Below are 288358 nucleotides of genomic sequence, written 5' to 3'. Positions count from 1 at the left end.
ATAGATTCTGTATGGGGTTCAGGTCAGGCGAGTTTGCTGGCCAATCAAGCACAGTAATCCCACGGTCATTGAACCAGGTTTTGTTGCTTTTGGCAGTGTGGGCAGGTGCCAAGTCCTGCTAGAAAATGAAGTCAGCATCCCCATAAAGCTCGTCTGTGGAAGGAAGCATGAAGTGCTCCAAAATCTCCTGGTAGACAGCTGCGTTGACCCTGGACTTAATGAAGCACAGTGGACCAACACCAGCAGATGACATGGCTCCCCAAATCAACACAGACTGTGGAAACTTCACCCTGGACTTCAAGCATCTTTCAGTGTGTGCCTCTACATTCTTCCTCCATACTCTGGGTCCTTGGTTTCCAAATGAGATGCAAAAGTTGCTCTCATCAGAAAAGAGGACTTTGGACCACTGAGCAACAGACCAGGTCTGTTTTTCTTTAGCCCAGGTAAGACGCTTCTGACGTTGTTTGTTGTTCAGGAGCAGCTTGACAAGAGGAATACGACATTTGAAGCCCATGTCCAGGATCCGTCTGTGTGTGGTGGCTCTTGATGCACTGACTCCAGCCTCAATCCACTCCTTGTGAAAGTCCCCAACACTTTTGAATGGTCTTTTCCTGACAATCCTCGCCAGACTGCGGTCATCCCTGCTGCTTGTGCACCTTTTTCTTCCACACTTTTTCCTTCCACATAACTTTCTATTAATGTACTTTGATACAGCACTTTGGGAACATCCAACTTCTTTTGCAATTACCTTTTGAGGCTTTCCCTCCTTATGGAGGGTATCAATGATGGTTTTCTGCACAACTGTCAGGTCAGCAGTCTTTCCCATGATTGTGATTCCTACTGAACCAGACTGAGAGACCATTTAAAGGCTCAGGAACCCTTTGCAGGTGTTATGACTTAATTAGCTGATTAGAGTGGGACACTTTGAGCCTAGAATATTGCACCTTTTCACAATATTCTAATTTTCTGAGATTGTGGATTTGGGGTTTTCATGAGCTGTAAGCCATAATCATCACAATTATGACAAATCACGGCTTGAACTATCTTGCTTTGCATGTAATGAGTCTACGTCATATATTAGTTTCACCTTTTAAGTTGCATTACTGAAATAAATGAACTTTTGCACGATATTCTAATTTTTCGAGTTTCACCTGTATATTTCTTTCAATACATATGTTTTGAATGCATGATTTTCATATTCCTCTCTAGTTTCACCTCACCATGTTTGTTCAATAAATTTTCAAGACTTCTACACACAGTCTGAATTTTTAGAGAAAATCAGGGCTTAGCTTGCATGGAAAGCTGAACACAGGTCACAGGGCATGTAGTCAGAACCAGACAGCCTTCATATGTCATGTAAACATATACAGTGGGGATCGAAAGTTTGGGCACCCCAGCTAAAAATTTGTATTAATGTGCATAAAGAAGCCAAGGAAAGATGGAAAAATCTCCAAAAGGCATCAAATTACAGATTAGACATTCTTATAATATGTCAACAAAAGTTAGATTTTATTTCCATCATTTACACTTTCAAAATAACAGAAAACAAAAAAATGGAGTCTGCAAAAGTTTGGGCACCCTGCAGAATTTATAGCATGCACTGCCCCCTTTGCAAAGCTGAGACCTGCCAGTGTCATGCATTGTTCTCAATCATCGTCTGGGAAGACCAGGTGATGTCAATCTCAAAGGTTTTAAATGCCCAGACTCATCTGACCTTGCCCCAACAATCAGCACCATGGGTTCTTCTAAGCAGTTGTCTAGAAAACTGAAACTGAAAATAGTTGACGCTCAACAAAGCTGGAGAAGGCTATAAGAAGATAGCAAAGCGTTTTCAGATGTCAATATCCTCTGTTCGGAATGTAATTAAGAAATGGCAGTCATCAGGAACAGTGGAAGTTAAAGCAAGATCTGGAAGACCAAGAAAAATATCAGACAGAACAGCTCGCAGGATTGTGAGAAAAGCAATTCAAAACCCATGTTTGACTGCACGATCCCTCCAGAAAGATCTGGCAGACACTGGAGTTGTGGTACACTATTCCACTATAAAGAGATACTTGTACAAATACAGTATGGTCTTAATGGAAGAGTCATCAGAAGAAAACCTCTTCTACGTCCTCACCACAAAAATCATCATTTGAACTTTGCAAATGAACATATAGACAAGCCTGATGCATTTTGGAAACAAGTTCTGTGGACCGATGAGGTTAAAATTGAACTTTTTGGCCGGAATGAGCAAAGGTACGTTTGGAGAAGAAGGGGCACAGAATTGAATGAAAAGAACCTCTGTCCAACTGTTAAGCATGGGGTTGGATCAATCATGCTTTGGGGTTGTGTTGCAGCCAGTGGCACAGGGAACATCTCACGAGTAGAAGGAAAAATGGATTCAATAAAATTTCAGCAAATTTTGGATGGTAACTTGATGCCATCTGTGAAAAAGCTGAAGTTAAAGAGAGGATGGCTTCTACAAATGGATAATGATCCTAAACACACCTCAAAATCCACAGGGGATTACATCAAGAGGCGTAAACTGAAGATTTTGCCATGGCCTTCACAATCTCCTGACCTCAACATAATTGAAAATCTATGGATAGACCTTAAAAGAGCAGTGCGGGACAGACAGCCCAGAAATCTCAAAGAACTGGAAGACTTTTGTAAGGAAGAATGGGCAAAGATACCTCAAACAAGAATTGAAAGACTCTTGGCTGGCTACAAAAAGCGTTTACAAGCTGTGATACTTGCCAAAGGGGGCAGTACAAGATATTAACTCTGCAGGGTGCCCAAACTTTTGCAGACGCCATTTTTTTGTTTTCTGTTATTTTGAAAGTGTAAATGATGGAAATAAAATCTAACTTTTGTTGACATATTATAAGAATGTCTAAATCTGTAATTTGATGCCTTTTGGAGATTTTTCCATCTTTCCTTGGCTTCTTTATGCACATTAATACAAATTTTTAGCTGGGGTGCCCAAACTTTCAATCCCCACTGTATATAAACCCATCCGAATATAAAAAATGGGAGAGATATTGTATACAGAGAAAAAAAAAATGCTTACCAGTAGCAGTGTTGTAGTATCATATAGAGCTGCATCATAATCATCCAGCAAGAGATCAAGGACTGAAAAGTGGCTGGTATAAATAGTAGAAACCTGGTAATTGTAAACCAATGGCTATTCACGAACGTTTGGCACCAAATATGTGTTTAGCCATTTGTGTTTCCAATCTCCCCACTGCACAGAGGCAGCCACATGGCTGTCAATGGCAGTTCCCCATATGTGTGTACGGTTTTTGTGCAGCAATTTTTCAAACGCAATTCTTTCGGAAAAAAATTCATCACTTTGATGAATTAAAACAAAACACAATATACATACCCCATTTTTTTGTCAAATTTGAAAGACGATATTATGCTGAGTAAAAGGATACCTAACATGTCATGCTTCAAAATTGCACATGCTTGGGAAATGGCGCCAAACTATGGTACTTAAAAATCTCCATAGGCGATGCTTAAACATTTCTACAGGTTAGCAATTTAGAGTTACAAAGGAGGTCTTGCACTAGAATTATTGCTTTTGCTTTGATGTTCACGGAGATACCTCACATGTGTGGGGCAAACACCGTTTATATATGTGGGCATAACCTACATTGAACCACTGCTCGCGATCACAAGGAAATGGGGGCGTGTGTAAAATTTTTTTTATTATTATTAATTTTATTACTTTTTTATTTTTACACTGTCCCTTTAAAAATATTTTAGCACTTTTATTGCTATTGCAATAAATGTAAACATCCCTTGCGATAACAATTAAGTATAACAAGTCCTCTTTATGGAGAGATCTGGGGTCTATAAGACCCCAAATCTCTCCTCTACCTTCAAAACCAAAAGATAAAATAAGTGATGCTTTGCTTAAAAAGAAAAAAAATGGCCTTGTTTACAACTGAAACTGAAAGTTTTTTTCAGTTACTGAACTAAAAGTATTGTCACTCCGGTCCTCCTAGGCCAAAGAGATGTGCTGAGGCCATCTTTCCTCATCTATGTGACCAGCCGCCGCCGCCAAAGTCAGATCGGTTCTAGGAGCTATCGATCATCCAGGTAAGCTCCAAGACCCACCAGAAAGTGGCGAGGGGCAACCCATCCTGCCTCTTCTACAAGTGATCCAGCAGCAAATCTGCTACTCAGATTACTTTTAACAGAAAGAAAGATCTAGCTTCAGCCATAACCCCATATTAAACATCAAAAACATGACATATTTTCCCAGTTAGGCGGTTGGCAAGTGGTATGCAAAAATAACTCTAAGCATAAAAAACAAAGGAAAAGGATTTGAAGCATTAAACATAAATAAGTAATGTTTACCACTCGTAGCCAGGAGGTATTAAACACTAGAAAAAAAGCAGCAGCTTTCTTTAACAAATTTGCAACTGTGTACTCAAAAATAGACTTCAATAAGAGAATATCAGAGTAATGCTAAAAGGAAATATCTTCAAGCATGCAGGCAGTGATGAGCTAAGAAACAATAAACCTTGCAAACGCATAGGTGTAATGGATGCATCCTGTATTAAAAGTTTTTAAAACAGAGATGTTAATTAATAGAATAAATATAAGCCAACAGTTTTTCAAACTTAGAAAATGTAGAATGGCCAAACCCCATTAGATTTTACATTTAAAGCTGAACTTCCTGTACATACAGTATAAAAAATAATACTGTTATGTATTTATTTTGAAAAAAAAATGTATCTTAATTGCAACTAATATAAATATCTGAATTTTCTTTGATTTTAGCCTCTTGAATTCCCCAACACAACAGCACTACAGTATCCTCCGCTGTGCGGCTGACCCTTCTTCCTATTATAACAGCACTTCAGGACACTCTTTGTATTCTGACTGTATTACTGACTTATTCCTTTCTGAGACCTCTATTCCTGGCCTGTATAAGCAGATACAATCACTGCAGACAGTCTTTATCAGATAGCTGAACTCACCAAATACCTTTTCTCATCCACGAAGGTCTTTTATTGAATGCAGCAGGTTAACTGCAGACAAGATGTAGCAGATGATTGAACAGACAGTATTTGCAGGTCAAAACAATGGTAATGTGTTCCTAGATGTGTGCAGATTACATGTGGCTTAGAGACTAGCAGCCATATTCATCTCAAAAAAAGAAAAGTGAAAATGAAAAAGAAATACATCACAAAAGTGGGAGGGAACACAGCATGGAAGACAAAAAAAAGGGTGCAATAACCAAAATGACCACAAGATAGCAGTATACTAACCAACTATACTGAGGTCAATAAACAATGGCTTAGGAAAATTAACTACTGTATATAAAGTCTCAATTTACATTAATATGAACATTAACCATGACTATGCATTGCATTATATTTTCATGCAGCAAGAGTGACAGCACACTTTGCGTACAAATAAAATTCAGTATTTTTTGCTAGAAAATGACTTAAAACCCCCAAACAGTATATATTTTTTTGGAGAGTTAACTTTAATCGCATATGAATAAGTAATGTTTACCACTTGTAGCCAGGAGGTATTAAGCTCCATAAAAAAGCAGCAGCTTTCTCCAGCAAATTTGAAACTGTGCCCTCAAATAGAGATCAATAAGAGAAATGCTAAAATGAAATATCCTCTGTCTTGTCTCCTAGCAGTTATACACAGAGAACGTTCAAGCATGTAGCCAGTGATGGGCTAAGAAACAATAAACTTTGCAAACTCATAGGTGTAATGGGTACATCCTGTATTAAAAGTTTTTAAAACACAGATGTTTATTAATAGAGTAAATGTAAACCAACAATTTTTCAAACTTAGGAAAATGTAGAATGGCCAAACCCCATTAGATTTTACATTTAAAGCTGAACTTCACGCACATACAGTATAAAAAAGAATACAGTTGTAGTGATGTGATCATTTCTTTGCTCATTTTCCAGTGTATGCTTCTGTTATCAAATAAATTAGTCCAAAAGAGAATCTTCCCTCTTTTATCAAATAATCTACCTATATGTACAACAACAAAAGTTTCCCCATATAGTTCTATACGTGAACTAACAAAAAATCATAAAGTCCAGTGTCCCAATGATCAAAACTAAATCATAAAAGTCCAGTGTCTCGATAATCAAAATAGTAGAACCGAAAAAAAGGATGTGTATCTTGCAGCGTTGATCGTGTTCGGTGATTTATGTGAAAAACCTCAAAAATAAAGAAACTCACAATAGTGCATTACCATAATATAATCAAAACAAAAAAAAAAAAATATATATATATATACGCTTACATGCACACACAAATGTGTATCATAAAGTTGTGCAACACTAACTGATAGTGAAACACTTGTGAAAACCTTCCAAACAAATAGTAAAATACTCGTGCTCAAAAAATTCTGAAATCCTGAAGTGAAACACTCAGTGAAACTACTATCCACACGTGACACTTCTAGTGAGTAAGGCAAATGTACCCTTACCAACAGTAGAGAAAAAACACGCCTTTATAGTATAATTAGTAGAAATCCTCCAAAGGAACTTTCTCCTCCTCTCCTCCTTCACTTATTGTTAGGGTGATGTTGTAATGCCATCCACTTTCCCAGGTCTATAATCATGGGTTTACCAGGCTCCAGTATAATAGAAATTAGCCATGACGTACCTCCATGTATTCAAAATAACATTTTAATAAGTCTGCTTACATTAAATTATGCGATTGAGACAAAACCCCACTTTCTGGGGATTACCAGGCAGTTCCCACAGTTTTCCAGGCAGTTCATACACAGGTATCCAGCGATTCCCCAACAAAGATGGCCGCTGTAACACTTCCGGTTCCTGTTTCTTACGCATGACGTCACTTCCTCTTGACACGTTTCGTCACATCCGGGACTTAATCATAAGAGAGAGCTCTCTTATGTGTATGATTCTTCTACAAATGAGGGATCCAGTAATCAGACATGTTAGAGAGTCTGTTTTCCGCAAAGATCCTAATTACATGAGAAAAACCCTACCTGAGCAGAGTACCTACTATCTTAAGGAATGTGATGAACTCAAAATAATCGATGGACTTTTGTACAGGGTACATTTGTTCCATGATCATCCTGGAAGGAGACAGCTAGTGCTCCCTCAAGTCTACAGAAAATCTGTTTTGAAAAGTTTGCATGACCAACATGGGCATCTAGGAGTTGAAAAAACATATGGATTAATCAGAGACCGTTTCTTTTGGCCACGAATGAGGGAATCTGACTATTGCCGCCGTTGTGTGAGATGTCTGCAACGGAAAACTCTGCCTACTCGAGCTGCTCCTATGGAACACTTGAAAAGTTCTGGTCCAATGGATTTTGTGTGCATGGACTTTTTGTGTTTTGATAATGACAGCAGTGGTGTGGGAAATGTTTTGATTGTGACTGATCACTACACTCGATATGCTCAAGCCTATCCCACCAAAGATCAAAAAGCAGTAATTGTGGCCAAAGTGTTGTGGGAGAAGTTTTTTGTTCATTATGGACTGCCAAATCGACTTCACTCTGACCAGGGACGGGACTTTGAAAGTCGCCTAATTAAAGAGCTGTTAACATTGCTTAACATCGACAAGAGCTGAACCACACCTTATCATCCAGAGGGTGATGCTCTCCCTGAGCTTTTCAATCGTACCTTGTTGAATATGTTGGGTACCCTCCCTAATGGTGCTAAACAAACCTGGAGCCGACATGTTGGAGCTATGGTACATGCTTAAAATTGTACCAGACATGAGTCAACTGGTTTTTCTCATTATTTTCTCATGTTTGGGAGAGAAGCCTTGTCTGCCTATTGACATTTAGTTGCGTGTGTCAACTTACGGAGTGGAACGCAGTTCCACCACTATGTGGCATGACTCAAACATAGTTTACAAGAGTCCTATCGAATGGCTGAGGAAAATGCTGCAAAAATAAATGCTGCCAGTAAAAGATGTTTTGATGCCAAATGTTACAAAGACATATGACTTGGTGATAAAGTGCTTCTTCGCAATTTGGGACCCTCAGCCAAAGATAAGTTAGCTGATTGCTGGAGAAATGAGTTGTTTGAAGTTATAGAAAAACTGCCTAGAATTCCAGCATACTGGATTCGAGGACCTGAGGGCCAGATCAAAGCCTAGAATAGGAATCACTTGCTGCCAGTACCACAAGTTGCTACTGTGGATGAGGAGCCACAACCTGATATTGCTACAGATTCTAATGATGTGCCTTGTGCAGACAGTGGAGAACAGTGTGATGACAATGACTGGTTTACACCTCCACCAGAGTCTAATGTACAGGCTCCATCACCTATTACTAATGGGGGCCTTCCTCAGAGGGGAAGTCTAAACCGAACTACTCCTGCTTTTGAACCAACAGCCCAAAACTTTCTGCCCATTTTCCAGTGTATGCTTCTGTTATGCAGTGTTTGTTTTGCTCTTTTCCAATATGGCTGCAATGCTATCTGGGCACTGAGGATGGTGTAATTAGAGAGAGCACTTGTGGTAAAGAGAGGGGTGTGGATTTCCTGCAGAGAGAGAGCTCAGACTGTAAGTGTTGCAGCCTCCCCTCACTGAGACATGCAAAAAAGACTGTTCATGCTTTAATGTTCCTGTTAGGAAGATACTTTATGTTGGATGGTTCACTGAATGTGATTTCTTCAATACATGGACTTTCATATACAATGCTGTGCGGATTATTGTCTATGTGGATGATACATTTCTCTATGGGGATTTCACTTGTTATCCACAAGCCCCAATTGAGTGGAGACACTAGCGCTTGTTAGAGATCTTGTCCTGATCACACAGATTATAAGGACTCTGCTCCTAAATACTATACAGGTGACATCATCATACCCCAGTAGCCGCAGAGTGTACACAGTTATTATTTATTTTAAAAAAAAGAAAATGTATCTTAATTGCAACTAGTATAAATATCTGAATTTTCCTTGATTTAAGCCTCTTGAATTCCCCAGCACAGCAGCACTTGTGATGACTTTTGGACTGTTTATTAAGAAAAATGATATTATCCCAAGTTAGGAAATTAAAAGCTGACTGTCAGGGGTTAACATTCTAGGTTGAATTTCAAGTGATATTCCAAGAAGTTACCAAACACACAATGAGTGGAAGAAACTGGTCTAAGAGACAATGAGATTCAAACACCACTATTTGGATGTCTGCAGGTGAGCATACACCTAGACCAAAGTGACAATGGTGAGAGGAAATCCTCATTGTGTTATCTCTCGCAAAACATTGGGAAGTGTGTGATTACCAAACAAAACTTCTTGAGCTGTCACAATAAGCTATTGAATACTGAGGTTTAACTCCAGTCCAGTCTGTTTACCCTAATTGCCCAACAATGGATGAAGCTTCTCATGTCACATCTCCTTGAACTGTATATGCAGTATAGGGTGAAACCTGGGTCATTTAAAATAGAGTTTGGGATACATGAACTGAAATATTATCAAAAGTGTATTACCAACACTTTTCCATCAAGGGAAGATCTATTCGATAAGGTTGGGTATTGCATCCCACTCAACTGAAGTTTGAAGTGATGAAATATAAGATGGTTTGTGAATTGGGTAATTTCTATATTTTCAAAGGAAATCAGCCATTCCAACACAGTTCATATATAGGAAAAATGAGAAACCAAATGTATTCACATCTTTCTATGGTCCTTATCCAAGAGTTAGTAGTGAAATCATCTATACTTGAATAGGACATATATTTGATCCATAAAGACATACTGCTTATATAAAAAAAGTGAGTCATCATTAAGACCACCAATTCATTTGTAATACCTGACTGTCCCCAGTGGATAGGTTAGGAACATCTCTAGGTCCGCAAACTCTTCAACCGTCCAATCAACAAGCCTGTTGGGAGGTCCTTCAGAACAACAACATCTTCTAACAACTTGAATCTTCTGACATCTTCTGATCTGCTGACAACTTCTTCTAAGACTGCTACAACTTCTAAACTACTTCTTATCTACCCTGTTGCTACTATATACTGCACTATACCTCACTTGCTACCTGCGGCCATTTTGCTGAGAACTTCCAGCTGCCATTTTGAAGGAAAAGATTTCCACCAGAGACACTGATGCTCAGTTATATTCTGTTGCCTAACTGACCAGAAATACTTCTTTTCCCAACTGCATTCCACTGGGGAGGCCTCAAAATCAAGATTCTGGGAGTGGTGAGACTGTGCTAGAATATTGTAATTTTCTTTGACATTTCAAACTTTCAATGATTTATAACATTTTATTGTGTGGTTAGGAATGTATTATGGTCCTCTGAAATATTATTAACTATAACTGTTTGAATATTGGTATTGAAGTTATAATCTGCATATTAACTAATTTGTAGTGTTGTGTGGTGCTAATTATCAGAGATATTTTCTTATTTCCCTATGGCCACGAGAAATGAGAAATAATATCTGAAGCACTATAGATTGCTACTAACCTCCCCAAAAGTTTTTTTTCTTTTATTTGAAATCATATATTGTATGATAATATAGATATTAACATATTATATCTTTGATCGTGTGTACGAATATATATTCATCACCAGTATTTTGCGTTTTTATTAATATATATATAAATTTTGTACATAAATAAATTTATTTATCAAAAAGGCAAATTTTGTGTATATGGTACGAAATCATATTGGTGAAAGAACTCAAGGTATATTATTAAGTGGTGATCAAATTATTAAGGTGTCCAAAGTATTGGTTTCTTAAATATTTGCTGTATTGTAATGGCTGGAGGCACTGCAATATTTTGTTTAAGGGAGAGGACACCGCCCTAAGTATTTAGAATAAATTCTGACATAAACCACCACACAATTCAGGTACTGGGAGTCAATCAGTTGTCCAATCAGGTGCCCTGCATTCACATGTGCTGACAAGGAATATGATGACAGGTAAAGAAAGCAGAGAGATAACCCCATCAGGTTGTTGCTTCTCCTTCACGGTCTAATCCCAGGCTGTGGGCAAGGAGGTGATTTATCTGTGATGGTTAACAGAAATCTCAGGTCACCAGGTTGGCTGCGTTGTGTGGTAGGGCTTTGGGTAGGGCTTTGCTCAGAACTGGATAGGCAGAAGTCCAAATCTTTTCTCAGGTGAAACAGATGAAATATTTGTATTTCTGCAAATTGTCTGGAAGTCAGGTTTAAATGTATGGGGAAATGAAAAACACTGAAATAATTAATTCCTACATTGTAAGATTAATTGAGATACTGTGTATATAATGTAATGGTAGCAGAAAGTGAAAATCAGAAGTGGTGAGCCATGGATATCATGTGCTAAATCTAACTCAAATTATTAAGCAGGAGAACATGTACAAACTGTATCTGACAGGCCAGGGGACATTGAAGATAAGCACTTCTATTCTGTCACTGTTAATGGAACTCTGCAGATAAGATGAATAAGCCACATAAACAAGTTACAGTTGGGTTATTTTATATGCAAAGCAACCATGTAAATAAAAAGAAAATATATCTAATACATTTATCTTACATGGCGCCAGCATAGCTTGGACCAATTTATGCCATTTTCCTATGCTTGCCATACACAACAATTTGATTGCATGATTGTTGTACAATCCATATGTAGTGTAAGTTCCTGTGAAAACTGTCCATTCAGTTTATATGCAATCAGGTATGTACCCCCTCACTACACAGGTGTAGTCTAAGGCAGGCCATGGATGCTGCACATCCACATTTCCATGGGTTGCAGAAACGAAAATCACTTGATTCTCTTACTGTGTTGATGGGGGAATCCCTCCTGTGGAGCTATTGTGTTCTCCCAGTGGAGGGGATGCGGGGAGCAATCCCTGCTAGGAGAACACAGTGATTATTGTTAGCAGCTGGCAATAATCTCATGAAAAATCCAACACAACACTTAAATTGAGTACAATCAGCCTGCCCATAGATGGTTTGAATCTCAGCCATTCTCTGCTGAACCAGCCAAGGTTCGAACCATCTATGGCTGGATTAAAGTGGAACCTCACTCTCTCAATCAACATGGACTGTTTTAAATCCTTATGCTGCTAGCATTAGTAAATAGATAGGAAAGTATATCATATTTACTTGTTTTAAATTTTTTTTTACAGTTCTTTAGTTATCTCCTGGTTACCATGTCTAGGCAAATTATGTCATACATCCCAGCCTATGCCTGAGCTAAGGGCAGATGGATTACGGGAAGTAAATGCTAAATGAATCATCTGCCCTTACTCAAGATGGTCACTGCCAGAAATGCCTGGGGGTGTTTTTCAAAATGATTTCACAGCAAAATAAAGCATGGAGACATGCTTGGGGGTGGAGGGGGAGTTACTTCAAATATTAAAAATGAATTAACCCCTTCCTTCCCAGTGTCATTAGTACAGTGTCAGTGCTTTTTATTAGCACTGATCACTGTGTTAGTGTCACTGGGGATGCCAGTGGCAATTAGTCAGTCCCCCCCCAGTGTCAGATTGCCCGCCGCAGTCCCGCTATAAGTCTGATTGCAGCCATTACTAGTATAAAAAAAACAATAAAAAAAATTCCAGTATATCTACTACTATTTGTAAACACTATAACTTTCACGTAAACCAATTGATTTACACGTATTGGGATTTTTTTTTAGCAAAGACGTAGCAGAATACATTTTGACCTAAATTTATGATGAAATTTGATTTTTAAAATATTTTTACTGGACATGTTTAACCTCTTCTCTACCATGCTATAGCCGAATGACGGCTACAGCGTGGTTGTCTAGTTCTGGGAGGACATCCATGGATGTCATTTCAGAAAACGCCCCCAGCGCTGAGCACCCTACGCCGCCGGTGATCGTTGTGTCATATGGACATAGCTGATCATGTGATACAGTAAATGGCCAATCACAGCAGCCTGTTACCACGTGATCAGCTGTGTCCAATGACACAGCAGATCACCGGGTAAATACAGTTGCCTGTAATCGGCTGCACTTTCCTCACGCTGTCACAACATGAGGAAAGTACTGCCGATAACCAGGAATTGTCAGAGAAGTGATCGGCATTGATCATCAGGACACTGATGATCAGTGCCCTGATGATCTGTGCCCATCAGTGCCACCCACCTGTGCCCAGCAGTACCACCCATCAGTGCTGCCCATCAGTGCCGTCAATCAGTGCTACCCATCAGTGCTGCCTATCAGTGCAGCATCATCAGTGCCAGCTCATTAGTACCGCTTATCAGTGCCTCCTATCAGTGCCCATCAGTGCTGCCTATCCATGCCACCTCATCAGTGCCCATCAGTGATGCCTATCTGTGCAGCCTCATCAACGCACATCAGTGAAGGAGAAAAATTACCTGTTTGCAAAATTTTATAATAGAAATAAAGAAAAAACTTTTTTTTTTAATTTTTTGCTCTTTTTTTGTTTATAGCGCAAAAAATAAAACACCCAGTGGTGATTAAATACCACCAAAAGAAAGCTTTATTTGTGTGAAAAAAATAACAATTTCATATGGGCACAGTGTTGCGTGACCACACCATTGTCATTCAAAGTACAACAGTGTTGAAAGCTGAAGTTTGGCCTGGGCAGGAAGGGGGTATAAACAAGATATATTCAATAGTGACCAACAGAAAAGTCCAAAATCAAAAATGCGTTCAAGAATGTCCAACAGAAAAGTCCCAAAAAGTCTCAATAAATTTCCATATAAACTGGTGATAGCTTCATACTTTTCAACAATTTCCAATTTTTTCTCCCAGAAGATTCTTCCTCTCCTTCTCTTTATACCTCAAAAAAATTAAACTACACATAGTGCATTATCCTCAAAACATAACAAAACTAATGGTAATGTGCTCACATCAAAGTGTTCAAAAACATGCCCCCAGTGACCATGTGTTCATCCAGTGACTGCAATTCCTACTCTTACCCTCAGTAAGTGAATAACTCATTTGATATAATATGTTGATTTTGAGATCCTTCTTCCAAAAATCTTCCCAATACATAAGACCCTGGTCATAGATAGATAGCAGTCACAGCAGAGGTAAGTCATGACTTCCTTGCTGAGCATACCTCTGCTGTGACTGCTATCTTGCTATGACCAGGGTTTTATGTATTGGGAAGATTTCTGGAGGAAAATGGCCTGGTCAGGAAGGGGGGTTAATCCTCTGGAGGGCAAATGGTTAAATAACATTTCTGGTTTGTGGTGCTCACATGCAGTGCAGTTCCACTTTAAGGATAGACACATTTTACAACTGAAATGTACCAATTCCTTTACATTTACCAACAACTATGTCGTTCATAGGACAACCTAATTGGGTATAAATTGAAAGCATTGTTTAGGTAGGGTTGTACACTACATAATTATTGGGATATCTAAAAAAGATTGTACAGAGACTGTAAAATCAGATTGTAATGTATATGACCAGGTTTGGATTGCATAATCAGCTTGCCAATGTGCGTGACCAAGTTGAGTCTTCTAGACATGGCCGTATTTACCTAACCTACATTTCTTGATGCTAGTATATATATAAACATAAACTGTTGATCAAACTGTTGACCAAGTAGACTTGGAAATATTCATTCCCTAGCTAGCTGAGCTTTTTAAAGCTGCTTTTGGCTGCCAACATTGCCCTGAGCTTGTTAGGTTTATCTTTTAAGTTTTATTCTCATAGCACTTCAAAGTGAATGAAGGATTGAACGGTGCTGCCCACGGTCTGTACTTTCGGTTCCCACACCAGCATACATGAGGAACGCACCTTTTGATCTTTCAAAGGAGGAATAAAAATGACCAGAATGTGTCTTAGTAATTATGCTGTGCTAAGGATCTCTGATACAGAAAAGCCTTTTGTATTTGTCTTTTCATTGTTTCTTTATTTTCATTATCATTACACAAATCCCAAGAAAGCCAATAGAATATTTAAGTGTATGCCATATATTTAAATGAGAACTTCCAGTTGTAAAGGTTTCTGTTTTGTGGAGAGATATATACAACTGTACACATACTGTAATAGTCTATAGGAATTATATTGATGCCTGAATGCTTGCAGAGTGGGATGCAGGAGAAGAAGCGTGCTAGATTCTGAAATTCACATTTGTAGATCTCTGGATAAAATAACACTTACCTTACCTCAATCTAGAGAATTTTACTGCTTTACTTGAACTAAATTGTATGTAAACCCACAACTAAAATGACATAGGATGGTTTACCCTTCTTTAAAGCACTATTAGGGCCAAACACAAAAATGTAATTTATTGTAGGCTAGCAGTTCTTAGATGTTGTTGCTGCATTAACCCGCTTTCACAATGATCCGTTTTTCTTCCGCTTTTACATTAAAACAAGAGGAAGAAAAACATATGACAATGTATTTCTATAGAACAGATCATACTGATCTATTGCAGATCCGGTGCGTTTTTTATATTCCTGCTTGCTGCATTTTTGGTTCAGGTTTGGTGCAGTAAACAATATGCACCAAAAACACAGCTCCCTAATAAAATCAACGGAAAAGGCTGCAAAAATGCATCAAAATTGTATCAAAAATGCACCCATGTTGCGTTTTTGGTGTTTTCTGAATCACATGTCCTGTAAAACACACACCGCAAATGCAGTAAAGACTTTGCCACTTTTTATTATGGATCAGTGTGAAAATAGCCTTAGTTTTCTTTTTTCAGACTTTTTTTCCCTTCATATTCATTCAATGATCCAACCAGTAAGTCTGTTATTTTTTTATCCTACTTGCAAAGGCTAAAATTACATATGATCTGTATCAGCTGAACTGCAATAAGGTGGTTAATACTGTCAAGGAGGAAAAACATTCAAAATACATTCACACAAGGCACAGAAAATGTGCTGACAAAAGTCCTGACATAATAAAGAAATTAATTAAGAATAACTATGCAAGTGGAATAAAAATTAGTACATGTGTTCAAACAATAAAATGCACCAGCTGTATAAAAGAAAAATGACAGGAAAAGCCTTTCCAGAGCAGAGTAACAGCAGAGCTAAGAAACGTCTGGATTTAATTCATTCAGGACTTTTGTGATCCAATGGAAACATTTATTCCAGGAAAGAAGAGATACTTTCTCACTTTTATAGATTATTACTCAAGGTATACTACACTATATCTGTTACACAACAAAAGTGCCAGAGAAACATGAACAAGTAAGCAACAAATTTGGCAAAATGCAGAGTGTATTGTGAACAGACAATGGAAATAAATAAAATAAATATACAGGTGATAACACACAGGTGATTCTCAGAAAGCACAGCATATTTTTAACTACTGTACCATACAACCCAGAACAAAATGGGGTTGCATAAAGAATGAACCGTACTCTATGTGAGAGTGGAAGAACCATGCTGTTTGATGCAGATACGCCAACCACATACTGGGGGGAGGTAATTATGACTGCATGCTATCTCCAAAATCGACTACCAGGAAAATCAACTGTGAAAACTTGAGCCATCTAAAAATATTTGGAAGCGAAGCTTATGTGCACATCACAAAAGAAAAGCATACAAAATGGGATGTTCGTGCAAAGGAAAGTATACTTGTGGGGTACAATGAATTTCAAAAGGAATCCAGAATTCTCCTCCAAGACACAAGCAATGTAACCATCAGTAGAAGTATAATTGTTGATAAACTTCGGTGTGTTCAAAATTTCATGAACAAACTCAAACGCGTCAGACTGAGGGAAATTCCACATCAGTGTCACATGAAGATAAGCAACAAAGTGACACAGAAATAGAAATTAACTCAGACAATCCAAATACTGTTAAAGAAGAAACCGGGACACAAGAGACTTTAATCAGGAAATCCATCAGAAGCAATAAAGGCATCCCAGCCAAACATCTGTCTTGTGTTGCTTGCATAGCATTATAGCATTAAAACCAGAAACAGATTTATAGAACTGAGATATGAAATGGGACTAATAAAAGGAGTAGTTGGTGAGTGGGGGATTGGGATACAGAGTTAATATATTTTGTGCAACGACTACAGCAGTGTTTATAGGTTTGTAGCTGCATCTATGGTAAACTCCATGTCTTTTTACTGTATAAAGTCTCCTGTTTCCTTGTTGCAGTGAATCAGAAAAGTAGATGTTGACTGTGCACTGCCTGTTCTGTAGGGCTATATATAGAATTTCTAACATCACCGGGCTATATATCACCCGTTATCCAAACTGACTCACCAGCAACTACTACTGGAAAGTTCATATCGTCTTATGTACATGGTTTTATTTGAAGTCATAAAGTGGATTGATATTATGATGTCAAATTTGCTATGGCTGGTCCATGGTAGACTGAGGGTTAGCATTCTGATTTTTTTTCTACTAAAAAAAGGTACATATCAAGTTTAGGGATGAGCCTAACACACCTATGTTTGGTTTAGGGAGGTTTGACTGATCATATCAGTTTGGATGCAGAATCTGAATCCCATTGGGGTCAATCAATGTTAGCTAAGTTTGTAAAATCAGTTTTCTCTATCTTTAAGGGTAGTAGCCAACTGGCAAGAAAAGCACAAGGGGGCTGGGAACTGCCCAATGGGAAAGGTGCTATTCAAAATAAATAAATAAACAAAAAATAAATAAATAAATACACTTTGCTAAAAATGCAGTAAACCTCCTCAACATGGGGGGCATTTTGAGAAGGACAAGGGCCTTTCTCTTACTTCTTCGCTAAAAAACCTATTGAAAGCTCCCCACCCCCAAAGTCAAGTCTTTTGCATAGGTAATTAAACTACAAAAAACCCCACAGGAGGACAGCGCACTAACTTTCTTAAAAAATACAAAATAAATAAGCCATTTGTGCTCAAATTCACTGCTGTTACCTTAAAAAAGAAACTTAATCTCATATAACCAAATTAGAGACAATTACTATTCTAAGGAGGTGCTGTGAACTTAAAGTTGTTGTAAGGGGTTAAAGGTTTTTTACCTTCATGCATTCTATGCATTCTATGGTAGAAATCCTTCAGAGTGCTGCTTCCCCCACGCAACCCCCCAATACTTACCTGAGCCCAATCTTCATCCAGCACTGTGTGTGAGTCTCAGCTCTCCCAGGTCTCTCCTCATTGGCTGAGCAGGGGCGGGATTAAGCCACGGTGTGTGTTCTTATAGACACACAGAGTTGGCTTGGGAAGGAGCACCCGTGTGTGCCCCCAGTACTCTGGGGGCACTCGCCAAAGGTTAAGGGCAACAAGTTTCGGCAGAGGACCTGAGAAGAGGAGGATCAGGGCTGCTCTATGCAAAGAAATTGCACAGAGTATTAAGTATAACATGTTAGTTATTTTAAAGGAAAAAATTAGAACGTAGCGTATAAGACGACTGGGCATATAAGACGACCCCCTACTTCTCCTGTTAAAATGTAGTGTTTGGGCTATACTCGCCGTATAAGACTACCCCTCTTCCAATGCACACCAGTGGGAAGAATCGTGCCCCATCATTGGTGTCAGTGGGAGGAATAGTATCCCATCATTGGTATTAGTGGGAGGAATAGTGCCCCATCATTTGTATTAGTGAGAGGAATAGTGCCCCATCATTGGTATTAGTGGGAGGAATAGTGCCCCATCATTGGTGTCAGAGCGACAAATCGTTCCCCATCATTGGTGTCAGTGGGAGGAATAGCACCCCATCATTGGTGTCAGTGGGAGGAATAGTGCCCCATCATTGGTATCAGTGGCAGGAATAGTGCCCCATCATTAGTATCAGTGGGGGGAATAGTGCCCCATCTTTGGTGTCAGTGGGAGGAATTGTGCCCCATCATTGGTGTCAGTGGGAGGAATAGTGTCCCAACATTGGTGTCAGTGGGAGGAATAGTGTCCCAACATTGGTGTCAGTGGGAGGAATAGTATCCCATCATTGGTGTCAGTGGGGGGTGGAGGAATAGTGCCCCATCATTGGTGTCAGTGGGAGGGGGAGGAATAGTGCCCCATCATTTGTGTCAGTGGGGGGGGGAGGAATAGTGCCCCATCATTGGTGTCAGTGGGGGGGAGGAAAATTGCCCTATCGTTGGTGTCAGTGGGAGGAATAATGCCCCAATGATGGGGCACTATTCGTCCCACTGACACCAATGACACTTGCTGACCCCTGTTCCAGTATGGTGCTGCTGCAGCCAGCATATGTGGTTGCAGCAGCACCTCTGTACGGCACACTTACCGGCCGCTCCTTCACTCGATTTTCGCAGGGCCGCGCGGCTCCGCCTCCTCACCAGTCTTATAAGTATTGATTGCTAGTCCTTCAACATCTTAGCTTCTTTTTCCTAATTGCGGTCTTTTTCCTTTTTTGGGATTAAACATTTTAAATTTGGAGTGATTCGAGCGCATCAAGTAGCTGTTGCCGACAGTATCTTTAACAGCTGCCTTTTTTCATAGCGCCTCAGCAAAAAAATATGTGAAAACGTAGTGCACGCAAAACATCAAACATTCTTAACTTTTTTTTAATGGTCATTTGTTTGTAACTGTTTAGCTACAGCCTTTCTGTCCCTACCTGTGAAAAAATAGAATAACAAAAAAAATGTTTCTCTGTAAATCTTGTTTAACCGGTTCAGCTGTGTCCCATAGCAAAAATACTGCTACAGGGTGGCAGCTGTGCACAAAATCACCTGTATATACACGTGATTTTGCATTAATGGGTAGGGGACGCGAGCACGCCCTACCCGCGGTGCCATTCGTGGTCGTGGCTGTCAATCACTGAGTCCCAGCCAGTGATTACTCACTGGTGCCCAGTGATTGTCGAGGATCTCTGACGGAGGAGAACTGTTAGTAAACAGAACAGTTCTCCTCCCTGTCAGCTCCGGCACACTGCTTTGCATGGCTGTGCACAGTACAGCCATGCAAAGCAGTGAGCTTACAGTGAAATGCAAGCACAGCACACATTGTAAAACGGCACAAAGCACACAGTTAACCCTTTGATTGCCCCTCATGTTAACCCCTTTCTGTCCAGTGCCATTAGTACAGTGTCATTGCTTCTTATTAGCACTGATCACTGTATTGGTGTCACTGGGGATGTCAGTGACACCAAGTCAGCTCCCCCCAGTGTCAGAATCTATACCGCCATTTGTAAACCAATTAATTTACACTTAGTGGGATTTTTTTTAGCAAAGACATATAGCAGAATACATTTTGGCCTACATTCATGATGAAATTAGATTTTTTAAATTTTTTTACTGGACATGTTTAATAGCAAAAAGTAAAAAATATTGTTATTTTTCTCAAAATTGTCGGTCTTTTTTTATAGCGCAAAAAATGAAAAAATGTGAACGCGATCAAATACCACTGAAAGAAAGCTCTATTTGTGGGAAAAAAGGACGTAAATTTGGGTGCTGTGTTGCATGACTGTGCAATTGTCGGTTAAAGTAAATCGGCGCCATAACGGAAAAAATGGCCTGGTCAGGACGGGGGAAAATCCTCAGGAGGGCAAGTGGTTAATAGTCGTCATCAAAAAAAATGTTACTCTGTAAATATTGTTTAACTCACAGGAAAAGACCAATGAAGACAAACGGGGGGATGAAATGAGTCTATGAATCCGTTACTGTGCAGTTGTTCAGGCCAGGAATTGTTAAAAGGGACTATTTTCAGTTTTTACCTTGTATGATTTAGGGGTATGTAGAAGGAGGAGGTGGAGAAGAAAGAGGGGGAGGAAGGGGGTGAGGAATAGGATGAAGAAGGGAAGGAGTAGAGGGAGGAGGAGGTGGAGAATGGGAGTAGTCTCTGCAATATGGTCAATGTTGATTGAGGGTGTCATAAATAGGACAGCTGGCAAGTAGCTGATGTTGGAGATACGGTATATTTCTGCCAGGTGAGCACTAGCTGAATATGACTTACTAAGGTGGCCTCAAACCACTCTGGACTGATGATGCACACCCTGGAAGCTAAGGCACTTTATGCTGAATGGCTCATTTCAAGCATGATTTGGTGCCCCCCCCCCCACTTCCCCCACACACACAGAACTCAAGTAGATTTGATCATTCCTTGTTGATTATTTAAAGGCAGCACAGTATATATTAAAGTGGAGCTCCACCCAAAAGGGGAAGTTCCACTTTAAGCCTTTGTACCCCGCTCCCCATTAAAGATTGGCAATATTGGGGAGCGGGTACCCGAATTTGACAGGTACCCGCTCCCTCTTCCACTGCGATCGCCTAGGCGATCGAAAGCGGAAGTTGTCCCCCCCTTCTCTCCCCATAATCTTCTGGGACACATGACAGGTCCCAAAAGACTACAGGGCCATTCACAAAGTGCAGCACTTCTTGTGCATGCCCAGCGGGCACCCAGCTGAGAAGCCGCAAGCTGTCACTGCCGGGTGCCCACACTGAAGATGCCGACACCGGGGAGAGAAAACGGCCGGTGAAACCAGCCATGGTGAGGACACCTCTGGACCGAGGGACAGGTAAGTGGCTGAATTTTAAAAGTCAGCAGCTACAATTTTTTGTAGCTCCTGACTTCTATTTTTTTTTTTTAAGCTGGAACTCCGCTTTAAATAGTATGTATTTATCTGAGGTAAATGCATAAAGGCTGTATTGTGCTTGATACAAAAATATCAAAACATTCTCCTACAGCTTCTTAGTAAAAATTTTTTTTTTGCTTTCAAATCTTCCCTGGAGAGAAATTCACCTGTAGGTCAGCTTCTTGGGCAAAACATTACTATTTATGAACAGAAAGGCTCTTTCAGAACTACCATGTTGAAGAATCAACGGTTTATGATGTGTACAGTCCTAATGCAGCACAGGAATTTATTCCATGGAAACAGAGAATTGCTTTGTTAATGTAACGAAGTGTTTTGCTTAGGTGACACAACGACAATTGAAATCGTTCTTAGAGAAAACTATCACGGTCTAGAAGAGACTTGAACAGCCAGAAATTAAAGATGCATGGAACATATAAGAGGAGACCCCCCCCCATGAGATTATAATACTGATGCGTTTTATGACCTTTCTTTAGCCCTGGTTCACATCTGTGCAGTCGTACAGGCCACGATTTGCGCGGGCACGAGAGCCCATTCATTTGAACCGAAGTTCCCAGTACGGTTGCGATTTCCAGTGCAGGCGGCGTGCCATTAGAATTAATGGCACACGCCTGCAGGTCCCGCATTCCTCTCTGTGGGTGGGGCAGAAGTAGGCAATTGTGCGGGTCCCTCAGCGGCACCACCCGCACAGATGTGAACTGAGGGTAAATCAGAGGGAAATGACTATCTGGTGAGCCTGCATGGTGTTATCATCTTCATCTTTAGTCTTTACATTTGTGAATCACACTTTTTCGCTTTTTTTTTTAACATTTATGTTTTTATTTTCACATTGGGGCTTTCTAATAATTTTTGCATTGCATATACATATATTGTACTGTATATGAAATTTTTTTTTTTGCCTTAATTACATTTGATCACTTGTTTTGTTATGGTTTTCGAATTGTATTCAATATGTGCAAAGAAAGAGCACACAGATATTTATAACATTTATTAAAAGTAATGACAGATACAGATAAAGAAAATATAACTAAAGATGCTGTTTCTACCGCGGAGTCCCATCTGCATGCGCAGCGTAGCACAAGTGATCACAGATGCATGCAGGATTGCAAGCTCTGAAGATGAGACTGAGCACTACAAGTTATGGCTGTGGTAATATAGGACTTGAATGTAGGGAATAGTGATGGGCCAAACATTCGAACCTAATGAAAGTTCAACCGTGAACTTCAAACCAGGGCATTTCACTAAGCGGTATCTTACCACATCCGAGTATGCGGTGAGATACCTCTCAGCTACTAAAATACCGCATGAGTTATATTTTTAAGTCATGCGGTATTTTAGTAGTGAAAACATTCTTTGTTTCAGCTGTCAGCGAGGTTCCCAGCTGACAGCTGAATGTCAAAAGAATTTCTGGCAATTAAAAATGTTTTTAAAAAATTGCGTGGGGTCACCCCCCAATTCATACCAAGCCCTTCAGGTCTGGTATGGACATTGAGGGGAACCCCATGGCAAAATGTAAAAAAAAATGGCATGGCTCCCCCCCAAATCCATACCAGACACTTATCCGAGCATGCAGCCCGGAAGGTCAGGAAAGGGAGGGACAAGCGAGCGCCCACCCCCTCTACTGAACCATGCCCTCAACATGGGAGGGTGTTTTGGGACAGGGGGCTCCCCCCGAAAGCACCTTGTCCCCATGTTGATCAGGACAAAGACCTTTTCTCCACAACCGTGGCCCATGGTTGTGGTGGTCTGCAGGCGTAGGATCTTATTGAAATCTGGAAGCCCCCTTTAACAAGGGGGCCCCCAGATCCCAGCCTCCCTATGTGAATGAGTATGCGGTATACTCATTCACAAAAAAAAAGTGTAGTGTAAAAAATGACAGCAAACAGTCTTTGACAAGTCCTTTATTAAAAACAAAATAAAAAAATCTCCCACGAAGTAGATACAACATCAATCACAATGCCTGCTGCCACCACCGAACCAAAAACAGAAAAAAGAAAAACTGTTCCACTCTCGACGCTGGCTCCCACATTCTGACAGCTGCACTAGCCTAACAGTTCTTAAATATCTAAGGGGCGGGGCCACCCCGGTGATGTCAACTGGGTGACCGTGCCCCCTTGTGATGTCATCATACACTGGGATTGGCCAAAGCATTGCAACTTATGTTCGACTCAAACATCAAGCCCAACTCTAGTAGGGAATGACCAACCCCCCTTGCAAACAACATGATGATCTTCTAAGAAAGATAACACATTCCTGAAAGCAGGTTAATGGGCTGGCTTGGCTTGTCCAAATAGTCAGTTTACAATCACATTCCTATGGCCTGAAGTCATTTAAGGTTATTAGATATTTGTGAAGGCAACATTAATAAGGAAATATGTAATATGTAATTTCCCCATCAGTCACTGTATTTATGATTAATATAGACATTGAAATTAGTGCCGCATGTTTTTACTGTATTACTATCTCATAGTATACTTGCAGCTCTTTCCATTTAATATTTATGTACACCTAAGCGCTGTTCACATTTTTTTAACGTATAGAGTAAGGAGACTTATTATTGGTATTGTAATGGTTAACTATATCTGTTTATAGTCTCTCTTGCCTAAGATCTGAGCTTGATTGTATTTTTGTTATGTGTATTTTCCTGCAGTTGTGTCATTCAGCATCTGAGTCTGAAATGACTGTGTGCACCTTTCTTGCTGATTTTGGATTTTGGGATCCTGCACTTGGCTAGACTGACAAAACGTCTCTCATATGTGCTACCCCCCACACTCATGAGAAGTAGCAAAATGTATTTTGGGGAGTAATTCCACATATATCCATGGCATGTGTGAGCAATAAATCATTTAAGTGACAATTTTGTGTAAAGAAAACAAAAATTGTCATTTTCCAAAAACTTGTGGTAAAAAAAATAAATTCTTCTATTGATTCAATATGCCTCTCAGAAAATAGTTTGAGGTGTCTACTTTCCAAAAAAGGGTCAATTTGGGGGTTGAGGGCATTTTATGCCCAGTATTAGAAGTTTATGCCACACATCATTCACTCTTCTAACCACCTGAAGATCAAGCCATTTCTGACACTTTTTGTTCACATGAAAAAAATCTGTATTTTTTGCCAGGAAATTAATTTAAACCCCCAAACATTATATATATTTTTAAAGCAAACACCCTAGTGAATAAAATGGTGGGTGCTGCAATTTTTTGTCACATAGTAATTGAGTAATGACGTGATACTTTTTTTATTTGCACTAACATGCAATTTTGAGGACAAGCTTTCGGGGTATGTCCCCTTCTTCAAGGTCCAAGCAGTACTATTACAAAGTTTTAGCAGAATGTTAGAAGAGGTGTGGGGGATGAGAAAAAAAAAACAGAAAGAAACACAAGCCTAGGGTTAGCCTTGAGATAAGACACAGCAAAGCAAAAGCAAAGACTGGGGGGGGGGGGGAGAACAACACTCACAGAGGGAGTCATAAAACTGTTGGATAATGATTGAGGAATCCCATGTCCAAATTAAGGCCGTTATCTCTTATGTCAAATAGAATTATCATTCTTAGTTAAAAAGTTTTTCTTTCTTGAATGGATTTGAAATTTCCTTTAAGAACTAAAACATTGAGGTCTTCCATAATGTGGTCTGGTTGTGCGAAATGGTGTCCTACAGGTGTGCAAAGGTCATCTTCTTTATGTTCCTTGATGGTATGTCTGTGCACATTCATCCTTGTTTGCAACTTCTGTCCTGTTTCACCAACATAAGATCCTTTGCTACACTTTCTGCACTGGATAAGGTACACAACATTACTGGAGGTGCAGCTCTATGATCCGGCGATATTGAAGATCCCTTTTGAGTGTCTGACACTTTTTGATGGATTGATTTGGTTTCACAGTTTGCAGCAGGGGCGGACTGACCATTTGGAAACTCGGGCACTGCCCGAGGGCCCGGGGTCAGTAGGGGGCCCCATGAGATGCCCCTGGTACCTTTTTCGTAGACTTTTTTGAGTCTGGGCAAGGTCCCATGAACCCCTAATGCTCGGGGGCTCCATGAGTTGTCAGTCCGCCCCTGGTTTGCAGATTTTTTTATTGCAGGGTTTGCTTCCATTATTTGTGACCTCATAATCTGAAGGAAGTTTCCTACTGATTAGTTTATTTCTGAGGTTGGGGGGGTTGTCTGAAGGCCAGTATTGGGGGTTGCTGGTTATTTCTTTCAGAGTTCCATCCCCTGTTATGATGGGTTGTAAATCTTTGATTATTTTTCTTATCCCTTCTAGTGCTGGGTTGTATATGGTTACTAGAGGTACACGGTTGTTTGTTTTTTTCTCTTTGTACTGAAGTAGATTTTCTCTTCAGGTTCTCAAGGCTGTGTTTATGCTGGTGCTGATAGTTTTGTCCTTGTAACCTTTCTTATGGAAGGTGTCTGCTAGTGTCCCGAGATGGTTATTTCTGTCTCTTGGGTCAGAACATATTCAGTGGTATCTAATGGCCTGACTGTGTATGATGGCACGTTTCGTGTGTTGGGGGTGGAAGCTAGAACTGTGGAGGTAGTTGCATCTGTCAGTGGGTTTTCTGTATATTGAGGTGTGAAGCGTATCATTCCTGATGTACAGTCAGGCCCATAAATATTGGGACATGGACACAATTCTAACATTTTTGGCTCTATACACCACCACAATGGATTTGAAATTAAATGAACAAAATGTGCTTTAACTGCAGACTGTCAGCTTTAATTTGAGGGTATTTACATCCAAATCAGGTGAACGGTGTAGGAATTACAACAGTTTGCATATGTGCCTCCCACGTCTTAAGGGACCAAAAGTAATGGGACAATTGGCTTCTCAGCTGTTCCATGGGCAGGTGTGTGTGATTCCCTCATTATCCCAATTACAATGAGCAGATAAAAGGTCCAGAGTTCATTTCAAGTGTGCGATTTGCATTTGGAATCTGTTGCTGTCAACTCTCAAGATGAGATCCAAAGAGCTGTCACTATCAGTGAAGCAAGCCATCATTAGGCTGAAAAATCAAAACAAGCCCATCAGAGAGATAGCAAAAACATTAGGCATGGCCAAAACAACTGTTTGGAACATTCTTAAAAAGAAGGAACGCACCGGTGAGCTCAGCAACACCAAAAGACCCGGAAGACCACGCAAAACAACTGTGGTGGATGACCGAAGAATTCTTTCCCTGTTGAAGAAAACACCCTTCACAACAGTTGGCCAGATCAAGAACACTCTCCAGGAGGTAGGTGTATGTGTGTCAAAGTCAACAATCAAGAGAAGACTTCATCAGAGTGAATACAGAGGGTTCACCACAAGATGTAAACCATTGGTGAGCCTCAAAACAGGAAGGCCAGATTAGAGTTTGCCAAACGACATCTAAAAAAGCCTTCACAGTTCTGGAACAACATCCTATGGACAGATGAGACCAAGATCAACTTGTACCAGAGTGATGGGAAGAGAAGAGTATGGAGAAGGAAAGGAACTGCTCATGATCCTAAGCATACCACCTCATCAGTGAAGCATGGTGGTGGTAGTGTCATGGCGTGGGCATGTATGGCTGCCAATGGAACTGCTTCTCTTGTATTTATTGATGATGTGCCTGCTGACAAAAGCAGCCGGATGAATTGTGAAGTGTTTCGGGCAATATTATCTGCTCATATTCAGCCAAATGCTTCAGAACTCATTGGACACCGCTTCACAGTGCAGATGGACAATGACCCAAAGCATACTGCAAAAGCAACCAAAGAGTTTTTTAAGGGAAAGAAGTGGAATGTTATGCAATGGCCAAGTCAATCCCCTGACCTGAATCCGATTGAGCATGCATTTCACTTGCTGAAGACAAAACTGAAGGAAAAATGCCCCAAGAACAAGCAGGAACTGAAGACAATTGCAGTAGAGGCCTGGCAGAGCATCACCAGGGATGAAACCCAGCGTCTGGTGATGTCTATGCATTCCAGACTTCAGGCTATAATTGACTGCAAAGGATTTGCAACCAATTATTAAAAAGGGAAAGTTTGATTTATGATTATTATTCTGTCCTATTACTTTTGGTCCCTTAACAAGTGGGAGGCACATATGCAAACTGTTGTAATTCCTACACCGTTCACCTGATTTGGATGTAAATACCCTCAAATTAAAGCTGACAGTCTGCAGTTAAAGCACATCTTGTTCGTTTCATTTCAAATCCATTGTGGTGGTATATAGAGCCAAAAATGTTAGAATTGTGTCCATGTCCCAATATTTATGGACCTGACTGTATACTGTGGTGTCTAAGAAGTTGAGGTGTGTGTTTGAGTATTCCATTTTTAGTTTGATTGATGGATGAAAAGTGTTGATCAATTAGTAAAATTGTTTTAGGTTTTCTTACTCGCACAGCGAATTTTCAAAAGCAATTTAAAAAAAAAACCTTTTTTACTTTTAATGCACGAAAACACAATATATTGGCCAATTATTTAGTACAATATAAAAGATAATGGTATGCCAAGTAAATAGATACCAAACATGACATGCTAAAAAACTGCGCATGCCCCGTGCAATGGCGACAAACTGCATATGTTTTTAATATTCATAGGCAACGTTTTAAATCCTTTACAAGCTACCACTTTAGATTTACAGAGGAGGTCTAGTGTAAGAATTACTGCCCTGGATCTAACATTCACGGTGATACCTCATATGCATGGTGCAACGGCTATTTACATACCGGCACAGGGTCAATGCTTGTGCACACAGGTGTGTCCACAACCGGGGGGGGGGGGCAAGGGTGCTTTTTTTTTAAGTTATTTTGATTTTTTAAATTATTTTTACAGTGTCCCTTTCATTTTTTTTAATCACTTTTAATGCTGTCACAGGGAATGCAAATATCCCCTATAACTTCAATGGGCATTGTCATATATTCTTTTTTGAGAAATCTGGGTTCTATCAGACTCTAGATATCTCCTCTGCCCTTACATTATCTAATCAAACCAAGATCGGTGTGATCAGATGCTTTCCCAATTTACAAATGGAGCTGTTTATATCCTGCGAAACTGAAGTGATGAAATACTCATAGCTTCTGATTTCTTAGACTATAGAGATGATTGGCACCATTCTGGTCTCCAATCAGCTCTATGGTCAGCTGGCAGAAACACCAGCTGTATTCTCAGGTTCCCCCCCGATGGCACGGGACTGTCTGAGAAGGCCGTGGAAGGCAGCGGGGGAGGGGGGCATCATCATCACATTGAAAAAAAAAAAGCACACAGTAATTAATTTGTGAATATCTTTGCAATACTTTGTACAAGAATCATAATTTTAGTTTAATATTAAACAGGGCAAATTACAGAATAAAATGCACACTTTTTAACATTATTTATTTTTAAACTAATGCTGCTCCAAAAAAGAAAAAATGCATTTTGTTCAGTTTTGTTATGTTTCATTGTCTAAAAAAATCATTGTTGCAAGACAATTTTCATGAAAAGAAAGCCTTGTTGTGTTTGATCCATTGACTTTTCCAAAGACTGCTGATTTATAATCTCCTCCTTTCATTTACTAGTTCCAAATGAAAACTTTTTTTTCCTTATTAAAACATTCTCTGGGAAGGGTTGATTTGCTGACATTTGCTATTGAGCACTGTAAACAACAGGCTGTAAAGAAATTGAAAAACTTGAGAAAATGAGCCTAAAGTTAAATACAAAATACAAAACATTATACGTTATATTTCCTGTCTATTAACTGTTATTCTTTGTCCTGAGGATAAAGAAGTAAAGAAAATCTGTACAAAACCAATATACATTCCCTTTCACAGCAATCGGGTGGATTTATACCATTCTTCAACTCTGAATAGTCTCTTTTCTCTGGAATGATTTTTCATTATAAAACATGACTGACTGGAAAAAATGGTATTGCCATAAAAATAGAAATTGTAACAGGGAATAAAATACACTTGACCCAGCAAATATGCCATTGTTTCTATCTGTTGCATGGCTCCAGGTGTTATTTGGCTTCTTTTCACATTAATATTATCCACCTAGCATGCATGGGAGACAGAGTATGTTTAATGTTCTATTAATTATACCTCCACGTTGAGGAGATGTCACTCGGGATTCACGTTGGTGGAAATAATCTGTTATTGTAGCATGTTACGGGGGGGAATCTTTCTGGATGAATAAACTTTGGCCACAAAAAGCATTTGCAAAGTGATTTTTATTCATGCACATGGAAAAGCGATACAAATGTGTCCCAGGTGTATAGGAATGGCAGGTTCTATATGAGTTTTTCTTTATTACATCACTGCAGGGATAACCTCAGCATTTCTTTGCAACAGAAAATGTTGAGAAGAGGCCCAAAACTTGTTTGTGTGTATATTTTTCTTTTTACTATTGTTAGTACATTTGCTTGTATATAAAAATAATTTCAATCAACTTCACTACACATGGAAAAGTTAAAGATGACACTTGTATTGCATACATTTCTGAGTGTTAACCCCTTACCACCACCACCTCATGGCCCTTTAAGAGGTTCTAAATGTCAGGAGGCAAAGGTGGCATTCCGATCATGTGACCGCTGCGATTGACAGTCACAGCGGTCACATGATCAGAAAGATCCCAATCACAAGTATGCATCAGGAGTTTTCCGGTACCCACTGGTTACTGTGCTGGGAGCATGCTCTCAGCACAGAAAAATGTTTACATACGAACACATACTGTATGTTTCGCATCTCAGCATTAAAGCCCAGCCGCCGAGAAGCTGTATATATGCATACCTCCAGCGGGAACTGGTTAATCTTTCATTATGTAGATATTTCTTAGAGTAGTCATTTTGCTACGTGCTAAAGAAAATGCAATTTAAATAAGTAAAAGCATCTTTTAAATTGCTAACTATTTTTAATTTTAAAATGTGTTTTATGAAACCTTTCCCTTCTTAATTTAAACAAAATGTACTTTTTTAAACACATTTGCAGATTAAAAAAGGCCTGTATATCAAAAGCAGTCCTTGACACTGTCAAGAAAACACTGCAGCTGCCCTGAAATAAAAACATCACTCAATTTGCCCTTAATCTGTATTTTCTGCAATTCTCTATAGCTCCAGACATACACTACTTCATATACTTCAATTAGTGTACAAACCAAGGAAGGTTTGATTCTGACTGATTGCTAATTTAGTACTATAATTTGTTTGTGCATTATGTTTTCTGTAGGTTTTCTGTAAAGATATTGCAAAAGGCATCCCATCATTATAAACCTATGTGTTCCAGGATAGGGGCAGCAAAACACTTGGATGTTCTAATACCACAAGCAGATGTGTTTCAGGATTAGTGATGGGCCAAACACCCCACTGTTCAGTTCACGGTCAAACATTCGAACCTATAGAATGTTCAACTGCAAACTTCAGCTGTCAGCAGGGTTCCCTGCTGACAGCTGAATGTAAAAAGAAATGACGGCATTTCCCGACAATTAAAATTTTTAAAAAAAAATGACGTAGGGTCCCCCCTCCCATCTATGCCATCTGGATCTGGCAGGGATTTTGAGGGGAACCCCCACACCAACATTTTTTAAAAAATTGTGTGGGATCCCCCTCAAAATCCATACCCTTATCCGACACCCTTATTCGAACATGCAGCCTGGCAGGTCAGGAAAGGGGGGGCAAGCGAGCACCCCACTATTGATCCTGAACCATACCAGGCCACATGCCCTCAACATGGGGGGGTACTTTAGGGCACCTTGTCCCCATGTTGATGGGGACATGGACCTCCTCCCCACAACCCTGGGCTGTAGTAGTGGGGGTCTGCAGGTGGGGGGCTTATCGGAATCTGGAAGCCCTCTTTAACAAGGGGACCCCCAGATTTCAGCCCCCCCCCCATATGAATGAATATGGGGTACATGGTACCGCTACCCATTCACAAAAAAAAATGTAGTGTAAAAAAAGACAGGAGTCCTTTTTTAAAAATAAAAGTTGAAAAAATGTCCTCCAAAATAAATCTAATGTCAATCACGATGCCTGCTGCCGCTGTCACTATTCTAAAAAAGAAAAAAAAACATTCCGCTCATGAAGCTGGCTCCCGCTGTCTGACAGCTGCGAAGCGATGACAGTTCTTAAATACTGTTATGACGTCACAAGGGGGCGGGGTTCCCACCCGGGGTTCCCACCCCTTGTGACATCATCCTGTGTTGTGACTGGCCAAACTATTGCACCTGAACTGTCAGGGCGCAGTGCATTGTGGGGCGCGGCAGGCGAACAGCCCGCTGAACGCCTGTACTGTTTGTGTGTTCAGTGAAAACACGAACGGTCAATGTTCGAGTGGAACTTTGGTTCCACTCAAACATTTAGCCCAACACTATTCAGGATCACTAGATTACAAATAGAAGGGACTAGGATGGTCTGGTGCAGTATATTACTGTTAAATGAAAAACTTAAAGTTTTTGGAAACTCAAGAACAAAAAAGTAACATATTGGGGGAGATTTACTAAAAAGGTGCACTCGGAATCTGGTGTAGCTGTGCAAAGTAGCCAATCAGCTTCTAACTTCAGCTTGTTCAATTAAGCTTTGACAATAAAACCTGGAAGCTGATTGGGTTCTATGCAGAGCTGCACCCAATTTTGCACTCTTCAGTTTTATTAAATAACCCCCATTGCATCTCACCAGACATTAAGTTGGGTACACACACTCAGCATTTTGTTCAACCCAGCAGACTGAGCAAAAAAAAAAAAGACAGATCACTGTACCAACACAAGAGATGTTGGTGCTGCGATCTCTTCTGCTGTGCTGTTGGATTCTGACAGGGGGACTCCTCCCCCCCACCAGAACACACTGATCAGTGCTCCCAGCCATTGGCTGCAAGAACTGATCGGATGCTGGTTTTCCAGTATGCCTGTTCAACAGAAGTCAGTTATGAGACCATGTATACAAGGCTTTAGATGTGATTGTATTTAATTTTTTTTGTTAAGCTTTTTTTCTCTTAATTTTCCACCTGGGGCAGGGGTGCCAAACTGGCAGCCCTCCAGCTGTTGCTAAACTACAAGTCCCATCATGCCTCTGCCTTTGGGAGTCATGCTTGCAACTGTCAGCCTTGCAATGCCTCATGGGACTTGTAGTTTGACAACAGCTGGAGGGCTGCCAGTTTGACACCTGTGGCCTAGGGTGACAACACTCTTTCATTGTACTGTATCCATTGAGGATCAGCACTGTCACCCAAGGCTGCTCACTACTGACAGAACCACTTCTCCATCTCTTCATCTCCAAACCATAGGGGGAGGTGCTCTGTAGTCCAGAGGTGACCTAGGCAGGGATAATAACATTGCTTGGGATTCCGGTGCAGCAGAGACAGAATGTACAGGATGTTATAGGTTAAATAGATTTCTCTCAGGATCACCTTTGCATTGTTAAACACCAAAACATAGGGGAGTGTGCATGTACTGGAGAGATGTACTGAACATGTTTTTTATCTTGTTTTGCTAAAACATTCTGTACATAGTACTGAACAAGTATGATATGTTTTCTGCATGTACCGGAGTGTTTTATTTTCAATGTTAACTGATTATGCAGAGTTCACTGGCACCTTTTAAATTTCCAATGTACATTAGGGCTCTATTCAGTTATTCCCCTGAGATAAACATATAAATTATTTGATTTTAACCTTTCAAAATTTCATTCTTCAGCAGTTGCTGTCCTTCAGGTTTGCTGTGTAAAATATCCTTTGTGTGAGACATCCACATTTTACACAAATCTTATCATCAGTCACAATAACGCAAGACTTCATTTACTTTGATATTTTTTGCCTGAAAGTACACCATGCAATAGCCATGTCATTTTCTGTGTTTGTTTTCCATTTTCTCTATATTATGTTCAGTATGCTTTTTAGAATCTGCATAAAAAATGTTTAATTGCATTTATCTTTTCCTTACTTTACATGGTCAGCTGAATGCCAGAATGTTTGTTTACCTTTGTTCTTGGATATTGGGTGATTTAGAAGTCTAATAATGTGGCTGTAGGTATTAAGTTGCTGTAACCGAAACAAAATAGAAGACAAATTACTAGCTTTCAATTTAATTAATGAGAATATTGCAGAAGTGCCTCAGAGTCTAATTTCCAACATCCATGAATGACAACTGAGTTACTGACCTTTCATTGCTAGAAGAAAAAAATATGCGCTTATTAAACTCTTCTGTCTACTGAATTATTTTTAATATTGAAATATATTGCGCAATTCAAATCAGTCTATTACTTTATATCAAGGATTTATAAAATCAGTCATCTGAAACTCTTGATGCATTGTGTTTTGGATGATATTCTTAACTGTGCATAGATTAATCACCTTTTTTGAATGTGTAAGTGTGTATCCCACACATTTTCAATGAAGAAAATATGTAATAGGTGGGAATGCTGAAATAATTAAGACTTCTGTAGAATATCAAAGATTAGAAGTGATCCTGGATCCTGCCAAGACATTGACATGCTCTGTCGTCTAGTTCTACTGCTCATTTGACTATACTTCTCAGCAGCCAATTTATTGTTTGTGCTTCTATAAGCCAACGTTGGACAGAGGTGTCCTTTTATGAAACTGAAATCAGCGGCGATCCTGAGGACTGTTTGATCTCAGATCATTAGTGGTTTAGGAAACAGAGATGATCAGTGGAGAACATGTTCTCCGCTGATCATCTCAGTACACAGACGGCCAGTGTTAAAGGAGCGATGTCAGCCCTTCGCTGGTGATCTGTGTAAAAATTCTCCCGCCAGGTTCCCCAGCCCAGAGGTGGACAATTGAAGAGACCGCAAACAAAGCAGTGGTAATTTACCGCTGCTTAGTAAACTGAGTATTTGCCTGATCTCTTACTGTAATCTTGCGAGATTACAGTAACAGCAGCCATTTTCAAGCATTCAAAGCGTTTGTAGATCGCTTCTGTTCTCATTAGGATCAGCCAGCCCTCTCTGTATCAGCCACCCCTCTCTGCCAATCCCTCCACTGGCTTCCCATTGCCCAACGGATAAAATTCAAAACATTAACAATAACATATAAAGCCATTTATAACTCTGCCCCAAATTACATCACCGATCTTGTCTCCAAATATCACCCAAACTGTACTCTCCGCTCCTCGCATGACCTCCTGCTCTCTAGCTCCCTTGTCTCCTCCTCCCATGCTCATCTCCAGGACTTCTCCAGAGCTTCCCCCATCCTCTGAAATCCTCTACCCCAATTTATCAGACTATCGCCTACTCTGCTCACTTTTAGGCAATCTCTGAAAACCTATCTTTTCAGGCAAGCCTATCCTGCCGTCAGCTAATAATGGAATCTTCTACTCTTCCTACCAGTCCATCCCCCACAGTTACTACCTTTTGTACCACTAGCCCCTCCCTCCTAGATTGTAAGCACCGAGAAGCAGGGCCCTCCTTTCCCTCTTGTATTGAACTGTATTGTTGCTGTATTGTCTCCCGTTATATTGTAAAGTGCTGAGCAAACTGTTGGCGCTATATAAATCCTTTATAATAATATAATAATTAGAAAAAGCGATCTACACTGCTTCATGAACAGGCATTCAGAGGAGAACTGTCTCCTCTGAGAATGCCAGATAACTGAGCAGCGGTCATTTACCATGATAAAAGAACATCATAGATGGGTAGATACTGTACCTCACTGTGATATCTTGTTCCCCTTCTAGCATTACAGAAACACCAGTACATAGGATGTTCTTCTTCCTGACCTGGATGACATGTATGTGTGGCAAGAATAAATACACGTTCCATTTTCTCCTTAAAAAAGGAAATGATTGGAAGCTGTTTTCTAAGAGATTTTCCAATATCTCAGACATTCTTCTTGTGATAAAAGTAAAGATAGGTAGTGGGCACACGGAGGGACAAAAGCAGCTTGCACGAAAGGACAGCCCTCTATATCCTCAAAAGCATAAATAACGTAAAGAGCAGCGCTCATAGAAATAGAAATATTAGTAAATCACAGTAGGATTATTATTATTATACAGTATTTATATGGCGCCAACAGTTCGCTCGGCGCTGTACATTACAATGGGGGACAATACATGAGACAGTACAATAACAATGCAGTGCGATACACGAGGGGTTCGAGGGTCCTGCGCCTTGGAGCTTACAATCTAGGAGGGAGGGCATAGTGGTACAGGAGGAAAAGCTGTGGAGGATGGAGTGGTAGGAAGAGTGGAGGAGATCGGCAGTTAGCAGAGGGTGGGGTAGGCTTTCCTGAAGAGGTGGGTTTTTAGGGTGCGCCTAAAGGAGAGGAGAGTAGGTGATAGTCTGATGGATTGGGGTAGGAAGTTCCAGAGGATGGGTGATGCCCTGGAGAAGTCCTGGAGGTGGGCATGGGAGGAGGAGATCAGGGAACTAGAGAGAAGGATGTCTTGTGAGGAGCGGAGAGTGCGTTTTGGGTGGTATTTGGATATTAGGTCGGTGATGTAGTTTGGGGCAGAATTATGGACAGCTTTGTACGTCAGTGTTAGCAATTTGAATTTGATCTGTTGGGCAATCGGAAGCCAGTGGAGGGATTGGCAGAGGGGGGTGGCGGAAACGGAGCGGTTGATAAGGTGGATGAGTCTGGCCGCCGTATTCAGGATCGACTGAAGTGGGGATAGCCTGTTGTGAGACAAGCCAGTGAGGAGGGAGTTGCAGTAATCGAGTCGTGATATGATGAGGGAGTGGATGAGCTGCTTAGTAGTTTCGCGGGTTAGGAATGGGCGTATTTTGGCGATGTTGCGGAGGTGGAGTCTGCATGAGTTTGTTAGCGATTGGACTTGGGGCTGGAAGGATAGATTGGAGTCTAGTATGACACCAAGTACTCTGGCTTGCAGGGTGGGCTTGATGGTGGCATGGTTGGACGTGATGGAGAAGTCAGTGGGGGGGGGGGGGGGGTGCGGGCTTGGGGGAAGACTAGAAGCTCGGTTTTGGAGAGGTTCAGTTTAAGGAAGTGGAGCGACAACCAATCTGATATGTCGTTCAGTAGGCTGGTGATTCTGGCGGAGACTGAAGGGGTGAGGCGAGGGGTTGAGAGATAGATTTGCGTGTCATCGGCATAGAGGTGGTAGTTGAAGCCGTGAGAGTGTATCAGTTGGCCAAGGGAGGAGGTGTAGATGGAGAAGAGAAGGGGCCCGAGGACAGAGCCTTGAGGGACCCCAACAGAGAGGGGGATTGGGGGGGAGGTGGTAGTGTTATAGGTAACGCTGAAGGAGCGTTGAGCTAGGTAGGATGAGAGCCAGGAGAGAGCAGAGTCTCTGAGGCCAAGGGAGTGTAGTTTCTTGAGGAGGAGGGGGTGGTCGACTGTGTTGAACGCCGCGGAGAGGTCGAGGAGTAGGAGCACTGAGTAGTGGCCATTAGCTTTGGCGGTTAGCAGGTCGTTGTGAGTTTGAGTAGGGCGGTTTCGGTGGAGTGTAGGGGATGGAAGCCGGACTGTAAGGGGGTCAAGGAGGTTGTTGTTGTTGAGGTGGGAGCTTAGGCGAGTATAGACTAAGCGCTCAAGGAGTTTGGTTGTAAATGGCAGCAGGGAGATGGGTCTAAGGTTGTTCGGGTCGGTGGGGTCCAGGGAGGGCTTTTTAAGTATGGGAGTGATGTGTGCGTGCTTCAGAGGGGAGGGGAATGCGCCAGAAGAGAGGGAGAGATTAAAGATGTGGGTGGGGGAGCGTAGGATGGAGGAGGAGGGAGATCGTAGGAGTTGTGAGGGGACAGGGTTGAGGGGGCAGGTGGTGAGGCGGGCTTCAGAGAAGACCCTGATAACCTCCTCAGTGGTGGTGGGGTTGAAGGACTGGAGTTTTGAGGGGGCTACAGTGTGAGGGATGTTCAATGGGGTTAGATGGATGTTAGATGGGGTGGAGGTCTGAACAGTGGTGAGGCCAAGAGGAAGGGGTGTTGAGGGGGTTGCTGTGTGAGAGGAGGTAGGTGGGGTGGAGGTCTGAGCAGCAGCGATGTCCCTGCGAATAGTGTCAATCTTATTTTGAAGTGATTGGCAATCTCGAGGGCAGTGAGTGAGGTACTGGTTGGAGGTGGGGGCGGAGAGAGTTGAAAGTGGAGAAGAGTCGGCAAGGATTGGAGGAGAGGGTATTGATGAGGGTCAGAAAGTAGGTTTGTTTGGCAGCAAGGAGGGAGGAGGTGTAGCTGTGGAAGGCAGATATGTAGTGGGTGAATGCTAGTTGGGACCTGGTTTTGCGCCATAGTCGCTCCAGAGCACGACTGCGTCATTTGAGAGTTTTGGTATGATCAGTCTGCCAGGGCTGGAGCAAGCGGGGTCTGATGCTTCGTGTGGTTAAAGGTGCTAGCGAGTCTAGAGCTGATGACAGCGAGTTGTTATAGGCAGTCGTGGCCAGGTCAGGGCAGGACAGGGGAAGGATGCTGTCGTAAAGTTGATCAGCTGCGGAGTGGAAGGGGGCAGGGTTCAGGTTGCGGAGGGTCCGGCTGGTAATAGTTTGACAGTTGGGGGGGGTAGGCATTTGAGGACGAGGAGACAGAGAAGGTGATGAGGTTGTGGTCAGAGAGAGGGAAGGGGGTGTTTGTGAGGTTGTGGGGGGAGCAGAGATGGCAGAAGAGGAGGTCCAGGATGTTCCCGTCAGAGTGGGTGGTGGATTGTATGCACTGAGTGAGTGCAAAAGAGGAGGATAAGTGGAGGAGTTGAGATGTAGCCGGGTTATTGATGTTGACAGGGATGTTGAAATCTCCAAGCATGTTGGTGGGTAGCTCGGAAGAGAGAAAGAAGGGTAGCCAGGTGGAAAAGTCATCAAGGAAGCGGGATACGGGTCCAGGAGGCAGGTAGATCCCAGCAATCCTCAGGAGGGTTGGAGAGAAAAGTCGGATGTAGTGGGCTTCAAAGGAGGAGAAGGATAGAGAGGGGGGGTTTGGGAGGACTCGGAAGGTGCTCAGTGGTGACAGGAGCAGACCAACCCCACTACCTTTTCGACCGTTGGGTCTGGGTGAGTGGGTCCAGATGAGACCTCCATAGGAGAGTGATGCAGGGGAGGTGGAGTCAGTGGCTATACTGACAAAATGAGTGACAATGGTGAAAGTATGCAGAGAAAAGTATTATAAGTGAAACGCTCTAAAAGTAGCTCTAAGGTGAATCATAATGAATGTTAAAAAGTGTTGTGCTGAAAAACACAAAAAAGTGGTCAAACAACACTGTAATAGTGACAGTGGTGAAATGTCCAATATAAATAAACTAATCAAAGCAAAAAATTTCGATAAATAGACCACAATGTATCCGTGATAAAAGGTGAAAGGTGACTCTGTGATAAATATCATCTCTTGAATGCACTCACCAGAAGCGCATATGAAATGCACATTATAATTAAAAAGCTCCTCCACAGGTTCGGCTCGTCCACCGTGATGCTCACAGTATGGGAATAACACCACTGGCCTCACACAGAGTTAAGGGATGACTCCAGCAGAACTTTCCATCAAACAGCAATCAAGCACAGCCCTACCTTGAAGGGAACAGCTCACTGCTGTTTGCTTACAGAAAGGTGCCCCATGAATCCACAGGCTCCACTGATGCCTCTTCCTACTGATTGGGTGCAGTCCTGAGCCAGGTGGATGATGCAGAAACATCCCATTCTCTTCCTGAGCTTTAAGGTGCTTCCTAAATTAGTGAAATAATTTCTGGTCTCAGCTCACTTCTTGGCCCAATAGATAAAATAATGACCAACTGTCCAAATAATTCTTTAGAAAATCTCTAGATCAGAGAATGTTGCAGAGTGAACTTTTTTTGTGTGTACTCCGTTGGTGTAGGTGGATCAAGATTTGCAAAGAAAGGGTACCCTTCCCTTAACTCCGTGTGGCCACTCATTTTATCAGTATATACTACTGTGATTTATTAATATTTATATTTCTTTGAGCGCTGCACTTTACGTTATTTATTCTTCTTGTAATGTTTACCTTCCAATGAACACTTGATCATCCCAATGGTTGCCTTATGGCGGCCATACACTACATGAGAGAGAAATTGTTCAAAAATTCATCCTTTTGACAGCTCACTAATTTTTTGTCCAGTTACTGGGCACAAATAGAAAATCAGTTTTTACTTTTTCGAGCCAAAAAACCAAAGGAAGAGGTCTGTCGTAAAGATGATAACTTGAAAGGTAATGTGTTTCTCATCCGATAAAAATCAAACGGTTGTACAAAACAAACAAAAAACTGATTCATTTATATCCCTTGACCCATTTAGCCCTGGTTCACACTGATGCGGTGCGGAATTCGCAGCATTTTCAGTACGTATTCCGCATCGCATCAGAATTGCACCATTCATGCAAACCTCTGCAGGTGTGCATGTTAAGTTAACAACACCCTCAAAGCAGTCCACAAAACACAGTCCGATGTGTAGAATCGGATCGCAAAGGTGTGAATACTCATGCAATCCGATTCTAGTGCGGACCCAAAAAAGGGTCCTGCACATTTTTGGTGCGTGTGCGGTGCGATTAGAGCCATACAAAATGTATGGCTCCAATTGCACCGCACACAAATCGCATGGGATTTGCACAGGAATGCAGTGCGGTTCATGTGCGAATCACATGCGATATACTGCACCGCATGCATGTGAACCCAGGCTTATTGTTCGAAATTTGGTCATTACATGATGGCAATATTGTTTGCTCTCACGACCAAGTGTTTGTTATTCGAAGATGAGTTTTAATTATTTTTTGACTAGTGCATGGCCAGCATGATTGTTACAAGTGATGATCAAAGGACAAATATCCTGCAACTGTCAGCCAGTTGATCTCCAAAGGTACATTGCACTCCCATGCTATATCAAGGTTTACTAGTCTCAGGCATGAAAACAACCTGGGAGAGTGGTGGGTGTGTCCAAGACATGGATGTGCCTTTTAGGGAAGCCATTTTTAAAAAAGTAATGTGAGTACATTACTAATATACAGCGAGGGCATGAAATACGTGGCGTCCCTGCCATCCCCCCCCTCCAATAAAGAGCTGACCACGCTAGGCATGAGAGCATAGCAGGGTCATTTGTCTAGCTGTGCTGGGAACTCAGTGTGCTCTCCTCCAATGATCAAACCTTTTCTGACATGCCCACCCCGCACAGCCATTCACTGGAAAGACCAGTGTACTTCTGTTCCTCCTCCTCCAGCTCAGCCCCAGCTGAGAACAGAAGATATTTATAATGGTTTATTTTTATCTAAACACAAATGTTTTACCTTTCTTTTCTATTCTAAACTGAATGGGTTGTTTTACAAGGGGAGGGTTTACATATAGTTTAACCTCTTCACGCCGGCTGCACACAAATGTGCGGCCTCCCAGCGTCTGGGCATAGACACCAAGCGGCCGCACATTTGTGTGCAATTATGAAAAACCTATATGCTGAGAGCGCGTGTCCTGCGCGCTCCCAGCACACATGTCCAGTACTCACGGAAAGGTCCCGATCTCCTCTTTCGATTGGGACCTTTCCTGATCATGTGACTGCTGTGACGGTGAATCACGGCGGTCACATGACCCTAAAACCCCACCCCTCCTCCCGACTTCTGAAACCTTGCGCCAAGGGGTTAATGTACCAGTATACATCTGGGATGTGGAAAGACATCAAATACAAATTTGACTGCTGTGTATTCATGGTTAATGTGGTTCTAAAGCCTAGTACACATGATGAGAAAATAAAAAATAGCGATCGTCTGATAATCTGATCTTTAGCAGGCTTTGAGAGTTCACGACAGTTTGTGCAAAATTATCTCTAGGGACAAGCATGAAAATATATCTCGTATGATACCAGAACAAATGATTTTCATTTAATCAGTACAGCATTCGTCTGAAAAAAATCAAGTGACCAAGACTGCAAATGCTCAGAAATGAAAGAATACAATACAATACATTACATCACGTCTGAATTTGTATTCTGTCGTACGAGAATTTTCGTACCTTTAGTAACCTCCTCAATTTTGATATGACTAGCATGCAAAAGGGAAATGTATACCTAATCTACTGTGTTTAAAACCCTCTTCATCCTCTAATCTTATCTGATATAAGGACCAATTAAATTCTTATTAGCAACCTTCTGACTGCTAGTCTTCACAGGTAGCTATAGGGTGTGGTTAAATGAACTATTTCAGAAGGTGAGATCTGTATTCCGGCACTGACATTGCCTAGTTCCCTCTGCTTGTTTTCTATTAATATCTTACATGTGACCTGACTCACCGCTATGTGTTTCAGCCTCTTCAAGGATCAGCTGCTGCAAAGTTCTTACTGTAGAGCTGGTAATAGATATGTACTTTAGAGTAGATTTAAATTAGCCTTTAAGTCTGCTTTAAAGGGAATGTGCAACGTCTTGTATAAATTGCTTTATTATATTCAGGACTAAAATAAATGCAGAAATAAATATGTCTTTACTTTTTAGTTAAATGATTATGAAATAGTACATGCTTTATATATATATATATATATATATATATATATATATATATATATATATATAGTTTATATATTGTGAGCTGGGGATAGGTAGCAGGTACAAAAGCTCCCTGCGGTGAGCACATTTTTTGGCATAGGAACCAGTCCAGTGAGGTAGTGACAAACTGTGCAGTGTTTTTTGGTGCTATTAACAGTCTATTTACAGGAGCTGTACAGTAAACAAGGAAAGCACTACAAAACCAAATCCTAGCCATGTCCTGGCACTCACTACACAAATACAAGATTTGATACAAGCCCAATGCTTGTCAGACTCCACAAATGCAGTTTTAGAGCTTACAACAGCCTTGCAGCTCTCTCAGACATAACTGGTCTGTTCCCCAGGAGTGCGAGCACTGACTGCAGGTTCCAGGTGAGTCTACATTGCCCGAGGGGAGAAAAAACTGAACTGGACCATGGATCAAAAAACATATATGTGCATGTGAGGAGCATTGGAGAGGTGTAAATCCCGAACAGGCTCCCTCTGAGACATATGTATATATATATATATATATATATATATATACACTATATTGCCAAAAGTATTGGGACGCCTGCCTTTATATGCACATGAGCTTTAATGGCATCCCAGTCTTAGTCAGTAGGGTTCAATATTGGGTTGGCCCACCCTTTGCAGCTATAACAGCTTCAACATGGGCAAAACAGTGGCTAAATGGTTAGGACTTCCGCCTGGCAATAGGGTCGTCGGTTCGAATCCCAGCCACGGCACCACCTGCCTAGAGTTTGCATGTTCTGCCTGTGTGGGTTTCCTCCGGGTACTCCGATTTCCTCCCACACTCCAAAGACATGCTGGTAAGTTAATTGGATCCTGTCTAAATTGTCCCTAGTATGTGTATGTATGAATGTGAGTTAGGGACCTTAGATTGTACACCCCTTGAGGGTTACGGACTGATGTGAATGTACAATATATATGTGTAAAGCGCTGCGTAAATTGACGGTGTTGTATAAGTACCTGAAATAAATAAACTCCTCTGGGAAGGCTGTCCACAAGGTTTAGAAGTGTGTCTATAGGAATGTTTGACCATTCTTTCAGAACCACATTTGTGAGGTAAAGTACTGATGCCGGACGAAGAGGCCTGCAGTCTCTGCTCTAATTCATCCCAAAGTTGTTCTGTCACGTTGAGGTCAGGACTCTGTGCAGGCCAATCAGGTTTCTCCACCCCAAACTTGCTCATCCATGTCTTTATGGACCTTGCTTTGTGCACTGATGCACAGTCATGTTGAGAGCATGAAATTGTTCAAAATGTCTTGGTATGCTGACGCCTTAAGAGTTCTCTTCACTGGGACTAAGGGGCAAAGCCCAACCCCTGAAAAACAACCCCTTACCATAATCCACCCTCCACCAAACTTTACACTCGGCACACTGCAGTCAGGCAAGTTTCATTCTCCTGGCAACCATCAAACTCAGACACATCCATCGGATTTCCAGACACAGAAGTGTGATTCATCACTCCAGAGAATGTCTCCACTGCTCTGGAGTCCAGTGGCAGCATCCTTTACACCACTGCATCCCACGCTTTGCATTGCACTTGGTGATGTAAGGCTTGGATGCAGCTGCTCGACCATGGAAACCCATTCCATGAAGCTCTCTATGAACTGTTGCTGTGCTAATCTGAAGGCCACACAAAGTTTGGAGGTCTTTAGCTATTAACTCCGCTCTCTCATTTTATGTGGCCTACCACTTCGTGGCTGAGTTGCTGTTGTGTTCCTTTGCTTCCACTTTGTTATAATACACTAACAGTTGACTGTGGAATATTTAGTAGCAAGGAAATTTCACGGAGGGACTTTTTGCACAGGTGGCAACCTATCACGGTACCACGCTTGAATTCACTGAGCTCCTGAGAGCGGCCCATTCTTTCACAAAAATTTTGTAGAAGCAGTCTGCATACTTAGGTGCTTGATTTTATACACCTGTGGCCACGGAGGTCATTGGAACCAATGATTTGGACCTGAATCCAATGATTTGGAGGTGTGTCCCAATACTTTTGGCAATATTGTGTGTATATATATATATATATATATATATATATATATATATCATGTATTTTTTCACATATTTACCTATATAGCAAGAGCAAGAGCTCCAGAGAAATCTTACATATAATTTCTGAAAACTGCTTATTGATCGCACATTTCAGCAGTTTAGGTTCCAAAGAATGCATACAACTAAATGATTCAGCAGAGTGGCTCATCCCCTGTCCCCCTCCATTTGCATGTCTCCAAAGAATTTCTGCTGCTGTGCTATTTCGAAAATCCAGAACGCTCTGTGAATCACACACCATGGGTGCATACTGTACTAAATATTTATTTGTATAATAAAGATTCCAAATAATTAGTAGAAAAATATATAAATGACCAGTTTAAAAATATGCAAACCCACTCAAAGTAATTTAAATAACTTACAGTTTGCCTTTAAAGGGTACCTTACCTTTCCAAGGATGGTGACAGAGGTTGTCAAACATTATGGAATATCTCTGAGTGCAATAATAAGCACATTGGTGTTAGTATGTACACTGCCTAATTGTTGTAGATCAGTGGTCACTAAATGGCGGACCGTGGTCCAGAACCAGACCAAGGGACAGTCCCATCTGGACCACAGCCACGCAGCAGCCACCGCCGGGTGCCCTCTCTCGGGCCCCCCCTCCCAGCCACCGATGCCATCCCACAGCGGGCAGGGTGTGAGGAGCTGCAGATCGGGACAAAGGGGCAGGAGCTGGTGACCTCTCAGCCAGTCAACATGCAAAGACCTCCGTTCTCTGCAGCTCAAGACAGAAAACGGGAGTCTCCTCACACCAGCAAGCCAGGCAGTCACCCACTTGCCAACACAACAACCTAGGCAGCTCCCGCCCCCCACACCTAGTCCACCATGAGGATGACACTGGTGGTAGGCCAGAGGCCCAGGAGAGAATGCCCCAGAAGGATTAGTGTCTCTGCCCTGATTAAGGTATCAAGGGAAGGCTTGCATTAAAAGGAGCGCTGTGTTGTGTTGAAGGGCACTGTGTTATTAGGGGCGCTGTGTTGTGTTAGGTGTGCTGTGGGTTTTAGGGGTGCTGTGTTGTGTTAGGGGCGCTGTGTTGTGTTAGGGGTGCTGTGTTGTGTTAGGGGCACTGTGTTGTGTTAGGGGTGCTGTGTTGTGTTAGGGGTGCTGTGTGTTTCAGGGGCACTGTGTTATGTTAGGGATGCTGTGTTAGGGGCACTGTGTTGTGTTAGGGGCGCTGTGTTGTGTTAGGGGTGCTGTGTGTTTTAGGGGCACTGTGTTATGTTAGGTGTGCTGTGTTAGGGGCGCTGTGTTGTGTTAGGGGCGCTGTGTTATTTTAGGGATGCTGTGTTAGGGGCACTGTGTTGTGTTAGGGGTGCTGTGCTGTGTTAGGGGCGCTGTGTTGTGTTAAGGGTGCTGTGTGTTTTAGGGGCACTGTGTTATGTTAGGTGTGCTGTGTTAGGGGAGCTGTGTTGTGTTAGGGGTGCTATGTTGTGTTAGAGGCGCTCCCAGGGAGTGCGCACAGGTCGTAAATGCGGGGGCCATTTATAAACGGCCAACCGCTTCGACACTGCTCCCATCCGGCCATTTATGTACATGGGCCAGATGGAAAGTGGTTAATGAGGGGACTGTGATGTAGAGGGGACTACAGTATGAAAGGTACGCTAAAGATCATAATGTACCTGGACTGTGATGTGTTATATCGCTAACGAGATTCAGACCTCTGCTGAAGGGAAATTTTGATGGCCGAACCTCCGTAAATGTTAATTCAAGACCCCTGCTGTAGATGATCTTAAAACACTGGTAGAGGACTAGTCACAGCACTTCAGAAGTCTTGCTGTATTTGGCAGGCTTGCTATTAAATACATTTCTGGAAAAGCTGATTACCGCTAGGTATAATATAAGCAAGATTAGTTTGACTTATGCATATTACTATTTGAACTTAAAATAACACCTTTATTTTAGTTATATTGTGAGACTTAGATGGATAGATATACCTTAGAGGGATAAGAATATTGATTTTCCAAACGCTTCTAAGGATTTGGTTAATCTGTTCAATAGCAGAAATGCAATCAACGATTTATGCAGTTTAGCTTTTCCTCTGGGCAGCCAAAGCTTTTTGAAAGTGATAGGAACAAAAGAAGATCTGAGGCAAGAGCCTAACACCTAAGGCATTCTATGCAAACAAAAGGCATTAATTGTCTAATTATTAAGTATTGTTATCACACTGTTCTTATTGTTAGGGAACACAAGTACATGGCACCGCTTTTAGCACCAAGCAGCAAACAGTGTTTTATCACCTGGGAGGTTCAGGCTGTAACAGCAGCAACATGTTTGTCACAAAGACTATTGAACAGAAGCTTGGCGACATTTACATTTACATAGATTGTTATTCTTTTTCTGTTCATGATAAGACTAAAACAAATGAGTTTTATTTGAACTTGCGCAAAGATAAGTATAGATCATGCTCGTCTTACATGTTGCCAGTCTAAAATTCTATTTGGAAATACATTTGTGTTGTATCTTCCTGGTCCACTCAGCAGATGAACAATCCACTCTCTCTCTCAATGACTTATTGCTTCCATTAGGGTCCTTTGATTTTTCAACATACTTAATGTGCTGGTATTCCATCTTCTAAACCAGAGTAGCCTCTGGGGACAGAGGAAAGATGAGATTAATAAAGCTTAGCAGAAGGGAAGAGGGCTGCTACTTCCTGTCTGATTATATAAATGATCATTTTACATTGAGAAAATGTGTTCTTTGTTATATATTGAGGCTCACTATCTCTCTGTGCTTGGCATAGTATGTTCAAATGGTATATGATAGAAGTCCCAGGGCTGGATGCAGACTTGTTCCTAAAGGGGATGCAGATTTGTTACTAAAGGTTCCCATATAGGGAGAGAGAATGCTAGATGCTTTGGATAGTTCATTGGTTAAAGCCAACTGCAACCTTGGGATAATAACCTTGAGGGCTTCTTCGTACTTGTCTGTTTTCATGCAGTAAAGTGTAAGCATTGTGCAGCATTGATTTAAAAGCATATGTTAGGGCTAAAAAGAGAAATAAACCTATGCTATGCATCTCGACAATACATACACATTTCCCTGTGTTCTTTCCCTTTACAGACCTTGCAAGTACAGAAATATACCTCTTGATCTGCCAGAACTGCACTCAGCTGCTCACATGCTCTTGTGAAATGGCACCACGTGCTTTTTTGTGGATGGTGACAACAGTGGAACATGCCTGTGCAATAAGTGGCAGCTCAAGCATTTATAATCTGGACAAATAGAGCATGTGACAACGCTGTCACCCAATAGCAAGGGACCTTCACCATGCAATATTCTAATGAAAGCTGTAGAAATATTGAAGAATAACTTGAAATTACATTATTGTGGTAATATTATATGAGCATTTGGTGATTGGGTTTATATTTTAAAGTTGCCCTTACCATTTGCTACAAAATATCATTCATTCACATCTGTATGATAAACTCACCATGTACGAAGAGGAAAGAAATGGCACCACAATGTTCACTGGAGATAAGATGTGTTGGAAAATTGTTGCCAATATACACCTGTTTTCTGTCTGTTGGGCTAACACAGCATACATGGAGTAAGGAGTAAATTGCATATACACTGAATATGTGTATTAGGGAAATGTTGAATGAAAAAAGGACCCAAGTAGTCTGCTTCTTTGGAAAAGAATAATCAGGTCCTTCATGTAACACTGTGACTTACTTGTCAAATATTTTTCCATTTTGTCAATCTGTTATTTGTTGGAACAAATTACATTAAAATAAATGTGAATGATTTTGTTTGACTGATTTCTTGCCTTATATCATTTTTATTTTTTTTTTACCTATTTTGAAAAGAAAAGGAAATATTGTTTTAGTAATATGAACTATGGTTCTCTACTAAACTCTTATTGGTTTTGGACATGTAGGATGACAGACCTTTTCCAACAAAATGTAAGATTTTGTTCAAATAAAGGTTTTCATACGTAGGATTGTGTTCTGCCCTACAGGCACTATCTAAGCACCATCTTGATCATCCTGTGTTGTGTAATTCATCTATAGCAGGGGTCTCCAAACTATGGCCCTCCAGGTGTTGAGGAACAGCAAGTCCCATGAGGCGTTGCAAGACTCTGACAGCCACAGGCAAGATTCCCAGAGGCAGAAGCATGATGGGACTTGTAGTACTTCAAAAGCTGGAGGGCCATAGTTTGGAGACCCCTGATCTATAGACATGGATATGTCAATGTAGAAGGAATTGAAGGAAGGTGGGAAGAGGGGATCAGACTTGGAAGCCTGTAAAGCTTATTTAAAGGATGGGGGAATATTATAGAAATAGAGGTCCATTGTTGCCCTACATGTACAACTTAATTGGCCTGTGTTGTATACAATGCCCTTAGACATGCAATTCTGAGGCTACTCCAAACACTGACCCGAGAGGGGCCTTACAACCTAAATATGCTGGTAATCTTATTAAGATCCAGGTTGATGATCATGATCAGCATGAGGTCAACCATGTCCACCTCATTACCAACAGTCTGTTCTTTCATACTGAAAGTGCTTTTTATTCTCCCAGCAAACTAGTACAGTCAATAACAGAGTCTCACCATGTAGGAGTGTCAGTACTGGTGTGAATGAGGCTGATGTCAGCCCATGCCATTGCTGCCTATTCTCTTTCCTATCCTACACAGTGCATACACTAGCACTGTCAGATACAGTCAATCATGCAGAGCAAGGAAGGGGTGGGGGGTGGGGAACACATCTGAGAGTCTGGGGAGCTCTATCTTACCAAAAGTGGCTATGGGCGGCCATACTCGTTTAACATTTGGTTGGTTCAGCGGAGTCTGGCTGCACTTCAATCCATGTGTGGGCAGGCTGGTTGTACAGGTGTTGATCTACTGATCGACTTTTGTACAATTAGCCACTAACTATTAAATCAGTAAACTAAATAAACATTATCTGCTCTTTCAGTAAATTAACACCATTACATACATGGGGGTCCTAATAGAAACTTGTAATTAAAGTATTACTAAACCCAAAATCTTGCATTCACTTTATCTGGTCTCCCACAGTACACAAAACATGGAAATGCAATTATTTTAGTAAATATAAACTAGATACCTTTTCTCATCAGCAGTTAGAGCAGTCTTGTGACTTTTATCAGTGTCCAGCAGAGCACTGGTTAAAGTTTACAGGACAAGTTTTCATTCTCCCCTTATTGTCCTATGAGGCTGCAGGACCCCTGACCCTCTGTCTGGATAGTGCTGATGGGCCCTTTGCTGATCACATGCACTCTCCCAAGAAAAAAAAACTCTTTAGCAATACACACCAAACTGAGCATGTGCAACTTGCCTCCAAGGCTCTGTTCTATCAGCAGATGGATTTGGGAAAGTAGAAGAAGGGGGTGATCAGAGAAGACAGGTTCAAACATCCTTTTTAATAATGTGGAGGATTAACCCCTTAGATTCTACAGTGAGTATAAAAAGCATGCTTTACTGCATATACAGACTGAGTTTACTGTTGTGGGTTTAGTAACACTTTAAGCATGGAGGCTGCAATAACTTCACCCTTTTGCTAAAAAATACTAATGGACTGTCTGTTGTGCTTTTCTGACTGCACTCTTACCTTCTAATGTGCATGCTTGTTGTGAGATAGCCAGGGAACTAGCATTTTAAAAGGAGGTGAGCAATGGCAGCCTCTTTACTATTTAGATTTCCTTTAAGCCATTTTAGTTTTATTTTTCAAAGTTGTCTAATTTTTAACTTATCCTGTATCTGTACATACTTAGTGCAAGCAATGTCCAGTTATCACTTGTTTAAATAATCTTCCTATTATGTGGCTAGCAATTCTGAAATCATGTTGTGATTTCACTGGTAAAAACCCTTTCTTCTATACCAAGAGATATCCATGTGCTTTGTAGGTCCTTTCGATGAAAATCCCTGCTGGGTCTCTTTTGAATGGAACATGTACATTATGTAATTCATGTAACCTGACAAAACTGTGTTTGAGTTTATTTATTATTAATGTGGTGTCTACTGTCTGTTATGGCCGAATTGATAGAAAAGGCTCTTTATAAAGAATAATATTATCTGCATGGCAACTCCTAATATATGTTCCTGCTGCATAACAATAAATCAGTTGTGTGCAGAAACGTATGACTGGTGTCTGCACTCCCATCATAGAGGAACAGCTGCTGCCTTCAGAACTGATCACTGCTTTTAATTTCTTTCTCCTCAGGATAAAAAGCCTATTACAATTATAACCAAATAATTTAAAACAACCAACTTGAGGGCAGCTGTGGCAGGAGAAAATGAATCACTCGCGATAACTCAGACAAATGTCAATGAGTCGTTAGCATGGCACTGAGTGTCCTGTCCGCCTGGAGGTCATTCTGTATTCGGATGAATGCATCTTTGGTGGCAGCCTACTTGGCAGCTTGCCTAATCCAATATGCATTTATCCCAGACTTATTTTAACCCATTGTAGCTAATAAAATCTTATTGGTGCAATTATAACGATAGTAGAAGTAGTGGGTAATATAGTTAGAGGGGGATTTCTATCAGTAAGAGCTGCGTGCGGATAGAAACAGTCATTCTAAACTTAAGTGCATTTAATGTTTTTTCCTCATTTACCTTTCACTTTTTAAGCTTCAGAAGGTTAAAATTATTCCCTTTCAGCTAAGGAAATTAGCAGTGAAAGTCATTACAGGCTTATGAACTGTTTTATCTAATTACAGTGACTACTAATGCCCAGAAAGCACTCAAGAAAACTCCTGTCCCAGACAGGCTTTTGGGCTGTTGTAGCCTAAAACTAATGTGACACATTGATATCTCTACTGGACAGGACATAGTAAGATAAATGGCTATGTATTAGGATATTTGCAGGCTTACTCAATGATAATGCAGAAACTGCAATAATCTATAGTAATGAATCAGAGGTTGTATATAATAAACTGTGCAACAGTAAACTAAAACCTGTTACTATGGATTATGGCACTTTTTAATCACTGTTGTTTTCACGGCCTAATCAGTAGTATTCAGTGCTGGCATATTGGAACAGAAGATGTAGCTTTGGATGCTGATAGTTACAGAGCCTAATAAGGAGGGCAAGGTGTTTTTTAGGGATTACATTCAAAGTTAAGTTAAAGTTAGGGTTTAGAGGGTTAGGCGATAACATTATGGTTTCTAATAAAATTGGTTTGTGTTCTGTTAGTGCAGGCAACATTCAAAGAGAGTAGTCTATAACCAAGCAAGGGGTCAGTAACAGCAAGAGAGAATGAAGTCAAGGCAGTTTGGGCATGAGACCTTACTCATCATGTGCTATAGAGGAGGGTGGTGATATGGAGGTGCAGGCGCCAGAGGTAAATAGCTGGGAGTGCTGGAGCAGGCTACCTCCCCTAGATACCAGGTGATCAACTACCCTGGTAAGGATCGTGGGGTGGTAGGGGACACAGTTATTAGTAGGACAAATAGGATAATCTACCACAAAGGCCATCATTGTTGAACTATATGTTGTTTGCCAGGCACTCAGGTTCAGCACATTGCAGATCGATAGATGGATAGATTAATGGGTGGAGCTGGGGAGGACTTAGCTGTCATGGTACATATTGGTAGTCAGAGGAAAATGAAGCATCCTTAAAAAAAATCAAATATTGGTATATACAAACAGCACTGTGCAACCAAAAATATCTGAAATTAAATTGCTGCTAAATATCAATAGTGCTTTTTGCCACATCATATACAGTTTTATCATTCAAAAATGCAGCGGAAAACCTTAATCAAAAGCAACAAAAAAGTCTACAATTCACAGTATCACTAGTCCTTCACCAATGCAAAAATAAGTAAAATCTATAATCCCTGAATCCAAGGAGATGTGGTAGGTCTTTCACATGGACAGTAGATTTCTGATGTCTATGTATAATGGCAGGAAGTGTTCTTTATATCAAGAGTTGTAGGTAGGGGTTAGTTTCACTGCCAGGTATTTGAGAGAAGTAGATTTCCATGTACAATATATGGAAAGTAGGTGGATGAGAGTTGAATGATGGATTGGGGCATACTGAGTGGGAGTGCCCCTGTTTCTTGTAGTTGCTTATTTTGCAGCCTAAAAGTAAGCCAAATAATATCAGGGCTTTATGGGGGTTAAGGAAGGTGTTCAAATAGTGTTTTTTTATGTTTAACAACGTCCCTTATTTAAGGTTTGCCCTAGTTTTTGACAATCTCTTTAGGTGAAGTTAGTGAGGAAGAAATCTGCAGTTATGATTATAAGTGTTGAAGTTTAGTCTCCAGTAATTCATTTTCGTTAAATTTTTTTAAGAGCAGTTAAAAAAGCATTTTAAGATTACAGACTATTTGGTTTTCGAGGCAAAAAAGTAATTTAAAATAGTGTTGTGGAGTAACATTCAGTTCTTATTTGGATACAGTGGCGTATCATCCAAGGGTGCAGGGTGTTCACTGCACACAGGCCGTGAGGGTTGGGGGGCCACTGTGCTGTGAACACCCTGCACCCATGGATTAGATGTATCAGGAACAAAGTCGGGAATGATCAGTGCAGCAGAGGGACAGTTACATGCACGATCTCCCTGTATGGCCTTCTATGAATCAGCTGAAAGCCGCAGGAGGGAGAGAAGGAGAATCAGTTTCCAGCTCCTTCATTGAAAGCCTTACATGGAGATTGTTCCTTGTAACGGTCCCCACTGCTGCATCGATCATCCGTGAATGTGCATCAGTTTCCCTTCTGGGCCCTCCCGTGTGCTCCTTAGGCTCCCCAGGTCTCTGGTGCCCCTTCTTCTCTGACAGTGACATGCCCCTCCCCCCATCCTCCACAACAATGGCAGAGTAGAAAGCCCAGATCTCTCTGCCTCCCCCTTTCCCCACCCACACTCTAGTCTGTGCAGCTTCTGAGAAGAGGATGATGTGTGGGCAGGAAATTGTGTACAGATCAGCTGGCAGCTGTGTGATGCTTCTGAATGTGCCAGTAAGCCGGGAACCATCCGAGTCCTTCCTTCCTTCCTTCCTTCTTTCCTTCCCTCTTTCCCCTTTCCTCCATCCTTCCTCCCCTTTCTTCCTTCCTTCCTTTTTTCATTCCTCCCTCCCTCCCTCCCTCCCTCCCTTTTTATCCTTCCTTCCTTCCTTCCTCCATTGTCTTCCTTTCTTCCTCCATTTGTTCCTTCCTTGCTTCCTTCCTTCCCTCCTTCTTTCCTTCCTCCCTCCCTTCCTCCCTTTTTTCCTTCCTTCCTTCCTTCTTCCATCCATTCCCTCCCTTCCTTCCTTCTCTTCCTGTCCTCCATCTCCTTTTTTCCTTCCCTTCCTTCCTCCATCCCCTTTCTTCCTTCCCTTCCTTCCTCCATCCCCTTTCTTCCTTCCCTTCCTTCCTCCATCCCCTTTCTTCCTTCCTTCCTGAATCCCCTTCCTTGCCTTCCTTCCTTCTTTCCTCCATTTCTTTCCTTCCCCCAAATCTCTATCCCTCCTCTTCTCCTCTTTCCTATTTTGTTCTCCAGCAATAGCATTCATAAGTGCAGCCAAAGAAGTGTAGTTTTGTGTCATCAGCCTATGATAGTAGTTGTTCCCATGTGGGGACATCAGATGTAAGGGGGACTGTGATAGGGACGCATGATATAAGGGAGTACAGATTCTGTTTATTCATCCCAATGTAATGACAGCCCAACATATACTAGTGCTCCCTGTTCACTCCCTACTGACACTGTTCACTGCCCCCACAAAATCATTGTGAAAATAATAATACAAAAGTAAATTGTAAAAAATAATTAAAAAAATAAATAATAAAAATAAAAAAATTCTGACAGCCACTCCATTGCTCTACTGACATCATTCAATGGCCACCCAAAAGCATTTTGAAAAAAAATGATAAAAATAATAAAACATTAAATAATAAATAATAAAATAAAAAATAAAGAACTACTGACACCATCCACTGCCCTACTGACACAATCCTGCACATACTACCCACCGCCATACACTCCGCACTCCTCTCCCTGTACATACTACCCACCGCCTTACACTCCACACTGTACATTCCCTTAATCTCCCTATTATCTCAGACACTATTTAACCACACCTCTTTTAAGCCACACCCATTGTTGTGCACTTTAAACCACACTCACTTTTCAACATTTTTTTCCCTTTATCACTGCCTAGGGCCCACTTTTGATCTTGCACATGAGTCCACTGATTTCATGATACACCCCTGTTTGGATAGTTCATGTTTAAGCAAGAATTTGTTCAGTTACAACTGATATACTTTAATAAATGGGATTAAAACTCCACAGTGAGAGTTATGGGTGTGTGGTCAGACCAAGAGATGGGGAGAAAGTGTGATTCTGAGCATATGTTTAGGCTATTAACAAAGAAACTAAGAAAGTGGGTATGATTTGTTGAGGATGAGAGTAAAATGTATTTTGCATTTTGGTAGAGTGGCCTGTTCAACAGGTATTGAAGAGACCATATTTTCTGGAGAGTTTCCAGGATAACAGAGATTTTTTTTCAATGTAGGTGGGGGGAAGATGCCCTTTTTTATTCATAGTAAGCTTGTCTAAGCACCAGGAGTATAAAAGAATAAAGTCCCCACTAATAATTAGATATCTATCATTTAATGAGAAGAGGCATTTGTATAATTTTGTTAAAAAAGCAATTTAGTTGGTATTGTGTATGAATAATTTGCAAAGAGTGATTTCAGTGGCTTGCCACATACAGATAGTGACCTTGTTTATCAGTGAAGAAACTAGACTGTTGGAATAGGGATCTTGACTTAATTTAAATTGTAAAACCTGCCTTTTTCTCTAAGTTAGAAGCATGGTATATTTTGGAGAAATATATAGAGGTAAATGTTATTAAGCTCTTGTCTATGCGGGCCTCCTGGACAAATATGTCAGCACTGGACTGTCTGTATGCTCAAAGGGTTAAGTGTCTCTTAAGTTGGCAATATATGGATCAAAATTCCCTGCTGAATTAGCCAAATTTAGATTCACGCGTGGTTACTCCAAAAGGAGTCTTGGAATCTTGCAGTCACTGATCAGTGTATTCTGGCAGCAGAGAATCTTCGCTGTCAGAATACAATGTCTCAGCAGAGATGATTCCTCTATCCACCTTGCTTGAGTGGATGGAGGAATCCGTTCATTTTTTTTTTTCAATCAGCCCGCTGACTGGTTGGAAAAAAAAAATCAGTTATCCATGGTCATCCTTAGTATTGGAGTTCAGGATTTTTGCATTTCAAGAAAGTGGCTTAATCATTGTGATGAAGAATTACAGTATAGGTAGTTGCATTACTTGTTTTTCATTAAGCCCACTGACATTGTTCATGTTGGATGACATCCCAAGTGTCGGGAGCTGCAGGTTTAGCTTTGGGGTTAAGGCAGCTGAGAGCTGAGGTGGGTTCCTCAAGAGTAGAAGGAAAAAAGAAAAGGAAAAGAGAGATAAACAGTAGGAACATTGCATAGCTAACTATGGGTACTATATCAAAAATATCCACCAAAAAAAGAAAAAAAGGTCAGGAGGGGAGTCTCAATCATCAGGATGGAACAATGTCACCTGTCAAAAGTGAAAATAGTGACAAGAAGAAAGCCCCGGGGGCAGAAAAGTGAAATAAATCTCATGCAGGTCACCTGCTTGACAATAAGACTGCTCTTAGAGAACAGGTATTATTTTAATGAAATTTTAAGATTTAACATTTTGAAAATGAATTTTGCAAGTAGGTTAACATGTTAAAGCTTATATGACTTTTTAGTGATTAGGATTATATATGCTTTTTACTTTTATATTTTTTGGCCCAGCTGCATTATGCTCAGTTTATGTAGCTGCCTGGATTGACACAATTTAGAAGTATAAATTACTTTGCTAAAATGTAGCTATTGTTCATCAAGTCAATAAAAAAGACAAAGGTCTTCAATGCATGGTCAACAGTCACAGTTTTTTTTATAACTTCCTGTTTTCAGGAACAGAATGTTGATATTGGAAGTTATTACTATTTTTTTAAAATTATTCTACAAAATGTTCCCAGACAGATAGGGCTGTTTAAATAATATATGAAGTTTTAAAATCCCACTATATTCATTTTAGCAATAATGGATATTTTTAGCTTATTCTCTTAAACTGAATCTGTAGAGGTTAGGATAGATCTGTCATGTTAAATAGACTGAGAAAAAAGTTAGAATGACTATTAGACAAAGCCACTTACCGGATAACATGCCCACTATAAGTGACCACCATAAACCACTAAGAACACTACAAATCAGTTTTATATTCTAGAAAGATTTCTCAAGAAACTGGATTCATTTAAGGCCATCAGGGAGGATATGCCTAGGACATAAATGGATTTTCACTCACAGATGTCAATATTCTTAACTTTAAAGTAATTTGTAATCCACTAATGACTATAATATATTTCTGAATGTGCTACATCTCAGAAATGGTCTGGGAAATGATCTTCCCAAAAAACTTTAATGATTCATACTGACTTTTTCAGCATGTGGGAATTCTGGGAAACAGCATGCAGATGGTAATTTATATTGCACTGGTTTATGCCTGTATAATTTTAAATCATTTTATGCTGGTATCTGCAATGCTACTCATAAATGTTTGTATTGATTATATTTAACATTATAAATATTCTCGTAAAGCAACAGAAAAACACGAGGAGATTTTTTTCCCCCCCAATAACTAGATTAAATTGATCTTGCAAAATGTAAACATGGAAGGACGTTGAAAAATACAGAAGCAGATGGGTGATAAAAAGGAAAAATAACAAATCAAGAAAAAACACAGACCCTTAAAGTAATGCTCTATTTTCAGGGTGTACTGATTGTATATAATAGTCAAATGCATTCAGTAAGCATTGAGCGTTTGCCTAACCAATGGGTCAGAAACTGGGTATTGTGCAATCATATATAAAGTTACAAATGGATTAATCAAAAAGAAAAGAAAAGTTTATCCATTGGGCACCTGGGTCAACAATCGTAAATGCTGTCAGTTGCTGAATATGTGTTGATGACTGCATGCTTTGTCAAGGCTTAATCTAGTTCTGAAAGGAGTGTCAATTGAGCACTGACAATTGCCTCCACCTTTGAAATCTATTGGGCATGATTTATTGAGTTGTGAAAGCATAAAGCATGTGCTTAGAAGGGGAAATGAAGAGCAAACCCCATGGGAGAAACTGAAGCAAGGCAAATATGACAGTCACATTTAGACCAGCAATATTAATTTAAAGGGATGTTGTTTCTGACAATGTACTTTCTATCCAAGAAATGTAATCCAGTTCACTAAGAAGTAGTCACAACTACAAAAACCTTCTCTCACAGCAGCACCCCCCCCCCCTACCCTTTGGGATCAGGGGTACCTAGTTGCTTGGAACCCATCATTATCAGTGGCTGGTACTTAAACCAAGAACATCTTTTTTAAATAGCAGCCATATCATTTACCAAAGTAGTGGGCAGAATCAGCACCGCAGACAGCTCAGGTCCTTGTGTTTGTAAACATTCATTTTAACAGGAACCTGTGGCCAGAACAATGTTCTACTTACATTAAAGTGATTTTAAACCCAGGACCCTGTATTCATTATATCTGGTCTCCCACAGTAAAAAGAACATGGAAATGCAATTATTTTAGTAAATATAACTGCTAAATACTTTTTCTCATCAGCAGTTAGAGCAGTCTTGTGACTTCAACAGAGCACTGGTTAAAACTTGTAGGAGGAGTTTTTCTTTTGCTCTAGGAGGATGTGAAAACCCTGACCCTCTGTCTGGACAGTGCTGATTGGCCCTGTGCGGATCACATGCACTCTCCCAAGAAAAAAAAAACTCTCTAGCAATACACACTAAACTGAACATGTGCATGTGACTACGGATTCACTCTGTATCAGGTGGTCATTTCAACAAGAGGAGGGGAAGAGAAGTCAGGATCAAACAGCCTTTGTACACAATGCAGAGGATTAACCCCTTAGTTTCCACAGTGAGTATAACCAGCATGCTTCACTGCATATACAGGCTGATTTTACTGTTGTGGGTTTTGTAACACTTTAAAGTAAACATTTCCTGAGAGAAACAGGGGGCTGTCATTACAGAATTTTTGCTAAAGTTGTCTGCTATGCTAATTCTCTGGATGTAATGCTTTCTGAGTCACCGACCCATAAAAATTATTATTATTATACAGGTTTCATTTAGCACCAATGCTTTACAAAATGGAGGGAGACAGAACAATTACAATACAATTCAATACAAGAAGGACCAGAGGTCCTTGCTTGTTAGAGCTTATAATCTAAAGGGGAGGGCCAAGTGAAACAAAAAGGTAACAACTGTAGGGGGGTGGGGGAGCTGATGGAGAAAGTAAAAAAGCATGCATATAAGGACAATCAGAGCAAAGCCAGTAGTCCTTATCTACATGTTCTAAGCAGGGGCGAACTGACCATTTGGAAACTTGGGCACTGCCCGAGGGCCCGGGGTCAGTAGGGGGCCCCATGAGATGCCCCTGGTACCTTTTTTATAGGATTTTTTGAGTTTGGGCAAGGATACAGGGGCCCCATGATCCCCTATTGCCCGGGGGCCCCATGATTTGTCAGTCCGCCCCTGGTTCTGAGTAAAGCTCTGTACACACGATGAGGAAAATGCCACTTTCAAAGTGATCGTACGGTAATCTGATCGTTAGTACACAGCAATCGTCCGAAATTACTCGAAGGGACAAGCACAAACATTTTTGTCGTATGATACCAGATCATTAGTGATGAGCTGAACACCCCCTTGTTTGGTTCTCGGTTGAACATGTGAACCTAACGAAAGTTTGACTACAAACTTCAAACTCATTGCAAGTCTATGGGACACGAACTTTCGAAGGCTTATATGCAAATTATTGGCCAAAAAAGGGGTATGGGGACTCGGATACTGCCCTGAGGGACATGAATCAGTGAAAAATGTTTTTCAAAAAGTACCATTTTTAAAGGGGCAGTTATTTTTCATTGCTTAAAGTTAAAAAAAAGGAAAATTCCTTTAAATAGCATGCCTGGGGTGGTCCCTTTAAACTTCCTGCAAATTTGCACATCTGTACAATGTATAGAACCTGCTTCAGCAGTACTGACTTTTTTTTATTAAAAAAAAAGAAAAAAACAGTGTGGGGTTCCCTCCCCCCAATCCATAACAAATTCTTTAGGTCTGGTAGGAAGGTTAGGAGGGACCCCGCACTAAAAATATTTGAAATAAAAGTGTGTGGGGTTCTCCTTAAAAGCCTTAGGCCTGGTAGAACTTTTAAGGGGAACCCTACCCCTAAAAAATGGGGAGGGGGAAAGCATGGGTGCCCCTAAATTCCTACCAGGCCCTTCATCTGAGCACAGGCCTGGCAGACCAGGAAAGGAGGGAGATGAACGAGCGCCCCCTCCCTGTGGCTTAGCAGGCCACGTGCTATGGGAGACAAGGGCCTTTACCCCAGGGCTGTAGTTGTGGGAGTCTGCGGGGGGTGATTAATCAGAATCTAAAAGCCCCTTTTAACAAGGGGGCCCCCAGATCTCGGCCCCCCTTGTGAATGAGTGGGGGTACTGAGTACCTCTATTCATTCCCCAAAAAAGTGTAAAATGTGAATAAAAACACAACAGTTGTTGACAAGTCCTTGATTTAAAACAAAAACCAAAAAAAATGGTTCCATCATTGTAATCCATTGTCAATCACGGTGTCCAGCATTGTCACGATGCTGCTGACTCACCGAAATTTAAAAAAAATCCATGCCCGCCGACCCATTGCCACCCACATTTGCTGGTCAAATGTAAACAATTGGGCTCAATTGTGCTGTGATTAACCAAAGCGTAGCTTTGGCCAATCACAATGCACTGTGAGAGCGCAGTGCATTGTGGGGCATGGCAGGCAAACAGCCCTTACAGTTCGTGTGTTCATTGAACACATGAACGGCCGCTGTTCGAGTCGAACTTATGTTTGAAAATGACAAAAATGACCATATCCAATCAGATGCAGTCACTGTCTGGGTATTCGGAAAGCCATGGGCGCTGCGACTGTCTGAATACAATAGCTAACAGTGCAGATTCTGCTTTTCACGCTGCTTATGGACTGAGGAATCCAATGATTTCCTCTCATTTAGCCCCCAGCTTGAACAAAAAAAAGTGTGCATGGCTAACCTTAGACTGTGGTCACTGGAACAAGTGTCCCCATTAGAAGATTCCTGTTAGCCTATAACATTTTGGATTTCTCTTTACTTTCTGTCCTGGTGATAATGTTCTGTGGGACACATTAGCATAGCATCAGGGGTCGCATTTGCAACCCGACCCATGCTCCAGGGGGCCCTGCATCCACCGGCAGCAGGTTGAATTCATGGACAGAAGGAGATGAACAATGTGGCAGTGGGGCAATTACAAGAACTGATGCCCTGAATTGCTCTCCATACAGCAGCTGAAAGCCGCTTCTCCTCTTCTCCCTCCTGAGGCTTTTAACCTCTGCAAGGAGAGCCATTCAGGGCATCAGTTCTGTGTTTACTATGCTTCAGTTTGTGAATGAACAGGAGCCTCCACATACAGCTGCCTGTTTATTCATCTGCAATGCAGCTGAGGCTGCAGAGAAAGTAATTGAAGAATATATGTTCTTGATTCCTTTTTCTGTCTCAAGAGTTTAGACCCCTGATATTTCACCAAATCCCCCAACAGGGCTGTTTAAAAAAAGTTTAAATATAAAATTGTAAAAAATCATTAAAAATGTTTAAAAAATAATAAAATAATAAAAATAAAAAAACTATTGACACTGTCCACCAGAGCGGAGCTTGAGGTGTCGCAGAAGTCACAATGGTGACTCCACTCATGCTCCAGGGGGCCTCAAAAGCTTATATTGGACTACAGGTCATACGACTTCATTTAACCAGTACAGTTTTCGTCCGAAAATACAATAAAAATACATTACAATAAATTACATCATTTTAAAATTTTGATTCTGTTGTACTTTAGTAACCTCTTCACTTTTGATATCAGACTAGCATGCAAAAAAAACCCCCAAAAGATCATTCATCTGATATTCTCAACGTGTATACGTATATTAAATAATGCAAATGATTGTTCTAACCTTTAAGACTGTATTTACAATAAGGTGTCCATGGGTTGATGTTACAAATAATGAGGGCTTATATTGGTTCCTTCTATTGCTCACTTCTGGATGTTTGTGGCTAAGGAGGTACGGTAGTAAAATAGATGTTGAATGGATCCAGAATGCTCTTGTTTGTTGGTTTGTATACATAAAAAGCAGATGCACACTGTGAAGTCATGAATAGAAGCCTTTAGGTTTCATATAGGTTTTCTTTAAGTAACATTCATCTCCATGTGATTCTGACCTTCTACAGAGAGCCCTGATACTCCTGAAAAAAAAGAACACTATGATATACAAAAAGCACCAGACTTCTGTGATTGAAGAGTGTTCCCATTCTTGCCTCACATATCTAACTTTTTGCTCATGATTGAGTCTCATACCAAGATAAACATGGTGGGAGGAGCCTGCCAGAGTCAGCCTGCTCCTTGAATATCACAACTCTGTTCTGAACAGGGGCGGACTAACTATTTGGACTCTCGGGCACTGCCCGAGGGCCTAGGGTCAGTAGGGGGCCCCATGAGATGCCCCTGGTACCTTTCATAGGCTTTTTTGGGTGTGGTTTGAGTGTGGGCGAGGACACAGGGGCCCCATGATCCCCTATTGCCCGGGGGCCCCATGATTTGTCAGTCCGCCCCTGGTTCTGAACACCTATTTTCAAGAGTATTGAGATGAAAATCAGTGTTCAGGTATCTGATGGTGTCTGATAGCTATATAAAACACAAAACTTTCTTCTGCTACAGGTTTCCTTTAAGTCTTGTTCGCTTAAAATGAGTGAAACTTAGCATTGGGCATTGCTAATTTTGGATGTTTTTCACATGCCAGAGAAAAGTTTTGAATAAAAATTCTTGCGTGTCCTGGTGTTATGGGAACATGAGGTGTAGTGAAACTTCTCAATGGGAGCACAGCAAAGCTAAATGAAAGTTTTCACTGGGGGTACCTGATTAAGGAACACCATCTGGAAATCACTTTCCTAATTAAATGGCTGACTAAATTGGTAAATCACTGTTTGCAAAACTGACTCACAGGATTTGTCTGTATTTTCTTTTATCAGTGAATTATGAATAATCAGACAAATCTTCCAGACACCAGATTTTGGTAAAATAGTTGATTTAATGTGAGCTTTTTCTATGCAAGCATAGAACAAATTGCATATTTACTGTACATCTATTGTCTTAAAACTGTTTAGAACCTACCCATCCCAAATTCTATTTACCTGGTTAAGGTTTAGCAACAATGCTGAATACCATACCATGGATTGTGGCCAACATTGAGGTTTGAGCATGAGAATGATAAGAAGGAATTCACAAAGGGGAGAGGAAATGGGGATGGATACTATAGAGAGGGACAAGGAGTAAGGGGGGGGGGGGTAAGGAAAGGGAGAGAGGGGAACATTGCATCACCGAAGGGTTTTGGGCTAAGGGTTTCCAGATTTTGAAGAATTTTGGTTGACAGTTGGTGAGAACACTTAACAAGCAATATGTTCTTCCATGCTTTTACTGTTTGCAGATCTACCTTGGACTTCTTTTAGGCTTTGGCAATAGTCTGTTTAGTTATTAAGAAAGGGAAAGTGTTGAGCTTCTGCTGTCAAATAGCAAGGTCTGAGATTGTACGATGTAGCAGGACTATCAAGGAATCTTTTAGTATAGTGATGTAGAACAGGGTATAGATTAGGCAAAAGATTTAAGGCCAAAATTAGATTGATTTTAGACAGGACCACCTTTTATGGAAGACATCACCTTTGTAACCACATCCCCAAAGCATCTTTGACTGTAGGATGGAACAGTTTTGTGATCCCTGCAGGTACTGGTATAGGCTGATTCCACTAAAATTGTGTTGAAGGAGCATTTGGCTATCCTTGACTAGATCTTACTTCAATTCTCAGGTAATATCAACTGTGTCAGTTCTTGTTCCTAGTTCCTGGCATAAGTGAGGGGGTAGCAGGGTAAGAGGGTGTTTATGACTAAATATAGAAAGGATGTTACTCTGGGGGAACCTGGCATCTAAAGTCAGATGTGTTAGTAGACCAATTTGGTGTCCAGAAATTCTGAGTTTCTAACGGGAGGGGGGAGTGTCTGTCTGGAAGTATCAATAGTATTTCATGATGCTCCCAGAAATTTGATCAATATGGAATGTAATGTGAGGTGAGGAAATAATGGACAGAAGAGTACTCCACTAAGGAAAGGACCCTAGGTTTTTCAATCCCGGCAGGAAAAGGGGATTGTTAATTATTGTGGGGCTGAAAAAGGTGTTTGTGTAGAAAGCCAAAGTAAAGCAGTGATTGGCCAAAAAAGACCCACAGGGGATTGTTCATAGTAGCATTTAGTTCTGAAAGATAACAGATCAATGCTGCTTTGTAGTGTTTCTCTATGTTAGGGACACTTAGGCTTACTTGCAATCTGTGCATATAGAGGGTGGAATGCTGTATTTTGGGTCACTTGTGTGCCCAGATGAAGGAATAAAGGAGAAGATTCATGAGGGGTATTAATTTGAAGCAAACAGGATGGAGCTAAGGGGATTTGTGGTGCTGATCAATCTGGAATGTAATGTAAGGCGAGGAAATGATGGACATGGGAGAAGTGGTTAGTATTCCACCAGGATCTGAGGTTTTCCATTCCTGGTGGGAAAAGGGGGTTGATAATTATTGGGGGGGACTGAGAGAGGCGTGTTGTGTATAATGTAGAAGATTCATAAGAAGGTACTAATTTGTGGTGAAAAGGGTGGAGCTGAGGACATCCAATGAACAGGAAAATTTGAATGAAAGTTGGTTACTGTGGTGAGAGAAAAAGTGATACACAGGGCAGTGGATTTGATTTGATCAATTTTAGGGCTGGAAAACTGATCAAAATTGGTTCATAGTGTGATAAAGTTTTGGAAGGGATATGCTATATGGTGAAAATCATGAGAATGTCATCTGCAAAGAGTCAGAATTTGTAGTTATGGTCCGCATTAGTAACACCCAAAATATCCTGGTTCTCTTTAAAGTCAATTATCATAGGCTCTATACCCAAAATAAACAAAATCAAGGAAAGTAGGCAGCTTTCCCATATGCCCTGATGTAATTGAAAGCTTTAGGAATAATACCCCTTATATTGCACCATGGTGGAGAAACTAGAATACAGAGCAGTGACCCAAGAAAGAATAGATTCCCTAAATACTGATTTTTTTAGTATGTATTTCAATTAGTCCCAAGATAGGGAGTCAAATGCTTTGTAAATTTTGAAGGATAAGAGAAAGCCAGAAACTTTGCATTGCTGTAACCAGTGGATGAGGTGGGCTACCTTTCTGAAATTATTGCTAGCCTGGCAGCCAAGCAAAAGTCCACCTGATCCCTGGGGATGAGAGTCTGTAAGTTTTTTTCTGGTCTCTACAATTTTGCCTAGTAGCTTTAAAGTAGAACTAAAGGCAAAACTTTTTTTCTATTTTGTATGAGTAAGGAAGGGTTATAACTCTTGTCAGTTTTTTTCGATCTATGTCCCATTTGGAAGATTTCTCCTCACTTCCTGTCCATAGTCAAAACAGGTGAGATGAAATCCCTTCAGAGTGTGAAATTTGTTGGTTGTCACCTGGGTCACCAGAACTAGTGCCTACATTGAAAGATTTCCCACCATTTCTGTTCTGCTGCCCAACAAAAAGTTGGGATTTTCTTTTACTTTCCTGCTCAGTGATAATTCTAAACAAAACAAACAGATAAGGTAAATCTTAATGGGAACACGGACATCAATATAAATATGGCAGGTGTACCAATCCATCTCCACTCTATCCAAAACAAAACAAAAAAGAATTACACTCAGTTATATTATAGTTGAGCAGGTATATGAGATATAGCTCTGAGGTTTGTGTGCTTCCTTTTTGGGGATCATTGTGATATGTGCTTGTAAGGAAGAAGTGAATATGCAGGAGTCTGATTTGAGGGCATTGACGAGATTAGTAGGATGTAGGGTGAGAAAGAATTGGTCTGCCTTTTCCTGGGAAAAAGGGGGTAGCTGATTGTAAAGGGTAGTGAGGAAATCTGCAAATATAACTCTTTTAGACAGGTTAGAGGTGAGGTCACCTATGATAGCATGAAGTCTGATTAGGATAAAGTGCTCCACAGTAGATTTAACCTTGTTGGCCAATGAGAGGCCTGGTTTGTTGGCACAATAGTGATATTTATGTTTGGAAAGTTGTATATCTTTCTTTGCCCTCACTGTAAGTAGGAGGCCTAGTTCTATAGCATATTTATCGCTTGTCTGTTTGTTGGAAAGCATTGGTTGAGATTTTCCATCCCTCTCTGCAAAGGATAACAGGCTCTATAGGTATTTTATTCTGCATTTGCAGAGTAGTAGGGGGCGAGTAGTCACTGTATTTGTATCAAATGCCCCTGTAGTGTCACCTTATGGCAGTGAAAAGGTGATGGAGTGTAAATTCTAAGAGAAAAAGCTCTGTATGAGATTTTGAGCTTTGGCAGGGGTTAGAGAAATATGTAAAGCCCTTGGTTAAGCGGTAAAATTCTTGACATGTATCTATAAGATCAAGTTATTGGAGAATAGTGTGCATCTGTGATTCTTGGGAGTTATTGTGAGTGGGAGTTTTCCCCGTGGATCATTTAGGGTCAAGTATGAGGTTCAAGACCAGGTTTGAATTTCCTATCATTATCAACACTCCTTGTTTATGTTGAGAGATTACTCATGAGAATTGGGATCTGTTAGGAGCATAATACTGCATGTTATCAGTAGTGATGACAGTGTTACTCAACTGTCATATTAATTACCCTGCAGGAATAGGTTTCTGCCCATAGATTCAGCTGTCTCCAGGATACACATGATGGGATAGTTGCAATGGTAGTCTATAAGGCTATACAGACATCCAAAACCCAGTATTGAGTGCTAACAATATGGAAGTTAGGATTTTGTTTACAGAAATTTTAGGCAGGAACTGGAAAAAATATTTGGTCTCCTGTAGAAATATATAATTCATTTTGTGTGTTAATGTAATGGAAAGCTTTAGAACTCTTATTAGGGGAGTGAGAGCTCTACATGTTCTACATGTGGTGATCTACACAAGGTGGGTCACTATAAAATATGTAATAGTCCTAATTACCCAAGTGGTGGAAGATGTTCTGGGGGAGAGGGGGGATTAGTAAAAGGGGGCTGGAAGGAATAGATTGTGAGACATAGTGGGGATTGGGCATGTGCTTGGAAGAAGGCAGGGGCTAGATTTGCTAGAAAGTTGGAGGAATGAAGAAGAATGACAATTCTACATAAAGTCATAAGATACAGATAATTTTAAAATGTAGAAAAAATGTGGCAATGTGATCAATATGTTGTAATCTTATACTGAAGTCCACTTGCATCTTTATTCTTATAGACACAAATCTTCTAAAAAAGAAATAGCATTTGATCAAACATTCTGAGAATATTCAAAATGAAGACATTTACTTATTTCCTAAAGGCAGTATGTGATAAAATGAACAATTTCATCAAAGAAAAATATGCTGCATATCTGCATTTTATATTGTTTAGTCTGTTACCCACAGTGTGTTTATATTTGGATTTTACATGTTTTTATCGCTACTTTATATCCTTGTCACACTTAAAAATGTCATTAGCGTAACATTCATTATATAGTATGTGATTATTTGTGGCATGCAAATCTAGTTTCTGTTCAGTGTTTTATCATTATAGCTCTCCTACAGTACAAATCATTTAAAAACTTCTTCTACATGGCTCATTGGCAATGTTATTTTAAAATTCTAAAGCTATAATAAATGCATAATATATGTATGTCCATGGTTTTATTTCTGAAAGATTAATTACTACTTGAAAAATTATCAGCTGCAGCAGTAGAAGAGAGAAATTGAAAAAATATCTGTTACAAGAATATGTTTGCCATATTACCCATATGAAAGAACTAAAGTCAGAGATATAACTTCATATCAATGGTCATTTACAGATGTATTAAAAGCGTTGCCACATGAAAATGATCACAGAATAGAATTAACAAAACACTAGTAAAATTGTTTCAAAGTCATAGGGACAGATTTACTAAAGGAAACAAACAACAGGTATAAATAGATATACCCTGTAATACTTTTGTATTGCAGGCTTGCATTAGTGCACCAATACATGCATTCATAGCAAACACAATCCCCTAGTGCAGCAGACCAACCTCCTCAAACCATCCTCTGTATTGTCAGCCAGTCTTCATATAACACACATTATGGGGCCTAAATATATATAAGACTAAACTGCCTCCAAGATACTAAAATAACAAACTCCATGGTGTAAAAATATAAGTAAATGTTGAATGTTAATATGAAGATAAGCCAAATATGTGGACACAAACACACTGCTTGCTGGAAATACTACATTTTAAGCACATATTATAGTGGTGCATACCTAAAATCAAAAAGGAGGAGAAATTGTCTGCAACAACCCCACTGATCTAGAAATGAAGAGTGTACAATTTACCGATGCCAATGTTGAGTAGTCTGGTGCTATCTCACTTGGTGTCCACCATAGCAGCAAAGGAGTGAATGTCAACAAGAGACACTAAGATCCATATTTATAGAGAGGGCAGGTACCCCACCCTCAGTCACGTTGGTCAGTAATTTCCGCCAAGGAGCAGAATACCTGGTCCTGTTATGTGGACTTCCTAGTGCCGATCCACATGGCCAGCAATACGGCCCCCCGAGCATTTTTGGCTTTTGCTTCCAGGGGGATGACATGACCGCTCTGAAAGGCTGCCAGCATACATACATGCCATGCCCTGACCCAGAACCCTGGAAGGCAGCAGAGGAGTGTGAGCCAGCCCAGGACCCATGCAAGGCAGGAGAGAAGGAGGAAACCTCCCCCCCCAAACTCAACCATCCAAGGATGAGCAGCTTGTCCAGGCACAAACTTAGGGCCCCCTAGTGAACCAGAGAGGCACATGCATGCCAGAGGAGTGTGCCCATATGGCACAGGACCAAATCACAACCCCATGACATGAGATCTTGAAGTGACAGTGGTCGCCGATGGAATACAAAGATAACACCATGGAGTGCCCACATATTTAAACAAAATGCTAACATGCATAGTAATCCTATATTTATCATGGGGGAACATAAAAAATTGGGGGCTATTTTATAAAGAAATACCACTGGCCACACATCAGTCAAAATGTCTAAATAGTATATAAGTGGTACAGTGGCACAACAGGTGCCTATTTTTTTAGAAATCCACATGAAAATCCCTCCATGAATGGTTTAAAATTCATCACTTTATTAAGACCTGGAGGAATGGTGCATTAAGACGATGGAGCCACCTCAGGTCATGCTGGAGGTGTTTATTTTAAGCCGCTCTGCAGGAGCTGGGGTGGGCCCTGTCTAATGCCAAAAACGAAACTTTGGGAAAGACATAATTGTGTGGCCATGCTATGTGGCTGCCCACAGGTAGTTCTGAGTTAATAGTTTTCATGCTTTGAATGTGTCTATACAGACACTTCCATAGATACCGTTTGGTAAAGACCAAAGATAACGTTTTGGTAAGTCCAATATAGAAGGAACCACATTCACATAGCGGCATGTACACCACTTCCACTGTTCTACAATTAACAAAGTGGGCTCCCACCTAAATGTCTCCTCATTTGAACAGTTACAACATATCCAATACACTGACTATATGGGATAGAGTGTAATAGAGGTTTAGGATGGAAACTGGTAGCATGTAGGAAGGAATTTCCCGCTGCGATATAGCCCACTTGATCAACTCCCATCTGCTCCTTTGTATATTTGTACATCAAGGAACGTGATATGTGTATCATCATACGTCATAGCAAATATAGGATCGAAATCATTGGCGCTTATGCCGGACGTGTCAGGTGGGTGAAACAGAGTGATGTCAACATGCATTACAGTGCGCCATCTTGGATTTTGGTGGAAGTATGCTATATGCAGCTAGTTGTTGATGTTCTGCATTTTATCATTTGCCACATTGTAAGTGCAATTTTTTTTAAATAGATAAGCTTTTATGGTTTTATGCTATGGAATCCTCTTTATGATTTTCTAGATTATCGGTGACTTGTGCATTCCTTGAATTGGATGGGAGTGATATGAACAGGTGTATATTCATGTGCCAATAAGGAGCTGTGTGGGAAACAGCTATATTTAAAGGCATTAGACCTCTTATTTGTACAAATAGTGAGGTTCATCTCTTAAGGTGAGAGTACATCTTGAAAGGCACGGTAGTGGTTTTGGTGCACTGGCTTTGGATTGGTGGGTCACAATGAAGGTTAACGATTGGAATATATGGATATTGACTGATACTGTGGACTATTATTTCTTTATTTCTTTTTTTTTTCAAGTTTCCACAAAGAACATTTAGTTTCTTTCTCATGATATACATATATTGATAACTGTGATAGTTGTCAATGCATGATATACAGTATATATTAATGCATGTCAGTATTTATTTTCACAAAGGACACTTAGGTTTCCTTACATGATAACCAATTAAGCTCCGGAGGATTTTGCCCTCTTCATGACCAGGGCATTTTTTGCTATTCGGCACTGCACTACTTTAACTGTCATGCAACACTGTACCCAAATTAAATCTATATAAAATTTTTCCCAAAAATAGAGCTTTTTTGGTGGTATTTGATCACCACTGGGTTTTTCATTTGTATTGTATAAATGAAAAAAGACCGAAATTTTTGAAACAAAAAAACCCAATATTTTTACTGTTTGCTATAAAATATATCTCTAGGGCAAACTCACCTTTTCTTACTTAGAAGATGATCTATCTTACACAGATTTCACTCCATGAATTGTTTTTAAATACAATTATGGCCTTGTTACTTATGTAACAAGCATGTTAAGTAGTAAGTACACCGAACCTGGCACTCTCTTGGCTAACAGACTACTACCACACATCCCCGTCTGATTCACAAGGACCTGTGTAAGAGGTGTAGAAAATAGGCAGCCCCATAAAATTAAAATCCAAAGCCTAATACCTAATATAACTGTAATCTATCTTTGTCAATGGAAGATACTAGTGATTGCATTTTTGTTGTATCATCACAAGGGCAGAGCTACTTCCTGTGATAACAGGAAAACACAGAAGTGGGAACTAAAAATCTAACAATTTGTTTCCAGCAGGACTGTGATTACAGTGAACATATCCAATCACATGTAATTAAGAGTTTTCTGTGTTTATTACAGGTAAGCAGGAGGCTGTTTAACATGATAAATAGGACAAAATGACTTAACATGTGCCCTGTTGGTTAGTAAATGCCGCTGTTACTATTATGCAATCAGACTACTTGTAGCATGAATATGATTATATATTGCAGCTATGCGATTTGGCGCTAAGATACAGGGAATGTGATTTCTCTATTGTAATACGCTATTGTTATACAGAATAGGTCACTAGCATATCTGCAGACATCTAGATATTCAGAATTGCAATTAAAGATGTTTATTAATGTATATGAAAATACTTAATAATGTATATGGAAATGTTTAGTAGTGTATAGAGGACAGTGATTACAGTGAACATATCCAGTCACATGTAATTAAGAGTTTTCTGTGTTTATTACAGCCATTCCTAATAAAGCACTTCTGGTTTCACCCGACCCATCCTTCGCACAGTGGAATTATTTACCGTATGTGCAACACCTGCATAATCCTCGCAACAACACAATTTATGTCATCAATCTGATTCATGCTGCCAGCACCTTTAAGACCCCACTCATATTGATGTCAACATATGCAGACAAAGCATTTTACAAGGTCCATTGGCCCTTTATACATACAACCATGGAGCACATTAACTTTGGGCCTTGCATGCTGCGGAGGATATTGGCGTTATACTCTTCTGGAGCCCTTATTATATAGGGTGTGTGCTGACCCTAACATTACAGGTTACCAAAAGTCCTCTGGGACACATAAGGTGGCAGCCTTTGCCGATGATTTGATCATTTTGTCACAGACCCACTCACTTCTTTACCAAACCTTCTGAAGTCCCTGAAGGAATATGGGGCACTGTCACATTTTAAAATTAACTTGGGAAAGTCATCTGCTCTAAACTTCTCTTTGGATCCGGAGATTGTTCGTAGTTTAATGCCTTCTCAGATACCTAGGGATGAACATCACCCCAAATCCATGTAAGCTTTATTCGGCAAATTTTGAACTACACCTTAAGCTCAAAGAAGACTTACTTCACTGGTACTCCTTGACGCTGACCTGCTATGGATGTTGTAATGCCATTAAAATGACAGTACTTCCCTACATTCTTTATTTGCTACTGGTCCCATAAAAGTTGCCTAAGTCTTCTGGAGCTCATGGAAGAGTCCTGGCTGTACCAACTTCTCCCATTTGAGAACTATGCTGGCCACTGTGCTCTTGGGAACCTTCAGTGCAGCAGACATTTTTTGTAGCCTTCCCTAGATCTGTGCCTTGAAATAATCCTGTCTCTGATCTCTGCAGGCTGTTTCTTTGACCTCATGGCTTTTGCTCTGTTACAGTATGAATTGTCAGCTGTGATGCCATTAAAAGAGGTGTGTGCCTTTCCAAATCATGTACAATCAATTTATTTACCACAGATGGACTCTAATCAAAGTGTAGAAACATCTCAGCAACGATCAAGAGAATATGAGGCCTTTTTCATACATTTGCAAACATTTCTAAAATTTTGTTTTCACTTCGTCATTATGGGGTACTGAGTGTATATTAACGAGAAAAAAATGAATTTAAACAACTGTAGCATTAGGCTGCAACATAACAAAATTGAAAAGAGTGAAGGGGGTCTGAATACTTTAGAAATGCACTGTATAATAGAGCATGGAGTATAGTGACACACTTTCTCTCCTATGTCAAAAAAATGGTGCAGAAAATTGGATGCATAGAGACAAGACATTAATTCATAACAGTTCTTTTCACATTATAATTCTCCAATCTGAGCACTCTGTTACCACTCTGATTATTATTATTATTTATTATTATTATTTTTTCATTATACTATTTTTATAGAACTATGCGTGACACGCACGCACGCACGCACGCACACACACACACACTTTTTAACATCAATAACATTTAGTTTGCTTTAATTTCCTGTTTTTTTAGTTCACACCATCGATCTCATGCCTTGAGGTGATGCTGGGGTGGCTGCATGGATCTGAATGTTCTCTCTGCTTTGTGGGTCCCTGATTACAGTGCAGGGCGAGGTTTCCTGCAGTGTGCCATTCACCTTGATGGCCGCTGGAGCGCACTGCGCGTGTACATTGAGGCTCTGTGCGCCAGCGTGCGCTCCACCACCACCTACAGGCTCTTTGTTATGGCACTCCCCCACTCCCCCTTTCACTCCCTTTCTCACCACATATTCCCCGATCTTTAAATAGGTGTGTGGACAATAAGTATGCAGGAGCAGTTTTTAACTGCCTTTCTGCAATGTGCCCTCCACCAAAATGGCCGCTGGAGCACACGGCGCATGCGCACTAGCGCTTTAGATGCCGGCGTGCGTTCCACCGCCACCTGCAGGCTCTCTGCAGTATTTATTCCCCTTTTTCACTGCCAGTTTTGCAAAACTGACAGAAACACTAGCACATAGTGGCAAAATGCCTCCTGTGGATAGTAATTGAACTGAAAATAGATAATTTCTACCAGCAATCCAGGTCCTCATTTGTAGACCTTTTAAGGTAAAACTTTCATTTGGAGCTTGTCTTTTTTATATCTTTTTAATTATTATTGTTATTTTTGTTATTTTTCATTTTCATTTCTAATATGGACTTAGGTATCCGTCCTTATGTTGACTTTATTCCCCACGTAGTATTTGAACTTCTAATTAATAACGTCCTCATTTTAATTATAATGCCATTTTACATTAATAATAGTATCATCTTTTTTCCTTTATCCTGTTCCATTGTGATCATATTATGTTTTTTTTTTAATCTATGCTTTGTATGCTATGTATGTTACTATGTATTATTATTACTATTTGTTGTGACACATTTAGCCCCCAGCCCCCCCACCCCAAACTAGGCCATCCCACTCACGAGGGCAGGCCCTGCAATAGAGCAACACTATATTGAGGGGTGGCTTATCTCTTTGTAACTAGCTCTGAGGAAGAAGGGACCCCCCTTCGAAACACGTCAGCTTGACCAAGAGTTTATCTCCCTTCCAGATGGAACGCGCACGTGTCTTCTAACCCTGTGTTGGTTTTGGATGTTGTATGCCTTTTTTACTGCTACTCTTGTGAGTATAATTTATCAATAAATTCATGAACTGTTTACTGAGGTAAAGCGCAAGGTCTGTGCGCTCTTTTCTTTTGCTCTCTACTACAGTCTATATCAAGCTTCCCCGGCTTCGTGTTAGAGCTGCACAACCTTTGATCAGTGTTGGATGAACATTATCATTTTATTTGATTGGCCTTCCTCTGATCTGAGCCCCTGAGCCCAGGAGGTGGTGGATGTTTGACCACTCTGATTGGGCCTGGTTTATTATTTCTGGAACCCTTAGTCTGGAACCAGTGGTGAACATGAAAGAGCACATCTTGTTGGAAAATTTAGCTAGTAGGTTCGTGGACACACCGAACACTTTAGGCTGTAAATAAACTTTTCACGTTGTTAAAGTTTTTTTTTTCTTCATAAAACTATCAACAGTTTTAAATTATGGCTCACCTGCCACTGTCAAGTAGCAAACTTTATGACTCTAGAATGCAAAGCTTTCTGTCACAAGTCTCTTCAATTACAAAAAAGGTGTCCTTCGGTTTCACTAGCAACAGTAAAGGTATGTACTACAAAATCTGAAGTAAGGATTTATTTATTCTGATTTTGAAGAAACCACATTGCAGCCTACTCAGAAGCAAAAAATTGTTATAAAATTAATATTAGCAGATTTAATAAAACACCTTTTATTCTGAATGCAAGAATACAACCATTATACCTTGTATAGGCATGGTAACAAAAGAAACAGAGCAAAAAAAAAATCAAGCAAAAACTCTATTTGCATAAACAAAGTAAATAGCAGATAGATTTGGAATATATGGAGACCATTGTTCCATTGTAGATGAACCAGATGAGCTATTTTCTTCCTTTTGTACATACATCTATACTATGACAGGCACCATACAGAGCCTACCTCTATAGTCATTCCCAGCTCACTGATTTACTGATTCTATGCTAACACTGCCTTTCTCAAAGTTGGTATTTAAACAGAGGTAAACATACCCCTATTTGACTTTGCTTGTACCTGTGAATAGGTTCTTTTGTACCAAGCTCTGCACTGGGGAGAGTGGTAATGTGCATGTACAGTATGCCTCATACCTGAAGGTTCAAGTTTTTGATTGGGCTTCCATGACAGACTGGGGAGATACTGTAGGTGATGCTGGTAAGGTAAGAGAAGGCACCTTATAGTGCTTGCTAAAAAGCCACTATGCTTATTTGCTATGTAAGCAGTTAGCTGAACTTTGCTTTACTAGCATTTCTTTATATAGGACCTGTTGTCCTGGGCAGGTAAAAGAGACCAATGTGTTGGTCAAGAAACACTCAGTAGAAATCAATAACATTTTGCAGAGTGGAACTAGAAAGCTCTATCTTCTGTTTTCTTGCCCAATAATTGATTCTCTTCTGTTGTCTAAATCACCCTACTGACAGGAGTAGCTATGGCAGCTTCGGAGCAAAAGCTGAGTTAGAGGAGAGAGCCAGAAGAAGATGCTACTCTTTTCTTCTCCAGGAGGGATGTTGGGATTGGTCAGAGAAGAGAAAGGAGAAAATATCTGCCACGTTTTAAGTTGATACTATGCGTTTATATGTTTTAAAGCTATGTAATTTAAAATCATATATTCTGAGATGTAGCTTCATGTTTGTTCATGTATATAACTGGTGTTTTTCACTTTTGGTATTAAGAGAGGATATCCTCTTAGACTGTTTGCTGCTTCACTCTTATTATTTAAGCACTTGCACGGTTTGATTTAGTTATTTATTATTTGTTCATGTATGTATCAGCTTTATCAGCAATGTATAGGACAGCGTCACCTCTTGGCCTGTTAGGAAATGATTGAAAAACAACTGAACTTCTGCAAATTCTCAGTCATGACAATTTAGTAGGTACATTTCTGTTTTCTTGACAATTACAGCAGTCAATTTTTTTTTTGTAGAACATCTACTGTGCTTTTCTTTCTGCTGCCTAATGAGAGTTAATTATGGAAATGAACAAAACAACATGCATTCAGTGAACATGCACTGTTTTTACTTCTATATATATCTGTAGAAAAAACAAGTAGAAAAGAGTTTACACTACAAATTAGGCTCATTGCTTTATTACAATAATACCATGGTCTGCATAGTGTCTGGCACAGATAGAACATTGTGATAGCTAGAGCAGGTTAGATCCATCCATGACATTTAGGGGCATCTGCAGTGTTAAGCTAGGTAGTATTAAACAAAGCTTATCATATTTTGGATCTTTTGTGCAAAGGATCTTTTCATTAACAGCAACCATCATTCCTGCCAAAAGATATTTTTCAATCAAAAAATACATATGTGATGATCCCAGATAGCACTCAAATGATGCTTCTGGGGAAGCAAAAGTAAATGTGTATTGTGTATTTTCTCATTGTATTTCAATTATTTCTAGCTTTTGCCTGTTAATATGAATGATCTTGAGGTTTGTAAACTTGTTTTGTGAAGGTGCCCACGCATTTACTTCCTTGAATCCTTTGTCATGTAATCACAATGCCCTGTGTAGCACCCGTCTAGATAGGTGCTAGGATAAGCAGATTATACAGTTGCAAGAAAAAATATGTGAACCCCTTGGGATTACGTGGAGTTTTGCATGAATTGGGCATAAAATGTGCTCTGAACATCATTTAAGCCACAACAATAGAAGAACACAGTCTGCTGAACATAATACTACACAAACATTAGATATTGTCATGGTTTAATTGCACATAACATGTAAACATTCACAGTGCAGGGAGGAAAAAGTATGTGAGGCCCTAGCTTAATGACTTCTCCCAGAGCTAATTGGAGTCAGGAGTGAGCCAACCTTGACTCCAATCAGTGTGATGATATTGGATGTGTTGCTGACAGCTGTCCTGCTGTCAGGGCTCCGGGGTGTGACCAGAGGTATGTGACTGACGCAGGGAAACACAGGCTTCAGATATGTTATAAACAATAAGACAATTTATTAAAGACTAACAATACAAACATAAACGCAGTGCAATACTAAAACATAACACAGTGCAAACGAACCAAACCACCCACAGATAACAATATATACAATGCAAGCATCGTCAGGTAGCCCGGGTCACTAACAAACGGGCAGGTAGGAACGGGGGTCAGGCAGAGAATGGTCGGGGTCACAAGCCAGGGATGAAACAGGAGAAGTCAGCAGAGGTCCGGAATCAGGCAGGGTCAGCAACGAATCAGACAGAGACAGGAACAGGAACAGGAATGCAGGAACAAGATACAGGGCCCAGGAAAAACACACACCAAGGCAGAGACTGCAGGTCTGGCCATCCCTTAAATACACCTGCATGATCAGTTTCAGATGTTTGGCTGGCTGCAGGGTTGAGTCTCTGATTGCAGAGCGGAGCACCCGCTGGCCAGCCCTGGTACTGCAGCCCACAAGGCAGGTGAGTCCCACCATTACTGGCAAGTCCATTCCTGACACCTGCCCTTAAAAAACACACACCTGTTTTGGGTTTACTGGTTTCAAGAAGCACTGTCTGATGTGAACACTGCCTCGCAGAAAAGAGCTCTCAGAAGACCTACGATCAAGAATTGCTGACTTGCACGAAGCTGGAAAGGATTACAAAAGTATCTCCAAAAGCCTTGATGTTCATGTGTCCACGGTAAGACAGACTGTCTACAAATGGAGAAAGTTTATCACTGTTGCTACTCTCCCTAGGCATGGTCGTCCTGTAAAAATGACTGCAAGAGCACAGCGCAGAATGCTGCATGAGGTAAAGAAGAATCCCAGAGTGTCAGCTAAAGACCTACAGAAATCTCTGGCACATGCTAACATTTTTGTTGACACATCTACAATAAGGAAAACATTTAAACAAGAATGGAGTACATGGGAGGACACCACGGAGGAAGCCATTGCTGTCCAAAAAGAATATTGCAGCACATTTGAAGTTTGCAAAAGAGCACCTGGATGTTCCACAGCACTACTGGAAAAATATACTGTGGACAGATGAAACCAAGATTGAGTTGTTTGGGAAGAACACACAACACTATGTGTGGAGAAAAAAAGGCACAGCACACCAACATCAAAACCTCATCCCCACTGTAAAACATGGCGGAGGGAGCATCATGGTTTGGGGCTGCTTTGCTGCCTCAGGGCCTGGACGGATTGTTGTCATTGATGGGAAAATGAATTCCAGAGTTTATCAAGACATTTTGCAGGAAAACGTACGACCATCTGTCTGCCAGCTGAAGCTCCACAGAGGATGGGTGATGCAACAGGACAATGACCCAAAGCATACAAGTAATTCAACAAAACAATGGCTGCAACAGCACAGAATACGACTTCTGGAGTGGCCCAGTCAGAGTCCTGACCTAAATCCAATTGAAATGCTGTGGCATGACCTTAAAAGAGCAATTCACACCAGACATCCCAAGAATATTGCTACACTGAAACAGTTTTGTGAAGAGGAGTGGTCCAAAATTACTCCAGATTGTTGTGCAGGTCTGATCTGCAACTACAGGAAATGTTAGGTTGAGGTTATTGCTGCCAAAGGAGGGTCAACCAGTTATTAAGTCCAAAGGTTCACATACTTTTTCCTCCCTGCACTGTCAATGTTTACATGTTATGTGCAATTAAACCATGGCAACATCTAATGTTTGTGTAGTATTATGTTCAGCAGACGGTGTTCTTCTATTGTTGTGACTTAGATGACGTTCAGAGCACATTTTATGCCCAATTCATGCAAAACTCCACGTAATCCCAAGGGGTTCACATACTTTTTCTTGCAACTGTAGTTGATTCCTCTGCTTAACAGGAGAACTGTTAGGAAAATCTACTTAGGCTTTCTGCTTAACAGAGAGCTGCAATTGTTAGTAGTGCTTGCTCAGTATGTTCAAGTGCTGCTAGTTCTGCCTCTGACTTCCTCTGTATCCAAGTAACCCAGGAAGATTCTGGATGTATAGGTGGAACTCATGCAGAACACTGTAAGCATATTAATGCTACTCCAGCCAATACCAGGGAGTGATGCCCAGAGGAATACTGGGAGAGGGTATTCATTCTGTGATCATACTGAGCCCTGGGCCTTTCCTGGAGAAGATTGTACCAGCCTGGGGGAAGGCATACTGCGGCACCTGCTGCCATGTGGTCTCAGATGGCCGACTTAATGGCCTGAAGTAAGAGGGAGTGACCCTGGTTCTTCAGCAAGCTGACTGAGGGGAGCTGTCTGCCAAAGATCTGTCTGGTATCACTGGAGGGCATTGCTTTGAAGATTGGAAGGAGGCTCTCTTTCTGTCCTTGGGCCTTGGGAGTACAGACATTGTGGGATCTTTTGGACTCTGTGTGCTTTGCTATCCCTCTGGTGCTTTACAGTCAGTGTGGGTCTAAAGCAATGGAACGCCGACTGGTGTCTTGAAGTGCGCTGTCCGTTTAACCCCTTCCTAACGTTGGAACTTTGCTCAAAGCTGCTACTTAAGGAAGTCCTGTCCTCAACTGTAATTAGTTCTATTCCTGGAGTATCCTACTAAATTCCCCATCCCTATCCAAGTTATCCAATAATAAAACAACGAAAACAACAAACCATAGACTCATTATTGGAAGATGAGTGAAAGTGTGGGTGCACCTGGCTGTGAAACTACCTTCTGCCTGGCTACTGGGCGAAATTTTGGAAGACCTGGACATTACTACAGCAGCTCCTACAGGGGTAAGCACTACACCTGTGAGAAGTCATTGTTGGGTCACATAATTTACAGAGCCTGCCTTCTGAACTACAGAGGTGCTGAGATAAGGAGTTTCAGGAGTCTGAGTCAGTACAGGCAGTAAGGTACTATGGGATATGCAGTCCTTAGAAATTGAAAGTGTCAAGATAATTATGGAAAGAGATGATCAGCAGACAGGCAGAACTCTATACAAAAATAGAAATATTTCAAGTAAGCATGTATTTGCCAAAAAATAACTATTGTTTGTGTTTCTATTAGAGCATTGATCTTTTAAGATTGAAAAAAAAGGCAAAATGATAGTTTGTTGGATGGAAACCAGACAAACATTTTAGCTTTACATATCAATTTTGTTAGAGATGATTGTCTAAGAAATGATCTCACAGTCTTTCTTAGACAAGTGACTATTTGACTTTCTTCATTTTGCGAATGACATGCTGTGCTGCAATTGACCTAAACAAATGTACAACAATTACACATGTAAAACTGAAAGATGATGCCCTGAAACATATCATCTTAAAGTAACCCTGTCAGGATTTTAAAATGCTGAAATTAGCAGCTCCCTGCAAAGCAAAAAGGTTTAAAATTAGCTGGCCTGCTGCCCACATTGCTGAATTCCTCTGCACAAAAGCAAGAAACTTGCTAAAAAATCATATATATTTAACACTTCTATAGTGTTGGATGCCAAGTCCCCTGCTGCACTCTGTGGTTTGCTAACCTCAATGTCAATATAGAATAAAATAGTTATGTAGGGGCTGGCATAAGAAATCACAGCCAGGGAACAGCCATCCAACATGCCCAATGTTGCTAGATGTTAAAAATCTTTCAGCTAGTTTCTCTCTTCAGTAAAGTGATGATTGGCAGCACAGGCAGCAGTACAGGTAAGCTTGCTTTGCAGATATTTGCTAGTCTCAGTTTTTAAAAATCCTGACAAGGGAACTTTAACCACTTCCAGACCGGACACTTTTACCCCCTTCCTGACCAGGGCAATTTTCAGCTTTTAGAGCTATCACACTTTGAATGACAATTGCACGGTCATGCAACACTGTACCCAAATGAATTTTTTACCATTTTTTTTAGATAGATAAAGCTTTATTTTGGTGGTATTTATTCACCACTGGGATTTGTATTTTTTTTTTGCTATGTAAATGAAATGTCCAAAAATTTTTTAAAAAAGTGTTTTTTTTATAAAATTTTGCAAATAAATAATATTTCATCATAAATCTTAGCCAAAATTTATTCCTTTATCTTTTTAGTAAAAAAAAAAAAAAATCCAAATTAGTTTATAAGCAAAAATTATAATTTTTAACATTTTTTTTTACATTTTTTTTATTTTTTTATATTATTATTTTTTATTTTTATTTTTTAAATACTGTCACCCTAGCAGTACAGTGTCACCATGGTGACACTGTACTAATTGTGAGGGGTGATAAAGATTTTTTTTTTTTTTTTTTTTTACACTGATTGCTTTTACACCCATATAGGATGTAAAAGCAATCATTTCTCTTTCTCTCTGTGTGCATTCTTGCACTCATTGAGAAGAACTGAGTGAGCTGTGATTGGTCACAGCTTGTCACATGGTACAAGGCTTTTGTGAATAGCCTTGTACCATGTGACCTCTGTGATCATTCACAGATTTCACACATAGTAAGCAATGATGTCACAAGTGACATCTTGCTTACTACTTTGCATGTGATCACTGATTGGCCAATCAGTGATCACATGATCGGGACCTCGTACAGAGGTCCCGTCCGATGATCGTTGTTTCACTGTGTCCGGAGGACACAGCGGGCACCGGATCGCGGTGCTGCGCGCTCCCAGGCACAAGCAGGGTGCGGGGAGGCCGTTTATAGACGGCCACCCGACCCTGCAGTGCCACCGTCCGGCCGTTTATATACAACGGCCGGTCGGGAAGTGGTTAAACAGAAGGAAATGTATGGGACCTCTCAAGGAACAAGCACTGTAAGAGGTGAAAAATCTAAAGTTTTTTCTTTCCCCTATATGTCTACATACAAACTAATTATTTAGCACAAAAGTGACCATAAACACACACTCAGTTTGCTGATCTGCTGTAAGTAGCAGAACACTGATGAAGTTCTTCCTCTGCTCACTCTGCTCTCTCATCTCAGAATTCACTGGCTTCTATTGCTAGCCCTTCTACATAAGACATTGTGTTTTTGGACCAGGATATGACTAATATATGATTCATACCCTCTAATTAAGTACTTGTGTAGCACCCTCCTAGGCAGTGCTGGGGCAAAGTCACCTAGTGCCCAGGGTGAAGATGCCAAATGGCTCCCCCTCCAAGATGTATGAGCATTGTGTTAGGAAAACCCCCCCCCAAAAAAAAATTTGAGCATTAATCTGCATGCTTACCCCCCAAAGCTTTTGAAATACAACATTCTCCCCAAACCAAAATTCCCCTTCGTTACAGTACAAATCTCCTTCCCCCAATGCAATCTCCAACCCAGCAAAAATCTTTGCCTCTCCCCCACAACACAAATTCACCCCTCAAATTCCCACAAGTCCCCCTCTTCCAGCCTCCCCCCTCAAAGAAAAAGTCCTTTTGTAGCATAAATCCTCCCCCCGAATTCCCCCTTTCTAACACAAATCCCCCTCCTGGCACAATTTCCCCCTCCCAAATCCCTTTTTCTAGCACAAATTCTCTTCCCCCATCCTACCTCCCAGCACAAATCCCCCACCAACTCATCCTTCCTAGCCCATAGTCAAATCACTACCAGCACACATCCTCTCCCCCCACAAATTTCCCCTCCTAGAACAAATCTTACCTTGCCACCCCGCGAATTCCCCTCATACCCCCCTTCTTAAAACAACCCCCCCAAATTTACCCTCCTAGCACAAATTCCCCCCTTCCAAACCACCCCTTTTAGCACACCCCTCCCTCCATCCTCCCTTCCAGCACCAATTTGTCTATATCACCACTTGTAGCACATCCTCCTCAAATCTCCCCAGATACAAATACTCTCCCTTCCCCAAAATTTCCCCTCCTAGAACAAATCTTACCCCCCTGCCTCCCAAATTCCTCCTTCCAGCATAAATCCTCTTCCCCAATCTTGCCTCCTAACACAAAATTTCTCCTCACCCAGCACAAATCTACCAGTCCTAGCACATATCCATCCCCCCAACTCCTCTTCCTATCACTATTCCACTTCCCCCCCAAATACAAATGCTCTCTTCCCCAGCAGAAATATATGCTAATCTGTTCCCCCTCCATTCCGATTGTGTCCACAGCACAATCCCCCCTCCCTCACAGATCTCAGATACAGCGCAGCAGATGTCTGTGAGATGTTCTTGCTCCTCCTCAACTTGACACTACACAGTTGAGAAGGAGCCTAGGGGAAGCTGCTTTGCACAGCTTTAACAGGCAGCTGCACGGAGAGCTGGGGGGTATGAGATCGCAACCTCAGGGACCCACACCAGAGATGCATCTGGGTGTCAGATCAGGACTGAGCAGGGTTTGCTTACCCACCCCCTACCCAATTGTTGGGAGGAGATGAGGCGGGTAAGCAAACACTGCAAATTCTCGATCTGACAGTCCAGATCGAGGAGCGTGGCAGACTGGCAGGCAGTGACAGGAGAGAGAACCTGGAGGGCTGAGAAAGCACAGCGCAAACCTCCCAGCTCTCTTCTCCTCTCTAGCTCAATGCTGACAGTAGCAGTAATGCTGCTGTCAATAATTCTATCAAATCGAAGCGGCAAGAAGACTCCACCTGGTGCTCCCCACCTCACCTGATACAACCCTGCCCAGGGCAGCCACCCCTTCTGCCCACCCCTAGTCCTGGCCCTGCTCCTAGGTAATCTAGGTAGTAGGATTAGGTAGATTGGATTTGTTTTATTCTTGATAGGGAAATCTAGTTGTCATTCTGTAAGCAGAGTGACTGTAATTATTGCTAGGTAAAAATATAGTTAGCTAACTGTACTGAGTGAGCTGTGATCATTTAGTTAGGTCTGCTCTGTGTGCTTAGCTGCTGTCAGCCTGCCTAGCTTCCTCTGTAGTAAAGATACTACAGAAGTTTCTGGATGGTAGTTTTGGAGCTATGCAGATAGCAACATGAATATTAATACAGCCTCAGCCTATCCCAGTGAGGGGGACTCCAAGGCAGCCTGGGTAACTGTATATAATTAGTGAGCACACTGAGTTCTGGGTCTTACCTGGCTAGGATTGCCCAAGCCTGGGACAGAGCATGTTGCCCTCCCTAGGCCTCAGACGGGCTACCTGAAGGCCTGAATTGCCAAGACCTGGGTTCTGCTAGGCTGACTGAGGGGCTGTCTACTGAAAATCTGGTCTGGTATCATGGAGGAAGGAGTCCAATTGCTCTTGGGCCATGTGAGTACAGACCACCCTAAGGATCTTAGAGACTGTGTGATCTCTGACCCCCTCTGGAGCTAGGAAGTCAGCTACAGGTTTAGCAAAGGAAATACCGGCTGGTGTCCTAAAGAGCTTTGTCTATCTGCCTACTGCTACTTAATGGGACACTGCTCTGGAGCTCTAAATAAGTTACTTCTGTTCCAACTTGTTGCTACTGCTTAAAGCTGAAGTCCACTGTTTGATTCAAGCGACAACTAAGATATAGCTTGATCTGAAGATCAAACAAAGTCCTCAGTGTATATTGTTCCTAGTCTGGAATATCCCACTCATCTCCCTCATCTCTATTTATCAAACATAAAAACAACACCTCTAGACTTATTTGGAGAAATGCGTGAATGAGCCTATGTGTCTGGCTGCAGGACAAGGTATTTCAGGAGGACCTGGACTGTATTCCAGCGGCTCCTACGGGAGTAGTGCTACATTTGCAATACAATTTTGTATTTTTTTGGAGCAGAACAAAATGTTTTAGTTTTTTTGCTGTATAGCAGAAACAGATGAACATAGCTTAGGTCAGTATTCTTAGTCTTAAAAACTTTTAAAGTCTTTTTCCAGATTTTTAAAAATGTTTTATTTTCTGCAGTGTAGGATGAAAGATAGACTTCTAAAGCATTGCATGCAGGTGGGGCACACCATTGAAATAAAGCGCAGTGTGTTACAAAAACATTGATGGCAAATGTAAAGATATCAGGTTTCTCACAAACTAAAAGAGATAAAAATAACAGTTTCAGTATAACCTGACTGACATAAGAAGATGCTCCAAGGTCTTTTACTGTAGAGTTTTCTTTTCCATAATATTTAAATCTTTAAGAAGCTAATATAGGTAGTGGGAAGGATGCCAGATGAAAGGGCAGAAAAAAGGTAATAGTGAGTGACGATGGTTAGACACATTTAGAGGAAGAAACTAAAAAAAAGAGGGGAGTGTTGGGGGAATGAAAACTGTAGGTGAAACCAGCCCAGATACAAAATCTAGTGTGAGGGGCAGAGTAGGGGTAGATGTCTCACCTGAGTCTCTCTGTGTAGGAAACAACTGGTTATAGATTGTATGTGTTTTGTACAAATTAGTCATGTTGGATGACAGCTTCAATACTTTTGATGATAAGAAGTGCTCATTAAAGTGGTTGTACAACTAGACATGAAAAAAGAGCAAAGCACATCCTAGTGCTTACTAACCTGAATTCAACGCACCAAGTATGGCTCCTCCCTGATGTCTCCTCTCTCTGCTATCTGTGTGACTTACTCCTAATAGATTAAGCCGACACCTCAGCCACCTGAGATGGCCTTTTCAACCCCCATCACACAGCAGATGAATCCTACAATCAGCTCTGTTTCTCTGAGCCTGTGAAGAGAGGGTTTGTCACTTTCCTCCAATCAGCTCTCAGATTACACTCAGCTCTGTGCTTTAGCTCTGCAGTATGTCTGACATTAGATTCTTGCCCCCTGCTGCTAGACCTGTAAATTCTTTCATCCTTATGTTTTAGAACAATCAACAGGATAAATTGATACAGATAAACAGGTAAAACTTATATAGGAGGAATTGTTTCATCTCTGCATATCACCTGAGGTTAGTCACTTCACTGTATATATGTAAGAGTTTACAATCACTTTAAGTTACACCTGTATAGCAGAATTGATGCAAGTGATGATTAAAATGGCTGTTTCACTTGCTTTTATTGTGCATTCAACCTATCCCACAACATCCTATCCCAACCAGCAATCACTGTATTATTTTCACTTTTATGAATTGAGCAAATATGAAACTGGATTGATCTCAGCTGGTTATGGCACACTGTAGTCTCTTAAATGGATTCTGCTCTCTTCCTGTATTTTTGTTAGTATATCTAAATGGATTTCCCCCAATATTTTTATTAGTGTATCTGTTCAAAATAAAGTGCACTTATTTGGTATTACACCATTCTCACTAATTTTGAACTGTTTAAATGAATTTCCAAAGCAAAAACCTTTTTGTCTTAGGCTCTTTACTGCTGAACTTGATTTGTTACAAGTGAAAGTCTTACTGGATATTCAGTTGTGCCATGGAGGAATAGCTTAATTTAATGAATTATACTAATATTAAAACTTTAGCACTGTTTTATGGATGTAATATGAAAAGATCCTATTTATAGCTGTCGCTTGTCCAAAGCTATTGTAAAAATAACTATGTTCTTGACACTTGATAATGACTTAATTTTCCCTTAGCACTTAAACGTTACCACTTTATGAGCAAATCACTTTGTAGTCGCTACAATTGGTAGGGCTGAAATAACAATTTTAGCCTTTATCTATGTGTATTGTCAAAACTTGAAGGTCACTTTTTCTATGTCCTCGTGACACACTGTTCAATGATCGTTCAAAAACAAAGGAATAAAGATTGCAATACAGTGTCTGTCTACCTGTAGAACCACTTAAAAGTACATGTCAATCAAACATGAAAAATTTGTATTTAAATACCTACACCTGCTGAGTGGCTCCACTTTACATTATGACATTCTTCATTTTCACCTTACTTAATTACTATAGTTGTCAACATCATTATCTGCTGATTGGCCTTAAATCTGAGCCCAACTTTATACATATTTTTTTTTATCTTGAGATGCATGAGTGAAGAAGGGCAAAAACTTCTGTCATCTTTTTATTGCTACACGAAACAACAATTAATGGTCACTGTGGTAGCAATAGGGCTCTAAGAAATAAAATACTAAATAAATTACCATTTTTTTCTTATTGTCTTTAAACCTGATTTTTTTACACAACAATGTTAATCAATAGTTGTCCTACTATCACTTTTATAATCAGTAGAGTCATGCCAATTACATCTCAAATCATTACTTTTTTCAACATGTAGAACAAGGACAACAACTGTATTAACTTTTTTAATTAGAGCAGTGTAATTGTTATAGCCAGACATTTCTTTGGTGTCACTAGCAGTCTTTTTTGTCTCTTAGGAATTACCCGTCAAAATGTATATTTGGACCAGTGATATTTCTACAACACTCATTCCAAAAAAGTTGGGACGCTGTGTAAAATCTACATAAAAACAGAATACAATGATTAGCAAATCTCAGAAACACATATTTTATTCACAATAGAAAATAGAAAGCATGTTAAATGTTTAAACTGAGAAAATACCGTTTTAAGAAAAAATAAGGTAATTTTGAAATAGATGGCAGCAATATGTCTCAAAAAAGTTTTGCAACTGATGGCAGCAATATGTCTCAAAAAAGTTGGGACAGGGAAACAAAAGCTGGCAAAGAAACTGGTGCTTGCAAAGAAGACATGGAAGAAAATCTTGCAAATAACTAGGCTAATTAGCAACAGGTCAGTAACATGATTGGGTAAAAAAGAGCATCTTAGAGAGAGTGCTTCAGAAATAAAGAATGGACAGAGGTTCACATATCTGTGAAAGGTTGCATCTAAAAATTATTGAACAATTTCAGAATACTGTTCCTCAACAAAAAATTGCAAAGATTTTAAATATATCATCATCTATAGTGGATAATACCATAAACAATTTCAGAGAATCTGGAGAAATCTCTGTGCCAAATGTACAAGGCTGAAATGCAATATTGGGTGCCCATGATCTTTGGGCTCTCAGGCAGCGCTAAATTGAAAAAAAAAGGCATGGTTCTGTTATGGACATCACTGCATTGGCTCAAGAATGTTTCCAAAAATCACTGTCTACAAACACAGTTCACCAAGGCATCCGAAAATGCAAGTTAAAGCTCTTCTGATTTAAAATGGGCTGTTGCAAAGTGGGAAACGGTTCTGTGGTCAGACAAACTGAAATTTGACATTCTTTTTGGCAACTATGGGCACAGTATCCTCTGGAATAAAGATGAAAGGGGCTTTCTGGCTTGTTATCGGAGCTCAATTAAAAAGCCTGCATCTCTGATGTTATAGAGGTGCATTATTGCATATGGAATGGACAGTTTGCACATCTGGAAAGGCACCAGCAATGCTGTAAGGTTTATCCAGGTTTTAAAGCAAGGTATGCCCACTCCAGATTATGTCTTTTTCAGGGAAGGTCTTGCATATTTAAGCAGGACAATGCTAAACCACATAGTGCATCTATGACAACAGCATGGTTTCATAGTAGAATAATACGGGTGCTTATCTGCTCTGCCTGCACTCCAGACCTTTCACCAATTGAAAATATTTGACACATCTCAAATATGACAAAAAAGACCCAGCACTCTGCAGCTGGCATCTTCAGTCCTCAAACATTTATAGAGTGGTGTTAAAAGAACAGGGGATGCTACACCGTGGTAAACATGGCCCTGTCCCAAGTTTTTTGGAATTGGGGTTGTAAATAAGGTCACTACATTGTGGACAGACTCCTCTCACTTCAGGGCTCATTGGGTGCCTTTCCATGGACTTCATATGACAACTTCCCCATATTTGACTATAATGGCAGCTCTCTCCACCTGGCACAGCTTTAAATCCCCAGAAATGGACTCCCGATTCATCTATTAAATACTGAGTCACAGAGTCAATTATTTTTGTGTTTTTCACTGTAATTATTGACGGTCATCTGTTTAACTTTAACACTATCAGAGATATGTTCTCTTTTAAGTTATGAGAGTAGATTTCTGTTACTCAGTGTACAAAAGAACCTACAAAATTAAATTCACGTTGATGCAGCAGTCTCTGGAGGGATCCTCAAGCTTTTGAGTACAAGGGTCATGTTGTTTATTATACAAATATTATTAGGCCCTAAAAAATCTGCTTTATAAAATAATGTATGAAATTTTATTAAATGCATTGGAAAAAAACACACTCTCAGAACAACTTCATACAGAAGCCACCCTTTCATATTAGAGTCTCCCCTTCACATCAGAGCCTTATTTTCCATCAGAGATTTCTTTAACATCAGAAGCCCCCTATCACTTCAGAGCTTTCCTTTCACATCAGTATCCCTCTTGCTCATCACTAGAATCATAGAAATGAATAACATCATGTACCCTGGCTACTCAGCATCATTGGTTCTTTTGGTACTTGTGGTTGGCCGGCCTGCATCATGGAACGCATGATGCAAATATGGGACATGTTGCCATCCAGGTAAAGTCTTGCAGTGGGCCATTTGTGACCAGTGAGATGTAGTTTGGAAAGCTCTGTTCTATGACATTAAAACAGAAAAAACCTGTGCGGGGACAAATACTATTTACAGGCATCACATTTTATTTAAATCATTCTTTAAAATAACCAGTCATTTTCACTTAAATCGCAATATAATTTAGAAGCTGCAAATTCAAGGAGTGTAAGGTTCAAAACCTGTGTCAGATTTTGTTGCTCTTAAGGGAGATTTCCCTTAATTTCCTGCTCAGCTGAGGAGTGTCTGACAGAGCAGAAGAAGAAGAGTAATATTATCTATTGGGAATCAAACAGCATATGAAACAGAAAAATGAAAGCAAAATCTCATTGATGGGAACATCATTTCAAATCAGAAAAAGTATTAACCCTTCCTCCTTTCATCCAAAACTAAAGAGGTTTTAGCTGGAGTTGGTCTCTAAGGAAAATAAAATGGATCTTCTGTTGCCAGAGTTCCTCAAATGGTTTATGTTAACATTATGAAGCAATGAAAAAATGAAATGGGCATATGTGTCTTTCTGCCTAAATGTGTGAGATATAGCAAACAGAAAGATAGATTAGGCCACAATGGTTAGGTAAAGAATTGAGTACAAGAAGTTAAAAGTTAGAGATAGACTAAATGTTCTAATGACAGAATAGCCAATCAGGGTAGTTTGTATGTAGAAAGGTACAACATTTGTGGTATTCTGTTCAATCATGTGTTAAATGGAATCACTGCTCCTGAAGTGAAGGGGTAAATGTGAGCTTTATCTTTCCAAATGTTACTTTAGCTTTGGATATAAATATTTTAAAAACCCTTTTCAATCGATAGAAGCTGTCAGCTGGTGTTAGACTTTGTGTGCTCAAACACCACGGTTGCACAATGTTGCACAATGTTAATATTAAACGAGTTTCTTTAGTTGATGAGACTATATGAAAGGGAATACAAACTACACCTCTAGAAACCATGCAAGTACAAATTTAAAGGATAAAGTTAAAATCCTACACCAAATTCAACTTGAGTTATTTTTCTTTCAGGTTTGTAATAAGCAGCAGTTGGTTGAAAATTTTGAAACTGTACAAAACAAAATATTAATTTTTTTCATTGTTCAGTAATAGTTGCCGCAAGGGCTGATTTAGTTTCATGGCTAGTCCAAAAAAGAGACAACTAAAAAAACTTGCATCCTCAGACCCATAAATCCAGCTGATGTAGAGAAAGTAAAAGCACTTAGTGAATAAAAAATCCCTCTTGACCCCAAAAAAGGAATTGGATATTTCCCTGGATCAACATTCTTCTGTGTGTGTGTGCGTATATATATATATATATATATATATATATATATATATTTATATATATATATTGCAAAATGTTTTAGGCAGTTGTGAAGAAACGCTGTAAGTAAGAATGCTTTCAAAAATGCACATTTGAATTGTTGTTTTTTTTTTTTCAATTAACAAAATGCAAAGTGAGTAACATCAACATTTAATGTGACTACCCTTTGGCTTCAGACTAGCATCCATTTTTACACTTGCACACATTGTACACTTGCACAAAGTCAGGTATTTTGTAGGATTAGAGTCAGGTGTATGATTAATCAATTATACCAAGCAGATACTAATGATCATCAATTTCGTATGTAGGTTCAAACACAGTCAATAACTGAAACAGCTGTGTAGGAGACTTAAAGTGATATTAAAGGCAATTAAAAAAGAAAATAATAAACATGTCATACTTACCTGCTCTGCGCAGTGGCTTTGTACAGAGTAGTCCCCATCCTCCTCTTCTCGTATCCCTCGGCGAACACCTGGCCCCTCACTCCTGCTGCGTGCCCCCAGAGCAAGCAGCTTGTTATGGGGGCACTAAAGCAGGCTTGCTCCCAAGCTGCTGCTCTGCATGTTCATTCACACACAGAGCATGACTTAGCCCCGCCTCCGCTCTCTCCTCATTGTCTCACTGGCTGTGATTCACAGTAGCAGGAGCTGATGGCTTCCACTGCTGTCTCCGCCAATGAGGAGAGAGAGTTCTGAGAGAGCCACTGGTCTCATGCACATTGCAGAGTGGGCTTTGGTATGTATTGGGGGGGGCTGGGGGCTACTTCACCCAGTTCACTATTTCAGCCACATACACTATATTGCCAAAAGTATTGGGACGCCTGCCTTTACAAGCACATGAACTTTAATGGCATCCCAGTCTTAGTCCATAGGGTTTAATATTGAGTTGGCCCACCCTTTACACCTATAACAGCTTCAACTCTTCTGGGAAGGCTGTCCACAAGGTTTAGGAGTGTGTCTATGGGAATGTCTGACCATTCTTTCAAAACATTTTGTGAGGTCAGGCACTGATGTCTGCCAAGAAGGCCTGGCTCGCACTCTCTGCTCTAATTCATCCTAAAGATGTTCTGATGCCTTAAGAGTTCCCTTCACTGGAACTAAGGGGCCAAGCCCAACCACTGAAAAAAGACCCACATAACCCCCCACCACCAAACTTTACACTTGGTACAATACAGTCAGACAAGTACCTTTCACCTTGCAACCACCAAACCCAGACACGTCCATCGGATTGACAGACAGAGAAGCATGATTGGTCACTCCAGAGAACACATCTCCTCTGCTCTAGAGTCTAGTGGCGGCGTGCTTTACACCACTGCATCCAATGCTTTGCATTGCACTTGGTGATGTAAGGCTTGGATGCAGCTGCTCGGCCATGGAATCCCATTCCATGAAGCTCTCTATATGCGTTGTGCTAAACTGAAAGCCACATAAAGTTTGGAGGTCTTTACCTAATGACTCTGCAGACAGTTGCCGACTTCTGTGCACTGTGCGTATCAGCATGTGCTGACCCCGTTCTGTCATTTTATGTGGCCTACCACTTGGTGGCTGAGTTGCTGTTGTTCCCAGTTGCATTCACTTTGTTATAATACCCCTAACAGCTAACTGTGGAATATTTAGTAGCAAGGAAATTTCATGGATGGACTTGCACAGGTGGCTATCTATCACGGTACTACGCTTGAATTCCCTGCATGCCCAGGTGCTTGATTTTACACACCTATGACCATGAAGGTAATTGGAACACCTGAATCGAATGATTTGGAGAGGTGTCCCAATACTTTTGGTAATATAGTGTCTGTTTGCATGGTGATCATATCCCCCCTTAATTGCCTATTTTTCAAGAGAGAATAAATTCAGTTAAGCTAATCTTTCCTCATAACTGGGCTCCTTACCCTTTACACTTTCTCCAGTTCTCCGATATCTTCTTCATGATTTTGTGCCTCTGTAGTACCATGTGATCCAGCATAGGCAAACACACTGGGTTTGTAATATGTGTTTGGGGTGTTGTTAGGAATCAATTGACACTCACAGCAGATTTCACACCCGGTACATTTGGAAAGCAATGCGGGCAATGTGCACGGAATGTTCTAGTGTGAATGGTCATTAAAGCTGAATGTCAGTTTTAGCCAGGCTGACCCTTTAAAATGCTTTGAACGAGCAAATGAAGGTCACACACACACATGCGCACACACACACATGCGCACACACACACACACATGCGCGCACACACACACAGTCACACAGAGCTATTTAGAAAACCTACTACGTTGTTCTCCACACAGTGTTGCCTAAAAAAAATGAAGGAGCTGTGCAATACATTATCCAAGACATCAAGAAAAATGTGATTGAATATTACCAGACTGTGAAGCACTTCTAAAGTTCATGGGGTGTCAGAGAAATAATTGATTCCAATTTAACAGTAATGAGCCTAACAGAGCCACTTACAGATGAGACTGCAAGTTTGATGGATAAAACAGAGCTATGTTATCCATTTTGCATAACCTTCAGGTAGCCAATTTCTAGGGTTGGCAATGTCCTGAAAATACATTTATTATTTGAGTATTCTGCTGAATGCTAACAGCAAACAAAAAAGAAACACAGACTGGAAAGAATGTAGAATGTTATTAATAGTTATCCATTAAACTGCTATGATAAATAAAAAAACAGAATTATGTTTATTCATCTCTCATGACCATCAGGTAATCCATTCCTAGGCTCGGTATTGTCCTGGAAATACTGTATAATGTATTACTGAATATTCTCCTGACTACTAATAGGCAACAGAAATAGAAAGAATTTGTGCTGGTCCCTGAAGTAGGGGAGTGGTACACAGATTGGTGTAAATAGATAAACACAACTTCAACATCCTTAAATATTTTGCCAAGGTAAACCTCTATAATAGCAATAGTATACTTTTACACCATTACAGCATTTTTACTCTTCTTCTTTTCATGGTTGAACACATGTTCTTTGTTGATTTGTCATATGCCAGATATGACTAAAGATGAAATAGAGCATGTTTACATTTTTACTTAGGGCATCCACTCTGCTGGCACAAAATATCATTTTGATATCCTTATAACTCTTTACTGTTGCCAATGTGATTTTCAAAAACACGCCCTTTCTTTGATTAGACGAGAAGTGTATTATTTTTCCTCTCATTATCATTAGTTTCATAGTCCTAGTGTAACCTCAACTCTGTTTTTGAGTAACAGAAAATAACCTCAATAATAATTAGATGATCTTGTATTCTTGTACAGGGGATAACTCAATACAACCAATTTGATACAAATGATGTTTTTTTTCAGCCAGTTAATAATTAATTCTTAGAAATAGTACACAAAATTAAATACTGCATTTATAGCGGTAAGAAAATGAGACCTATATTGTAACCTTTTGTAAATGTAACTAGATTGAGAATCTAGATAGAATGGTTACAAATGTGTTTATAATCTTGCCTTGCAGTGCTGAAGTATGTTAAGTTATTTCCATCAGGAAGACTGTCTGCATGGAGTATGTATTTGGATGAGTTCTCCCAGCTCCCTTTGAGTTACCTTTCCAAAAATGAAATGATTGTAATATTGGCATGTCTATAAGTGTGGGTGGTGTGACATTGTGATTAGGACATTAGACTGCTTCCTTGGGGGCAGGGACTGAGGCATGTGGTTCAATGATCTCTGTAAAGTGAGGAGTAAAACATACAAGTATTGCAAATATGAGTGGGTTAAATAAAAACATATAATGTGAATTACCTTTATAGACACATTGCATGGTTTTGTTGCAGCAAAAGTTATTCTTCCTGCCATCTTGAAAAAATTATGGTAGTAAAAAATCTATAGTATTGAACTTGAACTTCTTATGTGCTTCAAGCATAACTGCGCCTCTCCTTTGCATAGAAGCTTTATGCTTTTATCACATTCTGTACAGAATTTACTTTGCTTTACATTTATTTTGTGCTCCGCTCAATGCAGTATGATAATATGGTACACTTAAATAACATGTCCAGCTTATTTTTTTAAAAATAAAATAAAATTATTACCCTTTAGGCTGTAAAAAAAAAATATAATTCACTATTTTCCCTCTAAAAAATGCAACTCTGTTCACCCTCAATTCTTCTCTGACCCTTTTCTCTGACAACTTCCCTGCTTACAACCCCATGCAACCCTTTTCTTGGAGCTTAGACTGTCATCACATGCCTGACAAAGGGGTCCTGCATGGCTCCAAAACATTGAACTACTCTGTGATGAGATCTTTCTTCAATAAAAAAATGTTTGGACTTAATTGAAGATCCATGGTTTGCTGGCAAAAATTTACAATATTTTGTGCATGCTGCAGTATCCAGCTGGTAGTGGCTACAACACCCAATACTTTTGAGAGCACATTCCAGGAACATGTGTGATGAGAATATGGACTGTTATTTGTGAGTGGTTTCCTCATTCTGCACCCCTGATGGCTCCCCTGATCAAGGGAATTAATGTCTGATTGTACCACCCATGGGGTGTCATGGGTGTGAAGGGACAAGTCAAGGGACGTAGTGCTTGATTGATTCCACCCATGGTGAAAGGAAAGAAAATCAAATTATCTATGGGCTGCTTAACCCATGATTATGAGCAGCAAAATGGTGCTCTAAAATCTTGCTTTATTCAGGAAACCACAGTGTACAAGTCACATGTACAGCAAGTTGACGCATGTATGGTCATCAGTGAAGCTGATATAGGTGGTGCAGTGGTGGTGCTGACTGAAGAACAGAATAGACCTGAGACTATTTGGCAGATTGCCTACCCCACCACCTATCGCACCTTGTCTAGAAATCCAACTTTGATTTTCCAGTTTCTCTCTTTAAACACCTACAAGTGAGAAAAGAAATGGGGTTTGAGTCCCTAAAACTGCTGAGTACCTATCCGTAGACAAACCTGTGGTGTGGCAGTTTTCTATCATCTCCCAAAGATCCATAAATCAGACAGTATGGTTCAGGGCCACTCGTTTGTGCCTGGGATTGATTTTCTACTAGAGTGCTTGGGACAATGGGTGGACCGACACCTACAGCCAATGGTCCTGAGATTGCCTGCGTTCACTAAAGGACACTTGTATGGTTTTGTCCCATATTGCATCTACAGACAGGTAGATGGACATCTACAAAAAATAAATAGTGAAAAAAAAGGAATGTACAGCACAGCTTACATATCCTTGCTCTGTGAAGTAGGTATATTATGGCATAGCATAAAAAATGAAACTGTGGATTAGGGAATGTACAGAACAGATCATAAAATCAATGGTGTTGAAGAGCTAAAGTACATTACAGGCTGCAGAATATGATGTTGTGAAATAAAGAATCTGCTCCATGGTATACATAAATATACTATGTGGAATAAGAACCATCTAGAATGGCATATAGTATGAACTGGAGGGGAATTTGAAACCAACTTCACAGTGTACAGAATTAAATATGTATGTCCATCAGAGTTTACACAATCTGTTCACAATTGGGAATGTGCAGCACAGCTGTGGAAATCTCATCACTTTAAATCAAACAACTATGTAGTACAAGGGCCTGCATGAGTGGATACAATTTGACTGGCTAGATTAGGTAGGTCCTCATATTACAAAGCTTTGGTAAAGCAAAAGTTGATTGTACAAAGATTGTATGGTCAAGTGCACAGTGACCCCATAGGGAACGTATAGCATATCGTGCAGAACAGAATGATTGCTATGTTGTACATTATGTATTGTGCTTTGCACCATATAATGGATTTTATGCTATTTATTTTAGATTTCTAATTAGTGTTAATTTGTGATATAAAACAAATGGTTATTTGGAATAGCATTTTTCATTGATATATACTTACAGCACCGATACTTTAGTTTGATCACAGCTAAATTAAAAAAAAAAATCAACCACTACAGTGCCAAGAAGGGTGGGGAGAACAGATTACACCTACCTGCTCCCTAGAAGGGAGCAATTAGATGCTGGGCATCACCCTGGTGAACTGGTTTTTGAGTCCTTTGGACCCCTGACCGGCCCACCTGTACGTGTGTGAGTGACACAAAAATTTAACTTATTATAACTTCACAAACAAATCAATAACCCTTTATTATCCCATTTATAACTAAAATTTACTTCTAGGTTCAAGAAATGTCCAGAGATGTCCAATGTCTTGCACTACAGCAATGCAGATTTTGGTGGAGCCCAAGTCACCACTTCTTCACTGATCAAGAAATGTTTTTGAATACTGAAGAATTTAATTTTAATTTGCAAGATTTTAGGTTCCCAGGATAATCTGGGAAAGGTTTTCACCTGATATATTGAACATATTTGTATAACTTTCACAGAGTTCCCTTTGCACATCAAATGGTGCCTTTGTATGAAATATCACTGTTGCTCAAACACTGTTTTAGCAGTGAAGAAAGGGGGACCCATGCTCCCCTGAACTCTGATCTACCATTACTGGAGTGCACAGCATGTGTCCTTGGACACTTCTTCTGATGACACCTATGAAGATAAATTTTATTTTAAAAAGAATATAATTTTTTTTTTCATTTGTGGTATGTTTATTTCCATTTTATCTTTTATGCATGCACAGGGGGATAGGTTAGGACTCCATGGAATTCCCAAAACCAGTTCACCTTGGAGGCGGCCACCTACATGCCCGTCATGATGAACTGGTTGGTGGAACATGAGCCCCCCCTTTTCTGTCAAACCCTATTAGGCCCCATTGGTGTCAAAGAGCCTGGTGTCATTCAGCAGCAGGCTGGGGTGCCTGTTTGGGGATCCATATTTTATAGGTAAAACTTCCCTCAAAGTACTCCCATAATGCTGAAAGGCATGTGGGCTGGTATCAGCATAGAACGAGGGCTACAGGCCTGCTGCTCCCTTGCTGACTGTATGCCTAGTACGCCATGCTTGTTAATTTGGATGGGAGGAGATTCCGTGCAAATCCCATGGAATCTTACTATGCAAATTTGCTTATATTTTCACAGGGCAAATCGTTGATACATCTAGAGTATAGCATTTATTATGACAAGCGTATTCTTCATGAATAATTTTTTACTTTTATCATCAAAATTATTTGATATAAAACATGATGCCCCTTGGTCAAGGAAGATAATCAGTCCTCTACCCTCACTGATAAACCGACTTCTATATTAAATTAAAGTAGAACTATAGGCAATTTTCTTTTCATTTTGGACAGAGTAAGGGAGGGTTGTTACTGTTGTCAGTTTATTTTCTGCCATCTGTGTTCCGTTGGGGAGAATTCCTTTCAGTAGTGAGAGAAAATGCCTGTAAATTAAGGGGATTTCTTGGGGACCTCCAGGTCGCCAGAACTCGTGTCCACGTTGGAAAATTTCCCTTCTAGTACTTTTCTGGGGACAACCCAAAATTTCTTTCACTTTCAATGATATTGGTAAACAGGACAAATAGAGAGGGTAAATCTCCCTAACAGGGACATAGACAGCAATAAAAAACTAATAGGTGTTTTATTCCCTCTGCACTCTATCCAAAACTAAAAAAAAAGTTGTGCCTATAGCTATACTTTAACATTAAGCAATGATTATGTCCTTTACACTTCACAGATATAGTTTGTGCTAATACGGATAACAAAAAATATACATTAATTGCATATATTTATTTTTCTATTTTAAACATAGGGTACACTTTATAAACAAATCACTTTATGAAGCAAATTACAATTTTTTTTTCATCCAGATCAAAAACCATTTTCAATGATTTACGTAGAATCAACATTTAAAAAAAAAATATCAACATGTGTTTGGCAAAATCTAGCCTTCATGTTACTGGATAAAATGTAAACCAGAAATGTAATCAAACAAGATTTTCTGTGAAAATGTTTCAATGAGAGTGTTCTGCAACTAAAAAAATGATATACTCCCTAATAATTTGTTAAAAAGAAATCATTTTACACCTTTCAGAAAAATGACAAATAACAATAATAATTATTTAGTGACAACAATGTATGTACACTAAAATATATTTTGGCACTCCTAATTATTCATCTTCTAAAACATATTGATTCTTAATCTATGTATATAATTGTTTTTTTTTTCAGCCTTCTTCTAGAGAGTAGGTTGTGGAAGAAGAGATTTATGGAGGTGAAATATCTGTGTCAAGTCCATCTGAGGTGTATTAGGAAATAATTATAGCATAATGCAGAGGTCAGCAACCCTGATGTGCATGCCAGGAGTGGAATACAACACCTTTTCTGCTGGTATGCCACAAAGCCAGACTTTCCTACATAGCCCAGGCCTGAAGTTCTATTTAAAAGTGCATGTATAGTCAGAACTGACTCTGTTTTAGCTTTTGCTATAATAGGGAAAGGTCAAAACACCTATTATATTGTATGTGTATTTTTATACTGTTTTTATTGAAATGTTATGAGCAAGTTTGATAATGTTTTGTGAAAATATATACCGTATTTTTCGCTCCATAAGACGCACCTGACCATAAGACGCACCTAGGTTTTAGAGGAGAAAAACAAGAAAAAAAATATTCTGAACAAATGGACTGCAGACACAGTACAGGGGATGACCAGAGACTGCGGACATAGTACAGGAGATGACCAGAGACTGCGGACACAGTACAGGAGATGATCAGAGACTATGGACATAGTACAGGGGATGACCAGAGACTGCGGACACAGTACAGGAGATGACCAGAGCCTGCGGACACAGTACAGGAGATGACCAGAGCCTGCGGACACAGTACAGGGAATGACCAGAGACTGCAGACATGGTACAGGAGATGACCCAAGGCTGCGGACACAGTACAGGGCATGACCAAAGACTGCGGACATGGTACAGGGGATGACCAGAGACTGTGGACATAGTACAGGGAATGACCAGAGACTGCGGACACAGTACAGGAGATGACCAGAGACTGCGGACACAGTACAGGGGATGACCAGAGACTGCAGACACAGTACAGGGGATGACCAGAGACTGCGGACACACTACAGGAGATGACCAGAGACTGCGGACACAGTACAGGGGATGACCAGAGGCTGCGGACACAGTACAGGAGATGACCAGAGGCTGCGGAGACCGTACAGGAGATGACCAGAGACTGCGGACACAGTACAGGGGATGACCAGAGACTGCGGACACAGGACAGGGGATGACCAGAGACTGCGGACACAGTACAGGGGATGACCAGAGACTGCGGACACAGTACAGTGGATGGCCAGAGGCTGCGGACACAGTACAGGGGATGACCAGAGGCTGCGGACACAGTACAGGAGATGACCAGAGACTGCGGACACAGTACAGGGGATGACCAGAGGCTGCGGACACAGTACAGGGGATGACCAGAGACTGCGGACAGAGGACAGGGGATGACCAGAGACTGCAGACATAGTACAGGAGATGACCAGAGACTGTGGACATAGTACTGAAGACCAGAGACTGCAGACAGTAAAGGAGATTACCAGAGACTGCGGACACAGTACAGGAGATGACCAGAGACTGTGGACATAGTACAGGGAATGACCAGAGACTGTGGACATAGTACAGATGGCCAGAGACTGCAGACAGTGCAGGGAATGACCAGAGACTGCAGACAGTAAAGGAGATGACCAGAGACTGCGGACCTCTGGGGAGGGAGGGGGAACAGGTACCTGAATTAGACAGGTACCCGCTCCCATTTCCGCGGAGTTGTCCTTCCTTCTTCCCGCGGCGGCTTCTGTGACTGCCGGGTGCCCACTGCGCATGCGCGAGAAGCGCTGCACTTTGGGAATGGCCTGGAGCCTTCTGGGATCTGCCATGTGTCCCAGAAGACACCGGACCATTCACAAAGCGTGGCGCTTCTTGCGCATGCGCAGTGGGCACCCGGCTGTCACAGAAGCCACCGCTGGAGCGAGGAACTGTTAAGGTCCTGCAGGAGTGAAGAGCTAATTGGACGGCCCGATATTCTGACAAGGTGGCGGCAGAAATACCAGACCGGCCGCTTTACATTCGCTCCATAAGACGCACTGACATATTCCCCCCTTTTTTGGGGAGAAAAAAGTGCGTCTTATGGAGCGAAAAATACGGTACATCTTTTGATGGTTATTTTTTAGTTTAAAAAAAGGTATAAAATCTGGTTAAAAAATATATAAATGACAATATTAAACATAATATGTTTATTTTCTTATAAGCATTTAAAAAATATATATGTATATTTATTTTTAGCATTTGAACTATTACATCACCAAGATTTCATTGTGCCCTTTTCAACACTCTGGGCTCAAATCACGAATGGTATCTGTTGCTTTAAGAACTGCGGTAAAATACCTTTTAGAATTTTTTCAAAAATGTTTTTGCCAGTCGCTAAAAAATGCTTCTAAAATGTCACAAGCAGTATTTTTTCACAGAAAAAAAACGTAAATTGTGTATTTTTTCACAATTTACGGTATTTATCTCATGAAACCATACATTATTTTATCTCATGATGTGATATCCAGTGGGATGGATACAGTGGAGAAGGACTAGAACCCCTGTCAGTTTTTATTGCTAATAAAGAGCTAAAATGGTTTAAACTGTAGAAATATGCTAACTCACTAAGTCAGTGTGGTCCCTACATTATTACCAAAAAAAGTGACTGCGATACCAGTCAAAGGGAAGCTTCTTTCACAGGACACGTGGTGTATCAAAAACAAGTTATATTAAGTAAATACTAAATATCTTTATAACTTCCAAATATTGAATGAAAATAGTATCCCAAATCACCCACATATATAAATACCCTTCTTCTCCCAATAAGAAAGAGAATGTTAGGCATGGAGAATGGGTTAGTAGTAATGAATGGAGCCCTGGGAGTTCTAGTTAAGCCTCTGGTCTTGAGCATTCACCACCAGCTGTCAATGTTCCTTACATGCTCAGTTATCACCCTAATCATTTCTGGTCTGGGTGAAATTCAGTGAAAGTTGTAGTTCTGGAATCTGGAAGTCTATTAATGGGCTGGCTTGAAAACCTTGCAAAAAGTTGGCTAAACATTAATTTTAGATTATATTGCTGACAGTCAGGAGTAGTCATAAAAGATCTATACATGCTGTCATTAAATATTTAATATCTCAGAATAGCTTATGACACTTTTTATTCTTTAATATCATATTCATGCTCTTTGATACATCTGCGCCAGAGTGTGCAGCTGAAAAATGTCAAGCTACTGCTTATGAAGGTTATATTAAGTTTAGATATACAGTCTGATTGAGTTACAGTCTGTAAAGTGATGTGTTTTAAAACAAACTGGAAAAACGTAATGAGATTAAATCTCTGGGACCAGATGGCTTACACCCACGAGTCCTTAGGGAGCTTAGCTCTGTTATAGCTGGGCCATTTTTCATATTTTTCATATTTTTAAGTGCACCTTACGGGCTAACAGTAAAAAACCCTTTCCTCAATCTAAAGTGAAACCTCCTTTTTCTACCCTCAAATGATGACTATGTGTCTTCTTCAGGAAAATTAGAATAAACAGATTATCACAGTTACTGGAGTCACATTTGATATATTTGTACATTGTGATTACATCCCCTCTTAACCTCTTCATGCCTGCCGAACGCAAATGTGCAGCCTCCCGGCGTCTGGGCCTAGACGCCGAGCGGCCGCACATTTGCGCTCTATTAAAATAGAACATATGTGCTGAGAGTGTGCACCCTGCGCGCTCCCAGAACAAATGTCCGGTACTCACAGAACGGTCCCGATCTCCTCTTTCGATCAGGACCTTTCCCTATCATGTTAACGCCGTGACGGCGTGTCACGGCGGTCACATGACCCTAAACCCCGCCTCCTTATGAAACCTTTAAAGGGCCAGGAGGCGCCGGCATGAAGGGGTTAAAAGATAAGTGTGGGCTGTTTTTCCCCCAATGATACTTACCTAGATGGATTTAGCATTGGTCCAAACCTGCATTTGTCCCCCACCGGCTCTAAGTGTGAGAATTCAGAGATCACATGACACTGATCGATGGGTCCTCACAGTCGTCTTAGCAAAGAGCAGTGATTGTCAGTCACCAATGTCTGCTCTGCCTCCCCGTGCTCACTGGCATGCTGGGCTATGGAGGGGAAGGGAGCAACTGGCTCAGGCTCTCGGTACCTCGCTGAGAGGCTGAGCAAGGTGCCACGCCAAACTCTGGGTCAATACCATCTTTAAAGTCGGGATTTTTTCCCAGCCTGACCCGGCTGAGTGACATCAGCCGACAGTGGGCTTCAGTCCACTGTCAGCTGAAAACAGGTCACATGAATACAGAATGAGCTGCACTCCTGTGATCCACAGGATAAGCATAGCCAAAAGAGCTTTGGCTGTACTTCCCCTTTAAGTGCCTCTTCAATATAGTGAATAACTGTAATCTATGCAATCAAGCCTCATACCTAAGGTCCTTCATCTTCCTTATTCATTTTGTCATCCTTTGCTGAACTGAAATACTGTACATTTTGTCAAGGTTTTATGTAAAATGACTAGAATTAAATAGGTGAGGATGCTGCCGTAGAATTTTATATACTTTTAAGTTTTTTGGAAATGTTATTTGTTTTAGAACTTTGAATTGAGATGGATAATAGGTTAACTTCTTATATACTTTGGGTACCTTTATGGTGTGATCTTCGTGCCATAAGGCTCAATTTATTCATTTATAACACCATAACAATTGTATCGTTGTTTTTTTTTCAGAAATGGGGGCAAATAGGCACAATTCACTATGTTGCAATACTTGTGCTATTTACCACAATGATTGTTATTTTAAGCTGGATGATTGTTATTTTGAGGTGCAGAATGGTTCCCATTGCTGAAATAATAATTATTATTGCAAATAATGATTGGTAGAACTTAGTGAAAATAATTTAAATGTATCCTCCCCCTTGGAGCTTTACAAAATCCAATAATAATAGTGGGATACCTTCATAATTGTCATGGAGGTTTTGCAAGCGTAGGATCTCAGGTACACAGATTTGTGCCATCAGAATCATCAACAGAAACAAACCACTAAAATTCACCAGTATCTAACGGAAATTGAAATAACAGTTTGTGGCGAACAGATTGTTTAAATGAATCCAATAATTCCATTGGGATATACAGCAAAACAGACTGGATGTACTTTCATTACGCTCAGATTATATTTAGATTGGCATAATAATGCGTAAATGCTCTAGTATTAAATTGAATGTATAATTGTTTTGTACAATATCTTTTATTATTTTAGTCAGGACTGAAACATATTTTTATTTTTTTTTAAATATATATTTTTAAGTCAGTTAAAAATGAAATGTTAGGTGTGCCTAGTATGTTAGGCAGTCCATAGATGATTCTTTTTTTTTTTTTGTTTAACTAGCCGGTTGAACAAAAAAAAAAAAACTTGATTTCCCCATCCAAACATTCAAGGTGGATGGGGGAATCCTCCCCGCTTCACCTTTGTATTCCGACAGCAGGAAGACTTCCCTGCCATCAGAATACACTGATCAGTGCTGCTGGCTATAGTCGACACACTGATCGAATGGAAATTTTCCAAAAGGGAGGTTGTACAAAGTTGGTTCAGCAGAGACAGCCCTAATTTCAATCCATGTATGGCCGGTTTAAAGTGGTATTAAAAAAAGAAAAGTGTATTATATTGCAGTTTATCAATTATCAGATGTGGTGACTGCATTACTTTTCTATCTTTTGGCTTTTTTCCCTCTTTTTTTCTTTACCTAGTGATCTGGATGGTAAAATACTTCCTGTATTAGTGAGATACCACTTTACCACTTTGGAGAAATGAGCTCAGGACTTAGCAGACAGCAGATATTGTCAGTCTGAGGGGGTGGGGGGGGAGGGGGAATGTTACAGCAAACATATTGTTTTCCTTTTGGGAAAAAGTATTTTTTTTAATAAATGAAAGCTGTTCATTTTAATCACCTCTGCCAGTGTTAAATGGTTGGTCTCATCCATGTAAGCTGATACATTCTGCTGCAGAACTTAAACTTTTGGAAAACAGCAGAGATGCTGACTGAATCACCAGGTGAAAATAGAAGAAAGAAAGTAAAAAAAGGGAAACAAATATAGTCATCATATCTATGAATTGGAAAGCTGCAACAAAATAAATGTTTGCTTTTGGGTTTAATACTGCTATAATGCCATGGCTGTTGAAACTAAACGGTGACTTCAGAAATCTTTATGCCAGTGACTGGGATCAAAAATGCAGATTGACAGTTCTGATTTCAATCCATGTATGACCGGCTTTAGTCTCTGTCTAGCGAGCAGGTAAACCTCTAGTCTCCTTCACAAGTGGAGAAGTATCACTTCAGCTATGCTCAAAGAAAAAAAAGTTATGTCAGCTGTGCTGTCTCAGGACTAACCCACAGTACTTTAGGAATCCTTTGTCATGTATTTACTATTTAGATGTAAAACAAATATTGTATGTGAATAATAAAAAAATTAGATAAAACAACAGTTTAAATTTAAAATGAAACACTATAAACTAAAAAAGAAAATGAAATGACAACAAAAATATAACTGACCCAAATCAATTATAGTTGCCCTTTAAAATATTAACATCTTGTACTTACATTTTGTAAGTGTCAACAACATACATGGCAACTTTTCTGCACCTAATGGGATTTGCTAAGCAATAGTGAGATCAATGACGGAGAATCAGCTTAAACCTGCTCATGGATGATATAGACTGTATTCCTGTTACTCATACAGTGACTGTTGACTTAAGATTTAGTACCAGAAAACTAACATTAAAAAACTCTTTTATTGTTTTAGGTTTAGTGCAGTGAACCTTTTAATATTTAATGACATACTGACCAAGAAAGTCAAGAAGGGCTGACATGCATACATTGTTTTTCTGATTACAACATGATTATGGAAGGTACACTCTCCAGCTTAGGACTCCTTAGGAACTCACTGGAATGGCCTATCTCAGTATGTGAATGCATTTAAGAGACTGTAATGAGAATTAAATTAACATATTGTACTACTGTATACAACTGTCCTTAGGATATTTTTAACAAAACCTATGTTCCACTTTAAGCTGTGTGTAGCATTAAGTGTTCATTTAAATTTTATATAAGCTTTGTAGTACTGATTGATGAGTGATGAAAAATATGCAAGGAACACCTAAATAAAAAACACAGAGAAGTGTTATTTGAGTCATAGGCCATAGATGGTGCTTAGACATTCACACATTATTCATCTGATGACAAAGGATTTATCTTTCCTAGCTGCCTCATAGTCAGGCATCCTTGCATCTTTTAAGTGTGCATCAATGTACACAATAACATCCACATTTGATTTCTCAGATTGAAGCAATAGCTTGTTTAACATCTCAAATGAATATGCTGGAGGTGTTTTATGATACAATATGTCATCTGAGGTCTGAAGCACCCCATGGATAGCCCAATCAGCTGATTCTATTAAAAGAAAAGTAGGGTTCCCCCCTATTTATACTTACCTAGGTGGATGCAGCATCGGTCTGATGCTTCATCTGTCCCCCGCTGGCTGTAAGGGTGAGAACTCAGTGATCACATGACCGCTAATCACTGAGTTCTCACAGCCTCCCTGAGCATAGAGTGGGGCTGTCAGTCACCGTTCTCTGCTCAGCCCCTACCCCTGAGCTCACTGGAGCACTGAGCTGGGGAGGAAACAGCTGGCTCAGGCTCTCAGGCTTCCTTGACAGGTGCTGCTCCAGACTCTGGGGTGGATCCCGGCTTTGAAGTTGAGATCTTTTACCATCCTGGAGTGGCTGAGTGAAGTCAGCTGACAGAGGACTTAAGACCGCTGTCAGCTGAAAATGGGTCACAGGAATGCAGAACGAACTGCACTCTTGTGATCCATAGAAGTACAGCCAAAAAAGATTTGGCTGTACTTCTCCTCTAAGGCTGTACTTCATAAAAAAAAAAATCAAAAAGGATACTTATCCACTTGGGCATTAAATGCCCTTGCAAACCTGCACAGTACCAATTAAAAATAGCAGTGATGTCATCATTGGGTTGCACATAGCCTGTGCAGAGAGCAGAACTATAAGTGGGACCCCACAGATCCTTCCACTGCAGTCTGCCTACAGAAAATTACAGGGTGGTGGGGTGGCTACAAGACCTATCACCCTGCACAGGAGACAGAGCAGCAGGGAATGGTCTGTTTTACAGGAAGTTCCTGCACAGAGACAACGTTCATTAGTTGTTTCATTTTGGAGTACTGCATAGACCTGGACAAAATACGCAATGTGTATCATGATTGCAGAACGAATATACATGTCATTTTTATTTAGATAATATTTATTCAGTTTGGAGTTCACCTTTAACCTTTGCAAAATTTAGTGTATATCTTCAGGCTGCAATGGAATGGTTTGTATAACCTGACCTGTGAAGAAATTGAAGATATATGTAAATTTCAGGAATGTATCCAAAGTATTGAGCTTTCGTTGTTATAATTTGCATATTTGTGTTTTTTAATGGGGGAAATCTTCAAACATACAGCTAATAGCACCAATATGCTGTTCAATTTTAAGGCTGATTAGACCTTGATTGCCTATTGTAATGAGTTAAGATGCCTTGTGTGACTGGTAGTTACCCCAGCGCATTGCTTCTCTCACTGTTGTTTTCTCTTTAGAGATTTTTATTTGTGTTTTTTACTGCAGAACACCTGCATAGTAAAGGAATCATATTTATTTGAAAGCTTCAGCATACCAAGCTAGAAGCTTAAAAACAGTTAGTAAATAATGGCTACCCTATGCATAGGTATTCTAACACTTTGAAAGTAGAGTGAGTAAGCTTTGCTGTATGGGTATTGCTTTACATAAGTTCCTATCATTAGATCACACCAGAGCTTGCCAGGTATAGATTTTATAGCATGATACTCACACAGCACCACTGTCTTATCACAGACACTGTAAAAAAAAAGGGACCAGAAAAAAAAAGTTTATGGCACATGATTACCTTGCAAATACATACTGTAAAGCCTGAAGTCAAAGCCTTTTGCAAACATTTATCACAAATCAGCATGTTGTATACATGTAATACTGTCTCAATCTAATTCTAATTACAGCTCAGAACAACAAGCATTATAAAGCAGGGGCATTGATCTGACCACAGCTTAATTTATACAAAGAGGATTGCCGAACTGATGATCCATTAAAAAAGAGACAGGCTAATAAATGATGATAAAAAAACAATTATACTATAATTAAAGACTTGTCCTATTTAGTTCTTCTTTCTTTCTCAGCATTGTTGCTGAGGTTGAGTTTTTCCATTGGTTTTGTTTTTTCGTATCATTTAAAACTTAATTAAATTAAAAGTCCATTTACAAAGACTTGGACAGAGGCATAATTAAAACAAAGAGTAGCTTTAACTTAAATAGGTCATTAAATTAAAGAGGTGTTGTGAAATGCTAAGTCTCCCAGGAGAGGAGGACAGCTTATGTCATTTTAGAAGAGTGGGATGGAGATAAGCAGGTTGCCCCCACGGGGGATACAGTGAAAATGGATTATGAAGTGCGTCCTTATTCTGCCCTATAGAAAGTGTATGCATGAGCTGATTAATGTATAGAGAACGCATACTATTGTTATTTAAATGAGTGACAACTGAAATTAAATACAGCTGAAATGAAAGACCTCCAGACCCTTGCAAAAATGTTTGTTTAGTTAATGTAATGTTCATGGACAAAATAGTAAACATATCTTTTACATTTTGTTAATGTAATTTGCTGTAATTTTATTTATAAAATTATTCTTTATATATCTATAAAGTTGTAAATATTCAATAACTATTACCTACTGCAAACCAGCTGAAAACTAACATCAGTAAACTTAAGGGACCAAAATCAATTGTATCTACAGATTAATTGTTACTAAATTTAAAATAAAGTATCTCATATCTACAGCTCAATCATGCTTTTATTACAGGGCTTAACCACTTCCAGACCAGACACTTTTACCCCCCTCCTGACCAGGGCAATTTTCAGCTTTCAGCGCTATCACACTTTGAATGACAATTGCGTGGTCATGCAACACTGTACCCAAATGAATTTTTTACCATTTTTGGAGACAGATAAAGCTTTATTTTGGTGGTATTTATTCACCGCTGGAATTTGTATTTTTTTTGCTATGTAAATGAAAAAGTCCAAACATTTTTTATAAAACTTTGCAAATAAATAATATTTCATCATAAATCTTGGCCAAAATTTATTCCGTTATCTTTTTAGTAAAAAAAAACAAAACAAAATTAGCTTATAACCAAAAATTATAATTTTTAAACATTTTTTTTTACATTTTTATTTTATTTTTTTATATTATTATTTTTTATTTATTTGTTTTTTTTTACATACTGTCACCCTAGCAGTACAGTGTCACCATGGTGACACTTTACTACTTGTGGGGGGTGATGAAGATTTTTTTTTTTTTTTACACTGATTGCTTTTACATCCATATAGGATGTAAAAGCAATCATTTCTCTTTCTCTCTGGCTGCATTCTTGCACTCATTGAGAAATACTGTGTGAGCTGTGATTGGTCACAGCTTGTCACGTGGTACAAGGCTGTTGTGAATAGCCTTGTACCATGTGACTTCTGTGATCATTCACAGATTTCACAAGTAGTAGGCAATGATGTCACAAGTGACATCTTGCTTACTACTTTGCATGTGATCACTGATTGGCCAATCAGTGATCACATGATCGGGACCTCGTACAGAGGTCCCGTCCAACGATCGGTGTTTCACTGTGTCCGGAGGACACAGCGGGCACCGGATTGCAGTGCAGCACGCTCCCAGGGAGCGCGCACAAGCAGGGTGCGGGGAGGCCGTTTATAAACGGCCACCCGACCCTGCAGTGCCACCATCTGGCTGTTTATATGCAACGGCCGGTCGGGAAGTGGTTAAAGGCAGGAGAAAATATTTACATAGGAATCATAGTTCAGAATGATCGAGCCATGTTGCAGGAGGCAGGTTTGATAAATGATTTTAAGGCCTAGAAAACTGAAGGGGTTATTTACTAAAACTGGAGAGTGCAGAATTTGGTGCAGCTCTGCATGGAAACCAATCAGCTTCCAGGTTTTATTGCCAATGTTTAACCGAACAAGCTGAAATTAGAAGCTGCTTGGTTACCATGCACAGCTGTACCAGACTATGAGTGCACCAGGTTTAGTAAATCCCCCATGAATGTGTATGTGTAGCCTTAATAATCTGGTGGAAACAATACCATTCAATTCCAATGGCACATCCTGTTTGATGGATTTAATTTTGAAATATGAGGTGCTAGTTTAGATTACTTTGGACTGAAATGTGTGCCTTGTTGGGTGAATTACTTACTTGGATGGCTATAAAAGGCAGTATCTACTGTATCATTGTTTAAAGAGTTTAATACTGCATGCAACAAATGCATTGAGGTCCACTATATTTTTGAATGACTGACAAGCATACTGTACACATTAAGCATTGTGGTATTGTGGCTTGTAGATAAACAATGACAAGTTTTCCAAATATGAGGGAATACAACTAGACCCCTCCTACAATTGTTAGGGAGATTAGTTTAAAATATAGCTGCTTATACCGTAAGGTGTTCTAACGTTTGCTATCCTATTTGAATACCATCATATACCTATTTATTATTGCTGAATATAGGTATTTAAATTAGGTCAATTAGATTTTACCTGTAACGCTACCCTCTTGAGTGCCCCTGTTTTTCTAGGTCCCCCTTGCATCCAAAGTCAGTGAACAGTCCATCAGCTTGGTTTTTGTTATTTTATTAAGGGAAATAACTTGGATAGGGTAATAGGGATTATGGGATGACCTTAACTGAATCAATGCACAGGGACAACTTCCTTCCTACTTAAAGAAACAGATCTTGGACTTTTGTTTTTCTTGAAAGCCATGTCTTTGTGGATCGGTAGCAACTGCACTTTATGGTCTAGGGACCTGCAGCCCCTCTGAAAGTAAGCTCAGCTTGTTGCAAACTACATACAGAGATGTCTCCTCTTCCCTGTAGAACGTCACAGCCTACATACACTACCAGCGCTCCTGGGCACTCTGAAGATCTCCCAAGACAAAGATAAAGGATTAAGCACAGGGCTGTCCTTTACATGCTTGCAACATGTGACAGTCTCGCCCCTTGTGATGCCCTGGGTGTACTCACTGTACTCACTCTGTTCGCCTTGCTGCCACGGCTCCCAGGCCTTCATCCTGTTCATGTAGTGATGCTGAATGGACCCTCTTGAGCCAGCCTGAGCCCAACTTGGAGGCCAGCCCCCCTAGACCCAGGGGACCCCTTTCAGTCCACCAACAGTCTCCTCAGCAGTCCATATTCCACCCGACTGTCCTTGCCAGCCTGACTTTCTCATATTTATGGGCTGGTCTCACCACTCTACCAGGGCCTCCAAACCTGGGATTGGCTAGACTCCCATAAACATGCAGTTTAGTTCTCCGCTCCTTTCGCCCAATGGCTTCTGGAAGAGTAGATGATCCTCCAGAGCCAGGTGGAGGCGATAGAGTCCAGACCTGTTAAGCCATCCAGCCGGACCTGCAGTAATCCAATCTTATTACAGGCTTACACAGTTACCATGAGTCATACACAATAAATTTGCCTACACTATTGTAGGAGCACACAAAAGGGTGCTACAGACCCTAGGAAGCTCCATACTGATGCTTTTATAAATTTAAGTGATATAAAAAAGATAGACTATAACTTTCCTACTAAGTATATTTTTACTCCATACCCTCATATTATATATTAAAGTGAATCTTTGATTTTTATGCAAGCAGGGCTCCCCAGCAGCACCTACTTACTTACCTTTTGCTCCCCCATCTCTATGACCTTCCAATGACCAGAAACAAAGGAAAGTCCTGTGTAAGTTACAAGTCACCAGAGTCATAGCCTACAGGGAAGAACCCCCTGCTGGGTAAGTCACATGCTCCTTCATACCTGGAAGTATTGGATATTACCTTTGGCTGCCTTCACAGTTGGAGTGTTGGAGCACAACATAGCACAGGAAAAGTAGGCATATGTTGAAGGGGAGAGATGGTAGATTAAAGCATACCTGTTACTTTGCTCTGAATAGGCAAAGCACAAGCGTGGTTTATGTTTTGTGGTAAAAAGGTGTAGCGCTACCATAGTGAGGGCTGCTGTTTTGTGGGTACCCCTAAGCTCTGCACATCCAGGCAACAGCCATTTTCCACACAGACTTGCATCCAAGAGACAGTAACCAGTCTGTGGGCTTGGTTTTGTTATTTTATTAGGGGAAACAACTTGGATAGGGAAATAGGGATTATAAGGTACCTAGTTTGGCTTGAATTAATGAAGGGGGGGAGGGGCATCTTCCTTCATATGTACAAAAACAGATCCTGGACTGTTATATTTCTTGAAAACCATCAGTCTTTGCACATCAGTAACAACATCCCTTTATGGGCGAGGAACTAGCAGCCCCTCAAGAAACCAGCTTAGCTTCTTGTAACTACATGTAGAGATGTCTTCTCTCTCCCCCTGTGGAACTGCTCCCAGCTCCACAGCCTGCAGACACTATCCTCCCTCCTGGCTGTTTGAAAGATCTCCCAGGACAAGGATATAGGATTGAGCCCAGTGCTGTCCTTTGAAAGCTTGCTACATGTGGCAGTCTTTCCCTTTGTGGATCCCAGGGAGTTCTGATGTACTTACTCTGTCCTCTCTGCTCCCACTGCTCCAGGTCTCAATCCCATTCATGCTGCACTGCTGAATGTATTCTCCTGAGCCATCAAGAGCCCAGCCTGTAGGCCGCCCCTCTCCCCAGACCTAGGGGGCCCCTTCCAGGCACTGACAGTCTCCTCAGCACTCCATCTTCCACCTGACTCCTCTGTCAGCCTGACTCTCCCATATTTATGGGCCAGTCCACCACTCTACCAGGGCCTCCAAACCTGGGATTAGCTAGACTCCCATAAACATGCAGATTAGGTCTCCCCCCTTTCCTCCTTACCAACTTCTGTAAGGTTCTATGGTCCTCCAGAGTCAGGAGGAGTCATTTACAATGATTTTACTTGCAATATACTACAGTACTCTAGTAGCACACTAGAGAGTGCTACAGAGGGTTAAAAGAATAGGCTTTTCACTTTAAAACAATGGGGGGAATTTACCAAAACTGGAGCAGAGAAAACATGGAGCAGCTGTGCATACTAGACAATTGGCTTTAATTTCAGTCAGCTCAGTTAGGTCTTGTTCACATCATACAGTTTTCATGTATGTGTCAGTGAGTTTTACACAAGTTGCAGATTCCTGCACAGAAAAAATCTGCATGTGATACTAGTGGTGTGGTGTGAACAGGACACACAGAGAACTATTCTTCTTCTTGTTCCTTGCAGCACGCATGCAGAAAAACTGATGTCTCTGCATCGTGGTGCAAATGACTCCTAAAGCTTTGAAACTGAAACATGATTGGTTGTCATGTACAGCTGCTCCAGTCTTAGTAAATTCCCCTCAATTAAGTTTTGGTTGATTTACATATAACAATTTTAAATCAATAGTTTTCCATGTTTTATAATTAATTTAATTAGTCTTTTTTCACACTGTTCAGTGACAGCTGCAGTCTTCCAGGCAATAGTTTTTAGAATGTTAAGCTACAGATTGAGGATGTGAAGGGAATAACTGCCCAGTTTACTGTCCTACAATTTAGGACCCTGTGTGTTAGTTTACATGTTAAACTTTTTGGTCTATCATAGTGGATTTAAAATTTTCAATATAGATAGGGCGTTCATATAGAATTATATTTGAAAGCACGTCTTTGCGTTTTGATGGATAAATGTTCAACATTTTTGAAAATATGAATTTCCACATTCATAAGAATTTTAAACTTTTTACCAAATATAAATCTTATGTCTACAATGCCCAAACACCAGCCCTGACCCTAGCTCTTGCAGCAGTAGAAGCCAATTGGTTCCTGTTGGGTTTCCTGTTCCTGTTGGGTTTTCCTAAAAGATGTTAACTGACATTCATGTCATCAGGATGGTCGTGTTCTGGTACCTAGAGTAGTCTCAGGTCCAATGTTAGACAGTTCAAACAATGAATGTTTAATGAAAGTTTAATATATTAATCTTTTATTGCAGTTAGGGTGGTAAAATGTAATATGTATAGATTTTGTTTAAATTATCGTTATAATATTCAAAATTAATTAATCTTTACTAGTAGGGATAAGCTGGACATACCTGAGTTCAGTATGAGGCAGGCTCAGTGAATATTACAGGCGTACGGGTGTCAAATCTGAATCTCCTTGATGTCAATGGGAGTTAGATGTTAAAATTCAGCTATTGACATTTTCTAGGCTAATAGGCAAGGGACTGTAAAAATGACATTGGAAGCTAGGAACTGCCCTGGCAAACATGTGCAAAAGCAAAAAAAAAAAAAAAAATTCTGTTTGACAGAGAGCAGCAATTTTAATAGATATAAAGACAAAACTTTGTTTTTTATTTTTGATAGAGTAAGGGAGGATTATGAACCCTATCAGGCCCCGTAACCATAAAACCCTGTCTGTGTCCCATTGGAGAGATTTCCTTTCACTTTCTGTGACATAGCCAAAACAGGAACCGAGAGGAAATCCCTCTGAAGTGAGGGAATCCCTTGTTGCACCAGGGTCACCAGTACTAGTGTCCCTATTATAAGATTTCCCCTCCATTCCTGCTTTGGTGACAACTCAAAATTTGGGATTTTTTTTTACTTTCCCTGTGGATGACAATGATAAACAGTACAAATATAGAGGATGAGAAGCTCCCTTATGGGATCACAGACAGCAACAAGAAGCTTGCAGGTGTTGTAGTCTCTCTCTCAACGGAACCCAAAACAAAAACAAAACAAAAAAAAGTATTTCCTTTAGTTATAATTTAAAATGAAACATTTAAAATGCAAGATTCCTTTATATAACATGCCTGGGGGGGTTCTATAATCTGCTACAGCAAAATTGGCATTGGCAAAGAAAAAGAAAATGCTGTTTAAATTGCCAGCAGTTGACAGATTCAGCTACTTACTTCTGTTTTTAAAACACAGCCAGGATTCCCTTCATCTATATCAGACATTATCATATAGACATTGGTCTGGTATAGATGTTAATTGGGAACCACACACAAAAAAAAATCTGGTGTAGAGTCCCTATAAAATCCCACATCCCTTTGGGTTTGGTATGGATTTAAAGGGACCCCTTGGCAAAGCACCTTGTCCCCATGTTGATGAGTATATAAACCTCTACTCTACAACCCTGGCCTAGTCGTTGTGGAGGTCTGCAGACAGGGTGCTTATCAAACTCTGAAAGCCTTCTTTTAAAAAGGGGTGCACCCAGATACTGCCCCACCATGTGAATGAGTAAAAGGTATATTTTACTCCTACCCATTCACAAATAAAAATTTAAAAAAGACAAACATGCAAAGTCCTTTAATAAATCACATTACCCGAACAATGCAGATTCATGTGAATCACGATAAATGTTGCCCACCAAACCACCTAAAAAAAGACGCTGATATGGTCTCAATCCAGATGATGACAGCTCCAGCAGATAACAGCTATAAACAAAGTGGCAGGGTCTCCCGGGGAACATCATTGACCAAATATGGACTTGACCATATTTAGTCAATGAATTCATGAGGATTCCCCTGTGACACCCACTGTCTGATAAAATCACAAATTAAAAATATATATTCAACCCGTCACAACCTACTATTTTGCTGGCATACTCCATTTACCCTGATTAATGAAAAATAGTTTTTAAAAGATACCGGTATTGAAAGAAATATGGATACTGCCATTGCTGATTTCCCCATTGATAATGTTAGTTGCCTGGCTATCTCTAGCTCTGACCCATATGCATGGTGAGAGTAAAGTCAAAATTACAAATTTGCATTCATGGTCTAGATCAGTGATTCAGAAAGTACTACATAGTGATTCAGAAGGGCTCTATAATTCTTTCTGTTTTTTGGTTAAAGATACAGTAGGTTTTAGATTTTTTTTTTACAAAGTATAAAAAATCTAACACACAAACACATACAAATATAACGAAAACACACACATAATAACTCCAATGTTACAAACAGTTCTGTAGTGACCTCCAAATCTATCCCAGGCAAAAAGTCAAAAGTAAGCATTCAGAAAGTATATCCTTGCTTTACAGGTTTCCTTTAATAAAGTATGCGGGTAGTGTGATGTTCTTACACTTTTTTTTGTGGTTTTATGATTCAAAATAATGTGTAATGTATGCAGTATTAATACGCTTTAACATAAACCAAAATAGATTTTTAACCAAAGCTTGTTTTGAGTTTTTGCTTTTTGGTCAGGGCAAGGCAATCGTTACTCTTGAAAACCACACCCCAGTACAACTAAAACTCCACCTTACAGAGGGGCTGTGCCCACACTACAGGGCTCAACTGCTCACTTTTGTCTAGGAGACAGAAAAGCATTTTACTTTCCTGATCCTTCACTCTGCTTGCACAAGGTACTCATCTGTCAAATCGTTTTATTTATTACATAATTGAAAAAATCTACAACAAATATAAACTGTGGAAAATGCAGAGCGATATATACCAACTCACATCAAAGTAAAGTATGAATAAACCATCAAATAAAAAAATAATCAATCAGTCAAAAACATTATGTTTACATTTGCATCACTCCAACTGTGTTTACATGTCAAATTAAAGTGGCTGTAAGCCCTTACATATACCAAGAGAAGAAACTAGCCTCAGATGATACACAAGAGATGAAACAAATCCTCCTACGTAAGTTGTACCTGTTTATCTGCGGCCATCTGTTCTGTACAGCCCTCTACATCACACAAATTAAAGGATTTGTCTCAGCAGCAGAAATCAGAGTGCGGAGATCTGATGTCACACACACTGCAGAGCTACAGCACAGAGTTGAGTGTAATCTGAGAGCTGATAGGAGGAAACTGATACACCCCCTCTACACAGGCTCAGAGAGACATAGAGCTCAGAAAATGAGTCATCTGCTGTGTGTTTGGGGGGGGGGGGGGGATTCAGGCTGTCTCCTGGGAGGTTTAGGTGTCTATTAGGAGTGAGTCATGCAGATAGTAAAGAGAGAAGAGAACCAGACTTGGTGCTTTGGATTCAGATTAGTACACACTATAATGGGATGTGCTTTTTTCATAATCATGCTTGAGGTTTACAAACACTTTCGGTCTTTAAACATTATACAAAAATGTGTCAGATAAATCAGTCACTTTGAATCATATTCGCTAAAATATTTACGTAAACTTCTTTGGTCTCTTCTCTTGTGAAAATTCCTTCAGTAAACACTCGACACCAGTGCACCTCCACCAAAATTGTAAACACATTCAGCCTTTCCTTTGCATTTTTTTTTTCAAAATGGGCAAATTTGCTTAATCAATGGATGGCTCCAAAGTAGTCATCACCAGTTATCTTTTACTGGCCCTTTAGCTCAAATCATACCTACATGTTTAAGAAATGAAGGGAATAGCTAATGAGTGTAATAAAATTTAGCCAGTTTTTAATATAAAGTAAAAAAAACTCCCTTACTTTGAAAGCAGCTCCCCTAAACCTAATCCTCAATTTACCCTAATCCCAGTGTCCTTTATCTCTTAGTACTCTAATTTATTTTCCTTTACCATTTTTCTATTCTCATTTCCTTATCTGCTTCTTGCTAAAGACTTCTCCCAGGTTCATTTCTTATGTCATTATCTCAGCATTGAAGTTAGATTGAGAATGGTTTCCTGTATTGCAATATAATGATACCCTATATATAAATACATTTTGTGAGTTGTTTCTGCAGATGAGGAGATGGTATACAATAATTTCGCTTGTTATGCATTTCTAAAGTATTCTTGTATAAATGCAATAATTCTTCCTACACATAACATCTATTTTGTTTTTGAAAAAAAAGGATTAAAACAAGAAGAGCAGTGATTTTACAGCAAATTTATTCTGATGAATTTAGTGAGTGATACACCGACAAGAGCCATTAGCTACCATAAGTACAAGTAAACTTATATACAGTATTTGTATAATATAATACATACATCCTTTTACTTATTTTTCCAAATCTCCTTAAAAAAGAGAGCCTGAACATACTGTAGATGTAAAAGTTTGCAGCAAACTTTATCTAAAAAAGATGAGGGCAGCAGAATGTGAAAGAGAGATCGTGTCCTAACTGGGGGGGACCGGAAAGGAAAGCTTGCATAGTGCACATGCTACATCGGAGTAGGATTTAGATTCCTCTTACATTACAGAGAAGAATTTGGTTACTGGGACAGGAAAGAACGGTCAGGGACAAAAATCAGTGGTTATTACGTTGTTGTCTCTGCCACTGGAAAAATAGCTCCTTACTTCATTTCCTTCTTTCTTTCTGTCATGGGGACATATATTGAGTTTAGTGGGTATCCCATTGAGGGTACAGACACCAATATAAGTCTAACAAAGGTTCTAAAACATCCACGTTTTGGCTGGATTTAGGTTTTAAATAAACCACAACAGGCTTATGGATCAATAGGTTCCTACTAAGAACTAGAGAAACTTCTGAGCCATCAATCAGACCTGCTCTGAGGGTTTGAATCTGACAGGTGGTTATGAAGAAATAACTCTAGTTTTGAGAACATATTGATACAGTTTAAAAAACACAGACATAATTTCAATTAATATATAGGGATGGGAAAATCTGCCTGAGTTGAATTCACCACGGGGTTTAACCCCCTGTTCACATATATGCGGACGTGCGGGCCGCGTTTTGCACGGGCATGAGAGCCCATTCATTTGAATGGACTCCCGTGCTCCTGACACGCAGGGAAGAAGTCCCTGCACTTCTTTTGAAAACACAGCCTGCACGGGAACCTTGGTTCCCTGTACGGTTGCGTTTTCCAGTGCAGTCGGCGTGCTATTAGAACTAATGGCACCCGCCTGCGGGTCTGCATTTCTCTGTGCGGGTGGTGCGGCTGCATGGATTTTCGTGTGGATCCACAGCAGCACCACCCACACAGATGTGAACCTAGGGTAATGTATCCTACTGAACTCTATGACAGTGTGGAGCCATTTAGTAGATTGTGGCCATTTTTAAGACTAATAGGCAAAATACTTTAATAAAGCATAGGAAGCTGAGCTCTGCTCTACATTTTAAGGCATGGGTCACATGGCTTTATGGGCTCCCTGATGAAGTCATATGACCCATGATGTAACACTTAGGGCAGAATCTGGTGATGTCAGACAAGGACCGGAAGTGACATTATGAAGCAGTCCTGGGGGTATTCTAACAGGCTTTATGCTATGGGGATCCAGCGGTGTCTTCATCCCAAGCCGATTCTTCAATAGGCTGTTGGGTGCTGGCACTGCCATCTTGACTAAGGGAAACCGGCAGTGAAGTCTTGCCGCTTCACAGCCGGTTTCCTGCTGCGGATGCGTTTTTTTAATTGGCCCAGTCCTTTGAGACCTGTTGAGTTTCCCAGAGGGCTGCGGGGGGCGAACGTCCAGCTCAGTGCGTCGAGGCGAACTGAGCTGGAAGTGGGAGTGGGTACCTGTCAAAATCAGGTACCCTCTCCCCCCCAAAATGTGCCAATTGAGGCAGTGGAGGGGGGGAAGAGGTAAATAAGTGGAGCTTCCACTTTTGGGTGGAACTCTGCTTTAACTTTTTGTAATACAGGAGGGAACAGAATAGGGACACATGCAACTATAAAACAGAGGTTCTACCATTCCACCACCTTACTAAGAAAAAGCAATATTACCAGTGAGTTCCTATTATTGTAGCTTTCCCCACACTTCCTGTTCCTGCTGACTACATTGTTACTGGGGCTGTCAAACACTGGGCAGCTGCTGACAAGACTTGTGCTTGTAATCACACTAGAAGAAATAACATTAGGTGCCTGTTCACATATATTGCAGTGAACAGCATTTTTCTGAACTGAAAGAATGTCAATCACCACTCTGACACACAAGTGCCCTGTTTGCACTGCGATGCAACCTGAAGCTGCGGTGCAACGAGCTGTGATAAAATGCAGATATGCTGCATTGTATCACAGCACAGAGGGTGGCACCACATGTCACTGTACAGCAGCACAACAAGTAAATTGCATACAAAAAAAGGAGCTATGTGATGTAAAATGCGTGTCACACCACCCCCTACTGCTGTGGTTAAGTGTGTGGCCAGTGTGAAGCCCTAAAGCTCTAGTTCACCTTTAGTCCAGTTGTAAATTTTTCAATCTCAAGTCCTGATAAAGGGGCAGTTTTGAACCCCTAAAAATGTGTGGGATGCTCTTCCAATTGTCTCCTGACCTTTATTAAAATAAAGTCGTGCCTGGACCTTTTAGCAGTGGTGTGGCGCTTGAAGTCACATTTTTGTAACAAAAAAACTTGACAGCCATTATAAGAAGCAGGTTTGGGGTTCACTTTAATCATGTAGCTACATGTAATAGTTGTAAGCTAGAATAGTACATCAAAAGGATAATAAATAAAAAAGAAAGAGCACAGGAAAGGACCCTCTGGCTAATAAAGGTAATAATAGGCATCTTGTAGTGTCTGCTCTTAGGCAGGGCTTTAGCTTTTCAAAGTTTAAAATAGAGTATAGGTTCACTTTAAAATAAAAACAAATAGTGCATGGGGAATGTTAATCTACAATACAAAATAATTTCAGTACAATACACAATGTAAAGGTTTTTGATGTCGTATGTTGAGGATGTGCACAGACTGCATGAAACTTCTGTTTTCATGGCTTTATCAGAAAGGAAACTTTTTAATTAAATTCCCTGTGTTCCTTTCAGATATGCTTTCTCAAGAGATTTTAGACAACCTGCTCTCTAATATTTTTGCTGCAAGGAAGGGTTGACAAGCTGATGTGACAAAAAAGGAAACATTACAACCCTTAACCCGAGCATCTTCTTCAAGTATCTAGTTTGGCTATTCTGTAGACCTTAGAAAAATCAATGTCGAGCAAATGCAATCTATAATTCCTGCTTTATACCAAGGCCATAAATATTTTTTTTTCTTGAGGGTAGGGGTTCAGCCTTGGGCACCCAGAAAAGAATCAAAATCAAATCCTGCTCATTGTACTGCAGAAAATTATGGGTATGGCAAAGTTGTCCTGACTGTGAAGTAAGACACATAGAGACCTAAGCAAGATCACAAAAAAAGTGAAAATCTTCCAATACACATGCTTTTCTGCACACAGCCTACCATTAAAAAAAAATTCATTAACATCGTCAGTGATTGCTTAGCAAGCAGAAGCTGTTGTACAATATGAAGAATGCAGCAGTCATATGCAGCCCAGTGTCCAGAGTGTAGTCGTCAGGAGTATGAAATACACAGCATAGCATATACAGTGCTCAGCATAAATGAGTACACCCCAACAGATTTGTCAAAAAACCTTAACTTTCCATTCAGAATCAACATTTTTTGTAGGACACTATACTACAAAATACTCCCACAAATGCGGGCCATTGATTGCAAACAAGAATTGTGCACACACCAAAAAGTATGTTTCCTAACAAATTAATTCAAGACCATATTGCAAAAATGAATACACGCCAATGGAAGTCTTGGGAGCAAAGCTAAATTTTAGACAACAAAATCCTAATTAACAAGAATCCAACTACAGGTGAGTCTAATTATTTATTAAACAGGTGTGCAGCAGACAGTTGATTATAAAAGGGCATTACTTAACAAAGAAAACTCTGATTTCATGCTGTCAGCAAAGACACCACATGAAAGAGAAATGTCACTGAGAAAGAAAATAATTTCTTTATACAAGAAAGGTGAAGGCTACAGGAAGATCAGCAAAGCTTTACTCAGTTGGAATACTGTAGCAAAAGTGATTAAAAAAAATGTAACAAAGATGGAACTGCAACCATCTCACAGAGATGTCCAGGCCATCCACGGAAGTTAACGCCTCGACAGGAGTGTCTTCTGATGAGATGGGTTGAAAAAAATCACCATGCAAGTTCACTGCAGTTAGCTAAAGAAGTAGAAAGACAAACTGGGGAGATTGTTACCCGTGACACAATACAGCGTATACTGCAGAGGAATGGCATGCATGGGTGTTGGCCATAAAAGAAGCCTCTCCTAAAGCCCATGCATAAAAAAGCCCACTTAGAATTTGCAAGGGCCCATTCTGAAAATGAAGAAGACTTCTGGGACTCTGTACTCTGGAGTGATGAGACTAAGATAAGTGTTTTTGGAACTGATGGCTTCAAAACTGTACGCAAAGGTGAGGAGTACAAAGAAAAATGCATGGTGCCTACAGTGAAATATGGTGGTGGCAGTGTCCTTCTGTGGGACTGCATGAGTGCTGCTGGTGTCGGGGAGCAGCATTTCATTGATGGTATCATCAATTCACAGATGTTCTGCTCTATATTGAAAGAGAAGATGCTACTATCACTCCATGCCCTTGGTCACCGCACACTTTTCCAACATGACAATGATCCAAAACACACATCTAAGGTCACTGCTGCATTTCGAACAGGGTGAAAGTGATTGAGTGGCCATCATGCAGGCTCTAAAAGAGGTCGTCGCTGACTTGTTCATTCCATGCCTAGAAGACTTGGTGCTGTCCTTACAAATCATGGAGGTCACATAAAATACTAGATGTAGTAGTTTTTGTTGTAGGGTGTATTTATTTTTCCATCAAATAATTTGAGTAAAACTGAAGATTTTGTAATCTTAGTTATATTATTAACCTAATATTATTAACCTGAGCTAAACAAATGTTCTATAAAACTCAGTTTTGTAAAAATTTTGGAAATTGTTCTTGTGTTCATTGAGATACTTTTCAAAAGGTACTAATTTATGTTGAGCACTCTATAATGCAGGGGTAAGGACTGCATAATGCACAGGGTGCAGGGGTCCAGAGTGTGTAATGCACAGAGTGCAGGAGTCAGGGGTGTGTAAAACGCAGAGTACAAATCTCCCCCTTCCATATAGTACAGACCCCCCCCCCTCAGTTTAGCTCTTCTTAGTGCAGCTGTCAGTGCCGGGACAAGGTCATCCAGCGCCCAGGACAAACTGCATTCCCCCAGACCTGGTTCATGATGTGCAAGCTTAAGGGATCCTACATCCAGAAGTCACTCGCTTGTCAAAATCACTGCCACTGTTACTACTCCTGTCCCATGTAACAGTAGGAAGATGCCCCTATCCCTACAGCAAACCATTGTGCCCAGGGCAGCTGCCCCTTCCGCCCACCACTTGTCCTGGCCCTGGCAGCTGTTAACTTCCATACTGTATTAAGCCAAGCTACATAGAGCACTGGCTTCTCCCTTGACTCAAATGTGATGGGGTGACTTGCAATGTTATTATTGGCTAGGGCAGTGCCTGGAAGAGGAGATAGCCACTGTAGCAATGTAGCACAGAATTTCCTCTTTCCTTCTCATGCTTTCTGACCTGGGGCACTAAAGAATAAAGTAGTGCTGCAAATCTGCTGGCTTCAACTGTCTAGTATATCCTTTTGAGGTCAGTGTACAAACTTATAGTAAAAATATAGAAGGTTGTCATCCCTATTTGATGGAGGTTTGGTTCCCATTATTCCCCCCTTATCTATACAGTAGAGAAAAGGACATCAACATTATATTACAACAGTGAACACAATGGTTTCAAGAACACAGTTAGAAGGATTATTTATTCCAAGAAATACAGTTTAACAAGCATTTAAAACTAAACAAGCATTAACAAAGAATTGTTGCATGACCTGTGGGGAAGGAAAAGGTCTACCTTTAAAGTTTATAAGGATAGGTTTATGTTACTCTATATTCTGCGTTAACCTAAGTTTAATGGACTTATTATGTGCAATTATCCAATCTTATTCAACTTTCAGAAGTCTAACTATAGTAAAATGAAATCTGAATGATTGTTCTGCTCTGTAAGGGATATACACTGGCAAGTCTGGCTGTGCTCTGTGAGAGAAATGGCAGTGCCATGTGTGGCCATACCCGGAGAATTATATACGTGTGGTTGTGTTGTGTGAGCGGTATACCTTGGCGTGTTTGGCTGTGCTCTGTGGGGGATATTACATTGACATGTCTGACTGTGCTTTGTAAGTGATATAACACTAGTATATTTGGCTATCCTCTGTGAGGAGTATTATAGTAAATGTAATTACAGACATACCACTATAGCTGGTAGCTGTAGACAAAATCCTATTACACATAATTCACTAATCAGTTTACTGAGAAATCTGATTGTGGAAAATAATGAACACCCTTTTAGGTAAGAAGATGCTTGCATTTACAATGTATTATTTTCCCTACTGCAGGACTTGTGCAGGGAGAAGCAGACCATTTCCCGTAACTTCTTACATAGGTGGGAGACTGCTGTCAGTCATCTACTGCAGGTGCTTCTGGGTGGATATATGTCTGCTCATCAACCGCTTTCATTATGGGTACAGTAGCCCCGAGCATGATGATGACTCTGCATGTGTAGTTTGGAAAACTAAAGAAAGTATGCCTTTGATGATCAGGGACCTCAGGAAAAAAATGGATGATGCAGGGCATCAGTCAGCTAGGATGTTGGAGGACAGCAGCAAGAGAATGAGAATCGATTGACATGCATAGTAAGGCTACTTTCACACTGAATAACAATAAAGGTCAGAGGCTCCTACAGTAGCTAGTATCGCACAAATTAACAGTGATTATGTCCAATAACCAAAAAAGCCAACAAAAAGAAAATTGTGAATATAGAATTCACAGAAGAAAGCGGTTACAAAAAAGAACAAGCAATACTGAATTATCTTTGAAAAATTATACTTTATTCGCAAAGCTGCACATGGAAAATACTCAGGTAAGAGCTGCAATCAACCATCACCTCAATAGAGACATGACACAAAAAAAACCCTAAAACATATAAATAAAACAAATAGACATCATGGCAGGCCTAAAATACTGCTATGCTGCTGGATCAATGACAAGGAAGTCTTTTGCATGTGCAGCAAAGGCACAATAGGGTGCACCCCCGTGGAGAAAAAATGGACTTACAAAACTGCAGACTGGCATTGAATCAATCATAACAATTGCACATATATGACATCAATAATTGTGGACCTAAGCCCTTCTTAGTAGCCAGTGGAGCTAAACTTGAATAAACTTATTGCAAGGTGTAAATCAAATGTGAGGATGGAAGGAAAAATGAAACATATTGATATTCCTATACATTGATATAACTGATAAACAATAAGGACACTGTCCTGGTGATATCCAAAATAATGGAACAAAATCTTGGTATAGTGGACGTGGTGATGGTTGATCGCAGCTCTTACCTGAGTATTTTTCACATGCAACTTTGCGAATAAAGCATAATTTTTCAAAGATCATTCAGTATTGCATTTCCTTTTTTGTAACCGCTTTCTTCTGTGAATCCTATATTCACAATTTTCTTTTTGTTTACTTTCACACTCATCCTAGCAAAAATGCATCAAAACACGTATGCGTTTTTACTACATTTATGCTGCATTTTTTTAAAGGACATGTGACTTAAAAATTCACTGTGTATGTGTTATTAATTTGTTTTGCTGCGTTTTCCATTGATTTCAATGGGGAGGTGCGCTTTTGATGATTTAAAAAAAACTGCACCTGACCCGCAACGGATCAGTGTGAAGAGTTCCATAGGAATACATAGTCACATGTTTTTCTTCCGCATTTTTAAAGGCAAAAGTGCAAGAAAAATGGATCAGTCCGAAAGCAGCCTAAAGTTCACAGGGTAGTTATTAGACAAACCAAAACAACTCATTCGGTTTAACCACTTCAATACCAGGCATTTTCACCCCCTTCCTCCCCAGCCCAGTTTTCAGATTTCAGCACTGTCCCGTTTTCAATGACAATTACTCAGTCATGCAACACTGTACTCAAATGAAATTGTTATCATTTTTTGAGACAAACAGACCTTCCTTTTGATGGGATTTAATCACCACTGGGTTTTTATTTTTGCTAAATGAATGGATTCACACAAAGGAAGCTACAGTATACAAAGAGAACAGGATACATTTTCATACAAGTACATGGCACAGCAAGCACATATCAAGAAGCCCAACTGCATACACGTAATAGATCATAAGCCATTTTAAGGAGAGACTATGCAGATCATAACAGTCTGGAATGTTCAGAGAGGGAATCCTGGGAAATAGGATCAGTTATGACCATTTCTCCAACAGTACAGCAGCCATAGATCAGGCAGACAGACATGCATTTGGAGTTAAAGCACATGTTTAAAGAGAAGTATGAACTTTTTTTCCCCCATTTATACTTACCTAGGTGGATACAGCATCAGTCTGATGCTGCATCTGTCATCTCCTGGATCTAAGTGTGAGAACTCATATGACCATTGATAGTTGAGTTCTCACAGCTGCTCTGAGCAGAAAGCAGTGACTGTCAGTCACCGCTCTCTGCTCTGTCCCCCCAGCACTCATTGGAATGCTGGGCTATGGTGGGAAAAGGGAGCAGCTGGCTCACGCTCTCAGTGGCTTGCTGAGAGGTTGAGCTAGGTACCATTCTAGACTCTGGGGCCACCCCAGCTTTGAAGTCAGCATCTTTTCCAAGCCTGGACTGGCAGAATGACATCAACCAGCAGCGAGCTTCAGCCCACTATCGGCTGAAAAAGGGTCACAGGAGTGCAGAAAGAACTGCACTCCCGTGATCCACAGAAGTACAGCCAAAATAGTTTGTCTGTACTTCTCCTGTAATGGATTTCCTACATGACACTAAACACAACTGCAGTATAATTTAAAAAGATGACGGAACACTCTAGGACAATGAGGTCATCTGAGTCTGGGGCAGGCATGATGATAGCACTGGATGTTCATTATAACTTCCTGAGTAGTTACAGGGTGAACGGCAGTGTGGGACTGGTCTGTGTAAGCATGTGATACATTTTTACACTGGTTAGTCACAGAGAGAGATATAACAGCAATATGGGCTGAGTTGTGTGAAACATTATGTGTACACACAGACAAGAACATAAAGGCCACTTTGTAGGCATTATTGGGTGTATTTATAAATGTTTTTACAGAAGACTCGAACAATTGTTAAATAGAGTCCCAAGATGTACATGATTGTCAGTGGGCCTATACTTTGTGGGACTGACACTAATTAGTAATGGCATGCGTGTACTTGACATATTTTAAAGTAAGAGTGCTGTCCCATATCTCATCTAGAAAGTTAACTTCTTCCTGTCCGCCCATTCTACATAGACGGTGGACGAGAAGCAGCGCCGATGCGGGCTAATGTTCCTATACATCAGCCCGCATCGATGGCTCATGTGTGGCTCACAGAGCACGTACCCCGGAGCTCGGTGATCGGTGTATTGCCCGGGCACAGCGGATCCCATTACCACTGTGTTCGGGGCAATCACATGGTGTTTTACCATGTGACTGCTGTGACCAATCTCAGTGTGAGAGCAGAGAGAAGAAACCCTGCCGTGTGTAAGAGTACAGCAGCCTGTCAGGCTGCTTGTACACTCACACACTGCAGTGCCAGCCACCCCAGAGCCCCAGTTTAGTGCCCTGTGTCCCTGATCACTGCCCCCACAATATCAATAATAAATAATGCAGGGAGGCCCTGTCACCTGTCCCAGCGTGTACAAAACACCCCCATACACCATACTAATGTTCTTATCACCGCCATACCCCAAACCAACACCATGATCACTGCCATATGCCATACCAGTGCCCTGACCACCTCCATACTCCATACCATCTCTCTGTTCACTACCTTACACCATACCAGCATCCTGATCATCGTCATACCCCATACCAGCATCCTGATCACTGCCATACCCCATACCATCAATCTGACCACCACTATATGCCATTCTAGCATCCTGATAACCACCATACCATCACCCTGATCACCACAATACCCCATACCAGCGGTTTGATCACTGCTATACCCTATACCAGCATCCTGATCACAGTCATACCCCATACCAGCATCTTGATCACAGCCATACCCCATACCAGCATCCTAATCACCCCCATACCCCATAACAGCATCCTGGCTACTGCCATACCAGCGTACTGATCACTGCCATACCCAATACCAGTGTCCTGATCACTGCCAAATGCCATACTAGCGTCCGACATTTTAGGATCTCAACTGATCGGTTTTTCAAATATATATCCCATAGTTTGTAGACTCTATAGCTTTCATACAGACTAAATAAGATAAACTGTTTTGGGTTATTTTCACCCCCAAAATGTAGCAGAATACATATTGGCCTAAATTTATCAAGAAAAATGATCTATTTGCAAAATTTTATAACAAAAACTAAGCAAAAAATTATTTTTTTTCAGTATTTTTTCATTTATATAGCAAAAAATAAAAAATGCAGTAGTGATTAAAATACCACCAAAATGCAGCTCTATCTGACTCAAAAAAGGATACAAATTTCATATGAGTACAGTGTTGCATGACTCAGTAATTGTCACTCAAAGTGTGATAGTGCTGAAGGCTGAAAATTAGCCTGGACTTGAATGGGGTGAAAGTGTCTGGGCTTGAAGTGGTTAATACTTGAAACAAGCTCATGACTTCCTGGCAGAAATGTCCATCTTCCTACAGATGCCTCATCTACTAGACACACCACAGTTGCACATTCTTTAGTTTTGCTGAATACCGTATTTTTTGCTACATAAGACGCACTTTTTCCCCCCCAAAAAAGGGGGGAAAATGTCAGTGCATCTTATGGAGCGAATATGGAGCAGCCGGTCAGGTATTTCCACCGCGGCCGTGTCAGAATACCGGGCCGGCCGCTCAGCTCTGCAGCGGGACTTTATGGAGATGACTGCTGACCTTTGGTGGTGGGGAGCGGGTACCTGAATTTGACAGGTACCCGCTCTTACTTCTTTGTTCTTTGATCTTACCTGTTCCTCTATCCAGCGGCGCACTGTCTTCCGGCTTCTGTAGTGTGGGCACTGGGCATGACAGCCGTGTGCCAAGTGCGCATGCGCAAGAAGCGGTGCTTTTTGTGAATGGTAAGGTACACATGACAGATCCCAGAAGCCGCTGGACCAATCACAAAGCGCAAGTGCTTCTCGCTCATGCGCACTGGGCACCCGGCTGTCATGCCGAGCGCCATTACAGAAGCCGGGAAGACAGCGCGTGGCTGGATCGAAGAACAGGTAAGATCAAACAAAAACTCTGCGGAAGTAAGAGCGGGTACCTGTCAAATTCAGGTACCCGCTCCCCACCTCCCCAAAGGTCAGCAGTCATCTGTACTGTCCGCAGTCTCTGGTCATCCCTGTGCTGTCCACAGTCTCTGGTCATCCCTGTGCTGTCCGCAGTCTCTGGTCATCCCTGTGCTGTCCGCAGTCTCTGGTCATCCCTGTGCTGTCCGCAGTCTCTGGTCATCTCCTGTACTGTCTGCAGTCCATTAGTTCAGAAATTTTTTTTTCCTGTTTTCTGCCTCTAAAACCTAGGTGCGTCTTATAGTCATTTTTCGTCTTATGAGGCGAAAAATACGGTACCTATCTTTTTCTGGAACAAAATATTGCATTATGTTACTTACTAGTTAGGATAAGTCGCTGTTGTGTGGTAAAAGCCTCCTTGTGGCCCTTCTACACAAAACGTCCGTGCTTTATGGACATTCAGTTCTGCTCTAGGCTAAAATGATGTTATGATTACAAGCGTAATTAATTCAAATTTGATTTATTCGGAGAGAAGGAAAAATCTGTATGTTCTACTCATCTCTTCTTTGCATTGTTATCCAAGCAAGTCATATGGGCATTCAACTCATTATGTCCCAATTATGCCTTCACAATAAAGCATTTAGTACTACATGGATTGAATGAACCATTTTTTTTTCTTTCCCATAACTGAGGCAGAGAATGTATGACTATTAATGAAACAGTGTGAATATATACTTTGCATATACAATGCAGATACTAGGAAGAAGACCCTGTGGAAATCCAACAGTGATTTTTCCTCATTTTCAAGCTCGCTGCTCTCTTTATCTTGTTTAACCTTTCCTTCCCTTCCTAAAGGATTAATAAACTTGAACTGAAATCCCGGGTCACCTTAGCAATGCCTTCATACTCTGTAAAGTTTCAACTAAAACATTTAAATTGCTATTCTAATAATTTTCAAGAACTATAATGTGATTTGTTTTTATGAGACTAGTTAACTGTCAAATGACCTACAATATATATATATATATATATATATATATATATATATATATATATATCTATCATGTTTGTTCTTTTAAGATGGTTGTAAGGGCTCAAGCTTTTTTCCCATCGCAATCCAGCAATGTGCACAAGAGTCTTGGCTCTCCAGGGACTCTCCCTCCTCATTGTCTAAGACTGTCGTTAGCTCCTTTTGGTGTCAATCACATCCAGTGAACCAATGAGGAGAGAGCAGAGATGAGGCCATGCTGTGCTCTGTGTGTGAATGGACATGCAGAGCAGTGGCTTGGGAGCAAGCCTGCTTGGGTACCCCTATAGCAAGCTGCTTGCTATGGGGGTACTCAGAAGAAGGGAGGGACCAGGAGCGCCAGCGAGGGACCCAGGAAGATGAAAGATCAGGGCTGCTCTGTGCAAAACTATTCCACAGAGCAGGTAAGTATAACATGTTTATTATTTAAAAAAATGCCTTTAATATTACTTTAACTACAATATAATCTGTAAGAACAAATATACTATTCTGTATACTCATGATTTATATTGTCTTATTTACTGATTAATTAAAAGGAAACTCTAATTTATCTTTGATTTAATATCTTTGTGAGATTTTTGTTTAAACAAAACCTGTAGAAAGTCAATATGGAGGCTTTCATTGTTGACCTCTACTTCCTAAAATACTAACTCAATGGCTGTCACACTAAAGTGGTTGTTCTGATTTCACCCTGATTTTCCTTTGCTAAATGCTTTTTCTCAGTGAGTGCCTATAAGTACTGAAGCAAAGACAGCTGGGCAACTAGCATTTTGAAAAGGATGTAAAAAGTGAAAGCTTCTGTATTATACTCAGTCATACAGTAAATCATTTTACAGGGTCAACCATGTGAAATTATGGACTATCCTCAGGAAAATGAGTGTATTGAACTTATAAATAACCACTGCACTGATCAAAAGTCAAAGCCATGAAAAAAAAATGACAAGACAGACTCAGAATCAAGACCAACAGAAGAGTTGGACAGAACTGCATACTATTTTAACATAATAGATAACTGACTCAATGGTGAGACAGATAGTGACTGTAGCTTGCAGTTTACTAAATGGAAGAAGAGTTAGAAGCAATAAGCAAAGCAGGCTCAGGATGTCAAAGAGCATGCATACGCTGTGAAATAATACAAAATAGATTATTAAGGTTGCACAAATATAGACCATTCACAGCAATGTTTCTGTGGCTGTCTCTATAAGATACTATAACAATGAAGTGTCTACCTGAAAATCACTACTTCAGTAAAATAGTTCAGAACGCAATTTTCAGTCACTAATCTGACCAACCAGAACCGCCAACCCTGGACATTTAAATGAAGATGTTGTTGATAAGAAAGGGAACATGGAAGCGAATACAAGAACCCATTCCAAACCCACCTACAGATGAGAGAACGGAGAAAAATCAAACAGTTCAAAGTACTATATCTCTGAACATAGATGAAAACAAAATTGTGCACAAGTGTTCAACTGGCAAAAATGTGAAAAGAGCTACAGAAAGTACACAAAAGAGCAAATGTTAGGAATAAACTGTATTTAAAAGCTATACCAGACCAAGCTAAAAAGAGGCCAGCAGAATCCATCCTGTTCCAGAAGCTCTGTGGAGAGAAAAGGTAGCAGAGTGAGAAATTAAAATTCCCGGACTGCTACATGACCTGCATGGGCAGTGACAGCTCAGCACCTGCTAAAGTATGTACAGTGGGAACTGGAATGGTGCATGTTATTAGTTTACCTTTTCTATTTTTCCAGAAAGGTGAGCTAACACTTTAAGTAAGGGGAAAGGAATGCATGTTTGGCAATTCACAAGTGCTAAATTTCAGAAAAGCTAATTTCAATAAGCTATGCTTTACTGAAGAATACTCAACAGGATTAAATATTCCTAATGAAAAAGCACAGGAGACAGTGTATTCCAAAGGGCAAGAAATAAAAAATAATAAAATTAAAACCTATGTGGCTTATGCATGAGAAACTGGCCTTTTAAAATGCAAACTGGAAGGGACATCCTTGGCATTTCATGACTACAAGGAATCCAACAAGAGATGCAAGAAAGCAATCGGCATCTAAAACACATTATGAAAAATATATTGCTGGGGCCATTTCTGATTGCTGGCTGAACAACACGTGAATCTCTCCTCCTTGGGCTTGCAGTTTTACAGCCTTGCGGGTTATTTTCACCCAAGATGTAAAACACAAAGGCACTTGAACCCCTAAACCAATGTGTACCCAGCAAAATCTTGTTGCCTTTTTCAAGGGCATTCAAACATACTTGAAACCCTAGAAGATGGAGATGGACAGCCAATCCATGCAGTCCATTTCTGACTTATCAAGACTGCTCGTACAATACTGCAGGAAAATGCATGGTCCTTAATCCTCCAGAAATCCCCAAACCCCAGAGAGCAGCAAGATCTAGAGAACTTCAGTTTTACAAGCCACAACCCAATTCACACGACAGATAATGGCCTTAAGTTTCTTTCTGCTACAACTTCACCAACTGTTTGGCCACATATTGTACCTGACAGGGCATGGGAACTCTAATACCTAAATGGTAAGACCCTTGGGACTTCACCCCAACTGATATCCCTCACAAGACCTCTAGTCATGACTCCACTACCAAACCTCACTTCTACAAGATGCCAACAACCTCACTACCTTTGTCTTATATCTTTGGATCAGAGGATCTTGGAGATGTTGTCCACTATACAGAAAGAATGCTCTGCATACAGATTTTCAACACCTTACAGACCAAGTTGAAACAGTAGAGGATGAACTTCGGTCAGCAAAAATAGCAGTCCACAACCTTCAAGTTTAGGTTATTAATGAAATCTCTACCATGCATGACATTCACAGGCACCTTGAAGACCTGGACAATAGGGGTTGCAGGAACAGTATCAGAATTAAGGACCTACCTGAAGCTACAAACCAGAAAGACCTTAAAGACATAATATGGGTGATCTTCAACAATATTCCTGGGGAACCTTCCTCACATCAGATTGCAATTGTGCAATTGTGCAGTCCGCACTTTGAGCCCCAAGCCCCCCTCCACAACCTTGAGATGTAATTTGCAGAATCCACTCTTCCTCTTTCAAAGAGGACATCATGCACAAAGCATAACATTCAACATGATTAAATTAATGGGGCAGATATACAGCTTTCTATTCATTTTAACTTCCAGGTGAGATGGCAAATCCTCCACTCTCAAAATCCCAGCAGACGTGTTTACTTTCTGCAGAGACATACTGTAAATATGCTGTGTCTGGTAGCTCTAGGGCTGGGATCCTCTTCCCACTTTTCCTTCAGAACCATCCCTGTTGCAGAAGCCACTACAGGGAAATATCCTCACTCACCGTTATCTTCTAGAGTGGAATTGTCTATACCTATTGGTATCCACACTATGCTCCAGGCCTGAACATTTAAGTGGACTTTCAATACCCTACTCTCCTTCAGAAAAGCATATTTTGTGGGCCTCACTTGAGAGGGACCTCTTTCTCCCCTCCAATAGTTTATGACAACCTCTCTGGGTCAGATTTAGCTTTTTGTTTATTGGGAAAGATTGCAACATGCCTTTTTTCAGTGGTCTGGATAACAATTTGCCCCAACCACAATTTTACCCTTCTGGCTATTACACCCAAGATGCTATTCAGCTCCTGTCTAACCATTAGCTAGCTCCCTCTAGCTAAACTAGGAGGGTGCATAAAAATACTAACATTCTACCTTTCTTATGGTCAGACTATGCCTCATTGGAATTGAACCCCTGATCTTTTAAAATAAGCCATTGGCAGCTTAAAGAGGTTTTGCTAAACATGAACTAACATCAGCTCTACAAAGGTACTTAAATGAAAGGGCTACCCTGGACATGTCCTAGTTATGGGAGCCCACAAACTTGTAATTATTGGTCACTAAAATGTCCTGTTATTGGGACTTAAAATGAATGCAAAAGCAGTGCAAACAACTCTGGAATTAAAATTAAACTAAATTTAAAGGCAGCCCTTCAGTAAACTACTTAAGGAGATTGTTAAAATCAGGGCTAGTTTGAAAGAACTTAACCTGGGCAAAATAGAGAAATTGTTATTGCATCTAAGGCATTTTTTTATGACAAAGCTTACACACTCCTTGCAAAGACGTTGAAAGAGAAGACCAATCATACAACACAATCATACATAAAGATGGTACTCTTAACTCTTATCCCACTCCGATAGCTAGATATTCAGTGGTTTCTATGCTGATCTTTATGACAACCTTGTAATACTGCACAACACACCCAGCTCAGACCTTCTCCAGTGCACTCAGTAGTATCTATCCTATAGTCGTATCTCCAAAATCTATACTACAGACTTAATCTCACACAACATGCTCATTAATGAAGATAAAATTACAGCCACCATTAAAACACTCCTTGCAAAGACAGGTTGACCAGATGGGTTGCCCTTTTTCTATTATAAAACATTTTTCCTTATTTTACTACCACACATGGTTAAATTGTTTAATGATTTCCTCAACAAAAAAATCTGCCTCAAGAAACATGCAGTTATCATTAAATAGGGTAATTAAATATCTGGATAAGGATCATACTCTTTGCTTCAATCATAGGCAAATAGCCCTACTGAATTCTGATTTGAAGATATTCACAAAATATTTAACCCTCAGACTGAATAAGATCCTTTTGGCATTAATCCACAATGACCAAGTTGGCATTATGCCATTAGACAGGCCAGAGAAAACACCAGAAAGGTAATTGATCTTATTGAGGTCTCTAACAACTTAGTATAGATGCAGAAAAGGCCTCTCAGTAGGCTGCGCTGGCCTTTCTGGTTTCCTACGCTTTGTTACATAGGAATCAAAGGGGTCTTCTTATGTGCCATCACACCTCTCTACACCTCACCTATTTCCCCGGTCAAGTCTCCACATATAATGTCTTGACCCTTCACTATATCCAATGGCACAAGACAGGGCTGCCCACTTTCACTCTGTGTATTTGGTGGTCCATATCAGAAATTACTCCAACATACGGTGCTTGGCATCCCAATTGGAAACAGAGGGTTCAAGGTTTCCCTATTAGCAGACGATGTACTCCTCGCCTTGACCCAAATGCACATTAATCTTCCTAATCTACACAAAGCCTTAGATCTATATAATTAACTCTCAAGCTATAAAATAAATACTACTAAAATGGAGGGTCTTACACATAAAGGGTCACCTCAGGCACTTCAAGCTTTAGCTACATACTGTACTTCCCATGCACCTGGAAAACAACTGCATTTAGGTACTTGGGGGAAACTCACCACATCTCTTTTTTTTTGGTTGCATAGTAACCATTAAATTGCTATTTTACCAAAATTACTATTCCTTTTTGAGACTCTTCCAATCCCAATACCCATTTCCCATCTTCCACCACTATGCCCAATCACTTTCTAGTTTTCCTTTTTATTTAACAAATTAACTCCATTCAAACATCAATAAAACATCATATAAAACATCTCAAACTTCATATAAACACTCATATGTGAAAAAATGGTAGAAAACTATGGGAGCAGGAGCTACCTCTGGAAACATAACAAATGATATGGCTTCATGCATATAAGAACTCTATATGTACCTTGTATATGGAGAATGAATATAAAATACATTTTCACAGGTACCAGATCCCGTAACTCTCCATGCTATATATCCATCAGTATATGACAGATGCTGAAGCTGTAAAACAGAACTTGAAACCTTTGGTACTGCCCAATGATTAAACCATACTGGGAGACCATTCATACTCTAATACACAGTGTTTTATGCCCCTATTCCTTAAATGATTCCTTCTGGGTCTACTCCCACTGGCTTTTCTAAAGCTACTAAACAACTACTACTACATATACCTACCGCACCCAGATTCCTGATAGCATTAACATGGAAAAAGTGTCAAGCCCTGGTGCATCATTACTCAAGGATACAGAATGTCAAACTTATAGAAAATCTCAGAGCTCAGCTCCATAGTTCTCTTGATCACTTTAACAAAGTTTGGGAGCTGTGGCTACTCACAGAGAATGCTCAGTAACTTCCTTTTTAATTTTTTTAATCAGTTAGAAGTGGATCTAGTTGACTGACAAGGCCAGTATTACAGCTCCCTACTTTTCTGTCCCTCAAGAAGCTCTCCCCTTTTCTCCTCCTTCATTTTACTCTTTCTCTGATGTTGAAAGATGATCTCCCAGAAAACTACAAAACCACCTGTATGGCTCCACACTCAATTATTTAGATTGGGTAGATGTACGCCCTAGACTTTGAACACTCTGGCCAGACCAGAGCTATATCAAGTGGTACTCTGCATTGTATAAGTAATTTAAGGTCCCTTACACTGTTTTAGGTATATTAATACCACCATCTATGCACAGAAAATAAAACTGTCACTTGTTCTGTAACCTTGACCCTTTTTTGGTTAATGCAACTCCCCCTTGCGATTTATTGGTTTAGTAAATCCCCAGGATTAGATGACTTACACCCACAAACCCTTAGAGAGCTTAGCGTTGTTATAGCCAGACCAATATTTCTCATTTTTTAAGACACCTTACTGACAGAAATGAGGGGCTTGTATGAGACTATATTCAAAAATTTATAAGCAAAGTAGCAACCAAAATGGATATATGAAGGACCATACTTGATCGTACAGAGGATCCTGCAGAGGATCCTGCAGAGGATACAGCAGTTTTAAAAATCAGACAGTTTTTATCAGGGATATTGGGCCTAACCAGTGTATGCCTATCAAAATATCATGTGAGGTGATTTAGATGCACATTGTTCTTGCATCTTAAGTTAATTTGACTTTCAAACAATGCAATATATAATAAATAACTTTTGGACAGACTGTCAGCAAGAACTGCCTGAAGTGCTTGAATTACCCCAAGCTTAATTTTATGGTTTAAAAAAGACCCCACTCAATAGTAAAAAAGCAGCTCAGCATTGACAATTAAAGTGAATGTAAATCCTCAACTGGGTAAAACAACCCATTCAATTTAAAATTGAAATGAAAGGCAAAAAATGTGTGTATAAATACAAAAAAATATAAATACCCTTTTTTTTATAAGTGAACGCATATTCTGTGTTCTTAGCTGCATAAGTGGAGGGAAAACAGCAGCACACTGGCCTTCCCAGTGAATGGCTGTGCAAGAGGGGTTTGTCAGGACAAGTCTGATCAATGGAGGAGAGCAGACTGAGTTCCCAGCATAACCAGAGAACTGACCATGCTGTGTTTTCCTGCTTAGTGTAGTTAATTTTTAATCGGAAAGCAGAGGGACTGCCAGGGCCACCAGGGATTCACACAAAGGAAGCAATACAAAGAAGAGGACACTTTTTACAGACAAGTACATGGTACAGCAGGCACATATTGTATCAGGAATATGAAATGATAGGTTTACATACTTTCTACTCAATCTCCATTTTTACTAGATAATTGATTTTCTATATTTTCTGAAAGCAAAGGCCCTGGAGAAAAAAATGTTTGTTGTTGCAATTTTTTATGTCATATGATATTTGTGTAGCGGTTTTTCAAACACAATCGTTTTGGAAAAAATACACTTTCGTGAATTTTAGTGCATGCAAACACAATATAATGCACCAAATAGTTGGCAAAATATAAAAATTATGCTACACTGAATAAATAGATACGCAACATGTCACAATTTAAAAATCACGCTTTAAAATTGCGCATACCCATTGGAATGGTGACAAACTACGATACTTAATCTCCATATGTGACACTTTAAAAGCTTTTACAGGTTACAAGTTTAGAGTTACACAGGAGGTCTGGTGCTATAATTATTGCTCTTGCTCTGATGTTCCTGGCAACACCTCACATGTGTAGTGTGATCACCATTTCCATATGTGTGCAGGACCTAATTATTAGTTTGCATTTGTGTGTGAGCACAGGAGGACAAGGGTGCTTTAAAGTTTTAAAAATTTTATTTTATTATTTATTTTATGTAAGTTTTTTTTTTACATTGTCTCTTTAAATTTTTTTTGATCAACTTTATTGCTATCACAAGAGATGAACAACTTCCCTTGTGATAGCATGGCCAATGACAGGTACTCTTTATTGAGAGATCTGGGGTCTACCTCTGCCCTTAGAACCATTTTGGCAGCGATAGACCTGGGACCTTTTCTGCCCTTAAAATCATCTGATCAAACTGAGATCGGTTTTATCAGATGCTTTACAAGCCGGTAACAGAGCAAACCAAACAAACCAAAACCAGAAGTGGCAAAATCCTCATCACTTCTGGTTTTATGCACCATTAAGATGATCGGGGAATTACATTACATCCTTAATACTATTAAATATCTAGGAGTATGGGTGTCCAGATCACTTGCTGACTATATTGCCTTGTATGTAGAGCCCCCTTTTTCCCCTCTTAAGGTCAAATCCCAAATTAGGGGACAACCATTAGGGGTAGAATTGGGTTAGTAAAAATGATATTGTTGCCTAAAATCCTCTATGTACTTTGGCATTCCCCTGTCTACATCCTACTTAGGTATTTTAAGATTATGGACGTGGAAATCCTTTATCTGGGGTAGTAGCTGACATAAATTAGCATGGCTTATACTTAAGATACCAACCTCCATGGGGAGTCCTGCCCTACCCATCGTTATCATATTAATAAAACTGACAGGAAGAGATTCAGTGCTTTAGTTCTGACATGGAAATTCCAATAAGTCTACACCCACTCTGTGATATTACCAGGGGTATTCAGGGATTTGCTACATAGTTACATAGTTAGTCTGGCTGAATAAAGACAAAAGTCCATCCAGTTCAACCATAATAAAATAAAAAAACACAAGTTATCCTATACCCATGGTTGATCCAGAGGAAGGCAAAAAACCAAGTAAAGCATGATATCCAGTTATATTATGTGTATCTAGGAAAGAATCCAGGCCTGTTTTAAAGTAATTCACTGAGCTGGCCAGAACCAACTCCTGAGGGAGTCTATTCCACATTTTCAAGGCTCTTACTGTGAAGACACCTTTCCGTATTTGGAGATTAAATCTCTTTTCCTCCAGACATAAAGAGTGCCCCCTTGTCCTCTGTGATGACCTCAGGGTGAATAACTCTACACCGAGTTCACTATATGAACCACTGATGTATTTATACATGTTGTTCATATCCCCCCATAACCTCCTCTTCTCAAAAGAGAACAAATTCTGTTCCTCTAATCTTTCCTCATAGCTAATCTCCTCCATGCCTCCTATCAGTTTAGTTGCCCTTCTCTGCACTTTCTCCAGTTCCCCAATGTTCTTTTTGTGAATTGGTGCCCAAAACTGAACTGAATATTCCAGATGAGGAATTACTAATGATTTGTACAGGGGCAAAATTATATCTCTCTCTCTGGAGACTATACCTCATTTAATGTTTTTGCTTGCTATAGAAACTGCAGCTTGGCAGTGTATGCCATTATTAAGCTTCTGACCTACCAGAACTTCTGGATCCTTCTCCACCATTGATTCCCCCAGTTGTACTCCCCCCTAGTATGTATGATGCATGCATATTATTAACCCCCATGTGCATAACCTTACATTTATTAACATTAAACCTCATTTACCACATAGTTGCCCAATTAAACAGTGCATTAAGGTCAGCTTGTAAGTTGGAAACATCCTGTAGGGACATTATTCCACTGCAAACTTTGGTGTCACCTGCAAAGACTGAAATGGTATTTTTATTCCAAGACCCTATATTGTTTATAAATATATTAAAAAGTAAGGGTCCCAAAACTGAACCTTGGGGTACACCACTTACAATCCTAGACCATTCAGAGTATGAATCATTAATCACTACTCCTTGAATACAATCTTTTAGCCAGTTTTCTATCCATTTACATACAGATTTTTCCAAGCCTGTAGACATTACCTTACACATTAGTCATGTGCGGGGAACTGTGTCAAACGCTTTTGCAAAATCCAAGTATATCACATCCACCGCCACCCCTCTGTCCAAGGTTTTTCTCACCTCCTCATAAAAAGAAATCAGATTTGTTTGACAACTTCTGTCTTTCATGAATCCATGCTGTCTGTTGCTTAAAATATTTTTTCCAGCAAGAACTCATCTATGTGGTCTTTTATTAAACTCTCCAGTATCTTCCCAACTATAGATGTTAAACTAACAGGTCTATAATTACTTGATAAATATTTTGATCCCTTTTTAAATATAGGCACCACATTGGCCTTATGCCACTCCAGTGGTACTATGCCAGTCATTAAAAATTAGAAACAATGGCTTTGAAATAATAGAGCTCAATTCTTTAAGGACCCGTGGGTGTCTGCCCCCGGTCCAGGTGCTTTATTCACCTTTATTCCGCCTAAATATTTCTGGACCATCAGTTTTGAGCTAATATGGATCATCTTGGACTGTGTCAATACCATGCCCATTATGGACAAGAGCTCCCCCATGCTCCTTTGTATAAACAGAGCTTAAGAAGGTATTTAATAAATTTGCCTTCTCTTTGTCCCCAGTCACCCACTCTAGATTATTTTGTAAGGGCCTACATGCTCGGACTGGACCTTTTTACTATTAATATATTTGAATAATTTTTTGGGGTTTGTCTTGCTATCTTTTGCAGCTTGTCGTTTGTTTTCAATTTTGAGGCGTCGATTTCCTTTTTGCACATTCTGTTATATTCTTTGTAATATTTAAATAGCGCTCCTTCATTTTTATATTTAATAAAAGCTATTTTCTTGTTTTTTATAGCTTTTTATAGCTTTTTTAACTTTGGCCGTAAGCCACATAGGTTTGATTTTTAGCCTTATAAACTTGTTGCCCATGGGAATATATTTTGCAGTGTGTTCACATACAATCTTTTTGAAGAACTCCCATTTCTGTGTTGTGTTCATCGATGCCAATATTCCCTCCCAGTCTAAATCTTGGAGAGCAGCTCTCAGCGTTGGAAAATTGGCTCTCTTAAAGTTTTTTACAGCTAACAATAAATTAAATAATGTTATGGTCACTGCTACCCACATGTTCTTTTATATGGACATTAGTAATAAACTCTGGTTTGAGATTACCAGGTCCAGCAGAGCATCATTCCTAGTTGGGGCCTCAATGAACTGTACCATAAAATTGTCCTGTAATAGGTTTATAAATGTTTGCCCTTTAATTGTTTCTGCAGTGCCATTACTCCAGTCAATTTCCGGGTAGGTAAAATCCCCCATTATTATCACCGTCCCAGCCCTTGCAGCCTATTCAATGCGAATAGTGCAAGGAGCTGAGTCTCCATCTCTTCATTAACACTGGGCTACGCAGCCCTCTACTGAAGGGATGGCCTTCCATTATAAAAGGATCTGGGATCTCTCCACCTTTAAGATAAATGCCTCGCAGTTTCATATAGATTCTCCTCTTTGGTACCATCTTTCTCATGTATTATCTAATGGGGTGTTAAAAACTTTTGAGGTTCTGAAACAAGAGTTCTCTCTCCCAAATTATATGTTATTCCATTACCTTTAGGTACGACATGCTTTAACATTTCAATTTACTGATAACTTCCCAGTCCTCTCCTTGTTATCTATACTGGATGTAGTGTATGCAGAAGAACCTCGAAAATTGATCTCCACTCTGTATGAACTTCTCCTCAAACAAATGGCCTCTGATCTGGTACTAGACTCTTGTAAAAAGGTTTCCCCTAAAATATCTGATCACCTTATCTAACTCTATATTGTGCATAGGGAACATCTTATATTAACTTGTCTTGCATAATTTAGATTTGATAGAGATTCTTACTGCCCTAAATGCAATATATCCCCGGGCACATTTGCACATCTGCTCTGGTACTGCCCATGGATAAATGGATTTTGGACTCAGATGACCCAGTTCTTACATGACCGCATGGGTTCCCTTTTCTCCTTGGATCCCAAACTGTGCTTATTGGGAAATCTCCCTGATCCAGATGTTCATAAGTATTTGACTAGTTTTTACATGAATCTTTGTTTCGTGCCAGAAAATTGGTTGCCCGAGATTGGAGTAGTGGATGGCAGATATTAATAACAGCCTACCTTTAAAGAAAATTATATATGTTAATAAAGGCTACCCTATCAAATATAACAAAATCTTGGATCATTGGCTGCAGTCTGTCGATACCTGTAATTAGATAATGAAGGTTTGGTTTAGCTTTATATATTTAATGCACATTTGCCTTTTTTTCTTATCATCCAAGTAGATGTATGTATCTTTTTCATATACAGTATTATCTTCCCTGACGAAGGGACATCTTCCCCATATGAGGATGTGTTGACTATTTTCTGCTGCCAGCAATTTAACCTTTGTGCAGGTCTCCTTTGTTGTGTTATGATCAGTACGATATCTATATTGTCATCACAGGGTTGTTTCTTTTTAGTTTTTTGGCTGTTTGCAACCATTCCTGTTCACTTTTTGTACAACTCAATGCTTTATACTGTAATCTCCTGTCTTTTTATTTAATAAAACATTTTGCTTTTTCAATAAGAAAAAAAAAAATCCTTCTTCTCTATGGTGTGCTGCCAAGACTGAACGGGAGAACCTACAAAGGCAGAACCACTGAATCCCAAGAATGTATGGGTTAGAGCTAGAGCTAGGAATTAGAGGGAAGTGGTTAAAAAGCTGTCAACCAATGGTTGTGGACAGATAACAAAAATTTTTGAGTGTAAAGATCTGTGCATACAGGTATGGAACATGTAAAAATGTACCCAACATTGCAACTTAAATATCTGAAGCATAGTTTGCTAAAGTAGATGTAAACCCAACCACTAAAATGCCATATAAACTTTAACAGCTGGTGATGTTAATTGCTTGTTAGGGCACTTTGTGTTATGAAGTAACAATGCTGTGCCCTCTCTTCCACATTCTCATACCTGCAAATCACCCTGTCACACGCCTTCCCAAAGGAAAAATAAGCTTCTGTGCTGATGCATATGCCCAGGAATAATTATACTATTTTTACAGAAAGGGTCTTTAGAAATATTGCAGCCATCAACAATTAGGATATATGCCCTGTAAAAGTACACATGCTGCCATGTATCAGTGAATTGCATGTGGATTTAGGGACAGACTGTGGAAAAATAAATACATTTCAGACAGTAAAAAGAGAAATATGCCCTTTAAAATATATACAGTTGTGTTCAAAATAATAGCAGTGTGTTGAAAAAAGTGAATAAAGCTCAAAATCCTTCTAATAGCTTTTATTTCCATACACACAAATGCATTGGGAACACTACACATTCTATTCCAAATCAAAACATGAAGAAAAATAGATCAAATTTGTGTTGTTCCTCTAAAACAATTGAAGAAAAGTGAATATTAGACTGTTCAAAAAAATAGCAGTGTTTGTACTCTTCTTTACAAACTCAAACATTCACTATATATAAACTGAAAAATGTTTGAAGATTTTGCTTTCCTTTGAATCACTTAATTAATATTTAGTTGTATAAGCACTGTTTCTGAGAACTGCTGTACATCTGTGTTGCATGGAGTCAACCAACTTCTGGCACCTGTGAACAGGTATTCCAGCCCAGGATGATTGGACTACATTCCACAATTCTTCTCTATTTTTTGGTTTTGCCTCAGAAACTGCATTTTTGATATCACCCCACAAGTTTTCTATTGGATTAAGATCCGGGGATTGGGCTGGCCACTTCATAACGTCAATCTTGTTGGTCTGGAACCAAGATGTTGCACGTTTACTGGTGTGTTTGGGGTCGTTGTCTTGTTGGAACACCCATTTCAAGGGCATTTCCTCTTCAGCATAAGGCAGCATGACCTCTTCAAGTATTCTGATGTATTCAAACTGATCCATGATCCCTGGTATGCGATAAATAGGCCCAACACCGTAGTATGAGAAACATCCCCATATCATGATGCTTGCGCAACCATGCTTCACTGTCTTCACAGTGTACTGTGGTTTGAATTCAGTACTTGGGGATCCTCTGACAAACTGTCTCTGACCATTAGACCCAAAAAGAACAATCTTACTTTCATCAGTCCACAAAATGTTGCGCCATTTCTCTTTAGGCCAGTCAATGTGCTCTTTGGCAAATTGTAACCTCTTCAGCACGTCTTTTTTTCAACAGTGGGACTTTGCGGGGGCTTCTTGCAGATAGCTTGGCTTCACATAGGCGTCTTCTAATTGTAACAGTACTCACAGGTAACTTTAGACCTTCTTTGATCTTCCTGGAGCTGATTGTTGGCGGAGTCCTTGCCATTTTGGTTATTCTTCTATCCATTCGAATGGTAGTTTTTCACTTTCTTCCACGTCTTTCAGGTTTTGGTTGCCATTTTAAAGCATTTGCGATCATTTTAGCTGAGCAGCCTATCTTTTTTATATGTTTTCCCCTCTCCAATCAACTTTTTAATCAAGGTACGCTGTTCTTCTGAACAATGTCTGGAACGACCCATTTTCCTCAGAATTTCAGAGAGAAATGCACTGTAACCAGCATGTACAACATTTGCTGCCTTCCTTCCTTAAATAAGGGCAATAATTGCCACCTGTTTTTCAAAGAATGAATGACCTCACTAATAGAACTCCACACTGCTATTATTTTGAACATGCCCCTTTCAATTAGTGATTCAATTACACAGAATCAGCAGCATGCATGTCATGACTGTTGGGTCTGTTGGATTTCTATTACTCTACTACACCTGCTAGTAAATTATTTGCCATGTAGAAATATTATTTCTACCAAAAACAGTGATTGATCAGGTTAGTGATATCTGACTGCTATTATTTTGAACACAACTGTATATTCAGCTTGTTAAGCTTGTTATAACCATTGTTTCTTTTTAGCTTGTTTGGCTGTTTGTAACCGTTCCTGTTAAATTTTTGTACAACTCAATGTTTTATACTGTAAACTTCTGTCTTTGTATTCAATAAAACATTTTGCCGTTTTGGTAAAAAAAAAAAAAAAATCATCCTTCATCTCTATGGTGTGCTGCCCAGACTGCTGTTTTCAGTCTTGGGCTCCCTGGTGGAATGGGAGAGCTTGCAAAGACAGAACCACTGAATCCCAAGAATGCATGGGTTAGAGCTAGAGCTAGGAAGTAGAGGGAAGTGGTTAAAAAGCTATCAACCAATGGTTGTGGACAGATAACAAAGATTTTTTGGGTGTAAAGATCTGTGCATACAGGCATGGCACATATAAAAAATGTACCCAACATTGCAATTTAAATAATTGAAGCATAGTTTGCTAAATTAGATGTAAACCCAACTATTAAGATGTCACATAAGCTTTAACAGCTGGTGATGCTAATTTAACCATTTGCCGCCCGCCCTATGGCCAAATGGCAGCCGGCAAATGTCATCAGCGTTCCGGGTGGACGCCATATGGCGTCCTCCCGCACATGCGCAGATTGCGCTCCTGCAGAGCCACGCAGCGGCGCGATCTGTCACCGGCCGTGTACCTCGGACACGGCCGATGACAGATCTGAGTATCGGCCCCCGTTGTTGGTACCATGTGACCTGCTGTGACCAATCACAGCAGGTCACATGACAGTTGTATACAATGGATGGCTTCATTCATGCCATCCATTGTATACTAGTGTCTAGCTGTGAATGGTCACAGCTAATCACATGCACATGTAAGGTGATTAGCTGTGGCCAAATCACAGCTAAGCACAAAAAAAAAAAAAAAAAAAAAATACCTGAATGAATCGATGTCATTAAGGTAAATGCTTGCTTATAGCAAAGTAATTCTTTGCTATAAGCAAATTGTGTAAAAAAATAAATAAAAATACTGATCATTTCCCCAAAGTAGTACAATGTTACTATGGTAACATTGTACTACTTTGGTCATAGTGAAATATGAAAAAAAAATCTTAAAAAAAAGAAAAGAAATTTAATAAAAAATAATAAAAAAAAATAAATATATATATATTTTTTTCATACTGTCACCAGTCAGTGTCCCTGTTCACTGCCATGCCAGTTATATGATGACGATGTACTGCACTGGTGACAATATGTAAAAAGAAAGTAGTGAAACTAATTTTTTAAATTTTTTCATTTTCTGAAAAATTATGACAAAAAAAATACAACTTCAAAAAACTCGCCATGCCTCTTATGAAGTACGTCGGACTGTCTACTTTGCAAAAAGGGGTCATTTGGGGGATATCTGTACTGTTCTGACATTCTTGGACCTCAAGAAATTAGATTGGCTGTCAGTACTTCAGGATTGATCAATATTCAGATCTATACCATGGTTTGTGAACTCTATAACTTTCCTACAAACTAAAAAATACATCCTAATTTGGGTTATTTTCACCAAAGACATGTAGCAGAATACATTTTGGCCTACATTTATGAAGAACAATTATTTATTTGCAAACTTTCATAATAGAAACAAAGAAAAACGTGTGTTTTTTTCAAAATTTTTGGTATTTTTTTGTTAATTTAGCAAAAAATTAAAACTGCAGCGGTGATTAAATACCAACAAAAGAAAGCTCTAGTTGTGTGAAGAAAATGATAAAATTTTAGTTTGGGTACAATGTTGTATGACCATGCAATTGTCATTCAAAGTGTGAGAGCGTGGAACCTGAAAACTGGCCTGGGCAGGAAGGTGCAAAATTGCCCGGTATTGAATTGGTTAATAGACCTTGTTTGGGCACTTTGTGTTATGAAGTAACAATGCTGTGCCCTCTCTTCCACAATCTAATCTTTGAAAATCACCCTGTCACACTCCTTCGCAAAGGAAAAATAAACTTCTGTGCTGATGCATATGCCCAGGAATAATCATACTATTGTTACAAAAAGGGATATATGCCCTGTAAAATTACACGTGTTGCCACGTATTAGTGAATTGCATGTGGATTAAGGGGCAGACTGTGGAAAATAAATTTCAGACAGTAAAAAGAGAAATATGCTCTTTAAATACAGTTGCAAGAAACAGTATGTGAACCCCTTGGGATTACGTGGAGTTTTGCATGAATTGGGCATAAAATGTGCTCTGAACATCATCTAAGTCACAACAATAGAAGAACACAGTCTGCTGAACATAATACAACACAAACATTAGCTGTTGCCATGGTTTAATTGCACATAACATGTAAACATTCACAGTGCAGGGAGGAAAAAGTATGTCAGGCCCTAGCTTAATGAATTCTCCCAGAGCTAATTGGAGCCAGGAGTGAGCCAACCTTGACTCCAATCAGTGTGATGATATTGGATGTGTAGCTAACAGCTGTTCTGCCCTTAAAAAACACACCAACAGATGAAACCAAGATTGAGTTGTTTGGGAAGAACACACAACACTATGTGTGGAGAAAAAAAGGCACAGCACACCAACATCAAAACCTCATCCCCACTGTAAAACATGGCGGAGGGAGCATCATGGTTTGGGGCTGCTTTGCTGCCTCAGGGCCTGGACGGATTGTTGTCATTGATGGGAAAATGAATTCCAGAGGTTATCAAGACATTTTGCAGGAAAACGTACGACCATTTGTCCGCCAACTGAAGCTCCACAGAGGCTGGGTGATGCAACAGGACAATGACCCAAAGCATACAAGTAATTCAACAAAACAATAGCTGCAACAGCACAGAATATGCCTTCTGGAGTGGCCCAGTCAGAGTCCTGACCTCAACCCGATTGAAATGATGTGACATGACATTAAGAGAGCGATTCACAACCGGACATCCCAAGAATATTGCTACACTGAAACAGTTTTGTGAAGAGGAGTGGTCCAAAATGACTCCAGATCGTTGTGCAGGTCTGATCTGCAACTACAGGAAACGTTTGGTTGAGGTTATTGCTGCCAAAGGAGGGTCAACCAGTTATTAAGTCCAAAGGTTCACATACTTTTTCCTCCCTGCACTGTGAATGTTTACATGTTATGTGCAATTAAACCATGGCAACATCTAATGTTTGTGTAGTATTATGTTCAGCAGACTGTGTTCTTCTATTGTTGTGACTTAGATGACGTTCACAGCACATTTTATGCCCAATTCATGCAAAACTCCACGTAATCCCAGGGGGTTCACATACTTTTTCTTGCAACTGTATACATTCAGCTTGTTGAGCCTGTTATAATTGTAGAAAGTGCTTATGAAGATTCTGTAAAGAGGCTGCAGGACAAACATCAGCAGCATTAACATGTAAAAATCCTTCCCACCCTCATCCCCATGTTCCCCATGATACACAGCAATTTTGTCCCTAAAGAACTTTCATTAGGGTTCACATCTATTGTAAGAGATTAGCAAGTGCTTACAAGCCCTATCTGTCTTGATGTACCTTTTTAGCAGCACTTCTATTCATTCCCTATCTCAGCTAAACACACTATCAATAAGGCTGCTGGAAACCTTGCCTTTTTATAAAGAGTGGCTGACACATAAAAAAGCCATCTGACTTACGTTTATAGGCCAAGAGAAGCTTTATTGGTAGTTGGTTGATATGGCAACAAATCGCCTTGAATATTGCTCCTATCTGGCTGCTCTTTTCTTCTAGCTGGACATTCCCCCTGCCCTGATTTGCCAGTGGCAACATGTCCACTCTGGCAGTCTCCTGGCTGCTAAGCAATGGGAGGCCTTTGCTGCCCTGACTTATCCTTCCTGATTGGCTGGGCTGATTGGGTGCTCTATTTAAACGTCACAAACCAAGAGATCTGGGCAAGTGATAGAGTCAGCTTCCTGGCTCCCGTCTTGTTGTGCATTGCTTTGTTAGCTCTTGCTGGATTTCTCATTACTGACCTTTGCCTTGTACTGGGATTACTCTCGAAATTGCTGCCCAAACTTGACTTCAGATTATTTACTGAGCTATGCTTGCTTTTTACCTGCCCTGACCTCAGAATTGTCTATTGGATTAAGCTTGTTTGCTACCTGCCCTGACCTTGGACTGTCCCAGGTTTCTGCTATCAGCTGCTGTCTACTGCCTGACAAGCCTGGAGACTAATGCAGGCCATAGATGGGTCGAAAATCGGCCGATTTTTCTTTTATAAAAACGAACAATCGGTCGTTCAAGTGGCCGACGTTACCACCAATGATAAAAAAAATCGGCCGATTTTCATCCTGTCTACAGCCGGCAAAAAGTGTCCCTGCAGAGAGCTCTGCTATTTCTGACAGTTCTCTGACAGTTCCTTGACATTTACAGCGGTTGCAACATTGTATCTATTTGTTTCCATTTAGGATACAGATGTTTTTATTCGGAAACAAATAGATACAATGTTGCAACCGCTGTAAATGTCAAGGAACTGTCAGAGAACTGTCAAAGAAATAGCGGAGCTCTCTGCAGAGACACTTTTTGCTGGACTGGAATTCCTCTTATTTTCATCCTACTTCTTCTTCTTCTTTTTCATCCTCATCCTCTTCTTCTTCTTCTTCATCCTCAGCCTCTTCTTCCTCATCCTCATCCTCTTCTTCTTCATCCTCAGCCTCTTCTTCTTCATCCTCATCCTCTTCTTCTTATTCTTCTTCTTCTTCTTCTTCCTCATCCTCTTCTTCTTCATCCTCTTCTTCTTCTTCTTCTTCATTCTCATCCTCTTCTTCTTCATCATCCTCATCCTCTTCTTCTTCTTCTTCTTCTTCTTCTTCATCCTCATCCTCTTCTTCATCCTCATCCTCTTCTTCTTCTTCTTCATCATCCTCATCCTCTTCTTCTTCGTCTTCATCCTCTTCTTCTTCTTCTTCCTCATCCTCTTCTTCTTCTTCATCTTCTTCTTCATCCTCATCCTCTTCTTCTTCTTCATCCTCATCCTCTTCTTCTTCTTCTTCTTCTTCTTCTTCATCTTCATCCTCTTCTTCTTCTTCTTCTTCATCCTCATCCTCTTCTTCTTCTTCATCCTCATCCTCTTCTTCTTCTTCTTCTTCTTCTTCATCCTCTTCTTCTTATTATTCATCCTCATCCTCTTCTTCTTCTTCATCTTCATCCTCATCCTCATCCTCTTCTTCTTCTTCTTCCTCATCCTCTTCTTCTTCTTCCTCATCCTCTTCTTCTTCTTCTTCTTCCTCATCCTCTTCTTCTTCTTCATCCTCATCCTCATCTTCTTCTTCTTCCTCATCCTCTTCTTCTTCATCCTCTTCTTCTTCCTCTTCTTCTTCATCCTCTTCCTCTTCTTCTTTTTGTCTTCCTCTTGCAGGTCACTGCTCATGCGCAGATTTTTTATCGGTAAAAAATCGGCCGATTAGCCCATTATTGCCACGAAAATCGGCCGATCGGCCGATTTTTTTCCAACTTTACCAAAAAAAAAAACAGCCAAAATCCCGAAAAACGGCCGAACAAATAGCCCACTAATGATCCGAAAATCGGCCGATTTTATTTTCAGCCGAAAAATCGGCCGATTTTCGACCCATCTATGGCCTGCATTAAGGTATCCTTCCTTGTCCTATTCTAAGACCTATGGAAGAAAAAGCATCAGTCAGCCATAGTTTCTGAACCTAGGCAATGGGCTGTGCATTACATACAGTGACATACAGTATAAATAAATAATACCATAGATATGTTCAACACAAAGACACAAAGAAAGAATCAAAGACGTTTTAATCCTATACAAGTGCATTCAGGCTTTCAGGTCTCTAGCTACTTATGCAAAGCCACAAAAAAACCTCTGTAGTTACTGCTACAATCCTGAAATCATAAGCCAGTGCCCTCAGTGTAAATTGGTGATGCCGAGCAGTCATATTAGCAAGGTGCTTTAGAGGTGAAAGAGAAAGCACAAACAGGGAGTGCTGCAGATAAAGTAGAGGACTTGCAGATTGATTTGACCTCTGCTGCGTGCTGTCTGACCACAGAATCAACACCAAATAATAAAAAAAAAACAAATATAAAAAAAATAAAATAAGTAAAAACAAAACAACAAACAAAAGGCAGTTATCTCCCATTCTGGATCCACGCAGGCTAGGAACTGACCTCTAGATTATGTGGCAGATTATGTGGCAGAGGTTACAACCCAAACAGCTTTGCCAAAATAGGGTTCAGAAAAAAAGGGAAAAAACCTGCGCTACACTGCAGACAATACAATATGTGAATAAATGTGTGAAAAAAATATTCTTAAACATTAGTGAAACAATTAGTTAACTGCTGCTACTCTTTCCCTGGACACCAGAAAATGCAAATTTCTCCAAAAATAGCATCCTCTGGGATTGGAGAATGTTCTCCAATCCCAGAGGACGCCATTTTTGGAGACACGTGCGTCAGGTGGGGCTTTCTGTGATGTCACCTTGTTCTGGCCGGTCGTCTGACACCGTGGGAATTTTAAATGTTTACACTGCCTTTATGCACCTTATCTTTGTAAGTGCAATACTTTAATAACTTTTATGCTGGTTTATCGGGTCGCACTATGAAGTTGTATTCTTCTGTTTTAAACCTTTCCTTGCATGATGTAGAGAGCTGTCTGATGTGATGGATTCGTTCAAGTGAACCTGCAGTTGTCCATTCATCTCCTATTCATCTCCTAGATATGACTAACTAGGGTGTCAGTGTGGGATCTGAACACCAGCCGCTCGTTTGATCTCTTGATTGGAGATCAAAGTGTCTGGAAAAGGCTGATTTTTTCTTTTGTGTCAAGCAGTTGTGGACACATTATTATTATACAGTATTTATATAGCGCCAAAAGGTTTGCTCAGCGCTGTACATTATAGTGGGGGACAGTACATGAGACAATACAGTAACAAAACAATACACGAGGGGTTCGAGGGCCCTGCTCTTTCGAGCTTACAATCTAGGAGGGAGGGGATAATGGCACAGGAGGAAGTGGCTGTGGGGGATGGAGTGGTAGGAGGAGTGGAGGATTTTGGCAGTTAGGTGAGGGTGGGGTAGGCTTCCCTGAAGAGATGGGTTTTCAGGGTGCACCTAAAGGTGAGGAGGGTAGGTGACAGTCTGATGGATTGGGGTAGTGAGTTCCAGAGGATGGGGGAAGTCCTGGAGAAGTCCTGCAGTCGGGCAAGGGAGGTGGAGACCAGGGAGCTAGAAAGTAGGAGGTCTTGTGAGGAGCGAAGATTACGGGTTGGGTGGTATTTGGGTATCAGGTCGGTGAGGTAGTTTGGGGCAGCGTTATGAATGGCTTTGTATGTCAGTGTTAGTAGTTTGCATTTGATGCATTGGGCAATCGGGAGCCAGTGGAGGGAGTGACAGAGGGGGGTGGCAGAAGAGGAGCGGTTGGTAAGGTGGATGAGTCTGACCGCTGAGTTCAGGATTGACTGAAGCGGGGATAGTCTGTGATGAGGTAGGCCGGTGAGGAGGGAGTTGCAGTAGTCCAGGCGTGAGATAATGAGGGAGTGAACAAGGTTTTTAGTAGTGTCTGGGGTGAGGAACGTACGTATTTTGGAGATGTTATGGAGGTGGAGCCTGCATGAGCTTGCTAGTGATTGGACATGGGGTTAGAAGGACAGGTTTGAATCTAGAGTGACACCTAGGACTTTGGCCTGTGGGGTGGGACTGATGATGGCGTTGTTGGTAGTGATAGAGAGGGTGGGGGAGGGGCGCGGGCTGGGGGAAAATTAGGGGCTCGGTTTTTGAAAGGTTCAGTTTAAAGAAGTGGAGCGACATCCAGTCTGATATGTCGTTCAGCAGGTGGGTGATACGGGCAGAGACTGAAGGGGTGAGTTGAGGGGTGGAGAGGTAAATTTGCGTGTCATCGGCGTAGAGGTGATAGTTTGCCAAGGGAGGAGGTGTAGATGGAGAAGAGAAGGGGCCCGAGGACAGAGCCTTGGGGGACCCCAACAGAGAGGGGGAGAGAGGGGGAGGTGGTAGCATTATAGGTAGTGCTGAGGGAGCATTGGGAGAGATAGGAGGAGAGCCAGGAGAGAGCGGAGTCTCTGATGCCGAGGGAGTGTAGTTTATCGAGGAAGAGGGGGTGGTCAACTGTGTCAAAGGCCGCGGAGAGGTTGAGGAATAAGAGGACTGAGTAGTGGCCATTAGCTTTGGCGGTTAGAAGGTAATTAGTGGTTTTGAGTAAGGCGGTTTCGGTGGAGCGTAGGGGACGGAAGCCAGACTGTAGTGGATCGAGAAGGTTGTTGTCAATGAAGTGGGAGCTTAGGCTATTGTAGATTAAGCGCTCAAGGAGCTTGAAAGTGAATGGCAGCAGGGAGATGGGTCTAAGGTTGTTCAGGTCAGTGGGGTCCAAGGAGGGTTTTTTGAGTATGGGGGTGATGTGCGCGTGCTTTAGGTGGGAGGGGAATGCGCCAGTAGAGAGGGAGAGATTGAAGATGTGGGTGAGGGAGCGTAGGATGGAGGGTGCCCGGAGGAGTTGTGTGGGGACAGGGTCAAGGGGGCAAGTGGTGAGGCGGGCTTCTGAGAAGACCTTGGTGAATTCCTCAGTGGTGGCAAGGCTGAAGGAGCGGAGTGCTGGGGGGGTTATGGTGTGCAGGATGTTAAGGGTGGTGGGGGGCAGGGCGGTTGCGAGGTCAGAGGAGAGGAGAGTTGGAGGAGTTGTAGTGGGAGGGAGCCTAGGTGGGGAGGTAGGTGGAGCATTGGCAATGTTCTTACAGATTGTGTCGATCTTATTTTGGAAGTGAATGGCAATCTCGTGGGCGGTGAGGGAGGTACTGGGTGGGGGTGGGGGGGAGAGAGTAGGGAGTTGAAAGTGGAGAAGAGCCGAAGAGGATTGGAGGAGAGGGTGTTGATGAGGGTTACGAAGTAGGTTTGTTTGGCGGCGTGGAGGGAGGAGGTGTAGGTGAGGAAGGCAGATTTGTAGAGGGAGAATGCTTGAGGGGATTTGGTTTTCCGCCAGAATCGTTCCAGCGTGCGACTGCGTCGTTTAAGATGTTTAGTGTGGTTGTTCTGCCAGGGTTGAAGCTGTCGAAGTCTAATGCTACATGTGGTTTAGGGTGCTAAGGAGTCTAGGGCAGCTGATAGCGTGTCGTTATACACAGCAGTGGCCAGGTCAGGGCATGACAGTGGAAGGATACTGTCGTACAGACAGTCAGCTGCAGAGTGGAGAGGGGCCAGGTTTAGGTTGCAGAGATTACGGCTGGTGAAGGTTTGACGTTGGGGGGGGAGGTGTTGGAGGACGGGGAGATGGAGAAGGTAATGAGGTTGTGGTCAGAGAGAGGGAAAGGGGTGTTAGTGAGGTAGTGGGGGGTGCAGAGATGAGAGAAAACGAGGTCCAGGGTGTTCCCATCGGTGTGGGTGGAGGACTTTGTGCACTGTGTAAGTTGAAGACATCTCCTATCTTTCCATCATAACATATGGAGATCAAATCCCGCTTCTGCTCTGCAACTTGGATCTGCTGACCCAGGGCTTTGGCAAGTACTTTAACTCTTCCCTTTCTCTTTGATATCTCTTTGCTGTGCTATGGTTCTTTGTGTGTATATACTGTATATATATATATATATCTTAGTTACAACTTTTTTCTGTAAATATTTTTATTGCATCCTGTTTGACCTTTTAGTAATAAATCTTCCTTTCTGAAAGTGTTGAACTGCTTCTATAGCTTTTAATTGCAATTTACAAATCCCTGCCTTTAACCACTAGCCTACAGGACACTTATACCCCCTTCGTGCCCAGGCCAATTTCCAGCTTTCAGCGCTGTCACACTTTGAATGACAATTGCGCGGTCATGCAACATTGTACCCATATGAAATTTGTATCATTTTTTTTAGACAGATAGAGCTTTCTTTTGGTGGTATTTAATCACCTCTGGGATTTTTATTTTTTCTTAAACAAATCAAAAACCGCTGAAAATTTAAAAAAAAAAGAAGTTTTTTCTTAGTTTTTGTTATACAGTTTTGTAAATAAGTGATTTTTCTCCTTCACTGATGTGCGCTAATGAGGCTGCAGTGATGGGCACTGATAGGCTGCACTGATGGACACTGATAGGTGGCACTGATGGGCACTGATGAGGAGGCACTGGTAGGTTGCACTGATGGGCATTGACAGGCATCACTGATGGGCACTGAAAGGCAGCACTGATACATTACACTGATATATGGCACTGATAGGCGGCATTGATAGGCAGCACTGACTGGCACTGATAGATGGCACTGACTGGCACTGTTAGGCAGCACTGACTGGCACTGTTAGGCGGCACTGACTGGCCCTGTTAGGCGGCACTGACTGGCACTGATGGGTGACATTGAAGGGCAGCTCAGATGGGCACTGATATGTGGCATTGATGTACACTGTTATGCACTGATATGTGGCATTGATGTGGCACTGATGGGCACTGGCATGTGGCACTGAGCACTGACTGCTGGCACTGATGGACACTGACAGGTGGCACTTCTGGAGCCACACTGATCATCAGGGCACACTGATCATCAGTGCCCTGATGATCAGTGTGCATGTCCCCTCTGCGGAAAGCCGATTACCGGCTCTCCTCTCCTCTCGAGCTGTCAGCGTGACAGCTCGAGAGGAGAGAAATGCCGATAACCGGCATTTCCGTGTTTACATGTGATCAGCTGTGATTAGGCACAGCTGATCACATGACCGAGCCAACATCTTTGGCTCTTTCCGTGATCCGCTGTGTCCGAGGGACACAGCGCACCAGCGATCGCCGCGCTGCACGCTCCCTGAGCCGCGCATGCACAGTGAGAATGGAAGGACGCATATGACGTCCTATCAGAACGAGAGAACCACCTTGCGCCCGTCATTGTACTATATGGCGGGCGGAAGGTGGTTAAAGAGACGCTACTGTTTGTTTAACCCTCAGTATAAAAGACCTGTATTATGACCGTTTTATACAGACGATTATATCGACCATTATAGTGTCATAGCTGAAGTCGAGTTTCCTCTTTCACTGTACCAAAAAGGAGGTGGTGGCAGTGAATGGTTAATTGTGTGATTAACCTGACCCAATAACAAGTGCATTCAGGCTGCAGCACAGATTGTAGTCCATTAGCTGGAAAATCGCTGTGCAGGGTGCAGCTGGGTGTGGCATTGTTACGCACGTCACATCGCGATTTCTGATTGGCCAGTCCTTCGGTCACGAGTTTGGTGAGAAGGTCTGGGGTCTGACGCCACAATCGTGACATATTGGTGGCAGCGGTCGTGGGATTGTCGCATGTTGGTTGCGGCGATCTTGCGATCCGTGACATATGTCATATGCACTTTACGTTGGAGGATTTCTTTAGCACACAGCACTGTGTTATTGGATTTTGGGACTTTAATATATGAATGTGGACTTATATAATTTCAATTAATTTCTGCACATTTTTTATGCAGCAGTATTTACTTGATTTATTATTGTTTATGATTTTTTAGTGTACAGCGCAGTGTCCCTGATTGCTGCACAAGTGGTCCAGCAGTGTTCCTGATCGCCACAGTGTCCCTGATTGCCGCACAAGTGGTCCAGCAGTGTCCCTGATTGCCGCAGTGTCCCTGATTGCCGCAGTGGCCCAGCAGTGTCCCTGATCGCCACACAAGTGGCCCAGCAGTGTCCCTGATCGCCGCACAAGTAACCCAGCATTGTCCCCGATTGCCGCACAAGTGGTCCAGCAGTGTCCCTGATCACCGCAGTGTCCCTGATTGCCGCACAAGTGGTCCAGCAGTGTCCCTGATCGCCGCAGTGGCCCTGATTGCCGCAGTGGCCCAGCAGTGTCCCTGACCACCACACAAGTGGCCCAGCAGTGTCCCTGATCACCGCATTGGCCCAGCAGTGTTCCTGATCACCACACAAGTGGCCCAGCAGTGTCCCTGATCACCGCATTGGCCCAGCAGTGTTCCTGATCACCACACAATTGGCCCAGCAGTGTCCCTGATCCCCACATTGGCCCAGCAGTGTTCCTGATCACCACACAAGTGGCCCAGCAGTGTCCCTGATCGCCGGATAAGTGGTCCAGCAGTGCCCCTGATCACCGAAGTGTCCCTGATCACCGCAGTAGTCCATCAGTGTTTCTGATTGCCACACAAGTGGCCCAGCAGTGTCCTGATCATCGCAGTGGCCCAGCAGTGTCCCTGATCGCCGCAGAAGTGGTCCAGCAGTGTCCCTGATCGCCGCAGTGTCCCAGCAGTGTCCCTGATCACCGCAGTGTCCCCGATTGCTGCATAAGTGGTCCAGCAGTGTCCCTGATCACCGCAGTGTCCCTGATTGCCGCAGTGGCCCAGATCACCACACAAGTGGCCCAGCAGTGTCCCTGATCACCACACAAGTGGCCAGCAGTGTCCCTGATTGCCGGACAAGTGGTCCAGCAGTGCCCCTGATCACCGCAGTGTCCCTGATCACCGCAGTTGCCCAGCAGTGTTTCTGATCGCCACACAAGTGGCCCAGCAGTGTCCTGATCATCGCAGTGGCCCAGCAGTGTCCATGGTCGCCGCACAAGTGGTCCAGCAGTGTCCCTGATTGCCACAGTGTCCCTGATTGCCACAGTGTCCCTGATCGCCACACAAGTGGCCCAGCAGTGTCCCTGATCACTGCAGTGGCCCAGCAGTGTCCCTGATCACCATACAGTGGCCCAATCAGTGTCCCTGATCACCTTACAGTGTGCCTGTTCATAAAGTGTCCCTGATCTCTGCCACACCAGTGGATCCTGTTTACTGCCATCGTCTGTGAGGAGAGAGATCCAGTACAGCTAACTGTGAGTAATTTTCAGCCTTTGCACAGAGTTTACACACACTCACAAAACATTGCCAGCCACCTCACTGTATCTCTGATTTTTGCCCAACAGTGACTAGTGTGAACCAACTGCAGCCAGATATCTGTCCCTCACTGCAACACCATCCTGATCACTGCCATACCAGTGGGTCCTGATCAGTGTCAAAAATATGGCCAAAAGATCATATACAAGCGAGGAGGCATTTCAAATTCTGAGTATGACAGATGAGAGTGACGGAGAACTTAAAACATACCTTGGGGTGTTTGCTTTCCAAAATGGGGTCTTTTTGTGGATAATTCCATTGTCCTGATACTCCAGGACCTCCAAAACAGCAATAGGTAGTTAAGAAATTAGATGTGCGATCTTTGCCCTTAGAACGCTAACAGGTGCTTATTGGATGTGGAACCCCTCTATGTGGCCAGACTGTGAAAAAGTCTCACACATTTGGTATCACCATATTCAGGAAGAGTTAGAGAATGTGTTTTGGGGTGTAATTTTAAGTATGCCTATGCAGTGTATTAGAAATATCTCATAGATTGACAACTTTGTGTAGAAAAAAATACATTTTCATTTTCTTTTCGCATTTTCCAAAAACTTGTGGCAAAAAATGAAGTCTTCAGAAGACTCTGCATGCCTCATAAAACATACCTTGGGGTGTTTTCTTTCCAAAATGGGGTCATTTTGTGGATAATTCCATTGCCCTGATGCTCCAGGACCTCCAAAACGGCAATAGGTAGTCAAGAAATTAGATGTGTAATTTTTGCCCTTAGAACGCTAACAGGTGCTTATTGGATGTGGAACCCCTCTATGTGGCCAGACTGTGAAAAAGTCTCACACATTTGGTATCGCCATATTCAGCAGGAGTTAAAGAATGCGTTTTGAGGTATCATTTTAAGTATGCCTATGCTGTGTAATAGAAATATCTCATAGATTGACAACTTTGCGTAAAAAAAAATACATTTTCATTTTCTTTTCACATTTTCCAAAAACATGTGGCAAAAAATGAAGTCTTCAGAGGACTCCCCATGCCTCTTAAAACATACCTTGAGGTGTTTTCTTTCGAAAATGGGGTCATTTTGTGGGTAATTCAATTGTCCTGGTGCTCCAGGACCTCCAAAACTGTGATAGACAGTCAAGAAATTAGATGTGTAATTTTTGCCCCTAGAACGCCTAAGGGTGCTTATTGGATGTGGGGCCCTTCTATGTGGTTAGGCTGTGAAAAAGTTTTACACATGTGGTATCGCCATACTCAGGATGAGTAGCAGAATGTGTTTTGGGGTGTAATTGCAAGTATGCCTATGCCGTGTGAGAGAAAGAACTTGTTAAATGACAACTTTGTGGGAAAAAAAAAAGAATTTTTTTTACTTTCATCATTTCCTTAAAAAATTGGCAAAAAATGACAACTTCAAAAAACTCCCCATGCCTCTCATTAAATACCTCAGACTGTCTACTTTCCTAAAAGGGGTCGTTTGGGGGGTATTTGTACTGTCCTGGCATTTTAGGGCCCCAAGAAATTATATAGGTAGTCCGTGCATCAGGATTGATACATTTTCAAATATATCAAATATATATACCGTGGTCTGTGGACTCTATAACTTTCACAAAGACTAAATAATACACACTGATTTGGGTTATGTCTACCAACAAAATGTAGCACAATGGATTTTGGCCTAAATTTATGAAGAAAGTATATTTATTTGCAAAATTTAGTATCAAATACTAAGAAAAACATGTTTTTTTTCAAAATTTTCAGTCTTTTTTCATTTTTCTAGCAAAAAATAAAAACCCCAGTGATGATTAAATACCACCAAATTAAAGCTCTATTTGTTTGAAAAAAATGATAATAATTTCATTTAGATACAGTGTTGTATGCCTGAGTAATTGTTATTCACAATGTGAGAGCGCCGAAAGCTGAAAATTGGCCTGGACAGGTAGGGGGTAAAAGTGTCCGGACAGGAAGTGGTTAAATAGCCCGCCTGTGCACTCCGGCGAGCGCACGCGTGCACTCAACCGCATGCGCACCGGCACGGCTGATGGGTACCCGGCGTTGGTGCATAGATATGCGCAGACGTGAAGCTTCTTTACCCTGACAGAGGCATGGAGGAGCTCAGATATGAGGATGGATTCAAAGAACTGAAATTAAACTCTCTTGAGAAGAGGAGATTAAGGGGGGATATGATGAACATGTATAAATACATCAGTGGTTCATATAGTGAACTTGGTGTAGAGTTATTCACCCTGAGGTCATCACAGAGGACAAGAGGGCACTCAATATGTCTGGAGGAAAAGAGATTTAATCTCCAAATACAGAAAGGTTTCTTCACAGTAAGAGCTGGTTACTAACATTTATGGGTAAAGTTGATCCAGAGAATATCCGATTGCATCTCGGGGGCTCAGGAAATTTTTTTTCCCCTGCAGTCGCAAATTGGATCATGCTTTGCTGGGTTTTTTGCCTACCTCTGGATCAACTGTGGGTGTAGGATTATAACTTTTTTTCTTTTATGGTTGAACTGTATGGACGTTTGTCTTTTTTCTGCCAGACTAACTATATAATTATGTAACTGTACATTTTCTTAAGCTTTTAAGACAATTGGTGTTATATTGTTAAAAAAAATCACAATATTTGCTGTTGTGATCCTGGCCAATTTGTATGAAGCTGAGGGGTTTAACTTTATGTTTTAATAGTATAATAGTATACTTTTCCATTGTAGCAAAAACTAAAAAATATTTATTTTTCAAGATGAAAGTAATCAGATTAGTGTTGTTGCTGTATTCAAAGCAAAAAATAATTACACATCCAAAATATGTGATAGCAAAACAGAGTGGGAGAATTGCACTGTGCCATAACAGGACATACATCCCAAGCATGTGTACTTAAACAATGTGGTGTTGTTTCCATGTTGACCTCAAATTCCCATTAAAAGGATTCCTTCCCCATTATATAGTATTTTAAAAAATGGATTTTGCTTTATTAAATGTCCCCAATGGCAATGCCCGGTCTCAAAATAACCTAAAATGTTAAATCCTAGATTGTAAGCCCTAACGAGCATAGCCCTCTGTTTCCTCTTGTACCAAATTGTATTGTAGCTGTATTGTCTACCTTCATTTTGTAAAGCATTGTGCAAACAGTTGGCGCTATATAAATCCTGTATAATAATAATAATAATGTACTGTATATACAATGTTAAACACATTTTCTCCAGTGCTCTGGGGAATGTTCAGGTATGTTCTCTCCTACAGAAACTGACTACTGGTAATGTTGTAAGACTTTGAAAACCAGAATGTCCACTGTCAAATGTACAGTTGTGTGGCATCCTATCCTCCACATGTGTATTTGTTTAGATTCATGTTTATAAACTGCTAAGTTGATTTAAATAAGACTCAGTACACATAGAAAAAGCTTATAATTATGTTTTCATATGCACATCCATGCCTAATTGCTGTAACTATTTTGAATTTAAATGCTACATAATTCTTTTTTATAACTAGTAATTTAACTTCTGCAATTGGCGACAAATATACCTTTATTTTGATTTTACATTGAGCAAAATAAAAAAAGGACTTCTAGATTCTATTATTAGATCTTAACAAAGAAAATGCATAAATCTAAAAAACATTAGAAGAAATTACCATCTTATTCTTAAACATGGATCTTTTCTAGATGACTAACTGCATGTATAACAAGGGTGGGTGTATGACAAATTCATCTATAAGCACTCTCAACAGTATGAAATGGTTTTACCAACATTCCCCAAATTTACTCAAAGTTTATGATGTCTGTTAGGAATGAGGTTTGGTTTTGCTGCTACCATGGGTTCACAGCAAATCCTGTGTGTTTGGGATTTGCAGACCCAGTGAAATATTGCAGAAATTTGCCGTAATAACCATAATGCACTGCCTGGGCCTTTGAACTTAGGTCAGCTGGCTTAGTAGAGACAAAAAGCAGGATTTTGGATAAGCCAGCCCCTTCACTATAAAAGAGTAGATTCTCAGCAGTCATATTGATAATGTGCTCTAGCTGTGATAGGAAAGCATAGGAAGTGCTACTGGTAAATACATAGGGAGAGATCGCACTGTATACAATAGAAAATTTCCCAGCACACTTACCAGGTTACCTCCAAGAAAACCTAAATGACCCTGTCTAGCAATTCAAGATTATAATGTTTAGCTTAGGGTCATTAGAGTGCATTCTTTGGAAAAACAAAACACCCTGCACCCAAAATACCAGGCACCCTCAAACCCTTGTCACATCCCTATATAACCAAATTGTTGTTTGATCTTTTCAAAATTCATATATATAAAATTCATGTAATGTGCAGCTGGTATTTAGTAGTCACTTGTGATCTAGGTCTGATTTGTATTATTAATCACTCCAATGCCGGGCTCTTTCATCCCTTTCCTGCCCAGACCAATTTTCAGCTTTCAACACTGTCACATTTTGAATGACAACTTAGCGGTCATGCAAAACTGTACCCATTTTACATTTTTATAAATTTTTTACACACGAAGAGAGCTTTCTTTTGGTTATATTTAATCACCACTGTGTTTTTTTTAAATTTTGCTAAATAAACGAGAAAATTTTTTTTTTCTTAATTTCTGTTATAAATTTTTGCAAATAAACAATCTTTCTTCATCAATTTATTAGGTATTTAGTAAGAGGTATGGTGAGTTTTTTGAAACTGTAATTTTTTTGTCACAAAAAATAAAATTGTATTTTTCAGTTTTTCTTTTTACATACTGTCACCAGTGCAGTACACCATCATCATATAACTGGTGTAGCGATGATCAGGGACACTGACTGGTAGATTTTTTTCAATATCTTTTTTTATTATATGCTTTTTTTATTTTTACAATTTTTTTTTGAACACGCTGTGACCAGAGCAATATACTGTTAACATAGTAACATTTTACTACTCAGGAGAAGTGAGCAGGATTTTTTTTTTACACATTATGATTGCATATACCAGTGAATTTCACTGGTATAAGCAACCATTTTTATTGAATGAAATTGATTCATTCAGTGTTTACTATTGGGGTTAGTTGTGATTGGCCACAGCTAATAACATGATACAGATGGGCTGTGATTGTCCCTGTCTTTATCATGTGATCACTGTGACCAATCACAGAGCCATGGTTGCAGGAAATAAAATCACATCATGTATGACCTGTATTAGAAAAGTAGTGTAATCTTTAGAGGTAGAATCTGCCAACTACCGCTTAAGGGTAACGATTGTATTAATTTAAATGTGCGATTGCTGCAAAAGATAAAGCTATCTTTGTAAGGCGGTGTTAATATGTCGATCTATACAAATATTGAAATCCCCTTCCAAGATCTGTAATCCCTCTGAGAACTCGGCTAACCTAGTTGGTGTGCAAGACAAAAGGTTCACTGTTTGAGAGTTGAGTACATAGAGTATAGCTAAAGTACATTTCTGTCCCTGGATCTGTCCCTTAATAAAAAGGAATCTACTTTCCAAATCTGTCGAATGCTCCTTTAATTGGAAAGAACAAGATTTTTGTTTAGCTATGGCTGCACCTTTAGCCTTAGGAATGCTATTTTTATTCTTAATATACTTTTGGGACAATAATCATTTCCAGCAAGATAAGCTAATAACTGAACATTTTTATCACCATGTTTAAATCTTCTAAGTTTGACAAAGGAACTTTTCAGTGACTTTAATAAACCTCTGCTCTATGTTCTTCCTTTAAACACAGATTATAGTTTTCTTCTGGAGGGTTAGTGGTGTATATGCTTTCTCAGAAATTTCAAATAGCTTTCAGATGCTGAAAAAAATTATGTCCAATTACAGAATTCAGTATGTACTAAGAGCAGCCAGGAAAGAACCCAAGCGCTAGCCTTAAACTGACCCAAAAAGTGGCTAAAAAAAGGGACAACTGTGTCATTGCTTATTTAAAAATTTGGACCATTCAACCCTTGTGTGTTTTATCTTTAAAGTTTATACTGAGTATTTTGAAGAATTGAAGAACTAGTAAAACTAGAGAATAATGATAACTGACTTTTACAAAAAACTGCAAATCATGCAGTAACGTTTCTACCAATTCTTCTTTAAACACCTCTAACCTAGGATCTAAGACTGAATGCTTTGAACATTTTGTCACATGTACTGGTTTAAGGGGAAATGGAAAGGAATTGCTATATTATAAGGAGTAAAGCAAGAAAAACAGGACCCTTTTTAAAGTGTTAATAAACCATTACAGTAAAATCATTCTGTATATGCAGTAAAAGCATTGTGTAAAAAGGCTGTGTGATCCTGTCTTTTCTGATCCTCCCCTTCTTCTACTGTTCCCAATTCATTTGCTGATAGTACAGAGCTCTAGGAGTCAATCTGCATGTGCTCAGTTTAGTGTGTATTGCAAGAGTTTATTTTTCTTTGGGAAGGTGTATGTGATTAGCATAGGGACAATCAGCACTGTCCAGACAGAAGGTCAGGCGAAGAAGATTTATTCTACGCCTCAATGCTCGCAATTCTCCAAGCAACTCCTGTGAAGTCTTTAGTCATCTCCGGGAAACTTGTCTTGGGCCATTTGCCTCTATGGCCAAAACATCAGATTTATGTTTCCCTTTTTGGGTAACCCCTTACATACCCATGGGGTGTAGTGCTTCCATAGTGCTATTTCTCTCATTATTATTATTTTTTTTCAGTGTTTGTATACTTTTGCTGGAGAGCAGATGGGACCCCCTTCACTTGATTTTGAGGCTCCCATGCCTTCCCTATGTTGTCCAAGGCTGTAGGCCTGGACTCCTGAGACACGATTGCCTCTCAGGCTTTCTACTTTTGTTTTTTTTACTTTTTTTGGACCTCTGCTGGGTCCTTGCTTGTTCAGCTGTTTACTGCATTTTTTTTTCTGTTGGTTGTTGCTCCACAATTTTCCCTTTTGTGCTGGGGTTTATATATACACACAGGTGACCCATTGTTATCTTTTTATGCTTATATTAGCTTCTTAAATGTTATGCCCTTACAGCGTTAAAATTTCTTTCATATAATGTGAAAAGTTTGATTCTATTAAGAAAAGATGATCAAACTTTCAGGGGCAGAAGTAGTCCAAAGGACTCACTTCCATGCAGGAGATTATTTAAAATTTTCTTCTAAATATTTTCCCACCTCTTACCTAGCTTCTGACTCTTCTGAGTAAGTTGGTGTGACAATCCTCATCAGAAAATCCTGCCCCATATAGGTTAATAAGTCCTCTATTGACAGCTTTATCGTGCTGGCCTGTGACTACATGACCTCATTTACCCTGGTAAATTTATACTCTCCTAATTCAGGACAAATTCAATTTCTCAACAAAGTCCTTGAGACTGCCTGATACTCTCAACCATTTGTGATAGTTGGTGGAGATTATACTGTGTTCCCTAATATAGACAGGCAAACACTATTTCAGGACACCCCGTCCCAGAGGGTTCTTTCCCAGGCTAGTTCTTTCTGAAAATGCATCAGATCCCATCATTTGTTTGACTCCCGGAGAATCAAACACCCTACCCACCGACAATTTACCTTTTATTCTGTAGCCCATTAAATGTACTCCAGGCTTGACCACTTTTTTATTTCATCCCCATTTATCTCCCATATCCAATATTTCTCCTATTACTTGGTCTGAACAATGCAACAATTTCTTTAGATGTTACTTTTGTCTACCTCCAAAACCTGTCATTGGCATCTCAATGACTTTCTCCTTCAATGATCAGTTACTAGAGAGAAGCTTGCTAAGGACCTGATGGAGTTTTTTCACCTAAATCTAGGCTGTCTCCGGGAGATGTCTACCTTATGGGAGGCACACAAGGCTTTCTTCCAAGGCCAATGCATTTCTGAAGGCTCACATCTGCAGAAAGACAATACTAGTCTTATAACCTCTTTACTTGCAGACTTAAAGGCAGCGTAGCAACAGCTTGTGAGCTATCCCACAGTGGCTGTAGAGGTACTTCTCTTCATAATCAGCAAAAATCTCTTGCTCTAGATAAAGTTGCAAATTCCTCACTGTGGCCAACAAGCCCCACAGAATGTTGGTTAATAAACTCTGCCCTCGTCCTTTCCACTCTTTTCTGTATCTCCTCATACAGGCATAAGTTTTACAACTGTTTAACTCCTGATAATCATTTTAGATTTAGGCAGGAGAACTTTGAACATTTTTTCACAGACCCTTCCTCACCAAAGTTGCCCTCCTCTGACCTTGCTAAACTTAGTGCAGCTGTTTCTTCTGAGGAACTTTCAAAAATAATTAAGGATCTCCCACTTCATAAATCCTCAGGCCTTGATGGCCTTCCTTATTCCTATTATAAGACCTGGTTACCCATTCTGGCCCTATATGTGCTAGACTTATATAGTGCTCTACTTCAGGGGAAAATTCTACACTCACATTTTATGCAAGGATCCCTCCTTGCTTGATAATTATAGATTCATAGCTTTACTAAATTCAGATGATAAAATTTTTACAAAGATATTGGCCTCTAGATTATGTCAACTAATTCCCAAATTAATCAACAAAGACCAAGTGGGTTATGTACCATCCAGACATACTGGGAATAGCATGAGACACACCATGGATCTCATAGATCTTTTAAATTAGTTCCCCCATCCAGCCATTATACTGAGTTTGGACACTTAAAACGCATTTGACAGGTTCTACTGGCCCTATATGTTTGCTGCTTTCTCCTGCTATGGTTTTCAAGGGTCTTTTCTTAATGCATTGACTGCCTTATATTCTCACCCTACAGCTCAAGTCCAGATGTCTTCCATCTTGTTGCCTCATTCTGATGCCAGGGAATATAAACTGGCTCTTTTTGCAGACGATATCCTGCTAACATTAACTAACCCTGCACAACTCTTCCCTCGGTGCATGACCTAAGAACATCATTTGAGGCTATATTTGGTTATAAGGTTAACACAAAAATTGAAGCCCTACCACTTCATATCCCCCCTACCCTTCTCACCCATCTCAAACACAAATATCCATACATATGGGAAGCACAGTGGCTAAATGGTTAGCACTTCTGCCTGACAGTACAAGGGTCGTTGGTTTGAATCGCAACTATGGTACCACCTGCCTAGAGTTTGCATGTTCTCTCTGTGCCTGTGTGGGTTTCCTCTGGGTACTCCAGTTTCCTCCCACACTCCAAAGGCATGCTGGTAGGTTAATTGGATCCTGTCTAAATTGGCCCTAGTATGTGTATGTATGAATGTAAGTTAGGGACTTTCAATTGTATGCCCTTGAGGGTTAGGGACTGAAATGAATGTATAATATATATATGTAAAGCGCTACATAAATTGACATAAGTACCTGTAATAAAAAAATAAAAATCCATTTCAGTGGTGTTCTCAGTTTCTCAAATATCTAGGTATTCATTTATCCCCTTCCTATTCCACATTGTATTCAGCGAATTATCCCTCATTATTTCAGGATATTACCAGCTCTCTCCACCAATGGGCTGCTTTCCCTATTTCTCTTCTCGGTAGAGTAAATGTCTTAAAAATGTCATTGTTACTTAGGTTACTCTATTTTTTTGACACCTTGACTGTTGCAATACCCATGACTCAACCTAAGTCTCTCCAACGAGTATTTCTTAAGTTTATTTGGAATAACAAATCTCTTCGTATTGCCAATTCTGTGATTTTCTCTCTCAAGACACGTAAGGGATTGGGAGCTCCTGACATCATTAAATATCATTATGCTTCCCATCTTCGAGCCATTGTTTCTTGGTCTAGTCAGATAGCACCTAATTGATGTCAGAGATTGAAAGAGGCTCCCTATGCATCCCTGCTCTTTGGTAAGGCCTCAGTCCCAACACAATGATCTTATTCTGAGATGTACTGTATGTGTGTTGCTCCGATGTTATTTACTCTGACAATATGGTGGAAATGCTTTCAGAAATACTCTCTCTTCACCATGTCCTCCCTTATCCAATATTCTATTTAATCTGGTATCACCGGACAGTCTCTTTTTTTGTCACATATTACCATTGATGCAGGCTTCTCTTTTTCAACTTTGTAAACTTGTCCACCCCCGTAACTCGTAGGTTGGAAACTTTTGAAGGGAAAAATGTCATATTACAAAATATATGTTTTATTTCTACTTATTTCTACTTACAAGTTAAACATTTTTTCCACTCTTTGTCTGCATCCCTCACTCTATATAGAATTACTAAATTTGAATGTTTTTGTGCACATGGCCCTTATCAATTGCATTTAGTGTCCTCTATCTAAAGCATTCTTCATAAAGTTACTCCTCTCATGGAAGACACTCATTCCTACATGCGTACATGCTTACATTTCACATTTAACCATCTTAACTTCTGTTGAAATATCCCATTGTAACCCTGTTGTGTATACTTCCTGTATGAGCCCCTGAATTTTACATATCCTAAGATTTTTTGTTAACTGCTATTTCTACAAGTTAGCACTATTCTTTGTTTTCTGCCAGCCCTATGACTTAGTACTGTCTACGGAGATTTTAATTCATCATTGTATTATTTGTCATGGCTAATTTTGACTGTTCTTCTTTCCTGTATTGCCATTTTTATTGAAAGTCAATAAAAATATAATTATATAAAAAATTAAATTTACAGGTTATGCCCTAACTAGCCTGGATCCCAGGTATAGCTGCACTACCTGCATTATTTTTACACTACAATAAGATGGTACAGGGTTCTTATAAAATTCAAGCTGGCCATACAAGGCTTGAATTTCAGTCAGTTTCTGCTGAATAAGCTGAAATTTGAGCCATGGATGGCCCTTTGGAACAATAAACCACGAGTGGAAAATTGTCAATCAGACAATTTAGGTATTATTTTGATAATGCTCTAAGAGAATCCTTAAAAATGGTCCTGTAAATAACATGTTCTGGGCATGACCTTAACCTATCTGCAAAGCGATGCATCTGTGCAATGTTAATAACCTATAACAGAAAAAAATGACACTTACAAAGAAAAAAAAATCTGTTTTAATTATTGGTAAATGACAGATCCTAGCCAGTTACTTCTATTCACAAAGAAAGAGACTGGGGATTCCTTTAGCCTATACCACACCCTAGATGAGTGTCTAGTATAGCTGTTAACAATGAAACTACATGGAAAAAATGGTATGGGGTTCTACTTAAAAATACATACCAGATCCTTATTTTTGATGAGTCTAAATATTACCTCTACTAATTCAAAACAAAAAAATGTAAATAATAAATTCATGTACAAAAAAATTAAAAGTGTGTTATCCCACGCCTCTATATAAACAATTGTGAAGAAATATATATGCTAAATGTTCAGAAATGTGCAACTGGTTAGGAATAAAATAACATCAAATGTGGCTCTGAAGGATGGCTGCAAACAGAAAATTGTGTTCCCACAACAGAAATATGAATATAGTAAAGAAAATATTGTGCACCTTTCATTTAAGGGCTTATACTAAAATAAAATATATACCAAATAATGAACATGCAATATCACATACACATTAAATATCAACTTCAAAAGTGTCTTTTGCAAACAATATATATCTTCATATGTTATCAGTCTTATAGTAAATTGTTTATGTGTAATTTTCCCCAATTTCTTGCTGTGCTGCACTTCTTGTGCTGAATCTTAATCATGCCTAGTGATTCCCACCACCGTTCAACACTACGCTCACCTCACCTGATGAACCTGTCAATCCACAGGTCATAACACATTTTTAACCTTTTGGGGTTGAGTGTAACCTCAAATAATAACTCTCTTGCTGTTCCTGCATATAGGATTTGTTTCTCCCCATATGTTGTGGCATGGCCATTTAAAAATGTGATCTCTCTCTAGGTAAATAGGCTGTTCACTTTGCACGGGAAGTTATACTTTGCAAGATAATTTACCCTAGTGTACAGTGGATGTTGTAAAGTTTCACTTTGCAAAGAATACCCAATCACATGCAAGGAAAAAAACTGCATTTTTTGCTTGCGCATGATTGAATGATGGAGGTCAGCAGAGCTTCACCTCCTTCACTAAGCTGTGAAGCAAATTCCCTTGCAAAGCAAACAATCAGTTGACATTTTTTTTGTCCAATTGACATCTAATTTTCCAGTGGCTTGTTTTACTAGCCAGCTCTCTATGGATCCACCACATCATGCATGCTCCCTTACCAGGACTACACAGAGAATTGAGATCTGCTCACCTTCACACCCAGTTGCCTTCAATATAAGACATGTGAAGAACCACTGTACAAATAGAATAATGTTTATTAAAAAACAAAAATGCTTTAATAATATTAAACAGAACACAAACTAACAAACAACATTTTTTTACTCATGTTTCTGCTGGTCCTCCAACGTGCTTAATTGAGATAAGAGAACAGCATAATCCAATGAAAACAACAGGTACATGCTTATAAGAAGACTCACCTGCAACTAGACTCATAGGACAGGTAGTTCCCTGAGGATAGCAACAGGGAGAAATTGTTTATTTGCTCCCCAAATGGAAGTTCGGGGAAGTGCAGCATCAACTGGAATGAATTAGGTAATAAAAATTATTAAAAACAGCCAAATAAATGAAAAGGAAGTTTTGGCACACAATAAATAATTTATATTGAGACTAGACAATATTTTATATTTATGGTTTAATAACATAAACCTCTGAAAAGAACAGTTGTTATATTGCAGAATGACTTATAAAGAATATTCCACATTATTTTATATACAGTTGAAAAGATCTGTACTGGTGTCTGTAAGTTTTCTTCTTCTTCATAGATCATGAATACTAGCTACTGTTTTACTAGAACAGTACAGAAAGAACGTGGACCACATGTTGGTGCATTACTTTCTGCCGGACTATAAGTATTTCCTTAATTTATTATGTTAACCCATATGCACATCCTGCAGATTTTACTCTGCTTATTCATAAATCCGCTTTATCGGAAGTAAATGTTTCAATGCAATGTAGTTTATTATGCCAGAAAAAAAATCTGATTATCTCAAAATATTGTTACAGACAAAGACCAAGCTCAGTGACTGGCACCAAATTTTAAACATGCAACAGTATACAGCAGTGGAATACAGCCAATCTGAGTTCAGGGATTAGCATATGGAATGAGCTTTAATTGCCCAGGCTTTATAGTAGAATAAATAGCTTTTATGCTAATCACTGTCTTGTGATAGGCTAGTATATTCGACATTTCTTATAATCCATATTTAATGTCTCTTTGCTGCCAGACTGTATTATTACTCGTCTTTTTATGTATTCACTGAAGATAATAAAACTCTCAAATGCTGCGTTGAACATAAATAAAAAATGAACCATCAGTGCTAGACCCCATCCAGTGAACAGTGTTCAAGTTGTGATATTAGTCTCATAATTTTTAACTATGAGGCTGATAGAGTCTAACTGATAAAATTCACTCATGCACATTATTGTAAATACAAGGGTACCTGTGAGAGAATTGAATGCCTTGGTTTTACTGCCCATGTATTAAAACTAATAAGCAATGCACAGTAGAGAGCAGGAGGGCTCTCCATGTCCAAGTTGATAGCATGAAATTCACGTATTTTCATTTTAGTTAAAAAAACCCCCAAACTTTCATTATAGCATTTTTCAAAACAGTTTTTGATTTGATTTCATTTTAGTAAAGAGTACTTAAAACTGTAATATAAATAAGCCAAGATAAAGCGTAACACCTTGGTTAATGATCAAATATACAGTTGTGTTCAAATTAATAGCAGTCAGACATCACTAACCTGATCAATCACTGTTTTTGGTAGAAATGATATTTCTACATGACAAATAAATTACTAGCAGGTGTAGTAGAGTAATAGAAATCCAACAGAGCCAACAGTCATGACATGCATGCTGCTGATTCTGTGTAATTGAATCACTAATTGAAAGGGGCATGTTCAAAATAATAGCAGTGTGGAGTTCTATTAGTGAGGTCATTCATTCTTTGAAAAACAGGTGGCAATTATTGCCATTATTTAAGGAAGGAAGGCAGCAAATGTTGTACATGCTGGTTACAGTGCATTTCTCTCTGAAATTCTGAGGAAAATGGGTCGTTCCAGACATTGTTCAGAAGAACAGCGTACCTTGATTAAAAAGTTGATTGGAGAGGGGAAAACATATAAAGAAGTGCAGAAAAAGATAGGCTGCTCAGCTAAAATGATCGCAAATGTTTTAAAATGGCAACCAAAACCTGAAAGACGTGGAAGAAAGCGAAAAACTACCATTCGAATGGATAGAAGAATAGCCAAAATGGCAAGGACTCAGCCAACAATCAGCTCCAGGAAGAACAAAGAAGGTCTAAAGTTCCCTGTGAGTACTGTTACAATTAGAAGACGCCTATGTGAAGCCAAGCTATCTGCAAGAAGCCCCCGCAAAGTCCCACTGTTGAAAAAAAGACGTGCTGAAGAGGTTACAATTTGCCAAAGAGCACATTGACTGGCCTAAAGAGAAATGGTGCAACATTTTGTGGACTGATGAAAGTAAGATTGTTCTTTTTGGGTCTAGTGGCCGGAGACAGTTTGTCAGACGACCCCCAAACACTGAATTCAAGCCACAGTACACTGTGAAGACAGTGGGGATGTTTCTCATACTATGGTGTTGGGCCTATTTATCGCATACCAGGGATCATGGATCAGTTTGAATACATCAGAATACTTGATGAGGTCATGCTGCCTTATGCTGAAGAGGAAATGCCCTTGAAATGGGTGTTCCAACAAGACAACAACCCCAAACACACCAGTAACGTGCAACATCTTGGTTCCAGACCAACAAGATTGACGTTATGGAGTGGCCAGCCCAATCCCCGGATCTTAATCCAATAGAAAACTTGTGGGGTGACATCAAAAATGCAGTTTCTGAGGCAAAACAGGAATACCTGTTCACAGGTGCTAGAAGTTGGTTGACTCCATGCAACACAGATGTACAGCAGTTCTCAAAAACAGTGCTTATACAACTAAATATTAAATAAGTGATTCAAAGGAAAGCAAAATCTTCAAACATTCAAACATTCAGTTTATATAGTGAATGTTTGAGTTTGTAAAGAAGAATACAAACATTGCTATTTTTTTGAACAGTCTAATATTCACTTTTCTTCAATTTTTTTAGAGGAACAACACAAATGTGATATATTTTTCTTCATGTTTTGATTTGGAATAGAATGTGTAGTGTTCCCAATGCATTTGTGTGTATGGAAATAAAAGCTATTAGAAGGATTTTGAGCTTTATTCACTTTTTTCAACACACTGCTATTATTTTGAACACAATTGTATATCAAGATGTAGGCATTAGTTCAAGGAACCAATGTTGCACCATTCTTTATCTTTAGCAAGGACAGTTTATATTTAAACCCTTATTAAGGACAGTTTATATTTGTGTATTGCTACTCGGGTACCCCTTATGCAGTGGATTACAGACTTTGTCAAGATGGTAAGTTATATCTAACCATCCAAACTGGCAATCTAAAGAATAGATAAGAAAATGAGTGTAAACAGAGAGTTGTCAGTTAAATGGAATGGGTCAAATACAGCCATGAGTAGAAAGTGTCAAAGCATGAGACAAACGTAACGTAATGTTGCATCCCACAAGCTAACAAACTATAGGATGGCTTTCAGCAATCTGATTTTGGAGCCTTATCAGTCAGAATGGGTTCTGAAAACTCCTGATTTAAGCCTCTTACACACGATCAGAAAATTGTATGAAAAATACCGCTTTCAATCGATTGTCCAATACTGTGATTCTTAATATACAGTTTTCATCTGAAATGATTCGAAGGGACAAGCATGAACATTTTTCTTGTAAGATACCAGATTGTACGATTTTCGTTTAATCAATACAATTTTCGACCAAAATTACAATACAATGCATGACATCACTTCTGAATTTTTATTCTGTTGTACAAGAATTTTCGGAACTTTAGTAACCTCTTCACTTTTGATATGAGACTAGTATGCAAAAAACAAAACGTATGATCATTCGCCTGATATTCTCATCGTATGTACGGGGCTTTAGAGTCTTACCAATCAGAATGAGTTCTGTCAGCTCTCCAAGTGAACAGAATATATGAGAGCATAAAGAGAATATTGATGCCCATGTGTGGTCACAGAAGTGGAATCTAAACTGGCACTTGACGTGCAATTGTTAATTGCTTCTCAGTATGGTGTGCACATCTGCCATATAGTTAGCAAGGCAATGGCACTGCAGATATGGCCCTGACACACACAATAGATTTGAGTTACTAAAACTGGAAAGTGCAAAGTCTGGTGCAGCTCTGCCTAGAAACAAGTGAGCTTTACATTTTTTTTTCAAGACTTAATTAAACAAGCTGAATTTAGAAGCTGATTGGCTACCATGCACAGTTGCACCAGATTTTTCACTCACCAATTTTATTAAATCAACCCCACTGTGATTTAAGAAAAGTGCATAATAACCATAAAAAAATCACTTATGCATGAATAGATGTAATGTTAAAACAAAATAGAATTATCTAGTATTAATGACAAAGGCTATTAGATTGTTATAAGTATAAAAATGTTCAGTGGCTGCTTTGTGTAGTTTTAGACTTGTTCAGTTTCTGAAAATCATGATGACCAGCTTAGATTTGGTTTCACTATTCATTCAATTTCTGTGTATATTATCTTTCTTAAATATTTGCTAAGTATTAATTGTATTCATTGAAGAACATTTCACAAAACCTTTGAATCTAGATTATATTTGCTCATATTTGCATTACACTTAGTGGAGAAGTTCAAGCATTTTTGAAATGGTGCTTTTTCTGAACAATGTATAAATGATCAAAGATAGCCAATGGTCTACCTCATAGACTTATAACTAAACTTCCCTAAAAGTCATTTTATGCATAAACTTTGTAAGCCTGTATAACACATTGTAAATTTAAGAGGTCTGATGTATAAACACTAGGAAAGTACAGAATCTATAATATCTTCTTCTATAACAGTACAAACCTTTAAATGTATGTCCAGGTTAGCAGTAAAATCTGACAGGGGTTCTCATCCTCCCTGATTTAATCTAAGGACACTCATTTTGATGTGTTTGTGAAAGTGCACATATGCCCAGACTTTGAATGTGAAACTATTTACAATTTACTATTTTCTTAATGTGGTTCTAAAGTCAAAATGTTTTTTTACTTTAATGCATTCCCTGCATTAACGTAAGAAAACATTTTACAGCTTGCTGTCCTCCCCCACCTCCCTGAATACTTGCCTGAATCTTCAATCAATCCAGCACTGTGCACGGCTGGATCTCTTCTCTCCTCTCTTTCTCCACACACAGGGACACAAGAAGCAGCAGAAGCCATTGGCTCCAGCCGCTGTCAATCAAATGCCGTAAGGAGGAAGCAGGGGTGGGACTAAGTTATGTGTGTGTCTATGGAGCACACCTTGCATGGCTAGCCTCTGTTCTGTTTCCTGGGCTCCACTGTCCCACCTGCAGGCCTGAAACCAGCATGGCAGGTGTTACCAGGTAGAGGAGAGAAAGACCAGCAAACCTACATTCACTGATCCTCCGATGTTAGTAAGAAACCAGAAGAAATTAGTATTTTGTCACTTCTGGTTTTAGGTTTTTCTTTTCCCAACTGCTGAAGCCGATTAAGTAGTGATCTGTGCTCCATTGGCTTGAGTGGAGGGCAGGGGAGGCATCAATGGTCTAATAGACCCCTGATGTCCCAGTACAGAGAACCTGTCATACAAAAATGCTATCACATAGGAGATAGAGGGCTTGTCACCCCCGTTAGTGATAGCAATAAAGTTACATGAAGAACAAAGTACATGAAGAAAGAGTAAAATTGCCCCCCATCCCTCTCAGATACACATGAATGTAAATATTTGTGTAGGGAGGCAGTTATGTATGAAAATGATTGCCTTACATACAGTATGTGAAACCCATACTAGAGTGAAAACAATAATTCTAGAGTGATCATTTATGGGTAACTCGAAACTGATGCCCTGTAAAGGCTTTTAAAGCATCACCTATGGAAAATTTTCTGTACCAAAGTTGTATTGCTGTTTCATGGGTGCATGCATATTTAAGGCTTGACATGTTTGGTATCTATTTACTCGGCAAAACCTTTTATAATATACCAAAAATGTGTAATATATTGCATTTGTGTGCACTTAATGCTACTTAAATTCAGTTACAGTAATGTTAGTGTATTTTTTTTACTGAAAACATTGGTTTGATTTCAGTGCAAACGTCTACAATAATATCATGTGACAAAAAAAATCGTGAGCTACCCCTATTTTATTCTCGAGGGTTTTAACTAATATTCAGACCTAAAATGTACATTTATAATTTTTCAAAAAAAGTAGAAATCAATACAAAATAACAATGTAATTATATTCTAGATTTTCCTGACTCAAACAAATAAAACATTTTTATTTCTATCTATGTTGCTTTTTGTTAAAGCTGAATTTTAGTTAAAAAACATTGTTTTTCTCTACTGGCCCACAATCCACAGACATCTGGATTCTGAAGATATATTCCTTGCAGGGCAGCCCCGTCCTTTTCCTGCTGTTGAACTTCTGTCGCTGTGGTCTCCAGGCACAACTGAACTGAAGATAGTTCAGTGGGGATATGCCCTTCCTGTACTCTCCTCTATTGAGAATTGTTCTTTAAGTGATTATTCTGCCTGTAATAACATCTGTGAATAGGTCTGATCAGTCACAGGATTCTCTCCTTTGTTCACAGATAAAGTAGTAAATGATTTTTAGAAGGACAGGAAGTTAATGGGCTTTGGATTTGAGTTGGAAGCATCAGTTTGACCTTTACGGTTTGAGTTTTACATTCCTATATAATTGTAAAGTTCAGTTAAAGCAAACAAATGCCTATCAACACAATCACTAATGGTGCTCCAGGTAGCAGTGAAAACCCAACAGAGGTTCTAACTATAACCCAATATATCTAAAACTAAAAAAAAAACATTTTGGTCTATATATATTTAAGCAGAGGCCCTAAAGAATAAAATGGTGGGTTTTTAATTTTTTTTATGTCATTTTATGTATTTGTGCAGTGGTTTTCCAAATGTATTTTTTTTGGGGAAAATATACTTTAATGAATTTGAATACAAAAAAAATAATTTATTACCCGATCATTTGGTAAAATATAAAAGATGTTGTTACACCGAGTAAATAAACTACGCTACTTACAAATCTCCATAGACAATGCTTTAAAAGCCTTTACAGGTTTAGGGCTTAGGGTTAGACAGGAGGTCTTTTGCTAGAATTATTGCTTTCATTTTGATGTGTGTGATGATACCTCAAGGTCTGCTGTGATTGCCGTTTACATATGCGTGCGGGACCAACTCATGCATTCACCTTTGTGCATGAGCATAGTGGGATGGGGAGATTTAAAACTTTTTTTAATTTTATTTGATTTTTTTTGCACTGTCTTTTTTTATCTTTTATTGCTATCATAGGGAATGTAAACATCTCTTGTGATAGCAATAAGCAGTGGGATGTCTTCTTTACCAAGACATCTGGGGTCTATTAGACCACAGATGTCTCCTCTGCCCTTAAAAGCATCTTATCACACCACAGATGTCTCCTCTGCCCTTAAAAGCATCTGATCACACCAAGATCAGATGCATTTAACAAGCAAAACATTGCTTGTTTAAATGCTAGGGAATCCCTTGCGGCTAAGTTCCGGACTCCCCTGAGAGTGGGACAGCGGCAGTTAGGTCCAAAGTTGCACAGGTCGCCTGTAGGAGTGCTGGTTGGTGGTCCACTCAGAAGCACAGCTGGTGCACGGAGATAGGTCTGCAGACAGGAGGCACCTGTGCGTGGTATGCAAGCCCTTCCGGGATTTAGATGTTTACTGGGTAGTCTGTTCAAGCCAAGGTCAGGTACCAGATGGGAATCAGAGCAGATGTAGTCAGATGGGATAGCCGAGGTCATACACAGGGGAGCAAGAGAGAGAGAGTATCTGTAAGCCAGGCCGAGGTCAGATCGGGGTAAGACAGAGTAGATAGGTCCAGGAGCAAGCCAAGTCGGTAACAGGAAATCAAGGGTTAAAGACACAGGAAACAGGAACAGGGCACGGGGAGCTAGAGATCATCCAGCAAATTGAGGAAGTGATGAGCCTCCTTATAAAGGCCGTCTGGCACCAAACTGAGGCTGATGTGTCCTGCTGCGGTCATGCAGAGTACTGGCAGAAATGCTAGATCTTCCAGAACTTCTACCGTGGACAGGTCCCTGACACCTGGTGAGTACTACCAAGGAAACAAGTAAATTTGGGTCAATTTTATAAACCCATTTTAACATTCAGAAGTTTTTAAATGTGTGTTTTTTTACCATTTATATAAACGCCTCGTTTTACAAATGAACATTAGAGCCAATCCAAGCTTCAACTTGAATTGTAGTGTCATTCATTTTGAATGAGCCCTCAATGCACTAAGAAAACTCACTTGTGTTGCAGTGTGCCACAACACATGGGAGTGAGTTGCAGAACACCACATTAACTAAAAAGGGTCACATTCATCTTTCAGCATGTCATAGTGCACTGACAGTCCATTCATTTTAAAGGGTTACCTTAACACAATGCAAGTTAATGAGCAACAAAATGAGCATTAGTGCACCACAAAAATGTGAATGGGCCCTAAATACAAGGTACGCCTTTAATCTTGGTAGTATAGAGCATTATGGGTTTTCTAAAGGAAGAGTACAGTAGTAATTGTTTACCTTTAGACTCAGATGCCATATAGCACTATCTGAACAGAACAGGCAGGAATGGGAGGTACTGTAGGTATGCTCTGATTCATTCAGCTGTCTATAAAGTTGATCTTAAACTTCTGAGATGTGCAGCCAAAAATGCCTAATGAATGCCTATTAATACTGTGTTACAAAGCATGCATGTAAACATATGTGTTTTAATGTTCATTTAAAATTCAGTTTCTATGGCTCTTATCTCATTTATGCATTTTGATGCATTTCATTGTTCAAGATGGGTCCTGCCCATTTTTTTTGCAGTGAAACATGCTATATGCTCATTATAAGTCAAGGGACATGCATACCAAAGATACTGGTGCGGTGGCAATCAGGAATGCTGTTGCTGGTTTACACTGGTCTGGTAACACTAGGACTCATGTACAATGCTCAGGAGCACAGTTGCTGGTTGCACTGGTCTGCTAACACTGGAACTGCTGTGTCAGCATTCAGGAACACTGATTTCTCGCTTACACTGGTCTGGTAAACACTGGAACTTTTCTGGAGGTGATCAAGAACATTGTTGCTGGCTGCATTGGTCTGGTCATGCTAGGAATGGTGACAATTAAATACGGTGTTCCCTTCCCTTATTCACAAACTTCTCCAAAACGCATATAAACACTTTAAACCCCAAAAAGTGTGATAATATTATGAAGTATGCTTAGTATCCCAAGTATATAAATACAAATATACCCCCCTAGTGCAAAATAATGACAATCAAATACAGTGTACCCTTCCCTTATTAACAAACTTCCCTAAAACGCATATAAACTTAAACCCCAAAAAGTGTGATAATATTATGCAGTATGCTTAGTATCCCAAGTATAAATACAAATATAAAAAGTGCTGTGAACAAAAACAAAAACCACACAAGTCCCAAAATAATAAAATAGTCCTTCAAAATATCAAAGTCATTCAAAATCTCAAAATCAACCTCCAGGTGAAGACAGCCTCCAAAGTGATTTCTGAAACCAAAAAAACCTCAAAAAAAAAGAAAAAAAGAAAGGAAAACGCACTTAGTGTATTATCCTTAACAACTTGAATTATTCATTCCATAACGCATGTGATTCACACAAAAACACTCGTGATCACTATATGGTAAGGTGAATAGCTGTGTAAACATGTGCCTGTGAAACAATCTAGTGATAAAAAACTGTGAAAAACGTGTCCACTTCTAGAGTGTGCAAATTAAATACGCTTACCAAAAAATTATAAACACAAGCTTAGCAATCCTCCAGGCAGGGTACTGATATATAATAATAAGTTCCTCTAGAGCAGCGGTTCTCAACCTGTGGGTCGTGACCCCTTTGGGGGTCGAACAACCCTTTCACAGGGGTCTCCTAAGACCATCGGAAAACACATATTTCCGATGGTCTTAGGAACCGAGACACCTCTCCTCTATCAGTCTCCAGGCGGGTCCGCCCACATGCAGATATGTCCACATTTCCCTGGACCGCGATGTGTGTGCGGGATTACAAGCCGCCCCTGTCATCTGGCCACATCCCCGGGATCACTCAACAGCTCCGCCTCCTCACCAGTGATTGGCCGCAGGAACTGTAGCTCAGGAGAGCCACACAGGCGGCCAATCACCGGCGAGGAGGTGGAGCTTGGAGAGGTGGAGCCGAGCAGCAGCGCGAAGATCAAAGAAGATCGAGCGAGGGAGCGGCCAGAGAAAGAAGACAGCTGACAGGTAAGTGTCTGTAGCGTGCAGATGGTGCTGCTGTAGCCAGGTATGCTGGCTGCAGATGGGAGAGGGAGGGAGCGAGCCCAGGCCGGAGCAGGAGTCAGCAAGGTAAGTATCATTGGTGTCAGTGGGAGGAATAGTGCCCCATCATTGGTGTCACTAATACCAATGATGGGGCACTATTCCTCCCACTGACACCAATGATGGGTCACTATTCCCCCCCCCCTTACTGACACCAACGATGGGGAACTATTCCTCCTCCCACTGACACCAACAATGGGGCACTATTCCTCCCCCCACTGACACCATCGATGGGGCACTATTCCTCCCCACTGACACCAATGATGGGGCACAATTCCCCCCCACACTAGTATCAATGATGGGGCACTATCCCCCCCCCACTGACACCAATGATGGGGCACTATTCCTCCCACACTGACACCAATGATGGGGCACTATTCCTCCCACTGACACCAACAATGTGGCACTATTCCTCCCACTGATACCAACGATGGGACACTATTCCTCCCACTGATACCAACGATGGGACACTATTCCTCCCACTGACATCAGTGATGTGGCACTACTCCTCTCACTGACACCAATGATGTGGCGCAACTCCTCCCACTGCAAAATTACAGTTATGAAGTAGCAACGAAAATAATTTTATGGTTGGGGGTCACCACAACATGAGGAACTGTATTATTATTATTATTATTATTATACAGTATTTATAAAGCGCCAATAGTTTGCTCAGCGCTGTACATTACAAAGGGGGACAGAACATGTGACAGAACAATACCAATACAATGCAAAACATGAGGGGATCGAGGGCCTTACAATCTAGGAGGGAGGGGATGGTGGCACAGGAGGAGATAGCTGTGGGGGATGGAGTGGTAGGAAGAGTGGAGGAGGTCGGCAAGTTAGCAGGGGGCGGGGTAGGCTTCCCTGAAGAGATGGGTTTTCAGGGTGCGCCTAAAGGAGAGGAGAGTAGGTGATAATCTGATGGGTTGGGGCAGGGAGTTCCAGAGGATGGGTGACACCCTGGAGAAGTCCTGGAGGCGGGCATGGGAGGAGGAGACCAGGGAACTAGAGAGAAGGAGGTCTTGTGAGGAGCGGAGTGTGCGTGCTGGGCGGTACTTGGATATTAGGTCAGTGATGTAGTTCGGGGCAGTATGGTGGACAGCTTTGTACGTCAGCGTTAGGATTTTTAAATTTGATCCGTTGCGCAATCGGAAGCCAGTGGAGGGATTGGCAGAGGGGGGTGGCGGAAACGGAGCGGTTGGAAAGGTGAATGAGTCTGGCAGCCGTATTCAGGATGGACTGAAGCGGGGATAGCCAGCGGCGAGGCAGGCCAGTGAGGAGGGAGTTGCAGTAGTTGAGTCGTGATATGATGAGGGAGTGGATGAGCTGTTTAGTGGTTTCTGGAGTTAGGAACGTGCGGATTTTGGCGATGTTGCGGAGGTGGAGTCTGCACGAGTTTGTTAAAGAGTGGACTTGGGGCTGGAAGGATAGGTTGGAGTCCAAAATGACACCAAGTACTCTGGCCTGCGGGGCGGGTTTGATGGTGGCGTTGTTGGACATGATGGAGAAGTCAATGGGGGGTGGTGTCCGGGCTGGAGGGAAGACAAGAAACTCGGTTTTGGAGAGGTTCAGTTTAAGGAAGTGGAGCGACATCCAGTCTGATATGTCGCTCAACAGGTGTGTGATTCGGGCGGAGACAGAGGGGGTGAGGTGGGGGGTTGAGAGATAGATTTGTGTGTCGTCGGCATAGAGGTGGTAATTGAAGCCGTGAGAGTGTATGAGTTGGCCAAGGGAGGAGGTGTAGATGGAGAAGAGAAGGGGCCCGAGGACAGAGCCTTGAGGGACCCCAACAGAGAGGGGGAGTGAGAGGGAGGTGGTGGCATTATAGGTAACGCTGAAAGAGCGTTGTGACAGGTAGGATGAGAGCCAGGAGAGAGCAGAATCTCTGAGGCCGAGGGAGTGTAGTTTTTTGAGGAGGAGGGGGTGGTCGACTGTGTCAAAGGCCGCAGAGAGGTCAAGGAGTAGGAGCACTGAATAGTGGCCATTAGCTTTGGCGGTTAGCAGGTCGTTGGAGAGTTTGAGTAAGGCAGTTTCGGTGGAGTGTAGGGGACGGAAGCCGGACTGTAGGGGATCGAGGAGGTTGTTGTCGTTGAGGTGAGAGCATAGGCGGGCGTAGACTAGGCGCTCGAGGAGTTTAGATGTAAATGGGAGCAGGGAGATGGGTCTGAGGTTGTTCGGGTCATTGGGGTCCAGGGAGGGCTTTTTAAGTATGGGGGTGATGTGTGCATGTTTCAGAGGGGAAGGGAAAGTGCCGGAGGAGAGGGAGAGATTGAAGATGTGGGTGAGGGAGCATAGGATGGAGGGGGAGGGAGGTTGTAGGAGTTGTGAGGGGATAGGGTCAAGGGGGCAGGTGGTGAGGCGGGCATCAGAGAGGATCTTGGAGACTTCTTCGATGGTAGTAAGGTCAAAGGTGCGGAGTGTTGGGGGAGCTTCAGTTTGAGGAATGTAGGGTGGGGTGGGAGAGGAGGTCAGAGCAGTGGTGGGGCCGTGGGAGAGGGGTGTAGAGGGGGTAGCTGAGTGAGGGGGAAGGGGGTTGGAGGGAGTTTGAGCAGCGACGAAGTCCCTGTGGGTTATGTCGAGGGGGAGGGGGGATGAGGGGGTAGCTGTGTGAGAGGGGACGGGTTGAGAAGGCGTGTGAGTTGCGGCAATGTCCTTGCGAATTGTGTCAATCTTGTTTTTGAAGTGATTGGCAATCTCAAGGGCAGTGAGTGAGGTGCTGGGTGGAGGTGGGGGTGGCGAGAGTAGAGAGTTGAAGGTGGAGAAGAGTCGGCGAGGATTGGAGGAGAGGGCCTTGATGAGGGTCAGGAAGTAGGCTTGTTTGGCAGTATGGAGGGAGGAGGTGTAGGTGTGGAAGGCAGATTTGTATCGGGTGAAGGCTTGTTGGGATTTGGTTTTGCGCCATAGTCGCTCCAGGGCACGACTGTGTCGTTTGAGGGTTTTGGTGTGATCAGTCTGCCAGGGCTGGAGCGGTCGGGGTCTGATGTTGCGTGTGGTTAAAGGCGCTAGTGAGTAAAGGGCTGTTGACAGCGCATTGTTGTAGGCGGTCATAGCCAAGTCGGGGCAGGACAGGGGGAGGATGCGGTCATGGAGTTGATCAACTGCGGAGTGGAGGGAGGCAGGGTTAAGGTTGCGGAGGTTACTGCTGGTAGTAGTGTGACATTTGGAGGGGTAGGCATTGGAGGATGAGGAGATAGAGAAGGTAATCAGGTTGTGGTCAGAGAGAGGGAAGGGGGTGTTAGTGAGGTTGTGGGGAGCGCAGCGGTTGGAGAAGACAAGATCAAGGATATTACCGTCGGAGTGGGTGGTGGATTGTATGCACTGTGCAAGTGCAAAGGAGGAGGTTAAGTGGAGGAGACGGGCTGTGTCCGGGTTGTCGAGGTTGACAGGGATGTTGAAATCCCCAAGGATGATAGTGGGTAGCTCAGAGGAGAGGAAGAAGGGTAGCCAGGAGGAGAAGTCTTCCAGGAAGCGGGGTATGGATCCAGGAGGCCGGTATATCACAGCAATCTTCAGGGGGGTTGGGGAGAATAGTCGGATGCAGTGGGCCTCGAAGGAGGAGAAGGATAGGGAGGGGGGGTTTGGGAGGACTCGGAAGGTGCTCAGCGGTGACAGGAGCAGGCCAACCCCACCACCTTTACGACCGTTGGGCCTGGGTGAGTGGGTCCAGTTGAGACCGCCGTAGGAGAGTGCAGCAGGGGAGGTAGAGTCAGTGGGCTGGATCCAGGTTTCCGTAATCGCCAGGAGGTCGAGGGAGCGGGAAACATAGAGGTCGTGGATGGCGGTAAGCTTGTTGCACACCGATCGGGCGTTCAGGAGTGCACATGAAAACGGGGGGGAGATTTTAGGGAGCAGGGGGACAGATACTAAGTTGCGGGGGTTGCGGCAGGACGTGGAGGCGGGAGGGTTTTGTGCGGGTGAGGGAGGTGGTGGAGGGCCAGGATTCGGGGAGATGTCCCCCGCGGTTATGAGGAGGAGAAGGGTGAGAAAGTTGGCATGGGAGCGGGATGTGCAGGAGCGTGAGAAACTACTAGTGGAGGTGTTTGGGTCAGTGGGAGAGTGGAGTAATAGGAGGAGGTGGTAGGTGCCATAGAGGGGTGAGGGAAGCAGTCAGGGCACAATATACAAATGTTTGGGAGGAGCAGAGGGATATAGTGAATGGATTTTGGGAACAGAGGAGAGGAAAATGAGAAGGAGGAGTGGAAGAGGCATTTTGGGGAGGTGATGAAAGAAATAGTAGGGAGATGATAGCAATGAGGGCTAGATGTACAAGTTTTGGGGTGGAGCAGAGGGGTAAAGAAATGAGATTTGGGAACAGAGGATAGTAATATGAAGAGGAGAAGAGGGGTGTATTATATAAAAAGGTACACGGAGTGGGACTCAGGTATGTAAAAGATATTTCCCAGGGTGTTTCCTTGCAGTCTGTCCAGCATGCAGTAGAGTTTCTTGCTGTTGTTGTGTCTTCCTGCTGCTTAAGTTCTCCTGCTTTAGTTCAACTGCTGTGTTTAACTGCTCTGCACTCATTCAAAGCCGCACTCCATCATAAGCAGCACCCCCATCAGAGACTTTGAGGTTTTAAAACTATATTAAAGGGTCGCGGCATTAGGAAGGTTGAGAACCACTGCTCTAGAGGGATCTTCACAGCCGCATTATTATACTCCTCTCCACATCAGTCTCCAAACGATGCCCACCATAAATGAAACCACAATAGCGTAATTCCGTAAAAACTTAAACAGAATATGCTTTATTTATGTGCTTACATATATCTTCATCTTTAAAATTGCCATCAAACAAGAAATCAGCCCAGCCAGACCTCCAGAAATCCTCAGCAGATCCTCTCCTATGGATTTCCGGAGGTCTGGCTGGGCTGATTTCTTGTTTGATGGCAATTTTAAAGATGAAGATATATGTAAGCACATAAATAAAGTATATTCTGTTTAAGTTTTTACGGAATTACGCTATTGTGGTTTCATTTATGGTGGGCATCGTTTGGAGACTGATGTGGAGAGGAGTATAATACTGCGGCTGTGAAGATCCCTCTGGAGGAACTTATTATTATATATCAGTACCCTGCCTGGAGGATTGCTAAGCTTGTGTTTATAATTTTTTGATAAGGGTATTTATTTTGCACACTCTAGAAGTGGACATGTTTTTCACAGTTTTTTATCGCTAGATTGTTTCACGGGCACGTGTTTACACAGCTATTCACCTTACCATATGGTGATCACGAGTGTTTTTGTGTGAATCACATGCGTTATGGAATGAATAATTCAAGTTAAGGATAATACACTAAGTGCGTTTTCCTTTTTTTTTTTGAGGTTTTTTTTTTTTTTTGAGGTTTTTTTGGTTTCAGAAATCACTTTGGAGGCTGTCTTCACCTGGAGGTTGATTTTGAGATTTTGAATGACTTTGATATTTTGATATTACACCAGTTTGGTTATATTGCACTAGTGTGGTGGTGATCAGGAAGACTATTGTTGGCTTACACAGGTCTGGCAACACTGGAAATGGTGTGGTGGTGATCAGGAACACTGTTACTGGCCTACACTGGTCTGCTGACATTGGGACTTGTGTGGTGGTGACCAAGAAGACTGTTGTTGGTGGCAATGGTTTGGTGATACTAGGATCGGTGTCTCCAGAGTTCAGGAATGCATTTTCTGGCTTACATTGGTCTGGCTACACTGTACTGGTGTGGTGGAAAGCAGGAGCACTGTTGCTGGCCTACACTGGTCTGCTGACATTGGGACTTGTGTGGTGGTGACCAAGAAGACTGTTGTTGGTGGCAATGGTTTGGTGATACTAGGATCGGTGTCTCCAGAGTTCAGGAATGCATTTTCTGGCTTACATTGGTCTGGTTACACTGTACTGGTGTGGTGGAAAGCAGGAGCACTGTTGCTGGCCTACACTGGTCTGGTGACACTGGGACTGGTGTGGTGATGATCATAAACTATACTGCTGCCCAGGGGAGACTGACCATTTGGAAACTCGGGCACTGCCCAAGGACCCGGGGTCAGTAGGGGGCCCCATGAGATGCCCCTGGTACCTCTTTCATAGGCATTTTTGAGTTTGGGCAAGGACACAGGGGCCCCATGATCCCCTATTGCCCGGGGGCCCCATGAGTTGTCAGTCCGCCCCTGCTGCTGCCTTACACTAATCTGGTGAGACTGCAACTGGTATGGTGCTGATCAGCAACACTGTTGCTGGCTTACACTGGTCTGGTGATACGAGACCTTGTGTGGAGGTGATCAGGAACATTATTTCTTGCTGCACTGTTCTGGCAACACTTATTTGATGGTGATCAAGCACACTGTGGCTAGCTGTGCTGGTATGGTGATGCTGTACTGGGATGGCAGAGAACAGGGATCACTGGTCTGGCAACATTTTGCCTGTTGTGATAGTATTGAGGAACACTTTTGCTGGATACACTGGTCTGGTGACACTGTACTGGAGTGACAGTGATAATGGACAATGTGACTGGCTGCCTTAGTCTGGTGACCCTCTTCTGGTGTGGTGGAAATTAGGGACACTGGCTGGCTGCACTGGTATGGTGACATTCTACTGCAGTGGTGGGACATTCACTGGCTGTATGGTGACACTGTACTTTCATTTTATTTTAAATTATATTTAAATTTAATTTGTAAACAACTTTTGCAATACTTTGTACCAGAATCATAATTTTAGTGTCCTTTAAAACAGGACACACTATAGAATAAAATGTATCCTTTTCATATACAGTAACACTATGTTTTTAGTTTTGTAAGTTTTTTGCTTAAGGATTGCATAAAAAAATCATTTTTCCAAGACACTTTCATGAAGAGAAAGACTTGTTTGTCTTAAAACAAAATCAGTATACTGTATATATTACTTTATCTCAAGTAATAACAAAGTTATTGCCAGAAAAAAAGATCCATAGAAGAAATGTAAAAATGGTTTGGTTCATAGGCATTGTACAGGTGTGAGAGCTGAAGTAGATAAAGTTCTGGGCCAAACTAATTTTGTTTTTGGGATAGAATAGGAAGGGATTCAAACCTCTGCAGGTTATTGTTGCTATCTATACCCACATAACAGAAATAACAGAAATGATCCCTCCCTGTTTGTACACTTATCTCCAGAACTTTATAAATATAACAATAGGACCACATACAGCAAGATAACCACTTAAGCTAGCCATTCATAGATTGAAATTCATCTAGTTATAGCCGGCAGCACTGATTGGTGTATTCTGACTGTGGGGAACTCTACTCGCTGTCAGTATAAGACACAGAGGAGGAGATTCCATCATCAACATCAAGTGTGTAGATAAGGGGAATCAAATCATTTTTATTTTCCAAAAAGTTCGATCAAAGAATTGATCTAAACACACACATAAATGTTCATAGGATCAAGCAAATGATAAATGAACACAGCTAAAATCGGATCCGGGAAATGGCAGGAATGCGCACTCACCGACCGCACATAGGAAATGCGCGTTTTATTATGTATCCAATCAAACGAGTACCGATATCCCACAGGGAGAGATGTCCTCAAACGATCTGCTCGGCTAATATGGTCTCCTTAGTTTGGAATGGATCACTCACGGCACACGTCCCTTCCAGGTGCAGGTATCCCTCCTCTGGGTGATATGTAGCTGTGTCTGCCGACCCCTCAGTGGGGGGTAAAAAATGGAAAAGTACCCATAGTGTAGTATATCCAATATTTATTGATAAAGAAAGGGTTAAAACCCAGGTCAGTAATATTGCTGGCAGTAAGCCAGAGAACACAGAATTACAAATAAAAGTAAGTTACTGACCCTTGTAAACAGCAAGCACCCAGACCTCCACGTGGTCTGGGTGGTATAGAGGCATCACAGGCTGTCAGTTCCTCCTTGAGCGCTGCACTTTGCTTATTTTATTTATATCAAAGGTGGTTGTGATCATCTATCTTTAGTGCTATTAGCTGCTCACTTGAATTTCTATTAGTAGCGCTCACTTTTTCTGTATACTATCATTTTTATTTTCCGTTCAACTTGCTGGTCAAACAAAATAAAAAATGGCTCATCTATGGACAGTTTTACACAGATCTTCTGACAGTGTTCTAGCCTATCCAAAATACAACCAAATAATTTTTTGCTAGAGTCAACATTTAAATTAGCAGCTTACTGTAAGTAAATGCACTGGGGTATTTTATTTACACATTTTTTATGTTGCTATCTTACTGCTTCAAAGTTGTTTTTTTTGTATCAACAAGCATAGTTTTTGAACTTTGCTAGATTAACAGGTACATATGTGTCAAAAAATGTCCCTACTATAAGAAATTACTGATTACATTTTAAGAACTGTATAGATAATACTTTGGAATGGTCGTGTTATATGTATGCAGTTGTTATTATTCCTTTTATTTACCCAAATATGTGAAAATTAAAGTCCAGTTAACTTAGCATACTCAGTCTTCTGTGAATGATTTATCCATGATTGTCTAATGAAAGGGAATTGTTACACAATTCTTGTTTTAAAATACATTTATTCTGTGTCCAAAACAAAATAAACATATTAATAGCTATACTCTCTAGCTGTCAGGCAATTTGCCCTGCTGGAAGCATAATTTATTGGGCAAACCTGTCTATGTTTTTTGCCCCTCTCCTGCCTCCCCTTTTGGCTGGCCAATAAGCCTTTTCCATAATATGGTTCTGGGAATCCTCAAACGATGAACATAATTGTGGAGGACACATGCCGATTTCACTACAAGCACAGCATAATGACAGATGGCTTTAGAACAAATTGCAGAATCCTCAATTTATTGGCTAAAACACCAATGGTACATTTCTACATGTGGCTAGCACAGCTGAGGTGATAATTAAAAGCTGTACACTCAGTGTCCAGGGTGTGTCTGGAACAGGGCTGCATAAGGTGTTGGATAGGGCAAACTGCTCATTGCTGACAAAAACTATGACCATAAATGGTTTTTGAATCCTTGGCAGTGCCTAATCAGGAGGCAGGTGTAGCTAACTGTCAAGTAGCTTCCTACCAAAAGAGGAAATTATGAAAATCATAACAATTGAGCTACTGCCATAGGAATCCACATTGATATAATGTATACAATATTTAGCAACAGCTACCTCAAAACAAACCAAATAAAAGCATTTTTTTATTAAAACATATGCAGCCACTGCCTGGAGGTATCATATATGTGCTTCCCATCAATTGCCTCAACACAGTTAGTGAAATGGCATAGTCCTAAAAACACTTATGCAATTTGGGACTATGCTTCCATGGTAGGCTCCTTCATCACTCTCTCATTAAGTACATCCTAAATGGCAGCACAGGTTTGATGGACAATGTTGTAACCTGTTGTCTTGCCAAACAGGAAGTGTAGACTGGAAAATGACTGACCCGTAGCTAGGTATCTGTGCCAATAAACACAAAGAAATTCAGAAGATCTACATTTTAATTTTACAGTGGATGCACTAAATATCTGATCACACAGCATAAAAGAAATCTTCAGCCATTATCACATGATGCAACAGAAGACCTGAAGTAGCTCTGCAGGGGGCTCTGCAATGGGAGTACATGCATGCCCATGAGCTAGATTTCCTAATTTCTTTCCTTGAAATGTGTAGGTAAGCGTACACTTTGACCATCTGTGGTGTATTGGATATTGTTAGGCCCAGGTACTATAATAATAGATTTATTCTCTAACTATGGTACTGAAGCCAGCTGAGCATCAAAAGACAGAAAGAGGACAAGGACCATAAGGACACTGAATCAGATCTTTTGGATGAGGGGACAGGGGAAAAATGCTCTTTTATTGAAGGATAATGATCACATGAAGCCATTTATTATCAAATAATTGTTTGGCTCCTTTTTAAATCATAATGACTACAGTAATCACCCAAATGGCCATGATCAAAAGTTTACATACCCTGGAATGTTTGGCCTTAGTACAGACACACAAGGTGACACATATGGGCTAAAATGCCAATTAGAGGTTAATGTTCCACATCTGTGGCTTTTTAAACTGCAATTAGTGTCAGTGTATAAATAGTCAATGCGTTTGTTAGCTCTTACATGGAAGCACTGACTAGGCTAAATACTGAGCCATGGGGATCAGAAAAGAACTGTCAAAATTCCTGCGAAACAAGGTAATGGAACTTTATAAAGATGGAAAAGGACATAAAAAGATGTCCAAAGCCTTGAATATGCCAATCAGTACTGTTAAATCACCTATTAAGAAGTGGAAAGTTCGGGGATCTCTTGATACCAAGCTAAGGTCAGGTAGACCAAGAAAGATTGCAGCCATAACTGACAGAAGAATTGTCTGGGATTCAAAGAAAAACCCACAGACAACCTCAAAAGAAAAACAGGCTGCTCTGGAAAAAGATGGTTGTGGTTGTTTTTAAGGAGTACAATACGGTGATGCTTGAACAAAAATTAGCTGTTTGGTCGAGGTGCCAGAAAGAAGCTTTTACTGCACCAATGCCACAAAAAATCCCAGTTACAATATGCCTGACAACACCTTGACATGCCTAACCAGGCCTTCTTGTGTAATTGATGCAGTAAAGGCTTCTTTGTGGCACCTCGACCATGCAGCTCATTTTTGTTGAAGTGTCATCATATTGTGCTCCTTCAAAACAACCACACTGTCTTTTTCCAGAGCAGCCTGTATTTTTCTTGTGGTTACCTATGGGTTTCCCTTTGTATCCTGAACAATTATTCTGGCAGTTGTGGTTGTAATCTTTCTTGGTTTACCTGACCTTGGCTTGGTATCAAGAGATCCCTGAACTTTTCACTTCTTAATAGGTGATTTAACAGTACTGATTTTCATATTCAAGGCTTTGGACATCTTTTTATGCCCTTTTCCATCTGTATAAAGCTCCATTACCTTGTTACGCAGTACTTTTGACAGTTTTTTTCTGATCACCATGGCTCAGTATCTAGCCTAGTCAGTGCTTCCACATAAGAGCTAAAAAACTCATTAACTATTTATACACTGACACTAATTGCAATTTAAAAAGCAACAGATGTGGGACATTAACCTCTAATTGGCATTTTAACCCATATGTGTCACCTTGTGTGTCTGTACCAAGACCAAACATTCCAGGGTATGTAAACTTTTGATCCGGGCCATTTGGGTGATTTCTGTTATCATTATAATTTAAAAAGGAGCCAAACAACTATTTGACAATAAATGGCTTCATATGATCATCATCCTTCAGTAAAAGAGCATTTTTTGGCATGATCAGTCATATTTTCAATATCAATGCCAAAATTTCACAATTTATTCCAGGGTATGTAAACTTTTGAGTACAACTGTACCTATATTTTGTTATATCTATATCCACAGTATGCATTGATTTGACTACTGGGAATAACATTGGTCTCCCTTTGTAATGTATCTTATATTTTATTTTAGTGTCCAATTTGGACCAAGAAGCCTTTTGGTTTTCTCCGATGTAACACTATCAAACATGATGTTAATTGCTGCATACTAAGTACTCAACTAGTGGTGGTTATGTCATCCTTTTCATAGGTATATTGGTGATTATTTCAGCTTTTTGAGCATTTTCTGAAAATTTTCAGAGGTGGTTGATGTTTTTTACTCTTATATTTAGCTTGATTGTGCCCCTCCACCAGTCAACTGAGGTGCCAGCCTGTCCTGGCTTATTTGAGGATTTTTTGTCTTACTTAATTTTACTACAATCATTCTATATACTACTTGTTTATTTGAGCCAGTATGAGCTTTTTGGTGAGTTGCCCTCCATTAACTTTCAAGCTTTGAAATGTCTGTATGATGAGATTTGTATTGCTTTTTGTTTTTGAGTTATGTATTGAAGGTATGTAACCTTATTATCATATGATATCATATTGTATAACTATCAATTCACTATTATAGGTGTCATATTTAATATTTCCTGAAGAAGCAGGAAAAGGCAAAACATGTTGAGAGAGAAATATTGCACCGGATATATTTTTGAATAAGTATCATCATGAATTTTGATATACTGTATTTCAATGTATTTTTAAAGTGATAATAGATATTGTAACAGTTGAGCTTTCATTGTTATATATATATTTTTTTTTTGGCACCTTAAAAATCCCAGTAATTTTCTTTTCATTTGAGGAGTTTTTTTCCCGCATTCTTTTCTTTCTCTCTATTTTTTCTTTTCTTCTCTTGGCGTATTACCTAATTTAGGAATGTGGTGTCGATGTACTCCATTCTGAACACAATTCTTCTTGTTCTACAGTAGTATAGAAAAAGGGACATTTACAAAAGAAAAAAAGGCCATTTAAAATGTTGTAAATTCACATTTCTCTCAAGTTTCCTTTTATTTGTAAATAATGTAATGGCACCCCCCCCCCCATATACTAGACCTAATCAAGGAGGATGGAGGTCTGGCATGTATTTTGGGGGTCCCAGGGTGGGGCATGTTGATGAGGACAAGGGCCTCTTCCCCACAACCCTGTCCCGGTGGTTGCGGGGGTGGGAGGGGTGTCCCTACTAAATATCCCCCCCAGTGTTGGTCAGTCACAATGAATGTCACCTGCTAACTGCAGCTGTCAGTGTCCTTAACAACTTAACAAGTGGGAAGCTGTCTTGTAGAATAGCGATAGTAACACATGACATTTGAATAAATGTTTGGGCATTTGTTCGAACACTAGGATTTGCTTCAAACATGGACCAAACATTAGGCTCATCCCAATTAACCAATATACAGTGGATATACAAAATCATAATCTAGTTGTCCACCAACATATCTTTGGTGACACTTCTGCTCTAAATGTCAAATGAGAGCCTCCACAGGGGTTGTCTTATTTCCTGCTTGAGCTATTTATTACAGATACTTTCTTGGGAATTTCTGCACCAGAGCATTCATAAAACTGTCAAATGACAATGCCTCTAGTTTTCTTTCTTGTGACAGTGAGAACATATTTGTTATATAACAGTTTTATGAAAACACCCCCTGCTGCAGTTGCTTTATAGATGCTTATAGCAGAGTTTAAAAAACAAAATGACAACTTCAGAGGGAGAGGGTAAAGATTTGTAGAGATATGTAATGGAACAAATAGCTATGCCTGGCTAGTAATGCTGAACTGTAGCAACAATTTAAAAGAGGAGCTTTCTATTATTACAAAGATAAATTTTGTCACTGGCTTTCTGATAAAGGAAATTATAACGCAACTCACTTTCTGTAGAGTATGAAGACTAATCATTACAATGTCAATTGGCCAGTTTTCCCATGTTCACTCTATTGACAACGTAACAAATGATGATTATTGGGAAACTGCCTTGAAATGAGTTTGTGCCCAGTATGCATTAAATAAATAAGTCTCTGCTGACGCTGAATTGCAGTTCAATAAGTTTATTCTGTGACAGAAACATTTTTTTCCTTCTGGATTTAAATATTATTTTCATTAATAATAAGGGAAATAGCTATAACAAGGCTTTGATCCCAGTAACATTGAACTGAATGATGAGACCTGTTCCACATCAACTTAGCTGCTTTTGCCAGTGAGAATGTTTTGTATGTACAGAATGTAGCTTTCAGCATGGGTGTAAAGTGAAGGTCTAACTCCAGTAAAAACAAGTCCGTAGTTGATTGGGAAGAACATTACCAACATTACCAAGCACCACAAAATGTTTGTCAAAAAGAATTAATGAACATATAAACAGTATAAAGAAAGGTTTTAAACAACATAGTGTTTCCAATCACTTTAGTATAGCACATAATAAAGACCCTACTTTACTGACTTTTTGTGGTATAGATAGAATTTTTAAGCACCGGAGAGATAGTGATATGTGTAAACAGGTGTCTCAGAACGAAACTAGATGGATTTATGCACTTAATACCCTTGCCCTATCAGGTTTGAACATTGATATTGACCTGAATTGTTTTTTACCTGATTTTTAGTTGCATTATTTAATTTAAGTCCTCCTTATTGTTTGTATATTTTGTTTAGAAGGTAGTATGTCTATTGCCCTATAGATGGCAGCATTACAGGTGTCCATTCATCTAAGTCCCTTTGACCTGTGTACTCCCTACATATGCTAGGATGACTGTTGACGTGCTGCGGCAACTGGAGAGCAATTGATATATTCATTTTGTATTAATTTGTTCCAATTATTTTAAGATTTTATAGTTTTTTATGATGGTGTTAATGTTATGCAAAACAATGTGGGAATCTGATGCTAGTTTGCTACGTCTTACCGCTATTGATTTAATTGGGTATTATGAAAATTAAACTCCTCCCGTTTGCCGGGGTGGGTGGGTATAACAATTTCCATAGATGGCTGCGGCTGAGCTTCCTGATGATGCAATTTGCGAAATGCATTGAGGCCCCGTTGTTTGTCGTTACTTCCAGTCCTTCTGTGCCTCACTTCCGGTGATGGATCCGAGTCATGGAACGCACGCTGACTCAGGTCGTGAAAGCGGTGGTGCGGAATATCTGTTTCTCACTTCTGTGCAGTTTGTCACTGAAATATGCGAGTGCATTACTTTTTATATTCTTCTCGATTTTAATAAACTTTCTATACTATAGAACACCTCTCTTTTTTGAGTGTTTGTGCGGTCTCATCCTGACTACAAAAGCCTACTGGAGAAATAGTGCAAGGAGATTTTGTACTAGTTCCCTCATCTTGGAGGACTGTCACACTATAATCAAGACATCATCACCCCTTCTTGGATTCTCCATAGCAATATATTATATATACATTTTAGTAAAAGGAAGCAGAAACATGGCTGTCCATCACAGGGGGTACGGTTGAGTACTTAGAACTTAAAAATCCAGCAAGGGATCTCATGTCACGAAAAGCAATATTTTGATAAATTTCTACTTTTTCTAAGTATAGGTTATCCCTTTTCAAAGTATGGGCTTTTCACCTTTCCATTGGTTTAGTAGTTTACGTGGTTGCTATTGGAGTGTGTGTATTTTTTCAATTGTGTAGCATAATACAATGTTTACTTTATAGATGTTTTTCTCCTAGGAACTTGCTGGGTTAGTGACCTGTCTGTTCAGGGAAACAGTTATGTGTGTGTATTTTCTGTTGCTTTGACAACAGTGGTCTATGGACATAAACTACAAATTATTTAATGTTTGATCATACTCTTTGTACACAGTGCAGTGGTCTTCCTCATATTATATACTCTTATGGTCAAATGTTCTTAGCCTATAGTGTTAGACTACTTTCTCTATTGGTTGAATGTTCTTTAACTCTTATGGTCAAATGTTCTTTTGACTATTTTATTTTAGGATCAAATGTTTGGGAATGCTATATATGCTCATCAAAACTGAAAGTATACACACATTACAAGCATTATGGGTTTTATTCAAGACTTTTGCATGAATGATTAGACATGTGCAAAGTGAATTATTTATACATAGACCCCTAAGTTTATGTATAGGCAAAACTTTTTTTAAATTTTACTGTTTAATAGATTTGGGAAGGGCTATACCCTCTGTCAGGTTTTTATTCCTGTCTGCTTATCCTCTGAGGAGACTCAGCCATGGATTTATCCTAGAGGCCATTGTCATAGAGACAGAAAGTGAAGAAAAATTCAAAATGTTACAGTTGTCATCAGAATAAGAACTGAGGTTATTCTATGAATGGGGACACCTGTTCTTGCGTTGGGATGATCTTTGAGTTCAGGTAGAACATGAGTTTGTCCTGAAGAGAACCTGTTCACGGTGTGGCGAACAGACAAACAAACTGATCATATTTGACCAGTTTTCCCACACCCAAACCCTGGGCTAATGTTTGTAAATAGACTTCCAAAACGTTGTTTGAAATGTCTGTTTGTAAACAAATGGTTTGGGGATCCTGAGTGAAGTCATTGGCCAAATATGGTCATAAATGAACTCTGAAGCACTCAGCTGTGAACACATTCATGTTCACAGGCTTAGTATCCCATCTTCAGTGGCTGGAAACCATATATTTAGGGAACACATTGTCCATTATGACCATGGGCTAAAACAGAAGAGTCATCAGTGGCCTAATATTAATATCATATAGAGGATATCATATAGAGGGTTTGTCAGCTTCCATTGTGATAGCAAGCGGTATTTAAAATACTCCACTACACACACACAACACTCATTCTTGCATATACATGCAGTTAAGGCCCACACATATACATAAGTAAACACTTATTGCGTGACATGTTTAGTACTCCCAAGCAAGCTAGAGGTAGAAGAATAATTTTAGGGCTAATATTATTATTATTATTGAGGATTTATATAGCGCCATCAGGTGCACAGTGGTTTACAACATTTAGGGTTAATGTGTTTTTGTTTTCCTGGCTACAGATTCATCCCTCCTTGTTAAAAAATTTATAAAGGGAAGTAAGTATTTTGAACCAATAAGACCCTGCTGTGTTCACATGTACTGGCAAGGAAGATAAATGTATCAGTCCACTGCTGTTCCCTCACTATTTAACTGCTTCACATCCAGACACTGCATATACAGCTTATATTGTCCGGCAGGATAAGTATCGCTCTAGGAGGGCATACCCGTACATCTTCCCAGAATGGGCTTTTGCATGCAGCCTCTGGGCTCCACCGGACACTGCAGATCACAGATCGGGGTACAGGGTCACTTTGATTTGACTTGTACCATGTGATCTCTGTGACCAATCACAACAATCACAGTCAGCAGTAGTAAGGCTATCATTCACAAGGCCATTGTTTACTACTGTGATCGCTGTGATTGGTCATGGCAATCTCATGGTACAAGGCCATTTACAGCTGCCCTGTATCATGTGATAGCTGTGGCCAATTGAAGCTGTCACAGTAGTAAACAATGGCATTATGAATAATGCCAAACACAGTTAGAAATGATAGCTTATACATTAATCATGGCTGCATAAGCAATCATAATGTAAAAAAAAAAAATCCTGATCACCCACCAGAGCAGTACAGTGTCACTATGGTGGCACTGTGCTGCTCTGGTGACAGTATGTAAAAATAAATTGCTAAAAAAAAATAATGTGATAGGTAGTCAGAAAACTAGAAAACTAGACAGGTAATTTATGCTCCTTGAAAGCACAAAGGTAATTTAATTTTGGACCCCTCTATACATTTAGGCTGTAAAATAGTCTCACGCATGTGGTATCCCCATACTTCAGAGGCATAACAGAATTTGTTTTTGGGGTGTCATCTCAAGTATTCCTATGCTGTGTGTAATAAATAACTTGGTAAAATGACAACTTTGTGGAAAAAAAAAACAAATTGTATTTAGCTTTCCAAGAAATTGTGACAAAAATTACTACAAAAAAACTCACATGCCTCTTACTAAACACCTTAGACTGACTACTTTCTAAATAGGGGTTATTTGGGGTATTTTTACTGTCATGGCATTTTAGGGCCTCAAGAAATGAGATTGGCAGTCAGTACATCAGGAATAGAGATGAGCGAATTGAACCAGGCGAAGTGGAATTCGTTTCGAATTTCAGGAAAAATTTGATTCGCGTCGAATCCGAATATTAGCATACTTCGGGTGCGCGAATCGGATTTTTCCCGATCAGCCGGCAAAAGTGTCCCTGCAGAGAGCTCCGCTATTTCTGACAGTTCTCTGACAGTTCCTTCACATGTACAGCGGTTGAAACATTGTATCTATTTGTTTCCATTTAGGATACAGATGTTTTTATTCAGAAACAGATACAATGTTTCAACCGCTGTAAATGTGAAGGAACTGTCAGAGAACTGTCAGAAATAGCGGAGCTCTCTGCAGATACACTTTTTGCTGTACTGGAATACTTCTTCTTTTCATTCTTCTTTTCATTCTTCTCATTCTTCTTTTCATTCTTCTTTTTATTCTTCTTCTCATTCTTCTTTTCATTCTTCTTCTTCTTTTCATTCTTCTTTTCATTCTTCTCATTCTTCTTTTCTTCTTCATAAAAAGAAGAATGAGAAGAAGAATGAAAAGAAGAATGAAAAGAAGAATGAGAAGAATGAAAAGAAGAATGAAAAGAAGAAGAAGAATGAAAAGAAGAATGAGAAGAAGAATGAGAAGAATGAAAAGAAGAATGAGAAGAATGAAAAGAAGAATGAAAAGAAGAAGAAGAAGAATGAAAAGAAGAAGAAGAATGAAAAGAAGAATGAAAAGAAGAAGAAGAAGAATCTTTTCATTCTTCTCATTCTTCTTTTCATTCTTCTTTTCATTCTTCTTCTTCTTCTTTTCATTCTTCTTCTTTTCATTCTTCTTTTCATTCCTCTTCTTCTTCTTTTCATTCTTCTTCTTCTTTTCATTCTTCTTCTTCTTCTTTTCATTCTTCTTCTTCTTTTCATTCTTCTTTTCATTCTTCTTCTTCTTCTTATCATTCTTATTCTTCTTCTTTTCATTCTTCTTTTCATTCTTCTTCTTCTTTTCATTCTTCTTCTTCTTCTTTTCATTCTTCTTTTCATTCTTCTCATTCTTCTTTTCATTCTACTCATTCTTCTTTTCATTCTTCTTTTCATTCTTCTTCTCATTCTTCTTTTCATTCTTCTTCTTTTCATTCTTCTTTTCATTCTTCTCATTCTTCTTCATGAAAAGAAGAATGAGAAGAAGAATGAAAAGAAGAATGAGAAGAAGAATGAAAAGAAGAATGAGAAGAATGAAAAGAAGAATGAAAAGAAGAAGAAGAATGAAAAGAAGAATGAGAAGAAGAATGAGAAGAAGAATGAGAAGAATGAAAAGAAGAATGAGAAGAATGAAAAGAAGAAAGAAAAGAAGAAGAAGAAGAATGAAAAGAAGAAGAAGAATGAAAAGAAGAATGAAAAGAAGAAGAAGAAGAATCTTTTCATTCTTCTCATTCTTCTTTTCATTCTTCTTTTCATTCTTCTTCTTCTTTTCATTCTTCTTCTTCTTTTCATTCTTCTTTTCATTCTTCTTCTTCTTCTTTTCATTCTTCTTCTTTTTTTCATTCTTCTTTTCATTCTTCTTCTTCTTCTTTTCATTCTTCTCATTCTTCTTTTCATTCTTCTTCTTCTTCTTTTCATTCTTCTTCTTCTTTTCATTCTTCTTCTTCTTTTCATTCTTCTTCTTTTCATTCTTCTTTTCATTCTTCTCATTCTTCTTTTCATTCTTCTCATTCTTCTTTTCATTCTTCTTTTCATTCTTCTTCTCATTCTTCTTTTCTTCTTCATGAAAAGAAGAATGAGAAGAAGAATGAAAAGAAGAATGAAAAGAAGAATGAGAAGAATGAAAAGAAGAAGAAGAATGAAAAGAAGAATGAGAAGAAGAATGAAAAGAAGAATGAGAAGAATGAGAAGAATGAAAAGAAGAATGAGAAGAATGAAAAGAAGAATGAAAAGAAGAAGAAGAAGAATGAAAAGAAGAAGAATGAAAAGAAGAATGAAAAGAAGAAGAAGAAGAAGAATCTTTTCATTCTTCTCATTCTTCTTTTCATTCTTCTTCTTCTTCTTTTCATTCTTCTTCTTCTTTTCATTCTTCTTCTTCTTTTCATTCTTCTTTTCATTCTTCTTCTTCTTCTTTTCATTCTTCTCATTCTTCTTTTCATTCTTCTTCTTCTTTTCATTCTTCTTCTTTTCATTCTTCTTTTCATTCTTCTCATTCTTTTTTTCATTCTTCTCATTCTTCTTTTCATTCTTCTTCTCATTCTTCTTTTCATTCTTCTTCTTTTCATTCTTCTTTTCATTCTTCTTTTCTTCTTCATGAAAAGAAGAATGAGAAGAAGAATGAAAAGAAGAATGAAAAGAAGAAGAAGAATGAAAAGAAGAATGAGAAGAAGAATGAAAAGAAGAATGAAAAGAAGAATGAGAAGAATGAAAAGAAGAATGAAAAGAAGAAGAAGAATGAAAAGAAGAATGAGAAGAAGAATGAAAAGAAGAATGAGAAGAAGAATGAGAAGAATGAAAAGAAGAATGAGAAGAATGAAAAAAGAATGAAAAGAAGAAGAAGAAGAATGAAAAGAAGAAGAAGAATGAAAAGAAGAATGAAAAGAAGAAGAAGAATCTTTTCATTCTTCTCATTCTTTTTTTTCATTCTTCTTTTCATTCTTCTTCTTCTTCTTTTCAGTCTTCTTCTTCTTTTCATTCTTCTTTTCATTCTTCTTCTTCTTCTTTTCATTCTTCTTCTTCTTTTCATTCTTCTTTTCATTCTTCTTCTTCTTCTTTTCATTCTGCTTCTTCTTTTCATTCTTCTTCTTCTTTTCATTCTTCTTTTCATTCTTCTCATTCTTCTTTTCATTCTTCTTTTCATTCTTCTTCTCATTCTTCTTTTCATTCTTCTTCTTCTTCTTTTCATTCTTCTCATTCTTCTTTTCTTCTTCATGAAAAGAAGAATGAGAAGAAGAATGAAAAGAAGAAGAAGAATGAAAAGAAGAATGAGAAGAAGAATGAAAAGAAGAATGAAAAGAAGAATGATAAGAATGAAAAGAAGAAGAATGAAAAGAAGAATGAGAAGAAGAATGAAAAGAAGAATGAGAAGAAGAATGAGAAGAATGAAAAGAAGAATGAGAAGAATGAAAAGAAGAATGAAAAGAAGAAGAAGAAGAATGAAAAGAAGAAGAAGAATGAATGAAAAGAAGAATGAGAAGAAGAATGAAAAGAAGAATGAAAAGAAGAATGAGAAGAATGAAAAGAAGAATGAAAAGAAGAAGAAGAATGAAAAGAAGAATGAGAAGAAGAATGAAAAGAAGAATGAGAAGAAGAATGAGAAGAATGAAAAGAAGAATGAAAAGAAGAATGAAAAGAAGAAGAAGAAGAATGAAAAGAATAAGAAGAATGAAAAGAAGAATGAAAAGAAGAAGAAGAGGAATCTTTTCATTCTTCTCATTCTTCTTTTCATTCTTCTTCTTCTTCTTTTCATTCTTCTTCTTCTTTTCATTCTTCTTTTCATTCTTCTTCTTCTTCTTTTCATTCTTCTTCTTCTTCTGAGGATGAGGATGAGGATGAAGAAGAAGAAGAAGAAGAAGAAGAAGTAGGATGAAAATAAGAAGAATTCCAAGCCGGCAAAAAGTGTATCTGCAGAGCTCCGCTAAGTGTATCTGCAGAGCTCCGCTAAGTGTATCTGCAGAGCTCAGCGGTTGAAACATTGTATCTATTTGTTTCCATTTATGGAAACAAATAGATACAATGTTTCAACCGCTGTATGGAGTGAATGTCAGAGAACTGTCAGAAATAGGCTATTTCTGACAGTTCTCTGACATTCACTCCTCAACCGCTGTATGGAGTGAATGTCAGAGAACTGTCAGAAATAGCCTATTTCTGACAGTTCTCTGACATTCACTCCATACAGCGGTTGAAACATTGTATCTATTTGTTTCCATTTATGGAAACAAATAGATACAATGTTTCAACCGCTGTATGGAGTGAATGTCAGAGAACTGTCAGAAATAGCGGAGCTCTGCAGATACACTTAGCGGAGCTCTGCAGATACACTTTTTGCCGGCTTGGAATTCTTATTTTCATCCTACTTCTTCTTCTTCTTCATCCTCATCCTCATCCTCTTCTTCTTCTTCTGAGGATGAGGATGAAGAAGAAGAAGTAGGATGAAAATAAGAAGAATTCCAAGCCGGCAAAAAGTGTATCTGCAGAGCTCCTCTAAGTGTATCTGCAGAATAGAGGAGCTCTGCAGATACACTTTTTGCCGGCTTGGAATTCTTCTTATTTTCATCCTACTTCTTCTTCTTCTTCTTCTTCCTCTTCATCCTCATCCTCGTCCTCTTCTTCTTCTTCTGAGGATGAGGATGAAGAAGAAGAGAAAGAAGAAGAAGTAGGATGAAAATAAGAAGAATTCCAAGCCGGCAAAAAGTGTATCTGCAGAGCTCCGCTAAGTGTATCTGCAGAGCTCCGCTAAGTGTATCTGCAGAGCTCAGCGGTTGAAACATTGTATCTATTTGTTTCCATTTATGGAAACAAATAGATACAATGTTTCAACCACTGTAAATGTGAATGTCAGAGAACTGTCAGAAATAAAGGAGCTCTGCAGATACACTTAGCGGAGCTCTGCAGATACACTTTTTGCCGGTTTGGAATTCTTCTTATTTTCATCCTACTTCTTCTTCTTCTTCTTCATCCTCATCCTCATCCTCAGAAGAAGAAGAAGAGGATGAGGATGAAGAAGAAGAAGAAGTAGGATGAAAATAAGAAGAATTCCAAGCCGGCAAAAAGTGTATCTGCAGAGCTCCGCTAAGTGTATCTGCAGAGCTCCGCTAAGAAATAGCGGAGCTCTGCAGATACACTTTTTGCCGGCTTGGAATTCTCCTTCTTCTCATCCTTCTTCTTCTTCTCATCCTTCTTCTTCTTCTCATCCTTCTCCTTCTTCTCATCCTTCTTCTTCTTCTCATCCTTCTTCTTCTTCTCATCCTTCTTCTTCTTCTCATCCTTCTCCTTCTTCTCATCCTTCTTCTTCTTCTTATCCTTCTTCTTCTTCTCATCCTTCTTCTTCTTCTCATCCTTCTCCTTCTTCTCATCCTTCTTCTTCTTCTCATCCTTCTTCTTCTCATCCTTCTCCTTCTTCTCATCCTTCTCCTTCTTCTCATCCTTCTTCTCATTCTTCTCCTTCTTCTCATCCTTCTCCTTCTTCTAATCCTTCTCCTTCTCCTTCTTCTCATCCTTCTCCTTCTTCTCATCCTTCTCCTTCTCCTTCTTCTCATCCTTCTCCTTCTCATTCTTCTCATCCTTCTCCTTCTTCTCATCCTTCTCCTTCTTCTCATCCTTCTCCTTCTCCTTCTTCTCATCCTTCTCCTTCTTCTCATCCTTCTCCTTCTTCTCATCCTTCTCCTTCTCCTTCTTCTCATCCTTCTCCTTCTCCTTCTTCTCATCCTTCTCCTTCTCCTTCCTCATCTCCAAGGGCATTTAAATTAAAGGTACGGTGTTCTGCACTAATTTAAAGGCTCTCTGAAGCCTAGAAACCCTTTTTATAAGTTAAATTCATAGCGAATGAATTCGCATCAAATCGAATTTCTTCCTCAAATTCGGCGAATCAGCGGAATCGAATTTTTGAATAATTCGCTCATCTCTAATCAGGAATGATCAATTTTCAAATATATTTGAGTTTGCAGACAGACACTTTCACACAGACTAATGTTTGCACTTTAGTTTGCAGACTATCACTTTCACACAGACTAAATAATATACACTGATTTGATTTGGATTTTTTTTACTAAACAAATGTAGCAGAATATGTTTTGGCCTAAATTTAGAAAGATGTTTTACTTGTGAAATTTTATAACAGAAACGAAGAAAAACTTTTTTTTTCAAAGTTTTCAGTCAAAAAATTAAAAAATCCAGTGGTGATTAAACCCCACTAAATGAAAAGTCTATCTATCTACAAAAAAGATAGAAAAAGTCATTTGGGTAAGGTGTTGCATGCCTGAGTGATTGTCATTCAAATTGTGACAGTGTTGAAAATGGAAAAATTGCCTGGGCAGAAAGGTGATGAAAGTGTCAGGTTCCTGGGGTGGTTAATGAATGCCTGGGTACAGGTAAACAATTAGGCAGTATTCTTTAGTAGAGTATAGAAATCTGAACATACTTACTTTTATTAATATTGTTGTATTATTCAAGTGCCACATCTTTCAATATATCTTCATTTCAAAGAAAACTAAGGTAATGACGTAGCTATGCTATTTGGAAGGACTGTGTAAACTTCTTGACTGGTTTGACAAAAGTACAAATCCTTTGCTAGTCTATATATATATATATATATATATATATATATATATATATTATATTGACAAACTTATTGGACACCCCTCCAAATCATTGGATTCAGGTGTTCACAGGTGTACAGAGTCAAGCACCTAGGCATGCAGACTGATTCTACAAATTTGTGAAAAAACTGGTCATTCTCAGGAGCTCGGTGAATTCAAGCGTGGTACCATGATAGGTTGCCACCTGTGCAATAAGTCCATCTGTGAAATTTCCTTGATACTAAATATTCCATGGTCAACTGTTAGTGGTATTAAAACAAAGTGGAAGCAAGTGGGAACAACAGCAACTCAGCCACGAAGTGGTAGGCTACGTAAAATGACAGAGCGAGGTCAGTGCATGCTAAAGCGCACAGTGCACAGAAGTCGCTAACTGTCTGCACAGTCAACAGATAAAGACCTCCAAACTTCATGTGACCTTCAGATTAGCACAACAACAGTGCGTAGAGAGCTTCAGGGAATAGGTTTCTATGGCCAAGCAGCTGCATACAAGCCTTATATCACCAAGTGCAATGCAATGTGTCGGATGCAGTGGTGTAAAGCACGCTGCCACTGGACTCTAGAGCAGTGGAGACGTGTTCTCTGGAGTGACCAATCATGCTTCTTTGTCTGGAAATCCAATGGATGTGTCTGGGTTTGGAGGCTGCCAGGAGAACAGTACTTGCCTGACTGCATTGTGCCAAGTGTAAAGTTTGGTGGAGGGGGATTATAGTGTAGGGTTGTCTTTCAGGGGTTGGGCTTGGCCCCTTAGTTCCAGTGAAGGGAACTCTTAGGGCATCAGCATACCAAGACATTTTGGACAATTTCGTGCTCCCAACTTTATGGGAACAGTTTCGGGATGGCAGCTTCCTGTTCCAACATGACCGTGCACCAGTGCACAAAGAAAAGTCCATAAAGACATGGATGAGCGAGTTTGGGTCGGAGGAACATGACTGGCCTGCACTTCAACCAGATAGAACACCTTTGGGATGAATTAGAGTGCAGAATGTGAGCCATGGCTTCTCGTCCAACATCAGTGTCTGACCTCACAAATGCGCTTCTGGTAGTATGGTCAAACATTCCCAAAGACACACTCCTAAACCTTGTGGACAGCCTTCCCAGAAGAGTTGAAGTGGTTATAGCTGCAGAGGGTGGGCTAACTCAATATTGAACCCTACGAACTAAGACTGGGATACCATTAAAATTCATGTGCGTGTAAAGGCAGGCGTCCGAATACTTTTGGCAATATAGTGTATATATGTACTAAGCAATTAGCTGTTTTACTGGAAGTCAGATTTAGCGCAGTTTGCATTTACTTCAAGGTTAGATGTCATTAAAAGAAACTAGTTAGTAATTTTAGTGAGCGCACATTTTAAGTTATCGTTGCAGTATTTATATTTTAAGTGTCTTCTTTGTCTTCTAACTTATCAGCCAAAATAGAAGTGCTTTTTCTTTTGGTGAGTCAGATGACTCAAAGACTTGTGAGAAGAAGCAGTAGAGCACAATCACAATACAGCACTGTAAAGGAGGAAGCAGAACCTGCATAAATAAATAAAAATGGTGGCCCCCATGTTTGTATAATCACAAACTATACCAACAAAAAAGGTTGATAACTATTAACCAAAATGATTAGATTAAAAATATTATGTGGAAATAAAGGTAGAGAAGATTATGCATCCCCTTTGGGTACTTTTGTATTTCAATACCTGTCCTTAGTTAATGAAAGGTAATGGCCAAAAATGTATAAAAACACACCATTCCTCTATGTGTTTCCTAGCCATTGATGCTTGTTTGATAATTGTGGAAGGGGTAAGTCCGGTCTACATGTCCACTACTTCATAGGCATTATTCCAAGATATTCACAATACCATGGCTACAGCTACACACACAGAAAAGAACAACAGTCTAATGACCAAATATTTTCATATTCCAATAGGTTTTCTCCTGCTAGGGATGATCCTCTGTAGTCTTCAGCCCCTATCCACCCTCATCAAACCATTTTTCTTATCACACATATTGGACATGGAAAACCAATAAAAAAATTGCACTGTGGATTGTGATTTATTGGGCTAGCAACTTTCTTTAATTCAATAAACACGGTTAATGCTTGAGTGAATACATTTGCATTATACATGAATGTTTAGTATAAAACTTATCAACTAACCCAAGTGTGTATTCTCTATGGATTAACATAGCTGATTAACATAGAGGAAACAGTCGAGTTGATAATGCATAACGATTTCCAGCTTTGGTTATTAAAAACAGAGTAATCACTTGACGCACTAAAGATGAATAAAAGCACTTTGCACTGACTTAGTGACTTTTGTAATGTCTTTTTGCATGGCTGATATTGAATTAAACAGAACTCCGGTAAGAATAAAATTATTCATTAAGCATCACCACTCAATGGACTTGTTGCTAGAGCAACAAAGTAAGACGGAACAGGACAGAAAGGTAACATTTACAATTTTCAATTAATTTTCTGGTTTTATTTGGTAAATTATGAATGCTAATAAGTAATTCAAGAAGCACATGTCAAAGTTCAGGGTACAGGGTCCGTAATGAGGATTCACAAGATTCTTTAATTTTACACCCGTGCTGGGTGCTGTAGTCTCTCACTTTTTTTATGTTGGCTCTTGGTGACAGCTCTTCACGTAAAACAGAAAGCTTGCTTCTTCCAATGTTTCCTGGTTATATCAATTAACTATACTAAGCAGCATATACCACAATAGTCATTTCATAAAATGTACAACTTTTTAAAAATATTTCATGGCATTTCCATGTCCCTGCCTGTCAAAAGCATATTGGAAAGTTTAAATTTTTAAGGTGGAACATGTACTATGTTCCAGCATCTGCACCTTCTCCCCCAGATCCCCCCTTCCCTTGTGCAGCAGGCGGGGATCTTCTCCCTGCACCTGCTGTCACAATTTGTAGTTCTCAATTAACTATCAGGATGTTAGCAAGCAATCTCATAGTTAATTGATCTTCTTGATCCAGCTGCCTGCCCGTATTGGAGGTACGGCAGACAGCTATCTTGAGAGTCTGCAGGAACGTGACATTGTACTCATGATCTGCTGATCACGGGTGCAATGCTCTGCAGGCTCCTAGAAAAAAAATAATAAATGCTAATTTTTTTACCTGCAAAAAAACGGGGCATTTATTATTTTTTCTCAAAAGGTGAACTTAACCTTTAAAGTATGTAAACTCAATCATTAAAATCTCATGTAAGGTTTAACATGGAAGCTTTTATTAAGTATAATAAAATACAGCAAAAGTACACTACAAGAAAGTAATTATTATTTTTCTACCATACTTACATGTTAATATTAAAAAAAAAATGTTTTGTACATTCTCATTTCCGTATCTTTAGCAATCAGGCCTCTTTTGCTTGTGAATGTGTGTCGATATAGTGGGCAGGCAGGATGACCTCACACATGGTTTGGAAACACGTTCCCCTCTGCATGTGTTGCATTCTACATGCTTTTGTGCTGACGGTATGACTTCTGCTGGGAGGCGCTGTCCAAAACAGCAGTGCTGGACAGGGGATGGTGGCTAAACTGACTGCAGGAGATATAGGGATGCTGTGCATGGGCACGGCATGTGACGTCTCCATGCAGGAAGAATAGATATGCAAATTGACCACACCATGGATCTGATTCCAAGCTCAGCATGTTCACAATTGAACAGACAAGAGGAGAAACTAACAGGATCACTAAGTATTTCACAGGAAATAAAAATATCAGTAAAAAAAAAACACTTTAATGTACATTTGTATGCTTGTGAAGATGTGTAAAGAGAAGCAAGGACATTTGGTTGAAGAATTTAAAACCTGTCTGATTTATTGTATACAACAGTTGGCTAGGGCTACCTGCACATACCATATACATGAGAAGGTCATCTGGGCCAGGTAAAAATTGTTTGTTCATGAGATGCTATTCTCATGGTCCTTGACACCCGAAACAAAGATAGATGTGACTAGCTGAAGCAAACAGAAACAACACATTATTATTATTATACAGGATTTATATAGCGCCAACAGCTTGCTCAGCACTTTACAATATAAAGGGAGACAGTACAGTTCAATACACATGCACATTTGTCCATTTTAAGGCTCCATGTACATGGGACACTTCTGAATGATGGAAACTGACTGCTGGAAAACATACTGTAGGTTAAAAACCATCTGTTTAGCCTCGTTTGCATACCGTGTTTGCGTTTGCGTTTAGAAGCGTTTTTTAAAGATAACCTCAGGAGAACTTCCAAAATGCCCAGAATGCACTGAAAAACAGTAAAAAATTTACTACTTCAGACATTTTGAGAGAAATAGAGAGAGCAGTATGTGTTGAGATTAGCTGTCCTTTTTTTTTTTTGTGGTGTTTGGATGTGTTCCAGCTCATTTCTGTACAGAAATTATTGCAGCAGTGTCTAACATATTTTCTTTCATGCGAAACCTCAAAGTATAGTGTATCAGGTCCATTTGAGTACCAGGAAAACGCTTTGCATGCATTTTTCATGATGAAAAAAGGCTCTGGACAGCATCTGGAAATTAAAGAGTTAAAAAAAAATTCCAAACGCAAATGCTTATAAACGCGGTTAGCCACGTTTACACGCGTTTACAAGCATTTGGCATCTGAAACACTGATAAAATCTACCCCTGAATGCAAGTTTGGTGTGTTAAAAAAAAACAACTGTAAACTCAACTGCCTGTAAACGACGATGTGTACATGGACACATAGGGAAACATTAGGGTGAGTTCAGGGGCTGCTGAAAAAAAACGTAGAAAAGCTCCTAAATGTGAGTTTATCATCTGCAGTGTACATGGAGCCTAATTCTTCATTCATCTACAGTACCTATGCAGCGTCCAAAATGTAAAGGCCACCTTTTCAGGCAGAATTTCACTTTCCATAATAAATAGAAGCCTTTCTAATATCTTTTCTTCCCAAGCCATCCCAATGTACTTACCTCTCACTTACCTCATCCAGGGCAGCTTTCAGTTTTCAGTTGTTTGCAATTTCAAAAATATGCTTTCTGCTTCCATCACTTCCTGTATGTAGATCATGTGACATTCCAGGATGCTTCATCTCCCATCATGCACTGCCATATGCATCACAGAATAGGGTGTGTATTACCACTCTGGACCACACCTCCCTCGTTACTATACTACCTTTTGTTTTAATTTCACCCATTGTCCTACTTCTTCCCTTAACTACTTTCCCACCACCCTATAGCAGAAATACTGCTACAGGGCGGCAGGGGTGCGTAAAATCACGTATACCCGCACCGCCATTGGCGGCCTCACCTGTCGATCACTGGGTCCCGGAAGGTGATTCCCCGCTAGCACCCGGTGATCTCCATGTATCACCGAAGGGGGAGAGACCTGTATGTATACAATACACATCTCTCCCCTGTTAGCTTCTGCACACTTTGTATTGCACTGCATTGCTCTGAAAATATTCCAGTATCTATACCACCATTTGTAAACGCTACAACTTTCATGTAAACCAATTAATTTACATGTATTGGGATTTTTTTTTCAGCAAAGACATGTAGCAGAATACATTTTGGCCTAAATTTATTATAAAATCTGATTTTTACATTTTTTTTAATTGGATATGTTTTAAAGCAAAAAGACAAAAATATTGTTTTTTTTTTCAAAATTGATGGTCTCTTTTTGTTTATAGCGCAAAAAAAAATAAAAAAACTCAGAGATGATCAAATACCACCGAAAGAAAGCTCTATTTGTGGGGAAAAAATGACATAAATGTAATTTATGTACAGCGTTGCATGACCACACAATTGTCAGTTAAAGTAATGCAGCGCCGTATCACAAAAAATGGCCTGTTCAGATAGGGGGTAAATTTTCTGGAGAGCAAGTGGTTAACTGTAAAATCTGATTGTACAATCTCCTTTAGATTTACTATCAGCTATGTAGTGCAAAGGCCTGTCTGATTTGATACAAAATTGAATGGATTATTCAGGTGGGTCCTCCTGTTCCATAGTTTTGGTAAAATTGTAAAATTAGATTGCATAGTGTATGGACAGCTTTATACAAGTACATAGGAGGGAGTGGACAGAGACACTTAGCTATCAGTCCCCATTCACATTTCTGCATAGGGGGAACTCCCATTCCCGCACACATATTTATGGGGATTTCGGATGTTTCTGCTCATCACACATACAGCAGCCCGTTCATAAATGAGCTGGTCTATGCGTGACAAACGCTCCAAAGAAGTTCCAGAACTTTTTCTTAAGAGTGGAGCATGGCATATTTTTTACCATGTTTTTTGGTGTGCATGCAGCAAGTTTCTCTCACAGAGAACATGCGCCTGCTACCTGAGCTTGGGGTCCCATTAACATTTAAGGGCAATGCAAGTATGATGCACGTTTGCATTGCATTTTCTGTGCAGGGAATGGAGCCTCATTGTTCTTGTAAAACGTACCAATGTCACTTTCAGACCCCATTCATATCTAATGTCATGGGAGAGGACATTTTTTTGTTTGTTCCCACGATGCACATAGGGTAGCCCCTTGATTTCAATGTGCTGCCTTCACATGGCAAATAGCTCTTGGGACATTTTAACATGTTGCAGCTTGCACTATACAGTCTGATTGTACAATCTCCTTTAGATGTACTAAAACTTTATAATCGAAGGACACATCTATTTATTCAATCACTCTGTATCCAATTGAGCAGGCCCTTGCATGATATAGTAGATGGTAGATTTAATCAGATTTTATAGTGTATGGTGAGTTTTACAGATTTACAGGGACAGACCTCTACTGTTTTCCATATTACAGTTCTGCTTCACATAGGCTGTTATGTGATCACTCAGCTCCTGCACACTCTGCCAAATGAGCAATCAATTCAAAAGGTAACATACAAAATTAAGAAGACCCTGGTTGTGCATTCAGTGAGAATGGTGTTCACTGACATTGATTGTAAGCACAGAAATGGGTGGGAGCAATCTTCTGGAGGGGGAGGCAGGTGCAGTATGTTTTTTAATGAGGTTAGCTGCTGAATTATATCCTTTTAACTGTTTTTGAAGGTGGAGGAGTTTTCTATAGGAGACTGTAGGAGTTTTCTATAGGAGGCCGAGGTAAAGCCAGTTCTAGAACGTATAAAAAGTTTTTCTTTCTGTATCAGAGGCACACTACTGGTATATTGATACATATGGAAGCTAAAATTTAGGAAAAAAGTGAACTTAGCCTTTAAGGAAACCCTGTCACCAACTTTAAAAAATTGCAAGTAAGACACTAAAGAATTAAGTATTTCAAATGCTTATTTGCAGCATTGTTCAGTTCAATAAACAATTTTTGTATTCACCTGCACTGTCTCTAAATGTCATAGGGAATTTACAACAAATACACCATGGGGTGCTATCTAAAACCTTGAAAAAAAAAAAGAAATAATAGTGCAGGGAAGCAGCTCTTTACAGGGTGTCAACACTCTGTGTACAAAAATATCTATAACAAAAACGGTGCTATTCCCATTTTGATAGAATGATACACAATAACGTGAATATTACAAAATATATAAATATGAACATTATATATATATATATATATATATATATGAACATTGATTACAACCACAAACCATATGAAAATAGTCTCTGCATGAAATAAGCATCATAAATCATAATGTCCATAATAATTGTATACATCCAATGACCTTGTGAATTTGTGAATGTGAATTTTCACTCAAAATCTATGCCCAGCACATGTGCGAAATTCCACTTGGTGTCTATTCACCACCACTAACCACCTTTAAAATCCCAGACAGCTGGCAGGGAGGGGCCTAACCTCAGCACAGAGAAATGTTTCATTCTAACCAGTCTGACAACTCTGGATGTTTTTAAAGAAATCTTGGCTAAGGTGGATTGAATTTTAGGTTCACACAGCATTCCTGTACAAATCACATGCGATTTGTATGCGGTGCGATCAGAGCCATACATTTTGTACGGCTCTATTCACACCGCACCTGCACCAAAAACGTGCAAGACCCTTTTTTTGGTCCGCACTAGAATCGGATCGCATAGGTATTCACACCTATGTGATCTGATTCTGCACATTATTATTATTATATAGTATTTATATAGTGCCAAAGGGTTTGCTCAGCGCTGTACAATAGCGGGGGGGACAGAACATGAGACAAAACAGTACAATACAATACACGAGGGGTTTGAGGGCCCTGCTCTTTCGAACTTACAATCTAGGAGGGAGGGGATAGTGGTACAGGAGGAAGTGGCTGTGGGGGATGGAGTGGTAGGAGGAGTGGAGGAGATCGGTTGTTAGGTGAGGGTGGGGGGTAGGCTTCCCTGAAGAGGTGGGTTTTCAGGGTGCGCCTGAAGGTGAGGAGGGTAGGTGATAGTCTGATGGATTGGGGCAGGGAGTTCCAGAGGATGGGGGAAGTCCTGGAGAAGTCCTGCAGTCGGGCGTGGGAGGAGGAGACCAGGGAGCTGGAGAGTTGGAGGTCCTGTGAGGAGCGAAGGGCACGGGTAGGGTGGTATTTGGGTATCAGGTCGGTTAGGTAGTTTGAGGCAGTGTTGTGAATGGCTTTGTATGTCAGAGTTAGTAATTTGAATTTAATGCGTTGGGCAATCGGGAGCCAGTGAAGGGATTGGCAGAGGGGGGTGGCAGATGTGGAGCGGTTGGTGGGGTGGATGAGTCTAGCCGCTGAGTTCAAGATAGACTGGAGTGGGGATAGCATTTGTTTGGGTAGGCCAGTGAGAAGGGAGTTGCAGTAGTCCAGGCGTGAGATAATGAGGGAGTGTACGAGTTGTTTAGTAGTGTCTGAGGTGAGGAACGTACGTATGTTGGAGATGTTGCGGAGGTGGAGCCTGCATGACTTTGATAGTGATTGGACATGAGGTTGGAAGGAAAGGTTTGAGTCCAGGGTGACACCCAGGACTTTGGTGTGTGGGGTGGGATTGATGGTGGTGTTGCTAGTCGTGATGGAGAGGATGGGGGGGGCGCAGGCTGGGGGGAAGACTAGGAGCTTGGTTTTGGACAGGTTTAACTTGAGGAAATGGAGCGACACCCAGTCTGATATGTCGTTCAGGAGGTAGGCGATGCGGGCGGAGAGTGAGGGGGTGAGTTGAGGGGTGGAGAGGTAAATTTGTGTGTCGTCGGCATGGAGGTGATAGTTGAAGCCGTGAGAGTGTATCAGTTTTCCAAGGGAGGAGGTGTAGATGGAGAAGAGGAGGGGTCCGAGGACAGAGCCTTGGGGGACACCAACAGAGAGGGGGAGAGAGGGGGAGGTGGCAGCGTTATAGGTAATGCTGAAGGAGCGTTGGGATAGGTAGGAGAACCAGGAGAGAGCAGCGTCCCTGATGCCAAAGGAGTGCAGTTTAGTAAGGAAGAGGGGGTGGTCGACTGTGTCGAAGGCCGCGGAGAGGTCGAGGAGCAGGAGGACTGAGTAGTGGCCATTAGCTTTGGCGGTTAGCAAGCCGTTAGTGATTTTAAGTAGGGCGGTTTCGGTGGAGTGTAGGGGACAGAAGCCAGACTGTAGTGGATCAAGGAGGTTGTTATCAGTGAGGTAGGCGCTTAGGCGATTGTAGGCTAAGCGCTCAAGGAGCTTGGAAGTGAGTGGCAGCAGGGAGATGGGTCTAAGGTTGTTTAGGTCCGTGGGGTCAAGGGAGGGTTTTTTGAGTATAGGGGTGATGTGTGCGTGCTTTAGGGTGGAGGGCAATGTGCCAGTATAGAGGATGAGATTGAAGATGTGGGTGAGGGAGCAAATGATAGAGGAGGAGTTGTGAGGGGATAGGGTCCAGGAGGCAAATGGTGAGGCGGGCTTTAGTGAAGACTTTGGTGACCTCCTCAGTGGTAGCAGGGCTGAAGGAGCAGAGTGTTGGGGAGGTTGTAGTGTGCGGGGCGTTAGGTATGGTGGGGGGCGGTGCGGTTGCGAGGTCAGAGGAGGAGAGAGTTGAGGGGGTGATGGAGGGAGGGAGGCTAGGTGGAGAGGTAGATTGTGAATGGACAATGTCCTTACGGATTGCGTCAATCTTGTTTTGGAAATGATTGGCAATTTCATGGGCGGTGAGTGAGGTACTGAGTGGAGGTGGGGGGGGGGGAGAGAGCAGGGATTTGAAAGTGGAGACGAGACGGCGAGGACAGGAGGAGAGGGTGTTGATGAGGGTTACGAAATAGGCTTGCTTGGAAGCGTGGAGGGAGGTGGTGTAGGTGTGGAAGGCGGATTTGTAGAGGGAGAACGCACGAGGGGATATGGTTTTGCGCCATAATCGCTCCAGCACGTCATTTGAGACATTGCACATTGCACTGCGCCTTGCGGACCAATGTCGGGGTGTTGTTAACTTAATATACACATCTGCATTGTTTCGTATGAACGGGGTGCGATTGTGATGCGGTGGGGAATTCGCACTGAAAACGCTGTGAATTCCACACCGCATCAGTGTGAACCACGGCTCAAAGGCGATTGCTGTTTTAAAGTCAATGTTTATTGGAGCAACCGCACCTCTGAATCACATGATATGAAACTGAAGCTCGGACTGAATGGATGTTTTAACCTTTAAATACATGTGTGTATTGTCACAACGATATTGTTCAAAAGAAGGAGACCCTGGTGACATCTGTTTCCTCTAAGCCTGTCTTGATTATGTGATATGCAGGAATTGAAGTAGATCTGGTAAGCCTTTTATCACGTGGTGGTGAATAGACATCAAGTGGAATTTCACAAATGTGCTGGGCATACAGTGAAAATTTACAGAAGGTCATTGAATGGATAAAATTAATTTATGGACATTATGATTTATGATGATTATTTCTTGCATAGACTATTTTTATATGGTTTATGGTTGTAATCAATGTTCACTATATTTATGTATTTTGTAATATTCACATTATTGATTATCATTCTATCAGAATGGGAAAAGCGCCATTTTTGTTATAGATATTGAGGTAGGGAATTTGACAACTCCTTGAAGTATAAATCCCATTGCACATTTTCCCCTCTCTCTCTCTTTGCTATTTGCTCTTTATGCAGTGGACCCATGTCCTCCACCCCTCCCCTCACCTTGCTACATAATCTTTTATATAGCTGCTGAGAGAGGAGTGAAGGAGAATACCATAGAATATCACCACTCTGAGTCTTCTGGCATCACATTCTTGAAGACAGCACCCAGCAGCAGTTTCAGGCCTTCTGAATGTCTACAAAAGGGAGACTTTTACAAGTAAGAAAATGTAAAATGCTCTTGAAAATTGTTGGAAATATTGTTGTGAAATGAACTCTCTGGTGAAAAGGTTTCCTTAATTAGCTAGAAGCCACTTTCTGTTTGTGGAAGATAGGAACGCCTCTAATCCAAAATCCAAGAGTTTCTCTGGAGCCAACAGTGCTGCTGGGAGCCTAAGAAGCCTTTGCTAGTGCTGAGTAGCAGCCTTTTCTAGCACCGAGCATTGGACATGGGGAATGTTATTATGCAAGAACAGATACTAAGAAAATGACCTGCACACTACTCACCATATAGCACAATCCCAGTACATTAATGGGGACAGGTGATGTCACTGGTTGCACAAAGCAGGAGATGACACCCTGTACTTCCTAACATATTAATTAAGGTAGAAAACTGTCATATATAGAAGTGGAAGAAATACTGCTACTGTATGTATATGACATTTGGTTTCTGTTGAATGAGCGAAAAAGTCTGGATCTTGAGCTCATCTCAAGTGGAAACAAGTGATCCAGTCCTGCAAACTGGACCTGCCACTGACTGGTCTTTTTGCCTACCCTTGTTGTAATGTCACCACACCACTGCTACAATCTTTTGGACCTGTCAGGAATTCCCTGATACATAAGCAGTGGGGAGCAATGTAGACAATCCCAGTACATTAATGGGGACAGGTGATGTCACTGGTTGCACAAAGCAGGAGATGACACCCTGTACTTCCTAACATATTAATTAAGGTAGAAAACTGTCATATATAGAAGTGGAAGAAATACTGCTACTGTATGTATATGACATTTGGTTTCTGTTGAATGAGTGAAAAAGTCTGGATCTTGAGCTCATCTCAAGTGGAAACAAGTGATCCAGTCCTGCAAACTGGACCTGCCACTGACTGGTCTTTTTGCCTACCCTTGTTGTAATGTCACCACACCACTGCTACAATCTTTTGGACCTGTCAGGAATTCCCTGATACATAAGCAGTGGGGAGCAATGTAGACATCAAGAGAAAGAACCATCCCAACCTGCTGTCATGAAGAGAATCTGAATGGTGATAATGCTGAATATACAGTAAACATATTATTTAATGTCTTTGAGCACTTATTTAATTTTCTTACATTTCCTTATATAATACCCTCTAGAATTCATAATGTCTGGACTTACAATTTTTGAGTTTTTCTTGATTGCATAGGTCCAATACCCCCGTTTGTCATTGATTCTGTTGATTTTGCTTGTGCCTCATTTCATTTTTCAAGGCCTATTTGGAGGTCTTAGAGGCACAACATTAACCTGTTCAGCTGTACAGATTGTACACCGCTCAAGAAAAATTAAAGGAACACTTTTTAGTCAGAGTATAGCATCAAGTCAATTAAACTCCTGGGATATTGATCTGGTCTGTTAAGTAGCAGTGGAGATTGTTAAATAGTTTCAGCAGCTTTGGTGTTAATGAAATTAACAACAGGTGCACTAGATGGGCAACAATGAGCCGACCCCCAAAACAGGAATGGTTTTACAGGTGGAGACCGCTGACATTTTGTTTCCCTACTCATCTTTTCTGACTGGTTTTCATTAGTTTTGCACTTGGCTAGGGTTAGTGTCACTACTGGTAGCATGAGGCGATACCTGGACCCTACAGCGGTTGCACAGGCAGTCCAACTCCTCCAGGATGGTATGGATACTTGCCATTGCCAAAAGGTTTGCTGTGTCTCCCAAGACAGTCTCAAGAGCATGGAGGAGATTCCAGGAGACAGGCAGTTACTCTAGGAGAGCTGAACCGTAGAAGGTCCTTAACCCATCAGCAGTACTGGTATCGCTCCTTTGTGCAAGAAGGAACAGGATGAGCACTACCAGAGCCATACAAAATGACCTGCAGCAGGCCACTGGTGTGAATGTCTCCGACCAAACAATCAGAAACAGACTTCATGAGAGTGGCCTGAGGGCCTGACTTCCTCTAGTGGGCCCTGTGCTCATTGTCTGGCACCATAGAGCTTGATTGACATTTGCCATTGAACACTAGAATTGGCAGGTTCGCTACTGGCGCCCTGTGCTTTTCACAGATGAGAACAGGTTCACCCTGAGCACATGTGACAGACCTGAAAGGGTCTGGAGAAGCCGCAGAGAACGTTATGCTGCCTGCAACTTTGTTCAGCATGACCGTTTTGGTGGTGGGTCAGTGATGGTCTGGGGAGGCATATCCAAGGAGGGATACACAGACCTCTACAGGCTAGACAATGGCACCCTGACTGCTATTAGGTATTGGGATAAAATCCTTGGACCCATTGTCAGGCCCTACGCTGGTGCAGTGGCTCCTGGGTTCGTCCTGGTGCACAACAATGCCCGGCCTCATGTGGCAAGAGTATGCAGACAGTTCCTGCTGGATGAAGGAATCAATAACATTGATTGGCCCCCACACTCGCCTGACCTAAATCCAATAGAACACCTCTGGGATATCATGTTTTGGTCAATCCAATGCCGCCAGGTTGCACCTCAGACTGTCCAGGAGCTCAGTGATGCCTTGTTCCAGGTCTGGGAGGAAATACCCCAGAACACCATCCATTGTCTCATTAGGAGCATACCCCGACATTGTCAGGCAGGCATACAAGTATGTGGGGGCCATACAAACTACTGAATACATTTTGAGTTGCTGCAATGAAATGTCCGCAAAATGGATTAGGCTGCTGCATCATTTTTTCACTTTGGGGTGTCTTTGAATTCAGTCATCTGTAGGTTAATAATTTTCATTTCCATCAAACAATGGGGCATCCTTATGTTCCTAACACATTATCCAGTCCATATCAGTATAGATAGCCAGCATGATATTTTTCCCCATTGAGATCTGAAGGGTTTTCTAAGTGAAGTGTTCTTTTAATTTTTTTGAGCAGTGTATTTGTATTTGTCTTTCCATTTGTGACCAATATCTGTACTGTCTACTCCCTACTTTTACTATGTAACTTGCTATTACATGCCAAACCTATTTTTAAAAGTGTTAAATAAAAACTTATTTAACCATATATGAAACATATTACTTAAAACTATTTATTCTTAGATGCATGATGATTACTGTGGTTTTCCAGAACATAGGTTGCCTCCTTGTCTGGTAGCAAACTCATTTTAGGTGCTGCACCCCCCTCTCAATGTGGTGTGGAATAATGCTCCCCATCCCCTGAGAATGGTATGACAGGCTAACATTTCTCACTTAGGGTTAGATCCTTGCTGTATAATGGAGTAAATATGTTGAACACAGCCACTGTAGTCTTTGTGCAATCTTTTGGCTGAATACACTTTGGGAGAGAGAGTTAGGAATACAGAATGCCCAAAAAGATGGCAGTAAATCTGGCCACTTTAATGGCAATCCTTATTATTATACACCAGCGTTGGGATGCAAAGGAAAACAAACAAAAACACACTACAGCAGCTTTAATCAAAGTGCTGTACATGCACTCAAAACTGACACTAACACTAATAAATATACAGTGCTACATGTAATATTAAGAAACAAATATAGAAATAATATAACTGTGCAAACAATTATCAACAAATTAATGTATCCACATTTAAAAGTGATCTCATGCCACTATTTGTCACAATTTCCGGCTCTATGGCCTCAATAAAGTGTCTGTGCAGTTAATTTCATGCAGATATTTCTGTGCAAATTCTTCAAACAGTGTAGTTTTAGTACTGAGCTCCAGTGTTCCTCCACCACCAACACAGAGAACTCGCAGGATAGATATGAACACCCACTATAGGTAAGTCATAATACACTTAGGAGGAGCCCTTGCACGCCTTGACGTCACGCCGCCAGATCAAGGCGGTCCGGCGGCCCCCACTATTTATGTACTGGTCAGTGTATTCAGCAGTTTTCTTGCTGCGCTTCTGCCTATACCCACAGTCACCCTGTGCTTAGATATACTTATGTATGTACATCACCTATACTTTTTATGCTCAATAAATACTTGAATTACTACACTATGGGTATCCATATATTTGTTGCTCTGCATTGAGCATTTAACCCCAGACCAGGACCCCAGGCGATCCATTTGGACCAGAGCAAGGAAGTGATAGACCAGACCTGTACCAACCACTCAACAGAGGGACCCCCTGGCGGACATCATCACTCCACCTGGCTGTACCCCTATAAGACTCCCGGCAGTTTTTGCATTTCTATATGCGCATTAAGACTGGTTAGTGGGCAGTCTTATCATTTTCTCACTAGATACTTCACTGGAGTTCATAACAGAACTGTCACATCTACCTTTAACTTATCAGCACTCTTCATACTAATTGAGGGGCTTGTCAGCATATGACTGTACACAACACATGAATTTTCATTTTAAAGTTTTTATTGGTATTTTAGCGCTTCCTTTATTTGCTTGCTATTTGAAAGGTTTTGTGGTTCCTTTTTTGGTGCACTTAGCTGCTTATATATGCGCTCGCTAGGCCTCTATATATTTAATAATACACTTATTGTCCAAAGTCTTTTTGGCACCATCTACGTTTCGCCAGGGTTAAACAGTTCACTCTCCTTTTACTTATGTTCCAGCCATCTTAGGGAAACAACAATTTTAACATTAGTTATTTTTAGCTTATACTTCCACTTTAAGGCAGGGTTCTTCCATAGGCAATGATTTTTCTAAGCCTGGAGTTCAGTTTTTTATTATATTCCATAGTTAGTGTCTATAATCTCTTGTAGAGTGAGTGAAGATATGAAGTCGATACAGCTTTGGGGAAGGATGACCGAGCATGAGGGAAGATGCAGTTCAGCTACAGCTGGAGTTCCAAAGGTTGCCTATTTCTGTGATAAATGTTGTGTATATGACTATTGAGTAGCTTGCATTAAGAATTTAGGTGGAATCTAATAACTTCCATGCTTCAACGCAGGCAAGCACACATAATAACAACTGCAATCAATAGAGTCAAATAAAAGTTTGTCTGTTCAACAAGCTAATCGACAGTATTCAAAGAAAAATACATTCCTTACTGAACACAAAGCTATATTTTGGAAATCAAAAATTGCTAACCATTTTGAGATGTGTTTTCAGTAGGAAAACACTGCATTCAACACATGTAAATATGAATAATGGACTAGAGAGTATAGGCAAAAATGATTTAGTGAATTAGATGAAATTATCCTTAGATATGGGTCCCAGATGTAAGTAAGTTGCAGTTATTGCTGTGATTCTTACTCTTCCTGAACAATAGGACAAATAATATCTGAATGACACATTCACATGGGAGACATCCAAAACTTAGAGACTGAATGTGACGGGAGTGACTTTTGGGGGTGGGGGGACCTCTGTATCATCTTCCCAAATTCTTATGTTTAAGTGACCCTGTGCCTGTTAGGGTACAGGGTCTGTATGTGAATGTCTATAGTGTATTGGTGTGTTGTCCTTTTGCCATGTGCTGCCCCATTGTTCTGTGTCTTGGTTGGATGGGGAGGGGTGATGATGTGTTTCCTGTAGCCCTCCCCACTGATGGGGTGGGCCGATGATGTGTTTCCTGTTCCTGGTTGTGTTTCCCCGCCCTGTGTATATAACTTGTTGTGTGTGTAAAATAAAGGAGCTGACTTTGTGTTTTAAGAAGAGTTGGGTGCTGTCTATTTCCTGAGGGATTTCAAGGGTGTGGTCCGTGGATGGTGTTCGGACAGGGAAGCTGCGGTATAACGGAATATACCCAAGTGTGGTCTGGGGTTCCGGTTCCGTTACACTGAATATAATATTTTTCTACTGCAACTGTATCATTTTCCTATAGCATGAGATTATGTTTCCTTACCCAGTTGTCACTTTATAATGTTTTAACAGCCTAAATTCCCAATAATTCCTATCCCAGGAGTGTGGTGGGGAAGGTAGACACCTGTCAGTTTGTTTTTCTTGCTCTCTATGCCTCATTGGCAGATAATTTCTTTATTTCCTGTCCCAGAGACACAGCAGAAAGTAAAAGGATTGTTAATACCAGAAAAGGTACCTCCCTTGGAAGATTTTCCTTCATTTCCTGTTCCTCTGACTGTTCAAACATTTTGGCTTTCCCATTGCTTTCTGTATCAGGGACAATGGTCACTAGGACGAGTAGAAAGGTTGAATTTCTCCAACAGGGACACAGACAGCAGTAAAAACCAACTCAGTAGAGATACTAATACAATCAACTCTTCTATTTATTGTTCCTACAAACTATACAGTACATCAACTACACTGTACTAGGACCTCTAAGAAATAGGCTAAAAGACTGGCTATACTCAGATTCCACCATCCACTCCATTCCTCCATGGACAAATCTCCTACGGCTATTACTATATTCTGACAGCTGGCATCAACAACGGTCAGAATACCAAAACGACGGCTGCATCTGATTGAACACAGCCTCAGTTCAGCTAAAACATTTCTGCTTAACTTCCTTGATTTTTCAGTCGAAGGATGTTGGGTGGGAGGGTGGCATCAGGGTCACCTACAGAGCAAATTTTGGCAGGTTCATTCATTAGGAACTTGTGAATTTCACTTAGTGTATGGCCAGCTTAAGAGAGAGAAGGTACAGGGTTTTTAGTTACAAGTACAAATATAATAAAATCTAATGAGCGGATTACTAAAACTGGATCAGACAGAATCTGGAGCAGCTGTGCATATTGAGCAGTTATCAATTTTTCATTCTTCCTCAAATTTTTAATCAAAGGATGTCAGGTGGGAGGATGGCGACAAGGCCACACATTAAGCACATTTTAGCTGGTTTGTTAGGAACTGGACAACATTTGCATAGCTGCATGTCCAGCTTAAAAGGAGATATGTTGTAGAGGGTTTTATTTACATGTACAATTTTAATAAAACATAATGGGGGGGGGGGGGTGTTTGCTAGAACTAGAGCAGACAGAATCTAAAGCAGCTGTGCATAGTAACCAATCAACTTCTAACATCGGCTTGTTCAGCTAAGCTTTGAAAATGAAAGCTAGAAACTGATTGGTTGTCTTGCACAGCTGTTCCGGATTCTGTGTGCTCCAGTCTTAGTAAATCAATATTGTTCTTATTACTGTTAATTTAAAAGGAATTCTGCAGACATCCAAAATACTGTACATCCAAAAACAAATATGACCTACAGTATACATTCCTGGACCATTTCAAACAAGATATCGTACATATTAATATAACCCAGCAGTTGATATTTATGCCTTTTTTGCACTTTGAAATATCGCAAGTTCTAATAATGCAAATTGCAGAAAGAGGGGTTAACCTATTTGTGTGCAGATCCTTTTATTAATTTGTTAAAAAAAACTGCAAATGTTCCACTAGTCAAGTTCTATTTGACCTGGAAATCTTTAGTATTGCAGACAATGAAAACTCTTCAAGATATAATCCTTCAGCGTGATAAAATGGGTTACCTAAAGACCTCCTAAGAGCACATTGCGCAATATTCTGAAAAGTACCTCAACCATCATGGATCTCAATAAATACCTTATCCAAATATATTTTTGAATAAACTAGGCATTATGTAACAAATATATTTGAATATGGTATGTATTGCAATTAATGCCTCCCTGTATTTTATTTTGAAATCATTGGTGCACCCTCATGGCTCCCAATAGGTATGAACTCAGGCATGTCCGAACACTAGTCTGAACCTACCTAAACTATCCTGCCAGGAAGCTGTCAAAGCGGACAACCAATCATAGGCAGCAGAGGCATTCATCCCTTGCATATGTGGGGCTGTGGAATATCTCTGGAATACCTCTGCTGCCTAAATTTGGCTGTCCACTTTGACAACTTCTTGCCACGATAGCTCAGACTTGTTTCGAAACATGTCAAAAAAGGTAAAGTGCCATCCAAGTTGATACGATAACCGTATCTAAATAGTATCTCTGACTCACTTTAAATATAAGTGTGGATTATAAACCTAAGTATACTGGAACACAGAAAAAAATGGCAGTTGACTAGTGCAAAACCGCCTGAAAAAGTGATTAATTGAAATCCTATGCGGAGTAATATATCATTACAAATGTGGATGCGATATTGTATTTATTCGATCACATAGATCGTGAAAAAGGTTGACATTGACAGGGTGAACATGTTGCAATCATATTAAAATCAAAGAATTAAAATAAAGAACTGTTCGGCATCTTCAAAAACGGCTGTATTGACAAAAATGATCCATATGAGGCAATGGAATTTCCTTTCTGTATTCATCTGCAGTAAAGTTCCATATTATATAGCCTGGTGAAGTCTTTTTCTTCTTTAACTGTTCCTTCATGAACAGCACAGTGCTTTTGAAGACGCTGAACGGTTCTTTATTTTAATTCTTTGATTTTAATATGATTGCAACATGTTCACCCTGTCAATGTCAACCTTTTTCACAATCTATGTGATCGAATAAATACAATATCACATCCACTTTTGTAGTGATATATTACTCCCTCTAGGATTTCAATTAACCACTTTTTAGGCAGTTTTGCACTAGTCAACTGCCATTTTTTCTGTTTCGAAACATGCCTGAACTCATCCCTAGTTCCTAACTATCTCCTTTGTGCTCTTTAGCACTTTTTGCCATGCAGGACACAACTAGAAGTATTCACAATGAGGACACATGGAAGTGGGCATTTTGCTTTTAATGGGGAGTTGTTGGGGTACTTTCCCAGAAGTTGTAGGACGAAATGCATTTGCAAAACAAGTAGGTTGCTCTTAGACCTTTAGTTTGTGATTGCTTTTGAGCACAATGCTACTCCTATAATGCAAGTGTGATTGGTCTTATGGATGGGGACAGTTTGCAATTAGACTTACCCTTCCCTTTCACACACAGCAGTTATATCTAGATATTTATTTGTGTATTTGGATGTCAATTTCATGCACAAGCACAATGGTTTCAGCAGTTATTCCTGTAGCATAAACTCTCTTTACAAATCTAGTCACATCCGTATGCGCTAACTTTAGATTGAATATTACACTTAGTACAGATTCTGGTACAGTCTTCACGGGATGCACCACAAACATTTACTGAATTATGGATATTATTAAATTCACTGCAACAAGAATTGTGCACAGTTTATCTGCCCGGTTGGCAGCAACTTTGAATATCTCTTTTGGTTGATGAATATATCCGCTTGGTGTGGGAGTCTATAATCTGCATTGCTGCACAGACACATCATTCAAATACTTTTCTATACATTGAGCAACGCTCTCTCAAGAGGTGTCTATCTTATAAGTGGTCTGTTGTTCTGGGCTGACTTATTTTTGAGAAACAATTATAATGTTGCAAGCCAGCATGTGTGGAAGTTAAATGCAAAATTTAAAGACTGCCTTATGAAAGAAACAAGTTTGTTCGGCTGTCAGCCTTTACACAGCTTTGAAGGATGCTACTTTAGAGAGTTTTCTCCTTAAAACTCTAAGGATTACAAATACTGCTATGTGCATCATATGTTGAAGTACTTTTCAGAACATCAGGCAATGTGCTCTTAGAGTGTTTATGCAAGACTCTTTACAACACTGAAGGATCGCAGGGTTCTTTTCTTTATATTCAATGTTAACAATTATAAATACTGCTGTGTTACGCAGATATCGGGCATTTTCTAAAACATCAGGCTCCTATGAAATGTTGATGCAACACATTTAATTTGTATTTTCAGCTCACAAAGACCTTGACTAATGGAATATTTCACATTGTACAATTCATACATATGATTAAAAGGATCTGTACATGAATGGATTGACCCCTTTTTTTTTGCAACCTGCATTGGTAGAACTTGTGGTAGAAAAAGGGACACACTAACACCTGTTGGGCTACATTAATATGTATTATTGTAATATTTTTCACATAATATAGAATTAATAGGCATGTGATGATAAAATCAGTAAGATGTAATCTTGGTATCCCTTCAGATGTTACCGTTATAATATGCTTGCTGCCATATACATATGGCCAGTATCTTTTCCCTAGAGGAAAATTGTGAAAATATATTTAGCAATACAGTAGTTGTAGACACCTACCAACTAATCCCACTTCTTCCCTTTATATTGGACCTGATGGACTAGATTTAATAAAGCTACAGTAAGTGTTAATTTGGCTCTGCTCGGCCAAGTCCTTCCCAGCTAATGCCTCAATATAATTTTTGTCATCTGTTCCAGTATCTTCCTGCTCTGTGGTCCATAGGCTTCTACTCCATGCACCTATCAGCCACACAGATCTGGTACTGCCTGCTACTCTGGCATTCATGCCACCACTTTCAGCAGTGTCAACCAGGGAGTGCAAGAGGAGCTGCTTCATCAACACAGTCTCTACCAGGTATGTCATACATGCACACAAGCAGAAGTGAGTGAACCAATCTACGCAGCTTGAAATATGCAAATTGCAGTTTAAAATCACTGTACTTTGCCAATGCAGGGTAAAATAACAGGCACATTTTAATGCTGGATGTGGCATTTCCAGGTAGAGGGGAACATGTGCTCATTCCCCTTCTTCCCATGTGCCTCAAGCTGGCACTCAGTAATTGGCCACTCAGGCATCCAGCTCAGAAAGAGTCCTCAGTCCTGCAAAGGCTCTGATGAGAACAAATTTGAGTTTACGAGGGATCACTAGAGAATTAGGGGAGTGAACGAAATGTATAAATAATGGAGGGGACCCCTATTAAAGCAAATTGGTTGCATACCCTGTATGCTTGGGGTTCTGTAACTTAGAAGGTACTCAAGTCTGAGCATAAGCATGACAGCTTAGTATTACACTAAATAAATATATTCCCACTGAGGTCTGAGACAGAAATACAAATGTAACAGAGGATTTAACCCTTCCTTCCCTTCATACAATACTACAAAAAAAAAGCTTTTGTTGGAGTATCACTTTAAACACCATGACTATGTTTGACAAAAACACCACTTAAGCTATCATTTATGCAGTTTCAGAAATAAGCGTAAATGTTAGATGGAATATCTCACTGATTATGCTGAATGAAGGAGGTCATTCAATGAAAGGGTTCATGCCTTGTCTTGTGAATGTAATAAAGAAAGAATTTTTACATAGAGCTTAGCAGAAAAACAAAAAATTAAAAACGTGAGCTGTGAGAAGCAGAAATATTCTTCTTATGCAGTACAAACAAATACAACCTTTGAAGATTAACCTGCTAGCATGAATATTGAAAAGTCAGTACTGAGACACCTCATGCAGCAGCCACACAAACATCTTCTTCTAAGACTTTCTCTTTACGTAACATTTGTGTACACACTCTTAGCTTTATCCAGGCAAGGAGCTGATTAATTGATCTCTTGGTGCCCTGTGGATTTTGTTTTTAAATGTCACAAGAACAATTTGCATCTCGTCATTGGCCTTAGGGTCACATGTATTTTTGCACTTCATAATTCAGAGGAAAAAAAGTGTCATTTAATTGGAACGTGTTTTGTTTATGCTTTATGATGATCACTGTCTTGCAAATGAAACAAATAAAAATGATTTTGCACAATTATAGGTACAGTGTTTGTAGAAAATTTCTATTTTAATGTAAGTTTCTAGAATTGATATGAAAACAACTTAAACACTACCTAAAGCAGGAGTGTATTTACCACGAGGCCAACACTGCATTTGCCTAGGGCGGCATTAAGGGGGGCAGCACCCCCCTTCCTTGAAGAAGAGACTCGTGGCAGGTGACAAGAGCCGGCCTTCAGGGAGAGTGGAGAGCCCACTTGGAGGGAGACAGGGCAGGCAGCCAGGAGAGGGGTGATCATCTGATAGAAGACAGCTGACCACGTCAGGGAGCGGGGAGAGCTCACATACACACATTGGTGAAGTGCGGGAACTCCAGCACACAATATCGGCTGATCTTTCCCTGATCCTTTGCTTATACCTCCGCTGACAACCACTCAGCTATCACTTATCCTCCACTCCTCTCCCCCTGGGTGATCAGTAATTATTTTCCCCCCCATGACTGCCCCATACTCCATCCCCACCCCACCTCCCTCTGGGTCTGCTTGCAGCAAGATCACCAAGGAGCCAGAGAGCAGACACTTGGGCACAGCACAGCTCCTGTGACAGAAGTTTAAGAATAGGGTGTGGCTGGAAGAATGGATCCTGGCAGCTCATCCTTCTCTCTGACTGCCAGGTGAGGGTAACAACCGTACAACATCTCTCTCCCTAACTCTCTCTCTCCCTCCCCCCTGTCCCTCCCTCTCTCCCCCCTCTCTCTCTCCCCCTCTCTCCCCCTCTCTCCCCCTCTCTCCCCTCTCTCCCCTCTCTCCCCCCTCTCTCTCCCCCCCCTCTCTCTCCCCCTCTCCCCCCCTCTCTCTCCCTCTCTCTCTCCATCTCCCTCCCCCCCTCTCTCTCCCCTCTCTCTGTCTCTCTCCCTCCCTCTCTCTCCCTCCCTCTCTCCCCTCTCTCTCTTCCCCCTCTCTCCCTCTCTCTGTCTTTCTCTCCTTTTCCCTCCCTCCCCCCCCCTCTCTCTTTCTTTCTCTCTTTCTTTCTTTCTCTCTTTCTTTCTACTTTTTTTTTGTTTGCCTAGAGCTCAGCTTTAAATTGTGAACTGAAGCTATGTGACATTTAATTTTACATCTGTTATGACAATCATCTTTCATATACAGTTGCAAGAAAAAGTATGTGAACCCCTTGGGATTACGTGGAGTTTTGCATGAATTGGGCATAAAATGTGCTCTGAACGTCATCTAAGTCACAACAATAGAAGAACACAGTCTGCTGAACATAATACTACACAAACATTAGATGTTGCCATGGTTTAATTGCAAATAACATGTAAACATTCACAGTGCAGGAGGAAAAAGTATGTGAACCTTTGGACTTAATAACTGGTTGACCCTCCTTTGGCAGCAATAACCTCAACCAAACGTTTCCTGTAGTTGCAGATCAGACCTGCACAACGATCTGGAGTCATTTTGGACCACTCCTCTTCACAAAACTGTTTCAGTGTAGCAATATTCTTGGGATGTCTGGTGTGAATCGCTCTCTTAAGGTCATGCCACAGCATTTCAATCGGGTTGAGGTCAGGACTCTGACTGGGCCACTCCAGAAGGCGTATTCTGTGCTGTTGCAGCCATTGTTTTGTTGAATTACTTGTATACTCTGGGTCATTGTCCTGTTGCATCACCCATCCTCTGCGGAGCTTCAGTTGGCGGACAGATGGTCGTACGTTTTCCTGTAAAATGTCTTGATAAACTCTGGAGTTCATTTTCCCATCAATGACAACAATCCGTCCAGGCCCTGAGGCAGCAAAGCAGCCCCAAACCATGATGCTCCCTCCGCCATGTTTCACAGTGGGGATGAGGTTTTGATGTTGGTGTGCTGTGCCTTTTTTTCTCCACACATAGTGTTGTGTGTTCTTCCCAAACAACTCAATCTTGGTTTCATCTGTCCACAGTATATTTTGCCAGTAGTGCTGTGGAACATCCAGGTGCTCTTTTTCAAACTTCAAACGTGCTGCAATATTCTTTTTGGACAGCAATGGCTTCCTCCGTGGTATCCTCCCATGTACTCCATTCTTGTTTAATGTTTTCCTTATTGTAGATGTGTCAATAAAAATGTTAGCATGTGCCAGAGATTTCTGTAGGTCTTTAGCTGACACTCTGGGATTCTTCTTTACCTCATGCAGCATTCTGCGCTGTGCTCTTGCAGTCATTTTTACAGGACGACCACGCCTAGGGAGAGTAGCAACAGTGCTAAACTTTCTCCATTTGTAGACAGTCTATCTTACCGTGGACACATGAACATCAAGGCTTTTGGAGATACTTTTGTAACCCTTTCCAGCTTCATGCAAGTCAACAATTCTTGATCGTAGATCTTCTGAGAGCTCTTTTCTGCGAGGCATGGTTCACATCAGACAGTGCTTCTTGAAACCAGGAAACCCAAAACAGGTGTGTGTTTTTTAAGGGCAGGACAGCTGTCAGCAACACATCCAATATCATCACACTGATTGGAGTCAAGGTTGGCTCACTCCTAGCTCCAATTAGCTCTGGGAGAAGTCATTAAGCTAGGGCCTTACATACTTTTTCCTCCCTGCACTGTGAATGTTTACATGTTATGTGCAATTAAACCATGGCAACATCTAATGTTTGTGTAGTATTATGTTCAGCAGACTGTGTTCTTCTATTGTTGTGACTTAGATGACGTTCAGAGCACATTTTATGCCCAATTCATGCAAAACTCCACGTAATCCCAAGGGGTTCACATACTTTTTCTTGCAACTGTACAAGTATTTACATATCATTGTACAAAGCCAAAAACAATGTTATCAGTTTTTCTTTTCTGCTATTAAGCATAACTTGCTATTAATTAGGACTAATGCTTTTGTTCTCTTTAACATCAAAAACTACAATTGTACACATTACTGGAAATAGTTTATATAGGAGTAAAATGGTTAACAAAGCAAAGACACTGAATTATGTAACATAAACAATGCAGCTGTTCTAGCTTTATTCCCCTTTCTTCAAATGTAGGCGGGATAAACTAATTTTAACAAGAGAATACCTAGCACAGTAAGTTGATGCCAGCCTGCTGACATATCCTCTTTCATATCTGACAACAGGAAATCAATACGCAGTGTGTGGGAGATAATTACACTGTACTAGACTTTATTTGGGAAGCTTTAAAATAATGCGTTCACAAGGACCAAATAATTTGGTTTAAAGAATGGATTTTGTACTGTAATAAGGAGTTTTAACAGGGACAAAAAGTATTGGGACACCCCTCCAAATCAATGGATTCAGGTGTTCAAATCACCTCCATGGCCACAGATGTATAAAATCAAGCACCTAGGCATCCAGACTACTTCTACAAATATTTGTGAAAGAATGGGTTGCTTTCAGGAGCTCAGTGAATTCAAGCGTGGTACCGTGATAAGTTGCCATCTGTGCAATAAGTCCATCCATGAAATTTCCTTGCTACTAAATATTCCACAGTCAATTGTAAGTGGTATTATAAGAAGGTGGAAGCAACTGGGAACAACAGCAGCTCAGCCACTAAGTGGTAGGCTTAATAAAATGACAGGTCAGGATCAGCGCATGCTGAAGCGCACAGTGCACAGAAGTCACTAAATGTCTGCAGAGTCAATAGCTAAATACCTCCAAACTTCATGTGGCCTTCAGATTAGCACAACAATAGTACATTAAGAGCTTCATGGAATTGGTTTCCATGACCAAGCAGCTGCATCCAAGACTTAAAGCACCATGTGCAATGCAAAGCGCCGGATGCAGTGGTGTAAAGCATGCCGCCACTGGACTCTAGAGCCGTTGAGATGTATTCTCTGGAGTGACAAACCATGCTTCTCTGTCTGGCAATCCGATGGACATGTCTGGATTTGGAGGTTGCCAGGAGAACAGCACTGGCCTGACTGCATTGTGCCTAGTGTAAAGTTTGGTGAAGGGGGGATTATGGTGTGGGGTTGTTCTTCAGGGGTTGGGCTTAGCCCCTTAGTTCCAGTGAAGGGAGCTCTTAAGGTGTCAGCACACCAAGACATTTTGGACAATTTCAAGCTCCCAACTTTGTGGGAACAGTTTGAGGATGACCCCAGGAGTGTATTTACTACAAGGTAAACAAGGCACTTCCCGAGGGCAGCATTTTTCAGGGGAGCAGCACCTCTCCCCAGAAGAAGGGATAGAAGAAGGGCCATGGGAACCAGGTAGGATCCGAGAGAGGCTGCAGGCTGCTTGATGGTGTTTGTAGAGCCTGACGCTCATTCACAGGGATGTCCGGAGCTGTGAAGATGAGTGCCTTTCTCTCTATTGCTAGGAGGGGTTAGTGGAAGACTCTCCCAGGTGGGGGTAGGGGTGTTGCTGGTCAATGTCAGGCTCTCTTTGTGAGAGGGGGAAGGGGGGTATTGGTTTGTGTCCATTGGGGCAGACGATCTTTGTGTTGCCTAGGGCAGCACAAAACCTAAATACACCACTGGATGGCCCCTTCCTGTTTCAATATGACTGCGCACCAGTGCACAAAGCAAGGTCCATAAAGACATAGATGAGTAAGTTTGGGGTGCAGAAACTTGACTGGCCTGCACCTGGATCTGGCCTGAGTCCTGACCTCAACCTGATAGAACACCTTTGGGATGAATTAGAGCAAAGACTGCGAGCCAGGACTTCTTATCCAACATCAATGCCTGACCTCACAAATGTGCTTCTGGAAGCATGGTCAAACATTCCCCTAGACCAGCCTTTCTCACCCGGGGTGCCGCCAGAGCAGGGGTGGAGTGACCATTTGGAAACTCGGGCACTGCCCGAGGGTCTGAGGTCAGTAGGGGGCCCCATGAGATGCCCCTGGTACCTTTTTCATAGGCTTTTTTGAGTTTGGGCAAGGACACAGGGGCCCCATGATCCCCTATTGCCCGTGGGCCCCATGAGTTGTCAGTCCGCCCCTGTGCCAGAGGTCTTCAGGGGTGCTGTGGGGAGAATGGCTGTCACTTGAGCCCGAGCTCCCAATCCCCAGCCGCACTGTATGTAGGCACTGGCATCCGTCACACCGCTCACGTGTGTGTACATGTGTGTGTGTATGTGTATATGTGTGTGTGTACATGTGTATGTATGTACATGTGCATGTCTGCGTGTGTTTGTTTTTGTCCTTTCAGAACTGCTTTTTTAGGACTGATGCTCCTCTGAAAAGCAATCCATGCTCAGATTGCTTTTTAGAGGCATTTGACAGGTGGTAAAGAGGCAATATATTGCCTCCTCAGGACCTAGTTTAACCCCGTAAAAAGGAGCATCAATCACCACACCACAACTGCGTGCAATGCGCACACAGCTGCAGAGTGGTTGTAGTTCAACTCCATTCACCTGGAGATATACTTTCAGCTGCGGCAACAGCATGTGTATACCCCCAGCTGCTATTTCTGCAGCTAAAGGGGGAGCAGTTAGGGGTGGTAAAACCAGCTCAATTCCGTGGTTTTACCACCCGCCAACCTCACAGGTCAACAGGCCCTTGGTTCACATCTGTGTGGCTGTGTGTAGGGCAGCCCATTCATTTCAATGGGCTGCCTTACCTGCAGAAATGCAGGTAAAGTCGTCCCTGACCTTAGTTTTAAAATTGCACCACACCAAAAACAAAGCTTGTCTGCTGCTCTGTGACAGTATCCTTCTTCTTTCCTCTCCCCTGGCCCTGTCCATCATCCGCCCCTTGCTCTACATAAGGCTCCTTCACCCCCAGCTCCTCGCTGCCTGATGAAAGAGCGCGCCTGGACTCCTCTTGTTCTGCACATACTCAGAAACGCGTCGCATTTTGATGACGTCAGACGCTACACATACTGATCCCGGACATCTTGGAGACTCTGCCAGGCTTCACCATCTATGCTGCATAGAAACAATAAAGTGCAGCGCTACAAAAATAATATCCAAGTGACAATTATATATGCGGTCATCAAATATAGGAATATTGAAGATGATAAACAGTTCAGTGATGGGGGACTCTCAGGGAGTATAGGTGCAATCCAATCCCAGGAATAGATAAATTGCCTGCTTACCAGAAGCGCAATATCAATACGCATGTACAGGTTATATGTAGCCGGGGTCCCATGTAGGCGCTGCTTTATAGTACCCAGATGGTCCGTCGGTGGTAAGACGATGCTGGCCTGGTCGGATCACACTGCTCCTTGGATCCACGCAGAGAACCTGAAAATGCTGGGGCTGAGGTATGGGAACTCAGTGCCAGATGTAAGGAGTAAAAATACTCATAGTGTAGTATGTTTTAAAATTATTTATTAAATCCAATAACGTAAGCCATAAAAGTTACAAAACGCATGCCTGCAGCCTGTAGCCAGTATAAGCAGCTTGAAAAAAAGATTCTATACACTGACCAGTGAATACCAAAGGTGGGCCGCCGGACCTCCTGACCCGGCGGCGTAACGTCAAGGCGTGCGAAGGCTCCTCCTAGACGCGTTTCGTGTCAATACACGTCTACCGTAGGGGTGATGCCAACTATGCTGCATATGCACAGCACCATCTGCTGGTAGACACCTTGGAGATTCCACCAGGCTTACCATCCATGTTGCACATGCACAGCACCACCTGCTGGCGGACTCAGTCAATCTCCTCTCTGGATCAGTCACACAACATCTGGCTATAGACGTCTCACCCTCTTACCCATGAGCCTGTTTTTAAATTCTAAGATGTGAGTTACTACTTATCTTTCTATTAAATACCTTCACAGTACACACTTAGAGGTGCTGTGTTTCTTTGTTTCCCTTCTGCAGAGTTATGCTTCACTCCTACACAGCTTGCCCTTAGTGCCTACTGGACTACCCTTATCCCTGCCCATTTGGAACTCATCAAACATACATGGACTACCACACCATGCGCCTGTTATCCCTTTTGTATTAACCACATCAAAAACACCCTGTTTTTGCCAATGTATGGGGGGTACCTTTAAATAGCAGAGAATTTGTCTGCATGTCCTGAATGAGTGTGATTTTGCGTGCATTCCGCAACACACAGTAACGTGAACAAAGCCTTGGAGAGGGGTGCCTCATGACTGAAAATACTTTTCAAGGGCGCCCCGACTGGAAAAAGGTTAAGAAACACCGTCCTAGACACATTCCTAAACCTTGTGCGCAGTCTTCGCAGAAGAATTGAAGCTGTTATAGCTGCAAAGGATGAGCCAACTCGATATTGAACCCTACGGACTAAGACTGGGATGCCATTAAAGTTCATGTATGTGTAAAGGCAGATGTCCCAATACTTTTGGCAATATAGTGTGTACATATATATATAGTTATATATATACACAGGGCCTTTATCTCAGAGAATAGGTGCAGGAACTCAAGCCTCAAGCACATAACCCCGCTAGAGTGCAGCGTTCAGGAATGTGCTGCATATAGAGTGCAGGGTTCAGGAGTGTGCTGCATATAGAGTGCAGGGTTCAGGAGTGTGCTGCATACATAGGGCAGGGTTCAGGCATGAGTTGTGTATGGAGTTCAGAATTCAGGAATGCACTAGATACAGAGTGCCGATTTCAGAAGTGTGTTACGTACAGATTGCAGGGTTTAGGAGTGTGCTACGTATAGACTGCACATTTCAGGAGTGTATATCTCACTGGCCACTTTATAACCAAAAATTACACCCCCACTCCTGCAGTACAGAGCTTTCTTCCTAAACCCAATAAGGATCCTCAAACCCAGCACAGAGCCCCCTTCCCTGAGAGGACCAGGTAGAGTGGCTGTTGCAGAAGAGCAGCCAAACTTAACTCGGAGATTGGAGAGTGCAGGCTGTAGAGTGGCCACAGGCTTAATGGGGAGCTGCTGCCAGAATAGCATGGCTGTGTAATCCCCCAACCCCCCACTGTCATAGGGATGTGCAGGGCAGGAAGGGTTCTGTTGAGCTACAAGGTGCGCTTTTCAAACGACAGTAATGAGTTGCAAGCACAGGGCCAGTGCTGGAGATGGCAGAACTCTGGTCTGCTACATTCCATCTGAGATAGCCCTGTATATATAATATAGCCACTTGACTTCCAGAATGTTTTACCCTCTTTATTAGAGATGAGCGAATCGAACCAGGCGAACCGGAATTCGAGTCGAATTTCAGGAAATATTCGATTCGCGTCGAATCCGAAATTTTGCCTACTTCGGGTGCGCGAATCGAACATTTCCCGATCAGCCGGTAAAAGTGTCCCTGCAGTGAGCTCCGCTATTTCTGACAGTTCTCTGACAGAAGGAACACATGTTTAGCGGTTGAAACATTGTATCTATTAGTTTACATTTAGGATACAGATGTTTCAACCGCTGTACATGTGAAGAAGCTGTGAGAGAACTGTCAGAAATAGAGGAACTCTGCACATACACTTTTTGCCGGCTTGGAATTATTCTTCTTTTCATCCTACTTCTTCTTCTTCTTCATCCTCATCCTCAGAAGAAGAGGATGAGGATGAGGATGAAGAAGAAGAAGAAGTAGGATGAAAAGAAGAATAATTCCAAGCCGGCAAAAAGTGTATGTGCAGAGTTCCTCTATTTCTGACAGTTCTCTGACAGCTTCTTCACATGTACAGCGGTTGAAACATCTGTATCCTGAATGGAAACTAATAGATACAATTTGTATCTATTAGTTTCCATTTAGGATACAGATGTTTCAACCGCTGTACATGTGAAGAAGCTGTCAGAGAACTGTCAGAAATAGAGGAACTCTGCACATACACTTTTTGCCGGCTTGGAATTATTCTTCTTTTCATCCTACTTCTTCTTCTTCTTCTTCTTCTTCTTCATCCTCATCCTCATCATCTTCTGATGAGGATGAGGATGAAGAAGAAGAAGAAGAAGAAGAAGGATGAAAAGAAGAATAATTCCAAGCCGGCAAAAAGTGTATGTGCAGAGTTCCTCTATTCTGCAGATACACTTAGAGGAGCTCTGCAGATACACTTAGAGGAGCTCTGCACATACACTTTTTGCCTGTTTGGAATTAATCTTATTTTCATCCTACTTCTTCTTCTTCTTCTTCATCCTCATCCTCATCCTCAGAAGAAGAAGAAGAGGATGAAGAAGAAGAAGAAGAAGAAGAAGAAGAAGTAGGATGAAAATAAGAATAATTGCAAGCCGGCAAAAAGTGTATGTGCAGAGTTCCTCTATTCTGCAGATACACTTAGAGGAGCTCTGCACATACACTTAGAGGAGCTCTGCACATACACTTTTTGCCGGCTTGGAATTAATCTTATTTTCATCCTACTTCTTCTTCTTCTTCATCCTCATCCTCATCCTCAGAAGAAGAAGAAGAGGATGAGGATGAAGAAGAAGAAGAAGTAGGATGAAAATAAGAATAATTGCAAGCCGGCAAAAAGTGTATGTGCAGAGTTCCTCTATTCTGCAGATACACTTAGAGGAGCTCTGCAGATACACTTAGAGGAGCTCTGCACATACACTTTTTGCCGGCTTGGAATTAATCTTATTTTCATCCTACTTCTTCTTCTTCATCCTCATCCTCAGAAGAAGAAGAAGAGGATGAGGATGAGGATGAAGAAGAAGAAGAAGTAGGATGAAAATAAGAATAATTCCAAGCCGGCAAAAAGTGTATGTGCAGAGCTCCTCTAAGTGTATCTGCAGAGCTCCTCTAAATGTATCTGCAGAATAGAGGAACTCTGCACATACACTTTTTGCCGGAAACCGCTGTATGGAGGGAATGTCCCAGAACTGTCAGAAATAGACTATTTCTGACAGTTCTGGGACATTCACTCCATACAGCGGTTTCAACCGCTGTATGGAGGGAATGTCATAGAACTGTCAGAAATAGACTATTAATGACAGTTCTGGGACTGTCCTTCCATACAGCGGTTGAAACATTGTATCTATTTGTTTCCATAAATGGATCCATTTATGGAAACAAATAGATACAATGTTTCATTTATGGAAACAAATAGATACAATGTTTCAACCGCTGTATGGAAGGACAGTCCCAGAACTGTCATTAATAGTCTATTTCTGACAGTTCTATGACATTCCCTCCATACAGCGGTTGAAACAGCTGTATGGAGTGAATGTCCCAGAACTGTCAGAAATAGACTATTTCTGACAGTTCTGGGACTGTCCTTCCATACAGCGGTTGAAACATTGTATCTATTTTTTTCCATAAATGACATTCTGCAAATACACTTAGAGGAGCGCTGCAGATACACTTTTTGCCGGCTTGGAATTATTCTTATTTTCATCCTACTTCTTCTTTTTCTTCTTATGAGGATGAGGATGAAGAAGAAGAAGTAGGATGAAAATAAGATTAATTCCAAGCCGGCAAAAAGTGTATCTGCAGCGCTCCTCTAAGTGTATTTGCAGAATGTCATTTATGGAAAAAAATAGATACAATGTTTCAACCGCTGTATGGAGTGAATGTCCCAGAACTGTCATAAATAGTCTATTTCTGACTGTTCTGGGACATTCACTCCATACAGCTGTTTCAACCGCTGTATGGAGGGAATGTCATAGAACTGTCAGAAATAGACTATTAATGACAGTTCTGGGACTGTCCTTCCATACAGCGGTTGAAACATTGTATCTATTTGTTTCCATAAATGGATCCACAAATAGATACAATGTTTCAACCGCTGTATGGAAGGACAGTCCCAGAACTGTCATTAATAGTCTATTTCTGACAGTTCTATGACATTCCCTCCATACAGCGGTTGAAACAGCTGTATGGAGTGAATGTCCCAGAACTGTCATAAATAGTCTATTTCTGACAGTTCTGGGACATTCACTCCATACAGTGGTTGAAACATTGTATCTATTTTTTTCCATAAATGACATTCTGCAGATACACTTAGAGGAGCGCTGGATCCATTTATGGAAACAAATAGATACAATGTTTCAACCGCTGTATGGAAGGAATGTCCCAGAACTGTCATAAATAGTCTATTTCTGACAGTTCTATGACATTCCCTCCATACAGCGGTTGAAACCGCTGTATGGAGTGAATGTCCCAGAACTGTCAGAAATAGACAGAAACTGTCACAGAACTGTCCTTCTTCTCATCCTTCTCCTTCTTCTCATCCTTCTTCTCATCCTTCTTCTCATCCTTCTCCTTCTTCTCATCCTTCTCCTTCTTCTCATCCTTCTCCTTCTCCTTCTTCTCATCCTTCTCCTTCTTCTCATCCTTCTTCTCATCCTTCTCCTTCTTCTCATCCTTCTCCTTCTCCTTCTTCTCATCCTTCTCCTTCTCCTTCTTCTCATCCTTCTCCTTCTCCATCTTCTCATCCTTCTCCTTTTCCTTCTTCTCATCCTTCTCCTTCTGCTTCTCCTTCTCCTTCTCCTTCTTCTCATCCTTCTCCTTCTCCTCATCCTTCTCCTTCTTCTCATCCTTCTCCTTCTCCTTCTTCTCATCCTTCTCCTTCTTCTCATCCTTCTCCTTCTTCTCATCCTTCTCCTTCTTCTCATCCTTCTCCTTCTCCTCATCCTTCTCCTTCTCCTTCTTCTCATCCTTCTCCTTCTCCTTCTTCTCATCCTTCTCCTTCTTCTCATCCTTCTCCTTCTTCTCATCCTTCTCCTTCTCCTTCTTCTCATCCTTCTCCTTCTTCTCATCCTTCTCCTTCTTCTCATCCTTCTCCTTCTCCTCATCCTTCTCCTTCTCCTTCTTCTCATCCTTCTCCATCTTCTCATCCTTCTCCTTCTTCTCATCCTTCTCCTTCTTCTCATCCTTCTCCTTCTCCTTCTTCTCATCCTTCTCCTTCTCCTTCTTCTCATCCTTCTCCTTCTTCTCATCCTTCTCCTTCTCCTCATCCTTCTCCTTCTCCTTCTTCTCATCCTTCTCCTTCTTCTCATCCTTCTTCTCATCCTTCTCCTTCTCCATCTTCTCATCCTTCTTCTTCTTCTCATCCTTCTCCTTCTTCTCATCCTTCTCCTTCTCCTTCTTCTCATCCTTCTCCTTCTCCTTCTTCTCATCCTTCTCCTTCTTCTCATCCTTCTCCTTCTCCTTCTTCTCATCCTTCTCCTTCTCCTTCTCCTTCTTCTCATCCTTCTCCTTCTTCTCATCCTTCTCCTTCTCCTTCTTCTCATCCTTCTCCTTCTCCTTCTTCTCATCCTTCTCCTTCTCCTTCTTCTCATCTTTCTCCTTCTCCTTCTTCTCATCCTTCTCCTTCTCCTTCTCCTTCCTCATCTCCAAGGGCATTTAAATTAAAGGTACAGTGTTCTGCACTAATTTAAAGGCTCTCTGAAGCCTAGAAACCCTTTTTATAAGTCATCTTCGTAGCGAAGAAATTCGCATCGAATCGAATTTCACACTGGAATTCGCCGAATCAGCCGAATCGAATTTTTGAGAAATTCGCTCATCTCTACTCTTTATTAGCAGAACATTTTTTAATATTCAGCACTGTGCTACTTTAACTGCTCAGTCATGCAACCCTGTATGCAAATTAATTTTTAATCATTCTTTTCATACAATTAGAGCTTTCTTGTACTGTCCACAGGTGGAGAGATAGATAGATAGACAGATAGATAGATAGATAGATAGATAGATAGATAGATAGATAGATAGATGGATGATACTTTATATATATTGTGGGAACTCGCTTCAAGTGGTAGAGCTCTTCTTGTTAAACCACACAGCAACTCGCTTCTTTAAGGACTTTTTTGCCCACTTTTATTTAAGAAAGTTCAAGTAACAAATGCTTCCCACGCAGGGGTATCCACCATCAAGCAAATTAACAGTACTCAGCCTCCTGGCTTGTACGCAGTTTTAAGTCTGCCTCCTGCAGACTCTTCCCAAAATATGTCACTAGCACACAGCTAGTCTGGCTTCCACCTGACTCCAAGGCAGAGACCTCCCGTCTTCCAGGGTGGAGCCCTCCTGACTCCTATCTGCCGGGGTGGAGCCCTCCTGACTCCTCTCTGTCGTGGTGGAGCCCTCCTGACTCCTATCTGCCGGGGTGGAGCTCAGAATCATGGCCTGCTCTCCCCTAAAAGGCCTGCACACACCTGTGCAATCAGCACGCTGGCTGCTCCCAAAATATGGGCCCAGGATTGGAGATTTCATCCCTCCCAAATCTCTAAGAAATCTCCAGGCTACAGGTCCCAAAACAGGCTTTACAAACCAAAGATGAAACTGATAAACCAGTTTCCTCTGCATTATGAGATCTGCCTGGAGCCCCTCAACCTGTATAGTTGAGAATCCTGGATCTCCATCGTGATTTCCACCGTGGGAGGATACCGTACTGCCACATATCCCCCCCCCCTTTGTTTTGATCCCGTAGGGGGCAGAACACACAAGCCCAAACTCTTTAATTTGGCACCTCTGTGCCAGCTTTCACCTATATGAGCCCATTCCTGACTGACCTTGCTTTCAAAGGGAAACTTTCCTTCCTGTCTTATGAGGCGACTTTCCCTGTGTTCTCCTACTACACGGACTTGGGCTCTATAAAGACACTGTGCCTTTTTACGGGTACGCTTCCAAAAGCGTTGCCTCTCTATTTCCCTTGGGGCCACCCAAGTCACCTTCCCATTAAGGAACTTCCATTAAGGTGTTGGACAACATTAGAGCTATGCTGCACTCTCAACCGCCGGTTTCCCTTTACCTTTGAAGGGGTCACGCTTTTAAACACAAGAAGTGTGGGCTCTTTTATTGGGGTTCCCTTAGTCCCTCTCTGCATTCTATGTACATGCATCCTCTTACTGACTAAACTTAGCTCTGCTTGTTTCCCCCCGTACACTGCATGCTTCCTTTTGTCACTGACATTCTCAGACGACAATGTCCTACTCTCCTTCTGAAGGACAGCCCAGTTGCCTTGCCCTTCAGATGTTTTTATGTCAGGGGACCTCTTTAAATAATCCACTTCCTTAAAGTTTTCCTTTGGGACAGATATGCCATTTAAAGTTTCTCTTCCCAGAGCACCCTCCTGAACCTGTAGGGGGCCTAATTCTACTGCAGCTTTTATCTCAGCTGTGTCTACCACATCCTTACCCACCACATCACATGTTTCAGGGTTATTAGCACGCATGTCCACATGACAATCAGGTCCATCATTAGGTTTATGGTCACCCATAGAAACTAAATGATCGACATTTACCAGTGCCTCGCACTTTTCCTCATCATAATAAATTTCAACATTTACAAGGGTCTTGCATTTTTCCTCATGGTCAGAAACATCCACACCTTTGTCAGAATTAATTTCAATGTTTGGCAGGGCAGTGTCTGGAGACCAAGTGCACAGCGTGGAGTGGTTGTCTCCTATGGCAACGTCGCTATCCACCAGCTCCACTGGCACATGAACCTCTTCCAGCAACTGTCCTGACACCTGACCATCATAACATAATTCTACATTTGGTTTACTGACCCCAATCACTTGATTTGTGCCATCTGACACTTCCACCAACACCAGCTCATTTGGTATCACACTATTCATTACTACACCATTCGATCCTTTGTGGGTTGTGGGAACGATCTTTGCTGTGCGCTCAATCGCACTTGGCCCATCCATATTGGGAGGGAGACCATCTGCAGCAACAGCAAGTGTGCCCTTGTCTATAAGCTGCTCTGCAGGCCCTCCATTTAGCACAGCAGAAGTCGTGTCCACTCCACTGTTGGAAGCAGAGGTCCCATTCAACAAAGCCAACAGGTTTTCAGCCCATATGTCCCAGTCTACTTTCTCTGCGCTCGCAGTACTCCATCAACTGCCGGAGGAGACACAGGACAGAGTGGCTCAGCAGACACATCACATATATCACTTTTGTTCAAACAAAACTGTGGCACTAAATGTTTTTCCTCAACAGGTTGCAATACCACACCCTCACCACCGTACTCTGATGGCGCTTCATTCAACTCAGGAACACTTCCATACATATTGTCATTACTGACAGACTCAGTTAACCCATTATCACCATCATACATTGTATTGTCAGTACTGACAGCCTCAGTTAACCCATTATCATCATGAGCATTTAACTTATCACTAGATTCAAGTACGCTCTTGTCCAAAGCAGCACCATAGTTGCCCCAGGCAACCTCTGGCTCCAACACACAGAGCTCCCAGGAGGTTTCCATGGACACCTTTGCAGCCCTGGATATGGTTGCCAAAGGCAACAACATATCTTTACTCATTTTCACATCAACACTGTTATCTTTAGTGAGCTGTGCTAGCCCATCACCAACCATAACATTACATTTACCAACAGTAACACTTTTGTCGGCATGACCATTAGCATTCTCATTGCATATAGACATGACTGTGGCTTTTGCGGGTAATCCCTGGCTATTACCCAGCTGAGCAGCCTGTGAGCCATGCTTCACAGCACTCTCTCTCTTTAAAGGGACACTATTTTCAGTTTTATCAGCTCCATAGCTGACCTGGGAAATCCTCTGCTCTGTCACTGCGGGCTCCTGGGAGGTTTCCCTGGGCATCTCTGCAGCACCTGGCACTAGGGAACACGGTGCCATGACAGTTTTGGTCACCCCTAGTTTACCTTCCCCAGCCATCTGCTGGATTATAGCAGGCACATGCAGAGTCCCCATGTCCTTTTCCATATTTAGTCCTGCTAATCGTTGGGCTGTTCCCTGTGCCTCCCCACTACTCAGGGTAGCACACAGCAGCCAGTCCATGTGCATCTGTATTGTGGAACTCCCTGAAGGACACACCCTCACTTCCTTGGACTCAGTCCCACAACCTGAAACAGTCTTACCATTTCCTGAAGCAGGGGTCATAGCCTTCACTTGAGTGCATAGTCTCTCCTCTGTGGTGTCTCCACAGGCTGACTTCCCCAAGTGGTCACGGTGCAACACTGCAGCCATTCCGGACCAACTTACACCCCCTGCAGGTAACACAAGATCCCTGTTGCTAGGGGTGGCTGCCAACATTTTTAAACACGAACCTGGGCTTGCAGATGAAGACTTTTGCCCAGTAGCACCCTCATCAGTGGTATTCCATAATCTGGGGCAGGTAAAGATACCATGCCAAAACTGACCACATTCCAGGCAAGGTATGGTTCCACAGATAACCTTCTTGGGATACGGAACCACATCTCCCTTGTAGCCCCTTCTCCTGGTTGGCAGGCTTTCTCCTGTTGCTATGGGAGATGGCACTCTCCCCGCTGAACTTTGTTGGTTCCTCCCGATGCGCTGAACTCTCATCTCTGCGTTGCCACAATCCTCTGCAGACGACACTTCTCTCACAGGGTCCGCAGGTCTGAAGTTACATGTGTTGCTATGGGCAACCACATTTTTCTGAAATTTTTGGGCAACCTGCTGCTCCTTCCTGTAACTCCTAGCAGGCTTCCCAATTGCATACCCAGACCTTTGTCTGGTTCTGTCACCTTGTACTGGAAGCTGGGATAAAGGGCACTTGGAGACAGTGTGCCCCCATTCACTGCACCGCAAACAGCGCTCTTGCGGCAGTATCTTGACCGAACTTCCAACACTGCATCCTCTTTCAGGCTTAGGACTCTGCACACAGAAAACTGGTTTCCTTTCACCAGCATTGCCAGGGACAACAGCATGCACTTCCCACTGTGGCAAACTCTGTGCAGCCATGTATGGGGCTTGTTCTGGTGATAACAACCCCTCCAGCCACAGGGCTCTGTCTCTCATTTCAGAAAATCTTGCTTCTTTTTTGAATTTTGACCGCCCCATCTTTGCAGTCACAACAATTTTGCACAGTCCAGCAACACAATGGAGCACTGTCTCTTTAAGGCAAGTTCCTTTTCTCTTGCAGGATCTCCTCACCTGCACACACAGATAGTGCAGAGTCATGCACCAAACACAGTTCAACACATGAACTTACTTCCTTGCTGGGATCTCTAGTTCTGCCCGCATCCTCCACCATATGTGGGAACTCGCTTCAAGTGGTAGAGCTCTTCTTGTTAAAGCACACAGCAACTCGCTTCTTTAAGGGCTTTTTTGCCCACTTTTATTTAAGAAAGTTCAAGTAACAAATGCTTCCCACGCAGGGGTATCCACCATCAAGCAAATTAAAAGTACTCAGCCTCCTGGCTTGTACGCAGTTTTAAGTCTGCCTCCTGCAGACTCTTCCCAAAATATGTCACTAGCACACAGCTAGTCTGGCTTCCACCTGACTCCAAGGCAGAGACCTCCCGTCTGCCAGGGTGGAGCCCTCCTGACTCCTATCTGCCGGGGTGGAGCCCTCCTGACTCCTCTCTGTCGGGGTGGAGCCCTCCTGACTCCTATCTGCCGGGGTGGAGCTCAGAATCATGGCCTGGTCTCCCCTAAAAGGCCTGCACACACCTGTGCAATCAGCACGCTGGCTGCTCCCAAAATATGGGCCCAGGATTGGAGATTTCATCCCTCCCAAATCTCTAAGAAATCTCCAGGCTACAGGTCCCAAAACAGGCTTTACAAACCAAAGATGAAACTGATAAACCAGTTTCCTCTGCATTATGAGATCTGCCTGGAGCCCCTCAACCTGTATAGTTGAGAATCCTGGATCTCCATCGTGATTTCCACTGTGGCAGGATACCATACTGCCACAATATATAGATATATACTGTATATATTGTATGTACTGTAGATGCAGATTTCTATTTTCCATTCCTTAAGGAATTATTTGCATACCAGGAACTTGGTCTGTAAAGTTTAGTTATAGAGGGGAAGATGCATGTGCAAGACTTCTGCCCAGCCATGAAAAAGTCACACAGGTCAGAGACACACCAATGTCATCCTCATGAATTGTCTGACAGGAGTTGTACATACATTGAATGCCCCCCATTCCAGAACAGTTAAACTTAGGGTGGATGGATGTGTGACTTTATGTTGAGAATCTTTGTAATATATGTTAAAATTTAGTGTGTTGAGGATCTCACTAGGGAATTTGAAGATGTGGCAGAGATTAAGGCACTGTGGCTGCAATTGGGGTGCTGTGATTGGGGTCTCCAACACTGTGATTGTGGAATTGTGCCTTTAATGAGGCCATTGGAGGGAAGAAGGGGCACTGTGAGGGGGCTCTGTGATTGTGATGGGAGACACTGGAAAGAATGGGGGCACTGTGGCTTTCATGACTGTGTACAGGGCACCGCTACAATTCTAGTGTTCTTCTTGTGTGAGCGACATCTTTTGCTGATAATATTGATTACGTGACATTTCCACTTTGCACCCCTAGTGTAATGACATACCTCAGTATAACCAGGGCAAGTCACACAACAATAACAATAACATTTTCAAAAACGAATGCAACTGGCTTGATGAAAGTTTGTTTTCTCCGCAAATGTGTGTGTGCTTTAAGTTTTATATACTTTTTTAATATAAAATCTCAGTATAGAGCATGATTTATAGTTATTGTTTCCCGTGCAGCATTCTTTAATGTACAACATTGGAAGAGATACTTTGGCCAAACATTATTACATTCATATTTCTAGGAAAAAATGTAACATAAGTAATCAGTTCTAGAATGAGGCAATAAATCTAAGCATTGCATTGCTGCTATTTGTGATTTGTACAGTTATGTGCCAAGATCTCTAGCAGGTCCTTGTGTCATCTGGCAACTCAGCTTGAATGTCAAATGGCAGATTGGCCTGGTTTGGCAACTAACATTTGCAAACAAAATGGAAACAGACGTTGTGTTTGTCCCTCACACTGTGCTTTAGGCTCAGTCTAAGAAATATTGTTGCTGTGATCTCCATAAGCAGGACTTTTTACTGGAAGAACATGCTACCATTCTGGCACCTCCGCCAGAGACAGTGTGGAAAGCGGTGGGAGCAAAGCACTTTGAGCCACTGTGTACACTCTGTAGCAAAGCAGGGCAGCCGTGGAGAGATGATATGATGATATAACTCAACTTCGTCTGCAGCCTGAGAGAGCAGAAGCGGGAGTGATTTGAACTCTGCTGCACCTCTCCCTGCAGACTGGAGGCTCATTTTGGCACCAGTCAACTCACTTGTATGTCAGAGGTATGAATCGATTGCGTGGGTAGCTAGACTGTCCTCCCATCTGACTGCTGACTGTGCTTACTGCAGTTCTAGTGATCACTGTGGTCTGTGGAGACAAGTATTTAGACATTTTCTGGTAAATTAATTGACAATAATGCTGATTGGGGCTGTGCTGTTCCTGTGACTGTCTCTTTACTGATGGGGTTGTCTCCTTACTGGAATGGACTGTCTCTTTGCTAGATGGGTCTGTCTCTTTGCTGGATGGGGCCATCTCTTTGCTGAATATTTAGGGATGTCTGCTGGAATGGGCTGTCTCTGTTGAACATTTGGGGATGTCTCTTTGCTGGATTTGCTATTTCTTTGCTGGATTGGGCCAGCTCATTGCTGAATATTTGGGGATGTGTCTTTGCTGGATGGGGCTGTCTCTTTACTGAATATTTGGGGATGTCTCTTTGCTGGATTGGGCCATCTCTTTGCTGGATTGGGTTGTCTCTTTGCTGAATATCTGGGGATCTGTGTTTTCTGGATTTGGCTTTCTTTGCTGACTATTTGGATATGTGTCTTTACTGGATTTGGTTGCCTCTATACTGAATATTTGGGGATGGTTCTTTGTTGGATTGGGCTATCTCTTTGCTGGATATTTGGGAATTTTTCTTTGCTGGATTGGGCCATCTGTTTGCTAAATATGTAATGAGGTCTCTTTGCTGGATATTTGGGGATGACGGTTTGCTGAAGAAGGCCGTTTTACTACATTGCTTTATAGTAACACATTTCATATAAATTACTTGTATAGCCTCAAATTGTACTTGGTCCCTTGTTCTTTAAATGGAGCAATTCTAGGGGTGGGTAGAGGGCAGAGACCTAAGGGAGGGGGGTGAGCTCCTGCACTATATCTCTGAGAAAAAAAGCCCTATCTCCAAGAATAGTGACATAAAATTTAAAAACTTCATATATGATGCTAAATAAAAAAGTATCTTTTAGCGCCTATTTCACTATAAAATCACCAAGAATAACAACAAGAACAATAATAATAAGAATATCAGTTTCTCCTCTTCATAAAGATTGCTTGGGGCAACATTTTTATGATATTCTCTAAAACTATTGCTATTTGCACCATTATAAGAAGTTCCACCAAAAGATGGGATCAAAATGCTGATGGGTAACTGCTCCCCCCACCCCCCAGCAGTGACTCTGCAGACTTCTAATCATGTCTGGTGGTTTGAAGTGGTTGTAAACCCTTACATATACCCATGATGTGAGTGGCCTCAGGTGATACACAAAGATGAAACAAACCCTCCTACATAAGTTGTACCTCTTTATCTGCTGTATTCTCTTCTCTACATCCATTCAAAGTGTTGAATTTACACAGAATGACTGAGCTCTGAAAAGCAGGGAGTGGGTAGCTGGAGTTACACTCAGTGAGGAGAGCTCTGAAAGCTTATTGGACGGAAGAGCAGACAGCAACAGAGGTAAGGTTGTAGATCACAGGCTGTACCCTCCCCTGTCACCATTTTACTTCCTGGTGTCAGCTAAACTTGTCAGAAGTAAGCCATGCAGATAGCAGAGGAACATGGTAGTAGACAGAAATGGCACTTAGTGCCCTTTATTGAGAAAAGTACACACTATTGAGGGACATGCTTTGTTTCTATTTCATGTCTTACAACCATTTTAATGCCTTGAATGGCTTATATGTTTTCTTAGGCCTCTTAGATGCTCATGCTCTTTACAATAACTAATCATCAATAGTGAGGTGGTTGGCCACGTGCATACAAAGTACAGCTATTAGTAGTTTATTTACCTACTGACATAAGAAAATGTTTTCTTAATCTGGTCTCATAAAGTTGGATCAGAGACCATTTGTATGTTTCTAGGCTTTCAACAATACATCTTGCCTACAGTATTCCTGTCCCCACATCCACGTTGTATGTGCTTGCGAGACTCCAACTCTGTTAGGCAGCAAATGAGAAAGCAATATGTAAGCTTTAAAATTAACTATCACTGACCTCTGTACTTGTTGGCACTGTGGAATAATCTATTTAATCATTCACCCAGAAGATCAGCTCACCCTGGCCCCCCACACTCGCCTGACCTAAATCCAATAGAACACCTCTGGGATATCATGTTTTGGTCCATCCGACCAGGTTGCACCTCAGACTGTCCAGGAGTTCAGTGATGCCCTGGTCCAGATCTGGGAGGAAATACCCCAGGACACCATCTGTCATGTCATTAGGAGCATGCCCCGATGTTGTCAGGCACACATACATGCACGTAGGGGCCATACAAACTACTGAAGACCACTTTGAGTTGCTGCAATGAAATTTCAGCAAAATGGATTAGGCTGCTGCATCATTTTTTCACTTTGATTTTCGGGGTGTCTTTGAATTTAGTCCTCTGTAGGTTGATAATTTTCATTTCCATCAAACGATGGGGCATCATTACATTCCTAACACATTACCCAGTTCATATCAGTATAGATATCCAGCATGATATATTTTCCCATTGAGATCTGATGTGTTTTCAAAGTGTTCCTTTAATTTTTTTGAGCAGTGTATAATGGGAATTTGTGCCATACATCTAATCATGCAACTTTGATGAGAAACTATGATTAGGTACATGGGAAGATCTTCCCCAGAAGCTGATCTGCTGATGCAATTTGCGACAGTTGAGCTTGTCATTGATTTTCTTGATGTAATAGGATTCCCAATGTCTAACAAAAATATACATCTAAAGGCTGAATAAAGTGTTTATTCAAGTGTGAATTAAAAAGCCATTAATGCATAAAGTAGGTTTATGGGTTTGTTAATATAACAGACCATGAAAAATTGTCCGTATTTATCAATTTACTTAATTTATATTGCAAAGAATGATTGTGTTATGACTGATTTTTATATGTTTCCCCTCTTCTACCTTTATTCACTGTAATCAACCACATACAGTACCTTCTCCTTGGTAAAATACAAATATGTCTAGCATATGCCTGAGTATTTGGAGTTATATGAAATATTCATATGTTGTTATACACGCTGTTAAAGGGTATGCAATCTCTAACATTGAACCTCTCATACTCAATCCTTTTGGTCTGTTAAACCATTCAAAGGGTTTTTTTTTATACCTGCTTTATAAATGCAAAACAAGACTTGCTTATCCTGTCAGAAATCCAATGAGCTTGTATGTTTATGTGCACTCTGTAGTGTTTTCCAAGAAGGGTTGTCATCCCTGCCCAGTTTGTCAGTTTGGATTACAAAACACATCCCCCTATGTTAAGATACGGAGAGGAGGTAATGTTCAATAGTTTTAATACTCTCTTTCCCAGCACAAGAACACTGCTCATCCATGGATACAGTTCAATAAGGAAAAGAAGTATGTTGCTGATAAGATCAGAAAGGTAAAATAAGAAAATAAAGGCAGCCATCATGTCTAAGAGCCAGCCTTTGCTGCATTAATGTATAAGTGAACCCTTACCTTGCAAAACAACCCATTCAGTTTAAAATAGAAATGAAAGCCATAATGTGTGTGTGTATATATATATATACATATATCCACATACATACACACACACACACCTTTTTTCTTTTTTTAGAAGTGATCACATGACCTCTATTCTCAGACGCAAAAGGGGCTTAGATAGCTGGGGCTGGAGAAACAGCAATACACGGATCTTCCCAATGAATGGCTGTGCAGGAGGGGGGCATGCCAGCACAAGTCTGATCATTGGAGGGCAGACAGGCTGGTCTCCCAGTACAGCCAGAAACCTGACCACACTGGAATGGATGTGCTCACATGCCTAGCATGGTCAGTTTGAAATAGGAGAGCAGAAGGACTGTCAGGAACACCAGGTATTTCACACAAAGAAAGCAATGCAAAGAGAACAGGATCCTTTCTAATGCAAGTACATATAAGGAATATGAAATGTTGGGAACATATTCTTTAAGGGCAAAGCAACAGACATTCCAGTGTAACTCACTAACTTTGGTTCAGTATAGTTGCACAGTGATCAATGTTAGTACATCATAAGTTGCAAACTTTAGCCAATGAAGAGGCAGCTACAAGATTTGTCTCTCACCCAGAGCATCAGGTGGAGTTTGCGAACAGTTGAACTTGGCGGGATGGAAGTGTGGCTTCATAATTCATAAAATTGGTTGGTGTGGTGTGGGATTCATTGGAGAAATAGACAATGCTGCTCTTACATCGATACAGTACAGAGAGTGAGTGGTGTCACCCTAGAAACACCAGGTGAAAATAAGAAAATTAATGCCACCGTTACATTTAAGAACTGGTAAAATGTAATATATACTTGTTTGAGTTTGATTATGTATGTTTTACGCTTTGATCATATATATATATATATATATATATATATATATATTTATTTATTTATATTCATTTTAATGCTTGATTCACATACAAGATATATATTGGGAGGCCTAACCTGCTTTTTTTTTTTGCTTTCATTTGTATTTATAGTGTACATCACAGTATAGAGCAAGCTGCTGCGTCTCCTAAAAAAAACTTTTTTTTTAATCTGTAAGCACAGGTTTCTTTCTGCTTTAGTATACTGTACATTTATTGTTGTCATTTGGTTAAATAAAGTTCAAGACTTGCAAGTTTCAATAGAGCATAGTGAAACATAATAACTAGAGTAAGCAGAAGCAGTGGTGATACCCAACCCATACTAATGTTCCAGCGTGAAGGTATTCCATTTTCAACAAAAGTAGAAAACAGACAATACATAAATTATTACCATATCACTACAGAAAAAAACTTTTCAATTATACCCAGAATATTTTAAGCTATTGCTCAAACTGTTGCAAGACCTCAAAGAATGTTAGTAGACTTTTCCTGTCCCCTAATTGTTAATTATGAGGCATTCCAGACAGGTGTTAGAATCTGTATACATATTTTTAAATGTCTGAAGTTCTGCATCTCTTATCATTTGGAAAATTACTGTGAATCATTTAATTGTAATGTGCGTTGCAGCCAGGATACAAGTGTAGCACTACCCCCTTAAGAGTTGCTTAGTAATTGTTGGGTTCCGTGTCAAACTGGACCTCTTGCTGAAAGCTCAACCTCTGCTGACACCACCGTGCTCTGCTAACCTAAATAGATTACACCTGTAAAATGGACTCACACACAGAGTAGTATAAACCAAATTGAAGTTTATACTGGAATTGGAGGTAACTGAGTCAAGAATAACAAAATAACACTGATATAGACAGCAAATATGATCACTCTTGGCAATTGTGAATAAAAGGTAACAACATTCACAGTGAAGCAACAGTGACTATTAGCAGGCCTGCTTTCAGAAACAATCCACGGCCTCCAATCTGAGGGAACTGTTGAATCCCCAGTGTGCAAGAATGAATATCAATACAGATCACTGTGGGTCCTCAGAGCTGGATAATAAGGATTAGATGTGAAATAAAGAGAATTCTCAGTTATAATTGGTAGTGTGCCCTTTAAAAGCTCTATAATGTCTTCCATGCACTTGCTGGGGCCCAGCTAATGTAAAGTTGCGTCAAGGAGTGGATGGTAGTTCCTTAGGGTGGTCACATCAAAGATAATGAAGGAAAAGGAGAAGACTTAACACTTCTCTGATTGATGGTAATGAATTAGTGCATGGTTCCCTTTCAGAGTTCTAGCCATGAATTGAGCTTGACGTAATAATTAGTAACAATTGGCATAAATGTCTGTGGACAAAGGCTAAGGATGGACAGTAGTAAGAATCCTACTCTGCAGAAAGAGAATGGGACTGGTTGATTCAGTTGGCACTGTTGTATCTTGATCTGTAACTGTATATCCTACGGTCAGCTAACTGTACTGCAGCTGTATTCCAATGATGGCGCTGGTATAACTAGGGCAACTGTATGTAATGTTCACAATTATGTGCAGGTAGATAACTGAGGCGATGAACTATCAATGTTTGGATGGGTGGAAGCTTGCTTTGGGGGCACTCGGAAGGGGGGAGGGGCCAGGGGAGTTGGATCAGGGCTGCTCTGTGCAATGGTTTTGTAAGTATGACATGTTTGATATTAAGAAAAAAAAAAACTATTACTTTAATAGCCACACTGCTTTCTGTTGTCAGTTCATTAACCATGTGCATAAATTCTTTTCCAGTCCTTAAATTTTAAGCTTTTTGCAATCTATTTTAGTCTGACATCATTGTCCTTCACCCATAAAAAATATTTGTTTGGGCTAATAGTCTTCTTTAGCTGTTGTAGTTATTACTAATATTTGTAGCAGCATGAACCCTAAAATTGCTTTATTGATAGCCATTTTAGAGGACCTAGTGACTGAAAAACTGCTGACAATCCAACTTTGATGAAGGACACCAATAAATGCCACACAATTATATTTCAACTTCAAAACATTTTTACGGCCAGAATTTTCTGTGGTTTGTTGAATAGTTCTCTTATGACTTTAAACTATGAAACTCCATTTATCTTCATAAGTGCTACTCAGAAGAGCACAAGTTGCATTGACCGTGTATGCATTACCCTTGTGTCAGAGTATTTACCAGTGAGCCGCGCTACAGCGGAGCATATAGGTCACTCTGATGCCTTGAAACTGCACCTTGTCAAAAGGTCTGCTATCAATCTTCAGACGCAAAAAAAGAAATGATTCACTGAACTTTGCTGCAAGAGGTGTACTAACTAGTACTTCTTAACTTTGAAAGCATAGACAGCCACACAAGAGAATGTGCTTTGATTTTTTGAAAGTGTTAAGTATGGAACTCAAAGGCAAAAAAATAAATTATTATGGCTGAATAAGAGTAAATTCTGTTCACTGCAAAATACAGTATATCCAGGATATTTGATAAAAACTTTTAAAACTGGATATACTTCCACAGGGCATTCACTAAATATCCAAAACAAAGATAAACTATTAGCGAATAAATAACCTTAATGCAAAATACTGTACAGTATATATTTATGAATTCACCTATAAAACTGGCAACTCTCACTAGTCTGTAGGAACCATGAAAATTACTTTCACCAATTGCACATGTGTGGAGATAGGGTAGTTGTGCTATACTAAACTGAGGCTCACATGGCTCTAGCTCCAAAGTTTGTAAAAGAAACAGCTATACTGCATGTTGGCTGGAGCCCATTAGATGTCCCCTACCTTGATTACTATGTACGCATTTCAACCCATGTTCTTGTGGGAAGTAAGTGGAGCGTTAGTCTTTATTCTTCATGTTATATAGTTTCTTATTACTACCAGTTAAAAGTTTTGTTTTTATGGAACTCAATTACTGAACCTGAAACATACACATACAAATAATTCCGATTAGTCTGAGAATTAAATTATTCACCATTATTTACTAAAGCAGTAGTCTGTTTACTTTGCGAGGGAATTTTTTACTTAACTTTGTGAATGCAGTAAAAATTCACTTTAAAAAAATACTCAATCACCCAATGTGAGCAAAATGCAAGTATTATTTCTTGCACATGATTAGATGGTGGAAGTCAGCAGAGCTTCACCTTATTCACTAAGCTAAGAGAAAATTTGCAAAATCAGAAATTCACTTTGCCAAGTGAACAGCCTATTTGCCTTTAGTAAATCTACCTCTATGAACCTGTCTCAGTTCTTGACATCAAGCATGCCCAGCTGACTGTAAAATCTCTATAGTTTTATGATTACTCTGTGCTTTACCCTGTGTATTAGCTTTGCACACCTTGATTTGACTCTGGACTGCTTGACAATACTGCTTTCTTTTCCAGTACCTTAGTTGTTATGTCAAAAATAGTTGTTTTTGTTTTGGACACAGTAAATAGTGGAAACCATACCAATTACTGTTCCTGCATTGGCACCTCAAAATATATTGAAAACATAACACAATGTATGAAAAATATATTTTTTATTAAATACATGTAATCAAAGGTAGATAAAAATCTAATTTACATGTGTGAATCATTTATATAAAGTCACTGTTTTTTTTATTACATTTTGACACATCAATTAATAGCATGCTTATTTCATTACAATTCCATGGTCTATGTGTTGTTTTCATATGAGTTGTTATATCTCACATAATCTCAGAAAATATATCACTAGCTATTATTTATTATCTATTGCAATGGTCTGAATTGTAATCACATTAGACAAATAGGTAAATTCACAAATGTTTTATCACACATATGTTGATGAGGACAGGGCCTTGTCCCCGCGAACCCTGGCCCAATGGTTCTGGTGGTCTGTGGTGGGGACCTCAGATACCAGGGACCTCCCCCATGTAAATGAATAAGGGGCAATATTACCCCTGCTCATTCACAAAAAAAAAAAACAACGAAAAAAAAACAAAGTGTAAAAAAAAAAAAACACATGCAAGTTTTGACAAGTTCTTTAACCCCTTGGCACCAGTGCCTCCTTGCCCCTAAAGGAGTTTCAGATTCCGGAAGGTGGGTTGGGGTTTCTGATCAAGTGACTACCGTAATTGGCTGTCTGATTTCGTAAGCCGCCGGTAACTGTGCCGGGAGAACAGTGCGTGCTTTTGGCACAGTTCTGTTTATCTTTAGGTATGTATATATGCGGTCTCTTGGCTTTAAGGCCCAGCTGTCAAAAGGCCCTATAAATGCATATGGCCATAGGGAAGTAGTTAATGAAAAGAAAACCCAAATATGTCCAACAATGTACATCCATCATTCCAACATCACTCACACTCATCTAGTGATGTAGATCCATATCAATCACAATGCTCAATGACTGCCAACCCACCAAAGTAAAAAAAGTAATTCGCCAACACAGGTCTTATCCCAACGATTGCTCACTTGCTGCGACAGCTCCGGCAGATGAAAGTTGATATAAACAAAGGGGTGGGGCCTCTCAGGTGATGTCATTAACCAGATTTAGTGAATGATTTCACAGGGATCCCCTGACTGTTACATAATTTGAGGGGATCTCACACCATTTTTTTGTATTTTCAACATAGGGTCCCGCTAAAATTCATAGCAGACCTAAGAGGCCTGGTATGAATTATGGGGGTCCCCAATTAACTTCTATATCAGACCCTCATAGGTTCTGGTATAGATGAAGAGAATCCCTGGCTGCTCTGTACACAAACAGAACAAAGGGGCTGAGAGCTGTCATTTTGCTGGCAATTTAAACACACTTTGTTTTTCGTAAATGTCAGTTTTGCTGCAGGCTCAGGGCATCCCCAGGTATTCTATTCAATGGAGTTTTTAATGTTTCAATCTAAGCATTACTAAAATCACAGCTCTCCGCCAAATAGATTTTTTTTTTTAATTGATATTGCTTTGGTACATGTTCGTCAGGTCTGTGCCCATCCCCTCCTTCCCCACATGGCCATTTGTACAAATGGCCAAGAAAATGGCCATCAGTGTTCTTTAACATTTGACTTCCATTGATTTCCATGGGACTTTTTGTTGGGGATTTTTATATTAATAACAAATGTATTAAATGTTTTGGTGTTTTTATTTATAGGTTTATCTGTTTCTTTTGTGAATGAATAGGGGTACTATGTACATCTTACTCATTGATATAGGAGAACAGTATCTGGGACCCCTTATTAATAAAACCCCCTGCCTGCAGACTCCCAGAACCACCAGCCAGGGTTGTGGGAAGAGGCCTTTGTCCTTATCATGCAGACAAGGTGCTTTGCCCTCCTAACAAGGTACCTCCACATGTTGAGAGCATGTGGCCTGGTATGGTTCAGGAGGGAGGGCACATGTTTGTCCCCCCCCTCCGCCCCCCCCTTTTCTGGCTAGCCAGGCTGCATGTTCAGATTAACTGCCTGGCATGTTTTTTTGCATTTTTGTCATGGGAATTCCCTTTAAAATCCATACTGGGCTGAAAGGGTTTGGTATGGATTTTCTATGGGATCTCACCCTTTTTTTTTTCTTTTGATGAGGTACCTTCTTTAAATCCACACCAAAAATCAAAGGGCCTACAAAGCATTTTGTTGAGGACTTTATCCAATTATCTTTTCATTCTTGCTTCAAATGATACAGTTTAAATTGTTGACAAATGATAATTTCAAAAAACAGTACACAGACTCCAAAGGTCTCAGAAAAGACAAGAGGGATGTCTAATTTGCTAGCATTTTAAAATACTTTTTTCTTTGGCAAATGTCAGTGCTCGTGGCCAAATGCAAGATTTCTTCAGGGCAGAAAATTGGCATTTTTGATTTAACAGATTCAGCTTCCATTAACTTTAATGGGGTTCGGGTTGAGCATTTGAACTCTTTTGAAGTTAGCAAAACCTTACTGGAGCAAAACCCAGGGAAGTTTGGCTCACCCCTACAGATGACCATAATCTAGTAATAGAATACTAATTTTAGCCACATTTTTACTGCCCTCCAATTGCAGCTGGAGAGGGGTATACACATGCCACTGCCACAATGGTTTGCTCTGTTGCTGTAGCAAAGGTTGTACCCATTGTTGCATTCAGTGAGAAGTACCACTGCCACTCACAAATACAAGGATATATGGCACTGGATACAGCGATCACATATGGTATGCTGACAACATTCCATGAATGTCTGTAATCTACAGACATTATTTGTTTAAAACAGATTATTATCTATTGGCGATGTTTCCCTCAATGTTCCAGGTGCCATGGTCCTGGACCCCTGTATTTGCCTCTCAAGCCTTCAAGACAAAGAAACCTTTTTTTTGTTTTCTCTTTTTTTGGCCTAACCGGCCTTTTGTTGTTCCTGTACTGACTATCTTTGTTGGACTCATATCCCTTTTAAAAGAGCTTAAGAATTCTGATGCAGATGTAGTCATGATGCAGGAAACACTTTCGATCTAGGGCTCCTTTAAATTTGCCTCTAAGTTATTTCCTAACTTTTATGTATCCTCGTCACTACTTGACCACCATGGTCGTTATGTTGAACCTTTCCTGTAATTACATGTCCACTTCTTTTATACTCATTAATGTGTACACACCAAACTCAGGTCATATGAAATTTGTAATTAATGCTTTAGAATTGTTGTAACACTACACTCAACCCTTTACTATTGTGGGTGGTGATTTTAATGCTGTTCTCTTACCCATGAGAGACAGGTGGACTCTGTTTAGCTCCTCACCAACTACTCAAGTTCAGTCACTTGCTACCTCCTTCCATAAACTACTTAGAACTCATCACCTTTTTGATTCCTGGAGAATTAAACATCCCACTGGTTGGTGATTTTCATTTTACTCCCCCTCTCATAAAATGTATTCCAGGTTGGATTACTTCCTAGTTTCAAACCCCCTTCTTACAAATGTGATAACCTCTGAAATTGGGGACATAACCTCCCCATGCCCAAATTTCACTAGGTCTTACACTGTCTACTGCCTTTTAAAAAAAAATGACATTGCCACCTTAACAAATCCTTGATACATCGTGTAGATATTACGGAGCAACTCTCCCATGCTTTATCTGAGTTTTTCCAGCTTAATGAAGGCTCGGTTGCTGGAGAGTCCACTCTATGGGGGGCCCACAAAGCCTATTTCAGAGGGCAATGTGTTGCCTTGGGCTCTCGCTTAAAGAAAGACAGTAATCTCCTAAAGTCCTCTCTCTTGGGGAAATTACACACTGCAGAATGCTCTTATCCTCTATGCAACCAGCTTAAATCATTCGCTATGACTAAAAGTCCCTCCTATGGGCCAGGCAGAAATTTTATGAATATTCTAATAAGCCTCATAGCATGCTTATTAGCAAACTTAGACCATGACCCTTTCGTTCTTTTCCTGACTTTCTTCTCTAACCAAATGGAAATCCTACATATTGTCAAAGACTATGTCTAAGGTCTTTGGAGATTTTTATAGCAAACTCTATATCTGTCTTACCCTTGAAAATCATTTTTCTTTTTCGCAAGAAGCCTTCTACAAATTTTTTGCTGACCTCCATTTGCCTAAGCTATCTTCTTCTGATCTTTATAAGCTTAATGCTGTTATTACATGGGAAGAGCTTATAAACGGTATTAAACAGCTACCCACACATGAATCCCCTGGTCCGGATGGGCTTCCCTATTCCTATTACAAAAGCTTTCTGCATATACTGGCCCCCCATCTATTAGCCCTTTTTAACCACTTGCCTACCAGGCACTTATACCCCCTTCCTTACCAGGCCAATTTTCAGCTTTCAGCGCTGCCGCACTTTGATTGACAATTGCGCGGTCATGCAACATTGTACCCATATGAAATTTTGATCATTTTTTTCTCACAAATAGAGCTTTCTTTTGGTGGTATTTAATCGCCACTGGGCGCTTTACTTTTTGCGCTATAAATTAAAAAAAGTGCAAAAAATTTGAAAAAAAAAAAAAGTTTATTTGTTTCTTTTATAAAATTTTTCAAACAGGTATTTTTTCTCCTTCACTGATTTGCGTTGATGAGGCGGCACTGATGGGCACTGATAGGCGGCACTGATGGGCACTGATAGGCAGCACTAAAGGGCACTGATAGGCAGTACTAATGAGGTGGCACGGATAGGCGGCACTGATAGACAGCACTGATAGGCGGCACTGATAGGTGACACTGATGATGGGTACTGATAGACGGCACTGACTGGCATCACTTCTGGGCACTGACTGGCGGCACTGACTGGCACAACCCCTGGGCACTGACTGGTGGCACTGACTGGCAGCACTGGTGGGTGGCACTGGTGGGTGGCACTGGTGGACAGCACTGGTGGGTGGGCACAGGTGGGTGGCACTGGTGGGCACAGGTGGGTGGTGCTGGTGGGCACAGGTGGGTGGGCACAGGTGGGTGGCACTGCTGGGCACATGTAGGTGGCACTGCTGGGCACAGGTAGGTGGCACTGCAGAGGTGGCACAGGTGGGGGCACTGCTGGGCACAGGTGGGGGCACTGCTGGGCACAGGTGGGGGCACTGCTGGGAATGGGTGGGCGGGGCTAGTGGGCGCACAGCTGATCGGAACTTGCGGGGGTCACTGCTGGGCACCGATCATCAGGGCACTGATCATCAGTGCCCTGATGATCGGTGCCGATCCCCGCTCTGACAACTGCCGGTTCTCGGCAGTACTTTCCTCACGATCTGACAGCGTGAGGAAAGTGCAGCCGAGAACCGGCACTTGCATTTTCCTGTGATCAGCGTGTCATTGGACACCGCTGATCACGTGGTAAAAGGCCGGTGGGATCGGCCTTTCACCACATCTCGTGATCAGCTGTGTCCGTAGGACACAGCGATCACGGAGATCGCCGGGTGCGCGCCCCCTGGGGCGCGCAGGAGAGCGCGTTCTGGGAGGACGTCATATGACGTCCACTCAGAACTGGCCGGCCGCGGTGAAGCCGTCATTCGGCTATGCGCGGTCGGCAAGTGGTTAATTCTATGCTTGAAGGAAAAACTCCCCATGCACAATTTATGCATTCCTTGATTTCTGTTATACCAAAACCAGGTAAAGACCCATCTATCCCTGACAATCATAGGTTGATAGCACTTTTGAACGCGGATTATAAAATCGGCACAAAGATCTTGGCCAATAGATTAACTCAACTGTTCATTAAATTGATTAACAAAGACCAGGTCCACCGTCCGTCAGTTATCTTAAGTTTTAGATGCTCAAAAAGCATTCAACAGACTTGGTCATACATGTTTGCCACTTTAGACCATTATGGTTTCTGGGGTCCTTTTATTGCAGCTCTTCGAGCGTTGTACTCCCAGCCCACTTCTCAAGTTCAGTTACCTTCTTTTATGTCGCACACCTTTACAATATCCAATGGCACCAGGCAGGGGTGTCCATTATCACCCCTTCATTTTATCCTATGCTTAGAACCCCTGGCTGCTGTCATTCATTCCCATCCTGACATTTGTGGTATACCTATGCGAGAATGGGAATATAAACTTTGCTGATGACATTTTGTTAACTTTGACAAACTCCCTGAACTCCTTGCCCTCTTTTCATAGCTTGTTGACTAGATTTGGCTCTTTATCTGGTTATAAGGTTAACACATAAAAAATGGAAGCCATGCCTCTTCATATTCCCCCAGACCTTTTAGTTACATTACAACAGACCTACCATTATAAATATTGCTCTCAAACCCTTAAGTATTTAGGTACGCAGCTGACGCCCACTTACTCCTCCCTATATGCTGCTAACTATCCCCTCTTTTTCCAATGTATTCATAACATGCTAAAGCTTTGGTACACCTATCCCATTTCTTTACTAGGTAGGATAAATGTTTTAAAGATTACTATAAAGTCTAAATTAAAAAATAATAAATACTTGTGAGCTATTATAAATGAGGTCTTCAGTGAATAATAGATAATTAATAAATAACTTTCTACTAGTGTCATGCGCTAGGTGCGCTGGCACTCACACAGACTCACTTACTAGTGTTAATACAGTAACAAAAATATTAATAGTGCCGCGCTCCTATTGCTATATATAATATAATATAAAATATAAATATAAATATAAATACAATCTACTCTTTTCCAATAATTATATAAATTGAAACCTCAACAAAATCCATAGATCACTATACTTAGTGGGTGAAAGATAATATATAATCACTGTGACTAGTGAATCAAAAAAATGTTATAAAAGAACCTTAATAAATAGGCCGATCTCAATCAAATCATAACTAATAAATTAAATTAAAATAGGAGTGTGTATAAATACTTAGTGCCACTCATCAATCCATCAATATTGTGCAAAAACATATATTGATATTAATGTGCAAGTGCAAACTTAATAATACATAAATAAATAAAAAGTCTTTTGAAGTAAGTGCAATGTGCAGGTGAATTCCTTATTCCCTTTTGCCTCAGGTGCCTTGTGATTGTCATTTGGGCAAATATTAAGGTGAGCGCATAGGGAGATCACAAGGCACCTGAGGCAAAAGGGAATAAGGAATTCACCTGCACATTGCACTTACTTCAAAAGACTTTTTATTTATTTATGTATTATTAAGTTTGCACTTGCACATTAATATCAATATATGTTTTTGCACAATATTGATGGATTGATGAGTGGCACTAAGTATTTATACACACTCCTATTTTAATTTAATTTATTAGTTATGATTTGATTGAGATCGGCCTATTTATTAAGGTTCTTTTATAACATTTTTTTGATTCACTAGTCACAGTGATTATATATTATCTTTCACCCACTAAGTATAGTGATCTATGGATTTTGTTGAGGTTTCAATTTATATAATTATTGGAAGAGAGTAGATTGTATTTATATTTATATTTTATATTATATTATATATAGCAATAGGAGCGCGGCACTATTAATATTTTTGTTACTATAAAGTCTAAATTACTCTATTTGTTTAAAACTTTGTAGGTATTAATGCTCTTATCCAAACTCAAATCTCTGCAGCGCTGGTTCTTCAATTTCATTTGGCATAATAAAGCGCATCGGATAGTCAACATTATGGTTTTTTCTCCTGATCTCATTCATATTATTATGCCACTCATCTCCACTCTGTGGCCTCCTGGTCCAGCCAGTATGCTCCAAATAAATGGTCAGACATTGAGATGAGATCCCTTTACCCAGTACACCCCTCTTCTTTGATATGGTCTCCCTCTACCTACAGTATACAGATACTGCGTTAAGATGGCTTTGTCAGGCTCCGATGCTGCATAAATTAAAGATATAGCGTTTATGTTCTGTAAAGTTATTTCTCCTCACCATGCCCTCCACTGTCTAACGTTCTTTTTAACCCTTTCATCCCGGACTGTTTATCCCATGCCCGTATGATTCCCTGGGCCAATGCCTCTCTTTTTCATCTCCATCATTTTGGGAACCCTGTTACCAGGAAATTATGCCCTTTTGAGGACATGCGGACTAAATACCCAGTCCTGAAACACATGTTCTACTCGTACCTCCAAATTAAACATAACCTTTCCTCTCTATCTCCATCCTTTATCTTACCAAAACATACTGCATTTTAATATGTGTGTACAAGCACCATATCAACTTTTATTTCCTCTATCTATAAATTGCTTCATGAATCCCTCCCTCTTACTAAAGATCACCCCACGTATATATGTGAAAATGGTCCCAAATTCTCCAAGACAGTCTGTTCATTTAAATTGCTTGTCCCCTTTGTCTTCCTCTGCAACTCAGCTTTTTAGCATTATTGCTGATATTCATAGAATGGAATATCTAACTGTTTTGGTGAATGATAATATGGGTCTTTTTCATAAAGTATGGGATGTTTGGGACCAATCTGAAGCTGGCTCCATATTCACCAGTGGAATGTAAGCTTTCTAATAATCTTTCTTGTGGTCTGTTCATATATTGTTTTATTCCCATATGTATTGCTCTCCATAACATAAAATGAAAAAAAAAAATACCTGAAAGTTTGAAAAAAAATGTTTCTTAGTTTTTGTTATAATTTTTTAGAAATAAATAATATTTCTTCATAAATTTAGGCCAAAATGTATTCTGCTACATTTCTTTGGTAAAAATAACACACATCAGTGTATATTACTTACTCTAGGTGAAAGTTATAGAGTCTACAAGTAATGGTATATACACTTGAAAATTGATCAATCCTGACATACTCACATTTTTTTGTTCACATTTGTTTAACATACTATCATCAGAGCAGAACTTCCTCATAATATGACTAGTGTGGCAGTGATCAGGGACAGTGATTGCTGACAGCATAACAAAAAAAAAATTATATATATATTAGGGAAAATTGTATTCCTTACTTACCGTAAATTTCCTATCCTGGATCCTCCCCATGTCAGCCTACCATGGATTAGCTCCGCCATCTCTGACCCTTCCAGGGCAACCTCTTTCCTAGCCCATAAGAGCGGCTGTCTCCCCTCATTCAGCGTTCAACATATTACTCCTCGTAAAGGAGACTGACATGAGGAGAATCCAGGAAAGGAAAATTACAGTAAGTAAGGAATACAATTTTCCTTATTCCTGGACTTCCCCATGTCAGCCTACCATGGGATCTACCAAGCAATGCTAAAAGAAACAAAGGGAAGGGAAAAACAATACACAATCAAACTGAACGCTGCATATAAACCTGTATGACTGACAGCCATGGCAATGATTGTGGATCCAAAAAAGACAGCACTGATGGAAAAGCCACACTCATCCTGTAGTGGCAAATAAATGCGTTTGCTGTGCTCCAGCTTGCTGCCCTGCAAATCACCTTTGCTGCCTATGAGGTTGAGATGCTTCTCGTTGCATTAGCTCTCACTTCCGAAGGTGGCAGCAGGCTTAAAACTTTGTATGCAATCTGATTGGCCTTGACATAAACCAGATCCAACTTCTTCCACTCATCCTCTGACCCATCTTCCAAAAAAGCTGAAAGTACGGACTTCCAATTCAATGGAATGAAGTTGAAACTTTTTGGAGGAAATTTGGGACCTGTCTCAGAATGACCCTGTCTTAGAGGATCAAGCAGTATGGCTCTCTAGCTGAAAAGACATATGTAAGATACTCTACTTGCGGTAGCAATTGCCATTAGGAAAAATGTCTTCAGAGCCAAATGGAATAAGGAGAACAAAGTTATGGTAGTGCCAGCAAGGCATGGAAGACAAGTGACAAACTCCCACTGGTGATCTAATCTTCATTGTTGGCTTTAGAAAATGAATAACCAAAGGGTTAAAGACTCTTACTTTTACTTGTCATGGCCGAGAGGACTGAAACTTGAATTTGCAATTAATTATAAGCCAGGCCACTTTTAAGCCATTTTTCAGGAATTCAAGAACATTAGATACCGAGGGAGTTGCAGCATTCCAATTTTTGCCAGAAGAGAGCCCCAAAAAGATTTTTCATATCCTCCCTCCATGCTGCCAAACAAGCCTATTTTGTCACTCTCATCAATAGCTTGTCATCCAGTCCTCGTCATCTCTTCTCTACTTTTAACTCTCTACTTTCTCCTCCACCCAGTACCTCACTCACTGCTCACGAGATTGCAAATCATTTCAAAAACAAGATTGATGCAATTCGTAGGAGCATCGCCACTGCACAGACATCCATCCCACTTAGCATACCTTATGCTAAACCTCCCTCAACACTTTCCTCTTTTGACCTTGCTACTACTGAAGAGGTCACTAAGGTTTTCTCAGAAGCCTGTCTCACTACCTGCCCCCTGGATCCTGTCCCCTTACAACTACTACGGTCACCCTCTTCTTCCATCATATGCTCCCTCATTCACATCTTCAATCTCTCCCTCTCTAACGGTGCCTTCCCCTCCCCTCTAAAGCATACACACATCACTCCCATACTTAAAAAGCCCTCTCTGGATCCCAACAACCTGAACAACTTAAGACCCATCTCCCTGCTGCCATTTACCTCTAAACTCTTAGAACGCTTAGTCTACAATCGCCTGTGCTCCTACCTCACTGACAACAACCTTCTTGACCCTTTACAGTCTGGCTTTCGCTCACTACACTCCACTGAAACTGCCCTACTAAAACTCACTAATGATCTACTAACTGCTAAAACCAATGGCCACTACTCCGTACTCTTACTACTTGACCTCTCTGCGGCTTTTGATACCGTTGATCATCCCCTCCTTCTAAAAAAACTCCACTCTCTTGGCCTCTGAGACTCTGCTCTCTCACCCATCGCAGCGCTCCTTCAAAGTTACATATAACTCTGCCTCCTCCTCTTCACTCTCTCTTTCTGTAGGGGTCCCTCAAGGTTCTGTCTTTGGACCCCTACTCTTCTCCATCTACACCTCCTACCCTGGTCACTTGATAAACTCCCATGGCTTTAAGTATCATCTCTATGCTGATGACACACAAATCTATCTTTCTACCCCTTACCTCACCCCTTCAGTCTCCTCTCGCATTACTAACCTACTAAGCGACATATCGGCATGGATGTCACTCCACTTCCTCAAACTCAATCTTTCCAAAACTGAGCTCTTAGTATTCCCTCCAGCCCGTGCCCCCTCCCCTGACGTCTCCATCTAGATCAATAACACAATCATCAGTCCCTCCCCTCATGCCAGGGTACTAGGTGTAATCCCATCTGTCCTTTCAGTCCCAAATCCAATAGCTGTCCATATCTTGTAAACTTCACCTCCGCAACATCTCCAAGATATGACCGTTCTTAACCTCGGAAACCACTAAGCAACTTATTCACTCCCTTGTTATCTCTCGCCTTGACTATTGTAACTCCCTCCTCATTGGCCTACCTCATCGCAGGCTATCCCTTCTTCAATCGATCATGAATGCTGCTGCCAGACTCATACACCTTACTAACTGTTCTGTATCAGCCACCCCTCTCTGCCAATGCCTCCACTGGCTTCCCGTTGCCCAACGGATACAATTCAAAACATTAACAATAACATACAAAGCTATTTATAACTCTTCCCCAAATTACATCACCGATCTTGTCTCCAAATATCACCCTAACCGTACTCTCTGCTCCTCCCACAAACTCCTGCTCTCTAGCTCCCTTGTCTCTCCTTTCATACTAGTCTCCAGGACTTCTCCAGAGCTTTCCCCATCCTCTGGAACTCTCTACCCCAATTTATCAGACTATCGCCTACTCTGCTCACTTTTAGGTGATCTCTGAAAACCTATCTCTTTAGGGAAGCCTATCCTGCCTTCAGCTAATAATGGAATCTTCTACTCCTCCTACCAGTCCATCCCTCACAGTTACTAACCTTTGTACCACTAGCTCCTCCCTCCTAGAGTTTAAGCTCCAAGGAGCAGGGCCCTCCTATCCCTCTTGTATTGTTGCTGTATTGTTGCTGTTATATTGTAAAAAGCTATATAATCCTGTATAATAATAATAATATTAATAATACCCGATGGAAGGTTGAAATAGCGGACTTTTTCCTAGCATGCGAAAAGATGACGCCTACGCCCTTTGACAGCTCCAGCTGTCTTAGCGACCACCTCTCAACTTCCAAGCCAATAATTTCAATCTTGTGGGGATCAGATGGAACACTCTGTTCTAAACCAGGAGACAAACTGGGAGTGGAATTGGTTGTTTTAGCCTCATCCTCTATACAAGTGGAAACCAAGGCCACCTCAGAAAAAAGGGCAGGACCATTATTGTTCCCTCTTCACATTGTAGATTTAGGAAAACCCTTAGAATCAGAGGGATTTGAGAAAAGATGCACACTAGGTGAAATCTCCACAGCCTGGAAAGGGCATCTTGGCCTAGGGTTTGCGGGTCTCGAATTAGGAAAAGTAGAGGGGAAGCTGGTGAGACTGGTGTTGCCATCTCTTCTCCTGTGGGATAAGATCTGACCTCATACTGGATACCTGCTGAATGGAAGCTTTAAAGGTCTTGCCAAAAAGGAGCTTCCCATCAAATGGAATCGAGCAAAGGCTGTGTTTAGAGGCACTGTCAGCAGACCAATGTTTTAGCCATAAGGCTCTTTTGGTGCTACTGTGTGAGCCATTAACTTTATTATCATCCTGACTAGATCTACTGCTGCTTCAGCACTGACGTCCACAGCCATCCAGAAGAACTGAACTTCTGAACCACAGGACTCCATTTCTGCCACCCAAATTCTGAGGCCCATAGAGGCTATGCCTGGTCTACAGGATGCTCCCGCCACAGTGTACATCATTTTCAGATGTATATCAATATAGCGGTCCATTGGATCCCTAAAAGACACAGACTCTTCAAGTGCAAAGTGTTATATGATTTGGCCAATCTTTGTAAAGAGGCGTCTTTGTTGGGAACGATGTTCCATAATTCACCATCCCTTTGACAAAACGGGTATGACTTTGAAACTCTTACTGTATAGACATTTAACCTTTTGTCAGGTTTTTGCCCAATCCTCAATTGTCTCCAAAATGGCAAGAAGGGACTGTATTTTTTTAAATCCAGATAGTATTCTCTCTGCCTTTTGGGTAGAGAACTCTCTTCTTGCCACCTCATGGCTTTCTACATTGTCTTCACCAGGGAAGGCACCAGATAAAAATCAAAGGAACAAGATTCCAGTTCAGTGTCCATATCATAAAATTCAAGGTTTCCATTTTCTGGGGGCTCGTATTATTTAGGTAGCTGCAGGATCTTAAACCTCTGAAGAGGACTGAGGAAGATGCTGCCTGCGAGATGTTTTCTTTGACACACTCTGCAAGCCTTCTTTTACTGTGTCTCTACTGTACAATTTTACTTGTGTCTACATCTTTGTCACGTGCCCCCTATATAAAATAGGATGTGCACACCAATTTGCCCAGCAATGCCTTAGCTGAGCAGCACCAGCAAGCCCCCACTTCAGGGTGGGTTGGAGAAGAGGCTCTGAAAGAGGTAAAAGACGTTTTCCTGTGCTGGCCAGAGGATTTACTTTTCTTGGAAGCCTTTTGGTGATGTGATTTTCCTCATCTCATTTTCATATGATTGCAATGGGCCACTGGTGAAGGTGTCCTAGAACAACCACTTGGTGGATGTTTAATCCACCCTGGATTGTTCTGGTTAAGCAACTTACCCTGGACAAGTGCATTTGGCGGATGCTTTATTTCACGCTGGAGTCTTCTTTCTGCCAAACAGGTACGCAGATAGCACTCTTTTAAAAAGTGCCAAAAAATAAATATAAAAATTATAATTCCAGAAAGCAGGGAAAGAAGGGGAAACAATAAAATAAGTAAATAACAAATAAAAATAAAAAATACCTCTCCATTAGATCTTCAATGCTTGAAGCTGGATCTTTAGTAATGGCCTAAGGGGGAGATATAACCTAACCCACATCTCAGAGTCATGATACATATGCATGCAGCCAAGGCAAACAGGCAAATAGCTGCGGCAATCTACATGGAGCAGAGCGGCAGAAGAATCCAGACTGGAGTAGCTGAGTGATGAGGTAAACAGGAGGAGCCCACAGAGACACAGCAGCCTCTGCAGCAGACACAGAGCTGCAGCATGAGAGAAAGATAGAGAGAGGCAGCCTCCCAATAAGGCAGCAGCTGTGTCACAGAGCATCCCAGCAGCTCCATGGCAACCCAGGAAGTTCAGAAACCACCACCTATGTAGGTGTACACAGTTACATAGTTAGCCTGGCTGAAAAAAAGACAAAATTCCATCCAGTTCAACCATTAAAAAAATGTTAAAATCCTACACCCACAGTTTGTCCAGAGCAAGGCAACCCCCCCCCCCCCCAGCAAATCATGATCCAATTTGCTCCTGCAGGGGAAAAAAATCCCTGCCTGATCCCCCGAGAGGCAATCGCATATTCCCTTGGGGTACACCACTGACAACCCTAGACCATTTCAATCTGTGTAAGGAGCTGAGTCTCCACCTCCTCACTAACACCGGGAGGCCTATAACAAACTCCAATGATTACCTTTGTAGTACGCACCCGTGCAGTTCCACCCATAATACTTCAGCCTCATCACACTCTCCATCAACTAGGTCCTCTGTCACATTCGCTCTGAGATCACTTCCCATATAGAGACAGACACAACTACCTTTCCTATTTACTCTGTCTCTCCAAAAGAGAACATAGCCAGGAATATGAATGGCCCAGTCATGTGAAGAATGAAGCCAAGATTCAGCAATACCAGTTAAATCATAGTTCTCTTCATGCACCAAAGCTTCCAACTCACCTATTTTGCTTGACAGACTTCTGACATTGGTGAACAAACACTTTAATCAATTGACACCTTGTGCACACGTATATTGCATATTTTTTATTTTCATACAAATAGTACCAATTCCACTGGTTGTTTGTAACATGGGTACCATCTTATCTGCCATAGCCCTCCCCCTCTTTCCCTATTCCACCCAGCAATAAGTACTGACCCCTGTCTGATCTTTCTACCCCGTTATAATATAATTCTCCCTCCCCCATCGATCCTAGTTTAAATACTCCTCCAGCCTTCCCATAAACTTCTCCCCCCAGCACAGCAGACCTCCTTCCATTTAGGTGCAAACCAATAGGTTGCACCCCAATAAAATGTCATCCCAGTGCTCTAGAAACCCAAATCCTTCCCTCTTACACCAGGTATTTAGCCATGCATTCAGTTCTCTAATCTCCCTGTCTTTCCTGAGGTGTGCATTGCACAGGTTATATTTCAAAGAATATCACCTTGAAGGTCCTTCCCTTCAACTTGCAACCTAGTTCTTTAAATTGATTTTTTAAGGAGCCTCCACCTTCCATGTATTCTCTCATTGGTTCCAACATAGACCATGACAGCTGGGTCATGCGCAGACCCTCCTAGTAATTTATCAATCCGGTCCACCACATGCCAAATCCTGGCACTAGGGAGACAGCAAACCATTCGGTTGAGGCAATCCTAGTGACAAATTATTCTATTAGTCCTTCTGATTATAGAATCCCTTACTACCACCAGCTGTCTAAGCCTTCCTGCACTAACCTCACCACCCCTCCAGATGGTCTGCCCCCCCTCTGTTAGGGATAGCAGTGACATCCAGGGCTGCCACCCCTGAGATTGTCACCCCCACATCTTCACCCAACTTGGCAAATCTGTTTGGGTGCACAAACCCAGGGCCAGCCATCCTTTTCTGTGAGCCCCTACCACTCCCTCTCTTTACAGTAACCCATCTTCCTACCTGATAATCCTGACTAGCCCCTCCGCCCTCCACATCAATCCCATTAGCTACCTGCTCAGAGAGCAGAAGACCCCTTTCAAAGTTGTCTGTTCTGCCCGGTGTTGCAACTTGCTCCTCCACATCTCTAATGCGAGTTTCCAGAAGGGCAACCCGCTTACATCTGTCACAGCTGTATCCATCCTGGAGCTGTTGCTCCATTGTTGCATACATGCGGCACACTGTGCTCTAAACAAAAAAACTTTCCCCCTGCTAGCACACATTATCCCAGTTACAATATTAATAGGAAATATCAGATGTCACTTACAGGTTAGTAGACTCCTGTTCAGGGGCGGACAGACAACTCATGTGTCCTCCGGGCAATAGGGGATCATGGGGCCCCTGTGTCCTTGCCCAAACTCAAAAAAGCCTATGAAAAAGGTACCAGGGGCATCTCATGGGGCCCCCTACTGACCTTGGGCCCTCGAGCAGTGCCCGAGTTTCCAAATGGTCAGTCCGCCCCTGCTCCTGTTAGACTCCTGTTATAATCTCCTGTTTTTCACTCCGGTTTTTTAACTCCACTTATCAAATGTCCACTTAGTCAAAGGTCCAGCAAGCAAAATACAGGCAAGCTCAAAAATGAGCAAACTCAAAGTGAACTCTACAGCAAGTTGTATAGTATCTGTGTCACCTGTGACCCATTTACTTCTCCCATTAATTAGCAGACTGAAGGAAGGCAAGGAAAGGAAGAAAAAGAAATGCTATTTAAAAAGTGACAGAAAAAAGGATTTAAAAAAGTAAAAGCTTTTAGCAAGACCCAAAGAGAAAATAAAACAACTACAGGCACCAGCAATCACCAGCAGTCAAAAGTAAAACTTTTTCACTCTCCACTCAAAATTTCCCACTCTTTTTAGCTATCAGCCAGCAAAAAATGCCAGTCGCCTGTTCTGCAGCAGGAACAAACTCCGCTGCCATGATGTGGGGATTACCAGCCTCAGATGTGCTGAGATGTGGGACTACAGGTGCCAGCCAGCCCACAGATGTGCTGAGATATGGGACTGAAAGTGCCAGCCAGCCCACAGACGTGCTGAGATATGGGACTACAAGTGCCAGCCAGTCATGAGGTGTGGAACTACAAGCACCAGCCAACCTATGCACAGGTATATCACAGGTATATCACCCTGCCTTCCCAGCAGTAATTTATACTGCCCCACGGAAATAACTACTGTAGGGTGGCATAATCAATGCACAGTCATTTGTACTGCATGCATAAAAATCCCTGCACCAAGGGAGCCCACTGCACAGAGAGGTCTGCTGCCCAAATGAGAGGTCTTCTTACCCAGGAGTGGCTGAACCTGGGAAGGCCATAGGAGAGAAAAAGACGTTTTTTTTTCTAAAGGTGTCCGGAGCAAGGACAAAAAAAGAACGCTGAGCAAGGAGAAACAGTCGGTCTTATGGGTTGGGAAAGAGGTTGCCCTGGAGGGGTCAGAGAGGGCAGAGCTGACCCATGACATGGGGAGGTCCAGGAAATATATATATATATATATATATATATATATATATATACAGTATATATACACACACACAGTATATAACACAATTCAACTTTTTTTATGCTTTTTTTTTTTTACACACTGTCACCAGAGCAGTACAGTGTCACCACAGTGATCAGGATTTGTTTTTTTACACTATGATTGCTTATTACAGTGATGATCACTGTTAAAAGCAATACTTTTTACTTTGTGCTTGGCATACTATCATTGCCAGTGTGGACACAATGGGGTTTATTTACTAAAGCTGGAGAGTCCAAAATCAGACTCCCTTCTGCATAGAAACCAATCAGCTTCCAGGTTTCATTGCCAAAGCTTCATTGAACAAGCTGAGGTTAGAAGCCGATTGGTTTCTATGCAGAAGGGAGTCTGATTTTGGACTCTCCAGCTTTAGTAAATAAACCCCAATGGGTCAAAGATCATGCCACTGCACACCTGTAAGGCATGCACAAGGTGCGTGAGTGGAAGGACTTCACATAACATCCACCCAGGATAATAGAGCACTCACCCAGGTTTGTTATAATAGGCGGGAGGGAAGTTGTTAAAGAACCTTGCCCAAATTACCTAATGCCAAAATAGTTTGAGAAAAGAAAACTTAAAATCTAGAATTTGAGTAAACATAAGAAAATACATTTGCCTACTGTGCCTTTTTTTGTTTGACTTTGAAATGTACTTGTCAAAACAGAATTGTTCAAGCTCTGGGAAAGTCTATTACTCCTAAAAAGTGTTTATGTTCTCTGTGAACTAGAGGTCATGCTGTACCTGTTTGCAGCTGTAACTACTGCAAGGCATTCTGGTCTGATCTCATTGTGTTCCCCTCTTGTCTCCGAGAGTGTTCCTTATTTTGAACTCCAAGATTATATAATGACCATAATTTCTCTACACTTTTCAAAGGCATAATTTGTCATGACGTGCAGAGCAATCAGAAGTAGAAAATTTGATTATCTTTGTCTAAAATAAAACTGCTAGTGCCATTTATAAATGTGCATGTAAATGTTTCCATAACTGTATAAGACATACTGTAGAATTGTTTTTTACCAAATGTGACCTACTCTGTATATAACAACCAATCCTTAATGCTAAATTTTCAAAAGTTACTGACGTTCTTTTCAACACTGTGTTATGAACATCTAAATTGAGTTTGGATATTCATTGGATAATTTTTGTCTTAATTTTTATGTTCTTTTTTGTTTATTTTATATATTTTTACCTATTTATACATTTTAGTTTGATTTGTGCTGTGTATGCCTATTAAAACGTTTTTTTGGATGTCCATTTTTGTAATGTTCAGGGGAACCCCTATTATTTAGGACCCATTTACACCGTTGTTTTTTAACGTATGCATTCTGAAGCGCTAAAATACATATGTCACGGTTCCTTATAATAAAGATAGTATCTGTTCCCATCTCAGCTATGCACACCCTGTCTACAAAATAAGAATGTTGCTGTGCAAATGCAAGAAGTAAAAAAGTAGCTTGAATAAGCTACAAAATGTTTTAAACATTACTGAATAAGTCCCGTTGAATTTGAATAGTTACTATTAAAATAAACCTGGATAAATGTCAACTTCTTTTATTACATTTTTGGCTAGGCTTTACAATATGTTATTTTTCACAGACCTTCTTACAATCTTGAGAATATTAGGGTTTGGGTTTTTGTTAACCCTAATCTTAAAGTGGTTCTAAAGGCTGAAAGTTTTTTCACCTACATGTATTTTATGTATGAAGGTAAAAAATGTCAGTGTGTAGTAGCCCCCCCTATACTTACCTGAGATCTTGATCCAGCGATGTGCATGAGTGTAGAGGCTCTCTAAGCTCTCTCCATCCTCACTGGCTTAGACACATCCTCGATAGCCTTTGGCTCCTGCTGCTGTTAATCACAACCAGTAAGGAGGGAGTGGGGGGCAGGGCCGAGCCATGCTCTGTGTGTCTTATGGACGCACAGAGGTAGCTCGGGAACAAACACGAACAAGTGCCCCCATAGCAAGTGGCTTGATATGGGGGAACTTGACAGGGGGAAGAGCCATGAGTGCGAGTGGAGGACTTCAGAAGAGGACAATCTGGACTGCTATGTGCTCTGTGCAACATTTACAGTCATTTTAAATATTCAAGGTGTGATGTCTAGCAGTGCTGTGCAGAACTCCCAAAGAGATCGTTGAAAAGTGAGCACTGAAAAATTGTATTTTCTAGGGTTGTTCAGTTCTAATGTTTGTCAGCTTGTTTTGGGGTCACCTAAAGGTACAATACTGTCACACTAAAAACATTGAAACTGAGGAGGGGTATAGCGCATGGGATACACCTATAAATGAAAGGGAGAAGAGGACACTAACTTCCTGTCTTGAAAGTAGACTGGAAGGAAAGACCAGATTAGGGGACACTGTGTGAGTTGCACCCTTCATAGCTACACTGGCTCTTATATTCTTGCAGCACCAAATATCACCTGGATAAGCATACAGTCTTTTACTCACAAGGCCAGAGAATAGCTGTCCAGACTTAGCTTGTTCCTGTTGCCTTCTAGTGAAGTGATAGTAGACTCCTCAAGAGTGAAGGCTCAAAGGTGTCTCTGTAGTTGCAGGTATGGTCACAGCCAGGACCCCAATGAACAGCAAAATAGATCAGCAGTAAGGCCTTCAGAGATGGCAGCTTTCCCAGCTGGTGAATCTCCTTGACTAGATGTGTAGAGTTGTACACCCAATGTGTGCTAGACCTCAGTAAGGCTCCTGGGCCCAGCAACATAGACAGTCCAAAAGCACCTTCTCAGCCCTCAGGGAGCACATGGCTTTCCCAAATATTAAAATATTTGTACTCTCCCCCATCATGCCTCAGTGGCTTGAACCTCCTATTGAGATGGCTGGAGGAAATATGAATATTTATACAATAACTCAACATAGCAGGAAACCCTCATTCTATAGCCAGTGGTGCAGTGACCCCCTTCTAACAACAATGAGAAACCACCACCCCACCGAACCTAGGAAGAAACCAGATGCACACCTATACAAATCAAACTGGGCAGGCTATCACCCAGCCAAAAATGACATTTTCCTATCACTTAGCAACCTAATTAAGAAGGTACTACATATTTTTATTTACAACACACAGCGTTTGACAATTGCAAAAAAAAACATTCTAAATGCTTGCTGTGGCAGTTGGCTTTGAGGAAACATAAAATATTCCACAAATGCGTCCCTGTTTTTCACCCCACTTCTGCTAGCATGTGATGCAGATCATTTTGCTCTCTGTATGCAGTGGCTCAGCATGTCTTGAAGTAGATAGCCATCTCTCTGCCTGACATAATTGTGCAGAATGTAATTGGGCTTTACTGTGAGAACTGCATTAGACAATGACAAGTTAATGTGTGAGTGTAGAATCCGCCATTTAAACAAGTTTCTGATTACACAATCACCAAGGTGATGTGCACAAGTCAGACAATAGTAAAGACACACTTCTCCATATCCTGGACACACTTTGAACATGGTATCAAATGGTGCCCAGACTAAGAATACCTCATACCCCACAAGAACCATTGGTTAAGATGGCTCAGTGTTTCCAGGAAGTGGGCAGCTGGGAGGCAAATCTAGGCTGGATTTGCACAGCATTTGGCCAAATGCAGACTGGACAAAAACAGATGAGTTGGAACTAGTGCAATAAAATTCAGCATCAATATACAGTATTTGAAGCAACAATTAGCATCAGTATTCGCAAGTAACACAATTAAAAAATACTTTTTCTAGTTTAAGAACTTGCTGCTGCTAGCTGGTGGCATAATCAGGCAAGTGTACTTCCCCATCTATTGCTCTTACATAGTTTGGGAACTTGCATAATTCCCCAAAACAAATCTTATTTGACCCATTCTTCTCTGCTTCACCTCTTCAGCACCCTCTCTGATAACACCACCCACAGAACTTTGCAGCTGCCAAACACTAAGCAGCATGTCCTTGATGTCTGCATGAAAAAAAACTTTAATGCAAACAGTATAACAATTGTGCTGTTGCCAGGTATCTGCAACAGAAAAAAAACTACCATGTGTGATTATTTATTACAGTTACTACCCTCAAGACCTGTTGGAGAGGCAACAAAGAAGCAGAGAGTGAGACATGTTTTGGTTCTCTGTAGCAGCAGTTACATGCATCCCATGATAGGAACATGGAGATAAAGAGCATATCTGCCTGTTTTTTTTCATACACAAAATACTTTCTCGCCGAACAGATGGCCAAATGAGGAAAGTTTGGGCATTTGTCTGAATGTCTGAACAGGCTAAATTTGATCCACACCTAGGTTCAGACCAAACCATTGGCTCGTCTTTACTAAGGGATAAAGTATCAAGGCAACCTCAGCCCTGATGCTCATCTTTCACTAGGTCTTTTGCATTTAGCGGTCAAGGTTTGACCTAAGGATCAGTTATCTTTAATCACTTAGTCCAGACACTTTCACCCCTTTCCTGTCTAGGCCAATTTTCAGCTTTCAGTACTATCACACTTTGAATGACAATTGTGCAGTCATGCACCACTGTACCTATATGAATTTTTTAGCAATTTTTTGAGACAGATAAAACTTTATTTTGATGGTATTTATTCACCACTGGGATTTTTATTTTTTGCTATATAAATGAAAAAGTCCAAACATTTTGAAAAAACAGTGTTTTGCAAATAAATAATCTTTCTTCATAAATCTTGCCCAAAATGTATTCAGCTATCTTTTTAGTAAAAAAAAAAAAATATATAACCCAAATTAGTTTATAACTATAATTGTTTTACATTTTTATTTTACTTTTTTATATTATTATTTATGTTTTTTTAACATACCGTCACCCTAGCAGTACAGTGCCACCATAGTGACACTGTACTACTTATGGGGGGTGATGAAGATTTTTTTACACTGATTGTTTTTACACCCATAAAGGCTGTAAAAGAAATAATTTCTCCTTCTCTCTGGCTGCATTCCTGTAGCCATTGAGAAATACTGTGAGAGCTGTGATTGGTCACAGCATTTCACATGGTACAAGGCTGTTGTGAATAGCCTTGTACCATGTGACCTCTGTGATCATTCACAGATTTCACAAGTAGTAAGCACTGATGATCTTGTTTACTACTATTCATGTGATCACTGATTGGCAAATCAGGGATCACATGAATCGGGACCTCACACAGAGGTCCCGTGCAGAGATCAGTGTTCCCAGGGAGCGTGCACAGGCAGTAAATGCGGGGGCCATTTATAAATAGCCATCCACTTTGGCACTGCTCCCTCCGGCCATTTATGTACATGGGCCGGACAGGAAGTGGTTAAAAATAAGGAAGGATCTTACAAGCAGTTGGTAGCTACCTATCCCAATCCTCTTATTCCACTTATTGTGCTTTTAGGCAAAGGCAGGCCACAATAAATGCAGCCTTTGTGAGATTCCTAATGACCCTGTAGAGAGATGCCTTTGTTCCTAATGACTGTTCACAAGCATCTCCCAGTAATTTCCAGTGGGTTCTTCATACCTTAGTGTTCCCAGTGTCTTCCAGCTTGTCTCCATTGACTGTATGTTCCTGCCTGCTTCTCCTTGCACCTTTTGTGTCTTCTAACCATTCCAGTGTCCTTGTGCTTCTGTTTTCCTTGCGTTCCAGTTTACCTTTCCTTAGCATCACCTGTATCTGAAATCTACTTCAGTGTCTCCCTGGGTATTTCTAGTCTGTTTTCTGCTGTGTCCCCGTACACTTCTGACTTTCCCTAGTGATTCCTGTTTGACTCTGTGCATTGATACTCACTCCTTAGTGATTTTGTGTGTCTCTGTACACTATTTCCATTCCTAGTGCCTTGTGCATTTCTGTGCATTCCCACCAACTTGGGCTGTACTGCCTATTGTACTGGTGCCTTAATGCTACAAGGGACGTCTTATCAGCATCAGTAATTGCTTACTCAGTTGATTCAAAAAACCAAACCCTGGGATTTGTCTACAGCACAACCCATCTCCACCTTTAAGAGTTCTGGAGCAGACTCTCTGCTTCAACCCTTTGCTGTATGTGCAGACAGGCTGTGTTCTCCCTATCAGTACCAATAGGTATCCTACCTATCCTAGATTCCTTATGCATCCCAACTCTATCCTGTAAACCTGGAACCCTTGTGCACCTGTGTGTTCTTCATACATATCTTTATACCTGTGCTCCTATGAACTCAGCATCCCATGGCTGGCTGTAAGATACCCCTATACTCTTATGTGCCTGTAATTCCAGTGCCCAAGTGCTTTACTATACTCTTGCCATTCCTGTAAGTCCAATGGTCCATGCTTTCCTAGATTCTTGCCTCTGTGCTTAAACTATGGTCTGTATGGGTGCACTCTCCATCATCCAGCTGCAAAGAGGATACATCATGCCAATTATTTGTGATAGCTCCATCGATGCAATATATATATAGATAGAGAGAGAAAGAGAGAGAGAGAGCTAGGAGGGGGGGGGGGGGTCCTTGGGGCAAACAAGTAGGGCCAAGGCACGCAAAGATGAAAATACAACTAGCATTCAGAAAATATACATTACGATGTGGCACAATTAGCATTGATTAGGAAGGTAGTGAAAAAGGGTCCAGCACATAGAGGAAACAAAAATGGTGGGAAGGGAAACAACACTAAAGAGTGACCTTTTATACAACTATTGGGCTCAGCTAAGAAAGCATAGAAATTTTGGAAAACACATACACACTTACCTTCTAACAGACCTGAGTGCATTATCTGTTAATTAGAGCAACTCACCATAGGTAGATTAGAACTGGCCCTTCTGTTCCCCGTTGGCAATAATGGGTCGAACCCAGTATTTTCTCCTCTTCCTAACAGGCTCTTCGTTCAGAATGACTGCAGGACATTCAGCCAAAACACAGAACAAATAAAACGAATTCATAACTACAGCAAAAACAGTGAAGCATGCCTTCTATTTATTGAGCTTACACGATGCTGGCTCAATGGCTGTTAACTCGATCTAATTCAATACATAATTCTCAAAAACACACTGGAACTGCGCATCAATGAGTGTCAAAATGAATGGCAACACACAAAGAAAACGCATGTTGATGCATGTCAACATGATAAAAAGCATCTTAATGGTTAATGTAGCATGTCAATGCACAAAATGTACAGAATATCCATTGATATATTTCAAAGCACCTGTCTAATGTAACAAAATAACAAACCTTTATGCTCAAATATAGGTCTAAATAGACTCAAAATGATTTCAATAAATGAAATGTAAAAAAATATTAATAGAATTTAGAAATGTTTAAATGCTTTCACTTTAAAAATCAGTGCTTTTGGTTATAAAATGTTTCAAATTATAATTCATGGCAGGTAAAATATTTAATATTTTTATTCCCGCAGTGTATTTAGCCGTCTGACTGCCTGGAGCTCAGATTCAACCACCTGTTGTACTTGAGGGAGGCTCATTAAACACTTGCTATTACAACAGTTTCTAAACTTTATTAGAATAAAAATATTATAGATTTGGATTTTGCACTGGACACTTTTTGCTAGTTTAGGCTAAAGCACAATAATACTGTTGTATATCTAATGTAGAAATAAATCTGACATACAGTATATTATTATAGAGAAAGTGAACTGTAGAAGCTGTACCCAAAACTGACAAGTGAAGGGCAAAGGACTTTTTACCACTATTGCCTGTGTTCTTTCTGCTGCTAATATTTTTTTCTCATAATTTACCATTCCTTGTTCTGCACTGCCCTCTATGTGGAGGTGGACATTTTGGTATGGACTAGGCTTTGCAAAAATCCTCATGTCAGAGATGCCCTTGATGGCTGGTTAACTGATGACTGGGGAAGCACAAATCCGCATATTCAATGAAGCAGAAGCAGGCAGATCCTTGAACTGCAGGTCCTCAGAGCTGAGCTTAAGATTTGGTCTGAACACAAGTTACCCATTCAGTGGGAGACAAACTTCATGTATTATAGTGGTATTACTACTGATATTATAGATGTCAGTTTCCCAATGTATGAAGTTGTTAAGGACACTGGTGGGTCCTTACCAACCACTGACATTACCAGCATACATTAACTTATATGGCCGGGAATCCCCTGCCATGCAAGCAAAGAGGCAGAAATAGTTTAAAAAAATGGCATGGGGGTTCCCTTTGCATTTCATTCAAAGCTCTTCGGGTCGGGTCTTGTATTAATTTTAAGGGGGATCCCACACAGAAAACAAACAAAACAAAAGGCATAATGTCCCTCAAAAACCCATCCAAAAATGATTGTAAGGGGGAACCCCGATGCGAAAATGAAAAAAAGGGAGGTCCTCCCAAAAAACTACCGTATTTTTCGCTCCATAAGACGCACTTTTTTCCCCCAAAAAAATTGAGGAAAATGTCAGTGCGTCTTATGGAGCAGCCGGTCCGGTATTTCAGCGCCACCGTGTCAGATTACCGGGCCGGCCGCTCAGCTCTTCTATGCAGCAGGACCTTACCTGTTCCTCGGTCCAGCGCTGTACAGTCTTCCCGCGCCGGCATCTTTTGTGTGGGCACCTGGCTGTGAACCAATGGACTGCAGACATAGTACAGGAAATGACCAGAGACTGCGGACACAGTACAGGGAATGACCAGAGACTGTGGACACAGTACAGGGGATGACCAGAGACTGCGGACCTTTGGGGAGGGAGGGAGAGCAGGTACCTGAATTTGACAGTTGTCCTCTCTTTAGTGTGGGTACCCGGCCACGCGCATGCGTGAGAAACGCTGCGCTTTGTGAATGGCCCGGCATCTTCTGGGATCTGTCATGTGTCCCAAAAGATGCTGGACCATTCTTAAAGCGCAGTGCCCACACTAAAGGGAGGACAACTGTCAAATTCAGGTACCCACTCCCCCTCCCTCCCCAAAGGTCCGCAGTATCTTGGTCATCCCCTGTACTGTCTGCAGTCTCTTGGTCATTCCCTATACTGTCTGCAGTCTCTTGGTCATTCCCTATACTGTCTGCAGTCTCTTGGTCATTCCCTATACTGTCTGCAGTCTCTTGGTCATTCCCTGTACTGTGTCCGCAGTCTCTGGTCATCCCCTGTCCTGTGTCCGCAGTCTCTGGTCATCCCCTGTACTGTGTCCGCAGTCTCTGGTCATCCCCTGTACTGTGTCCGCAGTCTCTGGTCATCCCCTGTACTGTGTCCGCAGTCTCTGGTCATCCCCTGTACTGTGTCCGCAGTCTCTGGTCATCCCCTGTACTGTGTCCGCAGTCTCTGGTCATCCCCTGTACTGTGTCCGCAGTCTCTGGTCATCCCCTGTACTGTGTCCGCAGTCTCTGGTCATCCCCTGTACTGTGTCCGCAGTCTCTGGTCATCCCCTGTACTGTGTCCGCAGTCTCTGGTCATCCCCTGTACTGTGTCCGCAGTCTCTGGTCATCTCCTGTACTGTGTCCGCAGTCTCTGGTCATCTCCTGTACTGTGTCCGCAGTCTCTGGTCATCTCCTGTACTGTGTTCGCAGTCTCTGGTCATCTCCCGTACTGTGTTCGCAGTCTCTGGTCATCTCCCGTACTGTGTTCGTAGTCTCTAGTCATCTCCCGTACTGTGTCCGCAGTCTCTGGTCATCCCCTGTACTATGTCCGTAGCATCTGGTCATCTCCTGTACTGTGTCCGTAGCATCTGGTCATCTCCTGTACTGTGTCCGCAGTCTCTGGTCATCCCCTGTACTGTGTCCGCAGTCTCTGGTCATCCCCTGTACTGTGTCCGCAGTCTCTGGTCATCTCCTGTACTGTGTCCGCAGTCTCTGGTCATCTCCTGTACTGTGTCCGCAGTCTCTGGTCATCTCCTGTACTGTGTCCGCAGTCTCTGGTCATCTCCCGTACTGTGTCCGCAGTCTCTGGTCATCTCCCGTACTGTGTTCGCAGTCTCTGGTCATCTCCCGTACTGTGTTCGCAGTCTCTGGTCATCTCCCGTACTGTGTTCGCAGTCTCTGGTCATCTCCCGTACTGTGTTCGCAGTCTCTGGTCATCTCCCGTACTGTGTCCGCAGTCTCTGGTCATCCCCTGTACTATGTCCGTAGCATCTGGTCATCTCCTGTACTGTGGTCTGCAGTCTCTGGTCATCTCCTGTACTATGTCCGCAGTCTCTGGTCATTCCCTGTACTGTGTCTGCAGTCCATTGGTTCAGAATATTTTTTTCTTGTTTTTCTCCTCTAAAACCTAGGTGCGTCTTATGGTCAGGTGCGTCTTATGGAGCAAAAAATACGGTATATCAGATCCCTAGCTGAGCATGCAGCGTAGCAGGACAGGGAAGGTGGTATATGTACATGAGAGGTACCTTGCCGGGGGCACCCACCTAGCAAACCACCTTGTCTTCATGCTAATGTGGACAAGGGCCTCTTTCCTACAACCTTGACCCAGTGGTTGTGGGGGCCTGTGGGTACATAGTACCCCTACTCATTCACAAATCAAAATGTAAAGTGATATTAAGAACAAACAGTTTTTGACACATAGTTAATAAAAAAACCCAATAAAAATGCTTATGCTGTACATCCTCCACCAATAACGTTATTCAGCAATGCAAATCTATGTAAATCACAATGCCCAACACTCACCGACACACTGAAAGGAGAAACCTGCTGAATGCCAACACATGTATGGCCCTGTTGTTTCATTCCCACTGAATTATAGTTCCGATGACAGCTCATATATACAAAATGTGTGGGGTCTCCCCAGGTGACATCATTGACCATATATGGATATAACTATATATGGTCAACCAATATATCGCTAATGACATCATGGGGTTCCTGAAGGGCCTGGTGTGAAGTAAGGGGGAACCTCCACGGCTTCTTTTTTGGAGGGTCCCCCCTTAGCATGTACATTTAGAATAAAAGTCTTATATAGATGAATGTAATCCCCTAGCCACTTTGTTTACAAGCAGAATGAATTAGATGGGAACTGTCATTTTGCCAGAAATGTAAACACTTTTTTCTTTGTAACTGTCAGTTTTGCTATATCAGGTTGCATACATCGCATGGTCCACTTTGTAGGCAGGGTCAGGGTATTCTTCGGGTATGTTATTTAAAGGAATTTGCATTTTTAATATTTTACTGTAAATATTACTAAAATCACTGCTCCCTGCTAAACAGATTTTTTTTTTTTTTTTACTTTAGCACCTGTTCTCCAGGGCAGTTTACAGCCCCACAATCCCTTACCATTAGCCTGGAAAATGGCCCTGGCTACCATTGACATCAGTAAGGTTCGGATTTGTCAGCCAAACTCCCAACCAAACTCTATGAACCTGTCCCAAACTGAACCCAGGTACATTCAGCTTATCAATAGCAGTGAATCCAAATTTAATTCTAAATGTCATGAGACTATCAATCAGAGGCAACAGCGTCTTAGATCTCACACTGCAGATATGCAGCTACAGGGCTCAAAGCACAGGATCACCTAGACCCTGGAAGTGCCCTATTATTTTTCAGAGGGGATTCAAGAAAAAATACAAATCTCTTAGGGTACTAATATAAATATTGTGAACACTCCCAAAGTATAAATAGCTACAACAAAAGAAAGGATAAAATACTTTGACCCTTGAAAGTGATATAACAAACAAATTGCTCTTTTCATTTATCCCTATAATACCCTTTCTCAAATAAATTTATGTAAATAAAATCAAATATACAAACACAGACGTGTAATAACACTCAAATTGGATGAAAAAAATAAAATAAATAAAGCTATAGTGTCCAAAAATTGTCTTTCAACCAAGTCAGATCACTTTTTCTCCTCTTTCATAACTTCTTGTGATATTATATATGGAATTTCAAATGCGATGATCCAATGCAGAAAACCTCAAAAAAAAATAAACTGCAAATAGTGTATTACCTTAATTACATATAATTGTGCACTATGTGTCATGTACACTCCATAAAAGGTGTTCAAACCGTGAGAAAAAAAAATCTCTCTCTCTCTCTCTCTCTCCACCAACAAAATAACCCAAAATGCATGTAAAGTATATCTCATTAATTGTGACAGTGAACTCAACACACTGCAACCACTACTACTAAACCATAAAACAAATGTGAATCCAAACAATTAGTGTAAAAGTGACCACTCTAACCTAGTGCAACAAATGAACAATTACCCTATAGAGGTAATAATCCGCTTTACAAAGTGGTGGATGGCTGCACCTCCAAATTTCTCAAACTTCCTTTAAACATATATCCACTTTCTTTAGGCATATCTCCACATCCCTCATAAGGTAAAATAGGCAGTTAGAGGTTCTTAATATGTCTTCAGTCTGATTTTTTGTTGCACAGGGTCCTCTTCCTCCTTTGTTCTTTGGCTTTCAGCTCTCCAGACAGAACTTGTATGATCCCCAGGCCAAGAGACAATTTTTGGACACTACAACTTTATTTATTTTATTTTTTCATCCAATTTGAGTGTTTATTACACGTCTGTGTTTGTATATTTGATTTTATTTACATACATTTATTTGAGAAAGGGTATTATAGGGATAAATGAAAAGAGCAATTTGTTTGTCTCTTAGGGTACTGCTTGGGCACAAATTGTTAATTACATTTTTAGATGTTTTACATAAGATAGCAAATCTTCAGATTTTTAGTTTAGGTCCAAATTCCACCTATGTGTCCCACTTTTTCACTTTAGTACCCTTTTCATTGACAGATTTTTGTTGCAGCAATTTTCCACAAACGTTATGCCCTGTTAGGGGGCCTTAATGAACTAAAATGAATACTGGCACAGTTAAACATTTGTTAAGAGAAATGCAGAGGCTTTCTTTGCAGCATTCATTTCTGAGTCACATATGCACATCTTTGTCTGTGATTGTATGCCTTCACACATACAGTATATAACATTTTATGGACCTTTAAGATCACAAGAAATTTACTTTTGCAAGTCTAACTGATCGATTTTCCCAGCTTTATGTGATACACCATCTCTATGAAGTGCACTTATAACCTGTGTAATCGAACAATAGAAAAATACTGTTTTATACGGTCTTGAAGCATATGTATCACAGGAACTTTTTTAGTAGGGTAGAGAGGGGGTTAAAAACACCATCAGGTTAAATGATGTCTGTATCCTGCTGGTGAGATTTCCTTTCAATTCCTGTCTTTGAGACACAACAGGAAGTCAAAGAAAATATCCACAAATTGAGGAGAATTCCTCTTTTAGGCTGTTGTAACCAAGAACATTTATCCCCACTTGAAAAATTTCCTCTCATGAGAGCTCTAAAGTGTTGGATTGTCCCTTACTTTCTGTTTTGATATCAAAGATCACCAGCACTAACAGACGGGTGGCATACATTTTCATATAATCCAACACCTACATTGTCAAAAGTGGACAGAGTGCCCAGTGATGTCAGCCCACTTCCTGCCATTACAAGCCCCAATCACTAAATTCAAAATCTTCCCTATTTTCAGTTATTTTTCATGAAGGTGGATGAAGCTTTTTAATGCAGCCACAGCGTTTTATGTCAACAAAGCCTAATCTTATCTGAGAATTTCCCTAGGTATATTTGTCCTTCAACGTCTGTTATTTCATTTCTGCCACAGTCTGTTTCCCATAATGTTTTTCCGTCTGTGTCCGTCAGGCCCTATCAGACCATGTAAGTGCTACTTGTGATGTATTTTAAGGAATAACACAGCTAGTTGCTAACTTTATGGGTATTAAAATTCACCTTGAAGCTCAGTCACCTTTAAATACACACTCAGCCTGCAGCTTTGTGCAGTTATATGGTCAACTGAACTCATCATAATATCCTTATCATTTATAGCAGGGATTGTATTGTTCTTTATGTTCTCAAAAGAGAACACGTAAGAATAAACAGAGGATGTGTGATTATAGGGTGATTGCTCGCCTGATTGTTTCACCTGGAAAGAATAGTTTTTACTATCATACCATTCAGTGCACAGCAATTACATATTTAACCTGTCACCGGTCTGCAAACTCATGTCTAGTTGTATAGGCCGATGTTCTATCTCCAGCACAATATGGGGAAAAATACCTTGCAAGATATGTGCTGTATAGTCTTGTAAAACTGTAAAAGCTCCCACAATCTACACATACATTATAATAATGAGCTTGGGCATGGTAATGCTCATTCCTATTTTTTTTTCTTTCTAATTTCTAAACTGGAGCACACACACACCAAAAGTGTCATTTCTGAGAATGTGAAAAATCTTAGCTATATATATATACTGCACGTGGAAATGCATTTTTTATATATTACAAAATATATGAAAAATATTTAAAAAAATATTTTTTAAATATATTCTTCAGATTATTTTTAACATAAAAAAAAGTAATTTTAACATATATTTTTACATATACTTGTAAATGCATTCCAAAAATTTAGATTTGTATTTTTAAAGACATACAGTACATTTGAAATGTATTTTTAAAAATATTTTTCATAAATCTTTTTAATAAAAACGCATTTCAACATGCAGTGTGTGTATATATATATATATATATATATATATATATATATATATATATATACACACACACACAGTGTGTATGTATATATATATATATATATATATTGAAATGTATTTTGAAATATATTGAATGTGGCCAAAATTGTAGCATTTCAAATATATGTCAATATATTTGGGAAAAATATTTTTAAAATATATTTTTCTTCCATATGGGTTGCAGCATACTGGAAAGAGATTGGCTATTCTACTACTGCTGTTGATGCTTAATTAACTGCTTTCCCACCACCCTATAGCAGATATACTGCTACAGGGCGGCAGGGGTGCGCAAAATCATGTATACATACTTGATTTTGCATTTCTGGGTATTTGCTATTCACTGCCTCGGCTGTCAATCTCCGGGTCTCGATGAAGGGAAAGAATTGTATGTAAACAATACATTTCTCTCCCCTGTCAGCTCCTGCACACTGCTTTGCATGGCTCTACATAACAGAGCCATACAAATCAGTGTGCGTACAGTTGAAAGCGCACGCACAGCCCCCACAGTAAAACAGCACACAGTTAACTCTTTGATCGCCCCACATATTAATTCCTTCCTGTACAGTGCCTTGAGTACAGTGTCAGTGCTTTTTATTAGCACTGATCACTGTATTAGTGTCATTGGGGATGTCAGTGACACCAAGTCAATTACCCCCAGTGTCAGAATACAGTCCCGCAGTCCCGCTATAAGTTGCTGATCGCCCCCATTACTAGTAAAAACAAAATGAAAAAAAATCCCAGTATATATACCCTCATTTGTAAACGCTATAACTTTCACGTAAACCAATTAATTTACATGTATTGGGATTTTTTTTTAGCAAAGACAGGTAGAAAAATACATTTTGGTCTAAATTATGACGAAATTAGATTTTTAGCAAAAAGTAAAAAATATAGTTTTTTTCAAAATTGTCGGTCTTTTTTTTTATAGCACAAAAAATAAAAAACACACAGGTGATCAAATACACTGAAAGAAAGCTCTATTCTCAATTATATAAACAAAGGGAAGTCTATAGGGTAGTTTAAAGGGTTGACTTACTAAAGTAGTAGAGAACATTCACTTAGCAAACTAAAGCATTGTTCACAGGTACGCAACAATGTGAAAGGGAAATTTAAAAAAAAAAACACAACGGTCTTCTTGTTCGGGCAAGATTGGGTGATCAAAACTTTACCTTAGTCATCAAGCACTTTGTAAAGTGAAAATCCACTTTCATTAACTCAACTTGTATATGTGTTAATAAAACCATGTAGAAGGATTTGGTTTCTTGAACATTTAATGTACTTATCCTTTTCTGCCCTGTCTTCCTCAATACAACAAATTTCTGAAAGGCCATATCTAATTAAAACCCTGGTTCTCTGAAAAATGTACTTGTTGGGGGAGGGGGGGCATGGCTGGCAGCGGAGGTGTATGGCCACAACATAACAGAGCTCCGGAGCAATGATTATTCCTGCAGTGACTAGAGGCAATAAACCAGAAACAAATTCTCCTGCGCTCTAGGACCCAGGCGGGTTGCGGATGGATGGAACCAGAACTGGAAAAAAAAAAAAATCGACCATCAGTGCAGGTAGAGTTGTGCAGCTCCAAACAAGGCTGGGGAAGCCCGACCAATACTGAAAAGTGAAAAAGAAAAAACAAGAAGCGCACCAACCTGGCATTGATCAGAGCTCTGATGAAGAAGGGATGCCCTTCGAAACACGTCAGCTGTACTGAGTATCTACTCTCATGATGGGATTCGCACTGGCTCCTTATCTTTCAAGTCCCTCTGAGGACTTACATGCCTGATTTTATTCGCTGTTTGTGAGTATCATTTTATAATTAATACATTTTGGTTACTGAGGTAATGCGCTAGGTTGGTGCGCTTCTCGTTTTTTTTTTCGCTTTGCGTGACTAGAGGCAACCCACAGCTTACATGAGAATAAAGGCAGAGACCAGAGAGAGCGGTGAGTCGGATGGTCATTATGGGAAAGTGCTATGATAGAGAAGCTCTCTGCAAATTGAGCAAGTTCCACATTCCGGCCGGGTCTCCCATGAAGCAGGGTGGTGCCAGCTCCTCTTTGCACTACAGCACAGGACAGCAAACTGCTAAGGCTAAGGGTGAGGGGAGCGGACATGTGGAGTTGCAAGCACATAGCAATATCACTTCCCAAGCTGACATTACCAGCCCTGTTAAGCTGAGAAGGAAAATATTGGATTCTAATGAACATGTAAGTGATTTGCTCAACAACTAACAAACAACCCATACAGTCAAAAACTGAATGATTTTCCCACTTTAGGCCAACCTATATTAGATACAACAATGAAGAGATGTTGTTATCTCTTCAACAGGATTGGAGACCTATATACAGCAATCTAAGGTAAAAATAGATGCATTGGGAGAAAGAGTAGACTATATTGAACATAAAATGAGTGAATTCACTGAAACTCATCTAGTAGATGCCCATTTTGATTTGGAGGAGGAAATCAAGCAACTCAAATTGAAAGGTGCTGATCTTTAAGACAGGTTTAGACGCAATAATATAAAATTCAGGGGCATATCAGAGAGTGTTAAAAACACAGAATTTAAAAATTTTTGCGTAGTCCTGATCCCAACAATATCTCATCAAGAATTGGTGATCGACAGGGCCCATAGGCTGTCTAAACCACAACATATACTGGAAAAATTACTGAGAGAGGTTACAGCTAAAATACATTTCTTCCATGTGGAAGATCAATTGATGCAATATGCGCGTCAAAACTCTCCCCTACCTGATTCCTATACAGGAATTATTTTCTACTCCGATCTCTCCCAAGCCACCATTTTGGCAAGGAAAAATCTAAACTCTGTACGCAAAATCCTCCGCAATCACAATATCGTTTATAAATGGGGATTCCCCATTAAACTACTAATTGAGTGGAACAACACCTGTTCTACAATGGAGTTTCTATAAAGGAGGATGGCCTGAAGATCTTTTGAAAAATCATCACCTGGAAAAATCCCCAATGCAATGGCACTCTTATAATGGTTAATGCAGTTTTCTCTTACCAGAAGGAATATTTGTCCTATGCAAGCTACCGCCTCCTCAACTTTGTTGCTTCATTACTTAAAATGCAGTTTTAAATCTCAGGTACTCCATTACACAGGGAGCCTCAAGCTCTGAAGGCTGCTAATTTTTTATTATTTCCTTTTCCCCCATGATAAGTGCAGATCATTATGCACACTGTAGTTTCCCCGCAACTCAGTCTTTTTTATTGTTTACTTATATTTTTTGTTAAGTTTATTTCACTTTCCTATATAATAACGAGATCATTATTTTCTACATTCAGGATCAGTATTATTCTAAAAGGCTTATTGGCGCTAAATGGCCTAAACTCCATTGGGAAAGCTACTTCCTGACCTCAACTTACAGTGGGGCAAAAAAGTATTTAGTCAGCCACCAATTGTGCAAGTTCTCCCACTTAAAAAGATGAGAGAGACCTGTAATTGGCATCATAGGTAGACCTCAACTATGAGAGACAAAATGAGAAAAAAAATCCAGACAATCACATTGGCTGATTTGGAAAGAATTTATTTGCAAATTATGGTGGAAAATAAGTATTTGGTCAATATCAAAAGTTCATCTCAATACTTTGTTATATATCCTTTGTTGGCAATGACAGAGGTCAAATGTTTCCTGTAAGTCTTCACAAGGTTGGCACACACTGTTGCTGGTATGTTGGCCCATTCCTCCATGCAGATCTCCTCTAGAGCAGTGATGTTTTGGGGCTGTCGCTGGGCAACACAGACTTTCAACTCCCTCCAAAGGTTTTCTATGGGGTTGAGATCTGGAGACTGGCTAGGCCACTCCAGGACCTTGAAATGCTTCTTACGAGGCCACTCCTTTGTTGCCCAGGCGGTATGTTTGGGATCATTATCATATTGGAAGACCCAGCCATGTTTCATCTTCAATGCCCTTGCTGATGGAAGGAGGTTTGCACTCAAAATCTCACGATACATGGCCCCATTCATTCTGTCCTGTACAAGAATCAGTCGTCCTGGTCCCTTTGTGGAGAAACAGCCCCAAAGCATGATGTTACCACCCCCATGTTTCACAGTAGGTATGGTGTTCTTTGGATGAAACTCAGCATTCTCTCTCCTCCAAACACGACGAGTTGTGTTTCTACCAAACAGTTCTATTTTGGTTTCATCTGACCATATGACATTCCCAATCCTCTTCTGGATCATCCAAATGCTCTCTAGCAAACTTCAGACGGGCCCAGACATGTACTGGCTTAAGCAGGGGGACACGTCTGGCACTGCAGGATCTGAGTCCCTGGCGGTGTAGTGTGTTACTGATGGTAGCCTTTGTTACGTTGGTCCCAGCTCTCTGCAGGTCATTCACTAGGTCCCCCCGTGTGGTCCTGGGATTTTTGCTCACCGTTCTTGTGATCATTTTGACCCCACGGGGTGAGATCTTGCGTAGAGCCCCAGATCGTGGGAGATTATCAGTGGTCTTGTATGTCTTCCATTTTCTAATTATTTCTCCCACAATTGATTTGTTCACACCAAGCTGCTTGCCTATTGCAGATTCAGTCTTCCCAGCCTGGTGCAGGTCTACAATTTTGTTTCTGGTGTCCTTCGACAACTCTTTGGTCTTCACCATAGTGGAGTTTGGAGTGTGACTGTTTGAGGTTGTGGACAGGTGTCTTTTATACTGATAACAAGTTCAAACAGGTGCCATTGATACAGGTAATGAGTGCAGGACAGAGGAGCCTCTTAAAGAAGAAGGTACAGGTCTGTGAGAGCCAGAAATCTTGCTTGTTTGTAGGTGACCAAATACTTATTTTCCACCATAATGTGCAAATAAATTCTTTCCAAATCAGCCAATGTGATTGTCTGGATTTTTTTTTTCATTTTGTCTCTGATAGTTGAGGTCTACCTATGATGCCAATTACAGGCCTCTCTCATCTTTTTAAGTGGGAGAACTTGCACAATTGGTGGCTGACTAAATACTTTTTTGCCCCATTGTATTTTTCTCCATATAATGAGATGTAAACTTCTGTCAATGAATGTTAATGGGCTTAATAGCCTATACAAAAGAAGAGCTCCATGGACTGATGCTATAACATTGGACTGTGACATCATCTGTATTCAAGAATCGCACTTTTCTAAAGATCAACCACCCAAATTTACACATCACAAATTTGCACATTTGATTCTTTTCTAACAATCAAAAAAAGAAAAAAGGTTTGAACATAACAATTAAAGACACTGAAGAAGTCATGTGACCTGTGATGAAACATGTTGGGTGGAGCTTAGTGATGTCACTTCCAGTCATGCCCAAACCGTCACGAGTGATGTGGGAACCATTTTGATTGATGGCTCTGATATGCTTTTGATTCATTACTTTTGTGAGTGCATTTTTTATTTGCATAAAGTGTTCATATTTTATGGGGTTGCACTATGATCTATTCCCTTTATTTTTGATCATATACACCTTAATTCCATTTGATATCCGAGAGCATGTTCCCTTAAAGGGCCAGAACTAATGAAGTAGCCACTATGAATTGGCAGTGGATAAGCAGAATCTGGTTTCATCCCTAAGTGTGTATGACTTATTTGTTAGGTCAAGGAAGAAGGTGAGTGCATGGTAC

This window comes from Staurois parvus, unplaced genomic scaffold (genome assembly GCF_062004578.1).
Source record: "Staurois parvus isolate SC_StPar_1 unplaced genomic scaffold, SC_StPar_1.0 ptg000392l, whole genome shotgun sequence".
Lineage (NCBI taxonomy): Eukaryota > Metazoa > Chordata > Amphibia > Anura > Ranidae > Staurois > Staurois parvus.
This window is presented reverse-complemented; position numbering follows the sequence as displayed.